The sequence below is a fragment of the Pelecanus crispus genome, chromosome 10 (genome assembly GCF_030463565.1).
Source record: "Pelecanus crispus isolate bPelCri1 chromosome 10, bPelCri1.pri, whole genome shotgun sequence".
In the NCBI taxonomy this organism is placed as follows: domain Eukaryota; kingdom Metazoa; phylum Chordata; class Aves; order Pelecaniformes; family Pelecanidae; genus Pelecanus; species Pelecanus crispus.
The window spans coordinates 12,112,640-12,400,997 of record NC_134652.1 but is presented as its reverse complement, the minus strand read 5'-3'; the positions used below and the strand labels follow the sequence as shown (position 1 = coordinate 12,400,997).

The following is a 288,358-nucleotide window of genomic DNA, read 5'->3' as shown; positions in this document are numbered from 1 at the left end:
GAATCCAATGAAGCTTTTCCCTGCAGTGAATATCTACAGGGAGATCAGAGACCTGTTCTGCGTTGGCCACTGGTAGAGACCAGTTTCTCTGCCAGTGCCCAGTGTAACGAACAAGCTGTTTCTCCAGGGATCCTTTGATTCCAACCACAGTGGAATAACTCCCTTTGCTGTCCACAGTTCTTTCTAAATCTTTACCAACACCACAACTTTCCATAAGTTGTGGCGACAGGAGATCAGTGAAAAAGGTTCTCATGCTTCTGGCTCTACAGCAGAGTTCTGGGCACCCCATCTCACCAGGCTTTAATAAATGCAGACCAGAGGCCATAACCATAGTCGAAAATCTCATGAGGTGAATCAAGCAGGAATTTGAACTTGTGTTGCATGGCTCCTGCAGCTACCTGGAAGATGGATATGCTCTGTAGTCTGTAGAAAGGCTAAAGAATAGACATAGATGCCAAGGGGAGAAAGTACAGGAGTTGCTGCTAGAGAGATGCTCAAGAGAAGTTTTGGAGCAGGGTCATGGCTAGCAGGGTTCTCCCTTGCACAGCACAACCCACACCGGCTACAGAGGGTAATATCACACCGTACAGTGCTGCAGTCACGTACTTGTAATTTCCTTATCTGGAGTTCCAGGAAGGGAAAAGAGGCTCTCTTTTTAGTATAGCTTTTCTGATATCTATAGCAAAGATTACTACAACATTCCTTATTCATCTAACGTCTTTGCAAGCTTTCTGATCATCTCACCATCATCTTTCTTGTGTTTTAACTGCATATCGAAAATAGCCACGTTAGGAGTGAAATTGCCATGAAAGCCTTGCTGAAATTACCATAATTTGTTACTGTAAACAGATGATCTGTATGTCTTCAATTACATTTCAGGCAAGCAGTGTCTGAAAATGCAAATACGTGGTTTGGTGTGGCATGGGCTGCAAGGAGGAGGAAGAGATGTGTAGGAGGGCCTTTTACTACTGCTTGATTTCATGCCGCTGCTGATAATTAGCAGAGGAAAGTACAGTTTATTAAAATGCAGGTTGTAGCAAAAAGTATCAAGTAGGGACAGTGACTGGCTAAAGAGAGGTTTACAAAATGCAAAATCTTTCACTGCACAGCTGTCAGGTTAAAGTCTAGTACAGGCTGTTTGCTGGATACTGTTGGTTGTTGGATTTCATATTATAGTAGCAATGAGAGACCCTATCCAGGACAAGGACATGAGGTGTTAAGCACAAGAAGAATGTAGTCAATAGTATTCATGTTATAAAAAGTTTGCAATCTTAATACATTATTAAAAAAAAACCCAAACCAGGTTCAGATATACAAATGCCAGTTTTGGCCTCATGAAGCTGGCCTCCCTTAGGCTTCCCCTGTATTCTTGCAGCTCCTCCATGCAGCTCAGAGGTTGCTTCTTGGGATTCTCATATTCCCTGTGGACAAGAGTCCATGTAATTAACTGATATCCTTACAGCATCCCAGGTCTGCAAAGTAAGTTGCCCTTCTCTCTTGACATGGTTCTCATGGCTGGAGACTTGCACCTACCCTCTGACTTTTTTGGCGGTGATCGGTGGTCTGGAGTGACAAAAGCCCTGAGCTTTTCAACGTACATACGGCACAATTTCAGCAGAAGAATAAAACATTACAAGCAAAAAGCCTTACAAGTAGAAAAACTAGAAAATTATTTCAGCTCCTCTGTCTCTGGGACCTCCAGTTCTTCTGTTCCCTGTATGTTTCACTCCCTTCAGCCTCTACACTTTCATCCATTCCAAGTTTTTGTTCCAGATTATTTTCTGCTAGGGATCTTCTCAGAGCGTAGAAGGCGGGAGCTGCTGCCCTTAATTTCTTATTATACCAGTAAATGTAAGGACTATCTTTAGACTGTTCCCCTCGTTACCCTACTAGTTCAGCAAATCCCTAAAACAGGGAAGCAGTCCAATAATAATGGGACAAACAGATGGAGAAACAGCATCCATGGTATCTACGGTAGTATAGTATTTCTTGCCTCTTCCTCTTGTCTGGAATCTACTGTGTCTGGTAGATGCTGTTAAAGACAGGATGCTAAAGTCAATGAATTTCAGGTCTAATTCAAAATACAGGAATTTCCCTGTGCATTTCTTTTGTTTTTTGTTTTTGATTCTTTGTTTTATGGGTTTGTTTCATCCATCATACATCAAAAGAAAAGAACATACAATTCAAGGCAGGTTCGGTAATGAAAATACGTCAATATCGAATCCAAACAATATTGTAAAGCTCAAACTGAGGCTTCTCCATATGGTATGTTGATATTGCCAGCCAAAAACACAACATGCAACTTCCAGAGCTGGGTTCGGTGAACTTTAAAATCTGTACAAAAATAACTGGCGACAGCTTTCTTCAACACAAAATCCTTTCTACTCTCTCCCAGAAAGAGCTGTTCCCCTGCCGGTTTTCAGCACCTCCTCCTCCCCGTCTGCTTGTTCCTTCTTCCCTCTGTTCTGCTTTTTCCCACATTTGTATGAATATCCTTCATCCCCAGTTCTTACTCTTGTAACAGAGAGAGGATGCATCAGAGCGCTCTGCCCATCTTGCTTTCCAGAGGTGTTACATCACCTGCTGCTGAGCAAAACTGATTCCCTGCAGCCTTCCCTTCCCCAAACATGGTCTGCCTTGGATCAGTCCAGTTGTCAGGGTGTCTGAATCTGTATTGCTGACCAGTCTCCAAAGGCTGCTGGTTCCCTTGCCCTCAAACTTCCAAAACAGCAAGCAGCTCCCCAGACCTGGAGCAGAACACAAATGTGTGGCTGAAACCTCAATTCAGCTCAAGCTGAGGAGAGAGCGGGCTGTGTGGTGGTGCCCACTGACCATGGGCTGGGCGAGACACGAGGTCAGAAACTGCCCCAGGCACAGACCTGCTCTTACGGGGGTCTGCAGCCTATGTGAGAGTGGTCTGGATGTTGCCGGTCTTCCTCTCCGCTGTTGTCATAGAATCATAGAATTGCTTAGGTTGGAAAAGACCTTTAAGATCATCCACTCCAACCATTAACCTATATTACCAAGTCCACACTAAACAAATCAAGGGTAGACTAGGCTAAACCATGTCCCGAAGTGCCACATCTACCCGTTTTTTGAACGCTTCCAAAGATGGTGACTCCACCACCTCTCTGGGCAGCCTGTTCCAATGCCTGACCACCCTTTCCATGAAGAAATTTTTCCTAATATCCAACCTAAGCCTCCCCTGGCGCAGCTTGAGCCCATTTCCTCTCGTCCTATTGCTAACAACTTGTCCCTAGCTTTGGGAGGCTGCCACTGCCATAGTTCACAGGAAGAGCCAAGCATGATGTTAGTGTGCAATAATTTACCTTCCCAGTGTTGTAGGCCAGTGAGAAGTGGGGGATGATGCCTTCAAGCTTGCTTTGTAGGTCACCACGATTTTACTTGATTTTTGTTAGAAATTCTTCCACTATTATATCCATGGGTATGATATCCAGGATAAGCACCTTCTTAAAGCTTATGTTTTATAGACATTTCATAGAAAAATGGCTCAACTTTAACTGCTAAAGTTACACAAATGCAAAAATGTGTGTAGAATAGCACTGAGTGGGAATGTAGCAAATTAACAAATGGTGATTAAGGACATCCAGCTAAAGAAAGGCTGATATTTTGGGGGAACAGAGGTCTCCTCTGGTTTTGATGGGGGTTCTGATGAAAAATGTGTCATTGTGGAATAACCCAGCTGATGTGAGATCAGTAGGAAAGCCCTTTATCTTATATCACTTCTCTCTCTCAAACCATATCTGTCTATCAGTGTGGAAGGGAAAACACATCATCATGCTGTAAGCATGCATTAGAAATGACAGGACAGATAATAGTGGACGTCACAGAGATGAGTCAACGCTGAAAGAGGTGGATGAACAATATGAACACCAGAAGATGCTCTGAACAGCTAGCACCAATAAAGATGTATTTTTATGCTGTGGAAAGAGTCTGAAGTGTCAGGGGTGGGAAAGTAGGTTGAAATGAAACCTCAAGAGAGACATGTAAAGTCCAGGGCAAGTCAGGAAGTTAAAGGCACATGTGAGAACTTTAATCAAACTAAAAAGCAAGAAGTAGAAAGTTATTATTAAGTTAGCTTGAGTTAGAAAATCACTTCATAAAGAGAGAAAAATGAGAAGGTTTGCTTGTTGTAAAATGTGATATTTTCTGTGTCCCAGCAGACACTGTAGACCCCATTTCTACGAAAGCAAAAAAGTAGCGCTATCACACTTGTGTTAATTATTTCTAATTTTATGGACATTTCAAAGAGTATTTCTGTGGAAAAATCAATTAATTTTAAATAGTTGTCTAAGGTTTCTTTACTAAGATACCAATGTAATGGTACTGCAGTATTGTGGAGTCGGTGGAAACTTGATTGTAATTTTACCCCTTATTGTCATTAATAATGCTACAGAATAGCTTTGTTTTGGTTGATTGGCGTGATTACCTAGGTTTTGGTGCAGGAGTTTGTGAATGTTTCTGTAGTTTTGAATTACATCTTGGTGGTAATGCTAAGCAAGTTGTTTGTATTCTTTTTCTTTCTTTCTGTCCTTTCTGTCTTTCTTCCCTTTGGTTCTTTCTTTCAGGAAGACGGTATCATTATGACACTAAGGTTGAAGGAATTAGCAGTTCCTCAGCAAAAGGCCTACTAAGAAAACTGGCGTAACCTAAAAGAGAAATATATCATAACCAGTGTTCTTTGGTTGCATCACAGGGTATAAAGCACCCAGGGGTCCCAAGGAGCCAAGAAAGAAATGAAAAGTCATGGCACTGGATAACCTGAGTCAGAGTCAGGGGAAAGGGTTGAAAGCTGTGGATAGCAGCATCATTTTCCTTCTGATGCCCTGATATGTGGATGACTTTATGGGTACAAATGAAGAGAACTTCTTAGGCCATCATACTTTAACAGCAATATTCAAAATAGGGGTCAGGGGAGGAAATGAAAGGAAGGGAATGGCCCAGCTCTGACCTTGTTCTGGGGAGAGAGCAGATTCAGATTTAGCATAAAGGGAAGAAAATGATGAAGGTTGTTACTAATCAGTGTTGTGTAGCTCGTTGAGTCATCTGTGGGGATTCTCCACTAACAGTGGCAGTGCCCACACCTTCAGCGCAGGAAAGACCCTGGTTAGGGCCAAGGTCCTCTCTTCCCCTCTCTCTCAGCTTACTGGCACTGCTGGAAACTTTCCAAAATAAAGGCCAGCTTTCAAGTTACTGGACTGAGGGATTCACATGATTTGCTTTTAAGGCCCTTTCTAGTTTTGAATACCGCATTTCTCCCCATCTGCGCTCTTCTCAAGAAAAAAAGAGGAGGGAGGGAAAGCTGTTAGCGCTACAAATTTCATTGCAATGTATTTGGTGTAATATCTCTCAAACTCTTCAATCACGTTACCTTGCTTCATGCTATGTTAGTCTCTGTCAGGTTAGTCAGTGGTGTGACAAAAAAGAAACTGTGAAAGGATGCTAAGCGAAGCTGACATGATGGAAATGTGACTCTATTGCTGCATACCCATTACTCACTAGCATTGTGGCAGAGACTGAAAATACATCCTCTCTACAGAGTTTTATGTGGCCATTTTTTAAGGATGAGCCTCAAGTTGTCTTCCTAGGACACAAAGCGTGCTGGACAAGAGTGGGTTCAGGGACAATTGGAATCCAAGACCAGCATCCCAAGGGAGCTGGTACAAGCCCCCAGCCTCAGCTCCACAGATGATGTTCTTGCCCAGAAAAATCTGCTAGGCCAAGGACAGCTAATAGAAGATCACAGGCTGAATTCATTGAATCCACTTGTCACATTCACGATTTTAAGAAATGAGTGTTTTCAAATTCATATCATCATTAAGAAGGCTTCCCCTGACTGACTGCTGTCCATCCAGAAAGCCTTACATTTTATCTAAGGTGGCTGTGTTATAGCAGCACAGTTTAAAGCAATTTTGTGTATACTGGCTGTTCAGGGAACAGGGCTATCTCTGCAAGCAGATAGGGAAACCTAAATAAGACAAAGTACCCAATGAATACAGTCTACAGTGTTATTTTTTTATTGCCCCATTCTATCTGGAGCAACAAGTCTTTATTCATGTATTTTATTTTTTTTATAGGATGCTCTGGGTCTTTTTATTGTTCCTGTGGACATCTACAGAAAATACCCTCTTTGTTGGCACTTGCTGTGATCCCCTCATAAAAGAATAATAATAAGTGGTAAGTCAATGGTGAAACGAGCCATGAAAACTGCAACTCTGCTCTCAGTCTTGGAACTGGATATAGTTATATATAGTTATATATCTAGGTCAGATATCTAAGCACAGCGGCAGAAGAGGCTATCGCTTGAACCTTTTTCTGATAAATGCATCTGGAAAGTCTTTCTCAGTGGTGTGGTTTGTTAAGGATTTAGGCATGTAATTATTGTTATGTTGGGTGTCTGTTGTAGATGCAAATCCTTTATGAATCACTAAGAAAACAGAGTTTGGTCTGTCACATGCAACTTCCACTCTATCATCTAGGAATGTCTATAGGGAACATATTTCCTGTGCAATGTATTGGCCCCTAAGCAGTATGCTGAGCTCTCCTGGTGCTGAGCTGGAAATTTAAAATATTCCTCTTCTGCCCTGAGCAAAAAAGATTAACAAAATACTTAAAAGCTGATCATGGCAAGATAGGAGAGGTTTTGTGACAATCAATGTTGACAAAAGACAATACAAATTGATTTAGGAGGATTAAAAACCTGGGCGGAAATCAACATTGAGGTTTGGCTTGGGCAGACTTCTAAATCTGCGAAGAAAATAATCCAAAACTCATGTCGTGAAAAAGAGAAATCTAGGAAATGGTAATTGCTAAAGAAAGCCAGAAGGGACAGAGGGATTAAGCTGGCAATGGTAAGCAAAAGCAGAAAGATAATGTCAAATTGGAAAGTGTTTGGAAGAGTGATAGGTCTGGGTCTTGATGAGGAGAAACAGTTGAGTCTAGGCCTGGCTAACACATGGTCACTACATTCCTTAGCCAGCACCTGAGGCAATCCAGAAGGATTTATGTGGGCCAAGATTAACAACAGGCCAATGAAAAATATTACACTGCTTTAATTATAAACTGAGTCTTAGCAGAGTAAACCAGCCTGTAGAGTTTCCTGGTGTGTAGGAAGGTTATTACCTGTGCCCAGACTAGTTCCTTTGTAACTAGCTAAAGAAAATAAAAGAAATAAGCATGAAGAGTTTGTTCTTATTTCCTTGAAACTAACTTACTTAAGCAAGGATGATGGCAATATATCTTAATGTCATCTGTAGTTATTTTTTAATAGACTGAGTAGTCATTTTCAGTTTTGTCAAAGGCTAGCTAGTTCGTTCTCTTGGCTTTTCTTCAGGTTATTTAGGCTTGGGGGTTTTTGAGGGGTGGAACACAGGTCTTCATATTTCCTTCCCTTTTCCAATCCTTCAGTGACGTTATGGGCCTGTGCGTGGGAAGCAGTTTCCAATTTTGTTCCTGCAATCAGCTGTGGTTGCAGTGAATGCCCTCTGGAGATCCGGCTACCTGATGCTCTCTGCACATTAGGCAGATAATTAACAATTATCATTTGTGACTTTAGTTATTTATATATGCAAAAGAACATAGCTGCAGTGAAGATTTCTGGGCCCCTTGGAAAAATGTGACCCTAACATTGTTAGCATTTATATTTCCTGTTCATAATGTGTATTTGAAGTGAATCTGAAGTCAGGAATGAAGATCTAAAATTAGCTCACTGGGCCAATTAAACTTGTTGGTCCCTTGCAGAATGATTAAATGTACTCTCCAGGAGGAGAGAGGAAATTGCATCTTGCTGAGGAGGAGAAAGAAGTGGCCCTGAAGTTTTTTTGAGAGGCGCAATCAAGGCGCAAGCAAAGGGTAATGAATAAAGAGCACTTTGCACAATTACAGCTGCCCCTGCCTCATGCTGGGGACATTGTGATCACTGCAGTGGCATCCTTTTGTTCAGGAGAGGCTCCTTCCACCTCCGTGCACAGCCTCAGTCACCTCCTGACGCCTTGATTTCAGCCAGGTGGATTTCCTGCACTGCAACGCCCACACAGATGAGTAGCGTGTGGAGTCATTTCACCTCAAGCTGTGCGGTGGAAGAAGCCTCGTCTTGCGCGCATGTGGGTGTCTCTCCTGTATTTGGTGCTGCGTTGCAGGTTTATCCTGGAAACTTACCTTAGCTCCCAATCCTGTAACCACTTAGACAAGAAGCCCTTATGCCACTTTTAGCGTGTGTTTTCTTGTCCATCTGGTAAGGCAGATTAGAGCCCAGGCTGCTTTTGAAGCTGAGCTCTGACCTACCCACTTTGCAGTAAGGATGTAGATTAAGTCAGGGGAAAGGAGCTCAGCCGTGGTAATGTTCCAGCATGGTTCTACCAGTTATTGGGCATGGGTTTTCCTCAGGCAGCTCTCTTCTTTCTAAGTGAGCATTTTATCCAGGAGGATCTTGAGGACTTCGGATGTTTGGGATTTTGGGATATCTCACAGCCCAGCTGCAAGTGTGGAGCATCAGAAGGTCCTGGGCTCTGGGTGAACCGTAACTATAGTGTATGTAAAATAGAATTGACACCATCATGGACATATCAGACTACCCCCTCCTGTATGTGTTATCCATTTCACATACATCTGTTTCTCTCTGAGGTGTGCCAGGCAGAGGTGGAAGTTCTTGGGCCTAAAAGGAGCTCTTTTCAGTGTGCCTGTGAGAGCCAAACCCTTCAGTGAGTCCTGGCTTAACTTCTTCAGAAAGGAGTGTGGGTGCCTCAAGTCTGTGTTTGTATGGTTGTGAAGCTGGAGACACCAAGATTGCCTGGACAACCTCTGTCCAGACAGACAGCGTCCCAAATGAAAAGTTTCCATGGCAAAGCCTCCCGTATTTCTGGAGCTGCTTCAGCACCTTTCAGGACACCAGGAGAAGCTTTCACAGAAGCATCAGACCTCACACAACTGATGGCACATCCAGAACTCCCCATGCATCTTGTGTCCAGGTCTCCTGCCCTGGTGTAAAGCAGTTGTCCAAGTTCCTCCTCAGTCCTCCAAAAATTTTGTGACAGCACCGTACCCAGTCTCACAGGACAGATGTTCTGGGAACGACTGTAGCAAAAAGGCTGGGAAACAAAGAACAAGTCTCTTGGAATCTTCTCCAGCAAATGTGAAGAAAATCTTTATCTTCAACAATGCACATTCCGGCTTTTTCCTCATTCTTTGTTTGACAAATTGTTTTCTATTTACAGCCAGCACATTTTAATGCCTTCTCCCTCCCCGCCCCCCCCAGCCTACTGGGTTCCTATTTTCTCTTTCTGACAATGTTACCATATGGTTCTATTATTCAGAGATTCCTAAGCATGTATTGCAACAGTCCTGAAAAATAATTAGGTGCTGTTGTGGTGTAAAAGCACATCTGTGATCAATGGCTCCCTCTGGAAATTACGGGATAAAATGTCCCAAGACATTTTTCTATCTTTTGACTTTCTCCCCGCCCTTTTCTGTCCCTCCCTGCCCCCAAAAAGGTATTATAATAAAGGGAGGAAAGTCTGTGTGAATAGTTATTTTCATTTTCTTTCTTAAAATCAACATACAGTGTGATTGGTGGGTTTTTTGAGCTGCGACTAGGGGAAGAGATCTCTGGGGAGAAAAAGGTATATATTTAGACTCTGTACATTTAGAATAGAACTTAATTCTATGGTGATAACCAATGATTTACACCCTTTAATCCAAAAGTCCTCCTGTGCCCTGTGGGGAATACAACATATGTCCAGCAAATTGGTAACCATATGCTTCAGTGAACATGCAGTCCCTCAGCCCTTCCCCTGCTCCATTCCACTGATGGTTCCCTGCTAAAGCAGTCTGGTCTCACAATTTACTCTGCCTTCCTTGAAGGCTCTGTCAAGGGAAGTGTTATGTTCGGATTCCTTCTAATATTGCACGTTCTGTGTTTTTTGAAAGGTTTCAGGCAGTTGTTTTTGCTGGAGAATTTCACAAGCGAATTGATGAGTAAAAGTTTTCTCAGCTCCTGATGGAAGAGGCAGGCATATCTCCCACACAACTTTTTCTCCCAAGTGTGTATTGGGAAAATAAATGAAAATCAGGGTTATCAAAAACAAGTTTCACAAAGGCTTTTCAAAACCGATTTGCTCCTAAACCCTCTGTTTCACCCTATCATGATATCAGCCCTCTGGTAGTGCTGCTGAAACTGTACAGATACAGTATTCGTAATGAAATAAGCCTTCTTTGTCTCTTTGGCATATCATGAAATAGAAAGAAAAAGGACACCGATACACATTGTTCCATCTCTGTGGCCACCTTTAAACAGAAATGCTATAATAGAGCAGGAGCACTGGCTGGAAGATAAAAATTCATGCAGAGGGGGACCAAGCACATTAGCCTGCCGCTGCCCTCCTCCAGCAGGAAAGATTATCCCAGATAAGCAACAGCAGGGTAATGTTCAACAAATTAGCTTGACTGATGAACCCTGAACTCTTGTCAGTATTAATGCCTGCTAAGTTAAGCAGGCCCAGGCTTTATTATGACGACTTATCCTCAGAGACCAATGCAATATAACCTCTTTTTTCTTACAGATGCCATGTAGGAGGGGCTCTGGGTCTTGTCCAAAGATCCCAACAGGCTTTTACAGATGGATTTTTTTTTTTCCTAACCTGAACAACGCAGTGTACTGACAGCAGCTGCAGGTGAGTGGCTTTGGTGGTGCTGTGGGTTGGGGTGTCCTCTGCTAAGCTCTTTGCATAAGGACAGTCTTTGTTCTGTGTTTGCACCATGGTGAAGAGCATGGGGCGGCTCAGCCCAGGACCAGTGTTTCTCAGCACTGCTGCAATGGTGGTAATCCAGGCAAGCCCTGGACAGTCTTGATTACTCACCTGACAGCACGGTGTCTAGTAGTCCACATGCCTTTTCCACGTTTAGACACTTGTTTCCTCCCACTGCATACCCTCAGCACCTCCCAAATTCAGACTTAGAAAAACAGTGTGCTGTCAGTGCCTGTCAGTCCTCTGTCAAAGGGTGCTTCTGAGTGAGCAAAGTATTATTAAGGTTTACCAGCCCCCTCTTCCTCTCAGCAGCCAGGTGCTACTTGGTCATTTCTTTGAGATTTTCTCAGAAGGAGGTAAAAAAAAAAATCTTCCAGACTCTGCTGTGGCAGTGGAGTCAGCCCACTGCCACACAAGGGCCCCACTGCAAAGTAGGATTCATGGACTGTGGTTGATGGCTGGTTTGTCACAGAAGTGCAGAGTCAGGTGTGTGATGGGGACGGCGTGCCTTCCTGGATTTGAAAGGTGAGAAGCCCCTCTTCTGTTCATCCAGCCTTTCTCACAAAGGCAGCCTGGTGTTTAGCACCAGGCTGTATCACAGCAGGGTACAGCAATGAGGGGAAGGCAGCCCAGGGAGTCAGTGCGGTGCCACCAGCCAGAGATGATGGGAGAACCTGGGGCGATGGGTGCCAGCTGCTGGGGCTGGCGGGCTGGGAGACCCAAGGGGACACCACTGGGCAGCTAAAGCCTGGGATCGAGTTTTGCTTTAATGCGTTTTAGTGTGCTGAAGAATTGTTTCACAGTTAAAGTCTTGAAGCAATTTGGGAAGTGAGGTGTGGGAGCAAATCACACACTCCTCTGATTCCTCTGTTGATTTCCTCTCTTATCCATTCATTAATGGGCATTTCTTTAAGCCATAGAGAAAAGCAGTTGCTAAAAAGGAAAAACACACCTTAAATATTTGCTGATACGTATTTGAAAACCATCTGGAGCGAGTGGAGTAATTGATGTCAGATGTGAAATCCTGGCATGTCAACAAAGGGATGGGAAATGTCGGTGCTCTGGTTTTACGGCTTGTCTATGGGCTCCCAGCGCTTCCGAGGTACAGGAGCAAAGATCAGCCTTTTCTTTGAGCTCCAGCATCTGCTGGAAGGGGCCTTAGAGATGCAGTTCCCATGAGGAAGAGAATATTTGTCCTGTCACAATGTCAAATTCTCTTCCCCTCCTATTCCCAATTTGGCATGGTGCTTGCATATCTCCTTCCCCAGGGTACTTGCTTGGTTTCAGTTGCCTAAAGGGCAGACTGGCAGACAAGAAATCAAGATTTTTCTTCTTGCCTCTGCCAGAATATTCGTGTGACCTTGGGCAAACAGATTTCTGTGCAAGACTGAAATAATCTTTTATATAATGCAGGCAGTCATTCCCTATTTCAGAATAGTATGGGGAAATTTGTTTGGTTCACATTTGTAAGATTCAGACCTGAGCTGAATTTGCTTAGACTGGTTAGGGGAATCTGAGGTTGAGGCTTGAGTTCAATCTGTTCAGCTAATTTTTGAGATTCTTCTGGGGAGGCTGTTCAAACTGAATAGTCTTCCCAGCAGATAGGCTAAAATATAAAATATCTCTGTTTATTCTGGAGGAGTAACACCAATAATATATATATAAAAATTCCCCAGAAATGTGTAGACTTCAGTGGAAAAGCTATTTTTGTTACAGAAAAGGCTCAAAAAGAAAATATCCCTGGAAAGAGCTGTGCTGTGTTCATTGAATATTGCTGTGTGTCTTTACTTCTCATCTGCTAGTTGGAAAGGAGCGCCAAACAAAAGCCTTTTTGTCATGAAAATCACCCACCAACCTCTGCCAACTGTCAGTCAGAGAAACAATAAGTTTGAGAGCCAGATGTGCCACCCACCAAAAATGTGTATGTGAGCTTGGGTTAAAGGATGGGGAAAGAAATTTGCTCTCATAATAGTCCAGCACAACAGTGCAAAAGCACTCTGCCAGCACCGCTCCTCTCTCCCATCAAGGGAGTTGATGGGACCATCTGGCTTTGTCTGGGTTCAAGTTTTCATGGGCACAGTTCCCACCAACACCACAAAACGGAAATCATTTGTTCCCAGACCTGATTGCAACACAAGTTGTAATTGAGTCCTTGACTGTTACAGTCTAGATTGGGCCATAGGCTAATTTAGGATGAACCAAGAATATAGATGGGAACAAATATGACAGAGGAGTGTCATAGGTTGAAACTAAATTTGGCCACAGCTCATAAATGAAAAACTGAAATCGCAAATCCCCAGGAAGGCACAAAGGGTTTTATGAGGCTGTTCTTGTTCACATGATGCAATCTCAAGGTTTAATGCCACCAGGAGTAATGACTTTTCACCATTTTCTTTCTCCTTCCTGATGTCAGCTGGTACTTTGGGGAACTGAAGAGCCCCCGATGACACTGTACCCTATACATGTGTCAGCAGACCAGCTTCAACTATGGGAGCTGAAATGATGGCGAGTGCGCTGTATTGAGTTGAAGGTGCAGTTGAAAGGGACCATCCAAGAAAGCAGTTGGTTGCTTTAGGTGTATCGTGGAATCATAAGAATAGTATAATTTGATACTGATGCTGCAGTTATTAAGAGACAGGCTTCAGGCTATTAAAATCAGTCATGTGCTCAGCAAGCCCAAAATTACAGTACCACGTGCTTAGTTTGCCTGAATGGACAAGCAAAGGGAGTAAGCACCTTTAGAAACAGTGACAGTCAGTTACTGCACCCGAGCAGGTTTAACAGAGTATCAGCATCTGTAGAGCATCAACGGGGGCATCTCCAGTGGCTTTTCAGCATTTACTGGAACAGTGGTAATTTTGAAGCAGGAAAAATATTTCACAATAGAAGTAATTCCCTTTTACCCCTAGGTAAGTACGTACGCCATAAATAATGCTATAGGTATTATGTAGTGCTGGGGTATTTTTGTCTCTGGTGGCTGGCATATGTTGGGCTCAGAATTCCTGCTATCCAGTAATTTCCAAATACTTTGGCATGTCAAATCACAGGCCTCCCTGCAAGGTGCTCACCTGACCCAGCCTGGTGTCCTGTTGTGGGTGCCAGGGGTTGTTGTTGTAGGTGGCATAGCACAATGCTTGTTCCCTTCCTGCTCCGCAAACTGTGTCTCTGTGCTGGATACGGCTGAGACTCCACCAGCAGTACTGGGGGGCTGGTTAACGCAAAGTACTATCTCCCTGTGTAGGGGTGCCCTGGGTGCTTTTTAGCATTCTTAGCCATTGCAGCATTCAGTTGTACTTTTACCATACATAGCCAGGGAAGTGTTGCCGATAAAATCCCTTTCTCAAGGATTGTGTTTAGAAGCCGTGTATGTGGGCTGCAGCTTTAACTGCATCATCTTTGTCTTTCGTTCCATTACCCATAGCTATCAGATAAATTCAAATCCTCTCCTACTTTCCAAAAAACATTGACCAAAACAGTTCTGTGAGGCTGAGCTGGCCATTGCCCAAAAAATATTATATAAGAGCTGTACAGCTACTGACAAAAACAGCAGAGCATCTCCGCCAAGCCCATAACAAGCTACACTTATATTTCCTCCCTCTCTCTCTCCACAACTCCTCTCTGCCTCAAAAGAAATTTCTCCGTTTTTCCCGATGATGGAGCAATAATATACTACTCTTTACAAAGCCAAAAAAATGCTTGCGTTCGACTACAGCACAAAAAGCTGCAAACCAGGCTTTCAAAATATAATAATGCTTTAGTGCAGCTACATACACGACAAAAATTGTTTGAGGGAAGCAAGATGCCAGAATTAGAAATTCAACGCCGGAAAACAGCATGCATTTCCTGTCACTGTGATGTTATTATATAGAAAAGGCTGCTGCCGGGCCAACTCTTCTGTATCTCTCTTTGCTAAATAGAGAGAATCTTCCCAAATATCAGCCCTTCTCTGCACCAGCTCAGTGATCTTCTTAGTAACTTTCAAATAACTGGCCCCAACAGACTTGCTCTGACATAGCCTACTTGTAAATAAGTGCATCCTAAATCAACTTCTGCCTGATTGATGGTGTGACACCAAATCACTCTGTCATTTGCCATGTTGCTATCTCAAGTGATAGTTTGGGGAGGTTTGTAACTAAATGGGTGACCAGGAGAGGCTTTCTGTCTCTCTTGGTGTTGCAGACCAGATTGACCCAATATTCATTGCAAAATCAGGGGTACAGCACTTCTCCTCCAATGGCATGAACTTGGATCACTCTCAGAAGCAACCCCATTTGTGTTCCCATTATCCTGGTTTGTAACACAGAAATGATCTGCTACTGTTCAGACTTGAAACGTGCTTTTAGAGAGAATTTAATCTTGCTTATCCTTGCGCTGAGCTCAGTAACTTCTGGCTTTTTCTTTTTTTAAAGCACATCCCTCAGAATCACATCCTTGTTTTCATTTAGAAAATCCAGAGATGAAGAGTCCAGCCCTACCATGGTTAAGGCAGGCACAGGTGGTGCAGAAGTGACACAGAAAGATTTGCAATTCAGCTGTCGCCTTCTTTGTGCCTATTGAAGCAGCTGTATCAAAGTTCATCTAACATCGAAGAGGGGGGAAGGTTTGTTGTCAGCATTTAGATCTGAAAAACTGGAAATACTAGGTCCTGTCAGTGGTTTCCTCACCAAGTTCTGGCCTGGAGATAGGCCTGGACTGAAGCTGTGAGCCTTTTGCTTTTCCAGTGTTTAGGAAAACACAGATTTCAAATTGCACTAAAATCCTTTCACATGAAAATAAAAAAACATTTACAAATCAAAAGGCCAAATTCTTAAATGTGTCATGGGTTATAACCCAAGTAAGTAATATCACGCCATTGCTTTCTGCCAGTCCAGTGAGTGTCCTGGATGGGGTGACTTGGACAAAGGGTGAAAATTGTAGTTACCTTGTCTCTCTGGAGAGAGGTTTGGCAAAAGCAGCCTCGTCCACATGCTGCAGTGAGGAAATTGTGGTCCTAGGGACAAGCAAAGCTGGCCATTTCAAGTCACTCTCCCATGACTTGGCAGTTGGGAGCCGCATTTCCACACTGCCAGGAACCGCCTGTGCCCTTTGCACTGACTGGCATCTGTGCTAGAGGCCTGGGGGGAAATGTCTGAATGGCTCCTGCCTAAGCTAAGTCTCTGCTGGGAGAGACCATCCCATCAGGGTTGAGATATTTGCTAAAAGGACACCCCACATCCAACTGGTGCTTACGCTGCTGGACAGGGAACCCCATAGGTAGAGGGCATCAGGCTCAAGCCTCTGAATTGAGTGCTTACAGTATTTCTTTAAGGTTTCAAAAGGCAGGAGAAAGTAGCTGTTGTGTTTTCCTTGCAGCTTTCCCTTCTAAAGAGGATGGACTGCTCATTTGGGAAGCAAATGCATGTCTCATTTCAACATGCAGCTTTAGGCTACAGTCTTCTGTGGCCAGTTTCTGGTGACCAGCAAACCAAGGTGGACCAGCTTGAGGCTGATATTTCTTTTCAGAAGTACAGAACGCTCATGAGATTATTTGACGTCACTCAGGCAAGCAGAATAAGGGTACCATTCCCACATTCTCTAAAATTAGGCATGCACAAATCCGTAATTTCAGAAACTCATTACTGGGATGTTTGGTGCTTCACATCAGTGCAGCTTTACAGAACTGCCTGCGCTGACATCCGCCATAGTGTTTGCTACAAAGGAAAAATCTGCTGTGATGAAACTGCTTCCATTAAAATTTAGTGGCCTTTACCCACATGAGGCCAGACAGAATTGTGCAGTGCACCGATTTGCTTATTTTTATATATATTTTTATATATCTATGTATATATATATGTGTGTATATATACAATCCCCAAATAGTATTGGCTCAGTTAATTTTTTTAGAAGTAAACCATTCTACCTTGGAATTTATTTTTATTTGTATCATATCAATGCTGGGGATCCTCAGTACACACAAAGCAGGTTGCTTTGCAATTGATGAAGCAAATATCTATTGTTATTCTGTGTGACGGATGCAGAATGAACTTTCAATAAAAAAGGTCAGCATTCAGACATGTCACCTTACAGGTGGTTCTATTATGTTGCTCTTGCAGTTCAGTTTCTGGTTTCCTCTATGTCATCTTCTAATGTTTCACATGAAAGTTCACTTCTGAGGTAAGTGTACTCAGTGGGGACAGTGAGCATGTATTCTAGCTAGCTATTACAAATTAAATAATTTCTCTAGAGTGCTAGAAGTGTGGATTTATGCTTTAGGTTTGCACTGTGGCCAAAAGAAGCAGTCCTGTCCTGCCCTGAACATCTGGCTACATCTTCCTGCCACCTCCCTTCTTGGTGCTGGCACTTGGGATGGGAAGAAGGATTAGTTTCTACCTGTCTGAAGACTTTTCCTTTTAAGGATTTTGGATTTCAGTGAAAGCTGCTAGTCTGTGTTAGCACTGGTTCTCCTTCCATGCATGTCACAGCCATCCTACCTCCAAGTGCTGGCTGGTTTTCCTGCTTGGAGTTTGCAAAGTCTTCCCTCTCACTAAGGTCCAGCTTTGATGTAGGTCAAGCCACATTACGGAGCTGAACAGAGACTCTAGCTTTCATCTCATTAGATCTATCTGGGGATTTACACTGCACCCCTCACCCTAAGGTTTCACTTCTTGCTTCTCATTCAAAAGAACTACAAAACCTGAAACGAAAGTTGGTTGAAGCCATGATAGCTCCCTTGTTATCTTTTTTCTTTTGGTAGCAAAGGCATATGCAACTCAGTCTCCGGGTAGCACTGAACTTACTGGCCAACTTAATTCAAAAGGCCTTTAGCAAACTTACCAAGCCAGGGTGTCTGTCGGGACTGGAGCTGGCAGTGCGACCTTCAGTGTTGGGTTTGGTGGTGAGAGGTCTGTGTTTCTAGGGACAACTCCTGCACTGGGTTTCGTGCTTCGGGTGCTGCTGTGTGTTTCTCAGGCAAGTTGGCTAGATGGCGCTGGAACATACTTGTGTCCTGGCGGGAATCGGACTGGTTTAGGATCAGGTCAAAGGATTGGTTTAGGGTGAACTAAGGAGAAAAAAAAAAAGCTAACCCTGCTTTTCAGTGCAGACGTGACTTCATGAGTCTGCCATGCAGAGCTGGAGGGGGAACCTCCGCCGTTTGCTGTATCCTCCAAGCACTGAGACTTGGGACAAGGTGCCTGTGGGGTTCATGATCACTGAAGGTGTCTGTTGAGCTGGGGTAGCTGGGTCTGTTAGCATGTCTGTACAGGATTTCCCTTGCAGGGTCACCTGGTGGGGAATGGCTCTGCTTCTCTTCTGTGTGAGAAATTTCAATGACAATGAGCAATATGTCTTTAGTGAGACCGCTGTTTTCTTTGAAGAACCAGGAGGCATGATTTAGGGGAATTAGTAGACTTACCTCACTCCTGCCATCCAGGGTGCCTCATAAGCAAAGTCCGAGCTCTGTGATGTTCACAGACTGATAGCTGAGATGCGAAATATTTCTTCTGTTGTTGCTTTTGTGAGAAGAGCACTTTTAAGGTTTTCTCACCAACTGCAGCTATACAAAGCCATAATAACCGTGTAGAGAAGACTCTTCACCTCTGTTCTGAGGGGTTTAAATGATTACTTTAAAATATGTACATTTTTTGTGTAACCTTTGATTGTCTGATGAAAGTCCCAATGCCACCTGGCAGTTGAGCACCAGCACAGGTTATCTACACTGATCTCAGCCACTCAGTGAGGCCCCGTGTAGTTTCTGAGTGCTACAGCTGGTCTCCTCCAATCAGACAGCATCATGTAAGGCAACGTGCTCCATTTGGGATCTTATGAAACCATGCAAAATGTGAGAGGGCTTCTAAAGAAGGGCCCTTGCAAGGCATCTCAGTTTCTTTACTTGTCACCAGTCATCCCTTCTGGATGCTCTTTCCTGACATGATGCTTGTCCCCAGCTGCAGATGTGTTGGTTGCACGGCACTGCACAATGAAGGGAATTTGTTTCCTCCCTGAGAGCTGGGTGATGTCTGTAGCCTGCTGTGAGGCTCTCTGGTGACTCATTTCTCTCCTGAAGGGTTTCTACTGATAAATTCACAACATTTTGTTGAAAGTGACTATGACCAGTATTATTTTGTAGGCCTCTCTCACTCGCTGTGTCCTGCCCTACTCTGTTTTCCAGCAGCTGTGAGCAGACAGCAGAGCTGCTCCAAACTCCCTCCACCAGAAGCTCTTCTTTATACTTATCCTACATCTCCAAGTTCCTGTGGGCAGACACAGCTCTGAGCACAGATTAAATCAACATCTGAAGAACTTTGAGTCTTGGGCAGCTGCTTCTCTCTATTAGAAGGCTGACCGAGGGAGGAACGAAAGGCAGTCAATGAGCAGAATTTACTCTGGTCTGTATCCAGGCCATGACAGCTCTGCTTTGTTTCAAAAGCCCTCTGCTACAAACAAGTAGCAGAGAGTCTCTAGGGCAAAAGACAGCATTTCTTTCGTTGCTATTAATAGTTGCTAGTGGATTTGGTGCAACGTGCTTGGGACTTGAAGGCCTGTAGCAATTAAGTGTTCATGTCCTAATGCTGGACTCCTAAGAGTGCTTTCTGGCACCTGCCTCTCTTAGGAGCTGTGTGTCTTCGAAGGCTGAGTAAGTCGGACAGGAGAATAGCTACTTGGACATGACTAGAAATAGCATGAAAAGCTTGGCAAAAGGAAATGGCATTCCTCATGGGGATATCTATGATGCAGCATTGCAAAGGAAGTGGTTGAAACCCATGAAACTTGTGTCACTGCAGGCTGCGCTGAGCAAAGCGCTGAGGTAGAGAATGGTCATGGACTGCTCACAGATGACCTTCAGGATTACATTGCCCAAGTCCAGTGGCTGGGATCTTCCTTTTCGGAAGAAAACTGAGTGGAAAATCCTGCAGCTGAGCAGCCCCATGAAATCCCCACCTTTTCAGTGGCCTAGCAAGACTGGCAAGCAGGGACATTCTTCAGAGTTTGGGTAGAGCTTAAGTCTGTCATTAGGTGACCCTTCTGGACCCATCAGCAGGAATTTCTGCTGCTTCTGCCCCAGTTCAACCCACTCCCAGGCAGAAGGGTTAGGGTCACTTGTTAACCTCTGCCGCCCGCACTCCTCCAGAAGGCTGAGAGGCACAGGCTGCTTTGTATACGAAATTCTCAAGTCTCTGCACTGCCCAGACCAACCATTGCAGCTCTCCCACCCCCAGTTATCCCACAGCTTCATTCCCACGTTGTAGCAGCGAAGAGGAAACAGTGAGCTAGACTAAAGGCATTGCCGTTACTTAGTCACTTTGGCCACCAACCTCCTCCTTCCAGACTTTCGTGGAACTGTGGATTTTTCTGCAAGCCTCAGCTTTTTGGTGTTACCCTGGCAGATAGAGAAGCACACAGGCTGTGGGACCTGTCTTTTGGGTGGGTGTGCTCTTTCTTTCGTCTGCGGGTCGGAGATTGTTTCTAAAATCAGTGCATACAATGAACCAGACAAGTTTTTTTTCCTTAGGGAAGGGAAGTTTACCAGAATAATTATACTTTATGTTACACCAGTATTTCCATCCTATATGAATGTTCTTATTTATAAATAAGTGTGTCCAAACAGTTATACTGGTGTTCTTAGCAGTATAATTATGCTAGTAAATTCTGAGTGGAGACCAGCCTTTAGACACCGATGTTATTTTGTAGGGTGAAAAGCATTGTTACAGACAACTATTATCTTTTGCTTGCGAGAAATCTTGTGTTGACTTATGCTGTTACTTATTTTCACAGTATCATTTTTTCAGACTCTTTCAGAGTCATCTTTAATTATTTCAGGACCTGAGATCCTTTTCCCCTGCCTCTCCCTCACATCTGAAATGCACAGCTTGCTTTTACAGGCTGAATTTTATGACAATCACAAGTGCAATTTGAAAACCTGGCAGTTCTGAAAAGCAAGTGCAGAATTTCATTACACACAAGCCCCTTCAGACAGGGCTTGTACAACATGTGGCTCTCCCCACAAGCCCAGCAGCAGTACACTTAACAATTTAGGCTCGGCATTATTGTCAATATCTTTTGCAGATGGCAACAGCTTGTGCCACGTGAGAGGGAAGGGAAATTTCCTAGCAGACTGCCCTTATGTACAAGCTTAATAGAAACACCTTTAGAAGGACTCTGTCGTTAATTAGAATCACAATTCCCCCCAGGATATTGATGCAGGCTGTGCTTGCAATGTGTGCAAAACCACGACTCTCGGAAATATGTTTGGCGAAGCAAACAAGAGACACGCGGCATCCTGAAATCCTCCACCTGAGGAAAAATCAATGTTGCTTTCCTTGAAGTGCTTACGAACATCGGCACCCAGCAGCCAGGAAACCTTGCGAAAGAAAAGAGCAATAATTTAACAGATCATTATCTGTATGCCATTATGGACATAAGGCCCATTTAGCTGGGCAGCGTACGCACAAATTAGTACCTAGCAGCCCTGGTCAAGGGTACGTTTGCACAGTCACGTTCCCTTGCCAAGGCTTAAGTGATACTGAGATGGTCCTTGCTAATGCATCTAAATGGCTTCAGGAACACAGCAGCCCCCAGCTCTCCGGCGAGGCTGAGCTACCATATGACTGTCTGCATCTGACCACGTAGACACTTCCTGTGATATGGGACGGGTTGTGCTGGCATCTGTGTGCATGCACAGGCTGTGATGACTGCAGCCAGAAAAGACGAGCAAAGGATCTTTTTTTTTTTTTTTTGAGAGGCAAGGGCTTGCGCATTGTCTCGCAGTTGTCTCATTTCCCATCCATCCCCCTCAGCGAATGCAGAGCCCTGGGCTGGGGGCCTGGGCTGCACATCCAGCCGGTTCACAGTATAGTGCCCATGCAACCATATCATCCTTGGCCTATTTTTAGTGAGAGGAGAGGCAGTTCATAGCAAACCTGTAGGGTCAGTTGTCTGCTACTAAAAATCTTGTGAAACAGAGATCTAAAAAAAGTTTCAGTCACCCAAAGCTTGTCTGCTTTTTTCCCAGCCACAGTCACTGGCCCCACGGAAAGTTTGTTACTTCTCTTCAAAATCTGGCTTCCCAAAGGGCAGAGCTCCACTTCTCTAAATGGCATCCACCAAAGCCTACATCAAAGAAAGGGGCTTTTTAAGAGAGACAGTAGGAAACACCAGGCAGAATTATTTAAATCTCACCCCATTCTGTGGCCCCCGTGGCCTGGGAGGGGGCTGCTGGGCTTCATAACACTTGAAGGTCAGTGCTGGTGCCTTTTCTTTCAAGAGCCGAGCAAGAAGCGTTTCTTACCAGCAGAAGCCAGGAGAAGTGACTCCAGTAGGAAGCTGTTGCACACTGGGCTCTTCTTGAGAGGGGAGGTGCCTTTCTAGAGCCCTACCTCACCTGCCCAAAGGTTGTCCTGACCACCAGACTAGAGTCTGCTTTGTGGAAGAAGGGGGTGTGTGAGATGTGGTCTTGATCCATGTTGTTGGGAGTGTGTCACACTGCATAAAGTAAATCACTGCTGAGCCAGAGATGTCCTTCTGCAGCCCGGTGGCTCAGAGGCCTGCATGAGGGACAGAGGTGCCGGTTTCAGTGACTGTGTCAGGTCCTTAGACAGGGCTGGGAGGAGTGGTGGGGCTGGAAAAAAAAAATCAGATTTTAGCCCAAGTCCATATTGCGAATCCTGGGGGTCTTGTATTTGGCCTAGTTGCATCTCTGCTAAAGCAGAGATGGGCTCAAAACAAAAGGCAAGAAGAGTTGTGATGGGAGCCCACCACCTCAGCAATAGAAATGACAACAAACAATGGTTATTTCTTCCCTGTTACAGGTCTTGCAGGATGTCCTAATTACCTTGACATTATTAGTGCGGAAGTTGTGCTCTATCCACCCACTAAGTACAGGAAACATGCCCAGTGTGTAATTCTATCCTTCACCTCGCATGCCTCCGATGGGCTGGAGTCTGAAAGGAAACTGAATAGCCTGGAAAGGTTAACCAGAGACAGAGAGAAATTAACCCTTTCATTTTCACTCACTGCTCATTATTTTTAGAAAGTAGAGTTGGTGGGTGGAGCGCAGGGTGGTGCCACAGAGAGGTTGTTTACTTCCAGGCTTATAGAAGTCTTTGGAGTATTAGATCTGCCGGATTCAAGCAATCACAAGGGTTGCTGTTGTGCAGCCTATATCCTTCAGATATACTCAGTAAGCATGTGGAAATCTATTATGGTTCATTTGTTACTGGTTATTTATTACCATGTCACTCAGACTGAAATCACAGTTGGAGGCTTATCGTGTCAAACTACGAAACTGGGAACAGAGACATTGCACAGAGCAGAGAGTTTGCATCTAATACATGACATGTAACACATTAAAGAGGAAGAGCTACAGAAGAGGGGGCCACGGTCATACAGCTTCAGGCTTGTCTTTATTTCCTAAATATGCAAATTTGTAAGAAATATTAACAGTCAAAAGAGGCCTTGCTGTTGTGGACTGATTGTTTCCTCTCCGTGCCCTGGTTGGAGTGGGTGTCCAGCAGAGCAGCAGCTCGTGGAGCAGGGATGCTCTTCTGGTTACACTGAAGGCACAGGTACAAACCCAGTGGGGGTTCAGTGTGTGAGATGCTCAGAGGTATTTGCACAGTGAAAGGGTAGTGGAGTCTGGGTAGCTGGTAAAAGAGCAGAAACAGTTGGAGAAGGGAATATGGAGGGTCACAGTATTGTACACGTGCAGATGTCATGTTTGGGTTTTGGAAAGGGAAGCAATAGGAAGATATTTGTTAAGGCAAGGGAGGCCACGTACATTTCGACAAGCAAGGAAACTGTAAGTTAAGCATGCAGGTCAAGATGGCTTGTGTGCATTTCAAATGCTGCTCTAATTTGTAGCTCTAGGACCACAAGGATTAAATGGAGATAATCCCTTACAATGGTTTAATCGGTACAGGTGAGTCAGTTAGCATTGGGATTGTATAAGTGTAGAAATAATTGTTTAAGTAAGTCATAGCAAAGGGATGGGAAGAAATACTGGAGAGTAGAGCAAGATAAACTCATAGAAATGTTTATTTCCTATTACAGCCATTTGGTAAGAGGTAAAGACCAAGTCAGAATAACGTTGCACTCTTATTTGCACACAAAGTACATGCACACAAGAGTCTGCACAAGAAGAAAATGATTGGCCACGTTTATATTAATAGAGTGAAAAAGAGCTTTGCCTTTTACTGTTCATCTGTCCTATATTGTCTGTGAAGGAATAGACAGATTTATGAATTTGGTGCATATAGCTATGAAGTGTCTGTTAAAAAGGCATTGCAGTGCTCTGAAGCTTTCCATCTCTGAGGGGTCTGCAGGGGCAGGGATGCTTTTCATGTTTCATTCTGAGGACTGTTATAGGAGGGACTTGCTATGCAGGAGGCTTGGCTTTTGCTCTCATTTGTTCTGTGTGTTTCCCATTCAGACGTAAAAATCATTCTGCTTGAAATTACCCATCTGGTCTTTGTGGTTCAGGATAAAGCCACAAAAAAATCGAGATAGATTCTCCTCCCCTCCCTATTCAATACTGTGTACTTGAAAATTATAGTCAGCACAGATTTTTAGTTGCATTTAAACACTTCCCTCAAATATTTGCTGTAGCAAAGTAGGAAGTGAGGGAGGGGGAAAATGCAAATGCCCCAAAGCAGTATGAATCCTGAGCACTTCAGGTCTGAAAATGTTATAATTGAGTTATTTGTGGCTTAGAGCTTTTCTCAGGAGCAATTTCACAAAACTAGACATTAGGTTTACATGAAATGCTCACTTTGAAACCACGACTTGGATGGCTCGTGGTGTTACGCTTTGTGGGTGGCTTCTTTGTTTATTTGTTTCTTAAGAAAAAAATGGAAATTTCTCTTCATCCCGCTTGAAAAGACTCATGTTGGAAAATTCAGAACTTGATAGAAAAAATGTAACATTTCCGAGCTTCTTGAATTCCCTCTGTTATGTTTTCTGTAGCTCTGCTGATAATGCAAGTAAGGATGCTGAGAAATGGGGAAGAAGGGGCCAACTTGTTTGTATCCCTTTTCTCCAACTTTTAAAAATCTTATCCTTCAGTATTGTTTTGAGAAACCTAAAGGCTCAGCACCTCCAGATGATTCAGCTGACAAATTTATTTCTGTTTCTGAACTTGTTACTAAGGAAAGAAAAAATGCAGTTTTCTGGTTGCAAACTTTTTTTAAGGACAACTGACTCTTACTCATTTTGCAACATTTTTATTTGCATTTGGGATCAATTGCTTCTGTCATCAGGTGGCTGGCAGAACTGGAATAATAGGCTCCTTTCTGCCAGTTTCTTTTACTAATTTGACAGAAAGAGCTGCTGTGACTACGTCTTGGAGAAGGACATGTCACATTTGTTTTCCTGCTCCTCCCTTCCAGCAAAATGGGAATTGTAGGAACAAATGCCAAGAAAGTGGTGTGAGGAGGTGACACAGCGGCTTTTTGATGGCATCGTTTGAGTGCCCTGGCATCATCCTCTAATTGATGCCTCTGGGCTGGCAGAGGATGATGTGATGCAGGAACAGGAGCATGAAGGAGGAATGCAGGAGGTTTTGAAGGCTGCTAATGTTTCCATGAAGCCTGGAGAGCAGGCGTAATAGGTTTCAACCAGAGACCAGGGAAATAATATTTTAAAGCCAAGCAAACAAACAACTGACCCAGGAAGGATAATTAGCAAATTAGCAAACAAGAGCAAGGTGCACTGAGGCCCAACTCACACTATGTTTTGACAGAGACTGGCTTAAATTTCTCCTCTTCGCTGCATGTTTTTGTTCTCTGCTCTTGGCCCTCTCTTGTGGGGTGTGTTTGAGATGCCAGATCTGAACACAATCTAGTTAGGATGTTTTAGCACAGATAAAATGAAATTCCTCACTTCCCTCCCATGAGCATCGCTGTGACATTTACAGCATTGAAATAAATTGTTACTTAGTTCGAGCTTCCTCTGTATTTCCCTGGAACCAGCAAGGGGAGGGAGCCTCTTTATGCTGGGGGTGGCGGGGGAGTTAACTTTCCAGTAAAGCCACAGAGTGTCAGATCAGTCCAAATTGTTATTAGTCACCTCAGGACCAGATCAGCCAGTGGCCGTTTTGGGAATCCACGAGGGATTTTCTTCCGACTCGCTCTCCCCTGTGGTGGTTAAGTCACGGCTTGCTCGTCGCTTGCCGATGGCTGTGCACAGCTTGGGCTGAGTGCTGGCTCCTCAAAGCCTGACACATAAACAAGAACTGTGAGATTTCACTAATTCCTTATCAAAACTAGATCCTCCCATCCCTCTTCATAGCTGCCAAGTGCTTGAAAAGGTTGGAAAAAACAAACCAAGCCTTGACATATGTGTTGGTGTATTTACTAGCAATTTACTTTAGTAATTAGTAAAAAAAAAATCAGTAAATTACGGGCATGCAGAGAGGCCATGCCACTTCTCCTGGTGGGGAGGGAGTGTGAGAGGATTCCCCATCGCTGGATTTTCTCTCTCTCACTGCGAAGTGCTCCCTTATGTCATGGCCTCACCCTGTGGACCTCTGATGGACCAGATCCTGCAAAAGGTGGAGAATCCTTTTAAATCAGCACTTGTGTAAAAACCTGGCCCTAGCCGTCGTGCCGGGTGGGGGGCAGAGGGTGGGTATGCGGCGGTGAGAAAGCTGATTTCTCTCTCTCTGCTGGGGTCTGGACCACAGAGCATCAGGTTGGTCTGCATTGCAGCCCAGCAGCTGATGGGTGCGTGGGGCTGTGCTGCTTCAGGCTGGTTTGGGTTAAACTGAGCAGTATAGAAACAAAAGCCATTGCCTCCCATCAAACTGGGGTCCCTCACCGCCGTGGTGATGAACACCCCACACCTCCTGCAGCCAGGCTGTCACCTTGGCCAGCCTGCCCGCTTATGTCCTTCACCTGCATGTGGACAGCTGATAGTGAAGCTAACTACGTGCTCCTAATTTTCTCATATTAATCAATTCCTGCCTCCTCCCCGTCAGCTTTTCCTTTGTCATCATAGCTTTCCCTGCTCACTGTCCACCCTAGTCTCAGCCCTCCATTTATCAATATTTTGCTATTGTTAGGTGGCCCAGAAATGCATGTGTGTTATAGCACTGGTACCACGAGAGCTGCAGGGCCCATTTTTCTGCATTACTGATGTCCTTCCCCTCTCTGCTGTGAAAACATACTGAACCATCACCTTCCCATTCTCTGGTGCTTTCAATCTGTAATGCTGGCAGGACAGAAAGATCCTTTTTCACCCTGCTTTTGACCAGTCCCTTTTCTCTGCCATTAGGAGAGATGGTGCCGGCTTAACAGTGATTCTGGTGGAAGCAGAAGTGGATTCTCACTCCTGGTTTACAGTGTCTGGGGTGGATCAGACTTGCAGCAGGCTGAGCTGGCTTCTGAGTATACTGGCAAGTATTCAAGCAGGCAACTAGAAATAATTGTGTTTGTGCTCGCATGGCATGTTACACTGGCTGCCCTAAAGGTGGTCTAATCCCATAGGGCTCAGAAGGGTTGCGGAGAATTGAGAAGCCTTGATTAAATTGTCACTGAGGTGGAACTATTTTTAGTACTAGTAGTATTTCTTTTTTTTATAAAAAGACACAGTAACCTAACCAGTTTCCTTACTAGTGGTATTAAGGACAGCTGAGATCAGAGTAATTATTTTTAAGTAGAACATATGGTCACTTTTATGTCTGAGCACAGTTCCATTGCCCCTTCTGTTTCACCCACTCTGCTCAATTTTGCTCTTGACTTCTCACACAGTTTGGGCTGGCAGTGCTGGGGCTGTCATTTGGGCAGGTTTATTGTCAAAAACTCCCTTTCCAGCCTTAGCTAGCTGGGAGGGTTACTCTCATGCATGAGCCTGGCCACTGGAAGTCACCAATCTGGTTGTTTTGAACTTTTCTTTCATCATGCTTTTCTGATTCTGTTCTGTTCCAAACTACACCTATGGGAAAAGTATTTGCACTTGGGGCTTTCAGCTAGGGGTGTTTCACAGAGCTGCTCATACCTTTTCTTCAATTGAAAAGCAGAAAATTGCTTTTCAATTGAAAAGTCCATGGACATAACTCCAGAAAGAGTCTTGACAAAACTTCACACACTTCATAAAATGTTTCTCGGCAATGTGTAAATCTTTCTTCCTTGTTCCTGTTAGACACCTGCCATAACCACACAGGCACAGGGGGACTTGGCTCTGGTGTAAATCTGTTCTCCCCCATGACAGCACTAGTCCTGGTGCAGCCCTGTGGCCATGGGCACACGGTACGGCTGCAGGGAAGGCTGAAGGAGGGAGCCAGGGAGAGGGCAGGCACTGCCTGTCTTGCTTCAGCTCGGATATCTGCAGTTTCAAGTGGCTGTTCCCTCAACACAGTCTAAAGGTGTTGCTCTTGCCACGGTGCAAGGCATTTTAGCAGCTACCCATCACCAGGGAGAAAATCTTTTTTCCCCCACGGTCCTGGTCCTTGTCACCTTCTCCCACCATTTACAACAGCTCTGGTGCTCCTTGAGTGCTTTGGATAAGCTGGTTAAATTTGCTATGCTAGAAAATACCTGATCATCCCTTTTATTTTATATTTTTCTATATTTTTTATTTTACATTTTTCTGAGCTGGGTGTCTTGCAGGGCCAGCAAGCTGGTTCAGCTGGAGCATATGGCTGGGCACTGAGGCTGCAGGAGGTGGCAGAGAGGAGCAGGATCCTTTTTGTTTGGGCTCGCCCCGCATTGTGGGGCCCCACATGATGCCCGTCCCCATGCCTCTCCCCAGCTGGGTGGGTGACAGGCTCTGTGCTCCTGTGGCTGTGAGGCTGTGGGTCCCTGCATGAGCCCAGCAAAGACTGACTCCTGGCGCGCCAGGGTTTAGCTCTGCTTTGCAGATCCTCTCTCTAACAGCACGGAGCAAGTGTGTAGTGGGTGCTGGTGCCTGCTCCACCAAGTCTGGGGTCTGTGGCCCCTAGAGAGCTCATGGACAGATACTGGCGAGCGCTCTGCTCCCTGTAAGCCTGTTGACACTGCCTTTGGTCACAGTGAATAAGCACTGGCTGTGACGCTGACACCCTTCCTATAGTCCTCTAAGACTCATAGTGACCCAAATTAACATCACTTTTCTCAGATGCATGTGTCACACTCATCTTCCCTCTTATGTCCATCCCCACAGCCCTCCGGGCACATGTGGCTTCTGCAGTCCTCTGGCCTCTTTCTCTTGTCCTGGTGTGGGCTCGGGCCAGGGAGGTGAGCATGCGGTGCAGCTCTGCGGGACTCTGCCTTCATGCGGGAGCCTCCAAATCACGCACGACAGGCATGGAAAGCTGTCACTTTATCACTGGATGGAGGAACAGTCTTACTGAGCCAGCTGACTGTGCAGCTGGAAGAGGTTAAAAATTAACCCTGCAATAATACATGTGGGTAATTGACTTTCTGTTGTTTTTGTAAGTAGTGCTGGTGTCATTCAAAGTAACCTGAAGCAAGGCAGGGCAGGGGGAGAGGGAGGAATGGGGTGGGCCTGGGGAGGAACTGGATATATTTGTGGTTTATGATATAAAACAAAGAAGAAAGCCTTTGATTTTTGTAAAGGGGGAGATGCTTTGCTTATGTTCCTCTGCATAGCTCTGTTGAGATTTATATGTGTTTTCCTCCATTACACCAAAGATATACTTATCTGCTTCATTTGCAGTGCCAAGAATGTCAAGCCTTCTCTTCACCATTCATGCACTGATCTTCCTCAAAGGACATAGACATGAAGAAAGGACTCTTTTGAACATCCCTGCCATGCAAGAACCAGGTGACTTCTCCTTATTTCAAAGACACTTAACTTAGTGAGGTGCTAGCCAAACCGTCAGAGATTTAACACAAAAATCAGTTCCCCCACCAAACTCCATTTTCACTGCACAGTTAACCTGCCCCAATCTCAAGCAGACACCTGCCCATTTTTCTGTGACCTTGCTGATGCTGTGCTAATCTGTGTGTATCTGGTCATGGAGTCAGACTTCTCTGGTGCTCAGAGGCTGTAGGATTCTTTTGCAGCCACTTGGCTGCCACAGGGGAGCTAGAGGAGGTGCATTGGAGAACCACCAGTATTCAAGTGATTTTTATTTAATTTTCCTGTCTGCAGTCACAGTACAAAACAGGTAAGGTTCAGTCCCAGGTTCTGCCCTCTACAGCCAACCAGGTAAGCTGGTCTGGATGGGGAGCACACCCTGGCCCAGTCAGAGGTTTCTCTTCTGTGTATGACAAGAGCCACTGATTTTAATTTGAGTCAGAATATGAGTTAACTGTGCAGTGGAGAAATATCCGCAGAGAAGCTTCTCAGGATATCATCATAAGTCTTCAGTTATGGAAAAACAGGGTGATGAGACCTGGATTTCCAGTGTTAAAATTGGAGAGGAAAGATACTGCAAGTTGGGGTTTTTTTTAATTCTCCAAAAAGAAGTCTCCTTTGAAGGTCACCTTTTAAGAATTCCTTGGCTGTTCCTGGCCAGATAGTATGTGAGAAGCAATACTGTTTTCTGCGAAAACAGCTCTGTAGGAAGGGAGCACTTTGTTTTCACATAAAAAAAAAAAAAAAAAAAAAGCAGAAATACAAGTCCCTGTGCTGAAAGGTCTGATTATGCTGGACCAAGCACAAAATCTATTACAGAGGTATTAATTGCCTGCACTGTTTATGTAGTCACACATTACACCTGCTATTTCCTGTAGGAGTCTAACACCAGTAGTGTTTTCCATCCCAAACTGGATATGATGCTGAAATACCACACAGAAATGGAATTTGCGAGGAACAGGCCTGAGCTGTGTTAAACCAATGGCTTAACATGACTTAAAAAGAAAAAAGCCACCCAGGAAAACCAGATGATGAAATTTGCCACCATTCAATTAAAAAGTCATCCTTTCCTGTTGTTCAGTGCGTGCTGGGCTTTCCAAGTTCACCAGTCTTTCCTGGGATGAGTGACTCATGAACTTGATAGGAAAATGCACCTGTTTTTAGCCAGAGGTTAAAGCAGCTCTCCAGTTACCAGAGTAAACAAAGGATTTATTTCTGTCCTTAGCAGTTACCCTGCGAAGTCCAGGAACACAGGAAGCCTGGCAGGAGCAATTAGGTTTGAGCTAAATTTGCTGAAGTTGGTAGAAGGTCTGTGAAGTCCATGGTAAGATGCTCATAGATACTAGTGGGATTTGGCCCATGCCTTTTGCTAGAGGAAAAATGGGAAGGAAAAGTTGGCGCAGTGATTGTGCTGGCTGCCGAGGACTCCAAGGAGCTGGAAGATGTCTGCCATGGTGCAGGACACGTATTCTCTTCTCTGGCCCGGAGATGTCCGTCTGTACTCTTGGCAAAAGAGCAGCTGTCAGACACAGAGATGTGATGGGTATATATGTGTTCAAGACAATGAGACTGATCAGCAATCACAGTAATGGCAACCATGAAAGTGGCTAAAATATTTGGAAATGAGAGTGTTGGGTGTATTGGTATCATGGAAGCTGAGAGGTTCAGTTAGCTGGGAGTCACTTAGTAATCCCAGCATGAGAAATGGGATGTGTTTGATCTCCACTGCGGCGTGCTGAAAAGTGCAAACACAACATCAGCTTATTTCAGGTCAGCACTCAAGATGGTATAAAGACAAGATGGATTTTAGCCTTTATTTAACTGGATTTAATTACATGCATGAGCTTCAAAGTGCCCAAGGCCTAATGGATGGTGACCTAAGGTCTGACTGAAAAAGCAACAACCACCTAAACCGTAAGCTTGCTTGTTAGACCATATGGCATGACTGGACCATGTGATGTTTCAGGGAGGGATGTTAGGAATAAAGCACCCAGTGCATCCAAAGCATTTACCAAGATTTCCAGCTTCACTCAGTAGAATCTGAACACCGACCTCGCCTGCCCTCCGTACCAGTGTGGCTCAGGAGCGTGGCTGGGACAGACAGGGGACAGTGTTTCCAACCACACCTCTCTGAAAAGTCTCTAGTGCCCTCATATAGAGCATGCTGACACTTGGAGAAGAAAAGGAGCACTTGAATTTTCAGTTTGGAAGATTCATGTGGCTAGGAAATTCCAAATAACCAAATTTAAGGAAAAGAGGCAAACATCAAAGGCTCGTTATCTTCATTTAATTTTGTTAGCATGTGTTAGCATGTCAGATATTGTGACAGTTATCTATTTGTATTTCTGGCTGTGCTTGGTTTCAGAGAATCCTGTTCTAGGGTCTGGATAAAGTACAAAGTCTCTTTCTCCTTTGGACAGCACGACATGGTTCCAAATAAAGTCTTGGAGAGCTACCATTAAAAAAATAGAAATGATCATAAAAAACTGGAGCTAAGACCTGCTGAGACATGACTAAATGTAATTGCTTGTGGCAGATGTTTATGGGAAAACTGAAAGTTTTTAAATTGCTTAATTATTGGATAAGCAGAAATGCTCAGAAATGAAAAGGATACAACTTTAGTATGCCACTACTTTAAATGACTGCAGCATGGTTCTGTCCATCACAGGAAGTCTGTGCCATGTTGATTCACAGCCCTATCTAGCTTAGATGAAAAAGGTTGGTGTAACAAATCACCAGGGGGAATGTTTTGAATTTCCAGTGCCTGTGCGGTGCTTGGTATCCACACAGAGCAGCCACCCCAGGTGCTCCCACTTTGAAGATGATCAGCTCCAGACCCTCACTTTCATCTTGGTCACATATCCAATTGAAAGAACCTTGACATAACTGTGTCTGTTTCACATTTAAAAGAGAACTGTTTAAAAGCTGTTTAAATAATTTGCGCATACATCTAAGAATCTCAAAGCTTTGGCCGTATCAATTAATTCTTGAAGCAACGTCATGAGGTGGGTATTATCCTAATTTATATAGGAGTTCAGTGAGGCATGGAGAGTGAATGTTTTGCTTTGTGTAAGTTCTGTATCGGGTAAAGGATACCAGCCCATACCAGCCTCCATGAATCACTTCAGTGGGCTGACTAACGTCCACCTGCTTTGTCTCTGAACTGTACAGCTCAGGAACGTCGTGTTCGCATCCTCAACACATTGTCCCTTGCCTGCTGCCTGCTACCCAGACAGCGTGATGAGGAAACCTGATGGGCTGCGCTGGCTCTGTGCTCAGAGGGGTAAGATTTGTTGGCTCCTGCGTGCAGCAGTGGACCCAGATATGTTTATGGCATACTCCTGGGGTTCCTCCAACACATGCCCATTTTCAGGCAAGGAGGAGGACCAGGAACATATTTACATTAATGTCCAAGGTCTCAGCCCCTCTCACAGCTCCTTCATAATGTCTTTTTGTTGTTGCGTGCTGGGCTGAGCTTCCAGCTGGTGGCTTTTCCCTCCGCATCCTCCAGTCTTGGAAGTCCCTCGTCAAAATTCTCCCTGGGAAAATTGGTAGTCTGTAACACCGAGGCGGGGAGTCCCTGGCTCTGGAGCCTGTCTCTGCTACCTGGCATCCCAGGCTGTGTGCAGTATCGCCCATACCCTCAGTGACTCGCTTGGGTCTGCCTTCACTGCCTGAGCTGGCTCACCATGGGATCGGGCAATGACCAGCACTGATGCAAGGAACGGGGCAGGAGACCGTGACCAAGGAGAAGGGAGAAGTCTCAGTGGCCTCAGCCTGGTTCTGTTGACAGTGTCACGAAATTGCCCCCTAAGACTGATCCTCCTTAAAGAGTAATCCAGCGTGGGAGTTCCACCGGGAACACCAACACGATGAATTTGCTTTGTTTTTCTACAATGTCCTGTCTCTCTCAAGAGCTCCTTTTACATACAGATCATCCGTGGACCCCACGAACCCTCTGGCAGCCTCCTGCTTTTGCTGTGCTTGAAAAAGTCTTATCATTCAGTTTTATGCCTTTACCAAGTTGCTTTTCATTTTCTTGTACTTTATTGTAGTTTCACGTCCACTTTGTCAGACTTTTTGTTCTTTCCCATCTTCCTTAACTCCCTGGTTTTTTGAAGAATTTATTTCTGCCTTTCAGAAGTGTTACATGGCTTCATCACGTTGGCTTACTTTTCCCTTGAATATATTTTATATGATGCTGAGCCTGCTGTAGAGTGTCTTTAAACAATATTATATCATTATATCTACAAGTGCTTTACTGTTTTTAGCTGCTGATTTCAACAAATTTCCTCACTTTTATGTGGTTCCCCTTTTTAAAGGTAAACATTTAATTTGGTACATTCAATCTATGTAGATCTTCTGAGAACTTGAGTCACTTCCTTATCTTTCCCTCCTTGGCATGAACTGCTCTGACATTTATACTGTTTAAACCTAGTATAAAAGTATTTTACTAATTAGTTCTTTCTAGAAAGTTTCCCAGATACATGTGTGCCAATATCCTCATTTAAAGCTAGTCATTCTAGTTTGTCTTCCTTTATTTTCAGATACCTGCCATTTGTACAGAAATGGTTTTAAATGCGGTCGTGGGCTAGCTACCTATTTTTGTGTGTTTTCTGTGCGTGTGTGTGTGCGTGCACCTTACTTAATTGGGGCTTCATTTATAAAGGCTGGTCTCCTCTGTTTTCCACTGATCTCCATTGCCTTCTCTCCTATCCTTTTTCTTAACAGAGAGATTTGAGAGCTTCAACCAAATTGTGTTTTCTTCCATACCTCTCCCTTATCCCCAGTCTTTAATTTAAAACTCTCTTGCAACTCAACTCCATTAAGTCCCAGCTCCTTTCTGTCTTGTTTACATAGATGTCATTTTTTCTACATAGGCTCCACTTTTCTAAATAGCTTTCCCCTTTTCTAATAAACTCAGCAAGGTCTATAACAATAGCCTTGCAAGCTTCACACATTTATTTTGCATACATAGAACTATTTAATATCACTTATCGTTCATCTCCAGGGTTTGAAGCGCTCTTCCTTGCCTGCCCACTTGTGCTCTTCCCTTTGCCACAGTTAATAGCACGATCAGTCATGCTGGAAAGTTACACCCAACCAATATTAGGAAATGCTCCCTGCTGCCTCGTAAATCCTTGGTGCCATCAGTAACAGCAGAGGAGGAGGAGGCGGAGGAGGAGGCATTCCAAGCATATGGACTCTCAGGCAAGTGAAATGAAGCCGGGTAGGTCACACACACTGCTTATCATGGTCACATTTGCTCATGGTGAAATCTTGCCCACTCAACATTGACTGGGAATGTCGCCATTTGCTGTTCCGGTGGGAATTTTGTGCTCCTTGGAGATTTCAGCCTCATGCTGCATTTTGACAGTACCTCTGAGCCAACTGAGCAGCCCCCTCCCTCTGCCCCAGCTGTGCTTTTCTTCCCATCCCTCCTTGGTGCGGGCACAGATACTCATCTGATCCATGAACAGCAAAGAACACGGTATCACATCAGCCTCGCTGTGTTGTTAAACTACACCTCTTCCATACCGAGTGTGAGACAGGGTCTTCAGTATACACAGGCTTTGTATTTACAGTGTTTTCCTGTCCTTTAGATAGTTTCCTATCACAATGCACAGAGACCGATCAAAACTGGGGTGCACTGTCTCAATGAACAAAATGAGCGCAGGCTGAGGGACGGGGGTGTGATATACACACAAGGAGAACAAGTGTGACATCTCTCCTGTTTCCCTCTCTAGGTGCTCCCCAAAGCTCTGTGCTGCATCTTGCCGCCGTGCCGGGCTCCCTCTCACCCATGACCACAACTCTGTGCATCAGACATCACTCCAGAGCAGCACAGCTCTTTCCCAGGAGATAAGTGAGGAGTATTTTTGCCTACACAACAGCTCTCCTGAGTTTTCCCATGCTGGCAGGGAGGGTGGGAGGGAGGAGATCCGGCTTCCTCCCTGTCCAAGCGCCAGCCCGCTGGGCCTGCCATGGCACTGCTGGGAACATCCAGGGGCATTATGCAATTTGCAGAGGCGGTTCTTCATGCAGCCTGGCAAGGAAGCGTCTGATAATGGCTCTCCCTTTGTTTGTAGCACACAATCAAGCTCATGATCTTCTCTCCAGTACAGGCAGCCCACAGTGTTATGTCCTCTACTGCTCTGATGACGAGGGCTGTGCACAGGACAGGAAGCCCTGCAGCGCTTTCATCAGTGAATCACCTACCCTGAGTGCTAGTTAGGCACAAATCATTAATGGTCTAAAAGGGCTGGAATAAGCTAGCTTGGCTCCAGTGGAAATGCAGAGTGTGTCATTTTCAGGAGGCATGGGAAACCTTCTTAAGTCTGTTTTTAAACTTCTGGACTTTGGCTTCTGAGTAATGCCACTGATTTCACTTTCCAAAGGTCGCAGGAGAATTCTCTTCTGCCATCTCCAAAGGGCATGACAAATATTCCTCTAACAAAGTAACGAATTGTTCAACACAATGCACTTAGCAATTACCTTGCCATAAAGGTATTTACAGCAGATACAGTAAGATAAACCAGCTTGTTTCCTATTGTTTTTCAAAGGGACAAAAAAAAAAAGGGAAAGGCTGTAGCCATCTTGTGGTGAGTTTGAGGGTTAAATGTAATTTGATGTCTTTACTGAATGCTGTCATGGGTCTTAAAAGATATTTTAATAGACTTGAAAGTCTGTTTATAGACTATCCCTTTTAGACATCAGAAAAGATATTCACTTCTGTATTCTGTGTACCTATTTAAGCTGCATCCAAATTTAAAATTGTCCATAATATATTAATTCAGCAAGTTTTCTGAATGCTCCTTCCCAAGTAGTCTTTATTTACAGGATTCTGTGCTATTTTCCTCGGTATCATTCTGCCTCCTGCATGATGCTCTTTCTCATTTTGGACTCAAATTCCCTTCTAACATAGCGCGCAAAGGAGTCAGCCATGCAAGAAATTAGAAGCAAAGACTACAGCATGTTACTGGATGCAAATCTGTTCCCAGTGCAAATCTAGGTCCGTTGGACAGGAGGGAAACCAACCCTGCACCAGCAGCAGAGCGCTGGCTGGCCTGTGGGTTAGAAACGCGGTGTCGCTGCAAATCTGGTTAGACGAGTATGCGCCTGCCTCCCTGACCTCTTCCACTTGGCAGTCTTTTCTGTGCATTTTCGTCTGAGAGGCTGATGCAGGAGTGAACAATGGAAACCAAACTGCCCCTCCAGCCCTCAAGCTGGTCCCAGTACATCCTGGCACATGTGCATTGGCTGGGTGAGGTGAGCGAGGGATTTCATCACTCTGGCATGTGGTTACGAAGAGTCCAGTGCAATCAGCCAAGTATTTTTCACCAGCATGAAATAAAAATGAAAAGAACAGGGAGACACAGCCACATTTGATATAAAGGCTGTCTGTGCCTTTGTAATGGGAAGGCGTTCGTATCTACTTTCGCTGCAGAAGAGGAGGCAGTGTGACAGCTCCCTGGAGTGAGTATCCCAGGAGAGCACCTATTTTCTTTGAGCTGGGGGCTCAGACATAGCCCTGGGCCGGAGACGGCACATCCATGCAGGATTTCCAACTTCTGTTTGAAAGTCTGGGTGACCTTCAGCACTCCTGCTATGCCTGTGCAAGCAAAGCTCCCCAGTCTGAACTTTCTTTGGTTCACACACCACTAGTAAGTAGTAAGAGGGAGGCTATTATAGGTAAAGCATCAAGAAATGGGTGCAAGAAAGGGTCTGTGGCTCTGCCACCAAGTTCTTGTGCAATGTTGTGCAAATAATTTCTCACATCTGTGCATCCATTTCCAATCTGTAATGTGAAAATAGCAGTACTTCGTCTCACCCATGCACCTTTGTCCTAAATTATAAAATCTTCCAAGGAAAAACTGCCTATTCCCATGTTAATATACAGAGTCTAGCCCCATAGGGCACTTTTTCTCCTACCTGTTTCCTCAAGCTATGTCTGGGCTTTGCAATGACTGTCATGTAAACCATGACATCTTTGGGTTACGTGCATTTGTGTCCAGCCTCGAAACGTTATTTCATTCCCTGAGGTGTGTGCTGTTATCAGGCAAATGAAATGTCCCAGTCCCTTGGTAATTATTCATTAGGTAAGATTTAATGCGTGTGTGCGTGCAGGGCTGGCAGCTACAAGTGGATCCCACGAGAGAGGTCTGTGAGCCAAGCTTATGTCAGCTTTAGGGTAGGGATGTTTGAGTAACTGGAGTAAAAATAACAAAACGGTAAGATCAGTAGCAATTTGTGCAAAACTTAACCCAAAACCTTTTCTTTTCATCCCGAGGCCAAACTTACCATTCATATCAGAAGGCTATGAGACCTGGGGTGGATTTGCACCCACATCTAGAACAAACCACAGATCTGCACTGAGGCAGTGTTTGGGACCCAAATCTAGCTGCCACCTGTGACTGTTAGTTCTACCCATACTTCCCCAAGGTCTGAAAAATGTTTTTAGCTTCTTGTGTTTCTTACATACTTGTTCCTTGTTTGGTACCAGGATTACTGTTTTCCTGTTCAGAAGACTGCCTCTGCAATATTTCCTGGCTGTGTAAGGGTGGCAGCCTTGGTCACACCAGTTTTGACCGGAGAGCATCTGGAAGTCCAGGTGAATATAGGCACAAGCTAAGGCACAGCTCGCAAACATGTGGTGGACATTATACCAAAGAAATCAAACGAGTGAAAAGATATTATTTGCCTGACAGTTAAGAGTTGGGGATTGATGAGACAGACACACAAATCTCAGACAAAACCCTGTTCCTCTGGGAGTCCAGGCCTACGACTGGACTGGTTGCTGTCCTAAGCTGGTTGATGTAAGAACTTGATACTGGTGGGATAGGCTGGACTTCATAGCTTATTTAAAATGAGTCCAGTACAGTACAGGTGTGGAAAAGAGATGCCTGGGAGTTGTGGGGAGCAAACCTTTTCTTGCAGGCTCCAGCGGTGGGGATGTAACAAAGGGGAAGAGCACTGGTGACATTACAGCTCTCGGGGCTCTGGAAATTCTGCCTGTTTGGCTTTTCTTGGTTTCCACCATCTTCTGTTCTCTCTGTCTCTGTTGTTCACCCGCATAATTACGTAAGATATCACCAGCTAAAACTGCATCTCCTACTTAATAGATGGCTCATTATCCAGGGAGGGAAACAGAAAGGGCAAAAGCTTTTATGTGCCAACAGCACTGCTGAGATGTTCATGTGCATTACAGGAGAACGAAAGGGCGTAACCTGTCTGTCCTAATTTATAGCCAGATAGGCTGAAAGAGTCAAGGTGTAATGAAGGTCAGCATGGCTGGGAATGGGGTGGAGGCAATGCAAGGTTACTCTCTTGACATAAAAGCAATTAATTCTCCGATAAAGTCCCTCTCTCATGCAGCAGAAGAAGGAGGCAGTTCTCTCTGTATTTAAAAGTACTCCCACAGCTTTGATCTTTTCTTCTTTTCTGGAAATGTAAGCTTGCAAAGAGGGTCTGGCCTTGCCTGGGATTATGTATTGGGCCATGTTGTGCTGGCCTTGCAAAGCGGCATAGGCAAGCGTGCTGTTTCCGTACTGCGTCATTCTGGAAAAGTCTCCTAATATTCTGGTTACTGCAGTAATGGCAACACAGTGCTGCAATGCCTGGGTACCCTGCCTGCTCAGAAATGCCATGACATCACTCCTTCTCATAACAATGTTTTTTTTGTCTAGTTTCGGCCACACACAGGATATTTAGCTATGAGTGAAAATGAAAAAGCAAATGAGAGGGAACAAGGCCTCCTACCGAAACTCTATCTCCAAGAACCTTAAAATGTGAAAGTATGTAACCATACTAGCTTGAAAGCAACCCTTTAGCCCTGCACACTCTTCAGCATCAGATGTATCCCATTTCAATTAGTATATTGTGGCAACCAACAGTAGACAGGTTTTTCTTTTACTAATGTTTAAAATAAACGCTTGTTTTGAACTCAGGACAGAGCTGTATTTGTGCCAGGTATCAGGCCCGGTTTCAGTAGAGCTTGTGGCAGACATGTAGTGTGATCTAACCAAATGGTGGTGGGTTTTGTGCTGCTGCCTGTGCTGGCTGGAGACCAAAATGTTGCTGTGGGCTTCCCCAGGCATAAAAATCCATGAGTTTTGCAGCTGTGGTTTCATTTCATTTCACTGTCTGACTAACCTTCTTCTTACTTGATTTTCTCTTATTTTCTCTATACATTTCCCACACAGGAAGTCTAAGATTCCAAGTTGCATTTTGAGAAAGCTTTAAAATTAACTTCTCCATTTATGTGAGATGACCCTGGGTTTTGGTAATAAAATGTGCCGGGGGCGGGGAGAGAGGGAAAGAGAAGACTTCTCAGTAGGGGGTGAGTGCTGATGGCTTAACAAAGTTACGGTGTAATATGCTGTTCTGCTGACTTCTGCCTTCTTTAATTACCTTCTGAATCCCAAGAAGCTGAATCGTGCCTCACCAGCTCATTATGTCCCCCGGGTTTGCTCTCCCCAACAAATAGGTGCTTTCCCTGCAGTCTCTGGAGGCTCTTTGTTGCTGCTCTGATATATCAGATGCGTTTATTTTGCACATTGATGTTTGTGTTTTCCGCACTGCTTGTGTTTTCCAATTCCTTGGAGCAGTGAGGATGCTGCTGAATTGTCAGAATCACGGTAGGATGCTGACTTGAGGTTACTGTCAATGGCCTCATTATGTTAACAAGGGATATTTTAAGAAATACAAAAGGTGTGGCATTTACTTTCTTGGGAGAGGGAGGGGAGAGAGAGAGAATGTATGTGGATGAATGGACTTACACTGCAGGTCCCCCCCACTGTTCAGTTAGAAATGACTGACTGGCTCTCTCCACAGCATTTGCTAGCCAGAGAAATGATGGCTTCTGATTTGTATTCCCGGGCTGCTCGCAATGTGCTTGGCTCACCCATGCATGCAAGGCAACACGACCCTTCCTCCTGAAGAGCTCCTCATCTCTGTGCTGGGGCATCTGGGTACCTGAAATGGGCACAGCCTTAGCGGACACAGCGATGGGACATGCAGCATTACAGCACCTTCATGCAGATGTAAGTCAGGGCTGCTGTGGTCTTGTTCCCTCCTTCGAGCCAGCACTAGCGTTGGTGTGGCTGGAAAGCGAGTCAGTTTGGGAAACTGAGCGGGAAGGGAAGTAATGCTATGGGAAAAAAGTAATTAATTCCCTATACACTTGCCTTCTGGAGGAACATGGCTAGGTATGGCCAGGGCTAAGGAGAAGACGGCACCTTAGTCTTCTCTGCTCAGATGGGCTCTCTCCCTCCAGATATTCTTGAGGGAGAATATCAAAGAGGAGGATATTGCCTGCAAATCTTCTGTCTTAAATGAAATGGAGACCTGTGCACAGCCCACACCTCTGAATCAAAGGGAGGAGTTCATTCCCTTCCTCCCTGTTGTCAGGCCATTGGGAGGTAGTTGGCATATCCCTTATCAAAGGAAAGGTGGTCCTTTCCTTAAGCTTGTCTGCTCAGTGGTGTTGTGTAAAAACAGATCAATAAGGTGACACAAATCCTATCCTATTACCAGTATTCAGCAGCAAATGAAGCACCCTTAAGCTTAGCATATTATCATTCCATGCATTTACAATTAAAGACTTAGATAAGATTAATTACTTTCAAGGTGACTCTTTACAATTGTCTCCTTGTAATGGAGTTTGTAACCAGTCCAGTCTGGCTTTGTCACGAGGAGAAATCACAGACAATTTAACAATTGGATAGAAAAGGTTTATTTAACAGGCCTTGTGCTTCTCTTAAATTTCCCTTAAAGAGAAAAATAAGTCCCTAGCAAAGAGCACATCCAACACTCATAGTGAACTTGATAGAGAACTGTCTACAACTGGCGTCTTTACTTTGTTTCTGTTGCTCCAAGTATAAATATTTTAGGCAACCTGTTCTTCCGAAGACCCTGAGTAGAAGAAATGTAGTAATATTACAACAGAAAAGAGCCGTACGTCCTGGAGGGAGTGACCAGGTTCCAGTACCTATCTCTGACAGCTTTTTTCCGTGCAAAATGCTGAGAGAAGGGAAAAGAAAGGACACTCTAAATTCTACCACAAAACATCAGCTGCATATTTATTTATTTGTTACTCTGCCTTATGCCCAGCTGAAAGAGACCAGCTGGGTCCAGCAAAAGTGCTGGCCCCTCAACTGACGGAGGGACTGCAAAGCAAAGCCCAACGTGCGGCAAGAAACACAATACAAATGGAGTTGGGTGGGACTTCCCCAGAGGAGATGCCATTGCCTGAGAAAGACCCCTGTGACTCCTGCTCAGGCAAAGCGCTGATGTTAGTATAAGAAGAATTGGAGAGGCTGTGTGGTCTGCTATCACCTGTATACCTCAAGCACAGCTTGGCCAGAATGCCTACATGAATTTTATGGTTGTGCCTGGCCTCACAATATATGGACCAAAAAGCATTACCTTTGAGGTACGTGCTAATTTATCCCACATGGGACAGTCATTTCCGGTTTTCTTCCCCAAGGCAGCATGCAGGGAAGTTTGCTGGTATTTACTGTAACACCGCTCACTGTGCTTGGGGGTTAAAGCACAAGCAATAAAAAGCCCTTAGCTACACCCTCCGAAAACAACAACAAAAAGCCAAGATTTCCGGGTGTGTTGTTTTTGATGGATGGCCTGTTTCTGAATTTTGAGGCTTTCTACTGCCCACATTTTTCAGTCCTGTGAACTAGAAACCTCTGCTTTTACTGTTGGTATTAACTCTTGAGGGTCTGAGATATTGTTCTGACTCACAAGAAGATGGGCTTTCTGGAAAACACCTTATATCATAACATCTGTGGTAGAAACCTTGTTTAAGCTGCTGAATTGTAACGCAAAAAACCACAGGAGTTAGGTGGGAAATGTGCAACTCCTCCGCAATCCTTACCCATTTTCTAACAAGCTCTCGTTTGCTCCCTAGTTACAGGATCACGAAGCAGTTGTCTTCTCATTTCTGAAATATCAGCAAACCCTCCTCCGCAAAACTGAAAATGTTTTGAATAATAAAATGAAGGGTGAGATTTCTCAAGCTTGGCTGGGGGAGCAGAACAGCTCATCCCCACTACGATGAGAAGCGACTGGATCTCTACATCGCCTGGGCAGCCCTGCTTGGAACATCATAGCTGGGACTTTTCAGTCTGTCACATGCCAAGAAGTGACAGCAGCAGAGGACCTCTGCTGTGAATGCTGGCCATGCACAGATAGAGAAGGATCTGTTTCAAAAACAAAGAGCTCCTGAGCTGATCTTCTGTGGGTGTCTGACTGCAGCTTGTTCAAATGTAAGTCAATCACCTTAGTTAACAGCTCTACCCGCGAGGCAGCTGTAGGACTGATCCATAATAGGACTTTGTAATGGATTGGCAGCATTGTTTTACTGCAGGTTTTATTACACACGGAGTACTCGCATCACATTGGCTTCCCATCGCTGAGGTGTTTATCTCCTGGGTGAGGATTAGCACAGCGCTGTACCATGAAGTCTGTTATAGCTGAATAAGTGGTTTTGTGTAATCCTCCTGAGATGGGTCACTGTCCTGAAGGGATCCCTGGGAAGGCTCTCTGCCCGTACAAGGCATTTAGATGACTTTCAGTCAGGTTTTTGGGGATCTTTTTGGAGTATGTGCAGCTTTTCTGTGATGCAGTCTGTCTCTAAGGCATCTGGGCAGTGGCTGGGACAGCAAGGACCATCACAGAGCTTACAGACAGTTGGTATTGGTGTATGAAGAAGACCCCACTGAGTCATTAGATGATTGAAATATGGCTCTTGACAAGTGGGCATCCCAGTACAGGCTTCAAACAGGGTCCTGCCTGGACAGTTGTGTTTGCTGTTTGTCTGGCATAAATAGGTGTTGATGCTCAGCATACTCTTGTTTTGCATTAAGGCACCTTCAGAACAGCAGGTCATGTTCAGCACTGCTCCAGGCGTGCTCTGCAGTAGCAGGGTAAGAGTGCTGCCGCTGCACTGTTCCCTGCTGTTCAGAATAAAGAGCAAACAGGAGCTCCTTAAAGTCACAGGAATTTGCATCCTGTATCATAGAAACATAGAATAGTTTGGGTTGGAAGGGACATCCTCTCTTTTTATTAGCCAGTTTGTGAGATGTTCTTGTCTGGGTTATGTAGGAAATATGGTCCCAGTTCACACATCTCAAGTGCAGAAGAGACCTTTGAATTAAAGTTACTAAACAAAGTTTTCCAACAGGAAAGGAAAGCAGGCAGTACCATTCTGTCTTAGAGTGACATTTCTAGATTAAGAAGGTCACACACAACGACAAAAATATAAGGTCCTACACAGTAACAAAATAGAAATTATGGTAGCTGCAACAGACCCTTGATGGTGAGGGAGATTTTAAGCAGTCCAGATAAAAAGCATATCCTTGAGGCCCTGGCAAGGATGCAAACTTCTCTCCCACACAACCTCAGTCACTCTTGAAAAGCCAAGTTTTGGAATTTTAAAAGGCAAAAATATTACAGCAACAGCAACAACAAACATGAAAATCAGATGTTAAATGATTACTAATGATTTTATCAATGTGTTGTGTAATTGGGAGGAAGAGGAGGGAGAAAGAAGCACTCAACATTCTTTAGGTTTATTTTTTAATTATTCAATGATTATCGATGAGACTAAAGCAAATTAACACCAGGGTTTTGCAGAGAGGTTTCAACTTTATAATGGAGAAGGCGTTGTGGTGTTTGGGGGAGCAGGGCAAATGGACTCCTGCAGTACAAAAGAAGTCAATGTAAGAATCAAGTACCAAGACCCTGCGGAAAGATAGGGATTTTGCCTGGACAGCTAATTTTAGCTTTTTTTCAGAACCCAAACGCCTGGAGGCACCTACAGCAGATTGCAATGTACATTGGTGGGCATCCCAGTGTGGCACCTGTGGGGCGGTCGCACGCCCAGGCCGTCGCGCTAGCGGTGCTCCGGTGCAGGTACGTGCCGTGTGCTCTGCCGGGGCAAGCAGAGATGTGACGGCCGCGTGAACGTTGTCGCAGAGGATGCGTACGTTTAGCTCTCCAGTTCAGAAAGAACCCAGAGAGATGATCAGACAACTGGGAGACATAATTGCTCTGGCAGCCCAGCTGGGCCACAGGGTATTTGTGGGCAGGAAAATCAGGGCAGTTGGTGCTTCCCCTGTGCAAAATGGCCAGGGCAGGGATCCCAGCTGTGCGTGTGCAGCACTGCTTTCGCTAACAGAGCAAGCTGTGAAAAGCACTGCGCCTGGTGGGTTATTTAGTTGTCAGTCATTAACTTTATCTTTGACCTTTCTGAAGAACTCTCTATTTTACCGTTGCATTGGGAACTGTGAAAAATGCGGGTCCCCTTTTCTCACAGCATTGCAGGTCTCCCTGTGGATCATCTTATCAAATTATGTAACCCCCCTCCCCAGCATTAAGATTTTCAGGCCTGTTCCCCATTAACTCTGCTCTTTGGCAGTCTTAGAAGTGAAAAAGGGGTCAGTTTTTGGTGAAAATTTGAAGGTTGGCAAAGGTCCTTAGCATCAAATAGCAAGAGAATCACTGACTTACGGGGAAAGTCACATGCAGCAACTAAATGCACATATTTAGGCAGGAATTTAAGTAGTTTTTTAGAAATCAGGTTGCTTTGCTATGTTGTCTGTGCTCTTCTAGGTCTGGCTGGTTTTATTCTGTTGTTAAGAACAAAACACACCTTATTTGCTGCAGAAAACAAAGGCTTGTTTGGGATCGTTATGGCTGGTGTTGTGTCCAGGTTGCTGTTTGCCACCATTTCTTTTTGAGATGAAGCTGCTTTGAGAGGGTCCCCCCGCCCCGAGCTCTCGTCCTGCCCACCCCCTGCTGCCTGCTGTGTCCCCCCGCGCAGGGTGGCCATGGGTGGCCTGTGCTGTGACCCCAACCACTGAAATCACTGGAGGGGTTTTTTAGAAGGTTACAAAGAGTGGTTTAACCTGGGTTCACAGAGCGTCCCCGTGAAAGAAATAACCTAGGGAGTCAAAACAGATCATTTTCCGCTGGATTAACAAGCTGAAGCAGGTCTTATGAGCCCCAAAGCCAACACGGAGGAGGCAATGGGAACTCCTCCCGGGAGCGGGGATGGTGATGGGGACAAGCAGGGATGGGAGGAAGAAGATCATTTCTCACTTTTGGTCGCAGCAGCTCCACCATGATGTGTCATTTCACCCTCTGTTGTGCCATTGGGGTTGAAAATAGCCCTGCTAAAAAAAAGCAGGCTGCAGTTTGGGTTTGGATGGATTTTTGTGTGCGCGAACCTGGATCAGCTCCAGAGCACGGCCCCACCACCGCTTGCACTGGCCCCAGCAGAGGAAGTGATTTAGGTATGGGGGAAGCAAAGGGGGAGGGAGTGAGCTGGCAAGGGGGCTGCTGAGCTGCCAGGAGAGGGAGGGGGATTCCTCAAACCCCCCATCAGTCAGTTGTGACATCAGCCATGTCGTTTCCAAGCCAGACCAATTTCCTGCCGCAGAAGCGTGCAGCCTGCCTCGCCCCGCTCTCGCCGGGGCCCTGCGTGGTTTCTCTCCACAGCCGCAGGGTCTGACGCAGTCGGCGCGCTCTCCCGGACGCGCGTGCTGCTCCAGCCCCGCTGCGGGATGCTGCGTTCGGGACCCCCCTGCGCACGCCTCTCTGACGGATCTCCCCTGCCGTTGCTGTGACAAAGACAACGTAGGCGCTGATGTGAGTCGCGCCGCAAAACCCGGCGTGCGACTTCCTCTGGAAAGCGGAGGCAATCGCCTCCTCCTCCACCTCCGGTGACAAGCGCGCTGACCTGAGCCAGGCCTCCTCCCCGCTCGCACAGAGCGGGACTGACCTTTGGGAGCGGTGGTAGGGTCTCCTTCAGCCGATTAAGCCGAGACTTTCTGGAGGTTGCGCTTTAGTCAGTCCCAAGCTGTAAGGCTTGAGAGGAAACACTGGGTGACGCATTAAAGTTTACACCTTACAGGAGGTCAGAGTAGGTGATCTGGTAGTCCGCTGGCCTTCGACTCTGACGTGGGAGCAAGTTCAGTTTTCATTTCACTGCTAGTTCCCATCATGAACTGTCCCCAAAATGTTTCTATCACAGCCCTCATTGCGGTCCAGGCCTTGATGCAACTGAACTTTGAAAACATTTGGCCCTACTTGTACTTATTTTGCTATTAAAAGTAATTTTACTTTCTAATTTGTGATTCTTGTTACTGCTGCCAGTCCCTGGTCCTTTATACATCAATGCAATGCCTGAGCTGTGGGTAATCTGAACAAGTTTAGCTTTGCCTCACGCCTGAGGGAGAGTGGAGTCCTTTTCACCCCATTTGATAGCTTGGGAAGTGGAGGAACAGGCTGACTGTTTTAGAAATAAGTGGGGCATTAACTAGAGGCCTGGGTTTAGATCCCTGCTTGACTGCAGACATGCTTTGTCACCTCACCTAACCTCTGTGTGTTTGGTTTTTAATCTGGTCTTAAGTGCCTAAATTTGGTTTAAAGTACCAGACTCTCACTGAGTTAATCTAAGGGCCTAGGATCTCAGGCAGCTTTTAGTGGTATATGGGCACTTTGGAGAAAGCATCAAATACTTTTTTTGTGTTTTTTGGGGAAAAAATTGAGGTCAGAAACCAAACTTTCTCAGGAAATTCGTGGCCCAAGCAGGAGAGAAGACCCAGGTTTCCTGAGCTCCAACCATTTAACCTGTCTTCCCCTACCACCAAACCTGTCTGAGAGCACATACTTGGAAGGATGCCTGTTTGGATACAGTGCAGACCTTTATTCTTCTCTCCTCACAAGTGTAAACTTCTAGGAGGTCCTATATGTTTGGCAGGAAAGTCACATCACTTCATATACCCACTTGGTGTACATAGGCAATATGTCGGGACCAGGACTGAACGTGTGGGTCTGGGAAGAGAAATCCCATCTGTGCGGCGGAAGCAGGAGCTCAATTTTGGTTATGATTTCTCCCCAGCAGCTGGCCCGGATAATTACATAACGTATCAAGCCAAGTAATCCCGCTTTGTGTAATATGTAAATTCATTTACAACCATCTCTTGAGGCAAAGAAGATATACACTGCGTGTACTCCTGTAACTGTACTTCTTTTAAGAGTGCAATCAGCAAGCTGTTAATTAGCTGGTTAGCGTCACAGCCTTAGAGGAGGCTGTGCCTGTTTTCCTTCTCCCCAGACCATGCATCCCGCCCCCGGGAGCTGCTGAGCTCTTGTGTCGGGATGAGACAAGAAGGTAAGGTGAAAAAGAGTAAGGTCAACCAAGCTCCACTTCCCCACAGACCGACATCTTAAGTTATGAAGACAAAACCCAGGGGAAAGGAGGACTCCACGAGAGAGGGGCAACAGGTGGCGGAAGCATGAAACACATCCCAGCAAATCCGTTATGGACAAGTATTAGCACTTCATCTGCAGCACATGACGTCGTATCACTGTTCCAGCTGCTGAGGCTTTGAACCGTCTTCTGAAACTTGTCTGAAACCCTGGAGGAGGATTTAGCTCCTAAAGCTCTCCAACCTGTTTCAGCCGGGTTTTGTGGGCAGTTAACAATTATTGGCAGGACAAGGCTGATGACCTAATGCCTGCGCTGGCGTGAAGGAGACAGGCTGAGGTGGTGATTTAGGCCTGTTTTTAGGAACTATTAGCAAGGGGGAGCCTGTTTGCCTTTTTCCCAAAGCAAAGACGCAAACCAACACACACATACACACACTTGGGTGATTGACTTGTTTGGCTCTTGGTGCCTTATCCTGGGCACCTGCTTGCATAGCTGTGACATCCAGAGGTGCCTTTGGGATTTCATGTACTGCAAAGACATGTCATGTACTGTGTGGCACCCTTGAAAATCCCTGTGCTAAGCAGAGCAAATGCAAAGCTGAAGAGCAGGTGGTATTGGGAATGAAGAGGCCAATGCTCCAATGGTATTGGAAATGAAGGGGAAGGGAAGGGAAGGGAAGGGAAGGGAAGGGAAGGGAAGGGAAGGGAAGGGAAGGGAAGGGAAGGGAAGGGAAGGGAAGGGAAGGGAAGGGAAGGGAAGGGAAGGGAAGGGAAGGGAAGGGAAGGGAAGGGAAGGGAAGGGAAGGGAAGGGAAGGGAAGGGAAGGGAAGGGAAGGGAAGGGGAAGGGGAAGGGGAAGGGGAAGGGGAAGGGGAAGGAAGGGAAATGAAGGGGAAGGGAAATGAAGGGAAGGGCTGGGCTTTTGGATGCCATTCAAGATAAGATGGCTGGATAGAGACACCATGGGAGTATTTCAGAAGAGGGAGAGCGAGGCTGGTGAGAGGCAGTAATGCTGTGACAGGAAGCCAGTGCCGTTTGTGAGCTCGGGGAAGGAAGTATAAGGGGTGTTGGTCTTGAACCCAATGCTTTTTCCTTGCGGAATAGAGTTCCCCTTCCTTAGTGGTAAAACACCCTCCTTCCCACCAAGTCCCCAGACTTTAGGCAGTGCCTGTGCAACCAAGTGATCTTTGCATGGAGAATTATAGATGGCCTCATCTGATATGTGCAAAGCAAGAGCAAGGTATGTCCTAAAGGCAAGGAGCTGGCTGGCCACATTGGAGTTTGACATCTCCCGTGAACCCAAATGCTTCATGTTGAAGTGAAATGGGAGCTCACAGTTGGGTTGCTGCAAGAAAGGGGAGAGAGGAAGCACCGGTGTCCTGCTCTGGGAGGGAAGGGTCCGGGTAAGCCCGCGAGCGCCGAGTGCAGATAGTTAGCAGAGCGGTGTGATGCTCCGTACCGCATGCTGTGAAGTCAGACACCCAGAGGATTGCCAGCTGCTGGGAAACACGCTCACAGTGACGCTGGAGTCAGCCAGCCTGGGAATAAAATCTCCAGCTAATCGTCCTTCAATGCCAGAACTCGGTATGCGTATTGTTGGGGGATTCCTGCTTTCATAGATCATCCCAGTTGCTTAATCATGTTTGATTTCCTGGGCTGAGGTGCAACTTGATTTCCTAGAATATGTGCCCGACTATATTCTGCAGGTGGCTATTCTTGATGTGCTTTGCTCCCTCAATTTCTTCTGATAGGATGCTTTAGAGTAGAGATAAAGAGAGATCAGATTCCATCACATTGACATCTGCTTTTGTTTTAAACAGCAACAAATTTAATTGCAATCTAATTTAAATATGCTTGTTACAGAAAAATAAAAAAAAGAGAATTAAATATTTTGGTTTAATAACTGGAAACATGAAGAGATAAATAACTCATATTAAAAATATGTCAATGCAGGAGAAAAGTTTTAATAAAATTAATCTAAATGAGAATGTTGGAACTTAAACTTCACTGATACTGACACAGTCCTTCTTTTGGGAATTTTTTTTTTCCCCACAAATAATAATTTGGCAGGTTTTAAAGTAAGTATTCACCCTTATTTAAGAAAGTCAGGAAGGGTTGAGAGGGGTGGAGAGACCTTGAAATAGCGGCAGTTCTTCATTCCAGTTTCACTGTTGGCCCCTGCATCCCTACCCTGGATTGAACCAAAATCGCAATTATTTGTAGTGGAGATTCTTGTTGGAGGCAGATCAGGATTTATCCTTCCCAGCACAAACCTATTCTAAAATTACATTGAAACCTGAGGAGAGGAAACAATCTCTATTTTCAGCAATGGTCTTCCTTTGCAGGGCAGAGAGAAGATGTAATGAGCAAAGGCGCTCAGCCAAGGCTCTGAAACGGGCTGGTGTAGGTGAGAGAAGGGCCCCTTTGTGTCTCAGTGGACTTCAGCCCCCCAAAAATCTGTTTGCATCCTTCAATGGGAGCTGCCAGCTGCTGAAGTCACTGTTGAAAAGCCATCCTAAGGTGCCAAAACCACATTTTAACATCTCTAATAGAAGTGACTGCTTTTCACATGTGCCGATTTTGCATGATGAACAAAGCCAGGGATGGGCATCACCTGGGCTTCTGTAGTGGTGGTGGAGGTCCTTCTATCAGTGTGTTTGTCACAGGACAGAGCAGGGCACAAGCAGTGAAGCTCCTCGGGGTCTGGGTGAAGAATAGCAGTCAAAGGGTTGGTCATGCCCTCTTTGATAGCCGTTGCCTTGTCAGGGCCTGTGTGTCTGATGGAGACATGGGGTGGCTAGCTAGGCTTGAAGCCTAAGGAGACAGAACGGCTGAAGCACAAGGGCTGGCTTACAAATAGGTCTCCAAATGCCTCCAAAAAGGGAACGTGTCTCCTCTCTCTATCCAAGTAGGCTCCTTGCTTTAACAGCCTCACACAACAGCAGCTCAGCCAGAGCCACTCACCCTCAGAGAGGGTCCATCCTTGGCTGCTCAGGATGCTTCCAGGTCTGTGCAGACAAGACAGTGAGTGGTCTTGGTCCGCTCTGCAAGCTGTGCTCCAGAGGCAAGAGAGGAATCACGTCTTGGGCAGAGAACCAAGCAGTCCAGCCTGTGCCATGTGATGGATGTCACCACTTGCTGGAGGTTCGCAATATGGTTGGTATTCCCTGGAGAGCAGCACAGGTGATGGATCCATGGCTCATTCTCTGTGTTATGTCTTCTCCGCCTGTTGCACCTTGACTTCTCTCACCCTTTCCCTCCCCATCCATAAAGGTCACCTGTGTACATGTGGGTGCCCCAACTTCATCTACTGGCACAACAGTACAAGCACAGGGAGCAAGTCAGATCCTTTGTGCTAGTGCAAGCAGAAGCCCCGTTCTGGGTGATGATAATTCAGCTGGTGATGTGTCCCCCAGCCGTGCAGAGCTGGAGAGAGAGCAGCCAAGTCAGTCTCTGGTGAGCTGAGATTGACTTAGCATACTCTGCCTCTTCATAGCAATATTAGAAAGAAAACATTTAATTTAAGAAAATGTCCACCATCTAAATAACAGCTGCTCTGGGCTAGTTTAATTTGTGTTGCAGCTGTGTGTTTATTTAACATGTGACTTAATGCTACAGCATTCACTGCGCATGGGTATTGCCACAGCAACAGCAGTAGCACGTGCCACAGAATTTTGAAATGAAAAGCCTTGTCTCACAGAAGCTCAGACATGCCCTGGCTGCTGGGAACCACCTTTTGCACGATGGTTTAACAACACTTGCACACACAGAGCGAGCTCAGCAACAAGACATGCTTTCCCTTGTTTCTGCAGTTTCCTGAGAGTACAGCCGGATGGTTTTAGGCCATGTTAGGGATGTCCCATGGAAAGGGGCTGTGGAAAGGGTAGCAGAGGTGGGGCTGATCACAGGAGATAGAGGGAGAAATGACTAAGCAACTATCAATTGTAGGAGGCGGCTCCAGTATCAATTTGTTATTGCACATTTGATAGTCTGCTGCAGATTTCTGTGTCATTGTTTAGGTGCTGAGTGATTGTATCTCCACTCACTAAAAAAAGACGGCAAGAGGTTATGCTGATTTGAAACCTGACTCAGTGTTTTTGAGGCCTGACCAAAGTCAGAAGAAACAAAAGATGGTTACCTGCATCTGAATCACTGATTGCCCTGGTTACGACAGGCAGGGAACTTCTCTTGTGGGGGATGCGTGGGGCCATCTATAATTTCAGACATTGGTAACTTGATCTGACTCCTTCACTCATAATAGTAGAAAATTGGTAGGTCCTTTTAGAGCTTGACCTTCATGAGTGTCACTATCAGAGACCTCATTTGCAGTCATCATAGACAAACGTGCTCAGTATTCAGTTATATACGTGGTAACACAGAATTTGCTCTGCACAGCCTTAGGAAAAAGTGGTTTGAGAAGCACTGATCTATAGCATATTCGCTCCCACTTCGTGCACCTGGTGCAAGACATTACCGGCCATGGTCCTCCCTTGGCTTCCTTGGGGCAGGGTCTCTTCCACAGTTTATACCAGATTTGAGAACACAAAAGGACAAAGAAGCATTTCTCCTGGCCCATCTGCTCACCTTCTTCTATATTTAAGTCCAGTTCTCTTGTAAGGGGCTGGTCAGAGCCATCCTGGCTCGTAACACAACCAAAGGAGCCCTGGGGAGCCACTGTCATCTTGGACCTGAGTCACTCCTGGAGCCATTTCTCACCTTGGTGCTGAGATATGCCACACAGCTCTTGGCTGTATGAAGGTTTTGGTGTGTCACTTGTTGGCTTATAGTAGAACTGGCAAAGGTAAGGAGAGTGCTCAGAGCAGCTTCTGTACAAAGGCCCAAGTAGGCAAGGTCCGACCAGCTAAGATGGGGCTCCAGGACCTGTCACATCTGGGGTGGCACAGGGATGACGATGAGGGAGCAGTCGTTATACTAGGGAGAATCAGGTGAAAATATCAGGTAGCAGTTTTTAGAACAATAGAAGATGCTTTTTCACAATTTGTCTTGCACACAGTGGTGAATGAAAAATCCACTGAGAGCTATTAAATACAGAGATACTATCTTTGGTCCAGGAAGTCTCTGGTATTTCTGGGGAAGTGTCACTACAGGCTTTCCTGGCTTTTATATCTTCTCTAGGCATCTGTTACAGGCCGCTGTCAGAGACAGGATGCCTGGCTACAGTGACCAGACGGCTTGGCTGCCCTAGGAACAGCCTGTCCCTAACACAGGTACAACACCCCATTCCAAAAATCGCCATCTTCCCCTAGCTCATTTGCAGTTCCCTGCTTGAGTGGAAGTTGTCAATGCAGAATTTCCTTGGTGGTGTCAAGGAAGCCCAACCCTTGCTGAAATCTTCACGCCATTGGAGTGGGATGGTTGGGTTTTGGGATAATCTTGCTGGACCAGAGTGTGGCCTATTTCTGTGGGACCTGGTCCCGAGTAGGTACTAGCCAACTAGCCTGGCCCATAATGTGTGAATGGAGCACTGCTTTGCTAACGTGTCACTTTTCATGTGTTCACATAGCCCTGGAGTCTTCAGGCAATGTAATAAAAAGGCCCTGCCTGTTTTGCCAAGGCCTGCACAAGAGTCTCCAGAACAGTGTTTGGAAATTTGCTACATTTTGTAGCAAAACATGTAGGTTGCTCAAAATGGCAACTTGTCACTTGAATCGTCAGTGCCACATGTTACCAGTACAGATTGGTCTTCAAAATGAGACTGGTGGAGGTATTCCGAGAACTTCAGATGGGTAACCTCAGCTGTCCTCCAACTTCTCTGGCCTTACGTTAGGGAAAAGAGTGTACAGGAAGGGGGAGGAGGTGTAAGAGAAAGCAATGTGCCGGGTTTTGATGGTTCTGCATATCAAACTTGTGTCCAAGATATGATGACACTCCTCAGCTGCTGGTGTCCATGTCTGGCTCTCTAAAAGTGCTGCTGGATTAAGCTCCAGCCTTTCACCACCAACCTTCAGAGCCTGCTCTTTGGAAACTGCAGCCAAAGAGTTTTCTTGCTGAACAAGAAAATACTTCTTTTTTCATTAAAGAAACAGGAATTTGTATGCGCAGGAGGTTGTGATAGTACTATAACAGAGTCAGAGGGGATTTCCCATGAGGACTTCTGTTCCCTGAAGGATTCTTGAAATTTCTGGTAATATCTGTGGGCTAAGGACCATGAAGTCTCCATGTGCCCTCCTTGGTGTCTTGATGTAGGAGGTGTAAAACAGCACAGCTTGTGCAGAGATGCTGTGGAGCTCTCTCACCTGCTCAGGGCTTCATTTCTCGGCTGTGGCCATGGTCTTGGAGCAAATCGTGAGCAGTAGCACAAAAAAATAACTAACTGCTTTGAGAATATCTGGGATGAACTCTCATTCTGGGGGGAAAATATTATTTCTACTCTCTCCCATCATATAGGCATCAGAGGTGAGTCAACCTCACAGAAGATGAGTTGTGCAGCCATAAAAATGTAAGCAATATGGTTTTCATTACAGAAGAATACTCTTCCCCAGGGAGCAACATTAGCACTTTAAAGAACTGAGAACTCTTCTTGATGATATCTTATTTTGATTTCTGCTCCAGGCTCTCAAAGCTGCCGCTCAGGACTGTTGCTCTGCTCCACAAAAATGTTATTTCTGGAGCAGCAACAGGACAATGACTAATTTCGTAGGTAATCTAGAAATAATTTTCCTTTTACAAGAAGACAAACTGCAACCAGGAACGACTCAGTCACTTGAGAAACCGTGTGCCCTACAGTATAAACCCAAACTCTCCTGTGCCACCATGGTTTTGGATTCAGAGGGGACAGCTGGATGCAGACAAACACAAATTTGGCACCAGTACCACATCCCCTCTAACATGATCATTTCTCCTGGACTACTCTGACATCTCTGTTCTTCACAGGCTCTCAAGATTTAATTGACACCCCCAGCCTCCCTCACCACTCCTCTGCATTTGGGGATTCCTAAAATATGGGCTTTTCAAGAGGAAACCAGAGGCTCCACTGCCAACAGCAGCTTCTGGTATTGCCTGAGGAGCGGCAGCAGGGGAAGAGCGAGCACCTACGAACCACCACTGGTTTTAGACCGGCACCTACACAAGGTCCTGCATACTTTACTCTGCCACTCACAAAACTGCAGTGGTGTCAGTAAAGCAGTGGATGTTTAAGACAGATGACATGATAACCTGTGAACCAAGGCAATATTCTGCTGCAAGGGACATCTGCTGCCACTTAACTGGCAGCCAGGCTGTATCTCAAGTCATTTCTATCTGATTTCTTGGCAGGGTGGAAAAAGTAAACTTTGTTTTCTTTAAAGTGAAAGGGTTCGGTTTGGGTTTTTTTTTTTTTCTTTTTATTTAAATTCACAAGGGGGAAATAAGCTCTACATAGCCAGTGGAAAACCTGCTTTAAATGTCAAAGCATTGAAGTGAACACCTAAAAGCCAAAATGTATGCTGATGCTATTATTCCAGTAGACTTGGCCATCAAGCTGACCAGCATCAGTTCGTTGACATTCAACATTCACAGATATCTCAAAGCTGTTTATGAGTGCCCACGGATGTCCGTTTGATTGACTAGTGAACGGCAGCCAAGCCAGAGAAACTCTGTTGAGTATGAACTGTCCCTTTCTCCTGCTCAGGGCTCCTCGTGAGAGAATATGTCTTTAAAATACTCGCTTACTAAAAACAGAGGGGGGAGGGAGAGGGCTTTGGTGGGCAATGAATTAACAGGAAGCCAGTTTCAGTCGTTTCTGTGCAGCATTGATTTGACTTTTCACCATCATTGGTTGCACAGAGCCATGGAGCAGATTTCTGGGTGAGCTGAGCGCAGCTGAGCTGATAGATGGTTACTGACAGATGCTCTGTGTAAACGTGAGGGCTGATCAGCACAGGCACATGTGAGCCAGCGAGGGAGCTGAGAGGGGGTTGCTTTGGGCAGTCGAGTGCTCCCTTCTCCTTAATTTCTGCAAGGGTTTGGGAAATGAGCAGAGTTAAGGTGAGTGTGGCACAGAGGGGTGGCATTGGCAGAGGTGTGGGTTTGTGTTGGTGGTAGCAGCATAACCCAAACTGGTGAGTGGGGCGTTGGTCCCACTCCTGTAGCGAGCAGTGGGGCTAGTTCCTCTGACCAGCAAAGTGGGGTGGGCTCTGCAGGCACACACACCGCAGGCAGTCCTCTGCTGCCAGGCTCATCATACCTGGCCTCCCTCCATCCACAGGTGCCTGGTACATCACAACAAGCCACAGCCTTGTCCCTTCAAAGCCCAGCTGGGTGGCTGTGGAGGGTGGAGAGGAGCAGGTCTCCTTCCCCTTCCTCCCATAAGTCAAACACTTTCTGAACATGCCACTGCAACAGGAAACCTGGCTTTGTCTTTGCAAATGCTGTTGTGCTAAATGATGCCTCTGAGCCCTCCTGCTCTCTGCTCCCCATGCCCTGAGTGCTCTGGGGTGGAAATACAGGAGCAGGTCGAGCTGCAGCCATGAGCAGCCTGGTGAGACCTCAGCAAATTCCCCCGAATTATTTACAGAGGAAACAAGAGGCTCCTTAGGCCTCTATGCATAAGGTGAACTTAAAGTCATTTAATATATGCCTGCTGCTGTGTGTAATGCTGCTTTGAGAGAGTCCCTACCCGCCGTGAAGATGGAAATGAGGATTTGCTCCCAGCTTGTCACAGCAGCTCCTGCATGGAGCCAGCTCCCCTCCAGCACTGGGAGTGCGGGTCGGGCATGGCGAGGAGCCACGCTGGCTTCCTGGCCAAGGATGGAGGGAGAGAGGAGGACAAGGTGAGGAAGGGGTTGAAGAAGGGCAGGCTCAGAGTCCTGCCAACACAGCAGGACTCAGCCTGGCTGGGACGGGGCTTGTGTTCCCCGGGAAGATTTTGGCCTGACAGTGAAATTTGTTGCAGAGATGTGACGGATTTACCTTGCTGAGGAAAGAAACAGGTTTGCTCAGGTCCCTTCTGCCCCTGGCTCTCCGTCCCTTAGTCACAGTGGAAAAAATGAAGCAGCTGGCTACTGAAGAGGCCACCAGGTAATTTCAGTCTCTGGTGGGTTGTCTCTCCCACATTGCATAAGCTCCCTGGGAACATCACACGTCAGGAATATCAGAGGAACAAAATACACAAAGCTGGTTAAAAATGCTGCTGCTGCCTGGGCTGGGGGCAAAGCCCATTTCTTTGGTCACACCACTCTTCTCTGTGACTCCTTCCCATGCTGTTTTCTTTACCACATTGAATGTAGACCGCTCAGGCTCGTTTTTGAGGCACATCCCCACCCTCCCTCATCTCTCTCTCCTGCCTGGGATGTCAGCTCCTACCTTCCTTGATTGGCGATCCCATTACTCAGTTGTTAAATCCTTAAACTAGCAGTACATGACCTCTCTCCCAAGGTGCCTCTAATGCTCTGCGACTAGTCTAGCGATTCTTACTGCCTCCTGGTACTTCCTAGGGTGTCCCTCTGTCTGCATCCATCTGTTGTCTTTTTGTCCTAAATTGAAAGCTTATTGAGACCAGGGCTTTCTGTTTCTTCTGCACCTGGAAAGCCCTGAGGACAGAGGGTCCCCAGCTGGATTACATCTGGTAACAGGCAATTTATATTTCATGGCAGCAGAGTCAGTTGGCTTCTTGGGGAAGTTACCTCCCTGCAGTAAAGGCCAAGTCCTTGTTACCTCACAGCAAATAATCAGACAAGTAAACGACTCTGAAATTTCAGCTTCTAATCAGAGGATTTCCTGAGGGAGGATAGCCTTGGTTTCCCATGGCCAGAGGTTTCCATCTCTCCTTCCTAAGAAAGAGACAAAAATATTGTCTTAAAGGTGGATGGGGGATACAACAGCGACAAAGAAAAAAAAAAATCTTGTGCCTTATTTCTCCCACATATATAGAGCAAAAAGGCAAATCCTTTTGAAGGAGCCTGGGCGAAGAGCGAGGATGGCAGTCCCACGGAGGCAGCAGCGCTACGCCATTGGTGTCACAGGGTCGGGGAGCCACCTGAGCTTGGAGCACGAAGCTCAGCTCTGCAGCGGGTGTTTTACTCCCACCAGGTGAGAAAAAACTGAGCGGCATGGCCACAGCATTGACCTCCTCTGCTCCCCCTTTTCACCTGCCCACACTGCTCCCCGCTAGCAAATGCCCGACCGAAGGCACAGCACCGCAACGCCTGACGCGCTCCTGCTCTCGGCGTCGCACCGTGTCAGCCCTCCTGTGCGGCAGGCACGCCGCTGTGCCCGGCTCCTGTGAGTCGCCCCCACCACGGCTGTGATCTCGGGGTGCCCGTGGGTCCCGATGGGGAAAGCGGGCTGCTGTCCGCAGAGGTGACATTGCTAGAAGGGCACTAGCCTGGTTTCAGTGTCCTGGTTTTATTTGTCCGTCCAGTGGTTCCACCCTGCACCCCACCCCGATAGTGGTTCCCTTGGCGTTAATTACTAGCTGTCCCGGTGGGGATTGCGTTAGGCTGAATGACTTACAGATGAGCGTGGGTCACTCTGCCAGGGCAGGCGAGCCGTGGTTAGTGGGACGCCGTGACCCACTGCCCCGAGCAGCGGCTGCCGGGCTCGGCGTGGCTGCGGGTGCAGAGCTGTGCTGGGGCAGTGCTGGCAAAGCCGGGGCACGGCCGGGAGCCTGGCTGAGCGCCGGGTACGTGCGCCCCTCGCGCGGGCTGTGGCAAGCAGCACCAGCGCGGGCTGTTATAAAATAACTCCTTGGGATGTACTTGTCTAAACAAGCCTCAAGGGCATGGCTTTCCTCGAAGCTTCTAAACAAAACCCATCTCCCCTTGCCAAGACAGCCTAACTACGTAACGGTGATGTTTTTGTGGCTAAAGGCCAGGACAGGGGTTCACGTGATGTGGGTACCATCCCTGCCGCTGCCACGTTCTGCGCGACCTCAGGCAAACCCTTTGGCCTCTCCATGCATCAGCTTCCATATGGACACCGCTGGGTCTGGTTATGAGGGGGTGAGGAGGCTGGGGAGCCTCGGGGGTTCCCCAGGGGGAAGGTGCCCCACGTGTACTCAGGGGGGTAGCTAGTAGGTGGCCCTCATCTGTTTCCTGGCTCATTTTCTTCTTCGGAAATACTGGATCGGGCTGCCTGGGTCGTTGCAGCTCGATGCAGCACTGCCCGTGTGTGAGCTGTGCACCCCTTTCTCGGGGACTGCCAGCCCACAGCCCTTCCCCTGACCGGGGGATCACTGCCAAAGCCGAGAGAGTGACTGGCTTCACAGCCCAGCCAGGGCAACTGCAAAGCTCTTTCTGTTCTTTCGAAAGCTAACATAAAAAATGATGATAAGCTAAATCTAGATCTATGCAGCAATTATGTGGGATTCCAGACCTTGCACCTGTAGCATAATACATAACAGAGCCAGTTAACTACCTCATCTAATGATTGCTCTGAACAGCATACAAATCAAGTTATGCGGGGTGAGCTGAAAGCCATTTTTCAGTCAAAGCTGATGAGCTTGCAGAGACTTTCTTTGCCCAGCTCTCCCTGACTGCAGGTTTGTCCTCTTCTCCTTGGAATCCTTCCTGTTATTTTTCTACCTTCCTGTTGCAGGATGCAACATTCATTACAATAATAGATCAAACTTTGAGTGGAAAAACTCTGCTTTACAGTTGTCTTCAAGATTTCCCAGATTTGTTCCTGTTTACTGATCTGCAGCCCTGACCTCTCTGCTCACCCCGCCAGGTACAACGTTGTAATAACATAGCAAAAACAAACCCAGCACGCCTGTGTGCGTACCCATAACTAGCAGGTAGAGCGTTTTCACAGGATACCTTGATGGGCATAAGATGGACCATGAAGCTTTCAATCTGCCCAGCAGTTTTCAATCATCGTATGTCTAGGCCTTAACTAAGTTTTTATACAGAGGGATATGAACTGATCTTATTCAGCGAGCTCATGGGGGCTAAGAATAAGCGCAGCAGACCCCGCACGTCAGGGCAGCCCTCTCGGGCAGACATAAGCGTTTTATGCAATGCGGGTGGTCAGGCGCCGGGACAGGGTCCTGAAGAGGTTGTGCAATTGCTGTCATTGAGAATACTCAAAACTTAACTGGAAAAGGCCCCAAAATGCAAAATTATCCCTGTTTTGAGAGGCTTATGAGACCTTGAGAGACCTTCTGAGGTGCTGTGCGCTCTGTGAGAGTTCTTGTAGCATCACCGGCGGTTGCAGGAGGACTCCCTGCAGAAACCTTTCCCGGTGAGGACTTGCCACCCTGACAGCGACCGAGCTGGAGGGAAGCAGCTCAGTGCTGCAGGAGGACGTACACAAGGCATCGGGTGTTCATGCAGTTTGCTGAAACGCACACGCAGCTCCTGGGCAGAACTGGGGAGGGAACATTGCTCTGCTGCTTCCCGCCCCTCACTGCAGTCATAGTTAGCACACATTTAGAGGACTGTTTCCAAAAGCATCTTAAAACCAATGTCCTGTTACCTGGAAGCAGACCTGAAGTCCTCAGTACTTAAGTCGCATCTAAAAGACAAATGTGGGCACCTCGTAATGAAATTCTTCTCACCTGGTATTAATCACCCAAACACGAGGTGTAAACTAGTTGTATAATTCGTCCTACAGTTAGTTAAAGGAGAGAAACGCCTGTAAAAGTCCGTTCCCCTTATCCTCTTAGCTGCCATCTTAGGATGGGATAAGTCATTCTCTGGAGGTGCCTTTGCTTAGGGTCTTAGTCAACTGGGAAGGACCAAACTCCTAAATATCAAACAGGCACGGGCAGAAGAGGAATCCCACCCTAATGATGTAGCTTCTCTGGGAACTCAAGCTTAAAATTTCTGTATAAATTTCTTAACCTGAGATAGTTGAGGCCTTTAGAAACCCTGACTAGACAGCTTGCTCTGGCTCTCTGCACCTAAACGCTTTTGAATCTGGTCAGAGATGGTCCCAGCAGGTGCTCTGGATTCTCTAGTGAGATACACGGGAAGAAGTTTTGAGGTGGGAGAGCAACATCAGTGCAAATTTGTTTGGAGAGGTTTTCATTGACTGGATTTCTGTGGGGTTTTTGCTTGTTTGTTTCCTGTTACTCTTATGTTATCAGCATGGAAATATTAAATTATGTGACCAATGTAGCCAGTGAGACTGGCCACAACTATTATATAACGTCTGGTTGCAGTAAACATCTCAACAATTATTTCTTTGATTGCAGTGCACACATATCCTGTGTACAATATGTGGGTTACCGGGTAGAGTTATGTCATGACTCAGGATGAGCCAATATCATAAGCAACTGCTAATGAAGGGTGGGATTTCCATTAGTTTCTCTGTATTGACCTAGTTCTGTTCCTACCGAAGGTAGCGGCTGAAGAGGGAGGCCCTCGGGAAGGGGAATCTCAGACGTTTTATGGTTATGGGCACTTGCTCGTGTCAGAAGGTGGAGGGCAGGTGTGAGAGGGGCACTTATCACAGCAGAGGCTGAGCAGCATCTCACGGGCGGGAGGAGTGGTCCTGCGCTCGCACAAAAGGTTTGCCCTCACGCTCTTGCCTCCCTGCATCCTGCGTCACACCAGCCCAGGGCCTGCAGGAATATAGGTGCAGGACAGAAAAAAAAACCTCTATCAAGGGCGGTTAGACAGAAGCACAATGCCTCTGGCTTGGGAAACCCTTTGGCCACAGAAGGGGAGAGCGTGCGGGGAAAGCTTCGCCACCTGCTCAACCTCACGCTTTTCCCTCGGGCGTCTGCTGTGGGCAACCACTGGAGACAGGATACAGGGTTCGAGGGATCTTTGGTCTCTCCCAGCGTGGCTGTTGTCATGTTGTGTTCTGTTAGATAGTCCGAGGCTCCTTCTGTATTAAAAATAAAAACCTTGAACTCACATATTTCCTTATGGAAAAAAATAGCTATCTTGGGATCCTGCTTGTATAACTGGAATAACTTTGTTCTCTACCCCACCAAAAGAAAAGCAAAAGGCTTTTATGTCATATAAGATATTAATGAACGGGGTTTCCTCTGAACAGAGGATGTTTGGAGCGCTGCTAAAATCTCTGCTCAGGAGAGGTTTGGTCCCTCGCTCTGGGGACAAGTGATCTTACGCAGCCTTTCTGAGCCATTACAAAACCATATCCCTCTGATTTCAGTAACAACTTTTACTGACTTGTCTTCTCACTGTACCTGTTTTATGATATGAAAATAGCACCCAGCTCTCAAAGGAGGAGAATTAAGAGGCTTTATGACATTTTAAAGGGAGGGACATTAAATTGTGCTCCCAGTTCCACCTTTCGTTTGGAAAGGGAAAGCAGCAGAGCAGTTTCCAGGAACCACAGCCCAGCCCCGTTATGGAGGAGACAGTGTGAGACAATTTAACCCATCTAAAAAGAAAAATTAGGGAAAAGTGACAGAAATGGAGAGGTAAAAAGTGGGTTGCTGACAGGGAGATAAAAATTATACCGAATCACAATCAGATTCAGGAACGAAGCACTGGTCTCCAGACAGCCAGTCCACCCTCTTCACAAATATTATTCATCAGGTAACAAAATTATTCTCATTGCTTTGTAAGAAATTTTAGAAAGCTCACAGCAGTAATGGAGTGATTGACTGGATTTTGAGCTTGCCTGCTCAATCCTGGGAAAGCCCCAAAGAGAGGGAATCCGTACCCGTACACCTGATAATGCCCTGCAAGCAAACAGAGAGGGTGAAAGGTGGACAGTGCACTGGTTCTGGGTCTTTTTTAGAGTCCAGGAGATTTTTAAGAGTTCCTCTGCAACTGAGAAGCAGAAGTGGATTGGATTCTCCTATTTTGAAGCCTTCCTGTCTATAGTCTAATTTAGGATGTAATTAAGGGATCTTTTTAAAGAGAGTACACCAAAAAGAACCTAACAACAACCGATCTCTGGTGTGTCTAATGCTGCAACAACCCCAGCCAGCGCTGCAGATGAAATAGGAGCTTTCCATCTGTACAGTTTCACTGCTGTACCTATTTATTTCTGGTAGGTAGCTGCCTGCTTTACCAGTGTGGCTCACGTACTGCTGGTGTGAACAGGAGCTGGCAAGGGCATGTAGGGCACATCTTTGTCTGTCTTCTTCGGCGTGTGGGTTCACTCTGCTCCGCTGTGCCGGGGATGGCTCCATATTTCCGCTGTGCTGGGGCTGGAGGGAAGCTGCTAGCTGTTAAATCAGTGCAGCTGCAAAATTGTCCATCTCCTCCACCAGCAGCCTCTTGGGTGTGAGGGATGGCTCTGTGCTTAGCTCAGGGCTGGCTGGGGCAGTGGGAGGGCAGATTGCCTGGCTGAGCATGTTCTGCGAGAGGTAGATGTTAGCCAGGGTTTACTGAAGCAAACTAGTGCTTTATATTCCGAGTACCCTGGGAATCCCAGAGTGCATAGTCCCAGCTTGGGAAGGATGCAGATCCATCCTACATAGGTATTACAAATTACCATTAGCTTTTTCACCCGCAAATTCTTCACCGTAGTATGCAAATTTGACTTGGCAATAGCCCAGGATATTTTCCCCATTCACATGTAACTGCTACACCTTCCCTTTGGATTCTCCACTGCTGCCTATAAGATTCCTGTTGAGCATCTTAGGTTATAAATGCCTTGAGACAGAAATGGTCTTTTGGGTCTGTGTTTATCCAGTATCTGGCTTCCTGCCAGTCTGGCCAAAGGCTAGAGTCCCTTAGTACCTCCACATCACAGAGAAAGATTGATCGTAACAACCCTCAGCCTCTTGCATGTCTAGGTGATGAATCCTTCCCACACCTCCATAGGAGCAGTGCAGACAGGAGACCCGTCGGCAGGGTGTGACTCTACAGTGCCCCAGTACAAAAAGTCCACAGGCATTTTTTGTGCACATTAAGCATCAGGTATCATGTGCCACTTCTAAAGTGCAGTAAGCTGACTCCTATGCTGTGCTCAAGCTTTCCGCGAAAAGCGTTTTGCCAATGCAGAGTGGTTTGTGCTCTGAGCATCCCTGGCCCCTTTGTACAGATGGGGAAACTGAGATGCAGGGTGGGGAGAAGACTATAACCAGCGAGCAAGAGAGGAAAAAAAATTCACCGCTCAGACCTTTATGCTCCATTCCGATAATGCTCCCTGCCCTGCAGCTCCCCATCCTGGAATCCTCCCAGGTATAGTTTTGCATGCTGCCTTGAGCTGGGTGTAACGTAGCCCTTAATCTGCTGCTGCAAGCGAGCCGGATAGCAGGCTGTGTCTTCCTGGAGGTGCCAGGATTGACTCCCCTGTAGCTGCATTTCCCAGCTGATAAGACCCCATCGGCCATGCTGGCAGCAGAGGTGTCAATGACAAATTTGAGGACTCAAGGAATGAGAGAGGAGAGTTGTTGCTGGAAAGGCCTTACAGATGGATTGACTTTCTTGTAGGAGGGAGTCCTTGATGTGGGTGTTGCAGAGGAGTCGCGTCTGTTTTATATTGCTTGAGTCATGAGGGATCAGTGCTTGCAGGAATAAATGTGCCAGTAGTAGCATGAGTGGGTGGGAGACAAAAAATATTGGGGGTTCGTGCCTTCCACCTCCTGCTCTGGCCCAGCCCCGTCGCCTCCCCCTGTTCCTCCCAACCGCAGCAAAGGCTGCTTGGCTGCTGCCAAGGGGGAAGCAGTTGGAGGCTTTACCTCAACACATTGCTCATGTGCAAATTAAGCAGCAGCATAAACAGGGAGGCGGGAGTAAATGTGCTTTATCTGCCAGGGCAGAGACCCACCAAACGGAGTGGGAGCTGGGTGATAAATTCTCGGTCTCTGGCAACTCCTGCCAAGAGACTCAGCCTGGAATGTGCAACTTGCCAGTTTGGGTTAATGGAGTCAGTGTAATATCAGCCTTAATGCCTGGTTATGGTCCTCCCATTTACTATTTCCTACCCCTCCTTCTGGGGTGTGTCTGGACCAAGACAAGCAGCACTGACCACTGTAAGGACTTAGCTGGCTAAAGAGGGACGTTGATGCATGAAGCCATTGACTGTCTTGCAGGTCCTTAGAGTGGCTTAATACATTCCTGGGCCTATTTTTTTGCCATTGTGCACCATTTTGCTCTGGTTCATCTACATCCACTTCTCTCTTCCAGGATCTGGGTATTTCTGTAGCGCAGGGAGCAGGGCCCATCGGGGGAAGTCACCAGGCGTTGTGTTACAGGATGTGGGTAGGCGCCACGGCCAAACCAGTGCAGCTGCAGTAGCTCCCTGTCCACCCCAGTGAGGAGAGGCTCCCGTCTTTATATAAAGATGTGGGTGTTGCTAGGAAATCAAAGTTCACCCCCTATTTTAGGAGGTGGAGGCTTGAATGGAGGAAGGAGAAGCTTACAGCCAACACCTGACTCTGCCTGTGTTTAATTATCTAATGTGTCAATGCACAAGTATCAGCTCTGCCGACCTCAAACACGCAAGAATCCTGAGTCAACCCACTTCCCCTTGTCCCCCAGTCTGGGATTTCCATGCAAAGAGAATACACTGGGGTTCTTGTTTCCTTCTTCAAAGCCTTCAGGGGATATGGTTTGCATTTGTCTTTAATCAAAGCAGCTGCCTTGAGGTAGCCTGTAGGGCCACAGGAGCTGGGCTTGGAGAGCACCTCACAAGCTAACCAAAAACTCTGGGTCAGGTCCTGCCAGCTGTGTCGCTGGGATCCCGTGGTTAAATACAGGGTCCCAGAACCCCGCAGCAACAAGAGGACTGGGGGTAAAGCACTGCGCACAAGTGGAGATGTGATGATGAGAGGGCGTGGCGGGGGGGTTCAATACAGCTCTTAACAACTCACTGGTAAGGCTGCAGCCTCTTCCACTTCATGGTCTGGCCACAGCTTCCCTGAGGTGGATGGGTGAGGTAATACCCATGGGTATGATGGCAGGAAGGCATCTGGATTTGGATGTATAGGGGTTTTTTTCTGAGCAAGGATTCCTAGCACTTAGGAATGGCTGGTCCTGGTCAGAAACTTTTCTTAAATGATCCAAGGAGCCCTTTGATAAATGACCAGCAGAAGTTTACTGTAATGTGGAGCAATTCTCTATAGAGCAATCACCATCACAGGGAGCACCTTAAATATTTCAATCGGATATCTTGTGCTTTACAGGGACTCCAGACAGACGAGTCTTAGATGAAAGGTTATAGCACGTGCGGTGCCCCATGGCTCAGGTGGCAGAGGGACTTGTGTTTGCGCCGGGGTGTTGTCATGGACGCTGAGGGTTTCCAGCCATACTCCACTGTGGGGATTTCTCTTATGGGTTTTTTGTAAGCATAACTTTATTTTTTTATTTCCTCTTGTAGGATTGGTGAAATGCCGTCTTTGCTCACGCTAGTATTAGCCGATGTGGCTCCACTGCGGTTAACATTTGCTCTTTGGGACTTTCAAAATAAATATTGCATTACTTTATCCCCCAGTCCCTCAACGTCGCCATCTATGTTAGCACCTCCAGGCTGGTTTAGCAATGTGTTTTATCTGCAAATTCCAGTTTAGTTTGAATTTTGCAGCTGACGCTAAGTCATATTGCTGGTGATTTCAGAAGGAGCCTTGAGCAGTTTGAACTAGAGGGAACCTGTCAAGATACAGCCTTTGTGCTCAGTGCTTTTATGGTTCTGCTCTGTGTTAACCTGTCTGCACTTCGACCGTGAGCCTCTTTATTTCCTGCGCCCTTTCACTGCGGGATCGCTCGTAATGCTGACGGATCAATACGGCCTTTGTACCCTTCCACCTTCCCCAGGTGCTCCCCTTTATTTAATGCCAGCTAAAATGTTTCAAACAAAGCACAGGGACTCAGCCCACTTGTACTGGTTGGGTAGGTGCTATGAATTAGTTGGCAGGTTTTAATCCAGTAAAGCCTAGTTAACACTGTCCTTGTGCAGTAAGCTGATTATGGTAAATAGGCATGCTGTGTCTTAGCAGACGCCTGAAATCGGATCAACCAAATGCAGTTAGACTGGCCAGGCGACTTTTTTTTTTTCCTCTTTTTTTTTCTCTCTCCTCCTTTTAACTCCCCCAGTGGTAACACTGCCTTGGCTTTGCAGCGAGGTCTGCTTAGGATGCAGTGATGGCAATTGGCTGCCGTCCGCCTGCCGAGGTCACCGAGATTAGAGGAGCTTCTGGAGGAATGCTGCGAGCTCACGTGAACCCTTGGCAGCTGCTGGCTCCCTCAGCCTTCGGCAGCAGGGGTTGCGCATCCCTGGCCGGGCGGAGGCCAGGGGACAGTGGCGTGGGGTGCATGAAACTGGGAGGAGGTAGCTGCAGTGAACCCAGATTCATTCCTGCCGCCCCCATCGGCAATATGCCCTCCACCCCTGTGCATGAGACAGGGGACAAGTGGGGTGCTTTGCCCTCCATCTTCCTGGTTTGCAAGTGTAGGGAAGCCTCTGGCTTCCTAGAAAGCAAAATGTCCTGGTGCACCAAGGGTCACGCTCTTGGGTTTCAACACCAGTGCTGGCAATGTCCGTGTGCCGCTGCCCCCCTGTGCAGGGGATGGGTGGGGACACGAAACCTGCTCCCATGAACAGGGGGACTCAGTCGGGTTTGGGAGTCTGGGGCTCAAGGGTGACCTCTGAATCCAGCAAGGAGCTTTCTGGTTTGGGGCATCCCATTCCCCCTGGCCTTTACAGCTCGTCAGTGTGAGAGTGTTTTCCACAGTTCCCCAGGATCACCCCAGGCCTGCGGGGAAGGTTTTCAGTCCCGAGTGGGGCTCCTGAGTGAGTATTTCAGTATTCCATATCTGAATACAAGCTCTGTTGAGCGGTGCGCAGAATAAAGCTCCCATTTAGGATATTGCTGCTGCCTAAGAGGCTTTAGGGATTGTTAAAACTCTTGTCTCTCAGGAAATAGTCTGGCTTCATCTGTTGCCAATTAGAGCCATGGGGCAGTGTGGAGGCCCGGGGTGAGTGTTTGCAGCTCGCCGACCTCGCTGCCCGCTTTTGGGGCTGTGCGTGGGGGTGACGCAGGAGTGCAGAAAGGGGTGAAGCCCCCCCCCAAGAAGAAGCTGCCAAAGCCCACCAGCAGCCGTGGTGGAGCGATCGGGATGTGGAGGACGGACTGGGCATCATTCAGCTCAACACTGGCCTGAATTAGGGCTTCCTATGCACACACAAATGAGGGCTGAAACATCATCCCACTTTTTAGATCTGTTTGCTTCAGGGGTATTAAACAGTCTTGAAATAGGAAACGGACATCGGCTGGCATGTGGGAGAAAGCAGCCTGTGTCCCTCCTGCAGTGCCCGTCTGCGGGCGGTCTGCCACTGTGTGCTCCCTCCATCAGCACCCTTGTCCTGGTTTCGGCTGGGATAGAGTTAATTTTCTTCCTAGTAGCAGGCATAGTCCTGTGTTTTGGATTTAGCAGGAGAAGAATGTTGATAACATGCTGATGTTTTTAGTTGTTGCTGAGTACTGCTTATGCTAGTCAAGGACTTTTTCAGCTTCCCATGCTCTGCCAGGCGCACAAGAAACTGGGAGGGGGCACAGCCAGAATAGTTGATCCAAACTGCCCAAAGGGCTATTCCATACCATATGACGTCATGCTCAGTATATAAACTGGGGGGGGTTGGCCGGGGAGCAGCGATCGCTGCTTGGGAGCTGTCTGGGTATCGGTCAGCAGGTGGTGAGCAATTGCATTGTGCATCACTTGCTTTGTATATTGTTATTATCATCATTATTATATTGTTATTATTATCATTACTATTTTACTTTCTTTCAATTCTTAAACTGTTCTTATCTCAACCCAGGAGTGTTTCTCATTCTTACTCCTCCGATTCTCTCCCCCATCCCATCGGGGCAGGGGGAGTGAGCGAGCGGCTGCGTGGTGCTTAGTTGCTGGCTGGAGCTAAACCACGACAACCCTGAAGAACAGGGCCCTTGGGTAGTTTGGGCAGAAATGAGACCGACTCATGTTTGGGTTTTGGGCTGCCGGCAGTGCTGCAGTGAAAGGGTGGCCATAACCTCCCAGCATGAAAGAGTGCCGAGGACTCGCCGAACAGGAAATGTATAATAAATTCAATCTTCTGTGAGTCTACAGGGGAAACCTCCTCTGAAGTGGTTGTAATCCTGCTCTGGGTTATTGCATAGTGCGTTGCTGGCTGTGCTCCTGCTGAGGGTGAGGAGGAAACTGGGCAGCACGGCTGGATGTGCAACTGCAGGACAGCTCTCGGAGCCAGAGCTGTGTGGAAAGCAGATATCTTCAGGTGGTGGGCAGGGTTTGGTGCAGAACCGCCACTCCATGTCCCCTGTCCACCCTGCCCAGGCACCCTGGCATCATGTGTGCATGGAGGGGGCAGCATGGGGTGCCCCTCCAAGCCCCGCGCTTGGCAGACCGAGAGCTGCAGCTGCGGGTTTGCTTCCTCCCACTGTAAAGCAAATGGTGGGGTTCGGTTTTCAGAGCCTTTTGCTACCCGAACCCTGCAGTGTTTGCACAGCGCTGACCTAAATTAGCATTTAGCTCTCCTGGAGTGCCTCTGAGTGCATTATGACATGTAGACCCAACTGCCTGGAAAACAGGTACCCCCAGGAGCTTGTTGACTTTGCTTTGTTGTTCATTTTGGATGCCAAGTTTGAAAGGCAACCCTTGGCTTTGTACTTATTTCCAGCTACCACATTCTTCCAGTTCCAAGAACCCGTCTTTTGTTCATCTCGATCTGCCTGTCTCCACGTGACAGACTTGTCCCCTGCCAGACTGCCCCTCACTCTGCCAAGGCAGCCCTTCCTCTGCAGCCACTTGTTTGCCCCGTCATATCTGCTTTAAGGTTCAAGTCCCCAGTTCACCTCCCCTGGGTCCTATTCAGCTAGTAAGTGTTGACTCATCTGTGGTTTTGCTCCCCTGCTTTCATTCTTTACGAAATCAGGGCACGTAGAAGGCTAGACCACCTGGGAGATGGGCAGGCTGCCCTTACTGGTCCAAGTGCTGCCCTGGAGACCTATCAGTGCAATGCAAAGGGGCCCAAAACATCTCATTTCTGCATGCAGCTTTGTGAAGGAGAGCTCCTTGGAGGTACATGGCTTTTATGGTGTACCATCTGCCCTGTCCTCTGCACTTTACTGAGGCGGGGGCAAAACAGAGAGAGATCCTACAGATCAGGGAAGGTCTTGAGGTGTCAAAGAGACAGATGCGCATTAAACTTTGTAGTGCCTGAGCAATGGTCAAGTGGCATAGTCTTGATGAGTTAGGGAAAGACAACTTTTGCAAGACATTTCTCTGTGTTCAAACACCCTTGGGTGAGCTGGTCATAGGCCAGCAGAAGGGGGGGTCCCGTGGTAGATACCTAGTGCCAGATGCCCTGGCTCTGCTTTGTCTAAGGCCCTTGTGTTTAAGGAACATCCTCTCATGCCATGCGACTGGTGAAGTCCACATGGCACTTCACAGGGGCTTGAACAGAAGAGGGCTCAGAAAGTCCTCACAGACAATCTGGCCTAAAGCCATGTCACTTCTCACCCTTGTTTTTAGGTACATCCATGGAGGATTGGTGGGCAGGGGAGGGAACCGGCAGTAGAGAGTCACGCATGCAACTGAAAAACACAAATCTCAGCAAAGCCTGATACAGGAATTACTGAAAGGGAACGTAAGGCCTACTTGGGTTTTGGGTTCTTTGGTGCTGTGTTTCTCTGGCTAATTAATTGCCCTAATGAGGGTGAGTCTCTTATCAGATCCAGGAGGAAGTCCACCTCAGGGAGAGTGGGGGGGGAAATGAAGGGTAGATTAACATACAAAGTGAGAGGTAAAGTTTCCTGTTGACCACAGGCAAATTCAATCAGACTATGTCCTTTCCTTGTCACTTTGATCTTGAGAGCTGTTTGCTTGCTGCAGAGTCGCTGGGAGCATTGCTGAAAGCCAGGGAGGGGAGCAGCATGCGCAGCTCCATCCCATGCTCACCAGGAATGCTGCATCTGCACCAGCGATGTTACCACATCTCACTGGAAACAGGAGTGAAATCCGGGGAGCTGAGAGGCTGGCAGTCCCTGTTAATAAACAGGCATGAGCACTATTTCTAGGCCTGAGCTGTGAAAGCAAAACTGGTGATGCCCAGGCTTGTCTTCTGCGTGCATGTCCTGTATGTGCACACATCCCGGCCAGTGCTGTGACTCTCTGGGCAAGGGAGAGCAAGAACCGATTCTCCTTCTACGCTCAGAGATATAAAGCCCAGTTATGAATGGTGGTAGAAGATTCAAGCTCTTCCCTGATTCTTATATAGCTTTTTTTGTAATGTACTATCTGGCTGTCTGACTACAGATCTGCACAGCGCCAAGTGGGTGTCGAATGCTCCCAAACCTGCTGATGTTGTCGGTGCTGCAGGTGTGCTGCTCCTCAGTGGGTCGGGGCAGAAAACGTAGGTGGCGAGTGGGTGTATAATGAAACCCCTGCACCCTCACGCCACTGCTGGATTGCATCACGCTTGAAATCAGACAAACAAATCGACAGGCTGGGGAGCCCAGCCATTCTGCCTGCTGACTAATCTCCCCTCCCCACGCCTCTGGCTGCTGAGCCCTGCCGTGGGCTTTTGGCATGGGTGAGCCCTGTGGTTTGGTTTGGTAGGAGCTCAAAGTGGCTTAAATGGCAGGAGGAAACCCAAAGCTGGGGACCCTTTGCCAAAGCTTTATGGCTACGGTGTTTTGAGCAGAGTGTAGCAGCAGCGAGCTACTCTCTAGAGCGTGTGATGGTATAGAATAAAAGCGTGGGTGGCAATGTTAACGTGCTGGCAGTAATTCCCAGCTCTGTGACAATGAACCACTGATATCATCACATGCTGGGCCAGATCCGGCATTCCTCCTTTTGCCTGAGACCCTGATGAAAGCAATAGGAATTGCCATCCTAGCTAATGATTGCAGGATCAGGCGCATGACACCCTGCTTTTCTTATCTCATTATCTCTGGCACTGCCTCTCTCTCTCTGTTTCCACTACTTGCGATGTCTCATTCTGTGCTCACAAAGTATAAGGAGAGCCCGCTGGGGAGCTCTAAAATGCACACGATCCCTGGAAACTCTCTGAGCTTATAGAGAAAACACTCTTCTGCTTTGTTTCCAGTACTTAAAGTGCATCAGAAGATGCCCAAATCCATGCAATATCTTGCTGCTCTTACCCTGGGCAAGCCATTACTAGATGGTCTATAGTTAGGAGCAGCCGAGGAAGTGGGCTGTGCAGCAGCACATGGGGAGGGGGTCCAGGGAACCCTCTGAAGTAAGATGTCCTGGAGATCACCTTTGTTTGGAGACCGCCTTCGTTAACACATTTGAGACCCCACTCTTGACAAGGCCCAGTACAGTTTACATGCTGAAGATATCTTATCAAGCGTGTTTAGCCAATTCAAGCGTTTGTATGATTGCTGCTGCTTGTGCTCTCATGCCCTGCTAGGACTTCCCATGGTACAAGCCATGGTGCCCTGGATCTCTGCAGGTTGAGCTACTCCGGTTCTTTCCCAGCGGATGGCAGAATGAATTCGACTCTCCTGCGCATTGGGAAGAAATGCAAGAAGCATGACCCATATACACTGTTCAACCTCCAGCCTTCCTGCAAGCTGCAGCCTTGAGGAAAGTGAAACATTTCCCCTTCCTGGGAGGGCATGTCTGCCCTGCTGACAGGCACCCTGAATTGAAGTGGGAAGGGTTGGTGTGTGGAAACAACCCCAGATACGGCCTGGGAGGCTGATACAGCTCTTCAGGTAATGCTGAGCGCTAGATGAACAATGAAATCTTTCTAAATATGCTTGAGTGAAATCAAAGGTAACTGAAGTATCAGTCATGGCCTGAACTGGAAGATGTGCTATCAAAGCTGCTGGCACTGGAGAACCCACACGCTGCTCCCCTCGGGGACACGTTCCCCCGTGCTCAGTGTGCAGCTGGAGCAAGTCACAAGCTTTGCTGCTGACTGGCCAGGAGACGTGGCGCATGGCAGCCCCGGGGTGGGGGCCATGGCCCGTCCATCCCAGGCAGACTTGGCATGTGTGTTGCCTTTCACGAGAGGCCGGTTCCCACTGCAGAGGTTGGCCATTGAAGAGGGACGGAGGAGACAGAGCCACAAAGATGTCTTGCTGCAAGCGCAGGGGTGTGAGCGTGGCAGCCACCCGGGGAACAGGCTGCACCGTCCCTCTGATGGGGAGGTGAACAGTGGGCCCGCCGGGGATTCACCGTGATTCACGGATAGCGCCTGCTCAGGGATCTCCGAGGCACAAGGCACGCTGCTGACCTTTGGGTGGGTACTGGTCAAAGCCATTGCCCCTTTACCCTGTCTGCTGGCTAAGGCTTGATTGGAAGTGCAAGCATAACTGAGTTGGGTTTTCTGTTTGTCTCTAGTATGGTAGAAGGAGAATTTCTCCTACTCGGTGGAGGAGAACTTGCTGAAGGATTTTATTTTGCGTCAACCCAAATTGTTAGAAATGGAGAATTAATCCAGATTCGGTTAATAGTTTGTGCACTGGTGATCTCTCTGCCCATGGGCAGGCAGGAGACTTGTGTACTCTCACATTTGAACACTCTTCACACCAGCTGCAAGAGAAATGAAGAGAAGTTGAAGAGCATGACCATGAGGACAAGGTGGTCCGTGGTTTGGGCGGAAGCACAGCTGTACTTCAGAGACTGTTTTAACAGCTGCTAGTCTCAAGTGGGCTGTAGCCACAACAGATACAAATACTCAACTTTCTTCCCATTTTTCTGTGTTGCCCAAGGACCTGAGCCATACACCTTGTGTTCGGTGCTGCAGAGCCCCAGCTGTACTTACCGCAGCGGACCAAGGGGAACCACGCTGATGGGGACCCGCCAAGGACAAATCCTCTGTCATTCAGACATGATGAGGCTGGAAGCATTTCTCAAGTCTATCGGGTCAGCTGCGTGTGAGCCGCATCCTTTGAGGTGACAGTGGCCATAGTAAGGTGGATCCTGACTGTGTGGTGGCTTCAGGGATCACCATTCCCACCATGAGGGCTGGGGAGGTCGGCTCCCTCCTAGAACAGGGCTAGTGGCACCGTCCCACTATGCCGCTCGGTGCAGACCATGGCCTGAGGACCAGGAGCTGTGGCATCCCTCCCTCCAGCCCCACATCCGATCACACCAGGCAGCTCTGCTCCCTCCTCTCTCTCTGCAGGATGGCGTCTTTTTCCTTCTCTGTTTCCCTTCTGTAAGCACTTTGATCTCCATGTGGATTCAGTGCAAAAGCATGGTGTTCCCATACACCTTTTTTTCACTTGCTGTTGCAAATATCGGTTGTTTTGATGACATGTTACGAGTTTGTCTTAAAAATATTGATTTATTTTAGGGCTCATGCTGCAAGCACGCAGGAAGATGTCCGTGTCAGCTTTTAAACACTTATAGCTGTAAAATAGCTGCTTTCCCAGGAGAGCACACCCGCTCACCCATTAAAGGATGCGCTCTCCCGCCTACTCATTTCACAGCGATAAAAGGGCCAGTCTGAACCCTTACAAGCACCGCTTATTTGCAGCTACAATACAGCGAGTTGCTAATAGGTTTCAACCAGTGTGTCTGAACATGGGACAGCCATGTGATCCCTGCGTCTTCACATCATATACGCGGTTTCATAGTTTTTAAGGCGTGACGATCTGATCCAGCAATTCCCGAGCCAAACCCTGTAACTCCTACTTGACTAGAGCTTTTTTTGATTTGAAGACATCAAGAGAGGGAAACTCCACCACTTCCTTCGGTAGTTTGTTCCAGTGCTTAATCATCCTCGCTACTAAAAATGTGAGTCTCATTTCTCACATGAACTTGGTTGACTTTTGCTTCCCATCACTGCCTTTTTGTGCTGGTCTCATCCACCGTGTGCAGTGGAAGCGGGCCAGATGACTGAGAGCATTTCAAGTTCAAATTCTAGTAATCCTACAAAATTTTCTATAGGACTGTAGCTTATTTTCTCTGGGGAAGTGATGGACAAAATATATACTGCAGCAGCTGGTGAGAAGTAACCTTCTGGCTTGAAAGAATTGACCTCCACACTCTCCTCCCCCTCTGCTTCCAATTCTGTCATAATTTTCCTTCTGCAGCTAATTAAGGGGGAATCCCCCACTGGAAGAAGAAACAGAAATAGAAAAACCCCTTTTCAGGAATAGGCACTACGTAGCTAATCAAGCTGGGATTGCAAGGAGGAACCTTTCATAAATCAGGCCCGCAGCAACCCACAGCAAGAGCATCCTTTTTAGTTCTGCAGAATAAGCTGGCTGACAGCTTGCTGTACAGATGCAATCCAGTTCTTATGTGTGAGAGCAAAAGAAAATGACTCAATATGAGTTTAATTACAGTTGTTTTTATAAATCCTTTGCGATGCACATTTCAGCTAAAACAACCTTGCAATTAATCACGTAGACAGAAGCCTGCTGTAACCAAAATCTGACATCAAATCTGTCTCTACTTCTGTATCCTTTCTTGAACTCTGATCTAGAGAGAGAAGAAAAAAGTTTAAGGAGCTGAAAGAGAGAATTCCCGTATCTGGATGTTTTTGCAGTGTGGTAATGAGGCTGAAGTTACAAGCTGGAGCTATTAGCATTTGACAGCAAGGAAATATCAACACAATTGCTGCTTGCTGATGGGCTTCGTCTCCCACTGACCTGTGCTCACTGGAGAATTAATGGGATGGTATTTGATGTGACAGCAATGCACTCATAATGTCTCGTAATCCCAAATGTCAGGGTCAAAACTCATGTCAATCATTCCTCTGGTTTGTCTCTAACATATCCAGCTGACATGGGTGCCTGAACTGCCTGGAAGGGAGGGAGGGAGAGAATTATTTGCAGCCAAGTGTTTAATGAGTGTCCACCGCAAGACAGGGTTATTTCTGGCTGTGTGGCTACCTCCTTCTGCACTGAGCTCAGCATGTCACATCACCTCCTGCCTCCCTGGACCACGTCTGCATGGCAGCCAATGTGACAGACACTCACCGTAGCTTCTCCCAGGGTGTCCAAAATGATCCGACTTAGGCTGACAGCTACAATACACAGCAATAAATATGTATTGTAATGATTCTGTCAGTCGTGACTGGACTGGAGAAATGCCTTCTACCCAAGTACTGAATTTGCAGACAAAGAATGGAAGCTGTATAAATGGATAAAAATGCCTGCTGTGAAAAATGGTGGGTGCTAAATCCAGGCCCCAATTAAGTGCTTTGGGGTCAGGGTTTGGTGTGGAATTTTTTTTGGTTTGTTTGTGGGAGGTTTTTTGCATGTCTGTCTGATTGTGCCTAGATACAGCAGCCTGGAGGATGTCAGGATCAACCTGCCCAAGTCATTATCTGGTGAGCTAGGAAACTGCCCCATTTATGGCTGGAGGGAGGCATTTCTCACAACAGTTTCAAGACTCGCCCCAGGTCCCCATCACTGCCTGCCCTGAGTTCCTCCCTCTCGTGTGAAGTGATCTGTTGGCTTCGTGTTCTCACCTTTCCTCACACAATGCCACCATTTTTCCCTTATCTTCTTAATTTCAACCCTTTTCAGCTCTTTTAACTCAGAGGTGGTGGAACAAGGGGTCCTTTCCACCCTCCAGGAGGGCAGTCAAAGAGTCTTGCTGCTGTCACGGACCACCATGACGTGTGCTGTGTTTGGTCACAGGTATCTGATGGCTTTGGGCATGGGATCCCTTCTATCTCTCTGCAGGTCCTCACCTGCATTCAGAGGGATGTTTGACTGTCCCCTGTAATTCCCACCTTGGTTATTTTGCTGCGTGGCAGGAGACAGGAGTTTCTGGACTCTTCTGGAGTTCAGAAACCATTTGGAAAGAACAACACACTGTGTGTCGTCGTCTGAAATAGGCAGAGCACTGCCAGAATCAAAGGGCTGGAGAATCACAGGTGGCTTTCCTAAACATCAAGCCCCATTTTTCCTCTTGTACACTAGCGTGGATGTGCAGTGCGGGAGGCTTTAATTTAAATGTCAAGTGAAACACAAAATGAGTATGTTTGTGTCTGGCTGCGGAGTATCTGGAGCGCTTCTCTTGCTGATTTATGCCATGGGAAACAGAGAGGATCAGAGTGATAAGGCCCTGACACCTGCCACTTCCACACTGTCCCAGAGCGCTTCCTGCTGAAGGCAGCCCCCAGCCCCGCTCCCTTGTGCCCGCAGCTGATCACCCCATTGCATCAAAATCCAAAGTGTCTCAGGGAGAGTGGGCTTTGGCTGCCTCGGGCCCCATCCTAGTTTCCAGCTCTTTCACAGGGTAAATCAAGCCTTTGTCCTGCTCAGCGTCATGAGGCCAGGCTTCCTGCAGGAAGGGACAATGCCCTCTTGTTAAGGAATAAGCCCATAGGGAGGAGGCTGAGCCTGGCAACACCTTCCAGCACCAGCCCCTGGGGCCTGATCTAAATAGTGCGAAGGTGAGCGTTATTTGAGGGAAGGGTGCCTGCCTGCCGCTCCTTCGGGGGAGTGGTGGCCCCCTGGCATCCGCACCATCTTCCTCTTGCAGGTTTCTGTCCCTGCAACGAGAGTGACAGAAGCAGACACATCTACCTCTCACCTGATTTATTTTTTTTTTTTAATAACCTGGGTATTATCTTAAAATAGAGCCACCTACTCCATGCCGGGGTGGATGGCCAGCATGAAGCAGACGCACCGTTTCATCTCTCTGGGCTTAAAGCTGCAGCATGGAAAGAGCAAAGAAGGTTCAAAGTGTGAGCTGGTCAAGCTGAGCCCTCTGGAACTGACAGTCTAACCTGTGTCAGTCAGAGTGAAATCCCACAGTGAAATGTCTTTCTTGTCTCAAACTTATTGTAGGTCTGCCCTAGGCAGGGAGGACTCACACCTCTGCTCACAGCCCCTGCAAGGAGCTCCAGGCCACCTTGAGGAGAGAGCTTGGGCAAGTGGTGGGAAAGGGGAGCAGACACTTAACCTGCTTTTGGGAACAACATCGAGGTATTGCCAAAATGTACAAATAGCTCTCCTGTGGCTCCCTGCTGCAGTGAGAGTGGTTTCTCCCCTCTTTAACCACATCAGTAGAAAATGCACAGGCAGTCTTGTCACGCTCACCTTGTGCCAAGGTAGAGTCACCGTATGGTGCAACCATATGGGAAATACATGCCCAGCTGTGACTTTCCAGGCCTATCTCATCCTGCTGCCATACTTCTTTGGCTACGACACCACGTGTGTGCTTCTTCATGGGACACCTCTATGGTCTGATGGTATTTGTGGCTAGCTAGCAGTGCATGATGCACAGAGGGTGCTGCTGCGGTCTGTGTGGTACGGGTATAGAAAAGAGAGTCCCCATCACCGTGCATCCATAGCTCAGCATGGTGCCAGGCACAGCCCCAGGAACAGGCTAGCAATATCACAAATGTGCTTTATTCCTGGAAAAGCTTTAGTTGTTCTTCATAGGTACTCAATTCCTGAGGTTGCCAGGATAAAAAAAGGAGCGGCAGCTTCAGCAGCCTGTTGTCTGTAGCCTCAAGTGGCACGGCGGGAATGCCGTGGCTCTGCAGTAACCAATTTCTCTAGAACTGACCTCCCTTGGTGGAACAGTTTCTAAGGGCAAAGCTGTTTCATGTGTCTCTAAGCCTCATGGGTTCAGGTGCCCAAGATCTTTCCAAATCAGTCCAAACAACTATTTTTCACCCTTCCTGGTAGATAAGAGATGTATTGTAAACAACCGAAAACTGTCAGTGATTCAGCCAGTGGAATGTGTCAGATGTCCCAATTCCCAAAGTAGCACCAGTAAGGTCTGGGTGGTGGCGCATCCCAGCAACCAGCCTTCCCGGCTAGGAAGCTGCCTCTTGAACCACACTTCCCAGAATTCTGCCTCTCGGGGGGCTCCCAAGAGGTTCCGGGGGTGCAGGAAAGGGAATGTGCATGCCTGTACCACGCTCCTGGAGGAGGAGAGTGGTGGGAACAGGAGCTGAGCATCAGTCACGGAGGGTCACTTCACCACCCACTCCCCGACTGGGCTTCCAGTATCACCACAAGCCATGCTGGACAAATGTTCTGGCAAGTGTCAAATTGTTTCCCAGCTCAGCCTCGTTCCCTTCCCACCCCTTTTTCCCTGTGAGTCGACTTCAGCCTACACAGATGCTTCCAGACCAGCCTGAATGCCCTCTTCGTTGCAGGCTGATGGGACGGGGAGGTTGTACTGATGCACACTTTCTTCCCCTGGATTTCTAGATTTTCCGGCATGTAGGCAGAGAGCAGTGTGATGCTGTATGACTGAAGTCCCTGCTCACAGTTCATGAATAATAAAGACTGCTAAAGCTCACAGCCCAAAAGCCGTGTTTTGTCAGACCTCCAGCACACATTCACGCGGCAAACATCTGCAGTGGTGTGAAATGTGACGGCCTCGCGCTGATCTTCAGCTAGAGGTTACGCTGCACACCCCGGAGCTGGAGGAAGGGATGGTGCAGGATGGTCCAGCCCCTCCAGCGTGACAACCGCTGGCTCAGCTGGGACCTTTCTGCGGATAACTTAGCAAAGGAAAGTGAAGCAGAAACCACTGGGTGCGGGAGGGATGGAGCTAGCGGCAGTTTATAGGGTTAGTGTTTTCCTCCTGCTCTGGAGGACTGGCTGTTACTTGCTTTATTAGGACCATAGGATGAGACTATCTGGTAGCCATAGGCTATAGGTAGCCCTAGAGATCCTTCATCATGAGCTGTCCCTGTCGGAAGGGACATTTCCCAGAAGGAACTTGGGAAGGGCTAGGGGAAGGGCCTGGCTTTGAATTTTTGTCTTTTTAATTAAACAAAAGAGTCTTAATAAACCTGGAAATCCCCCCTTTAAATTTGATACACCAGCCTCTTCCAGGCCCCCAAGCCTTCAGGGAGGAAGTCACAGGAAGTGAGATTAAATGCACTTGAAGTTGAGGGACCAGAGACATGGGGACCCAAGGCCTGTCTGCACTTGTGTAAGCCAAAATATCGACTGAAGGAGCGTGTTTGAAAGTAAGCCCATCTAGGAGCAGCCTTTTCCTCAGAGGAGGCTACCCTTTCCCAGGACCGTGAGCTAAATAAGAGATGACTTTGTCCGTACCTACAAGGGCTTGCCGGGGTGCAGTTTGCAGAGCTAGCAGCAAGGCAGTTTCTGTTGCAAGAGTTCCTGTGCAACAAGCCGTTTGCCATATCTGCAGAGGAGATCAGCTATGTCACCCCACGGGCTCTTTTCTGCCAGTAGGAAACTGTGGCGAAAGCTCGTACTCTAAGCAGCAGCATTGTATTGGGAAGAGTTTCCAATACAAGGTTGAGTTAAAAGAAGCCAAGGTGCTGCAGGGGTTCCGCTGTGTGTCTGATAATACCAGTACACATCATCACTCGGGTCCTGCTGGTCTCAGATCACGGTCTTCCTACAGGACAAAGGTGAGCAAATGCATGGCAGCTATCATCCAATTTTTTTAACTCTCCTGTTTTAAATGAACAGCAGTTTTGTTAGCATTTACTTCCACATTTACTTCAGCTTAAATATAGCTATGTATTTTACGGGGTTAGCGTATGATACCGTCTTACTTTGCCTGTGAAATACAGGGGTGGAACACAGTCCTACTGGCACGAAACAGTTCGGTGCACAGAATGAGAACTATAAAGGACTGAAAGTGATGGGGAAGTTTTATTTTATAAAGACGCTCAAGTGGGCTATGCCATCAAAAGGATACAAAGTTGAAGCCACATCCTGCCGACTTGGCTAATCCATAAAAGAGCTTTCAGTGTTTTCCCTTGGAGTAACAGCTTTAAATTTTAATAAGCTGTAGTGTACTTTCACCGGATGTCATAAGCTGATACAAAGTTTAAATGGGGTTAAGTAAGTAGGAGCCTAGGAGAAATGAACATAAAAGACGTAAATTATTTCCTGTCTTTTGCAAGTTTATTTCACTAGGTTTATTTTGAGAAAAAAATATTTAATTCAAATTATTTTTTTCTTCTCTGGATGATTCAGATGGCAGGGGAGGGAGACAGCACTTGAAGTAACCATAGAGCAACTTCAGCAGAAAGGACACGGAGTAAAAAGAAAGAAATGGATCAAGTTATTAATTCAGGTTACTTTGTCATTTAATAGATTTTAGGATAGTTACCAAGTCACAGACTTGTGTGCCTGAACGTGATCCACACAAGCCTGTAAAACAAGGATTTGTAGGACGACTCCTTGAAAGGTCATCCAGCCCACCCCTACCCCAGGGCTGGATCAACCCTGCGTAAGTCTTTCGGGACAGACTTTTGTTCAGCCTACTCTGGGAGCCCTCGGCGGTGGAGAACCGCAGCCAGCCACGGCGAGCGACCCCAGCCCCGACGCTCTCTCCTGCCGAGAAGCTTCCCTCCACCTACAGCAGATGTGTCTTCTTTCACTTTAAGCCCCTTACCTCTTGTGGTACCCCCGGTGAAAGAGGAGGTCTAGTTTATCTCCTTCCTCTTCGCAGCTCTGGGTGGCATGTTTGCCGGCTGCTGTCACCGCAGCCCCCCCCAGCCCGCCGGCTCCAGCTGTTTCCTCTTTCCCCACCAGCCAGCCCTGCAGCTGCCTTCTCGATACCGTGCAGCAGACCCAAATACCCTCCAGAAATACCATCTAAGGTGATATCCAGAGGGTAGAACAAAGCCTAGATCTACTTTTTGTCTGTTTTCTCTTTGCAAAGGTGGGTAAAGAGCTTTTCTGGGCACAGGACGTGCAATGCCATGCTTGTACTGGGTGGATGTAGTCTGCATCGTGACCCACTGGTCACCCTGCCTGTGCTGTGCCTGGGGACACCTGAGAACAAGCAGGGGCTGTGCGGTGGGGTTTTTTCCTACTGCTGGCAATGCTGTAGAAAACAGAGGTGTAATGGGTTTTACTGAATGTGTTTATTTTGTTTGCATATATCTGTGTAGCCCACTGAAATGGCTCCAAAACATTCTCAGCCAAAAGCATGAGCTGCTCCATTTTGAGCTTAAAAAGTCGTTTCTGTACCCAGGAGCTGTACTCATTCTCGGTAGAGTGGGCATAGTAACACCCACTGTGCAGTGGATTATATTTATGTGATTATACCTCTAGGCAACAACCTGGTGCTTAAGAAATGAGCCAGTCAGAAAGACCAAGGCAGAGGGAATCAGATTCAGCGATGATAAGGTTTGCTTCTAAAAGATCTGGACCAAAGTAACCAGCATTTCTCCAAGATATGCTTGTCCTAATAGTCAATTAAACAGCATGTGTAAGAATATTTTAGGTAGTTTGATGGTTCCCAACAGCCTAAAGAAGCAGTAACCACACACAAGGACGGGCGCACAGCATGAGAGGCTGGCTGGGTACCGACGGGCAGGAATAGCCGGGTGAAATGCAGCCGGGCTGACGATGGCTGTTAGTGGGGGGAGAGCTGCCGGTGTGGAAGAGGAGCAGGTTCCTGGGAAATACATCCAGGAAAAGGGAAGAGACAGGACGAGAAGGCAAGAAATGCGTGTGGGGAAACAGCAGCAGGAAGAGGAAGGAACAAATGAGAACTGGCAAGTTGATAAAAGAACAAAAGAGCTTTGTCTCACATTAAAGGCAGCTAACTACACAAATCATTTCCCCATGTAAGCGATTACTGCAGCTACCCCAGGGATAGGACGTGGTTGCAAATGGGAAGACGGGTTCTTTACATTCATAACTGGGTCTGGCAAGTGCTCTATCAATATGGCTCATGGTGCTCTGGGCCATGTCAGGCAAGCAGAGAAATTGAAACTTGGTTGTGCAGATAGCTGGAATCCCTGTTTTAAAAATTGCCTGCCCATCTGCATGCGGGAGTAAGTAATCAGCTAGTGGAACAGAAAGAACAGCGGCTTCTAAAAGGAGACAGGAGTTTGGTTTATTCCTCTTTCAGTCCTGACAGCAGCTGTTGACAGCAGCTTGCAGCAGTCAGTGGAGTCACGTAGGCATGAGTCAGGTAAAAATCAGACGTAAGTCTGAGATTCCCTTTCAGCCTGATTTTCAGAAGTTCTGAGTGCAGGCAACTCCCATTCAAGCCAATGCACTGTTTAGCTTAATTCTGTTTTACAGCAGCAAAGCTGGGAATATAAACCAGGTCTGAGAGACACTGGAGCCACAGTAAACCAAAATTCAGTTGGTTCTTCCTGATTGTATAGGTTGTGGCATGCATTTTGTTCTAATTCTTTTGGAATGGTCACTTATGATTATGGATTTGTTGCAGAATGTAGATTTAAAGTGAAAAATGTATCAACTCTTTTTTATTGAAAATGCGCAAGCAGTTACTAATCTTTTCATTAGCTTTCTGGGGGAAGAAAAAGGGTTCCAGCTCAACATCAAATCACAGCTATGGGGCCATGAGTTTGTGTCCGACAGTGCTTTTCACCCTCTAGAATCAGCTTTTTGCAACGGGTTATTCTGTTGAGACTGAGAGAAATTTGTAACGAGGCTAACATTCATGATCTGATCTGTTTTGTTAGACTTTGTCTCAAGAGTGACCAAGTCATGACACCGATGAGGTCTCAGCTTGACAATCTCCTGTTGCCACTGCTCGGCTGTCCTTAGCCCTGGGTATAAATTTACCTGTCTTCCAGCTCTCCATTTACCGGCATAAACTTATCTCACTGCTTGTGCTGTAAGCATTTTGACATCAGCCACTCCAAAATTAGAAACTGATGTTACGGAAAACTTAATAACATTAAAGAAATGCCAACCCATCTTCTCTGCTCTCTTGTGCTATGCTTTTGTCTGACAAATTTCTTGCATTTCACAGCTGACCGAAGGATGCGGGTTCAGGGTTGTGCCCCAGACTGGGACTCCACGGCATTTAGCTTACACTCTCTACACGACCTCCCTGACCGACCTCCTGTGTGACCCTTGATCTGCCTTCCTCTCAGTCTCCTTTCCAGCAGGCAGAGCTCGCTGGCTTTCTCTCACCTCTGGTCTTGCTGACATTCGGGGCTCACTCTTTGGGGTGACCAGCACAGATGTAGCACCAAGCACAGGGAGTCCCTTGTCTCAGCTGGGGCAACTCGAGCCCTAGAAACTTGGCTGATCCTGTCTCTTTTGCTTCCAAAGACATGGCGCTCATTTATTCACCTAACTGCCTTTTTAAAGCTCCTTTTGAATTTTGTTCTCTCCAAAAGGCAACGTTTTGCTCTGCAGCAATGCCCAATGCCCACTCCAGGGATGCTGTGTCCTGGGAACTTTTACCTGGGCTGGGGGTCCAGTTGTGCCCCCCAGGAGCTGGGGCCACCCCTCCCCAGCTGCAGGGAGAAAGTTTCCCTTTGCAGCACTTGAGAACAGGCAGAAACAAAAGGCCCGGAGGCGGTGGGGAGGGGGGAAGGGAAGAATGAGCTAGGTTAGGGGAAATACAGCCTGGGAGAAAAGGAAAGGACCAGCTGATCTGAAAGCCCCGATAAAAACCCGAGACAAAGGACGAAAGAGCCTGGGAGATTATCAAGGGGAAGCGGGAGGAGGAGCAGAAAGATGCAGCAGAACCTAAGTGGGAATGATGTAAAGTGCTGCAGGGAGGAGGGGAGTTTCCTACCTAAAGCAGAAGGTGGCTTAAGTTACTCAACCACCGCCATTTACAGGAATCGAGCCCCTTTCTCCTTGCTGGCTGGCAGCACCTGACAAATGAAGGAGCTGCTTCAGCGGACAAAAGTCTCCATGCCCATCCCACAGCCCTGACAGCATCGGCCCCAGTTGCTCACCTGTTTCCAAGTACAACCGAGTCATTTCGCTGGTGGGCAGAGAAGTCAGGGGCACTCTGCGGCCAGCACCCTGCAGCAGAGGAAGCATTAGTACTGCTGTTGTTAGCCTTGTTATTTTCTTCTAATAAAAAGGTGGTCATGACTCACTGCATTAAGAAACAAAAGCAGAGCTGTAATCTACTGAAAGGCAGTTGTTTGGATGCTCAGCATTAGGTGTGTAAAAGGAGGAAGGTCAGCGGCAGGTCAGGTCTGGTGATAGGCACCCTGCCGCCAGCACAGGCCAGACTTCAGGTATTCCCCAGAGAGTTTATTTTCTGGCCTGGCGTGATTTGCCCCCTCCTTCAGCCGAGCACTTCAGCCAGCGGGAGTCGGGGGGGGGGGGAAGCTCTCTTTCCCACCCCTCCACGTTCACTTGGGTTTCCTGAGAGGAAACGATGCTCTCGTGTGACTGCGCTGGCCCCCCTCCTTCCTCCGGGGAGGGAGGAGCGCGCCAGCATCTGCCCGCAGCCCCTCTTCCCCTCCCCGTGCCGCACTGGGACCAGTTCACCAGCTGGGCTGTTACTGGGGGGCGAGCCCCGAGGGAGCCGGGCTGCTTCTCGGGGAGCAAGAAGCGGCTGCTGAAGCTGGGAGGCAGGAAAGGCAGGTTGTGCTCAGGCGGTGCCGGAGGGTTCCTGTGTGAGCAGGAATAAATCACTGCGCCCCTGCTCGTGCCAGATTCCCCCCATCGTGAAAAATCAAGGCGAGGAATCAGCCTGCCCATGGGATGATGTGAAGGGTTTCGGCACGGCTGTGGCGATGCTTCTCATGGGGGGGATCCAGCTCTGGCAGGGACCACGCCGGCACACGGGGACGTCTGAGCCAGCGACGCGGGCCTGGCAATGCCCAGCTGCCTCCCAGGCTGGGTGCAGGAGAAGGGAAGGAGCCGGGCAGCCGTGACGGCGGTGGCCAGGTGAAGACAACACCCACGCTAAGATGCTCCGTGAACATCTGCCGCTACCCACAAGCTCTTGCTATTTTTGTTCCGTCTCATACCCTGCCTGACTCAGAGGAGGGGACCGAGGGGGGGGGCAGGTTAGAAGGAGCCAGACGGTGGGTGCAGGGGGTTTGAAAGAGGAAGAGGAGGAGGAGGAGGTGCTCCGAAACCAGGAGTTGCTATTCTTTCAATAAGCGTGAGCATTTTCCTCGCACCGTCTCTTTCATGCTTCTCTGTTTCAGCTGCAGGCAATTTGAGGCAGGGATGGCACTTCCTGCCTGCTTTTGAGGTGAGCGTACTTCCAGGGCACCATCAGAAGAAATGACACCCCGCTCCTGGAGAGCTCCCCTGTAACCTGCCCGGGCTGTAATGAGCTTGGCCGGAGCTCATCCGTTTGCCCAACTTCTTCCATGGATTTCCAGTTCTCTTTTCGGTCACTTTGCAAAACTTATCTACAAGGAAGGGGCAAGTGTCAAATTTCCTAATTCCCGCGTGTCTGGGCGGTGTGACTTCTGGACACAGGCACAGCCCGAGGTCTGTAGCGCAAATCTTGCAGGTCCCCGAGGCACAGTCTTGCAGCCTACAAGTTTGCCACAAGGAAAGGGACATATAAGACCCCCCCCAAACAGCCGTGCCAGCAGTTTTTCTGTTGCAGGCCCTCCCATCCCCGCCACCCCCCCCCCCTTAATTAATTAATTCTGCAGAAATGGCACGTCTTGCTTTGTCCCAAGCTGTTACTCCTTGTTTCCTCCTTCGCTGCCAGGCTGTAAACCTTGGGCCAGGTAGCCACATCCTCGGGGATGTTGCCCAGGCAGACCACGCTTTATCGCTCGGCTACCGGAGCCGCCTCGCTGGGAACCGCGGCCCGGGCAGGGGAGCCGGCTCTTGCCGAGGGGCTCTAGGAGCCGGCAGCCCCCACGCCGCAGCCGCAGTGCCCTCGCAGGAGGTGCGGGCAGGCCTGCCTGCGCTCGGGCTTTGCTGGGGGTGAGGGCAGGCGCAGCGAGGGGGGGGGATCCCCTTGGCAGCCCGGTGCGAGAGACCTGCCCCAGCGCCGCCCTTCCTCCCCCCCCGCCCCCCGGCACGCTTCCCGGCTCCCCTCGCTGGCGGGAGGGGGAGCGGCGATGCTGCCCGGAGCCCCAGGCCGATGACTTGGAGAATTTTTGCGGCGTTTTTCAGCTTCCTCTGCCTCCGAGCCTGACTAACGCTGCCTGCGCGGCCGCGGCCCCCGCCCGCTGCCGGGGAGGGAGGGGATCCCCGGCGGGGGGCGGCGCGCGGGGCGGGGGGTGCCCATGTTTGGAAGGCGGGCGCGTCACTCCCCTTATATGGGCAGCGTCGTCAGGGCCCGGCCTCCCATTCATATAAAGGGCCGGTGGCGGCGGCCGGGATTCCCTACCCGGGCTGGGCGCCGTGCCGCGGCGCCTCCCTCCCCTCGCCGCCTCCCGGCCCCCGCGGCTCCCACCCAGCGCCGGGGCTGCCCCGCGGGCCCGCTCCCCCCGCTCCTGCCCCGGCTGCGGCGGGGCGCGACCCAGCGCCGCCATGAAAGTCACGTCCCTCGACTGCCGGCAGCTGCGCAAGCTGCTGCGGAAGGAGCCCTGCCGCTGCCTGGTGCTGGACTGCCGGCCCTACCTCTCCTACTCGGCCTCCTGCCTGCGCGGCTCCCTCAACGTCAACCTCAACTCGGTGGTGATGCGGCGGGCGCGCGGCGGGGCCGTGCCGCTCCACTTCGTCGTGCCCGACGCCGCCGCCCGCGCCCGGCTGCTGCGGGGGGGAGGCGAGGGGGCGGCGGGGGCGGCCCGCCTGGCCGCCGTGGTGGTGCTGGACCAGGGCACGGGGCACTGGCAGAAGCTGAAGAAGGACAGCACGGCCCAGATCGTCCTCAACGCCCTGCTCTCCAGCCTGCCGGAGGCCGGGGCCCGCGTCTGCTTCCTGAAAGGTGAGGGGGGCGGCGGGGACGGGGCGGGGGGGGCAGCGGCGCGGGTCGACCCTCACACACACACACACACCCCCCGCCCCGGGAAGCGGCGGCCCCGCGGTGCTCCCGTCCCCTCTGCCCCGCCGTTAACCCCATTACTGGTGGAGGGCAGGGAGGTAACGCCGGGATTTCGTTTCTTTTCCACCCACTGGAAATAAATCCCGGATAGACTCCGCGGGCTGAGCCCCCGGGCCTTTCCGCGCACCCCCGCCGCGCGTTTGGGAGGCTGGTGGAAAAGCAAAGACTCCCAGGGAAGAAGGGCAAAAGTTGCAGATTATCAAAGGGAGAGGGGGACGAGGGACATCGGGGCTGCGTGGAAAATAAATAAAACGGGCCCCGGGTGCAAGCGGAGAGCCGAGGCCACCGCTCCTCGCCCTTCGCCCGGTGGCAGGGGGCGGCCCGCGGCGGGCCCCCGAAACCGGGGATGGGCGCCCGCGCCTCCCCCCGGGGCGGAGAGGTTTCTCTCTCCATCGGGCTTATCGAGGCTGGTGGGGAAACCCGTAGCCGAAACTCCGGGGCTTGGCGGGGGACAGAAATTCCTCCTCCCGCCACGTGTATTACAGCCCTTTGGCTGCGGTTCTTTGTTTTCTTTCCGTGTAACCCGGGGATAATAAAACGATAAGAAAAGTAGCAGCCCGCCCTTTCTCTGCCCTCCCGTCCCTGCCTGCCCTCCATTTCCCCCAGCAGCGCCTTTGTCCTTTTGCCCTCCCCGCCCCGTCCCCCCCCGAGCTCCCCGGGAGCGGGCGCTGCCGGCCCGGCGCGCTCCCGCGCAGCCCCGCACACCCGCGCAGCGGGGCCGCGCCCGGGGGGACCCCCCAACAACTCCCCTTGCCCTATCCCGGGGCCATCCATGGGGGAGGAAACCAGGCGACGTTTCTCGAACAAACTCTGCCCCTGCGTCCTCGGCGGCCAGGGTGAATTCACGTTTATTTAGCCTTTTACCACGCTAGGTTTTGCCCCGAGGTGCCCGGTTTGTGCCTCCTATAACGAACAGCGCCCGCAGGGCATTCCCGGCGGGGCAGAGGCACCTTCAGCCCGGGAATGGCCCGGTACCGAGGGGCAGGCGGGCTCCCAGGGCTGTTTGCCAGCCCCTCGGCTCTGCCCGGGCACCGCCAGCCTGCCCCGGCTCTGGCAGCCCCGCAAAAGCACCGATCCCGCTGCTGCGGGGCGGGGATGCTTGCACTGTGCTGGGCCAGGCAAACCCTGGGGACCCCATTAAAGCGGGGATGAAGAAACATCGCCAGGGTGAGGCTGGGAAGTCTGTGGCAAAGCAGGGGCTGAATTAAGCTCTGCTGACTCTCAGCCTGCTCGTTTAGCCGCAAGATTGCCCTTCCCTCCTCATGTACCGGCCCCATGCTTTGAAGTGGTGACTGTGGCTGTGGGCAGTTTATCTGGGCTGGGGTTTTGATGTAGGCTTTGCTTTGTACCTTTCGTGTAGTGCAAAGTGTCTTGTCTTGAAAGCCTGTCGATTTGAGGCTGAAAAGATTCCCCCTTAGTGGGTGAAAAACTTTCCTCCTTTTCCCGCTGCTGTTCCCCTTTGCTTTGCTGGAAGTGCTCTGGGTCGCAGGATCAGGCCCGTGAAGTCCGCAGCTCCGTTGCAGATCCGGTGTGGCCCGAGGAGCCAGTGACTCAGTGGGCAGCGCTGCTGATTCACCGGGGCCACGGACCCCCAGGAGGCTGTTGTGGTCTGGGGGAAGCTCTCTGGCACGGTGGGGATATAAATCATCCCGAAGCACTGGGCGCTGATCAGAAGAAAGGGTCCTTTGGGGGTCTGCAGCACCAACCCTGCAAATAACGGGCTGTAAAACCACCAGAAAAAACCCACCTCCTTGATGTTCCCCCCTTACATTCCTGCTCTCCCTAGGTGTGGGGGAGCTGGGAGGAGGAGTTGGCTGCTTAAGGGCTAAGGTGGTCTGTCCTGGAAGTCGCAGTGACGAGACAAGATACGAGCAGGTCCCCCCCGCCGGCTCACCAAGCATCCTGGGGACCTGGCCCCGCGCAGGGCAGCCAGTGCAGAGCAGTTGCATGCCAGGTCGCATGCTGGCCCCCTTCCTTCCCTCGCTTTCTGGCTTTTAGGGGTTGAGTGTGTCACACCTTTCGTCTGTGTAGGTGCAGTTTCATTCTGGGTGAGCTCAGCCCCAGCAGGGTAAGAGCGCTTGTGTGGCGGGGGAAGAAAAGCTTGCAGAAAGATAAAATAATGGCACCTCCCTCAGCGCTGACAAGGATTCTTATTATTTATTGATTAAAACCGAAGCTCAGCCCAGCTCTCTGTGATGAGCAATCTAGTATTTGCAGAAATGACCTCAGGGAAGCTAGGTTGAGTGGGGAGGGGGAAGAGAGGAGATTGCTGGAGGACGGGATGAGAAGATGACTCACTGTAAGAATGGCCTGCGAATATCCTGATCCCCAAGGCTTGTAATTAACCATTCACCAGCTGCATGCGTTAGCTGCCCCAGAGACATGAGACATGCGTGTCTGTTTGAACACACACGCTGATTTGGCTCGGGCAGACTTCTGTGTTCATTCACGAGTAAAAACAACGCAGGGCGTAAATGGGGATAATGGCTATTTATTTACTGGACATATTTTTCCTATGCGATGGTAGTGGTTGGGGGGCAGGGGGGGAGATAAGGTCAGCTATGCAAAACAGGAAGATTTAAAAGCCCACCCCACGAAGGGCAGTTGGAGATCAGAAGAGCAGAGGAGTCTGGAGAGCTGCTTGTGTTTGTTGCCTTTTCACACTGCCAGTTGTTAGGGATATTGCTTTATCAACCCAGTTGTTGTGGATATCATTTTATCAACCCCCCTTATGGTCTCCACGGTCACTTGGCTGCTTGACCCAGTGCCTCGCGCTGTGAGCTGTGGGGTGAGCTGGCTTAATGTGGCTGGGGAGTAGGAGGAAAGGTGCAAGTGCTGAGTGCCAGTTGACTGCAAAGTCACCCTCCTGCCCTCCGTCATGGAAAACAGACTTACATCATGTTCAGTGGGCTTTGGATCGTGCCGGCCACTTGCAACACAAGGGCCCCACGGCAGGACTGAGTGGGCGACCGTAGCACGTCATGAATTTGAAGCACACATCTGCTCAAACATTGTGAACAAATGAGACACCGGCGTTACGGGGCTGAAATGTCAGAGGTAGCTGTACCGGGCAGCCCTGGCAGCGAGGGCGGCAGGGGCCCTGCGGCTGCTCAGATCTTCAGCGCTTCCTTTGTTTCAAAACCCTTCCTTGCACCGGGGCACCCACACCGACACCGCTTATCGGGGCTAAACAGTTGCAGATGAATGAATCGCATCGGAGGGTTTGCTTTTGAGCCTCGTTTACCTGAGGGCCACGCTCCAAAGGGTTATTGAATCTAGCTGTTTGAGAGCTTTCGCCGTTCATTTTTGTTCTGAAAAAGCACAGGTGGCAGACACGTGGCACACCACTGACATTTCCAGGCTGCTTCTGCTACCTGACTTATTCACGTTCATTTTGGAGATCGCATGCTTCCGTGCAGCATATTCCCAGCCTGGAAACAGGCAGCGATTTAGCTGACGACAAACTTTGACTAACAGTGTAATAATAGGATTAATTCCTTTTCATTAGCAGTGCACTGAATGAAACGAATGCAGTATTTAACCATGCAGAATAGCTCATGTGGGGCTATTCAGTTGTCAAATACTGTCACAGGATTTCATTAAGTTTTATAGCTGTTATTTAATAGATTGGTTTCAGTGGGACTGTCTTCATTACCTTGCTGTCTTCTGCATTGTGGTGATTAATGACACCGTTGCAAGCATCCCCTTCTTGTGCTTATGTCCATTGAAAAATGCAGATAAAGCATTTCTTACATTGTTACAGTTGTATATAGTAGTAACAGATTTAGAGAGGATGATTACTGAGTACAGAAATCTCCATCTCAAATGCTGGGAATAGTGCTCATATAAAACGTGGAGGAGGGAGTTTAATCCCCCCTGTACTGGAGTTAATGGTTGCTAGACTCAACAGAATTACATTCGCTAACAGTTTTAATCTGGATTCGTGGGCTTTTGGCAAGTTAATAGTTGTCAGCGGTATCGAGGGGTTTTCTTCAGGTGCCCAAAGCCTTTTAAACAAACCCGCTTCCCCAGGGGAGCGTGATCCCTCATTAACCCCCCAGGACCCGCTGCCCTGTGCTATCCCACTGCATTGCAAGCGCCCGAGTTTCATTTCTGCTCCACTTTAATTAAACCAGTTTTTGGAAATGCAAATGTTCATGTTTCTTTTTTTTTTTTTTTTCCTTTTGCCCTTCCCTAGGGGGATATGAAACTTTTAACTCGCAATATCCTGAGTGCTGCGTGGATGGAAAACTCATTTCCCCAGAGAGGACGGAGGCGGAGAGAAACCTCGCCAGCCACTGCGAGAAGCAGAGTGCCAACCACAAGCCTGCTTATGACCAGGTGCGTGTCACGGCCGCGGCGGGTGACCTTCCCCTTGGGTCTTCTCCCTCCTGCCACCGGGCTCTGATGGAGGCTGGCAGGGGGCTGGGGACCCCCGTGCTGGCGGGGGCTGTCAGTAAGCTGTCGCAGCCCGGGTTGGCAGCCTGTGTGTTGGGTAAGATGCCCTGTGTGTGCTGCCCATCAGCATCGGCTCTGCCTGGCTTCAAAATTTGGCAGCAGAAAGAGGAAAAAAAACCTGTCTAGCCCCAGAACTGTATTTGTGACCCATCTTTATCACACAGCTGGGCAGCCTGAGCCATGAGCAGCTTGCGCCTCCCCAGGAGACTTAAAATGGGCAGGGGGGAGGCTGCCAGGAGCGTCATTTTTCTGGCAGGCAAAGGAGCACGCTTTGCCATGCCTCCTCCGAGACCCCAGGAGGGCTCCAGCGCTGGCAGAGGGGGGCCGGGGCAGTGGGGCCGCTTCTGAGAAGAGACAGTGGCTCCTGAGAGCCGCCCCTGGGCAGGGGCAGTGGGGTTTCCACGGGGGAAGTCGCCACGCACCCGCCCAGCCCGGGGAATACGCGTGCTCCAAGATGTCACCCTGCGGTCGGGCCGCTTCCGCCGGGGCCCGTGTTTCCTGGCGCCGGGGGAGCCCCCGGGTGATGCCCCTCTGCTCCCCCGGGAGCACCTCCCGTCCAGGCCCCGTCCTGCCACCGTGGGCGGCTCCTGGCTGTCCCCGGAGCATGGGACCCGCCGGGTGGGAAGCTCGGGGGGCTGGAAAGCCAGGTTCTCACAGCTGGGGACTGGCAGCAGCTCTTGCGTATCATGGAAAGTTACCTGCGATCTCCAAAACCCTTGTGGCAGGCAGTGGCTTTTTTTTCTTTTGCGGTCTCGTCACCCAGCCTTTGCTTGCGCTGAGGAAGGAGGAAGCGAGATGACATCTCAGGGCGGGTGACGTGGCGGGTGCTCTGCCCCGGGGAGGTGCGGGGGGACGGGGAGCCCTGCTCCAATTTTTTTTGCTTTGCTCCACCTTTAGAGGTGTGAGCAGAGGGGCTGAGCCCTGGGCTGAGCTAGAGCAGCCTCTTCCTCTGTCCTCCTCTTCCTCCCTGCTCAGACGTGGCTCCCCGCCTAGCCCATATTTTGGTAAGGCCTCAGAGGGAGCAGGCCTCACATATGAAAGCTCTTCGGGTGTGTCCTGAGGGGCAGTGCTTTTAAAGAAAGCCAGAAACATCCTGCACGTGAGTGGGCTGGATCTGACTCTGTACCTCACAGATGTGGACAAAAAATGAAAACCTTTTTCCTGTGTGGGCTTTGCCATCACAGTGACTCACTGGCCAGCAGCACTGGGTTCCAAAAACGCCGGTGAGGGAGGGAGCGGGCACCCACGCAGGCTCCCTTGCCTCTCTCTCGGGTATCAGGACTCAAATACCCTTGAAAAAGAATTACATGTTTCTGCTCCTTCTCTTCCAGGGTGGTCCGGTTGAAATCCTGCCTTTTCTCTACCTTGGTAGTGCCTATCACGCTTCCAAGTGCGAGTTTCTCGCCAACCTGCACATCACGGCCCTGCTAAACGTCTCCAGGAAAAGCTCGGAGTCCTTCAAAGACCAGTATTGCTACAAGTGGATCCCAGTGGAGGACAGTCACACGGCGGACATCAGCTCACACTTCCAGGAAGCCATCGACTTCATCGGTAGGTCCAAACTGACAAACTTCCAGATCTTCATGTATTTTAAATTCATTTATTTTAAAATACATATTGGTAGGAAGGACACATTATTTTCTGTATGGTCCCAGATGTCACAGCGAAAGTTTAAGCTCCCTCCCTTCCCCAGCATCTCTCCTGGCAGAGGGATTTCTGCAAGGAAGGAAGAGGGACATTCAGAGCAAGGTCTTTGTGCTCTCCAGGCTGAGAGGCTGAGGAAGGAAAACGCCTCTTCTTGACTGCCATCGGGCAGACGAGGCGAGTGAGCTGGTTTTCTTTTCAAAGCAAGCGTAGGTGTAACTTCAGCGTGACAGGGAGCAAAGAAGTTGAATAACACCAAAGTCTGTTGAATTTTGTAAGGGAAAAAAACCCCAATGTTCCTTGGACTCACCTGCCAGACCCTGTAAAAGCCTGGTAAAGCAGAGTCAGCTTACTGCCTTGCTCTGCTGAGATATCCCAAAGCTGTGGTCTTAGAAGTCCAGCGTCTCCCCTTATCACAGAGCTCTTTCCATTTCTCATTTTGATCTTGCCCTTTAGTGAAATACCCCAATGAAAAAAAAAAAAGAGGCAGCCTTTAGAAAACTTTGGGCCATCCCTTCCCAAATCTTCCTGCGTTAGGCTGGGCAGGTGAGCAGCACGCCAGCTGTGCCAGGCAGCGCAAGGGAGAGGCTCCTCCCTGAGAGGCACAGGGTGGTTTAGTCGGGTGGAGCAGCCTGAGCCTGGGTGGAGATGGTGTTGAAATCGGTGCTGTTGCTCTCCAGGAATGTTCAAGAGAAACAGATTCTAAACCCCAGTTACAGACTCACTGGACTCATTGCTCAGCTGAGTTTGAGTCCTTCGACAGTGCAGGCAGCGTTAAAAAAAAAAACTGATCTGAGGTTGCCCTTCCCCTTCCCCTTCCTGGTAAGGAACTTCTCACACCTTTCAGGGAAATGCTAATTCACAGCACTCTTCTGTCCCATCCCCAACCCCTTCTGATAGTTGTTGAGTCACTTGGAAATTGCCCAGATTTTGAGGATGACTTTAGTTTTCACTTTCTTTTAAAATTGGGCATGTGGTGTAGATGCTGGGGATGACTCAAATCCATGTCCTCCTTATTTTGTGCAGTAGTTAAATATAACCGGTCGTGGTGGCACCAGTCCCCCGGCAGACAATTGAAGACAGGCAAATGATAACTTGCTCAGCTCTGCGTTGTTTCACTGAGTGCTACATTCAGCGCAGTTATCCATAAATTGGAGCTTGAACATATTGCTCAAGGCAATAGAGCAGAGAATGTCTATTTTTGAACTGTATTTTTGTGTGGAAAGGGCTTATTTTAAGCACATTCTCTTTAATCTAATAACAATCATTGTGTTGTGTGAGTAACCACAGTGGCTCCTGTTGTGTAAAATGTGTGCTTTGCATAAGCCTTTTATATCCTGACTTAAGTCCAAGCATCCTTTAACCAGGCTGTAATTAGCAACTGCCTACCAGTCCTTGTGTGCTTTGTGGTGAGGCCCCAGGGAGTGAGCTCAGCCTCTCCACCCAAGGGTACCCACCAAGGGCTCAGTTCATGGTACCACCGTTTGCTGCTAACTGGCCAAGCAGGGAGGCAGGTTTGGATTTTAAAGAAAAGTCCTGTTTTTCTAGCAGAACTGATGAGAGCAAGGCAGCCCTGCAGCTTTTGAAAGACCTGACGGTGGGAGGGCTGGCCAGGCTGAGCTTGGGTCAGCACTTTGAGCCACAGGCAGAGAGATGCAGGTACAGTAAATGCAAGCATTGCCCAGATACTTGATCTCTGTCTCACAATGCTCCGCCAAGTCAGTTGTTCCAAAAGAGAAACAGGCACGTGGGAAGGAGACAGGAAAGGACTTCTCTAAAAAATGCAGAAAGAACCAAATCAGGATTGCAGATTCTGAAGCCAGGTGTCATCTGCAGCTCAGCTGCATCTCAGGCTGGGTTTTGTTCCCCTTCTCTTTTAATCTCCACGTTACCCTTAGTACCCAACAGAAGAGCAAGCCTATCCTTGCTGGTGGACTGGCTGTGTGCCACGCTCCACCTCCAGTGCTGGGTGCGTGTCGCAGTGTCCTCTCCATCCCCAACAACAACTGACATCTGCAATGACTTTTTTTCCCCCCTAGATTATGTCAGACGAACGGGGGGCAAGATCCTGGTGCACTGTGAAGCGGGGATTTCACGCTCTCCCACCATCTGCATGGCGTATCTCATGAAGACGAAGAAGCTCCGCCTGGAGGAAGCCTTCGATTACATCAAGCAGCGCCGGAGCCTGATCTCACCAAACTTTGGTTTCATGGGCCAGCTGCTACAATACGAGTCGGAGATCTTGTCTTCCACTCCCAGCCCCCCCGTTGCCTCGTGCAAAAGAGAAGCTGCGTCTTTCTTTGCAGAAGAACTGACGTTAGGCAAAAACTTTGAAGGCTCATGTTTCGCCTTTCCTACCTCAGTGTTGAGTTCTGTGCCCATCCACTCTCCTGTCCACCAGCTGAAACTCAGCCCGATGACGGCATCTTCATCCTGCTGAACACCCTGGGGACACTGGCGCTGGTGCGGTCCTCTGATCTGAACTGTGACCCAACAAGAACATTTCATGAATGTGCAATAGAGAAACCTCATCGACTTAGTCTGAGATGGAGTGGTTGTCGTGGGTCATACTTCCCATATGCTGTGACTGTAAGATGCAAGTGCTCCAGGTGTGGCAGGTTTTCTGAACTTTTATTGTCCTTTTTTAAAAAAAAGAAAAAGTGCTCTTTTAGGTTTTTATCCACAGAGTGTGCACCCACTACTGTATTTCCAGATTCCTGGGGAGCAATGAGAAATCCATTTAGTATGTTCTCAGTTCCCATCTCCTTCCCTTCTTAATTTTTAAAAAGACCCTTATTTAAAGTTTCAAGCAATAAACAGCAGCAGCGGAGAAGAAAGCAAAACGAAAAGCACCACCTTTGCAACCACGGAGGTGGTGGGAGTGAATATTCGTTCTGCTTTTTCTCCGGCTTTCCTCCTCCCCTCTCCTGTGTCATGTTTCAGGGAGCAAAGGGCTGGGGTGGTGGGAGGGACCTCCTTTCCCAGGACACTGTTGCACAGCCAGGTGAAAATCCCCTCTCCTGCTCCAGCCTCTGAAGTGTCAGGTATTGACCACAGTGTAACTGGATACCAAACCAGACCTGGATACCAAACCAGACCGTGGATCCATTCAGGTGTGGCATTTCCTGTACTTCTGCGTTTGCCTTTGTACTGGATGTGCTTTTAACTAAAGCGGGGAACTTAACCGAAGCTATCAGGCTACCTGCTGAGCTATTATCCTCCCATCTGTTATTTAAGAACAGCCCTAGAATACTTGAATGTCTCCACAACCCTCATCCGAGTTACTTCCCATCAGATAACACTGTAACTGCTGGATTTTACACCAAAAAAACCTGACAAGCTCGGCTCCAAACCAACTCTTCCTCCATCCCTTCCCAAGTGTTCCCAATGTGTATTGTGTGTGGTCAGGTGGTCTTGTTCAGTGTTACGTGGCTTGCTTAGCATCTGTGGTCACCTCTAGCCAGCCTTTGTCTGTGAAAACCGGTTTCTCTCTCGCTCACGTTGGCTTCTGTGTCTGCAGGAAGTTCAGAATGAGCGGCTCTTTGTGTGTTGACCTTTTCATTTTTTTTGTATGTAATATGTATGGGAAATGGCAATAATTTCCAGGAGATCTCGTGAATGTGAAAGAAAACCTGCAATGGTTTTTCTGGAGTGTAAAAAATAATAAAGGAAAAAAAAATGCCAGGAAAAGCAAGCTGTTTGTTGTACTTGGAGTGAGCTGCAAAAGTGCTTTGGCAGAACACGGTGGCAGGAGAGGTCACCTGAGGAAAAACTCCATGGCCTAAAAGTGGTGTAAGGAGGTAGAAGAAGAGGGTAAGCATCACTGGGCTCTGTGCTGAAAGCCTCCAAGGTGCATCTCTACAGAGGGGAGAAGGTGAGGGGGAGGATTGTTTTAAACGGAATGACATGAGTCACAGTGGCGTCACTTCCCAGCAGCCGGGCAGGCACTTCTGTTTTGATTCATGCGTGTTTTATATAAGATTTGCCATCTTGCTGAAGATGAAAATCTGAAGTAGGCACGGCCCTTGCTTCCTTCCCAAGCACATGCCACAGGATGCTGCATGTCCTGGTCCCTGGTGTGACGCTTGCGGGTGGTCTGTGGCCACCTGCAAGCATCACGTCAAGGACCAGGACATGTGGGTAATGCTCATCTTTTCACTTTTTTTAATGAAAAAAAAATAGTTTGAGGCGCCAGCATCTCTGAGCCATTTCCTACTCCCTTTTAGCTGGAAGTTTTTATGTTCTTTCTGGCTCATCACTGTAGTACACTTATAATCTGCATTTCCAAGTTACCAAGTTGAAAAATTTATGGTAGATGTTTAGGTGAATTACAAAGCATCTGTGCCCTCTGGGGTTCATCCGTTTGTAACATCCTGCCCCTGAGAAGCAAATCTCACAGGTGAGAAGCTGTTATTGGAGATGAGCCTTGGATTTCTTCCCTGTGTTGGGGGACATGGCAGCAGCCCTGCCTGGGCTCTGGGAAACCTGAACATGGGAACCAGCAGCTGGGGAGGTGAGGCAGGTGATCTAATAAGAGCAGATTGATCAATTTTCTAAGAGATCTGATTGCTCTGGAAAGTGCTCTCTGGAAACCCATGGCCGGTTGCAGTGAAAATGCTTCTCAGCCCCCACAAGCCCCTCCAGACCTGGAAGGCTGGTAGGCTTAGTGAGAGGGGCTGCATCCTGACCACAGAGACCTACAACCTTGACAGAAACAGAGCAGCTAACAGCTCTCGTTAAAACAGCATAAAACCCCTTCTGGGGGAATGACCAGCTTTGTTTCTCAAGGATGGGGAAGCCGAAAGCCTCTGCAGAGCTGATGATGTTTGCCATGAGAACGTGCAGGCTGAAGGGGTTAACGGAGGGACTGCTGGCCTTGGCAGATTTGAGCAGCAGCTGGAAAAGATCACAGGCCAGGCAGAGGAGCCAGGTATTTAGCAGAGAGGGAAGGCAGCTGTTTTGGTTTTGGAGGGGGGGCTCTGATCGTGGCCTTTAGCACAGCATGTTGGTGGATAGCGTTGGCAGGGGGAGATGCTGGGCTGGGATTCAGCAAAGATGGAGGGCCAGAGCCCCGCAGGATCCTGAAGAGAGATTGTTGTCATGCCTGGGCACAGGACTCTGAGATTTGTGCTCCTGCCCAGGGCAGCGTTCCTCCCCTCTGCTAGGCTGGTCCCAACCTGGGTCTCCTCCCTGCAGGCTGAAGGAAGTCCCAGCATCCAGGGCAGAGCGATAGGGATGTAAATGCTGCCTCCCAGAGGGATGTGCTCCCATGCTTGTGCTGGTGCCTGCTTCCCTAACGTTAAGACCTTCAGTGCTAATGTAAGACCTCAGTCCCCAGCTCAGCTCCTCCCTTGGCCAACTCAGCAGATTCCACCTTTCTGAGGGGACATCACAGCCATCTGACTGCGGGGCTCTGGGGTGAGAATATGCGCTCTCCTCCCTCCCTGGCCATGCTGCTCCCACAGGCAGGGAGGAGCTGAGGACCCAAGCACCGATGTGTGAAGGTGGGTGTGACAAATCAGGATGGCACCTACCTGGGAGGTGGGATGTGTGAGTTTGAACCTGCATGGGCAGGGTAGGAACCCTGGTTCTCTGCTTCCAAACACCAGCACGCAACAGCTACCTCTATCCTTAGGGAAAGGAACAGCTCTGTCAGTGTTGTGTGGCTTGTGTGCTAAGCAAATTCACCAGACTGGGTAGGATGGTAGATTTAGGGAGTTTTTATAGCCCAGATGGGCTAGGTTTTGGGTAGCTCACTCCTAGGGATGGAAGGTCAGCTCAGGCAGGTGTGTGGGTAATGCCAGAGCTGAAGGATGGGGGTTGGACTGGCTGGTTCAATGTGCCCATGTCCATCTGCCAGCTAAGCTTGATGGAGGAGTAAGGATCTCAAAAACAAAGTTCTGATGGAAAGTAGAGACCTACGTAGCTGTAACAACAAGGGGAAGGCTATAGCAGGATGCTTTCAGACATGAGAAAGTGCAAGTGAGGGAAAGATGCCAAGAATGCTGTACCCTTAGGCAAAACCTTGATTAGAGCTTATCCCTTATGATACCTGAATCCAAAGAAGATGAGAGGAAATGTCACAGAAAAGGGGATTTTGCAGGTTCTGCTGCCCATGGAAGTGCTGGTTCAGGGCTGCCCCGGGACGTGAGCATCTCTCTCCATGGGCACTCCTGATGGTGCACCTTTATGTCCTGGACTCCTTGGTGTCACTCAAGAGCTGTTTCAGATCCTGGTGTGGGACTGAAGAGGGCTTGGGCCACGTGGCTTTTGGTTCCTTGCTTTGAGGCTTGAAAAGAGCAATCGTGTTGCAAGCGTGAGCGCTGTTGCTCAGCCCCTGTCTGCTTTGCACAGGCTGCCTTTCATTTCTGCCTCCAAGACAAACAAACTCTTCAAAAAACAACCACAGAAAAATACATGTCTTTACATGGCTGCAAATCAGACTGTGAAGAGGTCTGGGTTGGGGGTGGATGAGTGGGTGTTGTCCTTAAGTGTCTCTACGTGTTCTTTTAGTCCATACATTTGCTGGTGTGATTTGCAGCCTGTGCTGGTTACAAAGGCTTCTCCTGTTTCTCTGATTAAAGGACTTACCAAAAGGCAGAAATTACATCCTGACCAGTAAAAGCCGGGTAAAATTTACCTGCTCCATGGGGATTTTATACTGAGGTGTCCATCCCTGGTCCCTGAGCAAGACGAGGTAGGCAGCTCTTCTTAGCTTCTTGCCTTCCGGTGGTGAGCTGCTTTTTTCAGGGGACAGCATCAATGAACAAGGTATTCTGCAGGCGTTTTTATTTGTATGCTAAGAACAACACTTGCCTTGCTGGGAAGTCAAAGGTCCAAATGTGCCTGTAACGTGGCAAAAGTAAGTGAGGCTCCAGGCATGGTGAATTTGACCCTCCATCTCCACTTTTCACAGCTTCATGCTAATTGGAGAGGAGACACGCTGCCAGCTTGCTCTCTGGGGAGAAAAAGGCAGGAACCAATTTGCAGAGCCACAGAAATATAGAAGTTGGATTTTTTTTTGGCGTGGGAGGTGTTACCAGTACCACACATTACGGTTCCTTGACTTTATCACATCGTAGGCTTTTACCGAGACATGAGTAAGTTCGCTAAACAAGGAATGAAACAATGAAAATAGCTTGTGAAATAGGTTGAGTCATCAGAGAAAATCAAATGAAGTTCTGACACCAGGGTCTCAGTTGTAAAGTCCTACTTTGTTTTACCATTGCATTATTTGGGGTCATTTCAATCTGTTTATTACAGCTTCAAAATTCAAAGTACTCTGACATCTAAGTAAGGCTTAACAAATGGGTTCGTTTTTCTGTTAGCAGTGGTGCTGCATCCCTATGCATCCCGCCTATGAACACTTGCAGGGAACGTAAAGGTTACCAAGAAAAATGGCTTCTGTGGTTACGGCTGAAATGCTCAGCACTTCTTCCAGCTTTGTCCAGTTATTAAAGAGGATTTATGGCCCCTGGATATCACTTTCAAGTACTAGCCTACCCCATGGAAGTCACTGGCTGTTATTTGTAGCTCCTGGGAATCCTAGCAGGACCTGTTGTGCTACGAGCTGTACAAACACCAAACAAACCCAGAAAGCCAGTAACTCAAGACCAGGAGTGACTGTGGTAGATAGAAACGGAGAAAGAAGCACAAAGCCCCAAAGGGACAGCATTGCCCTAGGACTCTCCTATTTCTGTCAGGGATTTTTTGCCTACGCCAGAATAGGACACATGCTAGGGACACCACAGGTGGAAAGCACATCCAAGAGACAAGCATGCACGGGATCCATGGGACCCATTGGGTGTGCTGTACATGAGCAGAAGTGGGAAACACCTGTAGAGCAAATCCTACAGATACACGACACAGGGGTCCCTGCCCCAGCCGAGGCTCGCTGTGGTCACAATTAGGATTTCAGAACAGGCAGCACATAAAGGCATCTGCTCTGCTGGGACTGTTAGACGCTCAGAAATGACAGGCAAACTGATAAAGACCTCAAACCCCTTTGGCATAACCATTTTTCCAGACTTGGTTTTACTGAGTTACTCATGTTAGTAAAGTTACTCACATGAGTAAGAGTTCCTCAGACAAGGCTTAAGTCTCCCAAGTGAAGCAATAATGTAGTTTTTCATGGGCTCTCTTTGTGTGTGTGTGAATAGTGGTTTATTTCTGTCACACAGATACTCCATTTCTGAGACTCCTTTGTAAAGCAGACAGCGTTTGATAGTGAGTCATCTCTTGTTATTAAATTGCCCATACATTGCAAGCTGCCTTCAGGCCCTGATCCAAAGCCTATTGCCTTCAGTGGGGAGGACAGCTCCTGAACACAATGGGCTTCGGATCAGGCCCTGGATGAATCTTTATGTTACATCTTTATTTTAAGGATCCTTTTGTTCTAATTAGAACTAAACTTGATGCTGCATTGAAATGGAATATGAGGTCTACAGGACTGAAACTGGAACAACAGGTATATCCTCTCTGCTCTAATGCCTCCAATCATGTTAAGTCAAGTTAACTGGAAAATCAATTGACACGAATTCCAGCATGACCATTAACTGCCATCCGGCTGGGCCTCGAGAGGCTGGCCAAGATGAAGCATATTTCTAACAGGGATGGAGCAGAACTGTGCGTGTTCATCTCCTAGAGATGCTTTCAACCCGTGGGCTCCCTAGCAATGTCTACATTGCCCTGAGTAATTACTGTGGCTAACGGAGAGCCCGGGGGGTCAGGCAGTCTGGGATCGATTGTGGGCTCTGCCCTTGGCTTTCCAGGGCAAGCGATGCAGCTGCTCTGTACGCCTCTGCTGGCACAGCCACATTTGTCAAAATAATAAAGGAAGTGAGTGAGACCTGGACTGACCGAGCTGACCAGACGGATCCCTTGAGTATGTAGAAAAGGATTGTAGCAGCAAAACTGTTTTCCACAGCACAGCTCATTTCTCCTGCAGAGGATGTTTCTGCTCTGTTGGTACAAAGCAGAGTTTTGCTGATGTGGTTTTGCTCACACAAGAAGGATTTCGCTGCTAGAGTGGACCTGAATTTCTCTCTAAATGTTTCTCGCGGGCTTATCTGTATGTTTCTGCAGCCTGCCTTGCATCATGGATAATGATATTGATCTCATTCTGAGAAAGGCATAAAGCTTTTTTCATATGTTTGCAATGCACATTAGACCCATGGACAAAGACTATCTAAGCACAAAATCTCATTACCATGATGTATTTATTGTACTGTGCTTGTGAGGCCATATGTTCTGTATTACAAGAGAGAGAGTTTGTTGTGGTGTTTTTTTTTTCTTTTCCCCCCAGGATATAAAATTTTACTTAGTTAAAAACAAAACCAATCGCGCAGCGCTTTCAGACAACCACCATGGGGTAGAGCAGCCGCTCTGCCAGGAAGCAGGCGATGGGAGCCCTGGGTGGGTGGCAAGAAATCTGTGTGCTACCGAGAGCTAAAGCATTGACATGCTTCAGTTTACTAAATCCAGCTGTGAAGAGCAGCCGGTTTTCCGGCAGTCAGCGTGACCTGCGCAGGCAGATATGCTTGAGAGAATTGATCAGGGGCCACCGGTAGGGAGAAGGGGAGGATACGTTGTTCCCTGTGCTACTAAGTGCTAAAGTGGCTCCTGGCAGCTCTGATTACCAAACCCAGCTGTGAGGAGCTTTTCTGGACTTGAATGTGACATCTGACGGGGGTACACCCCGGCTGTGCGCATGGGGAGGGAGAGGCACAAGGCTCCTGCATAACAGGCTACTGCCCTGCTCGATGTTCTGGCTTGCGGGATCCTGGGGAAAGGTCATCTGGACAACTGGAGGATGTCTGCAGACAGCAGGGGAGGCTGCCAAGAGGCTTCAGACAGCGTTCCCATCTCGGTTTCTCAGTTTTTCTTCCCATTTCCTTCTGTTCAGCCCCCCTCCAGGAGAGAGCTGAGGATGCCAGGGGAGACAGCGGGCACAGTGGGCCAGGGCAAGGGGAGATCATGTAGAATAAACAGCAAGATGCTTTGTTGGAAGGCTGGAAAAGATAAAAAAGATACCCATTATCTGGACCAAACTGTGAAAAGCCTGCCAGCTTGGGTGTGATAGGAGAAGGATGTCCTGCTGCCCCTGAGCTCAGCCTGGGAAGAGCCTGAGAAATGCTGAGTGCTAATGCTGAGCAGGAGGGAGGCCCAAGATAATCCCTGGGGTAGTGGTTTTAGTTTTCATGATAAAGCTGGTAGTTATCTTTGCTGTCCTTTGATCTTCAAAGGACAGGAGGAGATTTCACACTTAAGGGAGGCCACCCGGTGTCAGGTGAAGTTGCTGCAGCTTGTGAAAGTCGGTCAGATGCCATAAGGCCAGCAGCTCACCTGCCTTAGTGTGAAAATGCCTCGCAGAAAGGAGCCTGCCTTTTCCTGAGGCTGGTTTTGATGCCCCGGTTAGAAAATCACATTTGTTTGTGGATCCGGAGGCTGCAGATGGATGGCTCGAAGAGGGAGTAAAATCCAGGCAATGTGATTCTGATGTGATTCATCAGTTTGGATGTGTATTACTTTGTTGGGTGGATGTGGTCAGCCAAAATCATGATTTTTGTTCTAATCTAATCACAAATTTACCGCAGCCACCTCTTTCCAGGGTGCTAATGAGGAGCAGAGGCAGGAGGAAAGGGATTTTTCAGTATTTTGGGATGGTCTGTGGAAGCCAGATGTCCAGTCTGGCATCTCTGTCAACGTAATTTTGTTTGTACTGGCCACAAAGACTGAAAAAGCTGCCCTGAAACGTGGCGGCATGGGTCGCAGACCCACGCAAGCTCTCTCTGCCCCTTGCCCTGCAGCCCGGCTCGCCACGCATGCTGAGCGCAGCCGTTCGGCCACCTCTCTGCGTCCACCCGCCAATTCCCCCAGGGAGTCTCTGTGGCCCGTGGTTAGTCTGTGTCCTGGCACTGCTGGGAACGGGTTGCAAAATATCCCTTTGGTCAATGATATCATCCAACCAGCAACACCTCCGGGGCTGGGACAGGCACTGCCGCTTCCCCTCGGTCCTTCACCCACTCTTTCATAACAGCGAATAATCAGTCTTTCTGCGGACGCAGCTTCAGAGCAGGCAGCCAGTCCCGCAGATGGGATGCATGTACTTATGTCTGCGTGGCTCTCTTACTGCCAAGACCGCATTTACTGCTCGCTCGAACACGAGGAGATTCTTTGGAAGTACAATTGACTGTTGTTAATTCACCTCTTGATCTCCCAGGCTCGCGCTGCTGTCTGAGCTGGTCATCTTTCACCGGGCGTTTGGGACTAGGCAGGTCTTCAGAGATCACCCTCGCTTATGATTTATTTTGATGAGAACCAGTTGACCCTGTCCTCCCAGGGCCGTCCCCAAGCCCTGCCGGTGGATGGGCAGGTGTCCCCCTGCCACCCAGAATGTCATGCATCCCCCCAACAGCAGCCACCCCCCTGCCCTGGTGTGGGTCAGCCGGTGCCGACCCAGCCCCGCTCCAGGGCAGCCCGAACCGCAGCCAAGGGGTGCTGTGGGCTACCACCCCCGCTGCTGGGGCAGCCACCAGATGCAATGGCTCTGCAGGGTCCAGCGTCCTTGATTTGCTTCTCCTTCACACCTGACCCACCCGAAAACAGGTCTGGGGGTGCATCTGGGGGTGCTCTCCAGCACGGCTGACCACATAAACAGACCACTGTGAGGCTTTTCCCCTGTCTGGGGATTAAAAAAAGAAAAAACAGCAAGCAATAGTTTATTTCACAAAATAAGAAAGCTTTTGTTGCATCAGAGCAAAGAAAAACATAGACGGTTTCCACCCTTTGGCAGGATGCGGCCCCTTTCGCCCCACGGTGGGAGCCAGCCCGGCCCACGCCGCCTGCCAGCAGAGCTCCCAGCACGGCCCCACCGCGGTACTCGGGCGTGTAATTTGTTTTGTACGTGTGTGTGTGATGGCTTACTTCATAAAATTAGCGAACCAAGTGAAATGAATTCAACCACAACCACATTTTATTCACAGAGAGGCTCAGCTGAAGGACAATGAGCAGAACAACTGCTTTCCCTGAATAAACCTGTAACAGATTCATTCATAATGAAATACATCTTTTTTAAAGCGACCTTTTTCTATTGTTCATCTTACACCATTGTTTTACCTTGGCACTCTCTTCTTGACAAGCATGTTAGCTTTCTTAGAATGTTGTTGGATTAATGGGTTTTTGGATGAATACTTAACAGTCAACAATAACTATTTACCTTTACACATTCAAAGGATCATAAAGATCAAGAGAAATTGGGGTTTTATTTTTACAAAGAAACTGCCTGACTGTTTTGAGTTGTTTGCACTGAATAGGAACAGTTGGAAAAGAAAAAGCAAAAAAAGACTCCGGTGCTTTTCATGGTTAGCAGAGCACCCACCGTGAGGAAATAACAGGAGAGCTTGGCAGGTCTCCTGGGGCCTGGCAGGACGGCTGCACTTCCACCCCCAGCAGCTTATAAAACTCATGGCAGCTGCCTCATGGAGAAGAGCTAATGATCTGCATGTGGTGCCGGCGGCGGAGGCATACGGCTACCCACTGCCCGGCTGCCTCCCGCGGCTGGGCTGGCAGGAGCAACTGAGCAGCTACCGCTCCGCTCTCCTCCTCTGAAAGGAGCTTAGGCCAGCAGCACCGGATCGCTCCCAAATCACAGGAACAAGTGCTGTTATCACCACTGACTGCACTTTTGCACTTTGTATATAGGTACATAGATGCCTTATGGCTCCCGGCACCCCTCGGGGCCCACTGTGGCTGCAGGCAGGGAGCAGGGGTGTCCGCTGCCTGCTGCAACATCGATACCAGAGACAAAAAAGAGCAAGAAAAGGTTCCGCGGGTGGTGGGAATGATTGCAACGCACATATCACTGACTAGTGCCGTACAGCCAGCATCTGAACCTGTAATTACATCCACCCCTTATCAAACAGAGCTTTTTAAGGGTCTTGCAGGCTTAGGACTTCCTCTTCCAAGTTTTTTGACAGACAGTTGCTCACTGGCAAAGATAGAGGCATTTCTGCAGGTTTTAGTAAGGCGTCAGACTCTTGCATTGCAAGGCACAGGGGTGACTACAGGGCTTGAGAGCAAAAGAACTTGGTAACTTTGCTCAAGAGAAAAAATTTTCTTGGAAAGGAAACCTATGTGTGGCTGGCTTGCATGTTTTTCAGAATAAGTGCTCCTTGTTCCTCAAAAGCCTGGTGGGTTGAGTGCACTGAGACCGATGTGCATGCCTAGGTCTGTTGAGAAAGGGCTGGTTTCTCTCACTTCACCTGCTAGAATCTCCACTGAATTCAAAGGGGAGAGAAAGATGCGCTATGGCCTTGCTGCCTTCATATTCCTGCTTGACCTGGATAGTTTAGGAGGAGAGGTACTCTTGGCTGTCCCACAGTTACCCTGCTTGACCTTGGGCAAGACACTTTCTCACTGCCTTTGTTTCACAAGGTAAAATTAGTATATCAGAATATCTGGTCTTGTGTTCAGAGTACCATTAAACACCGGTTTCTGCAGGGTCTAACCGAAGTGTCTAACCAAAGCCCAGGTCCCCAGTTTGCTCCGGAGATTCTGCTGCGACACCAACAAGAAGGAGAAGTGCCCCCAGCAGCGCTCTGCCTCCCCCGCCACTTGCGGCCGACTTCAAGTGATGAAGCACAAGTGATTGGTGTTGTGATGAGCCTACTGATTCTACAGTCATTTAGAAATGGCAGTAAATACCTCAGTGATTGCAGCCATTCATGAATGAAGGCGGTCTGTACACATGTTGGTTCACAACTGAAAGTGGTAATAGAAGAGGTTAATAATACACTTAAAATGCTTTTTTCCCCCCACAATATGTTTGACATGTTTTTTCTAAGAGAAATTTTACTATCTGAGAAGAGGAAAAAAAAATACAGACTTGAAATCACATCTATATGTTCCCATTAAGCTTCATGAAAGAAATGCCGGATGTATTTTTATGCCAATGAAGCCTAGATGAATTAAAGCAGTGTTCCCACTTTCTCCTTTCTAATGCTACTGTTTAGTGTATTTATAAACACCGCTTATAAAACAGGGCCATAGAAAAAAGCTCTGCAACAGCTACTGAAGCGAGGTGAACCCCACACGTAGCAAGCATTGATTATATGTTTGCAGGTTCTGAATAAAGTGTGCTGTTTTACTAGCTGCCAGCTTTCTGCTCTCTTACAGCCACGGCAGCTTGACAGAATAAAAATGACATGCATCACCCTTGGGTTGGGTGCATATTTTCAGCATGGACTACAAAACCAAAATAAGAAAAAATATAACACCTACGCCACCCCACCCCACCCTTCCACTCCCTCCAGTACAAATTTCTCAAAGCTATGTGACAAAACCTGTATGCAGGGGCCTACAAATGTATTTGAAACACTCTTTGAACTAGACAATCATTTTCCACTTAATCCTTAATGAATACAGTTGCTATTTTTGCAAGCACGTCACACTGGTGGGAGTGTTTATTGATGAAATATCAGTGAGATACAATTCTGTTCCTATGAATAAATATAACCTGGTGTCTGTGCACATCTGTACACACACATAAGTCATCTCCAAACTGCAGGAGTATGCCATATATCCAAAGTCCTCAAGAGGCAACGAACACCTGGGGATAAAAAAGATCCCAGGGCCTTGTTTGTGCCTGTTGACAATACAGGGGGTGATGCACTTCTTGGTACACCGCAACAGCGAGGTGCCTGGGGCACCAGACGTGGACCAGCAGGTTGTGGGATCATGGCTCTTAGGGCTTTGACTCGGGCCAGGGTTTTCAAGAGGACTTGGTGCATCGAGGCACAATAATGTCAGTGCAGCAGTCAAAAGAAAAGGCAAAATTTTCCTCAGGTGATGGCCACCTGGTGACTTTGAACCCCCCCCTTTAGGGGAGGAAGATTAAATCCTTGCTCTGGGAGTCTATGATTAAGTGAAAATAAGTTTCTGAACTACAAAGAAAAGCTCCAAAACATGACTCAAGGCATCCCCTATCTCTAAAAGCAGAAGACAAAGAGGGATGAACTTTAAAACCCATCAATTTAAAAATGTTTCTATGCCTATTACTGCCCTGACAAACAGGGATGCGTGACATAGGGTGGTCCTTCTACCCTTGGTCTTTAGCAGGAGGAGAAAGCTGTTAGCAAGGAGATATCCCAGCAGCTTGTTGCGACAAAACCTTCACTGACATGTTTCAGCAGAGGTCAGGGCGCACTGCCTGCTGTGCGGAGCCAGGGGAGTCTCAAATGCATAAAACCTATTGCTGTTTTCTCCTGCCTGAGTGCTTTGTGGGATGACTTTGAAGATTGCAAGTTCATCTAGAATGTGTGAATCTGTGCAATTTATTTACGTGCAAATATTAGCACAGAAATGGATGTAAACAATTCTTTTAACCAGATATTGGATTGGTTGAGTGTATTGTGAGGAGAAGTGGGGAATTTGACCTCCCTTTCTCTTCTAAACTCTCTTCTCCCCCTGCCAGTGAATCCCCTTGGTTGGGCCAGGCAGCTGGGACCCCAAATACTGGCATCTGTAATTCACTTCGCCCCAGAAAAAGAGTCAATTCCATTACACAAACCAATCCCATGAAGATGTTGTGAGACCCTTTTAAGGATTTAAAATTCCCCAAAATCCTAAAATGAAAGGGATTTTGAAAACACAAATGGAGAAAACATTTTTTCCCCCAAGTGCCATTGAACTGAGTGATTTAAACGTAAAGCAGATCAGTCAGGCAGGAAATTTTCATTCTGAATTTGTTTGTGGAGCAATCGTTAAGTGCTTTGGTTTTTTAAGCACTGTGTTTTCTGAAGAAACAATGAACCATTTCTTTAAAGGTGCAGGTGAAATCTGTTACAATAGCCTCCTGATGAGCCTTTAGTGAAACCATTTAATTGCATAGCAGTTAAGAATGGTTGGGGCTGGGGAGATTTTCCTGTTAAGAAAGGAAAGTAATTCATCCATTGTCCTGGTTTCAGGTGGGATAGAGTTAATTTTCTTCCTAGTAGCAGGCATAGTGCTGTGTTTTGGATTTAGCAGGAGAAGAATGTTGATAACACACTGATGTTTTTAGTTGTTGCTAAGTACTGCTTATGCTGGTCAAGGACTTTTCAGCTTCCCATGCTCTGCCAGGTGCACAAGAAACTGGGAGGGGGCGCAGCCAGAATAGTTGATCCAAACTGACCAAAGGGCTATTCCATACCATATGACGTCATGCTCAGTATACAAACTGGGGGGGGTTGGCCAGGGAGCAGCGATCGCTGCTCGGGAACTGTCTGGGTATCGGTCGGCAGGTGGTGAGCAATTGCATTGTGCATCACTTGCTTTGTATATTGTTATTACTATTATTATTATATTATTATTATTATTATTATTTTACTTTATTTTATTTCAATTATTAAACTGTTCTTATCTCAACCCAGGAGTGTTTTTCATTCTTACTCCTCCAGTTCTCTCCCCCATCCCATCGGGGCAGGGGGAGTGAGCGAGCGGCTGCGTGGTGCTTAGTTGCCGGCTGGGGCTAAACCACGACAGATCCTTTTTGGTGCCCAACGTGGGGCACGAAGGGTTTGAGATAGTAACAGATTAACCAGAGTGTATTAAGGAGTCTGATAACAGTTGCCGGTCAAGATATTAGTTCATCTGATCTGCACCATGTTCTTTTTTTTGTAGCACACGTTAAAGCTTGTTGTCAGTTTGTGCAGTGTGCTATGCTCTGCGGTGATTCATGATCTTTTGCTTGGGAGGCTCCTTATCAAAACGCTGACCTTGAGCATTCTTTGGTATTTGGGTTTCATACAGAAGTCATTACTGTACTTCGGGTACTACCTCATGGAGAGAGTTAGCAATTATACTTCTTACTCTGAGAGGCTTGTTGTGGAGGAAATACAGAATGGCATCTTTGCTACCTTCTTCTATGATGTTTCCTCCTTCATTACAACAACTTTTCAGTATCTTGAACACCCCTGGGCAGTTAAGATACTTCTATTGATACTTCTTGGGAATATTGTTTCAGTTTTGATAAAGGTCAGTAAGCAGTTTAAGAATATCATCCAGAGATCTACCCCAAGGCTGGGTAGTTATGAGTGGCACCGTGTGTGGGATAGTATGGGCAAGCACCTAGGACAGTGGGAGCCTCCAGTGTTTTGGAACTTCACCCCTGAACAAGTGCAGAATCCTGAAGAATTAGTAAAGTATTTGGAAAAAGTATGTTGTCGCCCTGGTAGCTCCAGAGAGACACAAACCATTGCAACATGCTGGGGACTGGCCCATGCCTATCGAGCCATGGTCAACACTAATCAGTACCCTCAAGGGAAAGAGAAGGTCTCTGGATCTGATGACAAAACAACAAGCACTGTGGCTACTCAAACCCCTGCCCCAGGCACTGCGGCTACTCCAACCACAGCCACGGGCACTGCGGCTACTCAAACCACAGCCATGGGCACTGCGGCTACTCAAACCCCAGTGACAGACACTGCGGTTAAACCAGAGAACCAACCCGCGCCGGTATCAGTTGCCCCTATACAGAAGAAAAAAATACATGAGGAAATTGGTTCGTTTAGTAAGGGATGAAGATGAACCATGGCCATCACAAGAACCAGAGGAGGAAGAACCCATAAATGAGATGGTAACCACCCGATCCCTATCCCTGAGTGAGCTGCGAGATATGCGAAAAGATTTCAGTCCTCATCCAGGCAAGCACATCATCACCTGGCTGCTCCGATGCTGGGATAATGGGGCCAGTAGCCTGGATTTAGAGGGTAGGGAAGCCAAGCAGCTGGGATCCCTTTCTACAGAAGGGGGCATTGACAAAGCAATTGGAAAAGGGGCAAAAACTCTCAGCCTCTGGAGGCGACTTCTGTCAAGCATGAAGGAAAGGTATCCCTTCAAAGAGGATGTTATATACTGCCCAGGCAAATGGACCACCATAGAGAAGGATATCCAGTACCTGAGGGAATTAGGCGTGCTGGAGGTGATTTATAGTGACCTGAATGATAAGCAGTTACCTAAAGATCCAGATGAAGTCAGGTGCACACGACCCATGTGGCAGAAGGTGGTACAGAGCGCACGAACATCGTATGCCAACTCGTTGGCAATACTGGCCTGGAAAGATGACGAGGCACTAACGGTTGATGACATGGCTAGACTACTCCGGGAATATGAAGAAAATATCTCTTCCTCTCTACGGACCTGTGTCTTGGCTGTGGAAAAACTGTCTGAAAAAATATGCCAAGAGTTCCAACAACTCAGAGAAGATCTGTCCTACTCCCCACCTGCACGGACCAGTGTCTCAGCCATTAGGCGTCAACGTCCCTATGCTCAAGAGAGAGGATATAGAGGATACACACCACGGGGCACCCTGTGGTTTTACCTGCGTGATTATGGAGAGGACATGAGAAAGTGGGATGGAAAACCCACCTCAACCTTAGAGGCACGGGTGCGTGAGTTGCAAGGAAAAACTATTAGAAAAGGCGGTTCTCCCAGGAAAACTGCAGCTCCAGTTTCCAGTGAGCAGTTCCCCAGACAGAGTAAGAGGGCTAATTTTGTTTCCGACCTTGATCAGGGGACTTTTGATTCACATTTAGAGGAAGTGAACAACGAATACTATGACCAGTGTTAGAGGGGCACTGCCTCCAGCCAGGTGGAGGAAAGGGACAACCGGGTTTACTGGACTGCGTGGATTCGATGGCCTGGAACATGAGACCCACAGGAGTATGAGGCTCTAGTGGACACCGGTGCACAGTGTACCCTAATGCCATCAAACTATAGAGGGGCAGAATCCATTTGTATTTCTGGAGTGACAGGGGGATCCCAACAGCTCACCATATTGGAGGCCGAAGTGAGCCTAACTGGGAATGAGTGGCAGAAGCACCCCATTGTGACTGGCTCAGATGCTCCGTGCATCCTTGGCATAGACTACCTCAGGAGAGGGTATTTCAAGGACCCAAAAGGGTACCGGTGGGCTTTTGGTATAGCTGCCTTGGAGACAGAGGAAATTAAACAGCTGACCACCTTGCCCCGTCTCTCAGCGGACCCTTCTATTGTGGGGTTGCTGAGGGTCGAAGAACAACAGGTGCCGATAGCTACCACAACTGTGCACAGGCGGCAATATCGCACCAACCGAGACTCCGATTCCCATCCATAACCTGATTCGTCGACTGGAGAGCCAAGGAGTGATCAGCAAGACTCGCTCACCCTTTAACAGTCCCATATGGCCAGTGCGAAAGTCTAATGGGGAGTGGAGACTAACAGTGGACTATCGTGGCCTGAACGAAGTTACACCGCCGCTGAGTGCTGCCGTGCCAGATATGCTAGAACTTCAATATGAACTGGAGTCAAAGGCAGCCAAGTGGTATGCCACAACTGATATCACTAATGCATTTTTCTCCATCCCTTTGGCAGCAGAGTGCAGGCCCCAGTTTGCTTTTACCTGGAGGGGTGTTCAGTACACCTGGAACCGACTGCCCCAGGGGTGGAAGCACAGCCCCACCATTTGCCATGGACTGACCCAGACGGCACTGGAACAGGGTGAAGCTCCAGAATATCTGCAGTATATTGATGACATCATTGTGTGGGGCAATACAACAGAAGTTTTTGAAAAGGGAAAGAATATAGTCCAAATCCTTCTGAAGGCTGTTTTTGCCATAAAACAGAGTAAGGTCAAGGGACCTGCACAGAGTAACGTCAAAGGACCTGCACAGGAGATCCAATTTTTAGGAATAAAATGGCAAGATGGATGTTGTCAGATCCCAATGGATGTGATCAACAAAATAACAGCTAAGTCCCCACCAACTAGCAAAAAGGAAACACAAGCCTTCTTAGGTGTCGTTGGTTTTTGGAGAATGCATATTCCAAATTACAGTCAGATCGTAAGCCCTCTCTATCAAGCAACCCGGAAGAAGAACAATTTCAAATGGGGCCCTGAGCAACAACAAACCTTTGAACAAATTAAACGGGAGATAGTTCACGGAGTAGCCCTTGGGCCAGTCCGGGCAGGGCAGGATATCAAAAATGTGCTCTACACCGCAGCCGGGGAGAATGGCCCTACCTGGAGCCTCTGGCAGAAAGCACCAGGGGAGACTCGAGGTCGACCCCTAGGGTTTTGGAGTCGGGGATACAGAGGATCCGAAGCCCACTATACTCCAACTGAGAAAGAGATACTGGCAGCATATGAAGGGGTTCGAGCTGCTTCAGAAGTGGTTGGTACTGAAGCACAGCTCCTGCTGGCACCCCGACTGCCAGTGCTGGGCTGCATGTTCAAAGGGAGGGTCCCCTCTACACATCATGCAACTGATGCTACATGGAGTAAGTGGGTTGCACTAATCACACAACGGGCTCGAATAGGAAACCCCAGTCGCCCAGGAATCTTGGAAGTGATCATGGACTGGCCAGAAGGAAAAAACCTTAGAATACCACTAAAGGAGGAGGTGACACGTGCTGAAGAAGCCCCACTGTATAATAAATTGCCAGAAAATGAAAAGCAATATGCCCTGTTCACTGATGGGTCCTGTCGTCTTGTGGGAAAGCATCGGAGGTGGAAAGCTGCTGTATGGAGTCCTATACGACAAGTTGCAGAAACTGCTGAAGGAGAAGGGGAGTCGAGTCAGTTTGCAGAGGTGAAAGCCATTCAGCTGGCTTTAGATATTGCTGAATGAGAAAAGTGGCCAGTCCTTTATCTCTATACTGACTCATGGATGGTGGCAAATGCCCTGTGGGGGTAGTTGCAGCAATGGAAGCAGAGCAACTGGCAGCGCAGAGGCAAACCCATCTGGGCTGCCGCATTGTGGCAAGATATTGCTGCCCGGGTAGAGAACCTGGTTGTAAAAGTACGTCACGTAGATGCTCATGTACCCAAGAGTCAGGCCACTGAAGAACATCAACAACCAGCAGGTGGATCAGGCTGCTAAGATTGAAGTGGCTCAGGTGGATTTGGACTGGCAACATAAGGGTGAATTATTTATAGCTCGGTGGGCCCATGATGCCTCAGGCCATCAAGGAAGGGATGCAACATATAGATGGGCTCGTGATCGAGGGGTGGACTTAACTATGGACAGTATTGCACAGGTTATTCATGAGTGTGAAACATGCGCTGCAATCAAGCAAGCCAAGCGGTTCCAGCCCCTCGGGTATAGTGAACAATGGCCGAAATATAAGTATGGGGAGGCCTGGCAGATTGATTATATCACACTCCCACAAACGTGCCAAGTCAAGTGCTATGTGCTCACCATGGTGGAAGCAACCACCGGATGGCTGGAAACATATCCCATGCCCCATGCCACCGCCCGGAACACCATCCTGGGCCTTGAAAAGCAAGTCCTGTGGCGACATGGCACCCCAGAAAGAATTGAGTCAGACAATGGGACTCATTTCCAAAACAACCTCATAGACACCTAGGCCAAGGAGCATGGCATTGAGTGGGTATATCACATCCCTTACCATGCACCAGCCTCCAAGAAAATTGAGCAATACAATGGACTGTTAAAGACTACCCTGAGAGCAATGGGTGGTGGGACATTCAAACATTGGGATACGCATTTAGCAAAAGCCACCTGGTTAGTCAACACCATGGGATCTGCCAATCGAGCTGGCCCTGCCCAATCAAAACTTCTATGTACTGTAGAAGGAGATAAAGTCCCTGTAGTACACATAAAAAATATGCTGGGGAAGACAGTCTGGGTTACTTCCCCCTCTGGCAAAGGCAAACCTGTTTGTGGGATTGCTTTTGCTCAAGGACCTGGGTGCACTTGGTGGGTGATGCGAAAGGATGGGGAAGCCCAATGTGTACCTCAAGGGGATTTGTTTTTGGGTGAAAATAACCAATGAACTGAATTGTATGATATTAATTGCTTTATAATACTGTATGTTATCTCTTAACTGTATGTTATCTCTTAACTGCATGTTAATATAATAATATAGTATAATGTTAATATAATAATATAGTAGATTAATGTTAAGTCTATAATACTGTATATTATGGTTGCTATATGCCACATCAATCATATTACAGTAAGAATGGCCCAGCTTAATGAAAATGAACTTTGATGAAACCGTGTTGGAATGAGGACTGGCTTCAGCATGCAACAGTCCAACACTGCACACCACCTCTCCCGCTCTGAAAGACTGTGATGACAGATGGAACCCTAAGTCATGGGCTAAATGAACTCAATGGACATTTTAGAGGCATGGCCCATAGACGAAGGGAATGATAACTGTATATATATATCAAGATAGGGAAAGTGGTAGTGATTAATTAGAACACATTGGAAAGGGGAGGGCCTGTGCATGGTATAGAATAAGGGGTGGATACTGTCCTGGTTTCAGCTGGGATAGAGTTAATTTTCTTCCTAGTAGCAGGCATAGTCCTGTGTTTTGGATTTAGTAGGAGAAGAATGTTGATAACATGCTGATGTTTTTAGTTGTTGCTAAGTACTGCTTATGCTAGTCAAGGACTTTTCAGCTTCCCATGCTCTGCCAGGTGCACAAGAAACTGGGAGGGGGCACAGCCAGAATAGTTGATCCAAACTGACCAAAGGGCTATTCCATGCCATGTGACGTCATGCTCAGTATATAAACTGGAGGGGGTTGGCCAGGGAGCAGTGATCGCTGCTCGGGAACTGTCTGGGTATCGGTCGGCAGGTGGTGAGCAATTGCATTGTGCATCACTTGCTTTGTATATTGTTATTATTATTATCATTATTATATTGTTATTATTATCATTATTATTTTACTTTCTTTCAATTATGAAACTGTTCTTATCTGAACCCAGGAGTTTTTGTCACTCTTACTCCTCCGATTCTCTCCCCCATCCCATCGGGGCAGGGGGAGTGAGCAAGCGGCTGCGTGGTGCTGAGTTGCTGGCTGGGGCTAAACCACGACATCCATCTGTTATTCTAGCAGAGGCAGGAACTAGCCCATTCTGTTTAAATCTAATTTTTATTAGTGTTAAGAGGATCAGTACAGGAGTTCTGTCATGTGTGTAGAAATGTTGGCTACAGCTGCATTTTTGAAGAGTACCGTCAAAATTGAAAATTATGTTTTCTCTGAGACATCGTGCCTCTACTGTTGTCACAATAACACCTGAAATTACTGTGACTGAAAAAGATTAGAAAAAAAATTAATGTTTCTCTTCCTTCATTTTGCTTATTTTGTGTGTTTGACAGCCCCTTTGGGGAGCTGGCTCCCGGGGAGATAAAGGAGAGGGTACAGACTCGAGCTGATTTTGCTGTTTTCCTAGGACTCTTTTGCACCATTCCTGCTCGTCAGCTCACCCTGGGCACGCACCTGGCTTCGCCCAGGCTTTTGGCGGCGGATGCAGAGCGGCCCTGTCCACCGCGACTTCATGTCGCCTCGCGGGAGGGACCAGAGTCGGCACAGTGGGAACAAAGAGCAGAGCCAGATGTAAATAAGCTAAAAATTGGGGAAGGGACTGCAATCCACGCCTCACGGCCCCCCGCTCCCAGCCCTGCGCAGCCACTGGAGCAGGCCGGGAGCCTCCGGCCTGGCGGGATGGCTGGGCGAGGGGGCACGCTGGGGCCCAGCCGCAGGCCCTAACGCTGCTAATTCCTGTTTTGTTTTGGGTTTTTTTTTAACTCTGGGTGAGCACTGTTACTGCCCCTCTCCCCGGGAGAGGACCGGGCACGGCGCACGGCGCCCTCCCCCGGGGGTCCAACCTCCGCCGTGCCCCGGCGCGGCAGCGCCCCCTGCAGGCGCGCGGCGCCGCGCCCCCTCCCGCCCCGCCGGTTTCCCCCGCTCGGCTCACACTTGCCTTTGGCGCCCAACCCGCCCCTCAGGGGGAGAAACCACTTTTCCCAACTCCCCGGGGGGACCCCTACAGCGAGGGGAGGCAGCGTCACCCGCCTTCTCCGCTCCGGAGCACCTTCAGAAAGGCCAGTGAGGCCCTTGAGAAGCTGAAAGAAAGGGGAATCCCTACGTCCCTTGCGGTGTCCCTTCTCCGGCGGAGCAGGGGCACGTTCTCTGCTCTGCACCTCCCCCTCTACCCGGTGCTGAATGGTTCGCGCCGGGTCGGGATGGGGGAGGCTCCGCCGCCATTTTGTTTGCGTGAGGGGTGAGCGGGGCGCTCTGCTGGGGTGGCTGAAGGGGCGGGAGGAGGCGGTGGCGGAGACCCGGGGGTCGCGCCGAGCACTCGTGCTGGGAAGAGACGGTGAGGGCGGGCTGAGCACCGGGGCGGGCGCCTCCTCCATTCCTCGCAGACATGTACATCAAGCAGGTAAGCCGGTGGGGTCCAAGCCGCCCGCCTTGTGCCGTGCGGCCTGGGCCTGGCAGGGTCGGTTTGGGCTGGCCTGCTCTGCCCTGCCCTGCCTGGGCGCTGGGGGGGTCTTCAGCCTCCGGGCGAGCGGCAGGGCCAGGCCCCGGCCCGCAGCAAGAGGCCCGCTGGCTGGTGGCGGGTCGGAAGGCCTTTGCTTGGTTCGCCGCTGTCCCGGGGGGCACACCGCGGCCCTTGCCGAGCGGGGGGCGTCCCCGGCCCAGCCACGGAGCAAGTCCGCCGTGTAGGCTGGCGGGTGCCTTTCCTCCCCCGGTTCCCGTGGCTGGTTTCATTCATTGCAGGTGTGAAGTGGCTTTGGGGGGAGGGAGGCCCTCTTGGACCCGGGGCTTGTTCGCGGGTTCTGTGGGGACCCTTTGGACGGGGCAGCCGTGGTGTCCCGGCCCTCCAGGCGACGGCCGACCCAAGGCCGGGAGTCTCGTACCCACGCGGGGCTCGTACACAAACAAGGGGCTCTCCTCAGCTGTGAGGCGGCGTCTTTCAGCTGTTTAAAGTTGTGGGTTCTCTTTTACTTTTTTTTTTTTTTTTTTTTTTTAAAATCTGCATGTGGTTTCAGTGGCGAGATGTGACTCTATTTGGGGTTTCAATTCAAGCTGGTTCTGTCTGCCCCTTCCCCCGGGAGAAATAACAGTTACTGTTTGTATTGAGGTGATACCTTAGGCCCCTGGGCACGGACCATTTAACCTATTGTACTTCATCCTTGACAAGCAGTCTACGGCTAACGATCAGTTAAAAAGATAGGTCTGTATGGACCTTTTCCAAACAGTTTTTAAGATTGAGGCGATCATTGTTACTTCTGTAGTATATCTCTGCAGTCGTATTGCGTAGTGTTTTGCACAGTGTGGTTGAATTTTTATGGGTGTTTTCGTACCACTGCCTATGCACGTTCATACGAAGCCTACTAGGATTCTCATTTCTCAGTGGACTCAAAAATGTACCTAGCTTTCTAACACCCTATGGGTATCTTTATTAAGAAGAATATCATGTTTGAAAATGCATTTTCTACATAGAAATCAGGTTTTCATCAACTGTTTGGCTGACTAGGGAGTGTTTCAAATGCCTTTTGATCGTGTTTTAGTAAATCAGTCTATCATTGCAGGTGCACACCGTGCTTTAAAGTCTTTGAATAAGAATTCTTGTTCGCCAGATTAGAATTGCACAAAAGTAAAGAATAGTGAACATATGTAGAACCCGAGTAAGAAGTCCAAATTAAGTTATAACAGGGGAAATGAATTTCATCTGGGAAAAAAAAAGAAATTTAGGTGATCAATAACCAGTTATGTTCTAGAAGCTATAGAAGAGAGCATAACAAGGTGTGAACATGAGAATAAAATGGATGAGGGTGAATTTGGTTCCACTAATGTCCCTTATTTTGTTGCTTCCCAGAAATCATTCCAGGAGTTTGAAGATTAAAATTGTGTAGGTCTTAATCCGAGGCTGTACAAAGCGATAAAGAAGTTATGATGTTTCAGAATATGTCAGATGGATGAAGTGAGAAGCAATCTAGGAAAAAACTTTGAGAGTGGGGGAAAATGGTGTTCAGAGTCTGCCTGTGTCATACTCTTGTGGTGCTTGAGTATGTGGGTGGTAAAAGTTTGTGCTTCTATAGTAATATGCAAGAAATAATGTTTAGCTGTTTTTACCTTTTTGTAGAGGCCTTCAGATTCTTATGAGAATAAAGTAGATTATTCTGATCTGTATGTTTTTAGAATATTATAGGTAAATTGTAAAAGTACTAGAGACCAATTTTTTTCTTGAAATCTGGTGAATTTGGAAGCAGCATTGTTTGCCAAATATTTTTTCGTTTGTTTTTAATTTTTATTTATTTTTTCAAAATCAGAATGAGTGAATGTAGTTGCTGCGGCCTAGAGTTGGTGGCAACACCTGAGCAAGATTTGCTGTGCCTGTTTTTCCTTTGAAAGCCACTGTTACTGAGGCAGAGCTTGCTATCACTGTGAAAGTCTCTATCTGGCAGATGAGGCGGGCTTTTTTTTTTAGGGGAGGTGGGGGTCTGTGTTCACAGCCACAGTGACTGGGTAGTCTTCAGTTAATACATTGTCTTAAACTTGCTTTCTGTAGTTTGGTTCATTATGTTCTGAAATCCTTAATTACAGGTGGTAAGAGGAGTTTTCTGTGATAATCCTTGATAATGGGCTGTCACATAGTGAGAGAAAGACTTAAGACCGAACTTGACATGAGTAAGTCAGGGCACTTTCTTCTCCCAGTCTTTTGTCTAGTAAATCTTACGGACAGGATTTTTTCCCCACTGTTTGTATAGCATGCTACCAGAATATTACAGAATACGAATGTGGTTCTGAAGGTAATTGTTTCTTGAGTTGCTCAGGTGTACAGTTAATGTAGGCTTTTGTAGTAGGGGGAAAAGGCTTGCTTTAGTGTTTACAGTACTGTTTCTAGGCTTTTTGCTGAAGTCTTGTGTGTGCTTCTTGGATGTCAAATATTATGCTCATCTTCTGGAACATGGGCTATTTTAATACTTGAAGATGTGAGAGAAGGGATGACATGTTCAGAAAAATAGAAGATGGTAATGGGGCCATAGACCTTACAAACAAAGTCTAAATAATTTCACATTCTAAACTTCAGCAGTAATAATATTGATAAATATCTTGTAAGACGTTTTGCTGTCTTCCTAACAAGTAATTCTTAGTTTGTGATAGCTATCATGGTGAAACATTGGCATTATTTTAACAGTATCTTGCTTCTGCTGGGGAAGAGCTGGGCGAAGGACATAACGATTAAATAGTGAGCGTTCTTGCTGAAAGATCTGCAAGCATCAAAACTTTTCAGTTGGCTGTTGTCTTTCTGATGTCTTGCTGAGCAGAGCAAAGCTGCTGTATAGTTTTTCAGCACAGCTTTAGCGTTTGGAAAAGGTTGATTAATGCTGGAATGTGCATTCTGGAAGTTGGATCAATTTCGCTGCTGTGCAGAACCACTGAAGGACTGGGATATTGTCACTCTGTACTTTGTGTGTAACTTGGCCTGGCAAATCTCAAACCACTGCTGAAATGGAATAGTTGAAATTTGACATGTTGTTTCCAGATGACTCTGCTGTGTGGCTCCTGAAGTTAGTTGTATAGGTTGGTATTTGTCCATTTAGGAAGCGTATTCACTAGTACCAACATAGCTTTTTTACTTTTCCCTTTAGCTTGCACAGTAAAACAAGAGACTGTATTGCATGTAAAATAGGTAGGGTCTGGTATAGTTTTTGCAGTCTGCAATTGCTCTAATTGGAGAATTTGCAAATAGAATTCTTATGCTATATGTGGATTGCATTATAAAAATTAAATACAAATCTGGCACTACTAGCATAAGTGCTTGTTATATTGGGGTTCTCCTTCCTGTTTGTAATATTTGATGCAAATAGGGTTTTTTTGTGTAGTTTGTTACAAAAAGACACTCGGAACTGTCTTGTTCACTGTGCTTTGGCCTAGATAAGTACCGGCATCTCTTGTGATGTGGGGAGAAAAATCTGTCCCTGAAGTGATGCTTAGGTGAGGGGCAAGTTTTATGATGTAAGTTGCTGATCTTAAGCTGGAAGGTTTGAAGTGTGTGTGGGAAGGGTGGGTGAAATGAGGTATATTGTAACTGATTTAAATATTCTGTAAAATCTTATAGTTCAAAAACTGCTCAAGAACAGAGTGAACTTTGTTAAAATTACTCTTCTCCTTAGGTAATCATTCAGGGCTTTCGAAGCTACAGGGACCAAACCATTGTGGACCCATTCAGCTCAAAACACAATGTTATCGGTAAGTTCTGATACTTGTCTTTTAACACTAACTAGTGTTGCCCTGTTATTTCAGATGATTTTCACATTAAAGTCCTTTGTAGTTTTTAATATTCTGCCTACATTTGATGACTATTTTCTGTTTAAGAAACTTCTTTACAGTTGTCTGTAACATGTCACAAGGCATATTCCACTTACAGCAAAGTAATGCTAGCATTCAATTTTACTGTGACAATAGTATGCCTGAGTCTTCAGAAGTTGAGTGAGGTCTATGAACTCCTTTGTATGTGCAGATCTCCATATCAGCCAGACCCCCTTTAAAGGATGTGCTTGCAGGAACAGCAGCAGACAATTTGTATTTATATGGGTGGGTTTTTTTGTGTGGTTTGTTTGGTTTTTTTTTTTAATGCAAGTATGGTCATTTTTGATACACCGTAGAGAAGACAATCCTTTCTTCCAGCTTTGGAGGAATGAATTTCTGGAATGTGGACTATCAAAAAGTATAATATAAGTGTCAAAGTGTAGTTTTATAAATAACACCTAATCTAACAGCATGTTGTTGACCACCATTCTCTTGCCTCTTCCTATTTTTGCCATGGACGCCTGGTCCTTCCTTTTCATTTGCATTGATTTTTAGTGATTGTGCAGCAATTTTGAGACTGCTGACCCAACAGAAAACAAGTCAATTTTGGACATAGAAACTTATTAGCCAGGATTTACTCTGCAACTGCAAAAAACAAGCATATGACTTGAATAGCATGTCCTAGTATGTAATGTTACTTCAGCAGGAGCTAAAACTTTATCTAGATATTAGTGTTTTTAAAAGGAAAAAAAAAAAGTCTGGCTTCACTATTTTTTGCCTTTTTAAAGGCCTCATAGCAATCCCGGGTAGTTTTGGGGATGAGGTGAATCTGGAGGGCATGTAGGCAGGAAGGGATGAAAAGGCTGGGATGCTCATTGCTGCTGGAAGGCAAGCAATTTTCAAATTAATACAGTAGGTGCTGATCGCAAAGATAAGCCTTGCTGAAACACATCAGAATGAACACTGAGATTACTGTATGTTAGTGTAGTGCAGTGTTCTTACACCTTTATTTTTCAAATAGCAATAGTACTTCTTCCAGTCTTTTTAAAACAAAACATTGCTGAATTAGCAAGTGGAGTATTAAGAGGTTCATACTCTACCTTAAGTTCATACAATCAACCTGAATGTACAAGCAAGTGATTTCCTTTGGTTAAATATAAAAAACTGGTGCTGGGACCAGAAGAGTTGGATTTAGGTCTACTGGTTTTATCCCACCAGGAGATCAGTATTAAAAAGAAAAGGACAGGAATAAATAGGATTGGTTTAACTCTTTATTTTCATTGTGGAATAGCGTTGGGAGTTCGTAAGTCATTGTAATGTGTTTGATTGTTCTCTTGTTCTCAGACAATGACCAGGTGATCCACTTATTAAGTTTGCCTCTCTCCCTTGAGATTTTGTTTGGCTGTGTTATATTTGGGTTCTGTTCTTGAATATTTATATGCAAAATTTAATGTACATTGCAATGTTAACTCATGTCAATTTGATGTTATACTTTGTGTTTTAATTTTCAGTGGGAAGAAATGGATCTGGAAAAAGCAACTTTTTTTATGGTAAGCATGGATTTCTTAATATAATAGCATGGGGATGCTGATGATACCAGGTTTCTTTGGTTTTGCCAGAAGTCGGTTTACCAAATGTTCTTCCTGAGCAAGGAGCAGCAGATCATTACTTGACAATGACGAAAGGCAGATCTCGATGCACTTGTTTAATACTTACCTTCAGTTTTTTCCCTGGTATTTGGCTTCTCTTACTAAGGGCCTTCTAAGATTTTTTTAAATGGCAAAAAAGTATTTACAGGAGGAAACTGATTCTGAAAGTCACCCACTTTGAAAACTGATTGCAATATTTGCAGTTATTTTAGACATTCTTGGTGGCTAAATTCTAAGCTGATTCCATAGCAGTATGGCACAGTTTACACAACCTTTTAATGTAATGTTATGAAGGGGATTTTGTGGGGTGGGGGCATCAGTGGAGGAGCAAAGATGCTAGTCAAAGGTGTTAGTGGCCTCTGTGATGGTAGTCTTTATAAACTGCCAAGCGTTAAGTATTTTAGTGGTATTTTTATCCCAGCATGAGTGCTGTGTGTTTGTAGAGGAAAGCTCATGAATGCCTACTTGTGCAGCATTGTTGATGCTTATGCAGTGAACTAGTAAGGTGGTGGCAATGAGACTTCTTCAGAGAAATTCTAGTGTACAGCAGGCTGAGCGATAAAGATCCAGCAAATTAAGGTTTTTAATGAAGATACATTGTAAGATATTAGCAGCGACATGACTGTACTATACAACAGTAAACCAGTATGTTTTGAGTTAAAGAAACTGCTGCATATCTCCCTAAAGCAAAGAATAAATCTTCTGTTTCTTTACTATTTTATTACAGCAATTCAGTTTGTCCTCAGTGATGAGTTTAGTCATCTTCGCCCAGAGCAGAGACTGGCTTTGTTGCATGTAAGTGAAAGTGTATAACAAGGCTAAAGAGTAAGCTAATGCATTTGAATGTTGCTACAAAAATGGTAAATTGCTGGGCTGTGGATATTTTAAGCCAGTTATTTTGGAAGTATCCTTAAACATTGTTTCCTTTTGGAGAAAGGGAATTTATTACAAAGTAATACACTGTGCTGATAATGCACATCGGTGAAAGTGTATCCAAGATCTTCAGAAGTAAAAAAAAAAGATACGTACTGGATCTTACATAGATGCTCTTGACTCTCAAATCCTTGGAAGGAAAGGGGAAGTGGGATTGTCAGGGAAGAGGGGAGATGAATGAGCTCAAAATCCTTCTGAGGTGGGAATTATCTAACCAAAATATCTCCTTTCTTAGGAAGGTACAGGTCCTCGTGTTATTTCAGCATTTGTGGAAATTATTTTTGACAATTCGGACAACAGGTTACCGGTAAGTTGAATACACTACTTCAGAAATAGGTGATCACTTCAGACTCTAGTATCTCAGTATTATAGAAGTCTTCAGTACGGTAACTGCTTTTGAGTCAGTTCTGGTAAAAAGTGCCATAAACATTCTGGACTACTTATACATACCTACTGCAAGCAGTTAAATTTACTGGGTTTTGTTTTCTTAAGATTGATAAAGAGGAAGTCTCGCTTCGCAGAGTCATTGGAGCCAAGAAGGACCAATATTTCTTAGACAAGAAAATGGTGACGTAGGTACTTCTTTTCCTGAATGAGACTAGTAGTATTTCTGTAAAATTCTCTAGTCACAGCAAACACTTGCATCTCTAGCCTGAAATAAATTAATTCTCATGAGTTCCATGAGCAATACTAATTTAGTTGTGTAATACTGAGTACCGGTATTTTGACGGCAAGGACATCAGTCCTTGTGCAGTAGACAGCAGACTTTGAATTTATGGTTTAATCCATTCACTAACGTGATGTTTAACTGATAATATAATATTTCTTTCAGGGCTTTTTAAAATAAAAGTTACCAGACTTTAGGTTGTTTCATATCCTTCCTTGTGATATCTTTACCTGTATTTGCCTCCTCTGCTTCAAGGTGCTTCTCTCAATCTATTTCCAATGCTATAGTATTTTAGGTACTTTCCATTTTTGTTCTCTCATTTCGTTTTAGAATGAGCTATTATCAAATAAAGAAGCTTCTTCAAACAGAGCATGCATTGCACGCACTGATTATAGTATGTGATATACATATACAGTTGTGATACTTTACTGAATTTTTACAGCTGTCGCGGTTACTGTTAGTGTTTTTAATAGATTCACAATAACATTTCAGGAAGAATGATGTAATGAATCTTCTTGAAAGTGCTGGATTTTCTCGCAGTAATCCCTACTATATTGTCAAACAAGGAAAGGTAAGATTCTTTTTCACAAAGTGGAAGAAATTGCTATCAAGAGTATCATGTTTCCTAGATGCCATACTTAGTTCAATTATTGCAGAAGTAAACCAAAACCTAAATCCATTTTAGTTTGAAGCACTTCTTGTAGATGCTGCTTTTGCAAATATTACTGTTTTAGTATAGGAAAAAAGTTATAATGTCTGTAATGTTGATATTTAGAGAAATTTTTTTCATGGTAATCTTTGTAATCACATGCTTTTCTGTATACTTAAATACAAAGCAAACTTAATTCCTATGACTATTTCAGTGTAAATTCATAGATTTCTGGGCCTTAAGATGAGGCAGTAAAGTAATTGTAGAGAATTTTAAGAGGCTAAAAATACTGTCGATGGAGGATGAATGGAAATGTATGGAAGCACCAAAAGTGAACACACAGCTGGGAAAGGGGAAAGGGCTCACAGCATGGCCTGTATTAACTGGTCTTCAAGGCCTAAGCACGCTTACCCAAGCTTTCAAAGGACACCCAGATCTGGAGACAAAAGAGAGATTACTTGTAATGGCTCACATGTCACCATGGAGACACTGATAAAGTGTCAGCTCCAAAAGATTACTGAAAGGCATACTTAAAAGGGGAGTGCAGGAGACTTGAGGAGTACTTGATGGCAGAAATGCTGACCCAGCAGTACAGTCTCTCAAATGTTTATCAGGATAAATTTTCCTATACAGCTGAACATGTGTATTTGGAAGAAGCAACTTCAGCTGGAAAGTCACTTGTGTTTTGTAGTGGGGATTAGTGCACATGACTCTTACAGCCAAAATACACATACTGGTTTTAATATAATACAAATTAGAAACAGTTACCTTCTTATAAAAGGATGCAACCACTGAAATTCTCTTGAAGGAAAGTGAGTTTTTCATCAGGTTTAATTGTATGACTGATTTGATGTTGGATTAATGAGTGTTTCATGACCTTAATTATTCTAAGATTTATAACCCCTATGTTTTGGTGTGGTTTTATGGAGGCATTTAAACTACTTGGTTTAGCACCAGCAGTTAAAAGCCCAAGCTTGAGTTTCTCTAAACATAATTTTGAGTGGGTAATGATTTCTTCAGTTTGCGTAATACTAGTATCTTGAGTTTTAGCAGTAACTGGTAGCATTTGAAAACCAACAAAATTCATTACAAGCAGAATACTTGCCATCTTAAAGTAATTGTCTCAAAAGGAAAGCAGTATGGTATATACTAGGTATCTGAATCTTCCTGCCAAAACCCCAGGCAAGCAGGCACAGCAGAAAAACTGCAATCTTTGATCTGTTGTGGTTAGCCATACATCCAGAGCAGGCTATTGAAATCACAGATCTTGAATTTTCAGATCAACCAGATGGCCACAGCTCCTGACTCTCAAAGGCTGAAGTTACTAAGAGAAGTAGCTGGTACCAGAGTGTACGATGAACGTAAAGAAGAGAGTATTTCGCTAATGAAAGAAACAGGTAAAAATAGTTCAAGAAATAAATGTTTTGTGCCACAGTAATTCTGTTAGCTTTAAAAGTTTGTGGCTTTTTCAGTAAAGCTAATTGCTAGATAGATATTTATTTGCAGTGTGTTAAACGATACAGAGCATGTCATGTTTCCTCCTTGAATTTTAAATATCTCAGAAGGTTTAGTAAGTGACTTCATGTGTGCTTTTAGTAATAAAACTTTTTAGCTAGGCTAATAGGGATATTTGTACTGTTCAAAACACAAGTGGTGTCAGCTGGAAGTGATCGAAAAATCAGGATACCTACTGCTATGCAAACATTAAAGTTTACGTAGTATAGTCTATAATTATTTTCAGTGTGTGAGCCAATAGAGTACATGCTTGTGTTGCCTTACGTAACTAGTATCAACAGTTCTGCTGCTAGGATGTTTTTTTGGGGAACTTCTGGACATGGGTTCTCCTTTTCCCATTTTATAACTGTTGACAAATAGTTAATCACTGGAGGAGATTCAGTAGCTTTAAAAGTGTGGGAATGTATTACAGTGTTTAACTGAACTTCAGTCTTGCTATCTTTTCTAAAGAGGGCAAGCGAGAGAAGATCAATGAGTTGTTAAAATACATTGAAGAGCGACTGCATACCCTAGAAGAGGAGAAAGAAGAGCTGGCTCAGTACCAGAAATGGGACAAAATGAGGAGAGCATTAGAATACACCATTTATAATCAGGAGCTTAATGAAACGCGAGCTAAGCTTGATGAGGTAAAATATCTTGGCTAATACAAAATATAACGAGCTATTGATTTGCTTTTTGCCAACATCTCCTTGTGTTCCTTGATAGAATCCTGTCAATGTTCTTCACTAATTTAACAAACTATTTTCTTTTTGGAACTACTACTAAAACAGAATCTTGCTACTTAAGCTATTGGTGATATTTCCATACAGCTTTCTGCCAAACGAGAGACAAGTGGAGAGAAATCCAGGCAGCTGAGAGATGCACAGCAAGATGCTAGAGATAAAATGGAGGTAAAGATACTTTTAACAAGGGCTCTCCAGGGGTGTGTGCTGCTTTGTGGTTTGTTTTTCGTGGGGGGTGTGGGACGGCGCTTTCCAAAATGGGGTTAAATTCTATTTTATGCTTTCGTCCTGTTTGGAAATAGGAGAAGTTTTTCACACTTTTAGTGTATCTTGATCTGTATAATAAAGATCTTGTGAGTTTTGATACTGAAATGTGCATGCAGTGTTTTAAGATACTACATACTTAAATTTGCATAGGAAATAGAACGGCAAGTTCGAGAACTGAAGACAAAGATTTCGGCAATGAAAGAAGAGAAGGAACAACTTAGTGCTGAAAGACAGGAACAGATTAAACAGAGGACTAAGTTAGAGCTGAAGGCTAAAGACCTGCAGGATGAATTAGCTGGCAACAGTGAACAAAGGGTATGTAACAGTGGTGAAGTCTTCAAATGTCATTGGCACAAGGCAGTATACTTGTACATTGAAGGTTTGTTTTTTAGACTGTGGCCTTTCATTATTTTCTGAGGTTTGCCAGACAGGTATCTTAGTTTTTTGTGATATCTTTCGTGTGCTTCTAAGGCATGTATACATAGATGCCTGTGTTATGGTCCTTGATTTTGCAACATGAAGGATGATAAATAAAGCACCTGTAATTCTCTTGATATTAATTGCTGCAAGTATTGGGAAGGAGGGTTTTGTTTGTGGCACTAATTTGAACTTGGTTGGTTGGCCCATACAGACCTTCCTTGCTTGCATAGATTAGCTGCTTGAGAATGCTTCATTTCATCCCTCCTTGTGTCCTGATTGGAACTGAATTCACTTCTGTTAAGTGGGGAAACAGCATAGTATCAGATGAGCAATGGTGTCTTGCAATCTTACAGTTAAATTTTTCTTTAGAAGTGTGTATTTATCTAATAATACAATTCCTGCTATTACCTAACTTTAAATACTGCTTTGTTTGACTTTCAGAAAAGACTGTTAAAAGAGAGGCAAAAGCTTCTTGAGAAAATTGAGGAGAAGCAGAAAGAATTAGCAGAAACGGAGCCGAAATTCAACAGTGTAAAAGAAAAAGAAGAAAGGGGAATTGCTAGGTCTGTGGCATTCTACAATGGGGAGTCAAAGTATTTTAAAAAAAAAAAAAAAACAAACCCAAAAAAAACCCACCACTGACCAAAACAAGATACTATCAATACTATCCATATGTGCAATTAACTCTGAGTTGTACTTGTTGCTTGAGAATGGGGTAGCTATATGTACTTACAGATGGTCGGTAAAAAGCCTCCTTTATTGTTGGGGGGAACAGTATTTGGTTAAGCTTAAAAATTAATTTCACCACTTTTGTGGGCTGTTACTGACCTTTTTGTTTTGTGAAATCTTCTGGCTGATTTTACAGTTTATAACATCCTTTTCTTTTTGTTACTGATTTGGTGCTTAAATTTTAGAGCCTGGTTTGACACTCTTTAAGAATTACTATAAGAATGTTTAATGCTTGCTCTTAATAAATTCAAGATTTCTTTATAATACAGTATGTCTTTCCCTTCTCAAAATAGACTTGCACAGGCTACGCAGGAAAGAACAGATCTTTATGCAAAACAAGGTCGAGGAAGCCAATTTACTTCCAAAGAAGAAAGGGATAAGTGGATAAAGAAAGAACTGAAGTCTTTAGATCAAGCCATCAATGACAAGAAGCGGCAGATTGCAGCTATACACAAGGATTTAGAGGATACAGAAGCAAACAAGGAGAAAAATTTGGAACAGTACAGTGTAAGTTTTCAGCTTATTACTTCTCAGTATTTTTGAGAGAATGGTTAAACACTTGATCTAATCTTGAACAATTGGACTTTAGTGCCTATTTATAAGGAAGATAAGACTTTCTGGTTGGGTGTGGTCTTTTAAAAATGTATTACTGAAAACATAATAAACTCTGCAGATAAACTCTAAACTCCCTTTAGCACTGCATCTAACTTCCTTCACTCTATATGCTGATTTTCTGGTACTTTCCCTGAAGTGTTTGGCCTGAGTTTTCAGGAAGAGACTTAGATCTGCCTTGCTCTTCTCTATGTTGAACGTGGCGATTTCATATAGGTAACAATTTGTTATGTTTTTATAGAGGCCTAGGTTGGTTGTTTTCACTCTTATTTTCCCTAAACAGAGGATCCTTTAAGCTGTGCTGCAAGCACTGCACCTTTGCACCAGGATTGCAGCTGGTTAGAAGTTGTGTCCCTATCCGCATTAGAAGATTAATCTGTCTTAGTATCATCTGCATAACTTTAAGATTTTAATTTCCATTCAGAAACAGCTTTTACACTGCAAAGTACAGCAGTACAATCCAAAAATATCACTCCTGCTAGGAGCTACAGGAGTGAAAATCCCTGCACTTACGGTGGGAGGGCATCCAGTGCCAATGCTGCTACCCTGTGTATGCTGATAGTGTTTCTTGGTCTTTGTGTAATATATGTGCCGAAATTGAGGATCAGTCTGACAAAATCTAGGAATGCTGTTGTACAAAGACAATGGTGGTCTACTAAAATGCTGTTTGGATGGGGCCCCCATTAGCAAAGTAATGATTCTGAGTTGGTGAATGAAAGAAACGGCCTTTGCCACTGACTGTGAGTGTATTGTACTGCTCAATAGGAATTCTATAGAATTGAAAAGGTTGAATTTGAGGTGGCCTTTGATTCCTTTTATAAACATGTCTTCGTTTTCTTTTTCTCCTTAAGGAAGGTCAGCTTACGCTTCGGCTAACAGTTGTATAGCTTTTTGTTGTTCAAAGGGGAGGTGTCTTGGGTGAACATGATGGAGAGCTTGCAAAGTTAAGTTGGAAAAACTTGGCTGTGTTTCGAGAACACAGTTCTGTTCACAGATAACTGAAGACATTATGAGAGTGCTAGCCCTGAGCTGATCTGAAAATGGCAAATGTTAAATGAGCAAGGGGAGGATGTCTGTGTATTGGCTTAAACAGCACACTGTTGACAGCAGCTGGGGTAAAGTACTAGTCCTGCTGGAGAGCAGGCTAAGATTTTTGACTGATAGCAGTATGGTGTGGTACACAGGACTGGTATGTATGTTCTGATAACAAATGTTATTTCAGAGCATGATTACAGAGTTATGTGTATGATAGTTACTCTTTTGATTCAGTTTCTTACTGTGACTTAGTGAGCCATTTCACTGTAATACCCAGATGCACAGTTCAACTCCGTGCCTGCCTTGCAGTCTACTTGATAACTTCACCTTGTTACTGCTCCCTTACAAAGATGTACTCTTAGTGCTTTTGCAGTTTGTTGTAAATTGGTTGAAACATTTGTAGCAATTGTTTCTGAATTTTAAGTAGTAATTTAGTATTGAATAAAAGAAAGATTTTTTGAACATAAAGAGCTGTAGGTTCATACTGTACTTTTCTTTGTGTTAGAAACTGGACCAAGATCTTAATGAAGTGAAGGCCCGTGTTGAAGAACTGGACAGAAAATACTATGAAGTGAAAAATAAAAAGGATGAACTACAGAGCGAAAGAAAGTTAGTAATTAATTGAAATATGTCTGAGTCTCACTTAATGTGAAGGACCCCCAACTGTGTAGTTGTTAACATGGCATGTAGGTATGTTTTTTTGAATATAGCCATGTATGAACTCCTGCACTTCGGCTTCCCATTAAATTAGCAGCCTTTGAGAATAATAATTAAAAAAAAAAAATCTTCAGACTTCATTCACACTTAAAATATTTTAATTATTTTTGTTCTGTAGTTATCTGTGGAGAGAAGAGAATGCAGAACAACAAGCTCTCGCTGCAAAGCGGGAGGATTTAGAAAAGAAACAGCAGCTTCTCAGAGCAGCAACAGGAAAGGTAAGGTAATTTGTATTTGAGAATTCCTTGTGGAAGCCTTTCTTATTCTTAAAGGACAAGTCATAGTCATATCTGAAAGGTATGACAGTTATTTCTTTCTGTTATTGTCTTGCTGTCATAATTAAGATGGACAAATTATTTGTAAGCTGAATTTTTCAAATATTTATAGCTTTAGAATTACTTTGAGTTTACAAAACTAATTTCCAAGTAATTGAGAAGTAAGGAGACCAAGTAGAAATTGAATACTTCTAAAATGTCTTTTGATACCATTTTGCTTTTAAAAAGAACAAAAAAACAACCTCTGAAAAGTGGGGGACTCAAATTTAGGTATCTTCTGTTAGAGCTGTAGGTTAGCAGAAACTTGGCAAAAGAGAAGGTTATGACTTTCACAAAGCTACAGGTAAAATGGATATTACTCCTACATCTTTTAATTGCAACTAATATGTAATAACTCAATAACGAGTTGTATTTTAACAGGCCATTTTGAATGGCATAGACAGCATAAACAAAGTTTTGGAGCACTTCCGTCGAAAAGGCATAAACCAGCACGTTCTAAATGGCTATCATGGCATTGTGATGAATAACTTTGAATGTGAACCAGCTTTCTACACCTGTGTTGAAGTTACGGCAGGGAACAGGTAATTACATGCTCTTTAGTGTTACTTAAAGCAGCTGCAGTGTTACAATTTAGCTGTTGTTGCCAGTTGCTACTGAAAGTTTTATTCTTTTGAACTTGAGAACTTGTCCTTTTTTTGTCAAAGTGCCTTCTATATAGCATGATCAAACTGCTACTCCTTTGAGAAGGAACTAAGAAGAATTCTGCCTATTTAAAAATTAATCTTAGCTGTTCTTGATCTTGTCCAAAAAACCCTAAAACAAAACCACACAAAGACCCCCGGAAAAGGCCCCCGACACACTTCTGACACTTACCAGAAGGATTGGTGGTAAGGCTGAGCTATATTGAACAAAGTGGATGGCATCTTCTAGTGTGGACAGTTCTGCAATAAGCAATGCTGATGTTTCAATGGTAACAATCAATAAGAATTATTTCACTTACACTAGAAAAATCTCATGGGTGAAGATGGTCTGTGAACTGTCAAAAACTGCTATTTAAAAGCTATCTGAAAAGATGTTGAGTGTTAATGAGTCTGTGTGTAATGTGTGTTCTAGAAGTAAGTGCCTGTTGGGTGATCCACCAATTCCTGCAGCACCTGACACTTCAAATTACTTAAAATTGTCTTTTTGTGTGATCAGTCCCCTATTCCAATTCATGAGTAGTCATACAAATTCTTGGTCTAATGAAATGTAGATAGTGGCGTAAGGGCAGGAAAGAGGACAGAGGTGACATGATCTTGGTAACTATCATGTAGAAATGTTGGTGCTACCACAATTTGAAATGCAGTCCCTCATCTGAAACATCCGTGTCTGTGTGAACAAGGATGTCTCTTCAAAGTACAGTTCTCTTTGAATCCTGTTGTGCCCCATAGCTTGGAAAAAGCAGTAACTAGCAAACCGCAGTTCCAACTTGCAAAAGAAAGATCATTTATTTAAATCCCGCTGATGCTAGTCCTAATCATGCACAGGGAGACAGATGTGGTCTCTGTTTCTGTTGATTGCGTACAGAGGCTTCAGATGCAAACTGTAATGAAAACTGAAATGGTGTGGAGGGCAGAGGTTTGCAGTTGAACCAAAAAAGGCTGTGTACACAATGGCACTGTGCACATACTGAGCTGCTCTTGTGACTGGAGGGTGGAATATAAAATTCTTGGCTGATCCCATTTTAACGGAAGTGAATAGAGTGTATCCGCTTGCTTATTCTGGGGCACAGACTTGAAGAGAAAATGCAACGCAGCTTTAATATGTTATTTAATGATATCTGCATGCTTACTGTTCCCGTACAAATATGTTGGTGCTTTTAGCACAGTAAAGTTTTGCTTCTTTGTTGGACTTGTTAATTAGGTTGTTCTATCACATTGTGGATTCTGATGAGGTCAGTACAAAGATCCTAATGGAATTTAACAAAATGAACCTTCCTGGGGAAGTTACTTTCCTCCCTCTGAACAAGCTGGATGTTAGAGATACTGCTTATCCTGAGACTAATGTGAGTTAGAGTTCCTTTTGAACCTTCCTCTACTTCATAATTACAAAGCCTCATATTTTGAATTATGTATATTGCTTATTGCCTGCCACTTGCTTTGCTGTTGAATGTCTGCAATTAAATATTACTTTTAATGTATGCTTCTCAACATAAACTCTGTTATAGGAAAATACTTTCCTACCAGGTATTTGCTCTTTAAAGTTTAACTTCACCTTACAAGTGAATAGGTGATACTAAAAAGAACAACAACTTTATTGTAACCTGATAATTGCCTGAATTACTCAATTATAATTCTTTAAGCTGAAATGCTGCCCTGGACAGAAACTGTAGAGCTGTGTTACATGTTACAGCCATGCACAATTTCTCATAGTTACTTGAAACAAGTTGAGTTTTTATATTGTAAAAGGCATAAACAAACCTTCAGTGACAACCATTTAAAAAGTCGTTCTGAAATACATTTCAAGAAAGTATCTGCTCTTATTTTGAAATTTTAGTAGTGAATTAGTTGTGTAAACGTTAAATGCTTCCTACAACAATCATGGTAGAATAAGTTCTTTAAAAATAGATTTCCCCCCCCCCCCTTCAGATAAACATAGGAAAAAAATAAACAGGAAACAATCAGACTTCTAGTGTGCCTATTTTGGGAGGGCTTTAGTAGTAAAACTGTTAATGTTTGTGTCCTGCTCTCTGCAGAAAGGAGTAATTTTTTGGAGGAAAAAACTCTACTGCCAATTTATGATACTTACTCAGCTTGTTTCAGTAGCAGTTTAATACTCAGATGAGATTCCTGGCAGACTCTTAGTTGACCTAAGGCTCAAGCCTAGCTGTTAAAAGCTAAAATTGCAAAAGCTACAATTGTGAAATCTTGCACTTGATTTCCACAGAGTGGAAATGTGTTTGTGCATGTGTTTGTCTTGGGAATGTGCAGTCAGTGTGTCATCCTGCTACCGACTGCCAGCTGTTTATTTCCAAAGTATCATTCACAATATTGTGCTTTGAGTTCAGGGTTTGACATCTGTATGTAAATAACAATATACACAGCTTCAGAAGTCTTCATTCTAGAAGTTTGTTGATTGTGAAGCCAGTGTTAATATTCAGTGAATTTGAGATACACTAAAATTTTAGAAATTCTTGTTATGAGGCTAGAGTGTATTCTGTTTTTACTCTTGATGGTAGCTTCTTTTTTCTAGGGCTGTCTTGAATTCTGTGTATGAACTAGTTGCAATATACTTGCCATGTTTGTATCAATATGTTCTTCTCATTAAAATCACTGTCACTTCAGGATGCTATTCCTATGATCAGTAAGCTGAGATACAATCCAAGATTTGACAAAGCTTTCAAACATGTTTTTGGAAAGACTCTAATTTGTCGTAGCATGGAAGTGTCTACCCAGCTGGCCAGAGCTTTCACTATGGATTGTATTACTCTGGAAGGTAAATATTGCACTTTTATAAATTGTTGTAAAAATGGGATCCCTGGAATGTGAGGCTCATTAAACGATCTGTTAGTGTTGTCAAAATGGGATTATTTTAAATAATAGTACACTTGACTGAGATGTACAAGGTTGCAGTTGGTTAAATACAGTGCTTAAAAATACAGAATTTCTTCACAAGCCATTGAATTCCCTTATGATCTTAAAAGTTAGTAGCTATGTGTCTCCATCCTGAGAATTGTAAAGCAGATCAGGTTTGTATTGATCCAATTTGCTTTATCCAATTTAACAGGCGTTTGTTTTCCTGAAGCATTTGTGGTGTTTTCCACAAACTTAAACCAGTGTTTGGGGCGTGAATGTGCAGCCTTAGTTACTGATAAGTGCAAGGTGAATAATTCTGTGTACCAGACACATTTAGGTGTTAAATTCTCTGAAATAATCTGTATCTTTTGTTAATTACCTGTTCTTGGAGGGCAGATTCCCTGCAGGCTTATTGTTGTCTTTTTGTCTTTTTGTCTCTTAAAGACAATCTGAAAAAATTCCTAGGGATGTCTGAGGAGGAAATGATTATCAGTAACAGCATACTCCACAAGCCACAGATGCTGCTAATTACTCAGTCTCTCTTTTGCTTTCTCCCTCACAGAAGATGAGAGATTTTTTTTTAATGGTAGTGCTAGGCATTTGCATTTTCCCCGTAATATAGGTATATTTTTCCTTCAAGCTACATGGTTTCAGAAGTTAATTGAAAACAACAATAAAAAAAAAGGCTAATGCTTAAAGGAGTTCATAGCAGTCTGTTGGCCTTGAGAAAGGAAATTCACTTTAAATTGAATACAGAAATAAACATTTCCATAATTACTGTAAACATATATACATGATTCCTGTAGGTTAGTTGGAATGTTCTTGTTAATCTGCTAAGTTGTATTGTAGAAACTGCTCTGAACATTATGGAGAGCATGTAGTGTGCAGTTTATAGTCTCATTCTGTTTTGCTCTTAGGTGATCAAGTCAGCCATCGTGGTGCTTTGACTGGAGGTTATTACGACACAAGGAAGTCTCGGCTTGAATTACAAAAAGATGTTAGAAAGGCAGAAGAAGAACTTGGTGAACTCGAAGCAAAACTCAATGAAAACTTGCGCAGAAACATTGAAAATATCCTTTTGTTGTTCTTGGGGAAAGGTTGTGTGATGACAAAGCTTTTGTTTTGTGGTTACAATAACAGATGAAAACCAGGAGACTAACATAATGTTACATATTAGCTGTGGCATTTGTTTTGACTGTACTTGTGCAACCTGTTTCTGGATGTTACTGTAGGGATTTTGGTAATGAATAAATCAATGGTAAACCAGAAACGAACAAAAACCCTGCATGTAAAACTTGGTGTACAACCAGTCAAAATAACAGATTTTAAAACATATCCGTTGTTTGTGCCTGAATTGCATTCTTTTTTAAAAATAAATTTTAGATCAATACAACTAGTTAAGAAATAGTTTCTATACCACTGCTGTTAACTTCCATACTGAGGAAACTTGACTGAAAAATAGTATCGAAGTGCACCTTGTCCAATAGTTTGCTTCAGAGAGTGGCTGGCACTGTAGGCTTCAGGAAAAAGGAGCTTTAGTAATCTGTCCCTGTTAAAATTTGGTCTTTATCTTTAAAGCTTAGAGATGGGGTTAAACCCTAAACTTTGAGGCTTTCTGTTCCTTCTAGAGTTTGTTGTAGTAACTACTATAACCAGATATTCTTGTTATCTGTGTTGATCTTCACTGCCTATTCTTACTCATGCTATATTTTTAGTTCTTGTGTCCTGAATTGGTGTGTTACATAGCCCACTTACACTGTGGGGAGGAGATGGAGAGCCTTACATTATAATTAAGCTCTGAGCTGCTTGACAGTCTTGGTCTTTTCAGACTGTATGAAAAGTCAAGTAACTGTCACCTTTTTCTTCTAACCTCTTTAATGCTACAGTGTCCTTTTGAGATCCAATATGTAGAATTCAGGGGCAGGGGAGGTTTATACAATTTTCTTCTCCATTATCTAGGTCACTCTGTCTTTTGAACTGAACTCCTTTGTTTTTTGACCTGCAGCAGTGCATTAGAGACATTTTTGGGGCAGCAGATAAGCAGAACAGTGAAGCCTATGCTTAGATCCACAGCTGATTAGCAAAACTTCAAAAGTATGTACCTATGTCCTGTTAAGTCAGTGGAAGAATATTGAAATGGTCTGTTAAATGTGACTTAAATAGACTGAATGAATTTGCCAACTGGCTTTACATGCACCAGTGATAATGAATGTTTTTCACCCTTCTTATTCTTACATGTAAGCAATGTGCAGGACTCAGTTTGTGTATCTACAATTAAGTATTTACTGTGTGGCATTTTCTCCTTCCTTACATCTTTTTTTAAACTACAAATATGTAGGCATATGGTTTAAAAGGGTTTGCGCAGAAACTAATTTTAACACTAATCCCGGTATGTATTATACAAGTAGCCTGTTTTTGGTGACTAGGAATGGGAGCTTGAATTCCTGCTGCTTGTAGTTAAAATCCCCGATTACCTGTTGGACCCGTTCATGTCAGTATAACTTGACTTTTAACCGGGACTACTATTTTGGAACCAAGAAATCTTTCTTGCTATCATTTAAGTCAAAATCTTTAGGCCTGGATTTCTTTTTGAGGAGGGATCTATAGGGGATGTAGGCTCATCTAAGTGATAGAAATTCCTGTATGACATACTTTCAGCTGCGGTAGATCACGGACTGTAATAAGAGCTGTTACTGCAGCCTGACAGTAACTTTTAGAACATACCACAAACAGACCTCAGTCACTTTTGAGAGTAAAATATCTATTCTGCTAACTTTCTGTTCTGTAGCTCACTCAGTTTTCCCAGAATGTGTAAGTATGTAGTGAACTGTTTTACTGTAACCTCTGCTTAGGGGAATTATTTAATTTTTAGGGCATTTAAGTTGATGTCATGTTAAAATATACATTGTAGTAGGAGTAACATGATGTTAGCAATTCAACATAAATCAAAACAGAATACTCTTCAAACTGCACCATGACTTAAGCCATTATATCAAAATTAGCACGAACAAATCACACTTTTTGCCTCAGAATTGAGTAAGGGATAATTGTACTGTTCTAATGTTTCTTTTTAAATGTAGGCATCTGCTCTTCTATATTTTTCTAAGATCTGAGTTTTCCTTACAAGTTCCGATGTATCCATGTGTTCTTCTGAGTGTCATGTTGTAAAATTAACAGCTAAATGAAGCTTTCCTTGTTTGTTCTTGGTGTTGATAAGAGTGCTCAAGTTACTTTTGTTGATGGTTCTTGATTTCTCCTGTACAACTGAATATTTTGGTTTTGTGGGGTTTCTTGTTTGTTTGTGGGTTGTTTTTTTTTTTTTTATTTTGATGGCAGCTGAATATACCAAAAGGAATAAAAATTAAAGGTACCAGTAGGTATAAAATGCCTTTCAAAACAAGGACAGAGTTTTCCTTAGCCCATGGTATGGATTAATAATGAGATTGACCAGCTAATGAACCAAATGCAGCAAATTGAGACACAGCAGAGAAAGTTCAAAGCCTCTCGAGACAGTATTTTGTCAGAGATGAAAATGCTGAAGGAGAAAAGGCAGCAGTCTGAAAAGACATTTATGCCTAAGGTATAGCATGGGGATATTGAGAGCTGTTACTGGTTTTATATTAATTGTTTCATTAATAATACTGATAAACTTGCATTCCTTTCTGTTAACATAATATGAAATACGAAGAGATGACTAGAGATAACGTCACAAAAATATGTTTATGTACACAGAAAAGTAAAATTCATATAAATCTACAGATTACTTTGTGGAATGATTCTGTCTAATGATTCTGTCTAATACCTGTTCCATAGCAACGCAGTTTGCAGAGCTTGGAGGCAAGTTTACATGCTATGGAGTCAACTAGAGAATCATTAAAAGCAGAACTGGGGACTGATTTGTTGTCTCAGCTCAGTCTTGAAGATCAGAAACGTGTGGATGCTCTTAATGATGAAATTCGACAACTACAGCAAGTAAGGAAATAAAAATGCCATTAAATGTGGTATCTTTCCTCCCAATAAACTTACTTTTGTCCTTTTGTATGAAAAGTCACTTACGATGAATATAGTGTAATTAAAGTAGTGTTTCATCAGTAGTAGGTAGGCATGTTTGGAGTTTTCTCTTCTGCAAAGTGTATTTGCATGTTTTTCTCAAATGCTGGGTGAATTTTACTAGCTGTATTATGTGAGAATTACAGTTATTTATGTTGGAATCATCACAGTTTCCTTGCTCCTGCTCTTGGACTTTACAACAATAAATACAAATGGCTGTCACCTGAAAGGAATGAAGCACAGTGTGGGAAAATAAAACAATGCCTTTAAGCACATGGTAGATGAGACAAAAAGTAAGGTTTTATCTGACACCCCTGTTGAAAAAATACTACTTAATATTCTTTCTGAAGCCTCTGGGTTTAAGAATTGGATTCAGATGCTAATACAGTTTAAGCAACTTATTGATTTTTATGGTTGACTTTGACTTCAGACAGCTGCAAAAATATTTACTGTTTGTTCTACCTATTAAAATTAAAGCAACAGTTCAAAGAGTTGTGTGATATTTTAATACACAGAATTGTGTGAAGAGTGTTTCTTTGTCTTAATTTTTTTAAAAAGGAAAAAATAGTTGTTTAGGAGTCAGTTAAGGCAATTAATATACTGTTTTATTTTTCAGGAAAACAGACAGCTTTTGAATGAGAGGATTAAACTAGAAGGCATTATCACAAGAGTTGAAACATATCTCAATGAGAATCTGAGAAAACGCTTAGACCAAGTGGAACAAGTAAGGATTTTCTGTTAAATGTACTCCTGCAATCTGGTTTTGGTTTATTTCCAGGGCTTTAACTATTTGATAAATACTCATTCATTACCCTGTATTATATGTGGTGTGTTTTGCTTCCCTATATCCAAGATAAGTTAAATGTTTTACTTAAACTTCAGCACAGCATTTTAGGCGTGTGAATTTTTGACAGAAATCCTACTCTAAACACACAGTCTGTGTATAAATAGGGCCATCATAATGGCAGATGTGTTTTAAAATCTAACTGTCCTCTAAAACTTCACTAAAATATTTAATACAGTTATATGTAGAGTAGCAGAAGAGAACTTGTTTGTCTGGCTTTATACTTTTGTTCCCCTCCATGCTGAAGCTTGGTGGCATTTACTTTGTCCCATAGGAACTGAATGAGCTACGAGAAACAGAAGGTGGCACAGTTCTTACTGCCACAACATCGGAACTTGAGGCTATCAACAAACGAGTGAAAGACACACTGGCACGGTCAGATGGTTGGTAGCATCATTTTTTCAAAGAAAAATCTCGAGGGTTTTGAAAGTTCAAACAACCATATTTTGGTTTAGAAATAGACCATAATATGAGAAGTAATCATTAATTTCAAACATGCTGTAGTAGTTACATAGTGTGTAACAGATTTTTTTTTTTTTTTTGAACTTCAAAAGATATGTGAAACAAGATTTTGTGCATGTCGTACATAAGTAAAAGTGTTAACAATTGAACACTGTAATACCAATAAGTATGTGTGGCTGATAACAGACTTCTAGCTTCAGGGCATAGTATTTTTGAAGCAACCTTCATACAAGCATGATCTTGTATAGTTGTTCTTGAGTTTTGTCTAACCTGTCTAAAACTAAGTTGCTGTCAAATAGGAAATAGCATCTGTATGGCTCCGACTTTTCTTCTGCTTCCTTTCTAGACTTTAACAATATGACCTTAGTATGTGTGTTAAGTTTGGGTTTTTTAAGCCATATACTCATGGGGAAGAAAAAAGAGGGATTTTCAGCTTTTTGTCTTACAATTAACTTCCTATTCCTTAATAGATCTTTTTCTTTAGATTATCTTTTCGTTTCATAAATACTTGACTGGATAATCAGTGATACTATGCAGGCATGTAAGACTTACCACTTTGGGTTTTGTGCTCTCCCCCAATATCTCAGATCTGGATAATTCTATTGACAAAACAGAAGCAGGAATTAAAGAGCTTCAAAAAAGCATGGAACGCTGGAAGAACATGGAAAAGGAGCATATGGATGCCATTAACCATGATACAAAGGAACTTGAAAAAATGACTAACAGGCAAGGCATGCTCCTCAAGAAGAAAGAGGAATGCATGAAGAAAATCAGAGAGTTGGGTTCACTTCCACAGGAGGCTTTTGAAAAGTATCAGACTTTAAGTTTAAAGCAGGTAATAAGCGTTTAAAGCAGGTAATAAGCGTGCTTGGTTTCATGTTTCATGACCTGAAATATTAGTGTTATGTACATCTTGAGTGTCAAATGTGGGTAGAATTGCAAGTCACTTTGATATATTAATATTTTCCACTTACAGTTATTCCGCAAACTGGAGCAGTGCAATACAGAACTGAAGAAATACAGTCACGTTAATAAAAAAGCTTTAGATCAGTTTGTGAATTTCTCAGAGCAGAAGGAAAAATTGATAAAAAGACAAGAAGAACTGGACAGGGGCTACAAATCCATCATGGAGCTGATGAATGTCCTTGAGCTCAGGAAGTACGAGGCTATTCAGCTGACTTTCAAACAGGTAACAAAATGGCAACATTTGTAAAAGCAGTGGTGCTGAAATAAAATTGTCCCATTATGTAGCAGCTATTTGGGAAGAAGCAGATACTAAGTACGTCTATTTTATAATAATAGAAGGCAGTATCATGTAACTTGAGGTTTGTGGGGTTTTTAAATACTGAAAAAGAGACAGGCTAGCATTTTAAATAGGTGCTCATCTTGGTTATATTGCAACTCTAGTTTTGCTTTAAACCTCTTAAATACTTCCTTTCTGGTGAATCTCTTTGTACAATGTATGACCCTTTCTGGGGAATGTCTGGTAGTAAACACTGCACCAAATCCATTCTCCAGATTTGGTGAAAGTAATTTCATAATGTTAACAAAGGATCTTAACTACAAAGTGTGTGAAGTTTTCTCTTAAAAGATGATTTGCTTAACTGAGCTCTCATCTGAAGTTTACTGAAATAAATAGTACTTGCTTTTGCTGCTGTTTTATGTTTTAATACTACTATTTTCTTGAAAAATTTTTGAAAATTCTCATACTACGAGAACAGTTGGCTTAAATGTTTTTAAACCAAGCTCTGTATAACGTGAGTTTCTCACTTCTGATTGTGCTTAAGAATGAATGTGGATCTCTGCTTTGAAGCAGATACTTAGTGTGATCATGTAAAACCAGCTGTTGTCTGCAATTGATTTGATTATGTAAAATTGAGCTGGTGTATTGGCTGTTTTTTTCAGGTGTCAAAAAATTTCAGTGAAGTATTCCAGAAGTTAGTCCCTGGTGGCAAGGCCACATTAGTGATGAAGAAAGGAGATGTGGAGGGCAGTCAGTCCCAGGATGAAGGTGAAGGCAGCACTGAGAGTGAAAGGGGATCTGGATCTCAGAGCAGTGTTCCATCTGTAGACCAGTTCACTGGAGTTGGCATAAGGGTAAAGAAAAATATTTGTTTCAGTATTTCTGAATATTTATTTAGGTTGCCTTTTAACTATGTTTTTAAAAGGCAATGCTTAATTGGTCCTGTTTGTTTACTGTAATGGCAAGTGATGTGGTTTAATATTTTGAAATCATCTTGCTGTTGCATTGTTTTCTTAGGTATCGTTCACAGGGAAGCAGGGTGAAATGAGAGAAATGCAGCAACTTTCAGGTGGACAGAAATCCTTAGTGGCCCTAGCCCTGATATTTGCTATCCAGAAATGTGATCCAGCTCCATTTTACTTGTTTGATGAAATCGACCAAGCCTTGGATGCTCAGCACAGAAAAGCTGTTTCAGGTAACTGTCTACCTTTATTCTTCTTCATTGTGGTTGAAGGTGATAGTCTGTCTTCTCATCCCTGACGTTTAAGTTAAAAGCTTTTAATTATAAAGGCACATTCTTGAATATCCCAACGTGTGTTAGAATTTAACTTTGCCCTCTGAAGGTTTCATGTACTTGGTTTTAGGTAGAAGCTCTGTGTTGTCTACTGTGTCTAAAAGGTCTCCTTACTATGCTTTGGTGTGGTGTAAATAGTCCTGTATTGAAGTTTAGTTTGATTTTTTTTTTTAAAAATGAACTTTTAGTTCATTGCATTGTTGGAAAAGTGCTTACTGTGTTTTTCATCATAGAAGTGTAATACCCCTCTGATTTTGCTGAGTGGCCGGATTTGTCAGAGTTGGTACTGGAATTAATGATAGTATTAAAAAAACTGGTATGGATCCTTTTTTGATTTGTGGGTTGCATTTTTTTTATTAACCAAAACCTCATTTTGAATAAGGAATAGCAAACTCTTTGCCTGTCTCATATTACGACCTGTCCTGCTTTATTGAAAAGATCACACTAATAAAGAATTCTTGTGTTCTTTTTTAGATATGATTATGGAACTAGCTGAACATGCTCAATTTATTACAACAACTTTTAGGCCTGAACTGCTTGAGTCAGCTGACAAGTTCTATGGTGTAAAATTCAGAAACAAGGTAAATAATGTTTTAGTTACGGTGTTTACTGAGAACCCTATCAAGTTGTGCATTTGAGACTGGACTTGAAAGTCGAGTTGAAAGTGAATCAGTCTTATTTCAGTGATGGATTTCTAGTTATGTCACAGTCTTGTGTAAAAGTTCTCTCCTTCCTGAAAAAGAATTTAAATATCTGCAGATGTCCCTTGTCATGTTCTTTAAAGGAAATTGGAAATTGTTTACAGGCCTGTTGATGAATCCTGGAGCCTTCAGAAATAAGTCTGTCTTATTCTGCTGGAGATACTGTAATAACGATGTACTACTTTTTTTTCCACCAGGTTAGTCATATTGATGTGATCACAGCAGAAATGGCCAAAGACTTTGTAGAAGATGACACCACGCATGGTTAAACGAAACTGTACTTACTGCTTGTTTGGAAGATGTGTATAGTGCTATGTTTATGCCAGGGACCTGTAAATTTAAAATATGAAGTATTTAGTCCTTGTTTAAAATAGTTTTTGAACATACATTTTAACCAAGACCCCAGAAGGCTTAGTTTGAAAGGAGCTTGAGTATCCATTTTGTCTCTGTTGCTGTATTTTATAAGATAATTGTTAATGTTACCTTTATACAGTACCTGTAGTTTGGAAGTTTTATTCTCCTCCTTCGAATCTTTTGTAAAGTGTCTGTTGCTGTTTTAAAGCTTTTCAGAAAGTGCTAGCTATTCCTTCTTAAGTATAATTTTATCATTTATATTGCCTCACATGGTTTTTTTTAATGGCTTCAATTAAAACAATTGATTTTATCGCTGTAACTTGTATACATTACGTTTTTGGTTTATATTGTCTGTCTTTAGAGCATTCCGCTGAGATGGAGTAAATACTCTTTGGTCATACTGGAGCCGCATATTTCAGAAGTATGTGACAAAGCAATTCTTTCAAGTCATTCTTCTCCTTTTCCCCTTTTTTGCACATTGCCAGTGCCAGCAGAAAACCGCCCCAAATCTGTGCTTGTCCAAATTCATAGTGTTCTGGTTATCGAACTGAAAAAAGTGTAAGCATCAGAAGATACTGAGAAATCTGAAAAGACCCTAGAACTGTATGAAGACAAATAACAGCCCCCTCTTTTCTGGCACCCTGGCCAGTGTAACAATTCCTCCATTGTATCCCTTCAGCCTGAGAGACCAGTGTAACTTGAGCCCAAGTGACAGTCACCAGTCAAAATGTGAATTTCTTCCTACTGTCTAGGTTTTTGGCAAAGGGGTATTGAATAATTTGATGTGTTATTCTGGAAGACTTACGGTTTTACCATGAACCATATATTTCTTAGATAGCAAAGCAGTTACAAAACCAAAATCAGTTGGTGTTGCAATAGTGAATGTACCTAAAAATAAAATAACCCTAAACAGTACCTTATGTAACTTTGAATAGTACAGTGAACTTGTATACTGCATTTACTCTGTAGGGCACTTCCCATGAAGCAGAAGAATAAAGCTGTCTGATAGGTTTTCATCTGCAAGCACCCTTGCTCCCCACTGAGAACTTAAGGAAGTGCAGGAAAGGAGAGTGTGAACTGATTGCAAGCCTCCTGAGCTGAGGAATGTGTATACTTGCCGTACAAGGCAGGGTAAGAGAAGAACACTAAAGTTGGCATGGAGCAGCTTCCCCAGGGAATGATAATTGTGTAGGAAGTAACTACCTGCAGTAAGTCTAAGCCAGAAGGAGGAGGAGGATGTACCTGACATAACAAAGCTTTACATAGTTCTAGGGAGTTGCTAGCTACATAGTAGACTCCTCTCAGTGAAGAGAAGGTAAGGTACAAAACATGAAGGAAACTTTTGAAGCCAAAGTAACCCCAATGCCCCCAAAATTTTAGCATGTGAATAGACTTTATATTTGAGAACCCTGAAGAATTTGAAATTTGTCCTCTGCATATAGAGCTCTGAATATGCATTTAGGGTGGCTACAGAGCAAAGCATTCCTGAATTACTGACAGGTGAAACAGGTGAGCTCAAAGTCCAGAGAAGGACCTAAAGAACGTAGGCACAGATTCATACCTAAGGTTACTGATTTCAGGCTGTTTGATCCAGTGCATTATAAGGACACTCTTGAAGTGTCTGTGATCTATGACCATCAGATACATAATTTGCCTGTGGTAATAGCAGTCTGCTCTCTCAGCTAACTCATTAGGCTTGCCAGTACTAGGGCATCAGCTTGATGGTTGTTAGCTTGAATTTTGGAAGAGATAAGCAGTCTAGGACATGAAGCTAATTACTGTGCTTACGAAGAAGTGTCATACTAAATCCATCTAAGACTGATCATGAATTTTATCAAATAATCTCATTAGAATGGGAGTAGATTAGTAGAGCAGAGGGGTTTGGGTTTTTTGTACAGTGCTCAGCATAATAGAGCCTAAATGCAGCTGAATAACTTGAGTAATTTCAGCTGTGTTAGGAATTTTCCTCTGGGCTGAGTCTAGCATTAAGTTTGTTATGAAGCACAGCAGGAAAATGGATAACTCTAGCAAGCTGGTGGAAACACAACTGAATACTGGGTTGATACTATGCAGGGTAAGAATAGACAAGCTGTTAGCTATCACTTCAATTTCTTGTCTGCTCAAGACCAAGGTTTAGAACTGCTTGCATGAAACTTGGAAGATTTATCAAGACTTTCGGAATTCCTTTTCCAGGTAAGTTTGGGGGGGTGGTGGTGGTTCGGTTTGTTTTTTTTTTTTGTTTAAACCTAAAAGACTACTAAACTTTATTCTGGCCGTTAAAAGTGGCATTTCTAGAGAGGCTACTTTCTGAGTTGACACCTTGTTTTCCTGTGAGCATACCCCTTCCCATGTGCTCTTTCCCAGTGCTGTGATGCCTCTGCTGTGCAGCCATGTGCTGCAAGAGTGAAAAAGCTTAATGGCATCAATTCTGTCATCTGGTTCACTGAGTGAGTGTGTTACCAGTAATGCTGTCATGCATGGGACTGGAATGGGAAAGGCTGAAGTAACTTACACAGCACCTCCTCCAGATGTCAAAGCACAGCCTTTGTGTGGCGCTGTGTATGTCCTACAGCGAGCTTGGGTTGTCAAGTTAGAAGCTATAGTTAGAATTGAAAAGAGCCTCAAACAGGGATGGAGTAAGGTAGGTTATTTAGCAAAATCCATACCAGCTCACTATATTGGAAAATAAATTGCATGAGAGAAAACAGCATGAAAGTAGGAAAACCAGAACCTCATCCCTTGCTGTATGTTTTAAGGAAAGTCCTTGTACAAAGGAGGAAGAATTGTCTTGAAAAAATGCCAGTACATGCAACCTGAAGGAGGATTTTGATTTTCCTAGCCTGGTTTTGGCCATGGTTAAGGTCAGGAATGGCCTTAACAGCAAAGTTTTCTTTGCTGTCTGCCCCCTAATGATTTGCTTCAGATTGCTGCGTAAATCTGAAGATGTGACACAGCCATTGCAAAGTGCAGTGATTGGAGAGAGAGGTTTCCAAGGTGTATATGTTGTGTTCTGTTTGTGATGGTTCATATCTGGTCCACTCAATGTTGTCGTTTACAAGTTGCCTTTTCTGTCTGCCAATACTTTAAATTCTTTACCTAGAGTCTTAAAAATAAGCTTTATTGAGAGTTACTGTGTCCTTGAGTTTCTTTATGGGTGTCCTGTTTTTTCTACCTGGAAGTTTAAGGCAGAGTTCGGTGAAATTATAATGCTTGGTCTCAGCTGTAGGATATCCCAGCAATTGTAGAAATCCTGGGTGCCCCACGGTGCACCTACTCTTTATGCCCAGGGAGCCTGGGCTTAGACATATGGACTGCAGGATCTGCATAGTGGCTCTGGAAGGTGCTTCTCAGAAACACAGGGCTGGTGGTTGTATTCTGGGTCAGTATCAGGAGTACAGCTTCTATTGCCCTAGTGTACTGGGGGGAAAAAAATCACCAGTGGTATGATCCAGAAACGTGAAACTTGAGAATATTATTTTCATTTTTCTGGTTATACTTGTCCTTCCAGTAAAACACAGCTTGTTTTCTGGATGTCCACCTGCGGCTGTGTTTCCTGCTGCAAGCTCAGAAGTCACCTGGGAAGTACTGGTGTAATGTAACTGCTGAATGTCTACAATAGATGTTCAACTGTTCATTTTCTTAATTATCAATGTGAAACTTACCAGCTGAATTGCTGATCATTTCTGATACCTTAGGATAGTTTTCATCTCTAGCAAACATTCTTCAAGTACTTTGTAAGATTAACACCTTTGAGTTTTTGTATTTTTAATCTTACATAAATGTTGCAAGATGTAGTTTGTAGCTCTGGGCAGGAGATGGAGCCAAACTGGACTAAATGCGAAAAAGGAAATTTGCTTTATTGTTAAAGTTGAGGGTAACATCAAAGCTTTTCTGTGAGGTTTTTGGAATTCCAGAGACTCTTACAGTGGTCACGAGGATCCTGAACAAATAGAGAAATACAAATTATAAGTAGTTTTACATGGACAAGAATGTAAGTAAATGGGAATAAATTATACTTTTTGCTTAAAAATTTATAAAAGCCTTTAAGATTTTAATAATTTTCTAAAATGTTCTTATCTTGTAGAACTGTGCCATTCCAGGAAAATGTAAGCATAAATTTATGTAAAAATAAACATTGTACAGGTGAAGTAAAAAAAAAAAAAACAAACCCAAAAAACCCACCACCAAACACCCACCAAAGAAACCCACTGAAAAATTGTCACAAAAGTATAAGAATTGGTTCCTCTATGAGAAATGACTAGTAATTTATTCTAGTGAATGAAGTCATTCTCTCCTTGCAGCTGAACCTGTGGGCATGGGAGGTGATGATTCCCAAGGCAGGGATGAACAGAGGTGACAAGCTGCTTCTGTTAAAATTCTTCCCTCAAATTGGAGGTATGAAGTGAGTTACCCTGACTTTTGAAGTTGGGAACTGCTGGGATCCTCTCAGCTGCTCCCATCTGATTGTATTTATCTGTAGGCACACAAGAGCACTTCCGAAGAACAGCTACTATGCTTTTGGAGCACCAGGTTCTAATAGATAACAGCTCTTCACCTGGGGAGGAATGGCGCTTTTTTATTGACTCTTAGTGGAGCCCTGCTGATTTTACGAGCTGAGAGTCTTCAGATACTGTTTCAAAATATTTTCCTAGGGAAAGGTAACCTTAGACCCTGGAAGGTCTTTATTTCCAGCATCTGCTTTCATTCCTCATTAGACACAATGGATGCTTTTACTGTCTCCCTAATAGTCAATAAAAGCATTCCCAGTAACAAAATCTAAATCTTTTCACATGTGCACTTAAGTTCATTTCACTAGTGATACTGTCTTATTTTTTAAAGAGGGTTATAAAAAAGTGGATTTGGTTTTACAGAAAAGCAAATATATTTCCTTTTAGTGTGAAGATAAGCATATTTGGGGATTATTTTAATAGGAGGCATTTTTCACCTCGGTCCTGGCATGATGTCTCTCTTCTCCCTCTTGCAGTTAGCTGAAGTGCAGAGAGAAGCCAGTGAGGCTGAGATCTTTATTTCTAGTGATTTTGCCTTGCTCTTCCTTTTGTGTAGTTTTCCTTCTTGGTTTCTTTCATTTGCTGCCTTTGACTGTAACCACGAGGGGGCATCTCTTGTTTTTGTTAACCTTGATTGCCTCAAGTTCAGCTTTCTATTTTTAGTTTTCTGCCTATGTGTTTAGTCTCAGACAAACTTTTCTTCTATAATGCACCAACAATGATGGACAAAATCATTGTTCAGTAGTCCTTGGATTCCTCTGTTGCTGCAGTTCGAGTTTAGCCTATGAATTTTTGTAACAGTGCTGAGCCCAGCATCAGTTTTCAGTGCTACTGAATCAGCAGCCACTTCACGTTACATTTCACTTCTAGGAGAATTATGTTTTTCTTCTGAAATACCTCCAAACTTCTCTTTGCTAAGGTGGAGAAGAACTTGTAATTTCTTACTATAGTCATGGCTTATGTTTGGGATAGCTTTATTCCTCTCTGTGGAAATGTAAAGATGAGAAATGACATGCACGTTCTCAGGTTCTGATGCCTGACAGTTCCCACCATTCTAGAAATGAGATTTACATCGGGTGGGATCAGCATTTAGAATCCACTTCTGCAACTATGCCTGAGAGAATGTATCGGTAAGATGTTTGGGTTACACAGGACCTCAATGATACAACATCTGTGTATACTATGCTTTAAATAGGAGGCATTCCAGACAGCATGTATGCGAGTCAGAAGTACAACATCTAATTGCTGTTGGTATCACTAAAGGTTGTAGGCAGATGCTGCTGGAGCTTTGAGCACAACAAAAATCTCCCTCCGTCTCTCCAGAACAGCTCAAGTTTTTCTACTTAGTTTAAGGATAAAAATGCATCCACGACCTTCAGTGTTCAGATCACCCAAACAGCATCTAGCCAGCTGGATGCAGGCCCTCATAGCGCAGGAGAAAACACTTCATCCCCTTGCAAACTGGGGGGGAAGTCTGAGCTTGTAAATTAATTTCTGGTCAGTTTTAGACTTCAAACTTGTAAATATTGTGTAGCTGGAATCTCTCAAGTACAGCTGTGGTTTGCAACACTGGCTACTTGGGAATAAATTGCATTCCCACTGCTTTGTGATTACCTACAGACTGACGGATACTGCAGAAACCGAAACTGCTAGGGTTTCTCTATGTAGCTGCCATAACAGCTAAGAGGGATTTGTAAATTTTAGAATATATATATTACATATAATATTACACATTACAATATATTATTAAAATATCAATATACAATGTATACAACATATATAAAAATTATATATAAAATTTTCATATTTTTATATGTTTTTATTTTATAAATATATTTATAATATATAAAGACACATATTAAGGAATTACTCTTTTCCAATTTAGCCTAGTGCTATATGCAATATTTTGTCTGATGGTTTTTGCTTGTTTAGATGACAAAAGCACTGTAATGTAGAAGAGGTATTTACACACAGTTCTTAGAATGCACGGTGGTGGTATCTAATGCCTGTTTTAAAAAATACCTATTTAAAATTTTTTATTTTTCTAAGAGGCTCAAAAAACCATGGGCCGGGACAGTTCTGGAGTCCTAACATTTTTTTTTTTTCCCCAGTTGCACTTGCCTACAATACTATCATGTAGGTTTGCCACTAGATAACAGTTTTGGGGTATTTGATGGGTTACAGTGTTGATTATTTCTCTTGAAAAGATACCAAGTCACCCATCACGGTTATGGTTACAGTCCCTTTCAAAAAAACAATCTTTTGCCAAGCCTCTTTGTTTTATGCATGACAATTCTTTGACCACTTTGACCACAGTCAGTGCCTCAGTATTTTTGGCCCCCAGGATTTTCCGTGGGCCTTACCAGAGGATGAGTTTCAAGCTGATCTTCCTTGATTGGTGCTGGATCCTGGGCAGCACTGGGTTTGTTCTCTGGTTCCTTCAGAGAACAGATTTCCAACAGAGAAATGCTCTGGTGGACCAGGCAGTGCTCCTGAGCCCAAGTTTTAAATCACTCAGCCTCTCTTTGCCTTTGTGAATCCTCTCTTACCCCACAAAAATAATCACACTGAAGTTTGTAAGGTGGCTCTGATGCTAAAGAATGGGATTCAGATGGGTACCTAGGTAGGTAGATGGATGCACAACTCAGAAGCGTGGCAACATTTAGATCCCTTCTTAATAAGGGACACTCTAAAAGGTGTGTTTGCAACTGTACTTATAGAATATATGTAAAAGCTTTCATGCACAATGGTCTGTGTATCTAGATTAAGTCTATAAAAGGTCTCTTACAAATTTCAGGGTAAATAAGAGAAGGGAACCCACACAGCTTCAAAAGAGGTGGGAAAGTAAAGTAACTGGGGTTCTACTAGTGTGAGTCAGCAGAATCCCTAATGACCATTTGGAGTTGTCTCCTGGGGGAGCCCTCTCCATCTGCTACATAAGACATCAAGGGTCCAAGCTGTAAGAGAATCACACCTAGATTAGATGCTCAAGGAAGGCCATATAAATATGTTCCCTCAGTGTGCAGTGTAAAGGTAAAGCAGGGAGACTACAAACTGGGTGGAGGAGAACTTTGTTTTCATGAAGTAATAGTCTGCTGGGTAGCTGGAGTGAGCAGGAGAGACTGGGAATGCTTGTTTGCTTTCTGCGTTTTAGTTCCTCCTCCTCTTCCTCAGGAGGCTGGGGCACTCTGCATGTAGACTAGTTCTGCAAACAGCGAGTAAAGTGTTCCCTGTCAGAACAGGGATCAGCTAGCAATATTCAGCACAGTACACTTCTGCTTTGTTGTCTAATTCCTCCTGGTTTTTGAGTTGCTGAGTGAGGCGGCTTGGGCCGATTTCTGGAATGTGCAGCAAGATGAGGGGAAAGCATGGATGGATACAGCTGGCATGATAAAACTGGAGAGGAGGTTCCCAGGACAGCCAGGCTTTCAGTGTGTTGTTTTTATCTTGACTATGTAAGAGTTCGAGAGAAGTGGCTTCACTGTGGGAGCCCATGGGGGCTCTGAGGTAGCAGAAGGGTGTGTTGTGCTGGTTCTCTGACATACCGCCAGCTTCTAGGAGAGCAACCCGGAATCGCAAACTTGGAGACTGGCAGTCAGATAAGCGAACACACTTGACAACCCAGATGTCCTTATTGAACCTGCTTGCACAGAACAAGTCCCTTCTCCCATCTGATCCTTCTGAGGGCACTTGGCAACAAGAGGAAGGACTGCTTGTTGGGTTGCAGTTTCAGATCGGTGGCAAGAATTTGCAGAGTTATTCATACCATGCGCTCCTAAGGAATCCCTGAATGGAGCCCTAGGATCTACACGTGGGTTTTTACACTGGCTGATTGTGGAGGTTGTATTAATAACTCTTTGTTGTGTAAGTGCATAGATGTTGGCCTGTGTAGAAAGAGAGCTTGAAGGGTTGGACAAAGGCTGTGATCAAGCTTTCTGGCACTTGCTTTGTGACATTCAGCAACTCAATGGCTGCTGTTGTCTTTGTAGGGAAGTTGTTCTCACAAAATCACTTGGAGCACTCAGCCTGTGCTACAGACAGCATTACTGATGCCACTCTGTTTCCTTGCTCTCTGTGAATTTCTAGGTGCCAAAAAATCCAAGGCAGGATCCAGGATGCTCCTTCACTTTCTTTGCAGAGACAGCAAAGAACATGGTCTGGGGAAATGTCCGTTTGGTCTGCATGCCATCTCTCCCAAGCAGCGTCATCAGCATTGCCGGTTCCGATGAGGTACTCTGGTGACTAGAGAATGTTATTTAGCAGGACACACCATCAAGCAGCTCCAACTGGGAAAGTACTAAGAGCAAAACAAAAAAAATGGTGTAGAAAGAAGCTAATTATGTACTCAATATCCAGAATCGCATCCACGGGTAACTTAATTATGCATTGCATAAATGCATTGTTTATGAATAAATTGTAATATCCTGTCTGTCCCTAACTTCTACATGTTTTTCATTCCACCAAGGCTTGGATAATCATTTTATGAACCAATTTCCTGAGAGCTGAGCACCCTTTATGCTTTGTAGTTTCTCCTGACTTCACCTTTCAGGAGCTATGCACAGTGACTGCAGTATGGGTGTGTGTATAATGGCTTGGCAGGTCTCCACAGTTGTGGAATTTACAATCGTTGCTCTGTGTGTAATGCTTGGAACAGCTTTTTTTTTTTTTTTTTTTATTTCTGGTGGATGATGAATTAGGCCATCTGTCTCTAATGTCTGCTGACCTTTCCCCCCACTCTCCTCTTTCCTGGTATGTTGGCACTGTCACACAGTCAGCCAGGGTCAAGGTCTGGAGCCTGGGTCTGTGACCTTCACTGCTGAGACCACGATGGCTCAGCCCTCAATTTCGTAGGGGAATTCTCTAGTATGTTATGCACCCACAGGTCTGAGATGCCATGCAAGGAGGAGGGATCCATTTACAGTAACACTAAGAATGCGATAATAGGAACTTCCTTCACGCATGTAGCTAATACTTGAAGAGTGCTTTATTTAGGCCTAAAGTTAACGAGTGGGCTAGTTTTTCAAAACATAAATGGGACGTTTCCTGTCTTGCACCAAAAATGGCAGAGGACACTTGAAGTCAAATGGATTGAGCATAGGTCTGAAAATGTTAAACGCAGAGGCACTTAGACATCACTGGGACAGATGAAAGCTTTGATGAAACAGAAAGCCAAGTAAATTTGTCTTGGCTCATTCTGTTTTGCCCCTTGCCTGAAATAAAAATATATGATAGTGACATAAGTATCGGCAGTCAAAACAGGTAAGGTTTACCCCTGTAAACCAAGGTAGTATTAGTAACTGTAGAGCTTGATCCAAAGCTTTCTGAGATTAATGGGAATTTTTCTACTGGGTTTATTGGGCTTTGGATTAAGTGCATAGATACAAAAGACTTTACATAACAGCTTGCAGTGTTAAAGATCTCTGCAAGCACTTGGGGAATTTTTGGGAAGCTTTTCTGTAAACAGCTAGATCTTTAGTCTGAGCATAAGACTGGAAGGCTTATTTACTGTTGTTGGCAGTCATGATAGGGACACATGAGGGCCTGTGCAGCTCCGCAGGGAAAGGACTTTTGCAGTATTGCCAGTGGTGTTACAAAATGATGCGTCAAGTATTAAAAAAAAATAAAAAAAAAATCAAGACACTACGGAAATCATGGAGCTTTGTTTTTAAATAGAAGGCAGTAGGTTCTTTTTGTCTGATGTGTACCTTTTGGTCTTAAAGGTGGATGCAAACCATAATTCAGAGCAGTTGTGTGTACCCAGGAAGGCCAGGAACTTCTTTTTAATTGAAACCTGAAATTCCCATGCAGTGATATGACTCCATCACATAGGGCTAAAAGATGGTACCAAGTATCATGAGATTTGTATTAACGTTGTCCTGGTTTCATCTGGGATAGAGTTAATTTTCTTCCTAGTAGCAGGCATAGTGCTGTGTTTTGGATTTAGTAGTAGAATAATGCTGATAACACACTGATGGTTTAGTTGTTAAGTACTGCTTATGCTAGTCAAGGACTTTTCAGCTTCCCATGCTCTGCCAGGGGCACAAGAAACTGGGAGGGAGCACAGCCAGGATAGTTAATCCAAACTGCCCAAAGGGCTATTCCATACCATATGGTGTCATGCTCAGTATATAAACTGGAGGGGGGTTGGCCGGGGAGCAGCGATCGCTGCTCGGGAACTGTCTGGGTATCGGTCGGCAGGTGGTGAGCAATTGCATTGTGACTTTACTGGGACTTCTTATTATGGAGGGACCTAGAGGAAGAGAAAATGAATAGACTGCATGTCAGCTCAGTGTGAGGAAAAGGCGGTGTTGGTAGTGGGGTGACTAATAAAAAGTTTAATCCAACTGTTTGCCTGATGCTTTTATTAGTCTTGAAGTGTTAATGAGCCTTTGAGATTGGGCAACTTTTGATCAGTTCTCAGTGTATACCACAGCATAAGGGATCTCAGTTTCAAGAACAGAGATGGGCTTATGAGTTGATACGAAAACCAAACATTCCCTTCATTGTTGTTATAATAGTTCCTCTGTCTTAATAATCCCTCAAAGGCTGAAGTAGAAAATGGTTTGCTCCTTGTAGGGAAGAAAAGTTTGGAACCATAAAATTCAGATTACTTTGAGACTTCTGTCTCTCTGACTTTTACCAACTGGCAGAAAATTAGATGACATCAAAGAATCACTGGAAAGGGGCTTATTTAATTTTGAAATTTATTGGAAATTGTCACATGTCGTTGTAATGACAACAGCTGCTTTCATGTCACTTTACTGCAAAAGAGAGTGGCATTATGCCTGGATAAGGGTATAAAAGCTGAAGCTGTGGACTGTGATAGCAATGTAAGTTGAACTTTCTGGGATACACAATCAGTTAATTCTGCTGTCTGCACTACACATGTTAAGGGCTCAAAAGTGCAGGAGTTTGAATTTTTTTGGTTTTGATAGTACTGTTACAATGAATTAAATTATTTTACATAACCATTTAGATGAGATATGCAAATAATAGTCCTGTCCTAACGAAGAGTTGGAAAAATACTTATTTTTCATGCTTTTTTTTTTAATAAGACCTTGAAAATACCTCTATTCAGTTTGAATTTTCTCTGTACAAACTTGGGATTTAAGAAAATTTTTTTGAGAACAGAAGTGGGAAAGACAATTCTTCAGGTGCTCATTCAGAAATGAGAGACCTAACTGCAAGTTGGGTCAGAGATTGCTAAAACATAGGCCATTTCCAAAGGCCTTTGTAATGGTGGGTTCACTCTGCTGCACGAGATGATCCCTCAGCTTGTCTCATCTTGCAGTCAGATTGATGTGTAAAGATAGGTGGCTTTTGTAAGAAATTGAAATGTTTTATAGCAGTCAATTTTGAGTTAAATTCTCCAGGATACTTAGCTGTAATTTTCCACTTCAGGTCCTCACACCAGCGTGAACTTAAATAACAATTTTTACTATATTCATCATATCAATTACATATCCTTTTCAGATTTGATCTACAGTTGCTATTGATCTCTGGAAAAATGGTATGGCAGTATTTTAGCAGTTATGTTAAAATATTCAAGAAGGTAAAAGAAATGCTTTCCACAGAATCAGGAATGGACACCAGGTGAAGGAGTACATGGTAAACATTGTGGAAATGTCTAAATGTTCCATGGGAAGCTCAACCCTTCTGTAATTTCTGCACATTGATCAGGGTCATAGGTTTTTAGGAAGGAACTGCAAGAGGGAAAGTAGTTGCAGTAAAAAAATCAGCTGCAGGCAAACATGTGTGAGTTTTGCTAATAAAGTCTACTTCAGTCTGGTTTATTGGTCCGCTACCACCTGTGATTTGAGTGGCTTACCACACACCCACTGGGTGCCTTGAAAGGTTTTTGGAAAGCAGACTTGAGAAAGTATGCCTCTAATGAAGCAACAAGATTCGATGCACAGTCTATTTCTGAAGGATTATCGGAGACCTTGGGCATACAGTGAGATACAAGGCTGCAGGCCAAGTGCTTTCAACCCCTCTCAGTGTAATAATCCATACAAAATGTGCCATCTTACCCATGTGATTGTAGAATTTGCAGAGAAAGAAAATAAGAAATCAAAACCAAAACTGTGTTGGGTATATCAACAACTAGTCTGAAAGGCTAAATTGTTTCCAAATTTTCACATATACTCTACGACCTAAAAGACCAGCTCCTTAAAAAATACTTTTAAAGCCAAATAAAACTCACAGGGGTTAACAGTTCTCCACAGTAAGACTTCAACAGTATCCATGGTCCATAAATCATGTTCGCTGGTGGGATCCCTGTTGGAGTATGTCTGAGATGGCTTATGGGTTTGGGACTTGGGTGTTCTGTTTGTTTTAACCTTCTTTCCACCAAAACTGACATCCTTATAACAGCACCAGAAACTGTGCCCTAATGAAAAATCTTATCATAGGTGATTCAAAGAAGTTTTAAGATGAGTCATTTATTGTTCATTTAAAGGAGTCCTGTCTATTGCAGCAAAAGTCCTGTCTTGTAGTCCTTGAGCTGGGATGGTGATGGAGGAAAAGATCATTCGCCTGCTGCCTCACCTGTCAGGAAAAGTGTCTGGGAGGTTGGAGGGCAAATATGGATAGAGAACAGCCTGGGGGAAGACTTGCAGCTGGACAGCGTGTTTGTCATGAAGTTGTAGGCCTGCCCATCCCTTGCCTTTGCACATAGGGTGTTGTTAGTATTACAGTTTCCACTGAAATTCTTCTGGAATATTCAGTGAAGATGCTGAAAAAACAGCTTCCCTGAGTGTACTGTGCAATTTATTATGTGGAATCAGAGCTGAAACAGCCTGTCCAGTGGGAATGCATTTGGTTTGTATTATCCTTCCAGCAGGGGTTTATCCATGTGTGCTGGAAATTACAATATTAAATGCTCCAGCACAGAAACTTTGTGTGAGGATTATCGGACTTAAGTTTTCTCAGTGCATTGCAGCCCGAGCCTCCTGTTGGCACAGGAGTCCTCTGGAGCTTCCACTGCAAAGGTTTTGAAACAGTAATGCCTGAAATTAGGAAATCTGAACTCTTCTGAGGAATAGCAGAAGAGAATGTTTTCTCTGTTTCACTCTTTCTGCATGACAATGTCTATTAAAAACCTTTGCTGTTCTCTCACTTCCCTCAAGCAATTTGTTTTAAGCTTCCCAGCTGAAACAGAGCTGTAGCATTGTTCCAGCTTAGTAGAATTGCTCAGTTTTCTTTAAATAGCCTGACATAAACCTTGGATACCAAAAAGTTATATTTCCATTGCTTTTTTCCCCCCTTCTCCAGATTTATGCATAAAATACATGTACACAGAAGACTGAGGTGTTTCAGAAACAGTGTATTAGCACCCTCTCCTGAGCTGGGTCAAGGATGGTTATCTGTAAATGAAGCAGAGGCAGCTTCACAGCTGCTGCCTCCTCAAAGCAGAGTTTCAGTTGCTTGCTGTTGCGACCTGTCTTTTGTTGGATACAGCTTGGCCCGTTCAAGGTCAGTCTTTCCCATTCTCACGTGTGTGCATGTGGTTATGAGCGCTCGATCTGATTCCTTGGGACTGAATCCCCACTCCAGTGCTGAGACCTGTCGAGGGGGTGGCACACATCTGTCCTTAAAATAGATCCACCAGATGTTTAGTATCCAAGTGCAGTGTGATTATTTAGCCAAGATTATATTTCTTCAGGTTTTCCACAGCAGTGCGATTGTGCTGTATTTTTAATTCTGTGGTCATTTCAATGAGTGCGCCCAGCGCTGCAGTGGTGGAAGGCAGTTGTTTTTGAATCCATGTGATGTATCATTGCCACATGCTTAGTGCCTTGCTACTGGCCTGATCCTGTGAGGTGTTCATCACAGTCCAAAAATAAAACTTGCTCACAATGTGATGTATGGAATAGTCTTACAGGGGAAGGGAAGGGAGAGCTTTATTGCTTGTATCACTTAACATTGGGACCGCATGAAAACTGGAAAATATTACGCCATAGTAGTAGCTTTTCAGATGCTGGGTTTGCCAGCAGCAATTACAAAGCTTTATAACTCATTATAAAGCTTTTTTTCATCTTTCCATTAGCTTTTGTTTGGAGAACTCTTCTAGTGAATGTCAGGTAGTCCCGAAGGGTAAAGGGACTGTTTCCGAAAAACAGTTGCTCACAGTTCTGTCTGATTCTCATGGTCTGTAAAAAGGTTATATTAATAACGAAATGATTGTTATAAACAAATGAAATTCCGTCACTTGGCTACAGAGACCTAGCATTTCACTGCGATCAGTTCAAGCTATAGCTATGCCTCTTCAGCTTTCCTCTGCTGAGGCTGCAATGCTCACGCAATAAAACAATTGGTCACACCTCATTATTGAGGTTATTCGCAATAATGTACAAAGGACCAAGTAACAGATGTTTTGAAATGGCTAATCAATTGTTATAGATTTAATTAAGTTGATGCCTGCACATCTTTCTGATGTGCTTTTTTTACTAAATATGGGGAAAGGATCTCAATTACAAACTCAGTCAAGCCTCTGTGAGGCTCAGACTTCAACTTTAGAACATAAATGTTGCTTGCATGCAATTATGATATTCTATTTTTGCCACTTACACTGGATTTTTGTGCCTCTGAACTTTACTCTTGGAAAGTTACATTTGGACTTAGATGTATGACGCTTGTTGTTTGGAGTGACACACACAAATCCCCATACACCAGAACAAAAATTCAGCCCTAATCATCAAAGGGAAGTGAGGACTAAATGAATGCGTGTCATGCGTATCCAATTTCTCCACTGATCATCCAAAGAAAATAAATCATAACGGATGTCCTTCCATTCTTTTTTTTTTTTGTTTAAATAGCTAGAAGGAGCTCAATGTTAAAGTCACCCTCGGTTTCCTCAGGGAATACTAAAATAAACTAATATTGGCTGGTTAAATGTTTTGACCCATATTAAAGCCATTGGAAAATGACAGGCCTAGTTTGCATGGCAGCACTCCAGCTTTTTTTGTGTACTGCTGGGGTCAGAATAAAACTGGAGGAGCACATCTCAACTAAACTAATACCCAATTTCATCCATTTTTAATAAATCCTTTTTCTGAGACTGTACTCGTTGAGATAGATTTCTTGTGCATCAGTCTCTCAGTGATGTCTAGTGTCCAGCTGTGCTAGGATCTCCTGTCATCTTCCCATTATGCATCAGAAAAGACAGCAAGAGAGACCCACAGAAAAGAGATAAAAATGGGGAAAGGCATTGCAGACAGGTCTGGCTTGGTTAAGGCGAAAACTTAAAACGGCACAAATTGGAGATAGGTATCCAAGTCACATTGATTTTCAATGAGAATAAGGATAGCTTACAGTCCCTCATCTTTCTGAAATGTTCCCTTACACCCTAAGGCAATTTAATTTGGAAAGACTTGTTGGAAGAAATCTGATAGGTGTATAAAATGAGCAGTATAAAAAGCATGCTGTCACAGCAAGGGCAGTGCCCCGAGACTCGGAACCTGCTCAAAAGTTAATTGAAATCAATTGGAAAGACTTCTGTTGACTTAAATAAGCTCTGGATGAGCCCTCGGGAGAGCTAGTTTCAATACCCAGGTTTACCACAAATTTCTTGAATGGCTCAGGGCAAGTCACTCAGGGCCATATCCAGAACGGGGGCCAAATACTGTAATGGGATTGCTCGAAGGGAGGAGAGTGTGAAAGGCTCTCCACGCAGCCTCACACTTTAGGGCTCTTTTCAGAAGTGCGTTATGAGCTACTAATATAAAACAAATAATAACTTCTTCTATTTAATAACTTCTTCTATTTAATAACTTCTTCTATTTAACCTGTGTTTTTTACAACCTACTGTTGAAGAATGCTGTCAAGACAATTTAAAAACATTTTGAAAATGAAGATTAGGCACTTGTGATTATAAGAACAACATCTGTAGTCAGAATAGCTTGGATAAAATGTCAAGGGCCACCAATCCTCATGTTTCAGAGCATAAACTCACAACCAGCTGGAATAATGAAGCAGATACCTCAGTGGAACAATATGTTACTGTTAAGCAATTTATGGTATCATTTACTACTTGCTGTCATCCGGCCATACCTTTATGTGGATGCTGCCCTGGAAAGGGGGTCTGTTCTTACTGCCTGGGGAATGGCAGAGCTGTCTGTAACTTGTGTAACTGGGACCACTTCCTTGAGGTGATGGAGGTTCCTGATGAGTGCTGCGCCCTCAGACCCACTAGGCTGGGTCCTTCCGGCTGCCCTACTCTGTCATAAGCTCTAGCAGTGTTTCTGATGCTGTCAAGAGAGTCTGCAAGCTACAGGAGCTGGGCAGCACCTTGTAGAGGCAGAGCCTTAGCCATCTGTTCTGGTTTTAAAAACAACAAAAAAATTATATATACACCACCACCCCTGCCACTGTGTCTCTCTGAGGTCCTTTGCTCTGCAATTGCCTGCTCGTGCTGAATCTGAGATCCAGGGTGGTATTTTTGCTGCAGTGCTTCGTCACTGCTCAGGCAGGGGCCTTGGGAGGTGAACACTGACTGCCTCTCGAGGCTCTGAAGAGCTGAGGTTCCCACTGCCTCACCCCATCCTGGTGCAGCGCTCCTCCCCTTCAGAGGGCCCAGCAGCAGTGCTGCTCCTGTCCGCAGGAGATGGGCTCACACTCCCTGTGCCCTGTGTTGCCTTGACCAGCAGCAGCAGTTATGGTTTGGGAAGCCAGGATGAGCGTTAGCAGCTCTCGGCTGAACACACTCAGCACAGGCTGAGTATGGATCACCACCAGCTATGTCACTGATGGCTCAGCCAAGTCCTACGTGAAAAAAAGCAGGGGATTGTTCAGATGACTCAGAAAAACGTTTTTACATAGCACTAATAGCGCAGAAGAATTACCAGGAAAAAAAGATGGAATTCAAGGAAATGCCACACAGAGATTGCAATTTTTTCCAAGCTTTTAGTCACAGAGGACAAGGAGAAGGAGCCACCAATTTCTGAAAATTTTTGGATCTCCTCTTCAGAGAGGATTTTGTTGCTAGGTAAAAGTTTAGACATTTTCCTGAGTTGCCTGTGGCTACCTAGTGAGGCTGGTGCCAGCTTACTTTTACATATCTGACATCTGTTGTCTTCCAGGCTGTGATAATGGCTGCAAGCCCTACATATTTAAGTTAATGAAAGTTCAATCAGAAGTTAATTAGGGCTTTTGGTTTTTCCTGCCTACACCAAGAACAGAGCAGAAGAGATTTCTTGGAATATACAGTTGAGGAGGAGGGGATAAATGTATGCTATCAGACTGCAGTGTTTAGTAGACAGTTTGAGCATCATGATCTCTGCCAGTGAAGCAGAACTTCTAGGGAGCTCATTGCCTAACTCTGACATGCCTCTGGTGATGACCCCACTGAACTCAGGTAGCTGGGCCAGGAAAAAGATTAAGAGTGCTTGTATCTCCTTACCTCATTCCCAGCTCCCTGGGATACAAGATGCCTGCAGCTTTGTGTGCTGCAGCCAGGGTAAGATGAGCAGCCTTGGCTCCTGCTGCCTACAAATCCCATATGCCTTTTGTACTTAGGGCCTTCTAGGAAGGGTCCATGGCTGACTTGTCTGCTTGGTGTTGATGCCAAGGTAGATAGGGTGTATAATATAAACCATGCTGAGCAAACTCCAGTCACCTATTTGTCCTGAAGAGGGCTGCATGCTTGGTTCCATACGGACAAACTTTTTTCCCCATTGCTTCTCCTACTCCATAATATGACCTGGAAAAGTAAGTATAAGAAGAACAGTTGGATCTCCTGCCTTCTTCATATCTCTTCTCCACAGTGTGGAGCTGCTGAATTTCTTGATGAAAAGTTTGGAAAGCTGTTTTTCCCAATGTGAAGCAAATAATATATTGTCCTGTAGTTGTGTCCTAGGCAAGGACAGACATTTTAGCTGGAGACCTTCAAAAAGGTCATCTGGAAGAAAATACAGCAGTCAAAGAACTGCTCTGGTCATTGACCAAACTCCATTTTATTTCAGCTTGACCCAAAATACAACTTTTATGAGAATATTTTGAGAACTGAAGGAAGTTCTTTTATCCTTAGATATTTATTCCAAAATAAAAAGAAAGAAAAATAACCTCTGATCAAGTGGCACCTTCACCAGAAGTAAGACCTAGGCACAGGTGACATGCATATGAATTGAATTCCTGCTGCTTTGCCTTTGGTGTGTTTATATTAGCTAAAGTAGGTTCAATACAAAAAACCAACCAACCAACCAAAAAACCCCAAAAAGCCCAAAACCCAACAACAGAGACTAGTCCTAGAAACCTAGCAGACTGGTGATTAAGGTATCTTTGGAGAGATGGGAACCTGCAGTTCGAATTTGTGCTCTGAAGAGGCAGAGGAGTTTGAACTTTCCTGACATTTCTCTTTACTAAGAACCTATTTTTAATTATGTACAATTTTATCAAACTGGAACTATTCAGGATTAAATTTTTCCTTTGGGCTCTGTCTTATTTTCCCTCTGTCCTCATCACTGGGCTTTGGTTTATATCACAGGGGGCCCGAGAAGTTTTCCTTGCTCCTCTTGAGCATGTGACCTCACTTGTAATGTCTGTGATGCTGCTTAAAGCTTTAGTGTCTCTTGAAACTGAGAGGGTAAGGACACAACTGTGACTGTGAGAAAATTGAAGATGAATGATATCATTCTTTCAGGAGTGTTACCTTTCTCGTGGGCCGAGTTCAACATGAACCAGTTGATGAGTTTGCCTGAGGCTGCATTTTTTCAGCAGTTGATCTGCTTACTGGAAAGAACTGTGTGAAACGGCAAGTTCTCTATGAAAAAAACAAGTGGAAAGGGGAAAAAGAAGAGGAAAGCTATGATTTTAAAAGCTGCTTTTTCTTTTTTATAGCTTTTTGTCCCACAGGTGCCCACTTAAAGGAAGGAAAAAAAAAAAAGGAAAAGTCTGTATACTGTAACTACAACCAAATTAATTTCCTTGTAGACTACTGAAGCTAAGGGAGCTTTCAGTGCTTAAAATGGATTGTGTGTTGTTTGGCTCAAGGAGAGTACTGTGAATTTTCCCAGTTTTATAACTGAGCATTTCTGGAAATCAGAATTAATTTCATAAGTAATTTCAGGTAAGGACTTTCCCTGACTGACAGGTGTTTTTGGTTTTTTCCTTGAATCCTGAGACTGAACTAATCCAATGGCTTTGCTTCACTCTGTTTTTGGACTGTATGGTAGTTCTTGCATTCCAGATTGTATGTGCATAACGTTTGGAAGATTAGTAAGGATGTGTTATCACAGCCAAGGGCAGTCCAATAAAAGCTTTGTGGACTGTGACTGATGGGTGGGTTTTATGCCACTTCTTTCACCCCGGGATTACTAGTCACATTCTCATCACACATTTCTTTTTAACAGTAGAGGGAAAAGGGGCTGGGTTTATGAGTGGATTAATGCATCTGACTCTGTTCAGCCAGGATTCTTTTTAAGCACGGAGTATCCTGACATGACAATATTTATTTTATGTTTTGTATGTGGAGACATGGCTTCTTCAGGGCTCTTCCCTAAACAGATACTGCCTATTAGCTAAAATATTTAATAATTTGGACTTAAACAAGCGTCAGTTAAACTAAGCTTTCCTTAGGCTATGGTTCAGGGCTTCCTGAACAGAGCTGAATTTAAGACATATTTCCTGTGTGAAATCTTGCTGTCTGTTAAGGCCCTGTGCCTGCAACAGCTTCTGTGTCTGGGAGAGGGATGTATTTCTTAGAGACGCTCCATGACTTACCTTCTCACTAGGTACAAGTACAAATGTTTAAAATGTTTGTGTGATCTCTGCTTCTGTCTCTCTCCCTAATAAAATGGCTTTTTCTTCCCTACTTTGACTGTGTCTATTCATCACCTTCAAGACCCTCTTTAGCTGTGTGGTCTTGCCATTTATTAACATAAACTGTTGGCCATCTTAAAACCTCCTGAACTGTGGACTTGTAAGGACTGTGAAGAATTGCTGGAGCCTGCAAACTAGATAAATTATATCAACTTTTGCACTTCTTTCTTTCCAAGGGATGTTGCATATTTCATTGCCAGCCCAGGGCCTGCTTGCTCCTGTAATCATGCAAAATGGGACACCTAGGAGTGATCTAATCCCCCCTCCTGGCCCAAAGGTGGAGCATGTATAAATCATTCCTGACAGAAGTTTTGTGCACCCTGTTTTTAAAACTGCTAGTGTTGGAGGTTTCAAAATTTGGCATACTCTCTCACTTTCCATTAGGAGGTTTAATCTGAATTTAATTGCTGTAATTTAAGTCTTCTTTCTTCTATCTTCTCCACCCTAGGTATCAAAACCAATTTATCATTCTTCTTTAAAGGTTATTTTCTGCCTTCAGTCTTCTCCTTTCTAGACTGAACAATACCCTTTCCATCATCCTTTTTTTGTGGCTCTCCTTTTGTAGGCTTTTGATTAGTCCTATCCTTTCTTCTGAGTTGCTCAATCCACTTCCTACTTCAACTGCCAGACTGGGTGTGGTGTTTTTTCTTCGGCCTTATCACCACCAAGAAAAATAAGGCAATTACGTCAGACAAAACTCCTATTTGTACAGCTCAGGTTGATGGATGCCTTCTTTGTGACAGCATGATATTGTTGACACGTGTTCAGCTCTGATCCTGTGTAATACTCCCCAATCCTATTCAGAACAACTGTTACCCATCTAGTCATTGCCCATCCTGTGCTTTCTCAGATAATATTTTCCCTTCCTAAGTACAGGACTTAGCACCTGTCCTTGCTCAGTTGAATCCTGTGTTTTTTCAGACCATTTCCCTGATCTTTCCAAATCATTCTGAAAACCCTCTTTGCTCCAGTTTGCCTACAGCACCTTACCCCAAATGCAGATTTCAAATGTGTGGTCTGTTCTGTTACCCAGCCTGTTGAATAACAGTACAGGAAAAGGAGTTAACCCTTACAGATTCCCAAATGATACGCCTTTCTAGTTTGGCAGCAAACTGCTCATACTAGCTGTGAGTGAGGTTTTCCAAGAAGCTATGCATGCATCTTCTTGTAGCCTCATCTACAGTGTGTCACTAGTTTTCTTTAAGAATATTTTCTGAGACAGTGAAGCTTTTGCTGTGTTACCCATGACCATGAGTTATTGCTCTTCAGTTCATGTTTCTTTTTATCCCAATATTTGTCCTTGCTGTTCCTTTTCTATGTCCTTTCTCACAAGATGCTGATAAAGAAAGAGGTAAACATGCTGCTAAAGTGGGAAGTAACAAAGGAGAAACCCTCCAGAGTTCAAGTCTAAGCGTTTTTTATTCTTATTATTTCCCTATCCTACATCTCAATAAGCTAATCTGTCGTCACAGGTAATAATGGTTATGTTTTTCCTCCATGGTTACAATAATGTTTCCCCCTGCCCATAATTGTCTGTCTCTCAAGACTGCTTTGTCATTTTTCAGTCCCTGTGATAATTACTTACAAAATTTATTTCTACAGTGCAGTGAAGATTCTTCAGAATCCCAGTAGGAATATGACTTTAAAAGCCCTTTTAGCTTTTCAAAAGAGGAAGGACCTGGAGAAAGGTTAGCAGCTGTGGTAGTTCAGTGAAACAAGTAAGAACTGTAGGTTCTAAACTGAAAGGCTAATTTTAGAAGATTATTTCAACAGGTGAGCAGATCATTTCAGGTGACTCCAGAGTCCTTCCCTTCTCTGCATTAAATGTCAATGTGAATTTGTCTGTTGACTCTTACTCCGAATATATAGGTCGCAGGATCTGAGTTAGATTCCAGGTCAGCAAGATCATATTTTCCACTGGAAGCATTCCAGATGATGATAACATCATCAAATAATTTCAGGCTCACCACGAATGTTGATGAAAGCATACCTCAGACTTCAGGGACATATAGTCTCACCTACCTTATCTAAATGACACGCGAGTTGTTTCGAATCAGTGTGGTATCTACGCAGCAAATGGTGCATGGATTTAGCACATTTTGCAAGACATCTTCTCTTTCAGCTGTAGAGCTGGCCTGGCTGCAGTAGGCTGCCACTCATTACACGGCTGCGGGTCAGAATGTCAGTGGATTCCCCACTCTTCTTGTTCACTCAGGGCCCACGGTTCCATCAAGAAGGTTGTCTCAATATATCGGCTCAGCACCACTGTCTGGCATGCAGAACATTCCTGGTTTGTCTCTGGCGATCCGCAATGCCAAGTGCTGACATGTAACACCACAGCTTTCCAATTTGTCAGCGGACAAGGGGGAAGGAGCTCTCCCTCGGCCCGTCGGGAGGCAGTGCAGCTCTGGCGTTCACGCTGCACGAGCTTTGCAGCTTCCCGGAGCCAGAGCACCTAGGCAGGTCACGCCAGCAGATGGGCCTCGGACAAGTGGCCTGTCAAAAACTCAGTCCTGCAGAACACCTTTTGCAAGTGAGAGGTCCCAGGAATAGATCTGGTTGCCATAGACCAGGTCAGTGTGTGTCAGTCATTTTAGTCCCTTCCTGATAGGGATAGGTCTCTCACCCCGGCAGCTTTCAGTGATATTTATCTTTTCCTGTTGCCCATCACATGCTGGGCTCTAAGGACACCAAAGCAGAACTTAGGTATGATAACTCCATTGGTCACCAGACGTTTCTGATATGTGGATCTGAGAAAATTTTCATCAGAAAAATAACAATTTTTAAAAAAATCTGATTTTGTGTTGGAGGCAGCATGCCAAGCACAAAACCCCCATGGACTGTATTTCTTGAGAAAATACAAGGTTTTCTTGATAAATACCCAGTCATCGTTCTTGTTTTAAAACCCAGATGCTTTAAATGCTCAGCTTAGTCTCTGCTGGTGTTCAGCATCAGTAGCAGTGTACAAGAACTATCAATAATCAAGCGTGTCTCGAAGTGAAGAGGGGTTTGATACTGAAATGACTTGCAGCAAAATTCATGCAGGACGTTTACAATGAAATTAATGTTTTGCTTGGTTAATAAGGGCCCAACGCTACAAGATGATAAAATCACCATGGCCAAATACCAGCTATAGGTGCATAAGATGTGCAGTGCTTGGTACTGAACTGATTAGGCATACTTTTAGAAATCAGTTGTCTTCATATAAAATTTAAAAATGCCCTACTTTGCATTCTGAATTATGTTCAGTTTGTCCTTGAACATCAGTAATATTCATCCCTGTCAAATGTTGCTCAGCAGTTTTGCAAAAATCTGTGTTTTTCCATGGGGGAAAAAAACCATTAAGGTTTAGACTTTGCCTCCAGCAATACATGTTCATAGGACTTGCATGCACATAAAGAAGAATTAGTATTTAAAGGCATGAAAAATTAAGCTTTTTAAGGGCTGGATTTTATTTCTAATCTAATATGCTTAAAAATTAAAAATTACTAAAGTGAAATCTGTACTAAATACATCAATTATGGCTATATTCACTAAGAGTAAAGGGGTACTAGTTATTATCCACAACTTTGGGAATGAGAGGAAAAAGTTCCCAATATATGCACACATGCAATAGAAAGGGGTAGGGTAAACAATAAATAAGCAATTATTATAAATTCTCTTGTGCTTCTGGGGTCATGAAGGACGAGAACCAGAAGTGAGGATGACTGGAAACAGACCAGTTATGTCATGATATGAATTGAAGTATGTAATAGTGAAGGTGTGGAAAGATAAGTTGGGTTATTAACATGCATGTTTTGGTTATCTCAAGAGTCGAAAGTAACATCAAGGATTTTTTTCCTCAGAGTAATTTAACATTAATTTTTTTACTGTGCCCATTATGCTTTCTTTGCTTCCTTTTTGCTTTTCTTTAAGCAGTTGGCTAAGTAGTTAAAATGGTAAACATTTGCCATTTCTGAAGCTAGAAAGGAGCATGACACAAGCCATTAATGACATAAGCCAGTATTTTGGGATCAAACAGCATGTGTAAACATCCTAGGTATGATCAGTTGCACATTCCAATCTTTTCTAAATTTACAATATGTGAATTGAGGATTACACTGTCACCAGCTTGAGGTGCTGAGGGGGTGTACAGCTTTTTACAGTAAATGCAAAAGGGCAACATTAATTTATTCCACAGTGTTCTGCATTGGGACTAAAGTTCTGCAGTATTTGCCTTTCATTAGCTGGCTGCCCTGGGATATTTGAAAGTCTCAGCTATCCATGGTTGAGTGCCTGCTAGCTTATCTCCAAAGGTTATCCTTTTGCATCTTGATCTGCTTGAATCTTGAAGGCACATGATCATCACTGCAGCGGTCAGTTCAGCTCTTGAGTTTTGTCTTTCTCCTTTTGCAGATCTGGAACAAGGCTGTCTTTCTCAGTGCGTCATTCATGAAGCTTCGTTTTCTGATTGTTCATGGGGTGACTATTCTGCTTCCAACCTAACGTGTTTAGTCAAATTCTTCAGGTGACGCTGTTCCCCTATGAAAATGTCAGCCCTGTAGCCAAATACTAGAGGCTAGCACTAGATCTCCCCTGTATTTTCCTTTCAAATCATTAGGAAACTTTCTGGTATTTTCAAATGTCAGACTTTGTTTGTTTGCTTATAAAGCAACCTGCGGCCCTGAGCTAAATTTTACCTGGTCCTTTGTAAATGTACCCTGAGTATTTCTGAACATCACCATTCCACTGACATGCAGTCATGGACAGCAGACCCCATGCAGGTGCAAGAGAAAGCAAAGTAAGAGTAACTGCAGAAGAACCATCCAGTGAAAAGAAAATCCCCAGAAAGGAACAAGTGAAAAGTGGTGCTGACTGAAATATTTTTCAGGAGAAGCTGATAGCAAAAGCTCATACAAGCAAATAGAGACTCACCCAGAAGGCAGATTTCATATACCCAGGTGCTGGAAGCGTCTGCTGCAGTCTTCAGCTTCTCTATCCAAACAACGATCAGAGAGAACAACAGGCAAACATGCACAGCAAGCTCCAGAAACAGGGTTCAGTGTAACCTGGGAAAAGGTAATGTGTTAATAATCATAATCTGCCAGGCCTGAAGTGTTGTTCATCCTTTTTCTGGAATTTGTAGGTGTTTTCCTTCATTAGTTTTGGAAGTCAAGCCAGAGAGTGCTTTCCTGCCTCCCTCCGCAGTGTGTTAAGGAATACAATGTTGTCATTCGTCCTAGATGAGGTTTTTTATTTCTGCAACTGGATACTTGTGTTATTTCAATCCTATTTAGGAGATGACCTCTTATTCTTCATTTTTGTATTTTAATGACTTTTTTATTGCTGCTTGCAGAACCATCACAACACTATCTAGATCACACTTTATAAACATTAATTAAAATTCCTGTGCACTGTAGTAACAGTAAAAACCAGGGTTTATTCTCCATTATTTCTGTGTGCCTTACCCAGTTTGGGAATAAGCCATGTGACACACGCAGTGGTACCTAAACTGGTTCTGGGCTTTGCAGCTTAACCAAGCAGGGCATTTACGCTATGAACAGGCCAACCCTGGCCCAGAAGTACTTGTATTATCTAGGTTTTCCACCTTTCGGTTTTCTCAACCCCCTGTTTCCCCTGATAATGGAGGGTTGATTATGTATTAATTTCACAGAGGATTACATTTAGGGTATTGAATTCACAAAAGATTAAATTTCAGGTCACAGAGAAACAGACAGGTTCAGGCACGAACCAAAGAAAGGTCTTAGTTGGACTAATAGGCATACTGACTTGATATAATCTTTTATTCTTAGACGTGTTTCCTTGCTACTGTGTAACTCTATGGTTAATTGAGCTCTTGAAGCAATGAAGTTATAGCTATTTTTGTTATTTGACGCTGAACTATTTGAGGACACGGTATCCTGTGTGTGTCTGGCTCCATCACTTTTCAACATTATGGTCCCCTTCTTTTTCCTGGGTTCCACCTGTGCCTTTATTACTCTACCCTCCTAAAAATTAAATATTCTGGCTGTGAGTTCATGTACACCAGAGAGCTGCTTCTGATTTATACTCGTGCAAGTTAGAACAGCAGTTAGATCAGGATTTCAGTTTTAGCATGCAGATTCCTACAGCTGGAAACAAAAAAAAGGCATTGTAAAAGGTGGGGGTTGTCTTTAATCATATTTGGAGATGCAGTAAGCATATTAATCTCAGCTGGAATCATTAGCTAGGAGTGTTTTCTGCATGAGTGCTCATTAACCCATGGCATAGATACTTTGGAAAAAATCAGCAGTTTTAATCTAAAATTGTAGCTGTTTAATAAATTGGACATCAGCAACAGGGAAGTCAGCGTTTTGCCAAGTTCGTTGCCAACATCTCCATTAGCTGACAGTTACAGTAACACAGAATTCCACTCCAGCTGAGGGAAAAAAACTACAGATATGATTTCTCCATGTGCCTAAGTAACCACGTTCCATATTAGGAGAATAGGAACTTGTATAGCAGTTTGCACTTGTTCAGTTCTACTGCAAAATCCAGACCCTAAAACTGTTGTTTGGGCCAGCTACTGTTCTTCCTCTCTTATGGCAGCGCTCCAGACATACTGTAAGGCTTGGACAGAAAACTGTTTATGCTGATTTGTCGAATGAGAGAGTCCATGAACCTCAGTCAGTCTGTGCTTGTTCACAAGCAATGGTACACCCACCCATTTATTTCCCCGTAGGACAACGAGTGAAATACCTCGGCATCCGCGTGAGCCTCGTGCTGGTGCGTTCTGGTAAGGCAGGGACCAGCTGGGGGTGAGCGGGCAGCGCTCCTGCCACACCACATCGTGCCAAGCCAAACACTGTGGTATGACAGAAAAAGAGAAAAAACCTTGACAAAAAGCAGACGTGGGGATGAGGACTGTGGCTTTAAAGAGAGTGAATGGAGAAAATCTTTGCAGAGTTTTAAGACCCCATGCTGAGTCTTGAATGCCAAGTTGTACGCTGTATGTATTAAATGCAGAAATAGTAGAGCCTAGTAAAACACACTTGATCCATTTTTACAAGTGATGTAATATAACTGTCTGTGTGAAGTAACACGTTCTTGTGACTATCCACCTTCTAATCCAGGGCCGTGCATTAGTGTCATAGCTGTGCTCTTGCTGCCCTCTGAGCCGTGAGTCACCATCTTTCACTTCCTCAAATAATTGCAGGCAGCAGAAAGCGGCTGTTGCTTGGTGTCTCAAGGGCTTTCTCTGCTGCTGTAACAAGAAGGAAATTCACAACAAGCCACTTTTTCTGTGGATGATCAGTGGGCACCTGAGCCTCACTTTAAACCTCAGGTAAAGATAGCACCGCACACTAAACTTTGTTTCCATGCATCGCCTCACCTGTCTGCCAGACCTTATCTTTCCTTTGCTGGAAGATCAGCACTGACCATCCCTTGGCCCTTGCTGAACCACAAAACAAATAATATTGCAAAATTTTCTTCCTTGATGGAAAGGATGTGAAGCTCTGTTGTTTGTATTTCTAGGATATAGTGTGTGTAAGTTGGTGTGTCTAAACAAGTACTCATTGCCATTCATTTTTAGAAGGTGCATTTGGTGTTACATTACTACTAAGTTACCGTGCAACTGAAATACGGCCCGATTCTCCACTGCCCTGCACCTGGTTGGTGCTCTCTGTCTGCAAAGTGCAAAGTACGTGATAAATGCAAATAACTTAAAATTTTCCAGTCACTGGTGGTAGTATTTTGTACCCATTTACAAGGCTACATACTTGTAAATGACTGTGCCAGGTGCAGAGGGGAGGAGAACCTGACCCCCTCCAAAATTAATCTTTCCCCTGAATTAGGATTAATTTTTCAAAGAAGCCAGGATGTTTCCGCTTTCCTTGGTGCGTGTGTGTGTGTGTTGGGGACAGGGTGCATGGCTTACAGAGGCAGCGCAGGGGCAAGTATTGAAATGGTCTTTGACTTAGCCCTCTCTCATAGGCAGAGCACGTGGCAAAGGAAGCAAGACAACCTGGAAGGAATGTTTGCAGCATTACTTATTTGGTACGAGCAGCACAATTTCTGCCCCATTGGTCATCTGAAATGTCCTCTGAAAATATGTGCAGGTAAAACCTTTTGGTTGCACCGTATCATCGTGCGGCAGTTCCAGCCCTTAATCCTGTGTTATTGCAGCGGTGGGTAAAGCCTTGCTGGGTAGGTCTCGACCCTGCCGACGCATATATCGGGAAGGGGGGAGCCCAAGCTTGACGATCCTTTATTAAAAGCAGGTTCTTTGGTTGGGCCCAGGCTGGGGACTTGCTTTAGGGATGACGCTGTTACTCGAGAAGGTTTATATTGTCGGCTGGGGCACACTCTCCTCTCCCGTTTTGTATCAGCTGACAGAGCCTATGTCTGATAAATGACTAATAACATTTCTGCAGAGGCGTTATGGTGAGGGATTAAAATCATACGCGCGCTCCCCACCCCCCCCACCCCCCCGCCCTTGGCCAAGGGAAAGATTTGATGTTTGTAAACCGCTGCGGAGCGGGAACGGGCCGGTGCCGCTCGCCCTTCACCGCCCTTTGCTTCTGCGAGCGCAGCCCCGGGCGAGCCCGCGGCCCGGCCAGGTGCCCCCCGACCGGCACCGGGGGCGGCCGGGGTCCCTCCCGCGGGCAGGTGCCGGCGGAGGGGGGGAGCGGGCCCGGCGCCCAGGTGGGGCCGGGGGCACCGCCCGCCCCTCCAAGGCTCCCGTGCGGCGCCGGCCGGCAGCGGCAGCCCTCCCGCAGGGCGGGCTCAGCCGCGGCAGCAGCCGCAGGGGCTTGCCCGTCCCGCCGTCGCCAGCCCGGCCGCAGCCCCGCGGGGCGGGGGTGGGGGGGGGAGCGCGGTTGCCTCCAGGGCCGGTCCTCAGCCCCCTCCCTCCCTCCTCCCGCCCTCCTCCCTCCCGCCGCCGCGGCGGAGGGGCTGCGCGGCCACCCGCGCCTCCCGCCGCAGGGGCCTCCCCGCATGGTCCCCGCCGCTGCCATGAGCCAGGCCCCGGCCCCCCGCGGCGCCGACCCGCCGGAGAGCGATGCCCGCAGCGGGGCCCCCAGCCGGAGCCCCGGCCGAGGGATGCCGCCGCCGCCCAGCCTGCCCCAGCTCCTCCACAAGTAAGAGCCGCCCCGCGTCCCGCCGGGCCGGGAGGGCGGGCGGGCGCCCGTCGCTCGCCCTCCCCGGCGGCGGTTCCCCCTTCCCTCCCCCGCGCCCAGACTGACAGACAGACAGCCGGGCGGGCGGGGGTCGGCCAGCCCCGGCCCCATCCCCGGCCCCGGCCCCGTCCGAGCGGGGCTGAGCCTCGCCTCGGCGCAGCGGCGGGCGCGGGGCACGAACCCCCCAAACACCGGCACCGGCCCCGCGTCCCAGCAGCAGTTCTCAGCCCGCGAAGCCGCTCGGCTCGGTTTTCCCAGGGCTCGCCCCGGCCACCGCGTCCGCCCCGGGCGGGAGCTGGGTCGGGAGCGTTCCCCTCGCCTTCCCGGCCGCCGCTGCCCCGCCTGCGGGCCCAGGCCCGGGGCGAGGGGGCTGCCGTGGTGCCAGGAGCGGTCGCATCCCTGCAACGCTGTCACAGAAAAAGTAGCCGGTGCACGCGTGGAAGGCGTATTAACGAGGGCAACGAGGCGAAGGGCGTTCTGCTGTTCCGTTTTCTATCCAGAAAGAGAGAGGGGGGGGAAAAAAGTACTTTTGCCACGCAGATGCAGCGGTGCGAGCGATACTTTTCTGGCTGAACGAGAAGCTTGAAGACAAACCAAATGCTCCGTAGTTAGTATGTGAAGCACGAGTAACATAAGTTGATCCGTGCTGATTCAAGATGGTTGCGTGCACCGCGTCTGATTTTTCGCAAGTTGTAACGTGTTAAAGGAGAGCGGGGCTTTTAACAGAGCAGTAAATCTACTGGCGAACGCCCAGTTCGGAGCCCTTAGAATTGTCTTCTATTGCTTTAAGGTTTGCTGCTCGAGTTGACTAGCGGGACGCGGGGCGTAGGTTAAGAAAGGCTTTTGACATTATGTCCCAGGCCACCAACTGGACTGAGCCTGTGCCCGGCCGCCAAGCAAAGCCCGAGTATGACAAAGCACCGCGGAGCTGCCGCGGCCCCGCAGCTGGGCTCGCCCGGCTTTCCTGCACAGCCCCTGTACGAAAGGCGCTGGCTGAGGCATCGCCTTCACCGGCTTGTCAACAAAACCCAACGATGTAGCTAATGGAGGAAACGCTTTCAGTTCTCTCGCTTGTATTTGCAAAATGCACACCTACGTGTGTATAAATATACGCGTGCGTGTATGCTTTAACGTTGCAGCAAACAGTATGAATGTTATTTTAAGTTGGGAATTGTCGTATCTTTTATAAGTATGTATGAAACTGGACTTCTAAAGCTGCTCTGGAGCGTGGCCCATAAATTTCTTCGTGCTTGGTTTTCTTTTTGGCTGTTTGCATTTAAATCATGTTTTGTAACGTAATCGTGAAAACGTTAACGGTTCTTGTTACTGATGTTTTTATTCCTAATTGGAAATATAGACTTGGGAGTTTGCATTGAAACTGAAACGTTAATCGCCGCTTCCTAAATCCGCTGGGCAGCTGCAGGGCTACATATGAGTTATTGTGCGACCAGAAGGTAATTTACACCTACCCAGAATCAGTCTTAAATTGTAAACTGCAGTCCCTAAAGACGGCCCTTATTTTTTCACGTTTATCAAGACTTTATGCGGATGCGTATTGCAAGTCAGGTAGGTGAAGCAGTCGAGACCGCTTCGTGACTGTATTTCTGATGTGGCGTGTGTTACGTTCAAAGGCATTGCGTTTTTGCCGGTCATGCCTGCCAACAAATTATAGGTAGGAAAACTTGAAACGGTTTCCTGTCGAGCCTATCTTTAATGGAAGGAGAGAGGTGCCATCGTGTTCTGACCATTCTTTGTCATGGTAATGTGACGCAGAATGGCAAATGTCGAACGCCTCCATCTAAGGTCCTGCAACTTGATCATACGGTTTTGTAACCGTGCGGCATAATTTGGTGTGCGCCTTTGTGTTTACCTGATAATTAATAAATCTCCACCCTGCATTTAATTGGAAATGCAGGCAAATTATATTTTGCTTTACTGATAGTAACTTGGTGTTTTATAATCTGAATCGGATATTCAGTGATTGTTAGGAAGTGAGATGTTAGGAAATATCTTAACTTGCTCTTCTGAACTTATTTCTAATATGCTAGAACAGGTGTTATGACTGGCAAAATAGGATGGAAAGGAAAGCAGTGATTATTCTACAAAATGAAGTCACCGTTTCATTACTAGGAAAGAAAACATTGACCTCTTCTCCCAAGCATTTTGATTTTCTTGACTTTTTTTTTTTTTAAACAATTGCCGTCTTTTTGCTTTGTGAGCTGCAGTAAGCAAGTGTGCAGTTGCGGAATGCTAATTCAGAGCGGTGTAGGTCACAATATTGTGTGGTGTTTAACTGGGTCTTCCTGTTCCAACACTTTTATTTTTCCTTTTACCATTTAAACTTATAAAGCTCTCTGGATTCCTCTTTCTTCCCCCCAATACTTTTGTTAGAAGTTTTTACAGATGTTAGGTGAAGACCAATATAATTGTAAAAAATGACTTACTACATGGGCAGCTGGTAAACTTTCACTGTGAACGCTAAGCATTGAACAAGGATTAAAATTTAGCAAAACCAGAGATCTGAAATGTTTTTGGTAGCAGCTACATTGGCTGAACTCATGCAATGCAGGTAGTGTGTACCATATTCTTTAAATGTCTCTCTGCTTTAACGTTTATAGTGTAGTTTTAATGTTAAAATATAACTGAACCCCTAGTTGAAATTCCTTGCTTATAGTACCCAAATACAATAAGATACAAATTGAAATATGCTGCCTAGATGTTGTATTTTTCCCCTGAGTGACAGCATCGTTTCAGTTGATAATAAAGGTCCAATCATAAGATTTACAGAGCAGTTAAAGCTTTCTATCCGCGCAGGTCGTTGTGATGTTTGATGGGAAAATACTTCCTATTTTCTAAAAGTAAAAGCCTTATTGCAGTCAAAGCCCTTATGTTGTAGAGCTGAGAATGAAAAGCTGGTGGGAAGGGAATTCACATGCTATGGAGGATGACTTACAAAACCATACGCTTGCATATGAAATTAAGCAGAAGACCAAGAAGAAGGAGGACAGTTGTGGTGTTGGGTTAGTGTTCATAACTGGTTTCTACTGTGGTTGTGAGGAAGGAGTGGAAATGCAGGGTAGAGCCTGTAGCACCAGCAAGTGAAACATGTGGGAAATCTGTGGAAAGACCTCAAATACCTGTTCTGCACAGAAAGGTTTTAATACGTTTTTGGAACCGCTGTTTTATTTTGGGTTTTTTCCCCCCTCTTAGGTAAGTCTGCTCTTACAAAAAAAAAACTTCTCATAATTTGGAGGTGGTATTGCAAAATGTAATTTTTAGATGGCAGCTCAGCATGTGACAAATTTTAGCACCTGCTGTTTGATTGACTCAAGTGCCTAGGCAGCATGAGAGAGTGGAGACTCCTATTAATAATTCCAGGTGTGTGATTCATTGCAGTCCAATGGAGCAACTAGCTGGAAATAACTGAGAGAAAGGACCGGATGGTGGCTGTGGACTAACTGTAAAGATGTTGGCTGAAAAGTGCCTTCTGTGAAGGTTCTCGCTTAAAACATGCTGCAAGTAAAATCCATAATTATAGGAGACCTAACTGTATCAAAATGCAATCTCTTTGTATGTTTTAATGGCTGGTTGCATGCTTTCAGTTCTAATGATTTGTCATGGGTAATATCTGTCCAGTGGAAATGGAGCAGTTTTTAACTCCCTCTGTTGATATAGGAGCATACGTTTGTTGTACAAATTGAATAAAGACGTCTTAAAACAATGGGGACAAACCACAGTTAATATTTTTTTTTTTTCTAAGGGGTTGTGCCCTGGAGATTTTGAGATCCTCTGGAAGGAAGATGGAATTTCCAACATCTGTGCCCGAGTCGTCATCAGTTTGTGCCAGTTCTGGGGGCAGACAGGAGTAAGCAGGCTGGTGCTGAATGCTTTGAGTCCTTTATTTCCTATAGCAGCAAGGAGGAGACTAGTTGGGAAAAAGAACCTCCAACTTTTTTTTTTTTCTCTAAGCTTAAACCTGTTATGTTTAAGCATGTGCTTTTTGATTTTTCCTTGTGTGTTTATTTTGTGTAAAGTGTGGGATTTTCTTTTTCTTTTTTCTTTCTTTTTTTTTCCCCCAACTCAAGGTCTCTCAGGAGAGATAAAATATGAAATGTACTCCCATTATACACATTAGTCATGGCAAATAGTTTGGCATATATGGCAAAGGCTAAACTGATACTTAACAAGGGGACATGAGGAGAAACACTGGTTTTACTGTTTCTCTTCTTACCGTTAGTGATCCAGGATTTCCATATTTATTTGTTTTTTAAAGTACATTTCCAAAATCTGAGTTGCTTCCCTACCCAACAGAGCCCTGAAAACTCATAGAGTTTGTTTTGTAACAACTGTAGCAGCCCTGAAAGGACATGAAAACAAAACAGAAGGCGCTGTAGCTGTCTTAGCTGACAAGCCTTACCAAAACAAGGGACAGGAGCTGAAAAAGCAGACTTCATGGTGTGGGACTTGCCAGAGAATGTGGGAACTAAACCCACGTTATTTAACTCCTCCTAGTGTTTCCCATTCATTGTCTCTGTATGGTACGAAACACACAGTGAGGGAACTTCAGTTTTCTCCGAATTGTCTGGCTCCTTGCTTTGTAATTATTGAGCCTCTTCTTAGACCTCACCTGACATTAAAATCAGGACTTAAAACGTGTGTACCAAATGTGTGTGTGCGTGGAGGGGCAGGGACAGGGACACCTGGGGGTGCTTCACTTTTAAGTTTAGTTGCTTACAAAAAGTAGTGTCAGCGATGATAACTACCTTCGAGTCAGGTAATTAAAATTTCTCTTTTCTCTTAACATGTCCTTTTCTTAACATTTCTCATTTAAAATACTTTTTAAAAAATTTTCTTTCTTGATGGAAACTAATGATCCCTCCTGTGTATCACGTGTGACCCAAAGCTTAAAGATTAATTAATCATACGGATTCTTTGTCCTGAAATCTTTTCTGTTTGTGTTTGTTTTTTTCCTGCTTGGGTTTTTTTTTTTTTAAACTCTCATTTAAAACCCAACAGCTTATTTGGAGAAAAGCACAATAAAATTGAATTTAAGGCATGAAGAGAGAGCACAGAGGTACAAAGTGGAAAGGGGTCAGAAAAAACAATTTAGAAGGCATGCCTTGCATGCAAACTTCTCCATGTAATCAGGCTTGTATTATCGATTATCAATCTATTCTTAGTCGCCCAGAAATGTCAAAATTCTTTCACATATTTTAATGGAGAGAGAGAGAACAGCAGTGATATCAACTTTAGTAAAAAGTTAAATAATATGGACTTTATAAGAAGCAATGTACTAAGTGTTTTTTGGACCACAACACATGGCAATGGAGTCCTCTTTACTGTAACTAAGTTGCCTGGATGTTGCTCTTTTATTGGAAATTTAATACTACTGTTCCCATCAATGGGAAGACTGGGAAATGTGTTCTTTTGGCTTTCCTCTTAATTCAGCCCTTGTCTGTTCAAAGCTGCGTGCACCTAAGAGTGAGTGGTTACATGTGACCTGCTGAGCTACTGCTGCTTTGTTATGATGATGCTAAAATCTTTCTGACCCCATTTGGAGAAAAGGAAAATGGAGATGGGTAAAAACCTCGATACCTTTTAGTTCTGATCCTTTCTGGGGGCTGTCAAAACAGGAGGAACTAGATCTTCAAAGATATATTTATACTTCGTAGAGGACTGCAGAAATATATTTAGGACGGTAAAAAATGGATTGTTTGCATGCAATAATAATAATTTTAGTCACTTTAAAATACTCCTTCAAATAGAATCTGCTTTTTCTGAAGAGTATGCTGTCTTGATTTTTTTTAAAACAAACTCCTTTGATCTGACACCTTATCAGACTGACTTTATTCCCCTGAATATACTCCCCCCCTCTTTCCCCCTCTTCATCCTTTGTAACACTTTATAGTTGATTTAAGGATGTAATCGCTCTCTTAGCCTCTGCCCCTCTATTTCCAGCTGCTTTCTCTTTGTCACACTAATGACCCGTCACAGTGAAGCTGTCACTTGACACACTGGCTGAAGCCAGAAAACCTGCCCTTTGCGTTTTCGAAATGTTTAATATCTGTCCTGTTCTGAAAACTCAAGCCTAGCCTGTTTTACAAATGCCTCTGGCCTATTTAGAAAAAATGCCAAATAAAAGCACTGGGTGTTCTGTTGCAGGAAGGGGGCAAAGGCTTGTTTTCTTAAAGGATCGGTATTTATGAGTGCACAGGCAATTATTTTGTGGCAGGCTTACTGCATTTTTGTGGTGTGTGTAAACTTGTGAAATGTGAATTTAACTGATATTAATTGTCCCACAAGCTGCATATTTCCTGCAACCGAGGAACTACAAGGAAGGTGGATTTGTTGTTAGTTTTCTGCGTGTCTGTGTCGGGAGATGAGCTGAACGGGCAGTGAGCAGGGCTGCAGTGGAGCTGCGCTGCGTGGCTGTTGCACTAAATGATGGTGTTCAGATTTGTCCTCCATCATCTCCATTGGTTAAAGACATGCAGGTGTCTCACCAGCCTTTGCAGAATGCTCCAAAGATGCCATGAGCCCTGCGATTCTGGGGGTGATACAAATCTCTAACTATACTGGTTGTGAAGCGTAGTCCCTCTCCTGCGTGGTTTTAACTCTAAAGCCTGTGTTACGTGGAATGTTAATGATGGTGACTGCTTTAAGAGGGATGGGGTAATATTCTGCTTTATCACTTCTGGATATACTTCTTACTAGGAAAAGACAGGGACAGGATAAGGAAGTGTTTGTTTAACTCCTGCTCCTTTGAGTAATCTCTTCTGCCGGCCAGGATGGACAGATAAAATGGTATCATGGGCAGGTTATGAGCAAGCTCCCTGGCTGACTTCTGATCACCTGGTCCCTTCCCTGGCTTAGTGACTTTTGAGATGCCAAAAACATCTGATGTTATCTAGTCTTAGCTTTCCTCAAATTGCCATAAATCTTGTGTATTTTTTGTATTATTATTAATTATTATTATATTATTATTATTTTTATTATATTATTAAGTTTTCTGTACAGTAGCCTGCAGAGTATTAGAATTCAGGCAACGTAAAACGTCTTGAATTTGGTAGTGTCAAAATCTACAGTTTTACGTGTCGTGGCTTTTTTTCCTGGAACAGGGAGGCGTGTGAGTTGATGGTGTCTGTGAGCTAGGGCCACTTCTCTGGAAATGTGCAGAAGTTGCTCTTGCATTTTTACTTACATTTGAATCTTTGTTTTAAGAAATAGACTTGAAATACCTCTGCAACAAATGGCTTGATGGCTGACATTTCCTTTACTGAGATAACAAATACTCTTCTGTGGGCTTTTGCATATTGTAGAGTTGAAATGCAGCAGTAAATTGACCACAGTCTGTTTCTGCAGTAAGAAATATTATTTCTGTCTCTGCTGATTAACATGATCTCTTCTTAGGGGAAGATGTGCTAAGTAATTTTATTAGGTTGATGACACATTCAGTTCATTACACTTTTACTGTTTCTCTTTTTGGCCTTAGTTTTTTAAGAAAATGTAAAATAAAAGTATAAAATACTTATTGAGAATGAAATACCATATAATGCTTCAGTAATGTCTTTTTCACCCTGCTTTCTGCTTTACCTGGAACTAGAGAGCAGATTAACTTCTGGTACAGAGAAGTTTGCTCCAGCCCCTGCAGAGCTGTGCATAGCTGTGTGTGTTTGCATGGTTTGCAGTCTGGATGCCGCTCCAGAGATTGTCAGAGATTTCCTCTGCTCCCTGCACCACCCCACTCCCACCCCCCCCCACCCCACCCCCAAATTCTTTGTCAGAGATTATGCACAATTCAGACTGAGGATGGGATTTGGAGAAAAGATGACTCTTGTCTCCTAAAACCATAGAGAGAAGTAGTAGCAAACTAGGGTGAGATTTTTTTTTCAGCCCTAGGCTCCTCTTATCTTCCAAACTCTTCCATTAACACATCTTAACATTCACACCCCAGCTATCCATGCGCTCTGCGCCATCCATTTGTGCCCCACTCATGGCACATTCTTGTAAGGTCACCTACAGCTTTCCACTGTCCTGCCAACTGACAACCAAACATTGGGCTCTTTTCTTTATTTACCACTTCATTCAAGGTCACTATGCTATCCTGTAGCAACACCTTCTCCTCATGCTGCAAGCAGGGCTTACCGTTTTGCTGGCGTCTTTCTCTTGACTCTCTTTGAGATGGCCCAAGAGGTTTGCCTCAGGTTACTCTGACGTGCATTGTGCTTAGGAGAGTGTCATTGATATGTCTAGAGGTGAACATGTTTGTAATAATACAGAACAGTGGTCGACTGGGAAGGTGTTTATAGATGCCTCTGTTGGCAGCATGGGCAAACAGGTTCATAGGTGAAGTGGTGTAAGCAAAAGAATAAAAGTTCTGTCGTACTTGAATCCAAGTCAACTCTTGTATTTTCTCTACTGTTTTGGATGGTTTTTTTGAACATACCTTCTCTTCTCCAGCTCCTGGAGAAATAAAAAGTGCTAACTAACTACTTCAAATTTGTCAATAAAAATTATAGTTAATCACATATCAGTGGTCTTTGGTAGATCAGGCTTCTAAAAGACAAGGGATCGTTACCGTTCAATGTAGGTTTTGTAGGTTTTCTGCATTGCAGAGTATTAAAAGGTTTAATTTCCTTTAAAAAAAAAAAAAGGAGTAAAGTGAAAATTTGCAAGGTTTAGAAGTGATTCAGTCACTTTATTTAGATGGTTGAAGTGTGTCTGTGCAGAGTAAATCAACACACCTTATATAGTACATAAATATGTTAGGTGGCCAAGCCAGTCCGCTTGTCAGTGTTAAATAAGACTTAAATTCCTATTTGGATATAGTGCATGTACTGTGAGGCTGATCTTGCAAAGCCTTATTCATACAGATGAAGATTATTTATGTGTGTAAGGCTTTAGAGGATCAGATCCTATCATCTAAGCCTGCAAGGCTTCATGACTCTTTGCTCCTTTTTTTTTTTTTGCCTTTTTTTTTTTTTTTTTTCTCAGATCACTAGGAATCCTGCACAGAAATGTTGAGAACAGTAATTGCTGATAGGAGAAACCTAATACAGTAGAAGCCAAAGAAAATAATAGAAAGTTACCTTGTGTTTCAGCATTGAAACTTCTCTTTTAAAAGAGTGCATGGAGCTGTGCAGGGAGGAGTATGGATCCATGATTCTTTGTGCTTCTTAATGGTATATCAGTGGTCTGACATGTTTTAAAACCAGTACTCTGGAGTGTTAAAGCATCACTAGCAATAGGGATTTGTAGAGTCTGAGGTGGAGAGGGTACAAAGAACCCATCAGCTCCTCTGCACAGCACTGCACTTGCAGGTGGCCGTCACTGCTGTTTTCCAATTTGTGCTGAGCATTTGGGAGAAAAAAGGCACTGCCTTACATCTCTTATCTAAGTTGGCTACTTGCTCTGTTTTTCCTGTAAGTTCTCAGGATTTTTTTTTGTTTGTTGTTACATTTGCTGCAGTTTTTTAATGTAATAACATGAAAATAACAGATACAATCTATGTGGTATTTCCCCCTATATTCAAAGGAGCTTTTATAAATTTTATGACGATCCTGTTTTATCCTAATCCATATGGCAAGGACATAAAATATCAGCAACTAAGATTACCTTCTGGATTGCTGGCGTAATTTACAGGAGGAATCTGCTCTAAATTGCAAGACAGCCTTTTGTAGCCTTTTCTGTACAACATACTGTCTCTTACTGTGCATTTTGGCAGTACTTGGCACTGGTCTGTTTGTAATCTCCTCCTGCTCTGTAGAATATAAGACCCTTTTGCACAAAGATACAAATACACAGAAGAGAGAGTTCCCCCACATTTCTTATTGATCTGTTTAGTATGATAGATTTTTCTTTTGTGTGTCCTTCTTTGAAGCATTAAAACTTACTGTTTTGCTTTGGTGCTTCTATAATTTCAAGCTGTATTATGTGAAAGTTGGTAGCAGTGTTCCAAAGCCGAGGACTTGATTGGCAAGTTTTAGCTGTGAGTAAATTTTCACAGCTGATCCATAAATCCCTGACAGACCATTACGAGCTTCGGAGCGGCTCTGGCAAGCTCCCCTACAATAATTGTAGTTTTAAGTTTGTTATATTTAGTTTTCTCACCTCTTAGCTGGATGCCAGGGAGACCTCACTAGAAGCAAACCAACTCTGTATCTACTTTTTCCTCCAAGTTGGCGGTTTGTACAAATAGCACAGCATGGGAGGAGGGCTTGCTGGTTGAGTCCCAGTGGACAAGGCAGAGACTGTCCAAGGAGGCAGAAAAAATGCTTGTTCAAGCTTAAACATGACAGTCACATATAACTCTGAGACACAAAGACAGCTCTTAATTTAAATTCCCTGAGGTATTTATCAGTAGCGAAGCTGGCGGAGTGACCACTACTCAAAGAACAGAACTGCATGGGTGGCAGTGGTGAGAGCAGGAAGTGTTTCTTTTGGGTGCCAGGGATTGCTGGTAACGATGTTGCTGGAGCAGCTGGAAGCGTGGCTTCAAGACCACATCCCCTTTAGGCTCGTTGCTCTACACACATGCAGTAAAACCAGTGACTATATTGCATCTTTGATAAGCCCTGGAGAATGCTTTGTATGTACTAGAGCCCCACCTGGCAGCCTGATAAAGCCAGAGGAGAGGTTCCTGTCATTCCCCTGGATTTGGATCCTGCTGGATGGGCTCTGGTAGCGAACTCAGACTTGGCTGCTTGTTTGAGCAATTAATGAATATTTTGTACGTTTCCTTCTGACATCGGAACTGCTTTGCCAAGTGTATACTTGCCACTTGGTGGAGTCCGGTGTATTACCTTGCTGAAGGGACAAGGGGACTGTGTAGAAGGAAGGGGTGTGTCTGCATGGTAAACTCTTCCAAAGGGATATTTTTTCCCTTTCTGTAAGAGATAAATTCAATCTTTTTATCCTCAGCTGCATAAAACCAGCCTCTTGTATCTATAACCCATGAATGATTTCTTTACACAGGAGTATGATAGAGAGCATTATCTGAACTATTTATGAAGAGGAAAGGAAGAAGAATCAGTGGTGATCTTTTAATTGAATTTTCAAATAATTTTCTTTTTAGAGCAAGAAAAACAGAAATTTCAGTCATGTTAAAAGCTTCTTCAAACAAAAATTCCTTCATGTTAAAAATTTAATTTAGGAGGATCAGAAGCTTTGTAGATTAGGGTGTTGTTATGGTAAGGATAGAGAAAGTAACTGTAAACAGTGATACAGTGAGTGATGATCTTGCCCTACAAACTTTGTGTTGAACTTAAGCAGGAGAAGGTAAAAATATCAGCTGACAACCTTCTTGCAAGGAGGCATCTTTGATTAAAATAGAGGGATCTTTGGTAAAAGAAACAGAATTGGTCACCTCCTCAATCCTTAGTCTCAAGCGCTTTAACTTCATTTAATGCAAGAAGTCAAGTGGAAGATGTCATTCCTGTGGTGGGGATAGAGTGCTGTTGATGCCTGGGCCAGTTTTGGTATCTGACACTTAAACTAGAAATGCTAGGAGTGATAAGAGTAAATCAGCTAATTACATGTGTACAAATGAAATGCAGAACATGCTTCAGCTGGAAGAAAAAACAATGCCCTTCATCCGTATCTCATAATGGAAAAAAGTTTTCAGAACAATATGGAATTTCTAACACGAATTGGGATTGGGGTAAGATTGTGGAAAAAAATACAGTAATTAAAAATGCAAAATGGTTTTAAGATTAAAAACAAAAGATATCAGGTATGTGGGTTTAAACAAACTATGTACACCTTCCTAGGTTCACCTGCATAAATGTTGTGCTCTGCTTTATTTCCTCAAGAACTGCATGGATGGGAAGCAGGTCACTAAGAGGACAGCATGGACCTCCTATGCTTTTGGGCAAACAGTTCACTAAGATAGCGGGCTATAAATCAGAATGGCAGGGCATCTTCGCCATAGTAATTGCTGACCAGCAGGATGCTAATGCAAACTTGCACTAACTCGCATTTCATCTCCCTGGCAAATAAAATTTGCAAATGCTTATTCACAGAAGTAGCTGGAGTGAATCAGTGACCAGTATTTACACACGTAAGAAGTTTACAGGTGGAGCCTAAGATGAATCCATAATTAAAGGCTAAATATAAGGGGGGGTGGATGAATCTAGAGTCTTACTGCTGATTGTTGCTCTAAAATACAAGCAACGGAATGCAACTGTGGAAGACGAGGGGAGAATTTAGCAGGCTTGTTTTCACCACAGGGTTAACTTGGACTCCTGCCTAGGTTTTAACCATTACCATCTCTCAAGCAAAATTAATCTTAGTTAAAAAGGTGCCTTTGAGACAGTTGAGGATTTTGGGGAGAATCTGACCTTTGTTTGGTTGGATAGCTGTCACTTTGGGAAGAATATGTTGGAAAAAATAATCTGCATGCTGGTTATCCTCCATTTCCACCATTCCCTGAAGGATGGAAGAGTTCTCCATGAGATGCTATTGACCAGGAAGGGTTTCAGCCCTGCCCTGCTGCAAGAATTTGTCAGGCTGAGTGTTGGATGGGCCAGGACCTGCTGTGGGGAAGGTTGTGTTTGGGTTAGGTTAATCAGAGATATGTCCAGAAAGTGAAGTGTGTGAGGGAAGTGTACCCAGAAGAAGAACCAATCTTTCTTTATGTGGGGAAAAGCTATGTACTTCTCCCTAGCTTCTTCAGGAGAGCCTAGGCAGTATGCCGGCACTACATCAAACAACTTTTCTTTTTGGGTTTTGGTTTTTTTTTTTTTTCCTTTCTGCAATGTAGTCTTGGTCTAGCTGGCATCAATGTTTTCTTTTCCAGCTATTAATTAAAATGAGAATGAAATTAAACTTATCTCAAGGTGCAAACTGAGTTGTTTGCTTTTTCCTCCTCATGAAAGAAAAGGTACATACGTACAGCTTTACTAATCACAAGAGGTGACTGATGGGAAAACTAAATAAGCGTCTTTTCCCGCATGGACATTATTTACCTATGAAGTGGCCAGGGCAGTCAGGAGGTTCTCCAACTTGTGCGTATGTCTTTGAGAGTACAAGCGATTTGAAGAAACAAACCAGAACTTTTTCCTGATTGAAAGGGTGCCTAGACTTATCTAGGGCTACAGCGGGATATTAATAGAACATACTGCATTTCCTTCGCATAAAAATACGAAGGGCACTTTGCTGAGAAAAAATCCTGCTGTGCCTTTCTGTCTTTGGGACCAGCTCATCACCCAGCTAAAATTAAAAGGTGAAGTCAGGCAGTTCTTGCTCTCTATTTTTAAACTGCTTCAGCATATGAATGTGAGTGTGAAATCTTTCTTTAGGCCTCTCTTAACTTAATTACTTACTTATTCAAAATATTCCTTTCTCAAATTGCTGATCTATAATTATAGTCATCTTTTCTTTGGACATACTTTAGCTACTCAATGTTTGTTTAATTAGTTTTATGCTTAATTTGTAGTTCCGTAGTTATTTACAGTGATGGAAGCCTCATGGTAAGTGTTTAAAATCTGTTTTGATCTGTTAAAAAATTAGCAAGTAGATGATGTTTTTGTATATCTGTTCCATGTTTTTCTTCTGGAAAATATTGTGAAGAAGCACAGTTTGAAAAAAAAAACAGTAAAAAGAATTCAAACAAGTAATTTTCATTTGACCTTAATAATATAAAATGATGTAATAACCAAAAATGTTTTGTTACACTTTTTTTCTTCAAATCTTTTGTTCTGTGCAAGCTTATTCCTACTTTATTTTGTTTATATGCCTTTTCTTTCATTTGGGTGGAAGGGGTGATGTGGCCCCGGCACACGAGGTGCAGTGGAACTGCTTATAAACCATAGATTTGTCCCTCTTTTCTCCTGATTTGGATATACTGAATTCTTCCTCCTGCATTTCAGTGAATCTATGAAAAATCCTTGTCGACCACCTTAGAAATTAAATTGAATCCCTTTGCTTGCATAAAGAAATAACGTCTTCCAGTCTCTTAGTTTCCGCCTGCAGAGGGTGTCCTTTCCTCCTTCAAACCATCACTTCCCAGCGCAGCGCCTGTAACACACCGTCCCCTTAACTGTGCTGAGAACCCAGCATTGCACCCAGAGGTACGAAGGAAAAAGGGCGTCTGTCCGTCTCTGTCCCCTGTGATATCTGTCCCTCGATTTCTTTGACTAGCAGCTGTTTGAAGCACAGGCTGTCGGACTTCTTCCCAACTGACCCCTTTCACAGTGAAAAGGATGCTCCTCAGAGTACAGTGTTTCTTTGCATCCTCTTTTGGGACTGCCTATTGATCCTAAACATAGTACAAAATGGAGATACGTGCTCTTTCCTTCTTAGGGTTGTCCTGGTTCCTTTCTTTTTGTCAGTGGGAGCAGCTGTGGTGTCGGAGATCTTGGGAGAGTCCTCCCTGAAGTTTCCTGTGTCCGGTCAAGCAGCCATCAGGCTCCACCGTGCTGGGTCGTTTGTGCTTTGTCAGGTACCTGAAGCTGGGTGAGGTGGTAAGTTTGAAAGGCATTTCCTTCAGCATCCGCATACTCCTGGAGTGTGCATATGGGAGTCTATATGTAGTCCTGCCTTTGACAGCTGAATGAGTAAACCATCTGCTGCAAACCGTCTTTAGGGTGGCTCGTACCTGGGGACGGCAATAAGTGTGGTTACACCTCCCCAGGCGACCACGTGCTGTTGATCTGACTGGTATACTTCCACATGCCTCCCTCTCCCACTTCCCAGAAATACCAGAGATTTCATAGGCTTGGGTGTTTGATGACAGCACGTTTGTATTGCTGGTGAGAAACACGTTGCTATTCACGGTGTTTAGTGGCAGTATAGTCAGATAGCCAGACGGTGATGTTAAGTAACACTAACCTGGAGCTGCAGTCTTTTGGACACATCTTTCCATGCCAATCTTGGTGCTTGGAACAGTTTGCCCATTAATTTGTTCCAAGCTTCCACCCCCTCCCTGCCCTCTCCAGAAAAACCTTGGCAAACCATCTCTTCTGTAAATCCTCCTGCCTTGGCGGGCCACTGCCTCTGTTCATGCTGTCCTGTCCTGTTGCCCGTTTTTGACTTCACACTGAAAATTTGTCAGCTCGGAGATTTATGTGAGCATTTTACGTCTCATAAAGAAATACACAGACCCCTTATTCTTTCAGAAATGAAAAGTTGCGTTTTAAGAGTGAAATATGGACATGATGTTCACCTAGCCAATGGGGTTTTTATAAGGCTAGTTATATTCACAGATTTTCTTTTCTCCACCTGGAGACTGTAGTCCAATATTAGAAATGTTATACTAACAGTACCTGCAGAACTTCTGCTGCTGTCATCTTTGCCTCTTCTGCTGCTGTTTATCTTTCAAAACTGATTTTTTTTTGTGTTTGTTTTTGTAAATGAACATAGTTATTGTGCATTAGTGAACCATATGCTTGACAAAGGCATCTTGACAAAATCAGTGGGTTTTAACGGTGTTAACATACCTCTGTGCTTGAAATGGAGCCTGAAGAATTTGTCCTCTGGAATCTTACGTTATGTTTTGGCCATTGGAAATGAAGCACCTGACAGCATTAAACTATCAGAAGGATTTCCAGTCATGGGCAAGCAGCCATTATGTATATGTTAATACACAGTATGCAGTTTGGACAGCTTTTGATTTACGAGTGCTCATCTGTTCAATATCAGCTGGAGATCAGCGCAACAGTTACCTTTAAAATTGATTGAAAAGCACTGAAAGGGGAAAGGAAAATTTTATGAGTATGATGCAAATCTAGTGGAATTGCTAATTGTACTTCTAGATAATCTTAGAAGTGCATTTCTCAAGGTGACCAAAGGAACTATTTTGTAATTGCTAAGCTTGTTTAAAAATATCTTACCAGCTTTGTCTCATTTTAAAGCAGACACTTTAAATTCTCTAATGACCTTTTCAATAGATTAGATTAACTAACTGGCTTTTAGTTAGTTTTAGGCTTTTAGCTTGAGCCTTTATATGTTTGTTTGAATGCTGTAGAATTTACATGAACAGATTTATTAGCTGAGCTAAACACATTGTTTTAAAACTAGACTATAAAAATTCTTATGTTTTCTTCATATTGTGGCTTTAAATAATTTTAATAGTAGGCTTTATTTGAAGAATTTGAAGCATCCTCATTTTTCTTTCCAAAAACGGTACATGAAATGTATTTATTTAAGTGGGTCATAAAGCTAAAGAGCCAAGTCATAAAGTGGTGTTCACTAAAACATACAAAAATAATACAAAGATTCCTGTCACGTGATCTGATAACAAAACCAGAGGGAATAACTTTCTTGTGTAGCATGTCACGCAGGTGGAATAGAAAACATCCCAACATTAGTAATAAATATGTATGTAATACATCAACATTTTTATGTGTGCATATGCTTTTTTGGAGGGGGGGGTGCACTTATATACAATTTTATTTTTTTAAGGAACTCCTATTTTAGAGATCATTCACAATTTTAGCTATTAATATTGCTGGCCTTTCCCAACATATAAATATTCCGTTGTGGTCTTCCACACAGCTGTTGTGTCTTCCAAAAAGACCTGTGCTCATTTAACCAGGGAATTGTGTTAGGATGATGATGTTTATGATAAACCATATTGTCCAAAAGGTTTCTTGTTTTCTTACCACATTTCTGGGGCAGTCTGGGTCAAAGCATTGATGTGATGGAAACTGTCTTTATATTTTCAAGATGTGATTTTAAAACCAGACAGACCTGAACTGTCCCAAATTCCCCTGAATACTTTGACTTTTCTGTCAGTTGAGACTTCAGATTATTGATGGCCCGTGGCACAATTTAACTTTTACAGCAACTCCTAAAGGTACTCCTTCTAAAGGCTGTTGTAATAAATTTGTGATGAGGTTAGCCTGACCTGATTGTTGGAGGGTTGGGGATTGTGGAAGAGTTCAGCTGTTGAGAATGTTGTATGAGCATGGCTTTGTATAGAGAGTGTGTGTGTATATGTATACATATATATACATCTGTAAATATGCTTTCTTGAGCTGTGAATGATTACCTGGTTGCGTATCTCCTTAGGGATACTGAAGTCTTGAAAGTAAAATGGGAATGGCTGCCTGGGAAAGCCAGTCCAGAGGTTTAATTTGCTGAGCTCTCTGCAGGTTGCCCTGTCAAGGGCTTGGCTTTGTCTTCCTGGAACAAAATATCTCAAGGAGCACAGTGGGATGTGTCAGCCTGGGGCTATCTGTAAAGGGGATCCACTGTGAAACTAAACTACTGCATGTTGTTGACCCGTGTTGGCTTTCAGCCATGGAGCAAGTTTCGCAGAAATGGATCTAAGTGCTGTTGTATGAATTTTGCTTTGCATGCAGAAGTGGTGCTAGTCCCTTGCTGGCAAGGAGCACGTCTGGCTTCTCTTGCAGCATGAGCGAGCCCTGCAGCACGTGCATCATGGGCCAGAAATAACATAGGATGCTGGGCATTCCTGATGGGAAAATTGGGTGATACTGAAGGCAACTGTGACTACACAAAACACAATGTTTGGCTGCTGAGTTGCTCTCCGGTGCATTCTTTGAGCACCACCTCTCTTCAGCAGCTGACCATGAGCAGTCGTTTCTGCCCCTACCAGCACGGGGATAACCTATAGCACAGGAATAACCTGTATTCCCTGTGGCTGCAGTGGCTCTGTCTGCTGCCAGCCTGTCCCACCCACTTGCTGAGCTGTTTGGGGCAGTGACCTTAAACTTCTGCGTTGCTATCATGCCATCACACTTTTGAATCTCGCTGCATACAAAAAAGAAGTTGCTAAGCAGTCACTGGGGAATCTTCAAATTACCTTGCTCATCCTGGAGAGCTGTATCCCAGTATGGTTTCCCTGAGCTAACTAATCCACCGCAAGAATGGATTTAGCAAGACAATTTATCAGTGGAGATTTGCATCGGTATATAATTGGTTAAGGATATAAGCTGAAATTCAAATTTGTACTTAGATATGGTTTTTATTTAAAACAATATCCTACTTAGGATTTCAGTAACATATTTTACAAATCACTCTTCAGATGCTCTTTCTGGAGCTCAGACGGTTACGTTATAAATGAGGAACGGATTCAGGAGGCTTCACAGTATTAGTGATTATCTTGTAATGTTTTCCAGATGGCAGAACATGATGTCATCCATACTGTCCAGTTTGTTTCACCGCACTGTATACTCTGTCATAGCCAAAAAGTAACCAAGAGACTTTAAGAAGCTCATCAGGCTGTTATGACGATAGCTGGTTAATCCAAATGTTCTTTATTGCGTTATGAAAACTGCAGATTAACAAGTCACTTGTTGGTGAATGCAGGAAGATTGATTGCTACTCAAAGCTCTGGGAGAACTAGATATGCAACTCAACAGTTTATAGATAGTTTAGCTCAAGCTACACTTCGGTGAATGTATTCCATTTTCCTCAGGGCTATGAAGTAGTTTACATCTGTTCAATTGTTAATTTCTCTAGCAGCACTGGGTAATTTTGATTCCTCTTGTCTGGAGAAGTGATGGGAATGTTTATTTGTTGTTTGCATTGTTCTGAAATAAAACCACAGCACTAGCATCACTGGTTGTGTGGGCATGGTGGCTAAGGTCAAATTAATTGTGGCTTGCAGTTGCTCATAATTCTGCCAGTGTTTGTGCAATAATGTTGTTTACTAACTGATGCTTTTATTAGGCTGACAGACCATCATTTGAATGGCAAACCCATCAAATTTAAGTAGGCACTTAGCTCAGGATTTTCTTGGCATTAATTGAAGGCGCCAGGGGTACTGTGTTGGGACAGGTGCAGTCTTGCCGTGCAGACGCAGGATTTGAGGAGTACATGGGGAACGAAAGCTCCCTGTGCATCCTGACATCCAGCTGTGTAGGGTTTCTCACTTGAACCTACATCCAAGAAGTCTTCAAGGGAGATTAGGGCTGGGGCAGGAGGTTTCAATCTGCTGGCAGTTATCCTGTAGAGTCGGTTTTGCAGGTACTTCTTTAGGCTATCCTACCCTTTGGTTAAGCCCAGAAAAATGGGATGGAGAGAAGAATAACAAAGGAGACATAAATACATGGTATTAACTAGCTTCTGGAAAGGAGGAGAGGATTTCCTGAAGTGGGTTCAGTATCTTGTGATTATCCCATCATCCGTGGAGCAGCTGCCCGTAGGTAGGGCACAGGCTGGTTGATCTGATCTCGTACAGCACTTTCTACCCTGTCTGTATGCATTCAGGCAAGGAGGGTTGGAACAGAAGCCGAGAAACACTGGAAAGAAGAGCAGTTTCCAACACAATTGTCATTTTAATGGTCGTGCCATGTTTGCTTGTGTTGCTGTTTTACCCGGTGACTTCCTCATCTGGTTTTCACCATGCATGGCATTGCTTGGCTGGTAGATGTTTTTATTTTTCCTTTATCATGTCTCTGGGGAATTCTACAGTTCAGTGGCAAAACATCCTCTTGTAGGGGAGGAGGGAAAGAGGAGAAGTTTACATGATGCACATGTCTCATTTTACAGTTTCCTGATGATCTTCAGTTTGGCTGCTTGTAAGGAGCATTTGTTGTTCAGAGTCACTCAGTCCAGGCTCGTTTATTGACTCAAGCTGTCTTTGCTCACTGTAGTATTGCTGGTGATTAACATGCTTTGCCGTTCTGATTTCTACAGCTTGTCCTGTGAAACAAAATTAATGACAGTGGCTTTTGGAAATTGGAGAGTAGCAGAGCACTAATGACTTTTTTCATTAAATATTCCTCTGAGTCCAGAGGAAGGGCTGTGATGCTCAGTTTTACACAGCCTCTTTGCCTTTCTCTCTGTGTCTTTTGCAAAGAGTATGTGGAAAATGGGCTCACCAGGGAAATAAGGCCTGGGAGAGGGGACAGAGGAGGGGAAAGAGTCCTGAAAAGATGGCGTTCTCATGCCCTCCTTCCACAGCCCTTCTCCCTTTCCTCCCCTACTCCTCAGCAACTTTTTCTTAATGTTTTCTCCCACACAAAATCTTTCTAGTCTTCCGGATGCCTTGTCATGTCGTGATCTGCCAGATCCCTAGTTTCTCCTCTACCAAACCTTCTTTGGTTTTAACCTTTTTTGTGTAAGAATTGGCTGCTTTTTCCTCAACAGCTAAACCTTGTCTATAAAGCAGAAAGAAGAAATATCCATTGCTTTTTCCTGTTTGCAAGAAATGCCATGGACAATCACAGCAGATTTGACATCTGGAAAGGTTTTTGGTCAGAAATCCAGCCTATTGACTTGGTTTAAGACAGTGGGAATGGAAATTCAGCATTTGTTTGTGTGAGAGAGGCCAGAGATTTTCAGAGCTGATAGAAAGAGAAAACTTTATGTTCTGGAAATGTGGCATTTATCAAAGGCCTGAAAATGCTCTGCTAACAGTGGCTTTCTAGCATTATAGGGTCGCTACTCCAAAAAAAATTGACTTTGCTGGGGGAGGGGGCAACTGTAAAAGACATTACCTTCCTGGGGAGGAGTAGGGAGCCCTTTTCTGTGTTTTAAAGAGACTATAAAACGAGTCAAAATCCTGCCTTGAAGGATTTTTGGCATGCAGAGCACTGCTGTAAGCATAGATTTTGTGTTGGCTCAGCACACAGACTGCAGGTCTCGTAGCTGTAAGCGCAAAAGGTCAGGATTGCATTTAGCCCATAACTATCAACTCTGTGATACACTATTAGTCATAGAAACTTGAGAAATTTGTTAAGATATTCTGAGTTTGATTTTGATATATTGGGACAGCTTTTAAAATTCCATCAGAGTTTAAAGTGGTACTGCCAGTAGGAAAGTCAGTTGGTGGAAATACAGTATTTTTAAAAGATTTTACTCCTTTTATGCTTTTTGTGAATTTGCAGTCATCTAATTTTAAGAGAAAAAAAAAATCTGTAAGTGTAAAAGCTGTCTGTCTAGAAGGAAATTCTTTACGCATAATATGGTTAAAATACTTTCATGAAACTTTTCAGTTGCAGGAGTAGTACAGGATCATTTTAGCAGCAATAGGTTAAAAAAATTATTTGGATACAAGTAAGATTTTTTTTAATGTTGCAAATTTTCCTTTAAAATTCTTAATTACGTTTTCCTTCCCACCTCAGCCCCCAGTTTCTAATTAATCCCAATTAGGCAATTTTTGTTAATCAGTAGTGCAGTACCATATTTTGTTGTTGTTTCCTAGGAGCTGTGTTTATCTAAATCAGCTATGCCCAACCTTAACATTTATAGGAAAGCTACAGAGCAAGCCATAAACCATTTCTCCTGCATAAATCACTTATTTTAGTCTTTGAACGTCAGGTTGTACATATTAACCTTGCCCTTTTTCTGTTTAAAGGTGGAGGTTTTTATGAAGCAGTCATGTGACATGTTCAGTCTTTTGTTCTATTTACAGAAAAAAGAAAAATTTTTTCAGAAATCATAGAACAGGATATCAAACTGTGGTGCTCACTTTTCCCCCATTGATAGTAGATAAGATCAAACTGGTAACCATCCAGAAGTCTTGTTCTATGTATACTCTCTTGAGTAGGTTAGGGGGGAGTGATGGGACACTGCAGTGTGGATGGGACAAACAAAATGGATAATTACTCATGTTTATCTGTAAGTCAATGATAATGTACTGTGACACATCAGACAACTTTACTGTAATTAAATATTTTCTATTTAGCTACATTAAACAAAATAGTGTCTCACATTCGTTCATATTATAGCTCATTCTTGCTTCCCATATCAGTGTATTACTGCTCTCAAAAGCAATTGCAAAAATGCCCCATTTTTGTGCTTATTCTCTAGATATATTGAGCACAGAAATTTAAATCATTAGCTCAAGAAGCTATTACTTTCTGAGAGATACTGGCTTATTCTTATTTTAAATTGTTTCACATTCTTGTATATTTATGTAGTGTAGAAGGAAAATACATGCGTTTGCCTGTATCCCATCAAGAGGATTGTGTGTCATTGAAAAAAACCTCTTCCAAAACCAGAAGTTTATTTTTATGGCAAAGGAAGTCCCTTTGTGGTTAGAATCCCAGATTGGAGACTGGCAGGTCAAATTTTTTATCACTTCTAAACTAAACATATATAATGTGAAAGCTGGTTAGGCATGTCTGAATCTCCATGGTGCTATTTTGAATTATTTTTCAGAGCACATATAGGAAAAACCTTTAGAATTTTTTACAGTCAAGGATTTTTTTTTTTTTTTTTTAAATCAGGCTTGGAAATAACTCATTTATTTACATTTGTGAATAGAACTCTTTTAAATAAGAGGGAATGCACATTCAGGAAAAAATGTCATGGAATAATGCTAATTTAATCTGGTTTACTAGGGATTTTTGTCCTGTTCTGTACACTGATACTTTGTCAAATGTGACTAGTTAAGTACTACCAAATAATACCCGTCCTTTCAGTTACTATATACAGATGATTTCCCCCCTTGATTTAATGATATTTTTGTTCTCTCTGCAACTGTTCAATACCTTAGAATCCCACTATACCTGAAGGTTTTGAAAGTCAAATATTAATTATTGTCTAAAGCTTTCTGTTAAATATCAAGGTTACTGGTAGAATTTTCTTCTAGTAAAAATTCTGAGTAAAATGCAAATGGAAGATTTTTTTCTTGTACAATTTTAAAAATCATCCTTCAGTACTTCTTATAGCGAAAATGTCTTTATGCAACAATGTGATCTGGTCACGATGCAGAATTCCTAAACTATTGCAACTTTGGAAGGTGTTTTAAAAACTTGGTTTCTGATCTGGATTAAAAAAAGATAATAGAAATTTATGTTATTGTATAGTCTTGAAAAATGTCTATCAGTACTCAGTTTATAGAATCTAGAATATGCTATTTTTAAATAAAAGCAAAGATTTTCCTTAAAAAAAAAAAAAAGGTTTCTCCTGCAAGGCAGCCTTGCAATGGAAAAAGCTTTGTTCTGCTGTTTTGCAAAGAAATCTGCATGTCTCAGCTAAAAAGCACACCGCCTTTTTATTAATTAAATTGCATACCTCAGAAACTCATTTATTTAATTTTGTTATGAAATTATAAAACTCTGCGGTGGAGAAAGTGTGGGTCCAATATCTGCCTATTCGAAATAGATCAAATGAATTGATTAGTAACGGGTAACATCTAGTGGAGCCTGGCAGATGATCTTCTTGTCAATGCATTTACTTGATCGTTAATCTACAAACTATAACATAACATTAACTTACAGACTGTCGTGGCCTTAAGTTCTGTCTCAAGCACCCTGTTCCCTTTCAAAAGATAAACTTTCCACAGGCCAGTGCTTATCTGCCTGGCTTCCAGGCTGACCGAGATTTAAGCTATACTGGCTTGGACAATGCATGCAGTTGAACCTCGCTAACTTATGTGAGTGCTCAGCAAGAACATGGGGAATTACTGAATTTTGTTCAGTAAGAGGAAAAGCTCAACAGCAAAGATAATGAATCAGAGAAGGTAGCGTATTCATTTAACTTGATGATACTGGTTTGTTGTAATTACTTAGATTAACATTTAATAGTTAATGATATTTCTTTCCTAGGTCCATAAAAAGGAAGAGAACATAGGGTATCTTACTGCTGTGCGTGGCTATTCGTTCTTTTCTTAGAAGCATTTGTGCATCCAATGTGTAATATTATTGTGTTGATTAGCAAAGGCAGATGAAGGTCTATGTGTTTTGGTTTTAATTCTTACTGTGAATGGGATGGTGGTGGCGTTTGTAAAGACGACATCTACTTCAGTTAAAAGCATAATGCACAGACACAAAAGAAAGGACTTCAAGGTAGGATTTATTTTTCTTAATTGTTCCTATTGCCCTTGACAAACACGTTTTTTCTCAAACATGATTCAGAGTTGTTGTTCCCAAACAAGTTACAGCAGATACGGATGCCGTTATATGAAGTGCTTAATGTGGTTTGCAAAACAACTAACAATGAGATAACTGTGGAAATGTTCTCTGCTGCTTTCAGATGCAGACAGTCTATTTTTGACCTGGAGACCAATATCAAGCCCTGGATTTTGTCAGGTCAGGGGGTGGGCACCGAAGACCTTATCTCTTTTTTTCCTTTGTTGACAACATATCCTTATCCTTCCTGGGTCCTGGGGTGACTGCTTGATAGTGCTGGTATTTAAAACACCTAGATAGGAGAAGTCACAAACTTCTTTTTCTATTTTTAAGGATGGTCATTAAAGTTGCTAGCAAGGCTCAGTGAGCTGCAGGGGTGTGGGACGAGACTGGGGGAGAACACTGCTAGTGAGACCAGGAAACCATAGAAAAGCATGTCGCCTTCAACAGTGCTTTCTTAAACAGAGATGGATTAAAAGCATAAATTAGTGTTACATAAGCAGAAACAATTTGCAAGTATTAAATATTTTATACACATCTCCATGTATTTATTTATTGTTTTTATTTAATAGGTATACTTTCAGGAAAAGTGTCTTTTTCTGGTGCATTTGGGAAATTTTTAATTAAACAGTTAATGATTTTTGTTTCTTTTTGAAGATGACCACTGCAATTACATAGTCTTTTGTTTAAGGAAAAGTTATTTATGTGCTTTTTTTTTTTAAGATTTACTGTTAGATAAGCAGCGAAAACTCAATTATACGCCTTCATAAAGGTAAGGAATTGAGGGAAGCTTCAAAATAGCGAATAGAAGGAGCACATCAAATTCTGTGGAAACTGTCAGAACACATGAAGGAGTGCTTGGTCTGGGTTGGAGTCTGGTAGTAGCCATATTCACTCACGTTATGTTAAATGAATTTTTTTGTTTAACTATTTGGCATCCTGGCTCGACATTGCTCCCCTGCCCTAAATTCTTGGACCCTGCAGTGTTGAAAGAGCAAAGCAGTTTAACTGCAAAGTTACTACTCTGTCTCTGTTTGTGGGTTAATAATAAAGAATTACGTAACTAAGAAACTATGCTTTAATTGGCTTTATTTATATTGGGATTTAAAACTGGAACAAAATAATCTAAGCAAACTGTAACTCTGTGGCAAATTTAAGAAATCTGTGGCTATAAATAATGCACAGTTTTCCAGAAGAAATGATTAGTATCGACTCAAAAGAAGAGGTTGCGCCTAGCTTCTTATTGTTACAGCATCACTACGGATAAATATTGGTGGTTTTGGCAAAATGGTAGTTTTCCCTCTGTTTTCAGTCTCTTTCATGTCATAACAACTCTTCCTTTACTGGAGGAGAGGGGGCGAAGAGAAAGAGAAGAAACAATTTATTTAACTGGTAAATGGTTCCCTATCTAAAGACACATTTGCAAAATTTAAGCAGGATTTTGAAGGAGGAAGTGAAAATGCATGAACTTATGTGTTAAGAGAAAAATGAATGTTCTTTAGTGTATTCAGACTGTATAAAAATGTAATTATTAATAATGGTTAAGTTGCTTCTGTGTCTTCTACTTAATCATACCATGGAAAAAATATGACAGGGATATTTTCCTCATGGAAAATATGGAATTTTGTTTTTGTTCACTGGTTACTGAGGTTTATTTGTGCCATTTGTTGGCATACCTACCAACATGAACAATCATTGTGTAATCAGCATTAGTGGTGAATTATACCTGAAAAACAAAATTAAGGTGACAAATAATATGTATTTGAACTTGCATTAGTGAAGCCTGGCAGAAGCTAGTATATATAGGCAATGGATGCAAATCTCTGTATGAGGAGGAAATACTGCTTTGAACAAAGGAAAACTGAAATTCTTTCGTCTTTCAATATAAATTATTAGTTGGAGAAAACATGGTCATCACAGTGGCAGTTCACACAGTCCAGTAGCTCATTTATGAGGTCTTCCCTAGATGCCTTCAATGTATTAACGAAAATTTAGACATACAGCAGTTATCTGCAATATTAGTCTCCTGGGGTTTTGTGTGAAATGGTTTAAAATGGTTGGAAAGAGTTTTATGAAATCTGACTAATGATAATCTGACTCAGAGTATTTCTGTAGCGAATGAAAGCAAGTGCTACATGTCGGTATTGAGTAAGATTAAAAAGTAGTTAGAAGAGCTGAACAGATATTCCTTGATACTGTACTTCCTGTTTATATCAGTATAGCTAATTTCTCAGTTACAGTCTCAGGTGAAAACCAGGAATTAAGTTAAAACCACAAAATAAATCGTAGCTTAATTATGCCCCTGTTTTTCCTGTAGTGACAAGAGCTCTTCATATGCTTTAGGAACATGCTGACAGTGTATCTTATTAGTTACTGTTACGAGAAATTCTTTCTGTTGCAGCCATCCCCATGAGTGCCACTCCTGTATTAACTGCATACGGTCCTAGCTGCTGTGTTAACTAAAAAATCCAAATCACACAGCTCAGTCACTCCTTGTCCTGGGAGTTTGCAATTCAGCTACACAGATTTGTTAAATGCTCTTATGAAAATTATAAATTTAGCAGCATAGACTGCTCTGAAGCACTCTCTAATCCTATGGATTTTAAGTGTAGATTAATCCCCAGTGACTCCCAGGACTAGATGAGTAGATAGGAAAATTTTTACCTGTCAAAAAGTGTACAGTCTGTTTTTCAGTGGATTGTATGTGGTTTCTGGTTAGAGAGCTGTAGAGTTGCCATATGGAAGTGTTTATCTTTTTTAGTGTTGTTCACCTGTCTTGAAACTGTCACAAAAAAAAGGAAAAAAGCTCTGAGAGAAAAAAAAAGAAGAAAAAAGAACAATAGTAAAGAATGAGCTGCTTTGGTCCCAGCCAGATCCTCTCTACCTCTCCAGTTAGAGAGCTGTGATTTCTTCTTTAAGCCACCTATCTTCAAGGATTTTAAACAGCCAAAATGTTGTATTTGGGTAGTAGAAATGGCTTAAAATCCACGACATATTAGTATTTTCTACGTTAAAACTTGTCATGGTGACTTTTTAAATTTCCCAAAACCCAGCTTTCAGGCTCTTCATGTATCAAACAGGTAAAATGGGTCAGCAGAGTATTAGAACTGTGCTGAACGTAATAGATTCCTTCAGTGGTCTTTTGCTGTCCTTTCACTCAGAGTTTGTTTTCTAAAGCAATGATCAGTGTTTTTCTACTTGTATTTTAGCTGGAGTGAAAGCTATAGAAGTTTCTTTTTAGCAGATTTTACCGCTGATCTTCAATATGGTTTGAGTGTAATGTTTCCCAGTAAATGGAGTGTCAAAGAAAATCTAATAATCTCGTTGCTGATGCAGCATTGTATGTCCGAAGACTGGATTCGCTAAACTATAAGCTGAACTTCCCAGTGCTGGCAGCGACCTGCTGCATACAGCACTGTAAGCAAACCTGTGATGGAATTTAAGCTGCAAATTACTCATTTGCACAATATATCAAATATCACCTTGATGGGACGTGAGGTTTATTTATCCTTTAAAAATACTCTGAAGCCATTGTTAAGGTACAGGAATAAAATCAGGAAGGAATTCTGTTCCTTAGGAATAATTAGCTCTGAAACAGTTCTTTATGTGTACCTTTTTACTTTATATACATTATATATAAAGGATACATTATAAGCATATAACTAAGCAAATCATGCAGTTTTAGAAATCCTGTTACACCAATAAAGATATTCCATCTTATTACCCCCAAAAGAGCAGCAGGGAGCATGAACTCTTCCTTTCCAGGAACATGCAAACACATTTTATATTCCTTTCTGTCTCTTCATCATATATCACAGTGAGCTTGTACCAATAATTAACATTTTAGAGACTCCTGTTCAACTCTCAGAATTGTACTTGCATGCAAAGTTGCCAAAGGCAGTTGGTTTCAGTTTTTCTGTTTGTTATTTGTTAGTCCTGCTGGAGCTTGACATTTTCCTTTTTAGAATTAGCAGTTCTTTTTCTGAATCTTTGCTTGAGGAAACACACCAAGGAATCCTCTACATGCTCTCTGGTACCTAAGCAAAAGAGATGTTGATGCCCAGTATTAAGCTTTGTTAAACAGCCCACAGAATGAATAAGTACTGAATTTCTCAATAAAATGGCTAGAGAAAGAATGGGAATCTTGGCTTTGTTGAGCAGGAAAACAATCTCATTGTATCCAGTTAGTGATTTCAAATACTCCTTTATGAATAACTGACGTGGGACAATTTGAAGCCCAAGCGCAATTAATTCTCATCAATGGATCTTAAATCTTAGAGCTGTTACATTCAAGGAAATTTGTTCATGTGTTTTTTGGGCTTGAGAGAAAAACAAACCAAAAATGACCTTAAAATAAATCAACCAACGAACCTGTGGAGGTATTGGTGACCTTGGCCATTCTCATCGAAAAGTGCCCCCTAAAAAGCCTGTGCCATTAGTGATTTTTTTTCCTTCGTAGCACAACTGGGACACAGAAACCCCATTTTCTTTAGCGAGAATGCTTGGATGCCCTCCAATCGAGTGGGAACAAAGAGTTGTCTGTCAGGGTCCCGGGAGCCCCAACATCTGCTTTTTAAAACAGGATGTGGGGAAGGGTAAAAATCCTCTCCATCTGTGACGCTAACATGGCTTTGAGAACACCTGGAATTACTAGACCCGGCATTTGAAGCTTATTGCTGGAGCTGATTTCTGATAGACTACATGCCTTCAGGGGCCGAGTTTCCGTGTTGTGTGGGAGCTTAGTGTTGGGGCAGATTTTCCACTGGAGGATCTGGACCCTAAAATCTGAACCCAGTCCTCCTTTGGAAAATTGTAAAATAATTTCAACAAATAAATTCTGGGATACTGTTTAGCCTGGTTTTAGCTTTTATTAAAAAAACCCCAACATAATAATAATAAAAAAAAATCCTTCCAGTAATTTTTAGTGCATTTCGCTGTCCACTCAGAATTTCATAAGCAAACACATTAATTTATGCCTTTATTTTTGTTAATTGCTTTCTGTTTAAGTTGATTTCACTTGTGTGAGTGTCCAACAAAGCAGAGAACATTAAAAGCACACAAGCAGGTTGTTCAAGGGAAGTTCCTTCTGTGCTTGAAAGAGTATTAAAAAAATACCTAGGCATTTTCAGTAGAGCCTGAAAGTGTTTCCTTTGATCAACGTGCAGTGAAAATGGCCCAGGTATGTCATATTATCAGCCAGCTTTTAACAGACTGTAATTCAACAGTTACTCAGATAATTGGCTGGCTAATAAAAAGAAGAAGAAATATTTTGGTGGACAGTTTGTGAAAGGAAAATTGTTTCTAGGCTTCTTCATATTAATTATTCATCTGTCTCCATTTTCAATTAAAGATTCTGTTGGTGAATTCTGTCAACAATTTCAAACAAGTAGTGATGTTTAATTTGATTAAAGCTGTCTTAGGTCTCTGGGTATCATGTCAAAAAGATTTGTTGGGTTTCTATTATTTTGTTTGTTTCATTTGCAATGGGGAAAAAATAAAGGGCTACCATGCCCTGGCTCTAACACTTCTAGATTTCAGGAATTGCAATAATAAATGTCTGGGCAACTTCTAAAAGCTCTACTTTCTATTTCAAAGATTGTTCATTTAAATCAGTGGCCCAGTTAGCTGCATACTAGTAAGTGTAGAATTTCATAATATAAAAATAAGGAATCTGGTTCAGAATACATGTTACAATATATTTTAGAAAGTAGTCATAATAAAACAATGTGGTTACAGTCATCTTTATTTCTGGAATTTTAAAGTTTGCAGGAAAACTCTGAAATGGAAAGGTTGACAGCCATAATTGTAATTATGTGTTCTTGAAACTAGTAGGTGAGTATGTTAATGACTGCTTTTTGTATTCACTACTCATCGTTTATGATAGCACATAATCTTAAAAGTTCATCAATTTGTGTTTGATATTTTTAATACTGAAAAAACCCCTGCCTATTAAGGAGGATATGCAGTACAGATTGAGACACAACTGGGTGGGTTAATTCTTGTTGTTTCATTTTTATGGTAAATCCCAAATGTTAAGGTTGCTCATGGCTTTTTTTGGTCAGCTGAGTTTCTGCTGTTTTTCTTGAGTACAAGTCTGAATGATGTGCTCAGAGTTTTAAAATTTGATTGTTTTGAAAGTCAGCTTCAGTTGCTAAGAATGAACGTTCAATTTCATCTCTTGTATAATTGTCTTCTTAAAAGAAAATCTTTAAATTGCCACAAACTACAATAGAGTTAATGTGTCAGCTAGATTGGTGACATCCTTCTTAAGTCTGTGAAATAACGAAACTGTAGCACTGGACATATGGACTTCATAAGTTCAAATAAAGGTAACGATAAGATGGTTTTGAAGGATTACTTCTAAATTTAAGAAATAGAGAATATTTTAAATGGAAAAAAACCCTATGAAATTAGGTGGTGGGAGGAAAATCCTGGTGACAGAGCATTTGTGTTAATCTGGCTCACAGCTTGCCTTCACTCTTTCTTCTGACAGTCTTAACACTGTGTAATCCTCTATAATCTGAAACTGGGTATGCACTGCTTTTTCTGTGAAATTAAATATCAGCTGGGGGCGGGGGGCGGGGGGAGTGAGAGTTAAAAACAAAAAACTCCTGTCTATAACAGAGGTTTTTCTAATTACTTGGGAGAAAGTATCAAAGTTGCTATAACTTTTAAGATAATTTTCCATTACTGTACTGCTGGCAATCTATTCAACATCTAAGAAATTTGTGTTTCTGCATTGCTGTTCTGAGAGGTTTGAGTTGCACATACAGCTAGAAGCTGTTACGCTGTTGGCTTGTTGGAAAAAAGTACAATGAAAATTTCCCTAGACATTGGCTGTTATAGTGGAAACGTCCTATTTAAAAACCATCTCATTCCTTGTGAATGCTCTAGAAGTAAATTGTTTATGTTAGAAACTTGTTTTTAAAAAATAGTAACATCTGGCTTAAATTGACACTTCTGTCCTTTTCAGTTAAATATTTTCAGATTAATCTTTTTAGCAATTTTTAAGTGTATTTCTGTATATTTCTAAGAGGCAAAGTATAACAAAAGTGCAGCAAAGACGAAGGACCATTGAATGGTGGTAAGGAAAAACAATGAATCTCTTGAACAGGGCATTCCATCAGTATGTGATAGTAGTTAGAATGTGACATGATTTCTGTTTCTTTGAAGTTAATATATTCATATTAATGCTGGCAATGAAGTAAATTTTCTTGAAATCCTCACTGAGCTCAGTAAGTAGTGTTCTGTGCTGTCCGGAGGGTACAGGGAACGAATGCAAAAACATTTTGATGTTGTAATTAAATGTCAATATACTACAATGGTTGAACAATACGAGCTTTTCATGTCAGTCAGACAATTCTTTGATGTGTTTGGCATTAGATTTTGGGGGGGATATATAAAAGGTATATTACATAAATATTGTTAATTACCATTAATGCATATATTATAATACAGAAGTCAACTAATGATTACGTTTAACTATTACAGTGTTTCTAATGTTGCATTTGAAAATTGTAAAGGGTAGAAACTTTGTTTTCCTTTGCATGCATTTAAGTATCTTGAAAGGAGTTTAATTTTCTTTCAGTTGTATAGCTGTACTTTTCCTTTATGGAGCCAGTTTTGTTCTTCTAGCTTAGGCAAAAGTGTTTGCCATACAAAAATACCATAGCGTGTTACCCCTACTCTTTAAACTGGAATGGCAATAGAGAGCCGTTGCATGTATCATGAACTCCCTGTCTAGACATGCACACGTATCGTAAAATCTCTTCTTTCTTCCGTATGTGATGGTTTGTTTTTTTGTGGGTTTTTTTTTTTTTTTGAGATGAGTTTAGGAGGCTCGAACCTAGCTGGCTTTTAATAGAGTTTGTATTAGATTCCTTTTGATTTTTATATCCAAACTGATTATCAATGCTTTCTTTTCAAGTACTTTTAAGGGATATGCAAAACAAAAATACCTGGGAAATATCCGGTAACTCCTGTAAGATCTGTGAAGAGTAATGACTGGAATATAGAGAGGATGAAATTACAGACAATGCAATAATCTACCGTTATACTGCAATAACTAATTAAAAATGTAATAACTAAGTAATAAGCGTGAGGACATTATCTTTCCCATGATATTTAGGGCAGGAACAGTCTGTCGGTGCTAGGGAAAGAGTGGGCAGTTGCAGTAAACCTGCTGCATTACCCAGCTGGCCGTAAGCATGTGGCGGGGGACTCCAGGCGCAAGGACTGCTCGCCCCTCGCTCGCGGTGGCATCACTTGTGAGGCTGCCGGCAGGGCGGGCAGGCGTCCCACGGCACGCAGGGCTGCGCCGACAGCCTCGTAGCCAGAGCTCTCGCCCTCGGTATCGCTACGGCTTAGATTGCATGGCGGCTGAGAGGTCTCGGTGCCATGCCCATAGGCGCTGCGCATACCTAACAGGAGAGGTTGCCTCTACCTCAAAGGCTTTGTTAAGGATTAGAAGGATTTAGCAAGGATTGTGTGGTTTCGTTGCTCTGAGTGTTGGAAAATGCAGTCGTGGCTTACGTGGGTAGAGGTTACAGTCTGGTTTGAAAGATGAGCTACAAGAGGCTTCCATAATGCCATGAATTAAATAATGCGAGTTGAAGCACAACAAAGATCAAAGGAGAGGAATAACACCAACAAGTGAACTGGGCACCCAGACTAGTTCTGGGAGCACTCGGGTTGCCTTGAGACAATACTAAACGATTTAATAGTAATTTGCCAACATATATTTGGCTACTGGTAAGGCTCTACAAGGTCTTGCATCCTTTTTCATTTACATATTGATTAAAAATAGAACATATTAGTCTCTCTCTCATGTGAATGAACTGGGATACTCCCCGAGTGCAGTTTAAAAGATCAGTAATATAATTTAAACCATAGTAAACACAGGTGCAGAGAACATAAATAAGATTGCACATGCTTTAGTCATTCCATATCATGAACTGCTTGATTATCCTTCTTTGCTTGTAACTGAATATAGCCAAACCAGGCTTGTGTTTATGAACAGCAGTGGGTGATATTTCTTATGAGATTCCTTGACGAGATTGCCATATTATCTGATGCTCTTGACTGAAAGTCATTTTCTTACCTCCCAGCCTGTCAAAAGCAGTAGACATTTTTTTACAGCTTGATGACAGATGAGACTAGTGTGCTGCACATGGGAATCTTCTTTGTTCTAGGACGTAAATGAATGAGTTTTATAGCAGAGAGTTAAGAAGGCTTGTGCCTTTTTATTTTAAATGAGCATGAAGAGCATTGATGTGGGTCATTAATGGTAATAGTCTGTAGGGAAACTCCAAGGAAAAGGCACCTGCCTGGATGCCTCATGGGGGCTAGGGAAAGGCCATCTGTGTTCAGGCCACAGTTTTGAGTGTAAAGCCCTGTTGGTCGCATCTGAAGTTGGTCGGTTTTGGTAATTCCTGCACAGCAAACTGATAGGTCTGGTTTGGATTCCTAGGGAATAAGCGTCTGTATCACAAAGCCTGGTTATTGGTTTCAGCAAAGGGAGACTGCGTTACTTTAACCTCTGGAAGAAGGCAACGTTCTCCATCATGTGGTAGCTGTTTGAGTTTACTTTATCTGTTCCTGGCTGTGTTGCTGCTATTTGGTGCATCAGTAGGATCCTGGTGTCCTGGCGAGCTGTATTTCCCAGTAGACTGAGGACCTCTTCATTTCACCCTTTCTAGACAACGAGGATTTACATGTGGGTTTCAGTGGTCTTCCTAACATGCTAAAATGGCTGCATTTTGTTCTGACTTGTTGCCCATCTCAGCCAGTTCTCCGTAATTCATACAGGAAGTGTTAGAGTGACAGGAAATACAAAAGAGGGATGAAAGCCCTGTTGAAGCCAGCGGACTTCTGAAGTCAGTGTCAGAATTGCAGTCAACTTGCTTGTTAGTAATTAAGGGTGGCATTTGAGAAATAACCCCTGCAAAAGCAGACCTGCCATCCCAAACAAGAAGAGACACATCACCTTTTCTGGAAGTTCACTATGTGGAAGGAACTTACAGGCTTTTACATACTTTTTTTCAATTTAGGGAGGAGCTGGGTTTATTCAGGCCAGTTTTGTGCTGGAGAGAGGTTTGTAAAGAGGTCACCAAGCTGTTGTGAGAATTACTGCGACACCGCTGCGGTTAGTGGATTTGTCACTTCGGGGCACTGGAGTGACAATGTGGCTGGTTGAGCTCTTCCAGAAGCCTCTGGACTCCAACAATAAGTTTAACGGTGATTGTAGTGTGTCATATCATTTACATAACTTACCTATCAGTAACACTTGCCATATTGTCAAATGGGTGCGTGTTTATATATATGTTTGCTGAAAGGATCGGGTTCAAAGGATAAACTGTGACAGTGATGTGGACTCAATTTGACCTTGTTAAAAGGTAAGTACCTCCTCCTTGGTTGTACTGCTTTTCTTAAAAGCAGCAGCAAACGCCTACATTAGCCATTTCTTCTTCCACTACACAGACTGTGCAGGGCTTCTTGTAAGAAAAAGGAGCAAATCTGATTATATCCCTTGACTTAAGCTTTTGACAACAATCTGTTTTGCTTTTTGTTCGTAAGCATTTTCTGTTGTTAAAGACTTGACTCACGATTAGGATAAATGGCTGGAATAACAAGGATTTGGTCACTGTTGATAGTCAGCAGTGTCCGTAAGTGCGGCTTTTCACCAGGCTTCATGCCATATTAATCACGAAGTTTGAGAGCAGTGGTGGGACATGTCTCCTTGCTGTCAGTCCCCGCAGCCTGTGCGCTGGATGTGTCAGCACAATGCCACTGGCAGATGGAAGAGTTGCAGTAAATATGCACAGTTATGGTTTAAGTGAAAAAGCTGTGGGAAAGGAAATACATTAATCCACTGCGGCTGTTTTTTTCTTTTAAGTAAGCCTCTGTAATAAATTGCAAGTTTTTCCTGGACTTACCCTTTATTTCAAGATTCCTTTCTTGAGTGGGGGGTGGAGTGGAATAGAAATTTAACTGAAGCATAAAAAAAATATTAAAATACAGAAGCAACTGAAAATTAAATTAGGTCGTGCATGTGGAAAGAAATCCTCTCCCATATGGTCTCTTTTGTGAACGCACTTCAGGAAATCCTGGTCTAGCAGATCAAAAAATACACACTATGCCTACGAGTACATTGTTTGTTTAGGTGGTGTTGTAGAGGCAATGTTTAGGAAGTGCTTTAACACCAAAAAAAAAAATGGATCCTGGAATCTGGGAAGAGCTAAACTTCATGAGCGATTGAGTATGGGCTTACTCTTTGAAAGTATACTGAACATTTGGTCTTTTAACTCTTTGGGTTTTAGATACTTTCTTCCTACATAATTCATGTCTGATCCTCTTTGTTTGATTTTTGCAGTTTTAATAACATTTAGTGTATATTCACTTTGGCCAAAAAGGAGAGAATGCTGAAATTTTACAAACATTGTTTTTTAAAATTCAAAACTACTAGTGTGATTTTGAAAATCCTTTTCTTTTTCAGATGCCTAATTTTCATTTTGATTCTTATGTCACTGTTTTGCTATTTTTCCAGTGGTTACAATTTTTGTATCCTACAAGGACCAGATATCCTAAGAAGGCAATTTCCTGTGCCATGCAGATGTGGAGAAAAACCATGTGTTTTTCTCTCCCATTTCCTCTTCTCCCTTAGTTGTAAATCACCTTTCAGGTGCATGACAACTTCATTCCTTACTTTTAAAAATACTGTGACCCCTGCTCAGTGTGGCGGCGATGCAGGATGCCTGCTGTCCCAGTGCAGTGTCTCCACAGAGCTCTGTAGCGTCTCCATAGGGTTCCGAGGAAGGGGTTCAGGCTCCCGCTCTCTGCCACAGCTGCTGTTGTGGTATGTGGCACAGCTTATTTGCCTGTTTGATGTTGGTGTGGGTGTTGCTGCAAGGGCTGGTGACAAGTGGCTGTGCACTGAGGACATGGGTAGCAGGAGTCTAAACTTTCTCTGCAGAAGTGCTGTTAAAATTGAATAAAATGCCTGCTTAGAGATGGGGTAGGAGTGACAGAGCCTGCACACAAAGCTGAGCTCAGAGGTGGGCGCTGATCCATGCTTAATGTATCTGCAAGCTGTGCCAGTTGCTTTTGGTCCTTGTTGGGATAGATGAAGACATGGCAGAGCCCTGTGTTGCTACATCTAGACCCATGTCTTGTGCTCAAGCCAGTTTATTTTAAGCTGGCTTGAAATATCCCTATGCTGCACCATAGCGGGCAATGTATGCAAAGTCATGTATTGCAGTGGTATCAGTTGCAAATTACTCTTCTGTCACATGGAAACCATACAGCGGAAAAAAAGATAAATAGAAGTAAGTAGTGTAAAACTCTAGCTAAACTGTTGCTGACTCTTAAATATTGGTCTCTCGCTTTCCAGAAATTTTGTGGAAGCTGGAAATACTCTAGGAAAAGGTGGCCAGCTAAGGACACTTGGCTGAATTAAGTCATGCCTTGTGTGGGTTCTGTTGTGTCAGTAATTTCATATCCTCCGAAGAGCTTGTTGATCTTCTTACAAGGGTTTGATGTGAACAAAGTCGTGACAGAAGCTGATGCAAAATATGTATTACGCAGCCAAGTCATGCACAGCGAAATGGGTAAACCCAAATGCATTTGTCCTGCGGGCGCCTGCTCATTGGTGAAATGTTATTTTTGTCAGGTCTGTCATGGAACTTATATGTTCGTGACTGGTTTTGTTCACCTTCTGGTGGCTCTTCACCATTGAAAATACACTGAAAAAGTGCAAATATTGCCTTAATACACTCAGAAAAACTGTAGCAGGGCCGATTTGTCCTCTTTTTTTCTTTTTCCTTTCTTAATTTTTTTTAATTTTAATATCACTGAAGTACATTGTGAGTAGAATAGTTTCAAGTTCAACTCTCAAAGCAGCTTTTGTCCTTAGAGAAAAATGCCTTCCAGAGGAGAACTGTGCGCTGGCTAGTGCTCGCTCTAATGTGGATGGGGCACCTAATTCCCTTGTGGAAGAGAAATTTTAGCCATGTAAACAGGAGGAAATGCAGATGTTTTCCTTGTACAGATCCGCTCCTGAGATAATGCTGTACTGTGCACCATGTGTGCACCGTGCCATGTGGATCCTGCAATTCTCAGGGGGGCTTTCTTTAAACATACGCTGAAGCATTCCAGAGCTGTGGCGACATGGATGCCCATCGCAACTTTTCTCCTTCATGCATCTTTTCTGGTGCTTTACCCATGCCAGATACATAAGTATCTTAGGAATGAAGCTTTTACAGACTAATTTCTCCTGCTGCTTATTTTCTCATGTAGATTTTATTTCTTTTTCTTGCGTGAGTTGAATTTGTTCGTTGTTAGATAAGACGTGCAATTGTGAAGCTCTTCTACTCCACAAGTTGATGGGTTACTTTTCTTCTTAAGTGTTTAATTGTTCTGTTGCTAGTCAAAGTGAGATAGCCTAGATGTCTCTGCCCTACCAGACTAGGGGAGAATTTTCCTTAACTTCAAGAAAACAGAATCCTGTTTCTCTTAAGAAAAAGCCTAATGTGTTGGTGGGGCAGTAAACCTTGATTTTGGCCTTTTGGCAGAGTGCTTTGTGAGCAGAATACCTCATGGAAGTGTCTGCTGGGATACATGGAGATTGAGAGGAAAGATACTACTGTGTTTCTGAGGCTATTTCAGCATAAAGGGAATAACTTCATCAGCAGGGGGAAAGAAAGACTCGTTCCGTTGAATTTTGGAAAATTATCTTTAACTTAATTACTTAAAAACATTTTTAAAGTACCTTTTCTTGCATCAGGGGAAGGGAATATAGCAATCTTATACCAGCTGTCTTTTTGATAAATGTCCCTACGTAGACCAGCAGAGGCTGTGACATTCCTCTTACCCCCTCTTGATAATCTGAAAATCTTCTGTGCTGGAGCATCTGCTCCAGGGCAGTAACGTAGGAATGTCAGATAAATTCTGTGTTTCATTCCCTGGTGGATACATTAGCCAGCAAATTAAACAACGAGCCTGCGTGGGAAAAGGGGGTTACACCAAAACCTAATGGGATGTCTTCCCTAGGAATCAGAAAATTAGGAATATATTAATGGCAGTGCAGAAAGATACTGATGACTAGAAGAAATGGGACTGACTCATGACATGATTACATTTATCTAAGAAGGAAATCTTATACTAATCTTCAGAAAGAGTATTGTAAGCTCACTGCTTAATCCCTGTGTATTATATCAGAACCCTAGCTCTGCTGCACTTGAGCTGGAGAACTCCGTTCCGCTGGGTGTTCAGTTTTCTGAGGACTCTAAAATCAGTAGCTTTTCTTGGGCTGTCCTGAAATCTGGGGCCTCATTGCATGAGAGGATTAACCCTTCTAAGTTTAGGGATCTTGTGCTGTCACGTTTCCCAAAATACAGCATCCCTCCACCACAGAAGCTTTTATTTCAGCAGATTTTACTGCTTTTTTTATATGAACATGTGGGGATAGCACTATTGTTCCGATCACACCCCAAAAGCAGCAGGAGCTCTGCATGTTCACCTGCATAGCGCGGGACACCCTTCATCTTTACCAAGGCAAAACTGTAAGCTTGAAAATGAATTTGGGGGACAATAGAGGCAGGAATCTGATGTACAGGTGATACAGATTACCCTATACGTGCAAAGATCGTACCGCCAAAAGGGCTTTTAGTCTCTCAGATGTCATAAGAGCTGCGTAGTCCAAGGAGGTGTACAGCAGCCAGTTGAACATCATTTTTAACTGGCCAATTTCAGTTCTTTACTATTGGTCTTGTTGATGCGTTTTAGCATCTTCATCAGAGGGCTGTGAAGCTTTCAGCCTTCCTCTGAAGAACCGACCACTGTTGACAAATATGACAGAAGGTTTGTTCATCAGTAAGTGAATGCAATGAATGAACTTCATTATGCTGATTAAGTAGTAGTTGCACCGATCTGTAAATTCTAACAAAATTAGCACAAAATGCCCTATTTTTTCCCTTGATGAATCTCATCTCTGAAAGCCCGTTAGCACTCAGTCTCTTTCTTATGAGTTACCTCTGCTTTTTTGTAAAGATGTACCTCAGGCATCAGTGACATCTTGCCCTTGTTCACCTCTCCTGTGCTCTGTTAGTGTTCAGAAGCTCTCCAGAGCCCATGGCAGTGCTCTTCAGCCAGTTGTTCAAGCGTGCTGGAATGCAAAGTGACCTTCGTTCTTAACTAATGCTATGGAGATCAGTGGAAATGCAGCAGCATATCCCAGCAGTAAATCTGGCATCCTTAATTTCAATTACGTGTATTTTTCTAAATCACTTGTACAACCAGGCTGAAGTTCAGGCTCCATGTGGCTCAAGAGTGTAAGTTAATTCTAGAATTATGAACAAATCTTATTTTTCAAAGTTTCCTTCAGTTCAAGCTGGGTTGACAGGAACATGGATTTTGAAGATATTTAACTGTATTGGTAAGCAATTGAATGCCACAGCCTCAAACTTAATTAATTTAAAAGACTTTTTTAACATACTTGAGAACTGGCACAAGTCCTCCATAGCACAAAAGTATGTGAGAATGAGACATAAATTATGTTGTTGAACAATCTAAAGTGCTTGCCAAGGAGTAGAGAATTATAATCTTCATAGAAGAGGGAGACAGTAAGCTGTTAATATATTTATTGTCCCAGCTACTAATATGTGCAAACATCAGATTATTTTGAGAGGTACATGTGTATGTGAATATATGTAATAAATAATTTCTCCCATGTTCCATTCCAGGGCAAGATTATTATAATATGCTGGATTTGGCACAGAACATGAAATCATTTAGAAGATAAAGTCAGTGCAGGATGTGTCAGCTTGCTTTTTTAAGCAGTATCCCGTTATGAAAAACCACAGCCTATATTGTGCCATCTGAGCTAATGGGCTTTATGCTTGCAAGCATTTCAGATATAAAGTTTCTGACTGGTCTTTTTTTCCTTTCAAACGATCCAAGGGGGAGGTCCCTTCTTGAAAGAGGCGCTGCCTCTGCATCCGTCGCTGCGCTGCAGCTCAAATCTTTGAGTTGCTTTGGCCCTTTTGCTCAGGAGGCTGAGGGTGGAGCAGTTCTGCAGAGAAGCTGCAGTTCCCGATGGCTTCAGCAGCACGTGCCGGGGTTCCCAGGGCATCCAGTTCCCAGGGCATCCAGCCTCCAGCTGCAGAGCCAGAAGCCGAGCCAGTGCTTCAGGTTCCTGCCTCCACAAATGCGAGACTTGGTCATGCATTGCCCAGCCCTTTGCTGAAGAGTCAGCAGACCAGCCCTGATAGCCCTACCTGCAGCCAGCTCTCCCAGGGCTTGCCAGATTTGCTGCTTGGTGGTAGAGAACCAGAAGCCTAACCTTGGAGACTGAAGGCTACAGGAGTCTGGCAGGAAACCTCAGGACACCTGCCGGCACTGTTGTGCCCAGTACTTTTGCACAGCATATTTTGATTGCAAATTAATTAAGGAGTCAGAGGTCACAGACAACAGTTTTAAAAGCATATGATTAAAAGTCTTGATTATTTTCCATGGAAATAAATAGAATCCTTTCTCTTGGCTTCAGCAAGTTTTGGAATAACATCAGGATAGTTGTTTTTAATTGCCCTGAGTATCCTAAGGAATGAAGTTGAGGAGGTCATGGTAATTATTTACATAGTAGATATTAATTCACTCCGTAAAATTATTTACATTAGTATTCATCTAAGCATGACAAGTAATACAGACTAAGCTTGGGTACTCTGGACATTAATTGCTGAAGAATTGTGTCCACCCAAATAACAAATGAGAATTCATCAAGAATAATTTCCATGGTGAACTGGAGTTTGTGAGGAATGAAGTGATCATTCTGTTTTGGAAGTCAGATTTCAGGTCTGTTTTCTGTGCTTAGAGAATGGTCTTAGAGAATGGATTCCTGGTGAGGCTGTGTACCTGGTTTAGATGCAAGAGGATCTGTGCTTTATTTAACATTAATTCATTATGAAGGGAAGACAAACAGGAATCTAACCGTTTTGTCTTCAGAAGCTCAAATGCTGTTCATTAGGCTTATAAAGAAAAGACCAAACTTGTTTTTATTTCTTGTGGTAATTGTCATAGAGAAATGTTACATTGTTCACTATCTAGGCAATCCAAAATCCAAATTATAAGCTTCATGTGTCTTTATTTGTTGACCATCAATTTTATCTATTGACTGTAAAGGAAACCAAGGGTGACTATGAATCTAGGCTTATCATATTTGTAGTGTGGTGGGCAATATAATAATGCAGTATTCCCAGGGAGAATTACCTTGATTTGAAAATACATGCAATTCCTTCCTCCATCCTTTGTGTTATTACTAGATCGGACCGTAGAGCAGCTCTTCTGGGCTGAAACGCAGTCACTGTTTAATAGAGCAGAAAAGACCCAACACGGAGCAGTTGAGCCCTGATTCTGTAAATCACTGCCTATGGTGAAATTCTTGTGTTTGCCCAAATGTGTTGAATTAAGATCTTGTTGGCCTTTGCAGCTTCCCTCAGCCTCCTACCCAGAGTGGTCAGCAAGGGAGAGGTGGGCCAGGAGACTTCTTCAGGAAGCTCTTTGTGAGTTTGCAGTAGGGATGTTGGGAGATGGTGATGGACAGCAGGAAACTAATACCAACATAATGGATCATAAAGGCAGTAGAGGATATACTTGAAAATACTATGCAAAATAAATGGCTTTGCATTTCATATCGGAATATTTCCCAGGGATTTAAAATTATCTGCAGGGTTAATTTGAGGTGAAATAATACTGAAACTGATAAAACATGAAGTGGTGGATATTCCATAATGTATTCAGTTCTCAGGTCTGGGTTCTGGACTTCTTTCCACTGTCTCTGCAGGTGGGCTTGCTTTGTTTTCTGGATAATTTATCTGCTGTCTCTAGGAGGTTTCCCGGGGGGGTGTTTGGCTCTGTGTGTCTAATTGGCACTTCCCACTTGAAGACCTGAGAAGCATGGAAAGCTTATAAGTCTGAGGTCAGCAATTCCCCTGTATGCTTCTGTAGGCACAAGGATTAAGAGACATACTTGAGAGACACCACAAAGGTCACTGCTGTAGTGTTCGCTTGGGAGCTTTATGACTGATAGAGAAGGGTTAAATTTATTTGCCTGTTGGAGAGTAATAAACAGTTGTCACTGATAATAAATTATCTAAACTGCAGGTGGTCTTTGATAATGACAAATGCAGACTTTATGACCTATGTTCAAGCTAGTAAACACTTCAGTGCATCTCTCTGCTAGCTGGGCTAAAAATAGCCCCTAACCCCAGTGAAATCTACTTTAAGGATTTCTGTACTTAAATTGTCTGCACTGCAAGAGAGAATGAGTAAGAGGGGAAGATCAAAATAGGTAAAATGGTTATGGAAAATAAGAAGTCTAGGAGAAGAGTGATTGCAGCTGCCCAGTGTGAAGGCTGATGGGTAACATTATAAAGATTTGTTTACGTTTGTGTCTTAAAATTATGGCTGTGCTAGAAGCAAGGAAGCAATTTCCCTGTAACATCTGTAAAATCTCAATCAGCAAGACTGCCATTTGCTTTAAATTGTTTCTCAGTGTTTAGATTATTTTTATGCTGCAGGATAATTATTTTTATGTGATCATGATTCCAGTTAACTATTCAGGATAATTATTTTTATGTGATCATGATTCCAGTTAACTATTAGAAATCTTAGAACTTATGTATATGGTTATCAATTGTAGCTGCAAGACAAAGAAATTCAACAAGCCTTAGAATAAGCAAGTAGACCTCATTTCCTGGGACGTTTCTAGAAGTTGCAGTTATCTGCCTTCTGCATTGTTTCAACCTGTATCTAGATAAGCTTGAACAAGCAATGAACACTTTTGCTTCAGAGCACTATTTATTTAACTTGTGGAAAGCTTACTGAAGTCGCGTGGGTACGCCTTCTGCTAGTTAAGCATGTGTGCTAACCCGATTTGTTTAAGAAAATTCCGGTGTCATGGTCCTGTTTATGGTGGTTTCACTCAATTTCTGTGCCTTCCCTCTCTTTGCTCACCTGTAAAAAATACATTTCACTCAATAGTTGACAATCCAAAACTGTAAAACATAATTAGCAAAATTACTAAAGCACCTTGGAGTTCTTGAATAAAGAAAAGACTTTGCAGATGATTGAAACACCAAAGGCTAATTTTGGGGAGGCAAGACCAGCAATACAAATCTTTAATGTGGGAAATCCAGATTGAAGTACTTACTCAACCTCTCATGATGTTGCAAGACAGAGAGGAGCAGGACAGCAATAAGTTAGTTTTCTGTATGTTTGCATAGTACCTACCAAAACTTCTATGTTTTGCCAGGCTGCGAGGCACTAAGGGAGGATGAAGTATTTTGCCTGGATTCTGTTTATTATTTCACTGGAAAGTACCATCCCCATGCAAGCAAGGACATTTGCGGAAGAGGTAGGATTCAGCTTCATCCTTCTTCAGCAATGCTGAGGCTGTCGCTCCTCCCCTGATGGGAGTGGCAAGGAAGAAGGAAAGTTTCTAAAACTCAGTGTGGGGAAGTTCTGAGAGTATTTCCAACAGTGTTTTTGTTTCACTTGCATTCTCTATTATGAATTAAAATTTACTGAAGTGTTTGGCCTAACAGACAGGTTTGCCTACTCAGAACTCCTTATTCTGAAGACTCTCTAGCTGCTAGGTTGACACTGTGCTCATTCCAGTGCCCAGGAGAAGTGTGTCCATGCTGTCCCATTTAATGAACGGTATAGGATGCCAATAGTTGTTGACAGGTATGTGGTCCAATACCCTGTGGATCTCAGTAATCCATGCCTGCCTTTATCCACAGAGCTAAGTCATTATGTCATAAAACCATAAATGTTAGTTTGTATAGAGTTAATTTAATTTAATTTAATTTGGGTCACATATGCTTCACTATGCCCTGTTCTGAAAGCATGTATGCACATCTGCTCCAACAAGGACCTGTAAGACAGGTTGTGGGAATAAAATTATTCCTGTGCTTTTATCTCTGCAGGATCAGGCTCTAGGTGTTGAACTGCTCACAAATGGGTTTACAGTAACCCAAAGGGAAGAGGGGAGGTATACTCTTTCTATTGCAAGGTTGGCTCAGAGAATTTTTGATAAGGGTTACTTATACTAAATTATAGCGCTCAAAATAATTTCTCTTCCTGTAACTACTTTGAATAGGGGTATGGAGAGAAAGAAAAGATTCCTTACATTCTTTCTTGGATTTATGCTTTATCAGTGTACCGAATTAACTTCTTTGCTGTGCTCTGCAGCTTGCAACAATCACCTGCTGCCCTTCTTGTTGGAACGTGCAATCAAGTTCTGCTGGGTCTGTCTTGACTCCTGTCTTGACTCCTTGACTCTAGACGGGAAGCTAAAAACAGCTTGCCCGTCCACACGTAAATGTTACACACTGTGAATTGCCCAGGGGCAAGTGAATCCCTTTTTGCATCTGTTTCTATGAAAGGTTTGATGTTCCAGGTTATTTATATCCTGCAGTTATTGCCAAATATGTGATGTAATTTCCTAACTTGCAGCCTCATGACTACTTGCTGATGTTATTCCATTTCACAAATAGCATGAATGAAATACAAACTTCATATACCTAAAAGAAAACTTGTCTCGTCTGCTTCTCCCACCTGTTGTCTCTCTGTACCCATAGACGATGCTGCTGCCATTGCTGGCGTTAGAGATCATGTGGTGAACTGCTCCTCCAAGGACAGCTCTTGTATATATCAGGCTGTAAGACATACAAAATACCTTTTCTGTTTTCTTTTTATGTATGTTGTAGGTTCAGGGGTTTGGTTACATCCCAAGACGCTGGCGCACATAATTTTATCCATTTCCGTATGTATTTCTCTTTGTCCAATGGCCTTGCGTTTCTTGAATTGGTGGGGTCAGGCCATTTTAAATCCACTGCCCTTGTAAAAACAATAATTTTATGGTTTATAGCTGCGTGGCGTGTGCACAGTAGGCTAAGCTGATTGGTAACACCAGGGTTTCCCGTGAAGCTGGTGGGATTGACAGCCACAGCTTGATGATGAAGACAGATGGAAATCTGCTGTGTCTGCAAGCGGTCATGCTCGGCAGGTTTTAAGGCTGCAGCTATGTGAACACCAGTCGCACAGCAAAGTCAAGGCCCCAAACCCCTGGTCCCTGGAACTGGTGGGATACAGAGGAATGAAAACAGCTTTCCCTAAATGCCTTTTATTGTTAGGCTCCTTGGCTTGCTGCTATGGAGAGCTAATGCAAAGATGCTGATATTAAGACAAGCTGCAATTAGTGCAGCAATCGCGTTGAGGTGAGGAGTGAAGTCTAGATATATTTCTCTTTCTTTCTCCAGTGAAGATCTCACCTACATCTACTTCACTTCTGTTGTTGACTTATTTGGTAAGAACCCATCAGGAAAAACTGCTGTCACTTGACATGGCTTGTCTGGGACGCCTGTTACCTCCTCCCGTGAGTTGGGCTGGGGCAGGCAGCAGCCGGGGTTAGTCAGTGTATTTGGTGGTGTGTCATGGTTGTCTCTTCTGAGGCACTGGGACCTGAATGCCAGTTTTAACCAACATGAAGAAAGTTTCCCTTATTCCTCTGTGTCTTTTAAGACAGATAACGAGAAGCAACACTTTTTTCCCAGCCAAGAATAGGAAAAATTTTGTTTCATACCCATTTCTCATCTGCAAGACCATTTTAAAAAAATGCATTATTCTCATTTTCCTTTACATTTCACATACTTTGTTTGATTTTTCCTTTCTACCAATTTTAAATCAAAATATGGACCATGTCCATAGGAAAATGTATGGTTAAATTTTTTATATTTGCCTCCTTTTTTGAGCATAGAGATGCAGTCACTCTAAGTATGTGACAGTGCAATACAATTAAGTTATTTACCTTTACACATTAACATCCATCCCTTAGTTCTGGTAGCCAGCTTTAGTCTCTCCATCATCGTCTAATTTTAGGTTTGCAGATTGAGCCTTCTTGCCTTTCTACTCCTATCCACACAAGACATCTATAGGTGTAGCTAAGGAAAAAATGCTGCTGTTCTTCTTGGTTCTGATCTATATCCAAAAGAGAATTGTCAGGAGAAAGGAAGAAAAATATGCAGCAGCTTGTAAACTGTTTCCTTATAAGCCAAAAAAATTGATCCTGATAGTAGAGCCCAAGTACAACTTTGGGCCACATTCCAGGGAGATGCAGAGCTCTCTGCACACAGCAGCCTGTACCTCAGAAACTGGAAGGCAAAGCCTGTCTGGACATTATAAGAAGCAAATATGAATTAACATTTAATTTACAAGATTGTGTGTTATCACTAAGTCAAATGTACAAACTGAGCTTAGCTTGCGGTGAACAAGTTGATCCCCTATTACAAAATATGTGAGAGAGAAATTGCTCACGTGACACTGACGGGCTGCGGAAGACCAGTAGGAAGGATCTGATATTGTCAGTGATTTTTAAGAAATGTGTATTGCTGGAACCTTGGGGAACTCTTTGTGAGACTAGGGTCATAGAACTCATGGGATACTTCAACGGTTGAATCAATGCCAAGACAGGTTATCTTGACTGAACTGTGGCATTGAGCACTAGACGCAGCTCTTGCAAGGAAGTTTTACTCGGCCCCGATGGAAGCAAATTTACATCTGCCTAAGCTGGGGCTCTGTCATTATGCTTGCTGGTCCTTGCCTTGCTATATGGTGCCCATTCATTTCTCATACTTTCAGTTGCGTCTGGTGCAATGCAGCTTGCTACGGGGTATGCTCTGTAACTTCCCTCTCTGCTCCTGTGGTCATTCATACTCTTAGAAAGGACGAGCATAAAAAAATAAATGATGCTGTATGTTATAGTATTAAAAAAATTAACACGTAACTCGTATCCACTGAGTTTTGACTGAATAAGGATTAATTTGATAGTCAAGTTCTAGAAAAGAATCCATTCAGTAAAACCAGAGACCGGTGGGAACTAGTCCATTGTATGGCAATGTGTGGGAGAAGGAAAACAGGTATGGAATATTTAAAAGTGGCCCATTCAATATACCAGAGATCTGATGCAGCCAACTGTACCACACTTAGCATTGCTAAAACAGATAATAATCTTTTAATACAAAAAACACAGCACTCAATACCAGCTGAATGCATTTCAGACGTCACAAACAGGGATGCAGATGAATTGATTAAGGGAGTGAGATTTGGTGGTTGCCTAGGGACCAGTGAAGATGACCTGCTTCCCATTGAAGAGGCATATGCTGGTTTGTACGGGTAACACACTGATTTGGTGTTTTGGAAAGGTTGAATTTCATCACTCTGGGGAAAACCTTAGAGTGAAGTTGATTGAGAAGAAAAAGTTAGAAGTATATAAATTAAATTGGGCTTTTGTTAAGAAGCACTTGCAAAATATCTACTGCACTCCTCCCACTCAATAACCAAAAAAACAACAGGGACATTTCTGGCTGGGAAGTTAAAAATAAAAGAATGAAATCCATGGTTGATGGAAGATTTTGAATGTTTCAGGAGAATGATGCTAGAAAGGAGGGAGACCCAGTACCAGATAAAGACTGTAAAGGGGCTAGAATTGATGCAAAAAAAGCAGAACTGTTCAATATATACCTCACTTTCTAATAAATACTTCATTTTCTGTTTGGAAAGGAGCAGGATAACCTAGTTGTATTGAATGAGGCTGATACAGTACTCTGAAGTCAATATTTAATGAGGATATGGTAATGTTTATTCTAGTATAACTGCGCTAAAAATCAGCCCGTCTGGTTAGCTGCACCAAAGAATCCAAAGACCTATATCCAGAAGTTCCCTGAGATTTTTGTCCTGAGAGTTTAAAAAAAAACATGGAATATGGGAATAAATCCAGACTGGTGAAAAAGGGCTAACCATTGAAAACTGATGACTGGGGTGGTCTGTGCAGCTATAGTACGGTTAGTCTGATACAAGTAAGGGACAATATTACAGGAATTTTTAAGGTGAATACAATTGACACAGACTAAAAAACAACAAAAGCTTAGAGGGTAGTATAATTATTTCAGTCAGCATAATCTTCTGTTAAAAGGAGTTTGCTGAACATGTTTTTCTTTAAGATTTTTAGTTTTGTTTGATAAGGGTAGATAAATAGATAACAAGATTTCATATTTGCAAGGTATTTTGCTTCATACCCCCCAGTCTTTTGATTTTTAGGACAACACACATCAGTACAGCAACTCCTAAGTGGATTAAAAAACCCAAAACTTAAAGAAATGGCTGAGAACCATTGGCAGTAGTGAATTTCCTTCAAATAGGCATCTTTTCAGTGTGATACCATGGAGGCTTGGAAACTGTCTTATTCGGCATTTTCACCAACATTTTGGAGTAAACCTAGATGCTGTTCACTAGAGGCATGAAGATTACTGCAGTTTTAAATAACAGTAGGACTGTAACCTCAGCTTGTGTAGCAAGCTGGGTCCTTGTTAACACAACACCACATTTTAATGCCAAATCCAAAATAATAAGTTCAGAAATGGATATTTAAATTGGAATAAAATTTCATTTTAATAGTAAGCGTAATTAATTAGCCACTACAACATATCAAAAGGAGATAAACCCAATCAATTCTCCCTCTCTTGACTACCTTAGATCAAGACTGTGGTGTTTTGCAGGAAGTCTTGCTTTCAGGCAAATGCATGTTACCAGGATAGCTGGGTGAAGCATCCCAGGCTTTGGCACACAGGGTCATGCAGGGTGACCCAGTGACGTGTCCAGTCTTGAACTTTACAAAACTGTGATTTTGTGCAGCATTATGAGAGGAGGAGTGGAAAAGGCAGGTGAGGCAGAGGGTCAGGATTGAGCTAAAGCTTGCAAAAGGAGGAAAAGCTTGAACAAGCAGTTTCCAGGTAGAGACAGGAAACTTGAATTGAGTTTATCCAGCAGGGAGGCGGTGAAAGGATTAGAAAGGGAGAAGTGGTGAAAAGTGGCATAAATCTCTCATCATCCACAAGTGCTTTGCTTCCTCCTCTACTTTGATTTCTAGCTCATGAGCAAAGATTTTCACTAAAATCCTGTTTCTGTTCCTTTTACAGTCATGAGAACGGCTTGATTACCAGTAGTCAGCACTGAGTACTGGCTCCTCATGCTGTGGCGTTGTATCCTTTTGTGCGACCCATACGTGTGTCAGAACTAAAACCAAGACAGGTTGGGGATGACCCTGATTTGTCTGTCTCGCTAGAGCAAAACAAGGACCAGGTGAGGAATGCTGAGATACATGATGGTTCAGGTGTGCCAGTCTCCAGGCTCTCAGATAGGGGCTAACTTGCAGTGACTTTTGTTGCCGTAAATAGGGTTCACACGCTAGCGAGCTACCCATGATGGCGTGTACTTACAAAGGTCACGAGTCTGTGAGGATCTTGTGGGTTTGCTGTCGCAGTATTGGAGACTTGTCTATAGGTTCCTCTCAGGCCAAAGATCTTTAGGTTCTGTAACCATTTGTATTGTCCATTTGTATTTGTATGTCCATTTGTATTGGACAAGTGGACGTCACATAAATACTGTATATGACTCAGCTGTTGCATGTTGTCTTTGATATGGAGGAGGCTCATAACTTAATGGAGTGTAAAGAGATGCTTATCTAGCTCATTTTGCTCATGCTGAAAGATTAGCTCCTCTAAAGTGAGAGTGTGTACATGTCACTGCTAGGATTTTTGCTTTCTTTTCCTGAACACTTTATCCTACAGTAAGGGTAGAGCAAATGCTGCTCTGAAGTAAATGGTAAATACAATACCATACTATAGAGCTTCATTGACTTGTAGTGAGTGGGGCCTAAATCCACCAAAGAATTTCAGTATTGCTTATCCTGGAAGCAACAGAAGTGGTTATTTCAGCTATTCCACTGGCTTAAACCCATCAGTAGCCCACTGAAGGTTAATCACATGCTTCAGTAGCCTGGAAGAATTAGTGGATAAGCAAATAACACACAGTTTTAAACTTTTTAAAATTGAATTGTATTACAGCTTTTTCTTTGGCAAGTTTTCAGCTCTAACCATGGGTGGTAATGCCACTTTGAAGATACTGGAATGTCTCGTGAGGGGATTTTACAAAAATTTGACAATGAAATCTTAAGTTTGTGGGCCTATTAGGGTGTTCAATTCAGCATATAGGAAGGCAGATGTGTGTTTGTAAGCTGTGAAACCCCAGATCACAATTAGCAAGGTTCATCTATGCTTCACCTAAAGGAAGTGACATTGAGCTGAATGGGAGTCTTGGGCTGAAATTGCTCCAGTGATGTAGAGGAATCTGTGCTTTTGTTGAGGATGTAGATGTTGTGAAGCAGTGCGAAGCCCGTTACTAAACAGCTAAGTTTTAATTCAGAGCTCTGAGACCTTTCACAAGTACAACCTCCATGTTCTTGTTAAGCTGCTTGAAAACATAGAGATCCTTTGCACACCCCACTTCTTAATAAAGACCTAATTTGTAGGCTTCAAGCAAGCTCTTCCTCTTTCTTCTTTTGACAATGCTATGAACATATAAAGGAAGAAAAGAAGGCATGGGTATCTACCACAGTGATAATGAGTGGCTTAGACCGTAAGATGGGCAGGCTTAGATGGTGAAGGTACAAGACCTTTGGAGAACATCACAGTTTTACAAAGCATTGCCCCTCAAAATGGGTGAAGCTATCTAGGAGGACCAAGGTAGCCAGTGCTATGTGGTCTGCAGCTACACCGAGTCATAAAAATAATTTTGAGAATGTAGTCTTCTTAATGTATTTTGTGTATGTGGCTCTTAATATGTGTACTATATCTGTAGTTGTTTATATTTACACAGACGTCCATGTACATATGTGTATTTCATCACAGGGACTTTATGTTTCTGTTCCATTTCTACAGTTTCTAAGAGGTATTTGTCCTAATTTCAGTTGCTCATTTTTGTGTACATTGGAAAGTACTAAGAACCCCCCACTTCTTAAAATAACTTCCGGTATTTAAAACTTTGTCTATATAGAACATTTCTAGAGTTCACTTTATCTGCACGCATACTACTGATATCAAATTTAAGTGGGCTCAGCCCTTTCACTGCTCCAAAGATAGACTTCTTGTTACAACAACTTCAGCAGTTGTTGCCCTGGCTGATATTAGGCGGGTTGTCAAAATGTACAGTTTTTCCCTGTCACTTAATAATTTCCTCTTAACTTTTTTCCTGGGTTCAAGCAAATCAAACTTGACCAGATGCTACATTGCATCCAGCTCATCTGCATGGCGGCTAGTACTCTAGTGCTAATAGATAGCTTTTTCTTTCCCTTCTGTTTCTGCAGTAAATGGCTGCTAGGCCTCCCTGATGGGTCTTTTAAAAAGTAGAAAAGGTCAAATATGTGTACAGAGTACTTCAAAATTACAAGATAAATGAATCTACAACATTATTCAGTTGAAGAGAAGTTGTATTGTTTGTAAGCACTTTCACTCACGGCATGCACGTCCCACGCTGGAACAGAGAGGGCACAAGGGCAGTATTGTTTGTGAGTCCTGGCGTAAACCTCTGTCCTTGCTGCCCCAGCACCCTGCAGCAATGCGGAGGCAATTGCAATGGTGCAGGCAAATTGCTTTTTGCAATCAATTCAACTGCTGCTCATGAGAAACAGAACTTGCAGTAGCGGTTTGACTGACTTTCGTATAAATGAAGCGTGGACAGAAGACTTTTCTGGTGGGGTTTTGAGTCCTGATGATTTCACACTTCCACACCGCCCTGTGCAGATGCAAGGGTACTGATCTTGAATGCTAGCCCAAAATTCTCAGAGGGCCAGTGCTCTAGTGCTGGATGCAAGTTATGAGACTTCTACAGATGGTTGCAACGTGGTTTTTAAGGCACTTTTGGGAATGTGAGAGCTGGCACCAAAATTATTTTGGAATGCAGTCCATCAGAAAGATGTGATATGAAACAGATTTATGTGTGCTGTTACAAGTTAGTACAATATTAATCTGGTTTAACTAGTATCATGCAATGTAAAGAGATTGTTTTGTGGTTTCTCACTGCTTTTTATGAAAGTCTCTGAAACACAACAAGGCCTAACAGTATGTTTGGAGATGAGCTTCATTTGTATGCTGGATAGTGTATGAGGAGAAGGCACTTAAAGGGCTGCCTTCCTCACCGGCGTGAATGGTACAATTTCACTGGAATTATGGCCACTTAACCGACAGTAAACTTGATCAAAAAGCTGGTCTAGCAAACCTTCGTTCATTTTGGGCCTGATCCAAGGACCAGGCAGGGAACCGGAAATACTTCTACCAGTTGGTGTTCTGGGTCAAACCCTCTATGAAAAACATTTTCTTAGCTCAATTTTTATGGCTTCATGTGTCCTTTAAATGACTAGGAGCTGACATCCATAGGTGTAAAATGATTTAGCAAATGTACCTTTTGAGAACTGGCACATGGAGCATTTTAAAGTTTGAAATGGTGTCTTTGGTAGAAGAGGTTGAATGATGAGCATTGGAGAACTTAAGTGAGATTCAGAGCTTTGCAAAGGCTTTGCAGGAAGAGGATGCTTTTCTGTGGCAGAAAATCTAAATAGAGATAAAATTCTGTGTCCCAAAGTGTCGTCCAAATCACATGCTGCAGCTTGCTTCTCTTTCTGGTAATGCTATTTGACATACTGTCAGCAGCACCAAGTATGTTTTTTCCCTTCCTCACCCTGTATGTGTCAACACATTTACAGCTGTGATTAAGAATCTTCTGTTTCACATTTCATGTGTTTTTGGATTCCATTACACTGAAATGAGCCAGTCTTCATCTGATAGTGCTATACTGTGTGTACATCCCGTTGCTTTTCCATAATAAAAGAGCTCTGAGAATGAACCATGAAATAATAGAATCCTGTATGTGCACACCTAGGGAGAAGGTTGATGAGAAAGCTGAAGATGAGTGTAGAGAGCAGGAGTTTACTCCTACAGTATGTTGAAAAATGCCATAAATATATTCACAAATTCTTTCCATTCTGGAGGGAGGCCGGAGGGTCTCTAATGTGACAAGTGAAGATTTACTGCCATCTACCGTGCAGCTGAACACTGCTTATGCATAACACATTAAAAAAAAAAAAAAAAAAAATCAGGTTAGTGTATATTGTTTTGAAGGGGGATATGGGTTAGGATTTAAGTTGTTATCCCAAACAGACAGTGGGGTTTGAGATTCTGCTTCAGCGACGGCAGGGCGATGGTGCAGGGCAGGAGCCGGTGCATTAACTTTTGGATTGTGTGCGTGAGCAAGCGGCCAGGTACAGCCCTGGGCTCTCCCGCACGGGGCTACAGCTACAGATGCCAGGGGTCGTCCTTCAAGTGCTAGAAGAACCCGCAGCTGTTTGTAATGGATCTGACTTTTATTAGCTTCATAAGGTAAGTAGTTAATCTTAAAAAACCTACTGCAGGTGGTATCTCTTAGCAGATTTGTTAGTAAATAGACTCTTTCCCAGAGATAGGGGTTCCTTAAAATTTCTGCGTGTTTGTTAAGGTAAAAGGCAACACACCGAGTGGGAAATAGTTAAAATGTGTCTCAATGCCATGGCAGGGAGGGGAAACCTAGAAAGTAGATTCTTGTTAGTTACTGCCCTCCTACGTGTAACGAAGAGCCTTTGGAACTTCTGTCACACACGTTTTGCCATGATATGTGACTTGTTACTGCAACATAAATCTCTACTTAGTACATAACTGAACGGGCTTCTGAGCACGTGCATCCTCCAACTGGGGCTGCAGGTCCCTTCCCGCGGGCCAGGAACACAGCCCCACAGTCCTTCGGATTACTGAATTCCTGTGCTGCTCCCAGGCCAGCTGCTTCCCTCCTTAAACCTGCTTCAGGCTCTGCCCTGCCTCCTGTCAATGCAGGCTGGTTCCAAAATTTGGAAGATGCAGTGGCCGGTTGGGGTGCCTGTGCCAACTGCTGAATCCGTACCAGCTCACTGCAGTGCCGGCCGGCGGAGAGAAGCCAGCGGGTATTCAGATGCAGGTGCTGCCATTCAGACAGACTTTCCTTTTGGGATCTTTATTGTGCTTCAAACTTTTGCTGGACAGGTCTTTGTAACCTAAGAGAGAGATGAAATTGTCCTCCAGTATTAATGCATCTTTTCTTTACATCAAAAAGATGTATTTCTTTTAAGAATGAATTAATCTCAAAATTAATTTTAAGAATGAAGTAAGAATTGGCTTTAAGGCAATTCTAGGCAATGGGGAAGTTGCAGTGAAATGATCAAGGAACTCAGGCTGTTGTGAAATCCTTTTCTCTCCCAAGCACAGAACTCCCCAGTCTTCTTTTCACACGTCTTCACCTATTTAGGTGTGATGTTATTTGGGACCAAAACTTACAACCTAGTTTGATACACAGAAAAAAACCCCTTAGGTTTATATTCTTGCAGTTCAGGCAAGAATCATTTAGGGAAGAATCAGGAAGGGTTCTACGTTTTGCTTCTTTCAAGATTGTAATTTCTTCTGAAAAATTCTTACGCATAGGCTTGCAAATGACTCAGTGTGGTGCCTCACAGCATTTTGGCAGAGTGAGGAGTTTTAATTTTCTGCCTTTTAATATTCTTGTGCTGTGTAGGACCTGTGGTGCTGGTCTTATTACAGTAGTGTACTACTACAGTTCTATTGCATCTAGTTTTTACTGTAAAGGTGCAGTAAATTCTGATAGTAATAATGCTAATTATGTCAGGAAAATAAACAGTGCTGGCATTAGAGAGGAGTCCTTTTTCACACTTCCAAGACACCATTAGAGAGAGGTGAAATTTCTTATTAAATGTCTGGAAAAAATTGCATCTTTCTTCTCTTACCCTCTCTTCCATGTTGTGTAATTGTCTATTTATCATTTATCTAGCAGTTTGCTACAATTAGAGAAGATTTCCACAAGGAGAAAAATGTCTGGTTTCTAACTGAGGCTGGTCCCATCTTCTATAGATGTGGGCGTGCTCTTTGTAGTCTGGGAAAAATCAGTCACTGAAACGTTGATCCATACTTGTGTGTGCATGTCAGTTGTTAGTTTAATTTCTCCTAATACATTATCACATTTCTTGATAGATCACTCCTGAGGCCTGTATATAAAGCATGTTAAAAAAATCCCCCTGTTTCTAGAGAACAGATCCTGGGAGACTAATGAAGTATTCAGATTGTCACGAAGGATGGTGTGGAAAGATAGATTTTCTGGCTTGCTTTTAAGAGTTCTGTTCAGCATTATCATACTTAAGGCTTTTCGCTGCGGTATTGGAGTTCAGTGTGAAACTATGCAGTAACTATTATGTTGTTAATACCGTTTGCTCCTCGTCTGTCAAAGGAACATCTCAGGGTGCCTACTGTAAATGAGTTCCTAAGATAATAGTAGGGGTCATGCATTTTCAGGTTATAAGTGAACAGGATGTACTAGAAATACCACTGTATAACTTTTGCTGGACTACTTAAAATAGTGCAACTTAAATTGACATATTTTTAATGGCACTTTGGGTTTTCACATTCAAAACACAGTAGTGTGGAATTCATTCATTTGGGGGGAGGGATCTTAGAGCACCTGCTCATCTTTCCTCCCTGTCTGTGCACCCTGCTGCTCTAAAACCTGCGGTGCCCCGGAGCATATTGGGGTTGCAAGATCCAGATGTAGATGAGGGACAAGGATTCTTTCCCCAGTGGAATTTGGTTTTTTGGCAGGCGCTATAGGCAGACAGGTGTGGGCAACTTTGGAGCTGGCTTTAGGTCTGTCACTCGATAGGGCTGCTAATGAGCTGCTTTATGCTTCCTTGCTGTAGTGGATGATGTTGTAATTCCGAGGATGGTCTCGGGTTTCCTTTTGGGAGCATTGTCCACAGCTCCTCAAGAGATCTCTGCACAGGATCTTTCATGGAGCTGTAGTTAAAGTCTTTTCTGATACTCACATACAGTTACTCTTTTAATAAATCGGAGTGCCCACCCAGATACTGGTATGCTCAAGCATAAGGCGCTGAATTATTTTCTTCATGCCTGGTGGGAGGGAATTCCACAGCGTAATTGGCTGCACAGAGCACCGAGCAGGACCAGAGCACGGGGCAACGCTGTGCCTTGCAAATGGCGAAATGCCCCTTTCCAGTCAGATGCACAGTGTGTGAGTCTGTAATGAGCCTGTTTAAACGTTTACCAGTGCGAGTGTGTGGAAGTTTTAGAATTGCAGCCAGTGTCTGTAGTTGAAAACAAGCCAGGGGAGCAATTTAAGGCATCCCAACTGGGTCTTGATCAGTTTATACAGTGACCTTGTCTTGCAGTTTATTCTGAATATGTGTTTGAGGAGCGGATTAAAATGAGGTCTTTCTTTATGTGAATATATTTGAATTATAGTGAAAAATTTTCTTTTATCACTGTGGTGTGACATGTCAATGTACAAATTTTGGACTAAATCTTGTAAGTGCGCTGAGGCTCCCATGTGAACATTAACAGCATCTTCTCCGATCTCAAATATGTTACAGCAAACTCCCAGTGGAGGCTGCATCTGTACTGCTGAGATCAATAAATATTTTATCTTTGGCTGAGATGAATGGTGGATCAAGAATACAGCCTGCAGTGCTTTCTCTATTTACCTTTACTTTCCAGTAAGTTGAAAGCCATGACAAAACATACTGGACGTTAACTGTTTCTTTTTTTTTGTTTTCTCAGAATTTGAAAGCCTGACCAAGTATGTGTCATCTCTGAAACGCAGCTTTAGAAATAAATCGAAGATTTTGCACATTAAGCTGAGGGAAACTTTTTTAATAACCATTTTTCTTCATTTTTTTACCATTTTTCACTCTTACACAATGGTGTTTTAAAAGGAGATGCCCAGCCACTTTCAAAGCAATAAACATTGGTGGTTTGTTTGTAATCTTTTACCTTGGGACAAAGAAAAACAACCAATGAAAAGTTTAAAAGATTTGATGTCTTTTTTAGTGCGTACAAATATCAGTTAGAAAGTTTTTATGTGAGTAAATAGTTTTCAGCTGGAAAGAAAGGAAGATCCACTTTATTTGAAATACCCCCCAAATCTGTCTGTATTTCTAACAAGGTTCACCAGGTGTCTTCTGTGGGTTTGTTTTTAAGCATATGAAAAGCTGTTGTGAACTTCTCACATGCTCTTTCAAAGAAAATAATTATGTTCAGATATGTATCGTTCCTGCATATGATTGTCTGCATCTACGGGAAGGTATAATCAGACGCTCTTGCAATTACAAGCTAAGACCAACAGTATGTAAAGGTGAGCACACAGAAGGAATCTGACTTTGTGCATCCTTCTTTTGACATATACTAGAATTTTTAAATGACATATGAAATACTTCAAGTATCTCTGAGTAGTTACCCACTGCTCTACTTCTCTGTGATTATTTGGCCACTTGCTTTTAGGCACTGGTGAGAAGGGAAATACTAGAAGAGGAGATTTGAAGATGGAGGGAAAAGGGGCCTTACATTTCAGTGCAGAGGGCATTGCACTCATGAGGAGGAAGAGTGACAAGTGAGCAAGTGGGCCCCAAAGCTGAGAAACTGGGAAGGAAAAGAGCATTGCCAGTGCTGTGAAGAGTTTGAAGGTGAGGACTAAGAACATAGCCTTCATGCCCTGGGACCTACAGAACCATTTGAAGAGAGGGAACAAATATATGTGCAGGAGCTCATGGGTTGAAGGGGTGGGAGCCATACAATGTTAAAAGGGGTGGGTGTCCCGTTAATTGAGACAGGAGATGCATGTTGAAGTTCTAGCTGTAACCTGAAAGGAAAAGGACATGGATAGAAAAGCAGCAAAATTTGACCACCAGGTGCTGGAGGGGAGAGGGGAGGACCTGTAAGGTTAGCAGGCTGGAAAAGAGGACGAACAGACAAGAGGAGGACCAAGAGCAGGTGAAGCCACAAAAGACAGCTTGTCAGAGAAGAGAGATGGTCAGAAGTGTGAGAACCTGCCAGGAGGTCAGGGGAGAGGCACCAGCAGTTTGGTCTTGTCTGGATATTTGTTGAAACAATTTTCAGGTCAGTTTGGGAATACGCCCATCGATCTGATACCGCTTTCTACCCGTTTTCTCTCATACTGGTTATCTATCCCTTGCACAATATGAATCACTTCATTGGTCTTTCACTCAATCCAGGGAAAGACAAGGACAAGGCAAGTGCATGGGCTTTTCCCCTCTTTTCCTTCTTCTTCCTCTTCTTCCTCTTTCCTTCTTAATACTCTGAAAAAGCTTTATCGCGAAGGGTGACTGAGGATCCTCTCGAGTTCGTTACATTCTGAGGCCAGACATCCCCATCTAGTGGTTATTCCACCTTTACTCCCCAAGTACGTGTTTGGGGAGAAGGATGCCTTGCGCACACGCATGCAGTAAGACCAGTTGTAACCCCCCCGATATCTCGGTGTTTTCCTTGTGGATGTCTTAAACTGCTGTGAGTACAGAATAAAGTACTTACAAATTTTTTCCAAAAGGAAAATATTTTTACTAATAATTTGCATGTGGAAAATAATTTGCTGCTATACTGAAGGGAGTTATTTTACTACTGCTTCTGACACAGCAAATGCACATGAAAATGTCATTGTAAATGTATGTAGAGTGAGAAAATAAAGCAGGATCAGGTTTGTTTATTAGCAACAAAATGACAAAAAGAATTGGTTACTAGACAGTACTTTGTGAATTAGATTATTACATTAAAGTAAAATCACTGGGACCTTGTAGCATGTATAATAATGCAGAATCATGCACGTAGTCCTTTGTGGCCTTTCAGAGAAAAATATGTTTTTCTTGCTGGAGTCCTGCTCCCTAGATGTTTTACCATAACTCACTGGGGTTTGTCCCATGGTGCTGATGGACATCAGTGTTCAGCTGTGAGTCAGGAGCCGTTCAAGGCTGGTGTTTGAGATTTGCCCTGCTGAGGGCCGCAGTGAAGCCGTACGGCCCTCCCTGGCTGCGAGTGAAATAGTGCCGACAAACGCGGTCAGGCTGTCACGACCTAAGATGGGGAGACATTTTTAGGACCCCTTGGGGTTGGAGAGGGAAACAAGAAGGGAAACCCCCTGTTATGCAAAGGCAAACTCAAGGCGTGCGCCAGGTTGGCGATGACAAACCCCCGGCTCCTCCAGTGCTTTCTCCACCGTGGGGTCCCCTCCACCTGTGGGCAAAGAAATCTCTGGTGGACTTGTCTGCAGGAATGGAGCCAGAGTTTTCCATTTCTCCTCATTGTTGGCCTTTTAATTCCTTCTGCTTCTCTTCTTGAAGGCCCTTTTGTTTTCTCTACATAGGTACATATTCAGATATCACAAGTTAATTTGTTGGATCCTTCTCCCTCCCCTGAATTAAAAACTCTCGAGGGCCAGTCGGTATTTGCTTTATGTCAGGTAGGGCTAAAGTGTAGCAAGGTTTGCAGCTGCCTGCGGAGTTTTCGGGGGGTACTATCCATACAGCTTCCCCCGTCCGATACCCAGCGCCTGTCACAGCACCTGCGAATAAGTATTTTCTCGCTGTGTAAACTGAGCGCTGAGTTTCTGCGTCTGAAAATGTGGGCTGGTTCTTAAATGTCTGGGGAAAAAATTGCCCAGAGGCACCTCCTGTTACTGATCAGGGACTGGGGTGGAAGGGGAAGGAGAAGGCGGCTGTTTATCCCTTCTTCTGCAGGGGGGAACTTCTTCAGAAGTGCCTGGCTGAGTACTGGGCGCAGGAGCTGGTGTCCGCACCAGTGAGTCGCTCACCCATGTTCATTGCTGGAGATGATAGTAAGAATATTCAGCTGAAATTCTGAGAACTTGCTGTGCTTCCACCTTCCTGAAATGAGTATTTTTAACGTGTATTTTATATGGTCATTTTTCATAAGATCTCTTTAGTGGAAGTGTCCTAACCAGGGACTTTCTGTTCCCATAGCAGAAGCAGAACTGGTTCCACATCTGCTTTTTTTTTTTTTTTTTTTTTTTTCTTTTTTTCCCCCAAGCTGTTAATGACTTAAAAGCCATTAGGTGGCAGTATCAGCCAGCGAGCATCTCAAGTAGTTGCTGAGCTAAATGCAAAAGTCTAGGTAGGAAAGATTAAAGATTAGAAATGACAAGTTTCTTTCTATGGAAAAAATGCATCGGTTTGTATTTGAAGAGGCTGTGTTTAACTCCACACCATATATGTTTTGAAAAATCTTTTAAAAAACGATTATAACTAATGAAAAGATATAATGCATTACAACAGGTTTGTAGTTGCAGGTAGGGCTTTTGAACCTGAAGGTTGTCTTTTCTGTGCACAAGCTCAACCAGAAAGCAAGAGGGTTTCCTCTGATTTTATGGTCTAAATGCAATGAAATACCAAAAAAACCCAACCAACCAAAACCCCACTAATAAGAAAATAATGAACTTTCTCCTCATATCAGATATAGGAAGGTAGTTACTGCCCCTGCAATTACTACCAAGACAGGTGAGGTTTTTTTGAAGGACGTGGCAATAAAGAGTCAGCTGGTGTCATTGCTTTGTTGTTGTTAAAGGAATTGTTCTGATGCCCAGAGCTCAGACCTGGCCTTCTGTTTTTAAGCAGGATGGTGACCTTTTCGCTCTAATTTCTTCAAAAGCAGAAGCCTTAATTTGTAATCTCAAGAATTTATTTTTTTTAAGTCCCTATGAATGTAGACGAAAATTAATCATACGCTAAGGATAAGAGAAGCTGCCACGCAGGAGCTCTGGGCGGTGCACTGTGAGCCTTGAGGGTGTGCTGGCCCAGGGGCTCAAGCGCTGTTTGAGCTTGGTGTTGCTGAGCTGTGCGCACGCCTTAGGGTAACAGCATCTGGGCTTCACATCATACAGTTACTTTCATTTTCCTTTTATTCACTTTTCAGTTAATACAAAGCTCACTTATGTGTTCAGCTTCACGATTGGAAAATAGTATTTGTGATGACCCACTATTTAATTCTACATTTGGAAGCAGCAGACTTTAAATATCAATGTATTTGTAATGATGTAAAACTTGCAAAACTGACTAAGAGTGCCCACTTTAGGCTGTATTTCTAGATAAGGTTGTGTTTTCTGTAATAGGAATCATAGTTATTTTTGTCATGGTATATGGTGTCAGCTCAATTATAGTACTCTCTTCTAGGTTCAGGCTGGCAAGACTATGAAAGCCACAGGCAAATTTTACTTGTTTGTAATATCCTTCACTTCACAAACCCCATCCAAACGGGAACATGTTGTGTGTTACCAAAAAAACCCTCATGATCATGTCGTTCACATCTTGCTTTCAAATGCATGAGATAATGCCACTTGTTTAAGCTTAGTCACATCTGGGGGAATGTCAGAAGTCTGCATCACATGAGCTGCTCCTCAGATTTCCCAGCCCATATCAGCGTGTTTTCCTGGGGAGAAGCAGAGTGGAGATGTTATTAAAATGGCTCATCCTATATGTGAGTATTGATATTTAAATCTCAGGCCTATTCCTGTGATTTTCATGCCGCATTTCATATTTACACTCAGCTGCTTTATGTGAAAATACTTTAGTATCTTTCTTTTCTTAAGGTATATGTATCAGAGGGAAGAAATATTCTAACTAACCACCCTGTGCTTGCGTTCTTGTTGACATTTTCATTTTCTACTCAGCCCCCAGACTTACCACCTTAGGGCAGCTTTAAGCCTGCCTTTAGCTTAGCTTTAAACACTTCTATCCTCTCCACCGCATGATCTGTTTATAGACCTGGTGTTGCTTGTCCTCCTTCCCTCCTTGGAGATCAGGAGGCCAAGAGAGTCGTTGGCATGCCCTCGCTTGCGGTCCGTGTCAGCAGCCTTCTCCAGAGCAAACAGCATGTGATGGACAGGGGAAGCGCCTGATACAATCTGGCTTTGTTCCCTGCTGGCTCCTGCCCTCGTGGTCCTGGTGATACGCACTACATACAGAACCTGGAGATGGTCCAAACCGGGCAAATCGTTGTGCCTTTCCTCCTCAGCATCACTTCTGGATGCTCAAGTGCCACTGTACTTGCCACACCAGCTGTGCAAACCCTAGAGAGAATGGAAGATGAGGAATCAAAAAGGCTGGCAACACTGAAGTACTGGGCTGTCTTACACCTTGCTGTCAGCAGACTTTTATTCGGGACAAAATCTGCTCAGCGTGTCCAACTCTGCTCCAGGGGAAGGTGCTGGCTCCATTCCCAGGGACCCTGATCCTGTTTCAAGGGTCAGAAATTGATTGGCGTTGCTTCCCAAGGCCTCAAGCATATGCTTTGTCCATCCCATCCCCAGTCCCTCCCCTGTGGTGCACATGGAGTTGGACGCCCCGCATGTGCCCATATAGGGAAGGGTGTAACTGTCTCGTTGACATCGGCTAATCCAGCCAGGCATGCACAGGGGCAGCAGGGTGTGATGCTCACATGTAGCGTGGCAGATGGCACTTGGGACTGGCTGTGCCCATCACACCCCCCAAGACCGACATACAAGACAGGGAAAGAGCTTTCTTGCGTACCTCTGCACACTCTCAACAAAGCTACTGAAGAGCTGGGCTGCGGTAGCCCCATGTATTGAGCCAGAAGTCATTCCTAGAGGAGAAAGTTAATGAATCTTTCCTGTGCTGCAAATTAATGGCAGCTCTGCAATACTTTTAATTTGTACAAAATCTGTGCATTGTATTAGGTGAAAATAGATGAGCAGGACAAGAAGTCTTGTAGTAAACACCATCTTGTATTGGTGAAAGCCTAGTGGACCATGTCCTTCTTTTCCAGATGTATGGCCAAATGGGACAAAACCCGACTAAATGCTTCATTACTGAGTTTTCATCAATGACATCTAGGTAGCCCTCTAAGTTATCCATATGCTAACACGGAGTGGGCAGTAGAACTTGTTGTGTGTATTGTTCTCTTTCAAACTCCAGTGATGAATGGAGGCTTTGCCTTCAGTAAAGGTGAAATCAGGGGGTGAAAGCACCTGAAAGTATTACTGACAGAGACCATAGGCCAGACCACAGCCAGAAGACCCAACTGAAGGCTTACTGAATCTGATGAGAGAGACTTCGGGACTGATCTGTTGTGCTGGAGGATCTTAGGTAATCCAATTAGGTAATTCAAAAACAAGGCACCTATGGGAACTGCTCAAGATCTCTTTATAATTGTGCTCAATGCTTACACTATCTTCAGCTGCTGTCCCATCCACCAGATTGTTTCCCTGGGTGATAATGAGCCGCTGCATTCGCTGTGGACTACAGTACAAAACCCAGTAGGAATGACAGCAAAGTAGGAAAAAATCCATTAAAGCAGGTAACTGTCTTCTGTCTGTAGGTGGGAACCAGCCGGCAGTAGCGTGGCAGGCCAGTGTTTCTCTGCAGTGGAAGGTCTTCAGCCCACGTTGCACACATCAGCCACTGGGGGTTTACTGGTCCTGCTTAAAATCTATTTTCTCTGCTAAATCGAATTTTCTACAGAGTTAAATTCTTGTGTTAAAGTATTTGATTAGCGCAGTAGTTGAACCAGCTACAGAACGAGCATGGATGGTGGACATACAAGCAAATCCTGCACGCTTCCTTCTGGGCATTCGGAGGTTTGCGCTTGCTTGTCATCTCAGCTCGGTAGAGGTTGTCTTGACTAGAAAGGACCACTAAACAATCAAGTCTGACCTTAGGTGTAACACAGATGTCTCATCCCTGACACTCAGAGGGTGCTCTGACCCTCCCAAAACCAGGTTTTACAGCTCATCCCAGGAGGTCTGATGCCGGGGAGCAGGAGTGACCCTGACCCTGGCAGCAGCACTACGCTGTAGTCTGGATAGTTTATATTGGCAGTTAGACTTCATGCACCAATCTCTGAAGCCTTACTCTCTACAGACACTTGAACAACAATTAAAAAAAAAAGTTAGAAATGCTGATATCTAACAGCAGTTGCACCCATAATCTTGGAAGACTATGATAAGCTTTGTCACTGTTTCCTGATGTCATGTTAAAAAGTGTTTATGAACTTTGAATGGGTTTGCTAGTGGTCCTCCAAAAATGTCCATGTCCAGGCACCCAAAAATTTTGGAATCACAGTTCTGTGGAGTACTTCTGGTCTTTAATTTATTACTTGAGATATAGACATGTAAGACAGACGTTCAGTTTTCCTGAACTCCAGATGAAGTTGTCTGATTCCAGTCTATTAAGGAAACTGGTTTGCTGTCCTGGGCAAATCAGGCTGTAATGCTGGCTGCAAAAAAGATTTGTAGCTGGATTTTTTTAATCATTTATTTGAATATTACTATACAGAGCAGGATGAGAGCTCAGGAGGAGTGACTGGCTGTGAGTAAAAGCAGAAGACATACACGTGAAGTTTTCTGCATGAACTGTGAAGACAGCTTCTTCATCTCTTATTTCTTGGGGGAAGAAATCACTGCTCTGTTTTACTGCATATGTCATCATAAAAGTTGAGATGGATGTAGCAAACTCCTTTAAAAGAACTTACTTGATTGTTATAGGAATACAGGCATTCTTACAGCAGATCCAACCACAATTCTGTCTGTCTGCCAGCGTCTCATTTCTTAGGGTATTATAGAAAGCATGACTATAAAGCTCATTTTTGTGCAATATGGAGATAAGCTTCTTCCAGCCCTCACCCTGTGGATGGTGGTTTATGCCAGGAGATTTTCAGGCTCATGTTCCATCCAGACATCAGGATGTGTTGTTTATTCAGTAATCTTCTCCAAGTGGGGATGCTCCTATATCTGGAGATCTCTGTCCATTTTTTTTTTTTAATTCTGCTGTTTAAATATTCAAATTGATCTGTCACATCCCTGCTTGGCTTGCATTGATGCATCTGACTTTTCAGGATGCTTTCCAAATGACGTACTGATGTTTTTTGTAACAGTAATTATATGATCCAGAAGCTCCGGAGATAGGGGCAGAATCCGAAATTTTTTGTGCTCGCTGTAATAAAAGGAGATTTTTAATGCATTAAGAGATATCAGAGTCCAGAGATTATGCTAGGCAATTTATATGAAAATATTGACACTGTGATTGTTTAGGCATGACCTTAGAAAGCCATGCCTAAGCAATCCCCAAGCAGAGTGTTAGAGAGCAAAATTTCCTGAAAAGCTGCACCACAGGACTTACAGCTCCTCATCAGATATGTTACTGCCTTTGACTCAATGATTTCTCTCCATGTGTGCCACCTGCTCAGTTACAATTTGTTCTCAGCTGCATTACTTCATCTTTGCTCTTTTTTTTTTTTTTTTTTTGGTGGTACAAGTGGTCTGAATTATTTGATCCCCCCCCCCCCCCCCCCGCCCCCCCACCCCTTACCCCCGCTAGTACTCAAAGACTGCCAGTGAGCCTTTCTAGTGTCACCAGCGCCTGGAAGCATCGTGTTGCCTTAGCAGAGGGCATCAGGCGGTTGGGAGACCTTGCCTGTGCCTAGGAGGTGGGTATGGAGACTAGCACATCGTTCCTATCTGAAAACAACGGAGAGGCTCCCAGCTGAACTTCAACCAGTTGAGAGGCTTCACTGCCTCTCTCTCCAGTGGGTTTACTTTCAAAAGCAACATTATTTTTAGTCACTTATAATTAAGGCGGCAAAAAAGACTGGAAAAGCACATAATAGCAAATGTTAACTGATTGATTCTGAATGGCAGGTCTTTCCTCAGGGGAAAAAGCACTAGCCACTGGTTGGTTTGTTTCTTTCTTTTTTTTTCTTCCCCCCCACCCCGCCCTGCCCTGCAGCTCAGCAGATAGATGAGGCGAGGACGTGCCACAGGGATGAGATTTGCCAGATTGCCTGGAACGCTGTTGTTTTGGGGCAAGTTCTTTCCCTGGGTGTGAAGAGAAACACAAGTATCTGATGACAGATGAAAATGCAGGTTAAGGAAAAACGTAGAGCTGAGAGAGTGAATCTTTTCCCTCTCCGGAGAGACCAGCGAGCGTGCAGCCTGTGTGCTAGGTAGCCTTTTCTGGAATCAAATCGCCCGTGTTACCTCTCTTTCCTTCATCACTGGCCCGCTCTGACTGGGTGGAAAAAATGCAAGTCCATCTGCTGACACAGTCCAGTTGGCCAGCCCTGCCCGTGCCACCGACTGGGCCGGCAGCTGCAGGCAGGGAGGAACCTGCAGCGTTCAGTCACAAGCCGTGTGCGGGCAGTGGGGAGGGGTAGCTCTGCTCCTGGCCGGAGAGGTCCCAACGCGCTTCCCAGGCTGAACTCGCCATATGTGTTTCATGTGATTGTCCTGAAGGTGACATGAAATGGAGAGTTCAGATTCAAGTGAAAGTTGGTTTGTGTTTCTTCATCCTGTTTAATGTAATGCAGATGCAGAGGAGAGCGTGCGGACGTCTGTGCCGGGCGGGGGGAGATGCAACAGGCTGTAGAAAAGCCCCGTAGGTTTTACTAATTCCTTCTCCTTCCCCTGAATTTTCTGCTGTTTGCTGATGGGAGTTGCATGTGTGAAGGAACACCCTTGGACCACCTGTTGGGCGCCTTTCCCTTTTCAGTCACAGTCTTTGCCATCTCTTAAAGATAGGGCTTTTTTATTTGGAGAAAAGCCAGAAACTTGAACAGTAGTTTTCTCCTTTGGAGAGGTGGGGAGAGCACTCTGATGGGGCATGTAAAGAGAGAAGAAGGTGAGAAAGAAAATTAGAAAACCTGGATGGAGACCCCTCCAGGCTCCACTTTGTGTGCAGTATTATAGAATTATGATTTTTTTTTAAAGAAAGTATTACAGAATTATGAATTTTTTTTAAAGGTAAGAGGTGCATATCCAGGGGCTGATTTAGTTTGTGGTTTGCCTTAGCACAAAACAATTTTGGAAACAGCATCTTCCATAGAAGGATCATGTCACGTATAGGATACCACTGCTACTGGGAAAGATTTCCAGACTAATGCTGTTAATTGCAAAAAGAAAGTTTAACAAGCTCTTGCTGTGTCCCAGGAGGTTAGTAGGGTGGCCAGCTAAACAGCTGTAAGGAGAGCGGTCTGATGGGCTTGAAGGGGCTAATGTACTCTAGGCAAAAATAGGAATATTTTGCTTATTTTGATCTTTGGATATGGGAGAACAGCTCATTTTTTCCTTAGTAGACGTATACACTGCAGTATGTTAGAAGCAGGGACAGGAAAATAGCATTTTTTTGGTCTATGTTAATTTTTGAGTAAAGTGACATATGGGAAAGATCAATAATTTTGACATCCAGATGTAACGTGTAAAATATTTTGGTTTAGGAAGGTGCAAAACTTGGTCTTGGAAAGCTTTGGTTTAATGGGGATGGATCATCAACCAGGGGAGACCTGCTGAGATAATTCATCAAATACCGCATTAAGGATGTGCAGGTTTTGCATTGCCTCTTGTCCTTGCTTTGGAGTCTCAGCAGAGCCTGTGGCGCAGGTCAGCGCTCGTATGCGTTTGGGGCAGTGGATTAGCACTGGACGACGAATTTCCCTTCTGTTGACTGTTTCTGAGAAGGCAGGTAGCTGACTTCAGCAATAACATTAGCCCAAGTAACAACAGTGTCTTTCCTCAAAACCTCAACTGTCCTTGGGAAGCAGCAAGTCTGAACACAAATTGCTGAGGGGTTAAAACATGATGCATTTGAGTGCGCGTTTTAAGAAATTGTTAAAACTTTAGCTGGGTAATGCTTGTTTCCTTCCAGAGCAAGGGCTCGCTCTGTAAAAGTCAGTCCCTCTCGGTCTTCGTTAGCGTGCCGCATTTTTTTCTACAGTTCGCCTAATCAGACTGTGACCCTCTCCCTGGTAGGATCCCGTGGCGTTACACTGTGCAGAAACAGGATTTTGGTGCCGATACGTGAAGAGATCGAGAACATATGGCATAAACATCAACTGATAATGTTTGCCATCCACACTTACTGCGTGTAATGCAACAAGAGCGGCTCCCGGCAGCCACGTGATCCGCCTTCCAGTCCTCCATTTGGGGTGGGGTGGAGTGGGGGTTTTTTTCATTCCTAAAGTTGTGACTTTCTGGAAGGAAGCTTGTAAATAGTCAGGGCGCAGAGAGCAGGTAGAATGTCAGCGGGATGTTACCAGGAGGCACGTGCGCAACGCTGACATCGGCTCCTGGCCGTGCTTCCTCCGCACCAGCTCGCTGCTCCTGGCAGCACTATATGTTGCAAGAAGGTAGGATCGCGTCATGTCACCCGCGTCCTCCCACCGTCGCGCCGAAACGCCTGTCTCCCCCGTCTCCAGCAAGGAGGGACGCTAATCTGCCAAGCGGAGTATCTTAGCGATCTTTAAAGTTTAATTTTAAAGTACAGCTCTTTCTGTAGCAAAGGGAAAAGGCAGGCACGCGCAGCTCTGGCAGTAACAGCTAACTGGGATTTCAAATTAACGATACGATCTGGTTTGTGCAGTAGCTTCTTACAGTGCTTAGCTTTTTTTTTTAATACCAGGGCTTTTCTACTTTAAAAGACATTCCATACTGAGTTGTATCCTATTGATTTGCCATGGTTAACCACCCTGTAATAAACCTCATAGTCTGTGTGAGTAGACACAAAGAATAATTATATTAATGTCATTTACAACCCGTGGGCACAGAATTATTTGCAAAATGTGAAAGAAGTCAATATACCAAAATATTTCAGACTGTTGAATTTGGAAATGCTTTCATTAGACTCTGAATGGAGTTTCTTAGAATAACAAAGAAAGAATCAGAGCAACATTATTTGTTTTGTTTGTTTTGTCTTTTTTTTTGTTTGTTGTCTTTTAATTATTTATAGTTAGGTCTATAATTTGTTTTTAATACTTTCTACTTCAAGACAGCTTTTTATTTTTAGAAGTAAAGCCTGGGAAATAAATAATATAATTTTAAAGATTTTTTTTTTTAAAAAAAAAAAAAACAATAGCGGTCACAACTTTCTTAGGCATCTTGTCACACAGAAAACTGAATCTGCCCCCCAGAGTGTTTTGAGGTTAAAAAATACATCAGTAACACAAGGTGTAACATCTACTATGCAGGGCAGCGGAATGAATTGCAACCTGCTTTTCCTTAGTCGTATAAGCTATTTGGACACATAGACTACAGCTACTGAGCAGAGCGTGTGCATTATAGTAAAAATGGATAAAACCAGCAAGCAAAAATTTAGAGGGAATAATGCGCTGCTTAACCAAAAGGTAGTGGCCAGCGTCTGCATTGGCGCTTTTGTCAGCAGGACTGGGCAAATGCCCAGCTGAGTGTCTTGGACGGGTTAATATCTTCGCACTTTTTCCTTCCTCACAGCTGCCACATGTAGTGCTCCGAAACGTGATATTTTTCATCAAAAACTGATTCTTATTTTCCGTCTTAGTGTACTAATCAATTTTACCGTGCAGAGCTTGGAGCATATTAACTGGCAGTTACTCCTAATTAATACTGAAGGCAGACAAAAAGGGAGAATAAAATAATTGACGTTACTTAATACAAAATGCCTCTCCCAATTTTCTTTCCTTTGTGAAGAACTCTTGGTCCCTGTTCAAGATTTAAGCACTGGCCTGTTTCATGTTTTGTTTCACAAGGTTGATTGAATGGCAGTTTATTATTCAAGACAATAAATTAAACTTCTCAAAGCCAAAGCGTTCCAGCAGTTCTGGCACAGGCTATTTTCTGCCAGAAGGAACACGCTCAGGTCTGATTTATACCAACTGTTGCCCTTTAACATAAGAAAAATAAATAAAACCTCCTATATATCTTTCAAGATCCACATTAAAATTTCTTTAGCATAGAAATAGGGAAAAGCGAGCAACATTCATTACAAAATAGATAATGAAAGCTTCTAGGCCAAAATACACCGTGTATTACTTCCACGTAACGGTACGAATATTATGGCCTAGTATTAAAGGCTGGTTTCAAAGAGATCATGAAAAGTGAGCAATCTTCTTTGATGTTTTATGTTTAGATTAAATATAACTGAAAGGAGACACAGGAGCATTGCTCTTGCTACAGTGAAATCAGGAAAGGCTTTGCAGCACGCTTCAGTAACTGCTGAATGAGATCTGGGCTTCATAAGATTCGTCTATAATTTATGTATACCAGTAATGCATGCGGGTATGTAAACAATAGGAATTTATGACATTTATGTGCTTTTAAAATATACATAAATGGAAAACTGAAAAATAGGCCTAAGTATATAGTTATGTAATGTATATCTTAGGAAATCTGCAGAGGTTCTGGTTTTCTAATCAGAAATCTGATTGAAAAATAAGTGAAGCTTCCTTTTCTTTTTTTTTTTTTTTATTTATTACTCTAAATTGCCTACTTTTAAATATTAGTGGTAAAGAGAAAGCAAATCAAATTGACCACTTGAGATAGGAGCTAGTCCAGTGTTTCTCCTTGTGCACTCTTGTGCTATGGTGGTTGGTAACACATAGCATTTAAACAGCTTTTAGAGGAGGTGGTGATACTACATTAATTATGAAATGACTGTGATGCTCCTGGGTGACTTCCAGTCGCAAGCTGCCGCTTTTCGGCTGGCCTAGGGTACAAATAGAAGAGCTCAGGTTTGCGCGTGATTTCTGTAGCCTGTGCCATTACCATTATGAAAGCTGACTCATGTTCTCCTAGAGACTCAATTTACTAATATGCATTTTCATTAAATTTTTCAAATATATCATTGGGACTAATATTTGAAAATAAAAGGATAAAAAGGTGAGGTTAATATTTTTGGTTTTTTCCACAAACAGCAATCCTTTCTTTGAGCACAAATGAAGCTCCTTAGAAATAAAAATCCTTCTTAGTACTTTACCCTTTCCACAGTTATATGTCATTTTCCTGTCTACAAACTAAAGTTATTACCTTTGTAAAAGGGCTTTTATATTGTCTCATATTACTGTGAAATAGAAATGGTTTATTCAAATGAGGAATTATCTGCCTACCACATTATGTTTCCTACTTTCAACACACAAATGAAAACGGCCGTGCCTCCAGGCACTGTGAGATATTGATACACTCAAACTTATTATTTTTGTAGTGGTTAACAATACCATGCGGAAAACACATTAGCAGAAGGTGCGGTGAAATATTACTGTAATATCTTTTCTAGTAAGTACGTATGCCAAGGATTATTTTTCAGTTGGGCATTTGTCTACGTGCTTGTGTAAAAAGCCTTTGAAGGGTTTCTGACTTGTTTTTTTTTTTTTTTTTTTTTTAAAGGCTGCATTTTCTTTTTTTCCCTTAAGTTATAATAAGCTTCCCAGATCATTTCTCCCCAGATTTCTTTTATTTTCGAGGGGAGGCTGGGAGCAGTGCTGCGAGCTCCGAGCCGTGCGGCAGGGCGGCAGGCACCGTCCCCGAAGCAGGGCTGCGTTTGCTGGAGCCGCTCACCCCGTTCCTGACGGGGTTACCCTGCTCCGCCAACGCTAATCCCTGTCCCGGCCTCTTCGCTCACCCTGTGGATTTACATTACCGTCCATAGCACCTTTCCCCCTGCTCTTCCCCTCCCAAAAGGCTTCCTGTGCCCCTCTGCCTCCGGGCAAGCCCCCGGGGCTGTGCCCTTCGCTGCCTGGGGCAGGAGCCGGAGGAAGCTCCGGGCGCAGCAGTGCTGTCGTCTGCGGGGGGTCTGCGGCTGTTGGGGTGACGAGGCTGTTGGGGACCCCCAACACCCCTTCTTACAGGAGCCCTGCTGGGATGCCTGTTGGCAGGGATAATCTGGCCTGCGGGCTTTGCACCTTAAGGGGTATTTGAAGCCTAGATGACCAGAGCTGTTGCAGGAAGGGTGCTGGGGAGGCAGGCAACGGGCAGCGTGGCACTGCCAGACCGTTGCGGCGTGCCCTGAAAGCTCGGTAAAACTGTGACACAATTTCTGTGCTAATTTAGATCTTTGCAGCATGGTACAGAGGGCACTGATCTGGTGCTATAGCTATTTCTGAGTTTTGAACATACATTTAAAATACAGTTTTTTAAATACATTTCTTTAACTTCAGTAGATAAAGAATTATGTCTCCTTGGGAAGCGGTTGCAGATAGATGGTTGTGGTATAGCTAAAGGAATTTATATGGCTGCCTATTGAAATTTAAAATGTAGACCTGTGTTCCTGTGTGCACACTAATCTTCAGAGACATCCTTGACATACTGTGGCACAGTATCAAAACCGGAGGACATTTAAATGTCACGGAGCAAAACCATAACTTTCCCAGCTTCTGAAAATCGTTACCCATAACCTTGGTTTTAGGTGGTACGTTTGCTAGAGTGTGTCCCTTACTTGAAAGGAGTTGAACTTTGCCTAATTAAATATTTATGGAGAGATGTGTTGCATGAGGGAAAGCAGAAATAAGCCCAGTGTACAATCTGGAGTTCCACGTGATATAAGAAACATACTTCCAGGGTAAAATGTATACTGAATAACAGGGAGAGGAGGTGTGATGGCCAGTGCAGACTTCGGTGGCACCTGGTTTTGTTGTTCTTGCGCTGTAAATGCAGATTGTTGTCTATGGCACTGGATTCAGCATTTGAAAGTGACTAAATCAAATAGAAGCAACAGCCCAAAACAACTCTCCCAGAACATAGAGCAAGAGTTGTTAATAAGAAATCGGTCCCACCAGAGATGATCCACCCTTTTATTCTTGCAACTGCAAATAGGACAGTTGCTTTTTTTTAGCAGCAGTGACTGCCAGGGAGGAAAGAGCGTGGTCTCTTCAGCATGCAAAGCAGCGCTGCGAGGTGGATAAGATGTCCTTGAATTATTGGTGTTTGGAGAGAAAAGGGAAAGGTGCATCGCGGTTCCCTTCTTGGGAACAGTCTTTAGTTTGTCTGACACTTTCATTGATGACTTGGGTGAACAAAGCATCCATTAAATCTGCAGCTAGTGCCAAGAGGAGAGGATTTACAAGTGCTCTTGGAGGCAGCATGGGAATCAGAGTAATCCTGAGAAACCGGATCTGACATAACCTGGGTGCAATATTGATGAGGACAATATGAAATGCTGATATGAGAAATCCATTGGACAGTCAAAAGCAGAAAGGACTGAGCTAGCCTTTCCTGTGTGGGAAGTCAGACCAGCTGAGCTCCAGAGATCCCTCACAACCAACAACTCTGGGAATAGCTCTTCAGGAAAGGGGCTGGGTTTACAGAGGACCGCGGGTCTGTGCTCTTATGAAGAAACGCGATCGTACTGGGCATTACGAACAAATGCAACACACAAAATGTGCAGAGAAAGGAGCTGGGATGGTTGTAGAGAAGATTTGATAGCAGCTGCAGGAAGGTAAGAGAAACCCTTCTTGGTGTGCATGGGAAGGCTGGTTTATGCTGTTAGCAGAGAGCCACCATAGGCTTTAAGAGGAGCTTTATAAGACTGAGGGCTGTTGAGCAATTAATTGTCCCTGGAGGTCATGAAATCTCCACCAAAGAAGGTTCCTAAGAGCAGATTAAATAAATATGTCAAGAGTGGTTGAGTTCAGCTTGATACCACCTCAGGAGCTGGTCTAACCATCCTCCTACCATCACTTCCAATTTTATTTCTGTGATCACAGCCTTTATGCAAGATGTCCTCACTGTGTTTGCCCCTTTATCTTGTCTCTTTCCCAGCAGAAATTGTTTGACTTCTCTGCATATAAACAAAGGCGGAGAACATTTTGGCTGAAAGTTTCAAATGAGCAAAAAAGACTCTCGGTAGGAGGCAGGGGCTTAACTCCTATCAGCTTTGTAAACCTCGAGTTTAGCAGCTCTGTGATAACATTTTACAGTTCATCTTCCAGCTAACTGTTAGGTTGGATGATTGTCCAGATAATAGAGTTTACCATTGCCAAACATATGCAAAACTCACTTGGCAAAGCATGTGTGTACATTGGCTGATGTTTTATTTTACTCCCTCAGTAGTATAATGGAGGGCTTTACAAATCGTTATTTGGAATAAGAAGGGTTTTACTTGCAGCTTATGAATGTATTAAAGTAGCTTAAGGTTTTTAGTGCTCCCCATCATTAGCTGAACTTACTGTGAAACATGATCTCTCTTTTTTTATCAATTCTAACCAGAACTCAGGGAAAAAAAAAAAAAAAAGCTCAGCAGCAGATGATTTCAGAGCTTAAATTATAAAGGTAGAGGGGTTTTCTCCTTTCAGCAGACTTTCTAAGCTTTTCTGACCAAGAAAGTAATTTCACTAAAACCCAAAGAAAATACTCCCTGTGGAGCTGAAGAGAAAGAAAACAGTCATTTAGTGTCAGCCAGATGCAGTCTAGAGCATAGGAAAAAGTTCCTGTGTCCATTTTTGCACCAACGCACCAGTCTTCATTGACATAAGTGCTGGGTTTATTCAACAAGCACAAAATGAACGTAAACCCTGTATTCTTCATGGGATCAGCAAAACAGCATAACATATAATCTAGTTATAATAATTAATTATTCTAATAATTAATATATGTTGTTGAGATTGCTGAACTTTGTCTTTACTTCTACCAGTGTTTGAAATATGGCTTTGCTGTTCCCTCGAACTCGAGGCCGAATTCTGTCCTCACAAACTTGTAATCTCACTGAAGTACTGTCAAATGGTGCCTTTTTATTTGAAGACTAGGTTTACTGCTAATATCAACTTCAGCTATATAACAATTGATTTGTTTATTTCAAAGGGTTTTTTTATTTGCTCTTTTAGTACAGTGGCAATTGTTTTGGGTGAGTTTAGAGAAGGCAGCCCCGTGTGCTTTGAATAAATGACGCATTACAGGGAAGGGATGCTCACACTTCTGTATAACAGAATGTAATGGATTTTGTGCTTGGATAAATAGGAAATGGTTCTCTTTGATGTGTTCAAGAGTCCTGAATTAAAAATTTAAAGTTTGTTAACTGTTAGAAAAATTGATTCAGAAACAGCTTTAATAGATAAAAAACCAGCATGCTATTGCAAATACGGTCTCACAGCTAATAGTGTGTTAATGCAGAGTAGTCATACATCTAGGATACTTGGGTATCTTAATATTCTTGGCCATTTTAATTCTGAAATCAACACAATAATACAGACAGCTTGGAAAAAAGTGCACCGTTTGGAACAAAAAATACTAAAAATCTATCTTTCAAAGATTTTGACAGGTAGATGTAATTATATGTAAAGGCAAATGTTTCATGGGGGAGGGAATGCAAAAATCTTAGAAGATGTGCAAGATTCGTGGAAATTGCAAGAAAACAAATTCTGCACCGCTATGAATTAGTCTTTTTTTTTTTTTAAGTATTCAGATTCACACCCTATGCAGCATTTCAAATATTTGTGAGTATAAATACTTTCTAAATAAACAGTTGCAGCTAAGATCATAACTTTATTAGTTCAGATTTTTTAATTTATTTCTTAATTTTGAAAGGTGCTGGGCAGCATTTTTAAATCCTTAATTTTGTCATTGGAACATCAAGCTCCAGGTTATCAGTCTGTTCTCATAGGCATGTTTTGTGTTCAGCCTTTTCATCACTCTTGTAGACAGGATTATTCAAATAATCCAGCCATCTAGATACTTTACCTCCGACACTGTGTGTTGTTCGCTGTTCTTGGATGCTAAAAGCATAATAAGGATTACAGGGGTAGCAGATGGGCTGAATTGATTTATAGCAATATTGCCTTGCCAGTGTTCGCTGTCTCATTGTGAGAATTGCAGTAGTTGATGCATATCTTCAAGTCCTTACTTCCAGTGCTGTGCAAAAACTTGCCTGGCTTTCTTCATGGAAACGGTATGGCAGTGCTCCTGCCTGTCCTTATTTTGGCAAAGACCAACCATTTCTGGCTTTCCTAGTTGTGCAAAGAGACTGCTGGTGTAGTCCAGCTGTACAACTAATGTTAAATAAATCAACGAAGAGGACAACTTCTGTTTACTTTTTACATCGCTGACCTTATAATGGGGAGCGTTTTGTGTGGGTTAGAGCTAACTTTGGCTGATGCAGGCTAATTCCCTGGGCACTCGATGGAGAATGAGAGCTTCATTCAGCTGCTTTGAATCATCTTGTGGCAGAGACCCCCCCATGAACAGGCAGGGGCTGCATTTTGGTAATTGAGGATGAACTGGGGTGGGAGGGGGGTGTGTACGAGTGGTGAATGGCCCCAACAAAATGCCTTAGCTGAGTGCTATCTTCACTTCGTGTTTGCACTTTGCAGTAGTTTAGTAAATCTGTAGCAGGATTGTTTACAAAATTATGTTACCAAATACATAAATATTATGACCGTAGAACAGAAGGAGGGAAAGAAATTTTCAAAGCTGTGCATGCTGGTCCTGTGTGTCCCTTACGTCCTGTATTTCACAACAGAACAGAAATCCTCACATTTGGGTGTTGCTCTAAAAGATGCTTTATACAGAGCTCTTGTCCCAACCTTCCACCTGTGTATCTGCTTTTCCCACTGACCCATGAACATGCCCTTCCTTCTTTGCCTTGATTAGATGATCAAATATTCTGTTTCTGCTGTGGGGCGATAAAGCGTGCAACCCGAAACACTCTGAAATCTGGAAATTCATAACAGCTGGATTTTGAAGCTGTGGCCATTCCCAAACCTATCAATGCATGGGAGCGACCCCCCTCGCTAATTCTGTCCCTCTGCCAGTGGCTTGGAGGCTGCAGCTTCTCCTTAGGGCATTAATTTTTCTGCAGGTAAGGCTCCCTGCAGCCCCTCAGCCCTCCCCACTGCTGGCTTGCAGGCCAGGGATGAAGCCGGCAGGCGCAGGGAGCAGAGTGCTGCCCCGCTCCGCAGAAGGGCCCGAAAGCTGTTGGCCTGAGCTGGCCGGAGGCAGCCCAGCATGCAGCTGTGCAGGGCACTCCTGCCCTTGCCTTCCCCATGCCCAGCTGCCGAGTCCAGAAACGGTGGCAGAGCTGGGAAGCAGCCAGCGCCCCGGGCATGCCCAGCCGGGGGGTACTCTGGGCAGGGCACTACTTATGTGCTGGGGGGATTTCTTAGAGACAGTGCTCCAAAGTTGGTCAAAATATGAGGAGGCTGAGGGAGCTTCAGGGCTTGCGGCAGCGTCAGGTGAGATGGTTTCACGGGAGAGAGGGTGCCCGTGCCCGTGTCCAGCAGGTAGCCGCCAGAGTTGGGAAGCGGCGGCAGCTGTTGGGATGTGTGCGCTGCTGCGTAGGCTTGCAGCACAGTGGAATTAGATTGCTGGGAATAGGAGTCATCTGCAGCTCCTGAGCCTGAAAACATCATATGCTGGCTGCTGGCTTTTCTTCTTATTTTAAGACCACCAGGCAGTTCTTCTTTGCATGCTCTAGAAAACTTTTAAAAAGAGTTTTACAGTTTACTTAGCGTACAAAAGGTATAATGAGCTATAAAATGAAACAGTTGTCAGGACTGTGGCAAGTCCCACGCGCCAGGACGCTCTAGATGCTGGCAGCATGGTACAGCCAGGCACAGGGTCGTGCCACATCCGCCGGCGGTGATGACAGTGTGCATGTCAGTGTAGGATCCTCTGCTCGCTGAGCCCCTCGGGGGGGAACCACAGGGCTCCTCGGTAGCTTTTGTGGGTCCTCAGGATGGTATGGGCTGGGGTTCCTGAGAGCCTTCGTGGTGTTTTGACCGTACTTGCGCCCTGACTCCCATCCGCAATCGAATTTACAGCAACCTGCGCTCTAAGTGCAAGTTGGAGAGTAAGCGGTGGAAACCACACAGGAAAACAAAAGGCACCTCAGCTCTGAAGCGCACTGGTGTCAGCTTGTGCTGGCAGGGAGTCTCGTCACTACATAATGATGCACTTATCCAAACGGCGCTTTGTATTTTGGGAGACAGATGTGCCTTGCAGTTGCTAGTGGAAGTTAAACGTTAAATATGAAACCCATTCATTTTCTCTTAGTCATACTTTGGATGTAAGCAGATGTTTTCCTAATTTGTGGTTTTCAAATGTAGCATGCTGACAAGACATTTATCATTAACTACAACTTCATCCATGCAGTTTAGCAAATTGGCCAATTATTAACAGTGAGGGTTGCGTGGCAGTTGATGCATAGCTCCTGCTGCTTTGAAAGGCCTAAATTGAAACTCAATACATTTTTACAATATAAATTAATTGAGCTTTGGACCACATCCCTGTTATTCCAGTGCTCTCTGCTCTCATTTTCAGAATGAGCAGCCATTTGTAATGCGCTGAGTAGCTGTGCCGTCTGTGAGCAGAGGCTCCTGGTGGTGGAAAAAGTGATGGCTAATGTTTCTCTGGTAGGGGCATGAAAATGGCTGATGGTATCCAAGCGCAGGCAGCATGATATACAGAGGGAGTGTGGCTGCAGGACGCTGTACCTACACACAGACCAGGCTGGCTCTGCCACAGACGATGCAGGAGGCATCCTGGAAGGGTGGAGGCGGGGGGCTGTAAAGGCAGGGGGGGTGCAGCTGCCTGGAAGCCAGTGCTGCCTAATATTTGCTATTATAACATTTCTCTTGCTTTTAACTTTGCTAGACTTCACCCATTTTGATTTATTTTTTCCTGTTTTATGTTTACAGGGTTTGATGGGGAGGGGGGAAGAAGGGTTGGTGGTGGTGCTGTGAACTGGTGAGATGTCCCAAAGGTGCTTCCCGAAGCCAGGAACCACCATATGCCTGAAAATATCATCTCCTATTTTCCCAGCTCTGGAATTCAAGCAGGCAATTTAGTCATCATTTATTCATCCCATGTACGAGACTTGAAGGAGAACACTCAATGCCCCTCTAATTTCTAGAAAGTATAAAGACCTTGATTTTCACCAGCTGGCACTGCAGAAATTTTGCCTTACATTCCAGCTGAACTGTGAAAGCTCTTCAGGATGGTTTGTTCGTAGTTGCTCCAGCTTCTGGCAAATCATTTGCTTTTTTCCTTCCTCTATATTTGCATCTGCACAACAGGGAAACTAGATACTTTGTTACAGAACAGGCTGCCGTGCAGAGTAATTAAATGAGAACTGTAAACAATTAAAAAAAAATACATGTGATGTATTTCATCTTGCTTTATGCAGCCAGATGTGCTAGGTGGGAAGTACCTACAGGACTGGCTTTACAGTCCCATTTGACGTCCTTTTCTTCACATCCCCCTGCTCTGTGAGAAAAGGGAGCAATGGCAGCGTCACAAAATCAGTCAGGAGCGGTGATGTCTCAGCACAGAGCCCAAAGGTTGCATAAAATGCAGAAAAGAGGGAAAAAAGGTAGATCTGGGGCTTGTGTTGCCACTGTTCCTGGCCTGCATTAGAGGTGTGAGTCCTAGGGGTACTTAACACGAGCTGACAGGCTGATCCAGAGGGATGCAATGGGGGTTTTAAAGAGAGATCTTTGGCATAGTCGTCTCCTTAGTAACTTCTCGGTAGAAAGGGATGTGGCGGCGGATGTTGAAGAGAAGATGACGGGTTATGCTTGCGTTGTCAATCACCACCTTGGGTTTAGATAAGCTAAATCTCCCAAAGCGGCTGTGTATCCCATGCCAAGCTTTAACGGGAGGCGAGCGCAGGTAGATGTTGGGCGAACGCGGCTAACCCAGATCCTGGTCCTTTGCAGCGCTGCCAAGCTCCTGGAGAAGAGTCCGTTCTCCGTCAGCGCCCCGAGCCCCCTGCTCCCCTCGCCGGCGAGCCTGCAGCTGGCGCAGCTCCAGGCGCAGCTCACGCTCCACAGGCTGAAGTTGGCTCAGACCGCCGTCACCAACAACCCGGCCGCCGCCACCGTCCTCAACCAGGTGCTCTCCAAAGTGGCCATGTCCCAGCCGCTCTTCAACCAGCTGCGGCACCCCACCGTGATGAACGCCCCGCAGGGCCACGCCGCAGGGCCGACGCAGGGGCCCGGCATCGCCGGCACGAGGTTCCCCTCCGGCGGCATTGCCTTTCCCGCCCAGAGCCCGGCCTTAGCCACGCCGGGGAGCGGCCTGGGGCCCGTCCAGGCCCAGACCCCCAACGCCATCATCATGAGTCCCTTCGGAGGCGTCATGGCTCCCGCCTCCAGCCAGCAACCCGTGGCGGTGGGTCTCAACAAGGCGGGTGCCTCCGGCGCCGCCGCCGCCGCCACGGGGGGCTTTTACGAGTACAACAAGCAAAACGCCGCCACCGCCACCCCTCAGGCGTACGCCTCGGAGGGGGAGCAGCCCGGCCAGCACGGCTTCCTTGCCGGCGGTGGGGCCCACGCGGCCTCCTCGGCGGTGGAGCCGCGCTACGAGGGTCACTTCGGTGCTCCCAGCCAGCTGCAACACGAGGCGGCGGCGGCCTTTCCCAAGGAGGCCTACGGGGCCGCGGCAGCAGCGGCACAGCACGGGGCGGCGCGGGCCTTCCCCAGCGACCCGCAAGTGGGCTCCCACCCGAAGGGAGATCCCGGCCCCATCTTGCATGGCAGCGGTACAAGCAACCAGTGGGAAAACATCCCGAATTTCCCCAGCCAAAACAAGCCTGACCTCGTGCCCGGCGACAGCCTGTGGCCGTCAGCAAGTCAGCAGCAGTATGAAATAAGAAACGAGCTCTACAACCCCGAAGAGCCGACACCTGACACGAAGTTCAGCGCGGCCGCCCCCGCCACCTTCGGCCGCCTCAACCACAGCAAGCAGAGCTTCGGCAGCCCTCGCATGAGGCAGAAGGAGGAGCGGAGCGGCGGCGCGCCCGACCTGCCCGCCCGCTCCCTGCCGCCGCACCAGCCGGGTGACCTCCGCGGCGCGGCCCCCCTCCACTTCCCCCACGTCTGCGCCCTGTGCGACAAGAAGATCTTTGATCTGAAGGTGAGTGGTTTTAAGGTGCCCCCGGGGCACGGTTCGGACCCTCGAGCGGGCCGCCTGGTGATTGTTCTGGCCGCCGGCTCCTGCCACCCCTTGCCGCCGGCGTCCATCGCCACGGAGGTGCCCCGAGAGAAGCGGAAACAAAGAGCCATAGTTTCGCTTAGGGTGTCGTACATCTGCTTCCTGGCAATTACTGGGGTTTCAAGATCTGGTTTTGTTTCGCATCTCGCTGTGAAAGGCGGTGAGATTACAGCGCTGGCGTGAGAAACATGAGCTCCGGGCTGGGGTCGCAGCTCATCTCATGGGCCCAAAGCGAGGGAGGAGGAGCTTGAAGCCGATCCCCTGCTTCTCAAGCTGGTGGTGTAACCGCACGTCTGCGGTTTCATCTGCCTCTCCCTTTCTCTTTGCATTTCTGGTCCCAAAGGCTTCCACCTAACAGCCTTGTGGAAGCAGCTTGCTTAAACAGAACAGTGCATTGTGATAAAATGATTTTAATAATTCTTCTGTTGGGATCTCTTCCTCCTTCTAGTAGCTCTAAGGAAAATTTGTGACTCGGGGGTCCCCAGCAACTTTGGCCTGGAAGCAAGAAGCTGCTCAGCACGTGTGGCGCAGACCGTGCTCCCACTCCTCTGTTCATACTGCCAAGGGAGATCCAAATTCAGCCTCACCCTTGACAAGCAGCTCCCTGGTTGCCCAGAGAGCCCGTGTGCTAGGTCACATTATATAGGTCAGGTCTGGAGAAGCCTCTGAGCCCCACAGCCATACGTGGGTGCTGGCTGGCGTTGTTCTGGCCTCCTGGCGAGCCCTGCTCAACAAGTCCTCACGGCCTTTTCCACTGCATTGTAGGATCGGCACCTAACTGCAAAGGCATCTGTTTTCACACTGATGGTTGTCTGAGAAAAACATTACAACAGCATGTGTATAGGAAGAAAGATGGCCAGCAAATTAAACAGTACCTGATACTTACACACCCTGGGGTTTTGAGATATTTGAATATATTTACTCTTTCATGTTCCCTTTTACTCTTTGAGCAGCTGCTTGCAAAAGGGTTTGCTGTGGTTACCGCAGCTACAGGACTGGTCTGAAGTAGCCCCCATCTAGGGCATGCTGAGCATTTCTTTTTTTCATTCAACATTTTTTTAAATTTTTTGAAAGGACAGGGAAAATATCATTACGGTGAGTTTCGGTTGATCTCTTTGTTGGTGTTTAATACACTGCCTCAGTTGGATTATAGAAGTGTAAATAGCTAAACATACTTTGACAAATTTTGCAAATCTATTGAAATGAATAAGCACTGTCCTGGCTGCCCTGTGTGCTGAGCACCTTCATTATGGACATTGCAGGAGCTGAGGGTGCTCAGCGCCTTACAGGATGAGCTCTTCAGCTAGAGTGAAGTAACTGAATGAATAGAAATATACTGGATTTAATCTCTCTTTTTGTGAAGTAACTGATAATTTAACCTACAAATAACAAATCAGTAAGTGCATTGGATGAAGGTGCGCTTGGCTCCAGCATCACACAGTTTGACCTTCAGCATCTCAGTATTGTTTTTAGAATAAACTGAATGGAGAAGCAGTCTCTTGTAAATTTGTTTCAGGATTTTTCCTATGCTCATCATGTCTTTGTTTCAACGTAGGACTGGGATCAGCACATTAAGGGAAGTCTTCACATCCAAAAATGTATGGCTTTTTCAGATAAGTAAGTATTATTTTAGAGACATGCTTCCAACTGAATTTCTAACAGAGCATCCCTTACTTCAGTGGCTTTACACCGGGAATTTACTGTCTAATAATTATGTTTTAATATTTAAGGCACATTATGCATGCTCCTAAAGTTCTTTTCTTTCTTTTCCAGCACTGGTATCCGGTGTGTGTTAAGCTCAGCAGATGGAACATTGCATTTATCACCAAATAGTGCAGCAGTTTTCAATCCATCTAGTATCGAAGGTGAATGGTTGTATGTGTAATAGTTAAAAACACTTCTTTTAATTGAAAGGGAAGTCAGTCTCTGGGGAAGAGTGGACATTTTAAATGAAATGTGATACAAGTTTCCAAGGAAAACTTTTTAGAGGTTGTGCACAGAAAAGCTAAAAGCCAATACTGTGCCTTTCAAAGTATGAATTTATTTTTCTTTTAGACAATGCCTTGTTTTCACAGTACAACGAAACAGTGTATAATTTGGTGTAGAGACTATGAAATTAATTATTATGTAAATGAGGCATTGCTTACTGAGCACACTAATTAATAATTAATTAATACGAGTCAAGATTTTCATGAAATGTGTGTGATCCATTATTTAGATTACCCACCAAATGTCGGCTCACCTTTTATCACTACGTCAGCAAGATCCTTTGGCCAGCCAGGTCCTACATTTTCTTCTCCTCCATCAGGGGTAAGAGTGAGTACCTAAGCAAATTGATCTCTGTGTCAAGATTCTTGTAGAAGCCACTTCTGCTAACTAGAATTAAAACCTTAATTAAATTAAAACCTGAAGGCTTCCTTTTAGACAATGATCTGAATATTCATTCTGCTATTTCAACTTCCCTGTGGCTCTTTTATGCTTTTGATTTTGGCCAAAACAGAACTTGATTGTAGTTTTTTCTTTCAGGGCTAAAAGTTGTTTGCTTGTTAGAGAGATTTGGGGAGGGGGGTAAATGGTTTTGTGTGTATCCCATTGACTTTTTTTCCCCCATTTTCCAAGTTTTTTTGACCCGGGAAGGTCAGCTTCAGCTTGGAATGAATATTTGCATTAGTTTTTACTTACTCTGAGTATCGATCACAGCAAGCAGCCTGCTGTTTCTCCAGTTATTTATTTGTAGCAATTGCTTTCTGCCTCTCCCATGCTGGGGTCCTTCTCCCAGGTAGCAATAGTGGCAACAATAGTGGCTGCAGCTTCGCTAGCCATTACTCACCTGGGGGTCCCAGACCAATTCATTATACTGGACTAGCTTTTTCTTAGTTTATTTAAGTGTACTATTTACATCATCTTCTGCCACTGGTAACCTTTCAGCAAGTGTCCTTTGGTGTACAGCCTTCCATGGTTTAGGTTTATTAGACCCCCAGCATTCAACACAGGTCCCCAGTTATATTGCACACTTGAATTCCTAGCCCAATAATCAAAAAAAGCCAGAAAAAAAAAGAAAACATTAAAAGTGGTTCTTATACTGACAAAGCAGAAAGATTTTAAAAAGAAAAAAGGAGAAAAACAAGGGAAAAAAAGGCAAATAAAAGCAAATCATATACATAATGGAAGTACAAAGTTGCTAGGGTTAAAATGAAGACCAACATATATTGGAAAGCTATGATTAAAGCTGGAGGCATCAAGGACTCATGTTAGGGCATTCATGGAATAGCAGCAGTAATCCCTGGGTTCAAGTTTTCACCTTGTTAGCTTTTGTGTATATATCCTGATGTGGTCTCAGACACTCTGGAAAGCCAGGCTGAGTTGTGTCCCTGTGCCACTCCAGTTCGCATCAGGCATTACTTACAGAAACATCACCCATATTTGTTTAATCCAACCAATTTTCTACTGTGTGGTTTTGCTGTGACAGAGGTTATTTGAAGGGGTTTTAGCTTCTGCCTGTCACAGATGCTGTGTGTGCATGGGAGCAAAGAGCAGAGCTGCTCATGATGGCTGCCTCCAAGGTCAGAGGTGGAGTAGCAGCGGGTGCGGAGGAATGTTCCTTTTCATCATGTCTGTCAACCTCGCAACAAATGAAATTACTGCTAATGCCAGTATCATTTCTCCTTAGAATCTGTCACTATTTATCATTTAAGCTGCCTGCAGAAGTCCTCCTTCTGAATGACCTGCAGTACTATCAGAGATAAAAGAAACAATAACTTCGATTTTCCTGGACACTGTAAATCCTCTTTCTCTTCAGAAGCTCATAGGGTGGACAGGGAGCTATATTAGAGGTGTTAAGACTGAGTTTGCCAGCTGTCATTCACCCTGCAACCCAGATGGCTTATAATTTATTACACCTTTGCACAGTAGTATTCACTTTCAGCTAAGCTGCTGCCATTTAACTGAGCAGCGGGAGATTATACTTGACCCTGCATGTAATCGTAAACAAAGTGTTCGGATTTCTGGAAGAGCTTGCTCTGTGCTATCCATCTGCAAATAACTCTGTCCCTCTTCAAGAGGCAAATGCAGTGCTACAAGTCTTCACTTGGGCATGGAGAGCCATTAGCACTGGAGGGATGGGACTGGCAGTTTCTTATTATCTTTAGAAAAGATTCATGCGAAGCTCAAGGAAGGGATAAAGAATTTGAAAAGCAAGAAACAAAAAAATTGAAAAAAACCCACTGTAGTAAAAAATAACCAATTGGATTAATGAAATAATATGGCAAATGGTATGAGGTGCATTTCACTGCTGTGCCTCAAATTATTTTTGTAGTAGTTGTCCAGCTGCATTCGTAAACCCTGTATGCATCGGTTGCAAAGGAAGTTAACTTAAGAGTCTTACTGAAAATTACACTCAACACTTGAAGCACAACAGCCCCTCTAACTGCCTGACTGTGGATATGGAAGGTGTATGTTCCTTTTCTGGCTGTGATTTACAGTTCTATTTAATTAATGGATCCAATTTAACTTCAATCAGCTGACAAGATTATTGCTTGGTACAGGCCATCGACTTCTGGTATGAGTATGTGACCACTTCTTAATCACAAATTACAGCAGATTTATGGCGTGGCATTTTAATTTAAGCCATTGCCAATTGTGGGGAGGTGGTAACATCTTACAGTCATTTGATTTAATGTACTGCTGAGCGCGCGTCCGAACACAGGCTCTGGAGCCTACGTAGGGAACAGCTAAGTCTTTCTAGTCCCATAGACTCTTAACATACCATCTCTTAATGGAGCTAACAAAATAAACAGAAGGTGCCAGGTGACCTGGGGTGTTCCTACACTGGGGCTGCATTTGCTGTCAGGAAAGTTTCCTTTCCCTCCGCTGGCTGTACTTGTATTCTTCTGTTGTGTGCTACATGCTGCCTTGCTGGATGCATGCAGCCGTCACTTCCTTTTCTATTCAAGTAGAGTTGAGTTGCTTCATCTTTTTCAGGATCAGGTCTTGGTTATTTTTCTGCTAGAGAAAATATCTTACTTCTGGACTTTGGCGCTTCTTTGGCTTATTTTATGTACCTGGGCATTCTCTGTGAGATGCAAGATAAATAGCAGACAACTGTATAATACAGGGTCTTGTTGCAGCAAAAATAGACAAATGGTTAAGTGGTGAAGCCTGGAGGGAGGGTAATGGGATGAAGGTGTAAATAAGATAACATTAGTTCTGTAACTTGTGAACTTGCTGACAAGCCAAACATTTGTGGTGGCTCTGGTGAACTTGATCCCACAAGATTACGTGATTTGCATCTTCCTTTGAATGGCACAATTTTAACTGATGGTAGAGTTACTTCTTCAGTAAAATCCTAACAGCAGAGGTCATAAACAGGGAAGTAGTCTGGGAAGACTTAATCCTGTGTGAGCTATGTTTTGCATGTCATTAGCTGAGGTAAATTATGTTCCTCTCTGAGTATACCCTGATGCCTCTTTGCACAAGGAGTGTAGAGCCTGCTTTCCATGTCAGGGAGACAGGCAGCTCTTTGGGAACTGCCCCAGCACTCCAAAATAGACTTCCACCCTTGTGAAATGGTTACTGCACTGGCGGCCAGATGCCTGCGCCAGGCCAATTTGGGAGCTCTGCCTCTCTGCATGTCCAGTGGTCACTATGCCCCCAGGGGAAAAGTCCCTCCTACTGTGTGTTGTTGCAATGAGAGGGGAAAGCAGTAGGTTTTCCAACCTGGGGTATAGCTGTGTGTCCTCTCACAAGTTAAATGGGGCCATTTTTACCCCTGGCCCACTCTGTTCCACCAGGGCAGAAGGAGGATTTAAATTCAGCCCCTGCTATCCTGAACACCTCTGTAGTCACCTAAACTGATTTCTAACGTCCATAAATTCAGCAGGGACTGCAGTGAGCATGTTTCAATTTCCAGGCACCACCAGCACCACATAAATGGGGTTTTATGGAATACTTGAAAATACTAATTTTTTTTGTGCGTTGCTTGCAGATGATCTGCTAAGGGCCTTTTACTCAGCAATAGTGCGTGGTACCTCCATGTGCAGGGAAGGCACAGAGCTCCCAGTGGGGCAGACAGATGCAGACAGGGTGAGGAAGGCTGTCCAACTTGGCAGAGGAGCCATAAGGGTTGTGCTGCCATAGCGGATGGGTACTGACCCTGCAGGGAGCTCATCAGGAGGGGCTGAGACCTCCCCATGCCAGGGGCACCCTCGTCTCCAAACACCGAGGGGCCTCCAAACTCCCGCTGGTGCTGAGTATGGTGCAGTGGCCTGTGCCTGTGGCAGCCCAGCCCTCTGCTGTGACATGCCAGGGAGCTGAAGCCCTGGTGTCCATAAGGTTTGAGGTGGCAAGTTACCTTTTGCAGCAGTATCGTTAATCCTGTTTGAAGAAGAGCATCTCTTCTAGAAATCATCTCTGGACTTTGTAATGTCCAGGAATAGAGACTCCATTGCAAGGTGCACTGCAGTTAAACATTTCCCTTCCCTTGTATGTCTAAACCAGGATGTTAAAGTACAAGGTTTTAAAGAAGGATATTTGTCCTTAATAACAGGTATGCAGAACAATACATTTCATTTTTTGCAGAAATGTAAGGTCTTATCTAGTGGATGGAATATCTAAGATAAAAACATTGTTTTGAGTTGTTTTTTCCTCAGTTTCCCCAGAGGAAATCTACACTGGGTCGAGTTGTTCACATCTGCAACCTCCCGGAGGGAAGCTGCACAGAGAATGATGTCATTAACCTGGGCCTCCCGTTTGGGAAGGTCACCAACTATATCCTCATGAAATCCACTAATCAGGTACCGTGCATTTGGGGTCACCGGTATTGAGGTCTATTGGTTTAAAGACATACTGACATGAAGACAGAGTATTTGGGGAAAATATCTTTTTTTGTAATAGAAACTTAAATATATGAAGCCTGCTCTTGAAGTAAAAAAAAAAGTGGTGCTTGCAGAATGAGATGATGGCATAATCATGACCACTGCCTCATAGTTCTTGTTAAAAAAACCCAGAAATCTCAATGAAGAAGTGTTTTAAAACTGTACTTTTAAAAATAAAAATAAGTTAATAACTTGGCTGCCTTCTCTCAGCCATTTGTTAGGGTTACTTTCAGACTTGTCTTGTGCTGTTTGGGAGGTTTTTATTGCTTTCTTACCCATATTTGTAGAGCCAAAGTGGGCATTGAAGAATGACTTGCACTCTAGTCTGGTTCGTCTGTCCTACGCTGTTTGCCGAGCTGTTGTTACAGCAGAGGCGATCCCACAGCGGTGTAATTCCAGGTACAGGCTGGTGGCAGAGCCCCCAGTCCATGGCTGCGCTGGGTGGTCTGGTACACCCATGCTAAAGGAAGGCTGTGCCCTTACCGGGGGCACTGACACCTCACTCCCTTTTAATCTGCGCCGCATTGTAGTAGAGCTCTTTCTTCAAGGTAGCTTAAGTCTAGTTTAAGTAGCATAAGTCTACCAGTGGTGGTAGGCTGGGAAGACTAGAAAATCTTCTCTCACATACCTGCAGCAGACAATACAGGTGGATGTAGAATCCACGCCAGTGGGCAGTGTTTGAGATTGTAATGTTTCAAAATGCAGTCATTACACAGCTGTGAGTATATTCCTTGACCAGTTAAACTGCAGTCACATCAAATGCAGTTTCCATGTAAATAGAAGTGCTAGTTAACATCATTCAGGTTTTTTAAACTCTTTTTTGGCTTTGTTCTGGCTGCTCATGCTCTGATGTTCTGCTTTTATCTGGATCCTTTGCGATTCTGCAAGACACAGCTGACAATCTCAGGAGCAGCGCATGATGCAACATTGTGGTTCTGCATCCTGTCAGCAGCTGATCATGGTGTAGAAGCACCAGTGAGGAAGCAAGGGAAAGGTGATGTTTTCATATATCCAGAAAGATTAGATTCCAGTCATTTAGTTTTTAACTAAACTGGCTTCTAAAGTTGCATATCAGCTTCAATAGCTGGGTTGAAACCATTATTTGCAGTTAAAAGGAAGCTGAGCAATGGACTGAGTGTTACTATTTCAGCTCCAGGGCTGGAAAGCTACCCAGTTCTGTACTATCAAGACATTTTGCATGAGAAGAATCCAAATGAAAATTATTGTGCTGCCTTTTCTCTCTTATACTTTGTATTTTTAATTATGTAGTAGATTTTAAAGCTCTCCCCATTTGTGCTAGGCCTTTCTGGAAATGGCTTACAGTGAAGCAGCACAAGCCATGGTGCAGTACTACAAAGAAAAACCTGCTATGATAAACGATGACAAGTTACTTATTAGGATGTCTAAAAGATACAAGGAATTGCAGCTGAAGGTAAGATAGTCATTCCTGATCAGATTTCCTGAGTTTCCATGGCACGTCCTGGAGAATACATCTAAAAATCTTTGCTGATTACTGATTTCTAATTAATGTTTTAATATTATGGAAAAAGAAATTAAGGAAGATAAATTAATTAATGTATGTTAATGGTCTTTTATACTTAGCTGCTTGCTCTTGTTCTAAATTTTAACTCTTGGAAGAGATCCCATTTTCTCTGGTCCTCTCATAGCATTATTTCAAAAATCCCTTCTGAGCTTTCTTCTGAGTGGGCTCCCCACATTGCTTGGTCTAACAAAGTTCTAAAAGACAGCCATGTGTAAGAGACAACATGTCAGCAAAAAATAAGATGGTCCTATCCTTTTAGTCAGACATGAAGCCTGAAGCAGTGCTTTTCAAACCTTGCATGCTTGAGCCATAATACAGTCTCTGTACCAAGCAGTGAAGGCAGGGCTAAACATCACACCGATTTCTTTTTCTTTCTTTCTTGTGAATGACCTAATTTAAAAAGCAAGATTTTTTTTTTTTTATTTTTTACATAGAGTCAGAACAGAGCAATAGCCTTTGGACTTTCTGTAGAGTGTGTGACACTTCTGATGTGGACACCTGAGTGATGTCCAAAAATCAGTGCTCTTGTGAGCATATTTATGGAAGCTTATGTACTGCTATGTGTAATGCTAAGAGAGTATTTTTTTTCAGGGAGACTTGGACTGGAACTGGCAATGCAGAGCTGAAAAGCTTCATATTCTATTATCTAACACAGCACAAAGTTATTTTATAAAATAACTCTGTAATGTTCCAAGTTAAGAGGTTAAGGGGCCTTTTATGAGGGTTTTTTTTTTTTTTTTTAAGAGGTTTGCAAGCCTTGAGGAAAAACAATTAACTCAGATGGTTTGGTTTGACCTTTGGAAAAGTCTCTTTCTCTCCTGTATATGTATAATAGTTTAAGGAGACTTAAAGGAGTTGCCAAAAGTCCGTAAACCAGGGCAGTCTTTCGTAGCATGGTATGGTGAGGGATTCAGATGCAAGGTGGTGGAGCCTGTGCATCTTACCATAGAGGCAGAACAGGAATTACTCAGAAGAGTGTGGGAGTTTGCCTAGATTTCAGGAAGATTTTCAGCTTTTCCAATGGTAGTTTTTTAGGTCATGGAATTATTTTTCTCTGCACGAGCAAAAGCCCTTTCTCTTTGTTCAAAACAAACAAACAAAAGTGCAACATGGAAGGGGGAATATGCATGAACTATTTACCACTACAAACTGCTGTGAGTTCCTTCATGATTATGTTGCTCAGCTGTGCATGCTCCAAGTGTTTGACGAATTGCATGCACTCCAGCCTGGAGTAGTGCATCTTTTGTAAATGATCTTGAATCTCAAGTAATCAACACTTCCTGTATGCATCTATCTTGCACTTAGCTTTTCTGAAGGTCTTGTGTCTAAACATAGTCTTTTAGAGCTATACTCCAGAGTGAGCTAAACTCTGAGATGAAGAGAAGGTAGTTCATTCCTAGAGGGTCAGAGGTAGGCTGCTATACATATTTAGTTCAGGTATTAGTAAAATTGTCTGGTTTGTTTCCTCTTACATCCAATTCCTGGAAAATACTCTGTAGTGTGTAACAGGGAAGGACAAGCTAGTTTTCAAAGCCTGTTAGAGCAGCCAAGTATGAGGAGACAGTGCTGCAACGTAATGGAGCAAATTTTCCATTTGTATCATTTTACTGCTTTGATCGTGCTATTGAGATACCAGCTGCAGAAAAGACTGTAACCACAACACTGAAACCAAATATTTCTCAGTAGTAGTATAATTGAATGATGCATGGATGCTGTTTCTTGAAGGACAAATCGCCTGTATTAGCTTGGAGAGCAGTGCAGCATGCTAAACAGTGTCTTTGTCTTATTTAGAAACCAGGTAAGAATGTGGCTGCTATCATCCAAGACATCCACTCGCAGAGAGAGAGGGACCTGCTGCGTGAGGTGGACAGGTAAAGTTTCTCCATAGTTCAGAATTGGGACCTGGATAAGTCTGTAAACCTGCAGGTAGAAAAAGCATTATCTGTGTGCTTCCCTCTCTTATCTCATTTGCTTTCTTAACTTGGATTTCACTTCAAATCACTGTAAAAATATAAGTGGGTACAATAGTAGGTACAGGGAGATCAGACTGAAACTGTGCATGTTATGAAAATAAATGAACTCTTTCCTACTGATGATGATGGCTCAGAAAATATGCCTGGCATGTGAAGAACACATAAATGAAGCTGTTCCCCTCTCCTCCCCCTTGAGTGAAAAGCGTAAAGGCTGGGGGTGTTGCGAGACCTAGTGGGAAGGAGCTGGTTCAGATTAAAATGTATTTGGGTTTATTTCTGATCTGCCTGACTTCTGGACCTTCCAGCAAAAATGGAGAGGAATTGTAGTCCTAAAACATCTCTTTTAAACAGGTGACCTTTGTCACTTTTGTCTCAGAGATGCCCTAGATGAGTGAGCATTAAGGATACAGACATTATGGTCATTGTAAAGGTATTAACATATTATAAGCTTTTAATGCTAAACCCCTATGAGACGCTTTTAAGAATGAATGAATATATTCTTGACAGAGCTGTGGGGATTTAGTTAAGCTCTGTGGATATGACACTGCCTTTTCTTACGTTCACTGTGTTTGCAGCTGTGCAGTGCATGTCTGTGAAAGGCTTGGGGTCTCAGGTTCGCAGGCACTGAGGCAGTCCCCACGTGTTTCCAGTGTACAAGAACTTGGTAGACCACAGTGGGTCAGCCAGTTACAGCTGCCTTTTCCCTCTGCAGCAGGTATGGCACGGAGAGGCCCCGCTCTCGCAGCCCCATAAGCCGCTCCCTGTCGCCCCGATCCCACACTCCCAGCTTTACTTCCTGCAGTTCACCCCACAGCCCAATGGGGACTGGCAGGACTGACTGGGGAAATGGGAGAGAGTCGTGGGATCAGTCCCCGTATTCTCGACGGGAAGAGGAAAGAGACAGCAGAGAATGGCGAGAGAATGGGGACGAGAAGAGGGACAGGACTGACACATGGGTACATGAGAGGAAACATTATTCCCGACAGCTGGACAAGTTTGATTTGGATGAACGGATTGAAGGAGGCAGAGGGCACAGAGAAAAATACTTAAGGAGTGGTTCCCCTGGCTCCCTTCACCCTTTATCTGGCTACAAGAGCAGGGAAGATGACTATTACCGAAAAACCTCTAAGTCAAAATCTGACAAGTTTCAGAGGCAGCTGCAGGATTTACCTGGGAGATCTAAGAGAAAGGAAGAGTCAAAGTTAAGGGAACGCAGGCATTCTTACAGCGAGGACGCTGGCAGGGAGGAGGCAGCTGAACAGAAGCACAGCAAAGCATCTGAGGGCTCCAGGCAAAAACAAAGTGATAAGAATAAGGTGAAGAAAGCTGAAAAAGACCAAGAGGAAGATGCTGCTGCTGAAGGCAGTGACGTGAAGGAAACCAAACCTCCTGAGAATGAGGTAAATAGAGATCTCAAACTGTATGTATGAGGAAGGTAAATTCTGAAGTAATATATTTTCTGAAATATGTAATATATTTTCTGAAATATTTTAGATCAGTTGTTGTGGTATGGTGCTGGTGACATGCAATGTTTTGCCGTGACAAAATCAGTGAATATAGTCCTAGAAGAGATCTTGGGAGGTCATCTTGTCCACATCGTTGCCCAGATCATGCAGATCTATTACGCCGTTGCAGTGTTGGGTACATGGACATTGTCTTTCTGTGCCAAGCACAGAACCTGTGGGTAACCAGTGAGGGGAAGGAGACAAACAACTCACAGCAAAACCAAGTGATAATCTGCCGTTCGCATGGAGGTTGTGTGTGTAGGGGCAATTGCTCTACTGCTCTCTCTTCTAACTCTCTGCAGAATACCCCATAGCTGCTCCCTCTGCATCCATCACCTCCTTCCACTGCCTGTGATGTGGATTGAGTTATCTGGGAATTAAGTGGTATTTTACAGGGGTGCACAATATTTATAGGACAATACAGGGAACTGGTTGTTATTCTGCTAAAATGGGGAATGAACTTTTAATGAGGAACATCTTTTTGGTCAGCTCAGCAGAGCCATTGGTTTCTATTAATCATATGCCCCTATGCTCAGCTGTGGCAGGGATAATTCACACCACTCCCTTCAATGTGCTGGCAGGAATCTCTTCCCACGGCAGAACCACTGAATCAGCTCACCTGTAAAATTATGGGATCTCTGGAGAAATACTCCCAGTTGGTATAGTGCCAGCATTTGTGGGTTTGATTCTCCACTGGGAAAAAGTGGAGAGGGAACAGATCAAGATGCCTCATTTGCTCAGTCCCAGTACAGGCCATGCTCATATCCCCACCCTGTGGGGATCTTGTTACTGGCTCTCGGCCACCTTGCCTCCCCCGGTCCCCCCTGGTGATACGCTGCTGCCATCCACCCCCGGGGATGCTGGCACGGGAGGCTGCAGAGCTGCTTTGCTGACCAGGGGTCCATCTCTAGCTTGTGACTTTGTGCTGCCAGGGCCATCTTTGGTTGTTTTTAGTTGACCTTGCATTTGTTCTTCTCATGTGGCGGTAAGGTTGGTAGAAATCTCTAGACCTTGTAACTCAGCTAGTCTCTGTTACAGGCAGCAGCACTACGTCATGCCATAGATATGTGTGTCTCTACCACCTTTTGTCGTCTTTGTCCTTTGGCTGGTATTTCACTGAGATGGATGGTTCCTTGGGAGGAGATGTCAGAGAGAAATATCAGACAGCATCCTAAATCACTAGTGTTGCACGCTCCCCTGCATGTTTTTCAAGTTATTTTAAAGTTGCTTTGTTAAAGGCACACCTCTCCAGGGACTACAGCTAATAATTTATTTTAAAGGGAAGAAACAGGTTTGAATGTCTTGAACTCATGCTTTTTGCTTCACCCCTCTTTTACCAAGTGCCAGGTAGTACCGTGGTTTGTTCTTCCAAAATAGGAACTGTGCAAGCAGTTGCATTCTCAACTGATCCTACATCAATAAACAAAACAGTTGAGGTCTTTTGCAGAGTCTTAATACTGCTGCTCTCCTTACCATGTTTGAGCCAACATAACAGATGTGGGTAGAGAACAGAGGAGTGGAGGCTGGAAATTTTAACGAATTCACATTCTCCCCCACCTGTCTTCTAGCCAATTCTATGATGTAAATTACATCTCTCTAATTTTGTATAAATTTCTTTTTCTTAATTCTTATTTATGCAGCTTTGCCAATGGAATCCAATTCTTGGGTCTTTTCCCACAGCCCAGTTGACTTGCATAAACTTTAGAAATAAAGAATGTGACCTTGTGGTGACTTTGCTTCCCTAAACCCAGAATAGAAACATAATAGAGCACCACTGTGTATTGCCATACGTGTATATGTTGTATTTATTTTAGCTTGGAAAAGAGGAGCAAGTTCCAGAGAAGAACTCACCTTCAGCAAATAAACAAGGAAAAGAATCTGGAGAGATTCTGGAAAACACAAGAAAAGAGAAGGTTGGTGATACGTTGTTGGTGCAGCTTCCACGACAAAATGAGTGAAAACCCAGGTTTGGTAGCACATTCTCCCAACTGAAATATTAAACCCCCATGGAGAGGCATGTAAAGGGGTTGTAGAAGGGGGTTGTCTAAATTAACTTGCCTTATTTTGACCTCTGCTTTAAGGGATAGCTTTTCCTGAAGTCTCCAGAACTCTTTTTTTAGTTGCTCTTTGCCCATGTACATTGCTTCACATGCATAGCCCTTGGCACTGGCAACTGTAAGTAACGTATGCCCAAGTGAACTGTGTAACTTGGTGATCCACGCCCAAAAATAGGAGATGTGGTCAGTTGGTGGAGGAGGAGGGGACTAATGATGAAGACTTTTCAGAACATTGGCCTTAGATGGACTATGGCTTCTTCTGATTGTTTCTAGTTTTAATTAAATAATGTCTTTACAGCACCCCTACTGCAGCATCGCAGTCAGGGACAGCAATGTCCTTGGAATTCCTCCAGCTTCATATCTGTAGGGTCATGGGTTGATGGTCAGTTATGGAAGCTATTGATATCTGTTGCTGTAGAAAACTGATCTCCTGGCAAGAACAGTGTCAACTCCCGGAGTTTTCATGCTGTTTTAGGATTCTAGGAGGGGAAGTGTGGGACTAGCCAAACAGGAGGAGAATAACAATTATTAATAGATTATGTGTACACGATGAGTCTGGGAGTTGAAATCTAAGCTGCAAGTGTGCCTTAAAAGTAACATATGCCTTATAATTCTAACATTTCTGAAGTCCAGCGTTAGTGTCTGAGTCCTGTTAGTCTATAACTGCATGTATGAGGTATTTCAGATTGTGTACCTTGGAGTATAACTGTAAAACTGATTTTGCTTAAGGTCTAGGCCAATCTCTACCAACACAGTCCCTGGCAGAGGGTTCTTGCTGGTGGAAGGAAATGACTACAGAAGGTAGCCACGTTTTCTCAGTCACCGTAGAAATTTAAAGGATCTTGTCCAGCAAAGTGAAAGCCACAGCAGCTGGACTGGGGTGCTGCCTATTTCTCGCCACCCTGGGATGGACGTGGAGGAAGGGGAGAGGTTGATTTCCTTGGGGATCACATAGTAGAGTCAGTTGCATAATAAAGTATAACAGGTTGTGCCTTGTTCCACTGCTTACAGAAAAGTAAGGAGCAGGAGACTGGAGAGACTGTAATCCCCAAGGCAGTTACAGGATCTCCACAAAGTGAAGTTTATGTGATAATTAAAAAGAGATTTCTTGTCCTTGTGCATAAGGTTTAAAATCACAACACCAAGGCATATCATTCTTTGAAACTAAAATACAAGAGGGGTTAGGCATGGCCAGATCAAAGTTCTTCCTGGTTACTGATGTTCAAAGCCCACTTTTTAACAGTGGTGATCTGTAATCACTGATCTCTCAAATGTTTTACACCTTTGTGACAGGACCGAGACTGGGAGAGTGGAAGTGAGATAGAAGGTGAGACCTGGTATCCTGCTAACATGGAGGAATTAGTGACAGTAGATGAAGTGGGAGAAGATGATTTAATTATGGAGCCGGATATAACTGAACTTGAAGAAATAGTACCAGTTGATCAAAAAAATAAAACTGCTTCAGAAATGTGTCCCTGTATGTCAACCATGTTAGAACTGAAAAACGATCACAGCCACTTAACCAGGAGTGAAGACAAATTTGCCCATAAAGCTTTAGAAACAAACTTCAGATCAGCAAAGGGCAGTGTAGCTTCTAGCGGCTGTCAGGATGATGAGGAGGATGATGATAATGATGATGCTGTAACTGAAGCATCAAGCCTAAATCTGGACCCTGAGCAGAAGCCAGAGGAATTGCAAGAAGACCAATCTGCTAAGGAGTCTGATCCCCAGCAGAAGGAAGGAAAAATTGATAAGAGCTCTGACACTCGCTTAGAGCCCGAAGATCACCATATACCTTCTGTTCATCTGAAAGAAGAGACTCTCCAGCTCCCTGATACATTTATAGATGATTACAAACAGATGGGATCACAAGGAGCTGAGAGCAGAAAAGTTATGGAAATGCTTGTTAAAAACGCTAGTGAAGAAACAAGACACGGAAGCCAAGAGTGTCCAGAGGCCAAGGGTAACTACTGTTTTTTTTCTTTTCAGCCCACAGAGCGCCTTGCATGTTTTCTCTGACAGTAGACTGAGATTTATTGCTAACAAGAATAAATGTTGCTAATAGTATCAAGACTTGTCCTTGGAGCAGCTCAGTAAAAGAACCCCAGTGCCTTTCGCCAAGCTAAACCATTAGAGGCTCTTAGCTGAATAGTGTAAAGGAAATATGATAAGCAGCTTGCAAGCTTTCTGAAAGGCATAAGCTGCTATAATTGTCATGTCAAGGTTCACATGAGTTTAGCTGAAGTCTTTCAGTGCCCTGCTAAATTTATTTTGAATTGTCAATGAAACGAGTGACAGTCTCTGAAGGTCAACAGAAAAGTATCTGTAATGTCTGGCTGGCTCCTGGACAAGGTGGTTATTCTTACACACTGTACTGAAGTGTTAGTAACATGGAAATCATCCGTAGATTGTTACTTCTCAGTCCCTGTTCATGCAAATACGTGCCTTTTGTCAGGACTTGCCTTATCATCTCTTGTTATCTACCGCATGCTGCCTTTAATATAACTGATAGGACATGCTGTGAGATAATTCCAATAAATGTAATCATAGCTGCCTACTAATATTTTAGCTGTCAGGAAAAAAAAGATCTTGAGTGTCTGAAAGTGAGTTCAGTTCCTCATCACACTTTCAAATGAAACTTGAGCGAATGGGCTGTATATAATGAGGGGAAGTGGAAAACAACATAGAGCACGTTGGCCAGGAATGCTCTTTTTACTTGCTACCGGAGTCCATGTGATGGAGAAGGGTTTGTGAACAGAAGTTGCTGGCAGATTTTTGAGGGTGCAATTTTCCACCAGAAAATGCTGGAATATTTAATGTGAATGTCCGATTTTGAACTAACTTCTTCCTCCAGGAGAGATTTGAAATTCGCTTAGTTTTCAATACTTACCTGTTTGGCCTGAAGACATCTTGCCAGGCTTTGCATATTTGGAGATAACACTGCCATGCAAACTCCCTGGGACTGGCGATGGCAAGGTTGGCTCCCTTGGGCTGCCCACTTCACAGGCAGCCAGCTGACGAAAGAGTCGGGTATCCCAAGAGCATAGTTACTTCAGCGTTTTCAGCATCTCAGCTTCCAACTTGCCAGCAGAGAGCCTGGAAGCTCCAGGGGAGCTTGCGCTTCCCAGGTTTCTGCCACGGACTTGGTATCTGGTATCTGCAGTGCAAGTCTCTAGGCTCTCTGCAAATGCAGCTGCCAGCTCAGAAGCCCAGAAATCAACTTAAGTGGGACTTAAGTTGCCACAAAGGCCCTGGGTGTCTTAAGAAGAGCTAACTGAAGCTTGTGGGTGTTCCAGGATCTCTGTTGAAGATTTGGAAACCTTGGATGGGCTTAAAGTTAACTTGAAAGCCAACCAGTCAGGATTTTATACTATTTTCTTTTAAATCATGTAATAGACGTATTTAAAACAGTGAAGAAAAATTCATTCTCATAGCCAGAAATTGCAGATCTTTGAACTACAGACTTGAAAGACAGGAAGGGTTTGGTTTGGGCAAAAATATATTTGTTTTATGAGAAAATATATCCCTTATCTAGGTGAAATTTGCAATGCAATAGGAATTTTGTCAGTGTAAGGGAACTAGTTCTTTGATGTAAGAACTGAAGAATAGGAATCAGACCAGTTTATCTGTAATTCTGTTGCTCTGTGATGATAAATTTATCTTTTTTTTAAAATAAAAACAATTCACATGTTAGGACGAGAGAGCATCTGTTCCTTTGACTGGCTTTATCTGCCTCAGCAAATCAATCCACTGTTTTCCACACCTTGAATCTCCTGCCTGTGTCCATCAATGTCTGTCATCAGGGACCAACCGTCCCATCGCTACTGGCCAGGAACCAAAATCTTCAAGTGGCCAAGAGCCTTAAAGCAGAAACTATCCCTTGGAGAGCTGGGAGATGGGAGAAGAGTGGCTCCAGGGAGAAGATGACAGTGGTGCTGCAGGGGCCCTGCCAGAGGAAGGTTTGCTCTGCCCATGCAGCTGCTTAGGCAGTTTGGGGATTTGCTCTCAGCAGGTGCTGCTGCCCCCCCTTTCTCAGCAGCCCCTGTGTTAGCCCAGCTCCGTCACTGGTCATGCAATACCGCATGTGGTTACGGAGCTGCAGTTGGACCATGCTTGTGCCAGAGGCACGTCTAATGTTATAGATCTATTTAGAGATTAAAATATGAAAAGGAAAAACAATGAAAGTGAAATTAGAAATAGAAAAATGGTCTACTGGGAGAAATAGGGGTGACTGCACAGTGTAGTATAGCTGTTGGAGCTGCATTGAGTAGGCCTCTGATTTGAATGGAAAAGCACTTTTTCCAGATTTTACTTCATTTACAGATCCACCCAGAAAGCGTTCCCAAGAAGTTTATAAATGTCTCTTTAAACTAATAAACTGCTTTCATTTGAACTAATAAACTGTTTTCATTCAATACATTTATTCATTTGTTAAGCAAATTCTAGGTACCTGGAAATGAGATCTCTGGAATACCCGGAGGTAGATTCTAAAAGAAGGCACTCTCCACCAGGCTGGGAACAAGAGGACGTCTTCACCGAACTCAGCATTCCCCTGGGTACGTTCAGATGCCCAGGCCACCCTCGGCCTGCGATGCCACCCACTGCAATACCTAGGGCTTACAACAAGATGTCACTTTAAGGCCACTTGCTATTTTTACTTTTCAGAACAGATGTGAGGAGAGTGAAGGAACAAGGTATATGACAGAGGGGTAGCTGTTGAAACGGACTTTTGATTATAGATCATTGCTAATTTCACTCCAGATGAATGGCAAAAGATAGCTGTTAATGTTGCTGATGAGATTAAATAAGTTCCCTTGGACTACATATGAAATATATATGAAAAATTTGAAAGTCTTTGTCATAAAAGTATTGATTATACTTTCAGTATAAGCAAAAGTATTAGTTTTACTGTGTAAACACTGATCATGAGTAAAACACCTGGAAGAAGTACATCCTAAAGGGCAATCTGTGTAACTTAAGCATGAATTTACTGCTAATAAGTACTATTGCTGTTCTAGCCTGTGAGGTTACACACTGAATTTTCCAGTCAATACTATGCACGAGAAGGTACATTTTTAAATGTGTATAATATCTAAAAGAGAAGTGGAAGGTGTATTTGCAACACACAGGATTTTAAACTGCAGCTCATTATTGCAAAATTAGGGAAATCAGAGAAGTGAATCCAGGATTCAGCCTTCATATCTATGTCATTTAACTAAACAGAAACTTTTTTCTTTGAAAACAATTAATTGTGGAGGGGAAGGGTTTCAAGTGACATTTTAATGTAATTCAGAGTTTCTCAATAGGTGTGGAATTTGTGGTGCCTAGAACTGGGTTTTACTGCAAGCTCTGTGGACTCTTCTACACAAATGAAGAAACAGCAAAGACAAGTCACTGCAGAAGTACTGTTCACTACAAAAATCTTCAGGTAAAAGCACACTAACAACTAGCTCATGGGGTGGATTGTGTGTAAGATAGATGATGCTACAAAAAATCAGTTTTTATTCTGTGGACAGAATTCAGATGAAGTGAAATTTAGATAAGCAAAACTTTGCAGTCGTTACAAATGTTAGCACACTAACTTCTCACTCCCAGATCCTTGAAATCAACTTCTGGATCATAAATAGGCGATAATTTGATCTTCTCATCTACATTTGGTCCTTGTCACTAGCACAGCATGCAACTCAAATCTTTAATTCTCTGTTCTTGAGCGTCCCAGATGTTTATATCACTGGGAATAAGCCCAGCAGCAGCCTTTCTTAATTTCAGGAGCATTATAAAAGCCAATTGTTTAATAATGTTGCCAGACTTATTTTTGCATTAGCATGAATTTCTGCAGCGTGTTTCAGCACGCAGTACTTTGTGACACACAGGCTCTCCGAGGCATTTCCTGTGACCCGCTGAAATCACCGCCCTGTGCTATAGAACAGCACGGCGGTTCAGCCGTGCAGAACACCGCTGTTGAATAATTTCCATAAGGATATGCAGAAGCATGTAATTACTTGTATGGTTTCCATAAGAATATACCATAAGCATATCAGCACTTGATAACAGCACACAAAGACCACAGGTGCTTGCAGTTCAATCAAAAGACCCTACCTTTATCACTTTTCAGCTGCACAATTGATAGTATCAGTTGTGCCAGCATGAGCATGAACTGCCCTGTGCTGAGGACTCCGCAGAGGAGGTAGCCTTGCCTCTCACCTCCTTGAGTCCCTGCCTGTGTGCGGGGTGTGTACACTGCAGAGGACACTTTTGTTGGCATTGGCATACTCTTGGCAAAAGTCATGAAAGAGCAAAGCAAAGCTGCTCCTTCTTTCTCTCTTCCTTCCCTCTGCCCATAGTAAATGCTGGAACTCTGCTTGTCTTCAAGTAATAGCTATCTTTCCCTAGCTGGCTAGTAGGCATTGGCTTTTCTAGCAACACTCAGAGTCAAATAATTTCTCTGGGAGAATTTTCTTCTTGACTTTCCTGGAGTTAAGTAGCAGTAATCATACAAAGGCCTCTGGCTTTCAAAGACTGTGCCTGCAGAGCTGTAATGCTTGCTAATAATGGATCCTCCAAGTGTAAGCTTGAAAAACAGGTGCCCAGTTTGCATGCCTTTTTTTGCTTCATACAAAAAAAAATCCAGAGGGATTCACCAGAGGTGGCACCACTCAGTGCAGACTGTGTATCCCATGTGAGCCTGTCCCAAAGAAACTCGTGCTAAAGCAAAGATTGCAACTGCAGCCCCTGCCCCTGGCAACTGGTCCCGTGGAAAGGAGAGAGATTTTTTTTCATTTTCTAGGTTATTTTGTTAAAGACATAGGAAAAAAGGTCCAACTAAAACTGAGTCAGTGTGAAAAAAAGCTCGCTATTTCCCTGTTAAGACATTTCCCATGAGCACTGTGGTAGATATCTAACACTGACTTGAGATAAAAGAACAAAGACCACATAAGCTGTTAAAATTAAATCTGTCAAATATGGTAATGAAAACAGACTGTTCTGTCGAGCCGTACCTCTTATCTTACTAAATGGAGGAAGTAAATGTCTCATCCAACTTTTGCCCACTCAAGTGGAAACTCAGCAAACTTTAAATAATTGTTCTGTATTACTAGAACTCTTTTAGTTGCAATAATGCTTATTTATGCACTCTGCAAGATTCAGTCTTCTCCTGTGATGATGCAATTTAAAGAGTGTATCCACCAACATAAGAACTATGGACTCTAACGTTTACTGTATGTGAAGTTATGGGACTGCTGCTGCAGACTATCTTTCTGTTGTCTTGCGTACATGACAAAAAATGTTGTCCAGTGACAATGACATTGTCCCAAATGCTCTCATGGTTATGAGTCTTTTATAGTTGATTTGCTGTTTGTTGTCCTTCACATGATCTCCTTGGAGCCACATCCACAATATACATTCAGTGTTTGGATTTGAACGAAAACTAAACAGTTTGTTTACCAGTTTTCTTCCAAAAGCCTTTCTTAGATGATGACAATTTTGTCTTGAAGGAAAATAGTCAACTTCAACTGAGTACGGTGCCCCCTGAAGAACAGCAATCACTGAAAAAAATTCAACTGTTTCTTTGTCAGCCTTGCAGATTTTTTGTAATTTTCCATTCTCTTCATCTTAATAAATTATTTTCCCAGGTGGTATTTATATTTGCAGATCCACTGCATTTTCCATGTCCAAAAAATCCATCATTTGGCCATCCCTCCCACCACTACCACAAAAAGCTGTCAGATTCATCTGGTGAAAGCTACCTTGGCAACTCAGTGCAGCATTTTATCCTGTTTTCCTCTGGCTTTATGCAGTATTCATCAAAACTTGTATTTAAATGAAAAAATATTTTTTCCTTGACTGTCATTTTGCTATAAATTAATCTGAATGTCTCGTCTGTGAACTTCAAAACTGGTGGTTTTGGTATTTGTGATAGCTGACAACATCAGCTAAAGGTGGTGGATAGACCTCAGTCTCATTTTGGTGGGTAATGATTAAAAACCAAAAATGTGTGGGTTATCTGATCCAATGGCAAGCGTTAGTGATTTATTACAGTTCATGGTGTACGGATCAGTTCTCGCAGCCTTGATGGATCCTATATCTCTGTATACTACTGCAACATTTACTCTGGCTTTTTGCCACATGGAATTTTGTACCCAGGGATCAAGATTGAGAATCGTGTAATTTCCATAGCCAAATCTCTGTATTCAGAGTAACAGGGGTGCAGTCATCATTTTGTCACAGGTATGCCTATTCATTACCATTACTGAGTCCTTTCAGATGTACCTCTTACATCCAAAACTTGTATTTACATGAGACAACCTGGCAATCCTAACACAGTCCTTAGGTTTTTTTGCATCCATCTCTCATTTCACCTCTTCCCCGTGGATGCCAAAGAGTAAACTGTAGTCTGGGGGAATCCTGCAAGAAGCTAAAATTTTTCAGTGATGTGAGATGGTCTTCTCAAAACAAATCAGAATGAATAATCAGCTAGAAAAGAGAGTTTTATGATCCTAATAATGTGCAGCTCAGTTATTCTTGCATGTGGTATGTCATTAATAAGAACATCTCTACATTATTATGTGGGGATTTCCTGTGTGCCTCTCTATACTAGCTGCTGCTGAAGAAGCCTCTTTCCATCCATTTCTAGCTCTGTTGACCTTGAATAAATACTCTGAGCACCATTTTCAGATCCACACCGATTCATCTTCCATTTTGTGTGCAGCTCTGCCAACTCAGAGCACTGCCAGAAGGCTGAAAGCCTTGCTGGCCATGCCTGTATTTTTAAATCACACTGCGTACTTAAAGCAGTGAAAGGCTTTATCTTAGAGAAACACAATAAATGTAAATACTCTAGCCAGACCGCTAAACTGTGTTAATTATTACCGAGTTTGATTATTCTCTTAAAACAAATGTTCTTGTGCAAAAGGTATATCTCTGAACTGGACATACTGAAAATGTAATATATATGCTTTAAATTGTGACTCAGAAACTGCATCTATTTTCTGACACACCAGTCTTACACTAGTGTAATTCAGTTCCCTCAATGGAGTTAGTTCCTGCCCTACAGCATATGGGAGTAGAGAGTTTGCAAGGAGAAAAGGTGAGGTCTAGCTACACAGACTGACGGGGAGTGGTGGCCCTCCTGGTTCTGTCACCAGTTCCCCTTGTGGCACAGAGTAAATCACTGAACTTCTGAGGCTCTCCATGTATTACGGTAGTCTGCCTGACACAGCTATATTTCCTGGCTTGAATTTTCACCAAAATGGGGCTTCTATGTGTTTTCTTCCCTTTTGAGAGGCTGGGAGAGTGTGAGAGCTCTGAAAAGGCATAAAGCATCCCATGTTGAATATTTTCACTTTTGGTAACACTGCTTTGTTTTTGATGTGATTGCAGAAGTATCTGTCCCAGCTTGCAGAAGAGAGTCTGAAAATGAAGGAAGAAGGCAGCCATCTGCCTCAGGATGACACTGGCATTGTTCCTCACTTTGCAAAGAAAAAACTATGATGCGGATGAACTGGAAGAGCTATAATGAGTGAATGCCCATACTTTTTTTTTTTATTATTTTTATGATATAACTGTCAATTTGCACTGTACAGAGGAGGGGAAATAAAGAGCATGTTCCATGCATCTATGCCCAGAGTGCCATTAAAAACCAAAATGCCTGAAACTGTTTCCCACGGTGAAGCAATGCTGGCATATCTGTAAGAAGTGGAGCAATTCTTTCTCACACTCTGTGTGCTGGGAGTGGTTTCCTAGATTAAATCAGAATTCTCAGGGATTCTTAAAGTTTTAATTCTGATGTGACGCATCAGGTCAGGCGGAGTATTTAGAAGCACTCAGCATCCTCCAGTGGACGCTGGAAGGAAAGGAGATAAATAGGCTTTAATGTTGCTTAAAATATCTTCAGCCATTTCACTCATTGCCCCAGTGAGAAGTAGGATTTGCATAGGACATCTAAAGCCATTGTGCTAAAACTAGTCAGTAGATGGCATAGCATAAACCCCATCAGCAGCCATCTCCATGTGTCTTAGAGCTTGGTGAAACGATAAAATGTGTGTGTTGTTGAGCACTGACTGTGCACTGACTGTGCTGTACGAATGCAGAGGGAGCCACAGTCTGTCCCAGGGACCTTACAGCCTGAGCCCAGCACAGCGAGAGCAATTCGAATACCCGTGCTGGCAGCTAACCCGCTCTGGTTTTCAGCGTTTTCCATGGTGTGATCAGGATGTTCTCCAGGTACCATTGTGTTTGAAACTCTTCTTTTTGACAATTCTAAAGGATGCCAACTTTGAGTCTTACAGACTTGAAACTCTCACGAGGCTTTTTAAAGTGCCACTTGTTCGGACCATGTCTCTTTTAGACATTTTATTCAAGATCCTTGCTTTTGGGGTCTTTTTGTTTTCTTTCAAGCTTGCTTTTCCTCAGCTTGGCAATGTTGAATTTTCCTGGTTTTCATGGAAAGATGCCAGACTTGTAATATTGTTTTTGTATTTTATTTCCCTGAATTTTTTGAGGCGAATACAACAACCGATGGCTCACAGAGTGCTGCACTGAGAACACAGGATGCACCAGCAGCTCTGGCATTATTATGAGCTATTGTTTCTGCACAGTTGTTGCTTAGTATTTTGCAGAGTCCCTTTGACATACACTGTACAAGTTTCTGGTTCATTTCAATAGGGCTTTGTGTAGGAAAGTGAACACGTATGCAAACCATTGCCAGAATTGATCCCAGAGTTATGCTTTTATAAAATGCCCCACGCAATCTAGACAGATGGAGATTTGCAGACATACTTCCATTCTTTGCCTGGCTCTAATATTCATCACGGTATGTTCTGTAAAAATTGCTGGTGCTGGATATCCTGTTTAGATGTTGTGCAGAGGAAATAGTTTCCCAGAAGGTTCTAGCCATCCCTAAGAACGACACGGATGTCGCAAAATATTGCAGAGTGGCTAAATTGCCAAAACTGCTTCCACCAAAGTATTCGTTCTGTTATTGCTTGTGCCAGCAGTGACGCTTGTTCTCTGAAGTACCCTGTAGCCAGGCAGTGTGTCTCAGAGGTGCCTGGTGTTGTTGCCTGAAGCCCTGTTCCATTTCATGGCCTGTGCTTTCCACTCGTTTTTACCAGAGGTGGGTTCAGATTTCATATTTGGAATTCCTGCTTCTCGCAAGTGGAGGGATTCTTTGCATCCCAGATTCAGACGTGGCCTATCCAAAAGACAAGGGGAAATGAAAAACATTACAGCCTAAATCCTCCTTTGTCCAGACTTGAAGTATGTTAAGACTTGGGTCCATCTGTCATTTAAAACAGCTTTTATGTTGTTTTTCCCTATGGAAAAAAATAATAATATTGCAAACCAGGTATTTTTCCTTCAAGGGTTGGGTTTTTCTTTGACTTGTTGTTTTTCACATTGCAGTGAAATTTGAGCACAGGGCTGTTAGGGCGAGAGCTTGTATTGCAAGCTGGAAGATTACGAAAATGGCAGTAAAGATTGTGCAATTGTCTTCTAAAGCACAGCTCTCAAGCTGGTCATGTATCATCTGAATATGAAGTTCCCTTCATGCCCTTCAGCACAATCTGAGCACAAGGGAAGGAAATCACTACAAATGCAAGCATCAAATCTTTGAAGCTAACCCTGCTATCAAACTGGGGCTCTCACCGGCCTAATGGGAGCTTGTTAGACCATGTGGTTAGGCTTAATTGGATGTGAGACACAGCTGACTGTATATCAAAGTCATATGCCTCCAGCGGCTTTATCCCCAGGTAACCTCAAATGAGAAAAGTATCACTGTTCTTATTCTTTATTTGTATTGCAGTAGAAGCTACGGGTCCACTGCCTTTATTATAGGCACGGCACAAATCCACAACAAAGACTTTCCCAGGCCAAAGAGCTTTAAATCAGACTTTCTGAAAACAGACAACAGGTGGATACAGGCAGGCAGGGAAAGCAGTAGGTAACCATGAGATTTTGACTGGCAGCAGAAGAATAATTAAAATGAGTGTTTACCCAGGGGCTTATTTTTGGATTTACGGGAGATGATTCAAACTGTATTCCCCCTCTTCTGGTTCCGAACCAGGTTCACTCCCATTATTCACAGCTTGCATATTTAACCCCCTTTGTTTTCCTGGCCAGCTGCACTAGACACGCAAAATCCCTTCTTCTGAGACTGGGCCTTGGTGTCCTTCAGTCCCCGATCGCTTAAGTTTTAGTCTCCATCCAGGGCTCCAAAAGCTGGAGTCTTGACCGAAGCTCACCAGGAAATTCCTGGCTCCAGATACCTTGTTTGGGTCATGGACGCAGGCCCTTGCTTGCCACTGAGGAAGGAGGAGGCTCCAGATGGCATCTCTGCCCTACGCAGTTTCCTCTTCTGGAGGTAGATGACTCAGGTGAGTGACGCAGGTGCAGTGCCCAGCCCCACAGACGTGATCAGACCCAGACATTTGTAGAGGTGGTTTGGACAGCCCCGTCCCTTTGGGCTCTGTCCTGACACAACAGCAATCTGCAAAATCCTGCAAAATTCTCCCCCTACAACTCAACGTTTGAAAGCAGTTAAAAGCAATCCCAAGCCTCAACTCGCTCCTAATGATCCCTATGATCAGTTTTCAGCCTGATGCACTTTGAGAACTCGGAGATAATCTCCTTCCCTCTCCAACAGGCCATCATGCAATGCTGACAGGCACTCAACTCCTTAACTTCTCTCTACTACCTATTCTGCTGAGGAAGAAGGCCACAGTAGGCAGCCACTTACCTTTCTTAGCTTGTGTAAAAATGTGGTGTTTGTTTTGGTTTATTATATTTAAAATCTTGACTTATTTTAGTTGGCATAATTCATCATCACTATAATCCACGCTGATTATTAAGACATATTTATATATATAGCACAAAGCAGGCTCAGGTCTAGCCAAACTTATATTGATATTTAAAAAGGAGCTTCCTTTATATACACAAACCATTTCAATGCATCTCAACCAAAGATTGCACTTTTTGAATAGGGACTGTGTTTTTCATCTTGGTGAAATCTGTACTGATCTCAAAATAGTCTTTAATGTCAATCTGCAACTTACTTTCTTTGAAGTAAAAAATAAAAGAATCAAACATTTGCCCCATAAGATTAGACAAAGTTTCATATTGGCTTTAACACTAAATTAGTGTTAGGCTGGTTATATTCAGGGTTTTTCTATTCTCTAAGGATTAAGGCTGTGATTTATTGAATTATACTTGAACTGGACCAGATGTACTATTTATTGAGCTTATATAATCTTGTTAATTTAAGTTTTGGCTTGTAAACAGTTGGAATTTGTTAGTATTTGTTTAATTATGGAGGAACTGTCACCAGTATTAACTGATCTGTGTAACTGATTGCAAAGTGTTTCAATCTGTGTTTCTCAAAGAGAAAGATTTTAATAAAGAGAATTATAAAGCATATACATTGGTGGGCAATTGTCCCAGCAACAACATGCTTCTAGCTTCCCAGGGGATCTATTAAAAACCAAAAGGAATAAAAGATAGTTTCGGGGTAAGAAGGAAGCAGGAGGCCAAAATGTTTGCTTTTCAATATAATTTCTAGAAGTTGTGATTCTTACCAGGTAGCTCCTGCTGTACAGATTGCATGTGATTGCTGTCATCTGGTGCTGAAGTTGAAGTGAACACATCTCAGTGGTTCACTCTGTAATTATTATTAATTGTTATTACCCACTCCTGTCCCTCTAGATATGTCCTCACTTCCCTTTTTCTCTTTATTTCTGAATTAACTGGGCAAGCTCTCTCCCCCCACTGGCTTTTCTCTGTCTCCATCCAAGTTGTCTTCTCATCCTTCTGAAAGCACCATATAAAATCGTCCCCAGCCAAGCACCTTCTCCACCTCATCCCAATCTAAGTGCCCCTGTTTGCCCATTTACACTATTTCCCTCCTCTTCTCCCTCTGCCTTTGCTGATTTTCCTTCGTTTCAGCAGACTGTCCTCCCTGGTGCCCTCCCCAGCTCCACAGGGACCTTTCCCACTCCCTCTCCTTCTCCCTGGCTCACCTCCATCACCAGCAACCGGAGCTGCAGGGAGAAAATACCCAACCTCAGTCAGGGTGATGTAAAGAAGTGTTTGTACTAAGTATTTAAAGAATGCAATGAGGACAAAAGCCGAGGGGAAACTTCACCACCAGCTTTGATGAATTCCCTCAGCGGAAGACGCTAGGAGGAAAACCAAGGCAATGCCCAGTCCATAGGCAAGGCAGGGCATGGGGCACCATTGAAGCATGAGCTGTGCCCACCCGCCAAGGGAGGGAGATGGGTCCGTGCCCCACTGAATGGCCAGGGAAATGGGCCATGGGCAAAAAGACTGGCACTCAGGCTTTCTGACTCCCCAGTTCATTAAACCAGTGCTTTAGCGTCTTTTAAGTAACTGTTTTGCAGCTGAGGCACACATGTTATGTATTTTAAGCACAAATGGTTTCGGTTCTTCTGTCCTGGTGTACTGAAACCTTTGTACGTGTGATTTTGATACTATCTCATCACAGCTATGAATATGTCTCGCTCTAGAAATCGGGCAAATCAATTTTGTAAGTGTTAACTTGGCATCACATACCTGTAACAAAAAAAATCAAAACTGTGGTGTTCAAAACTTAATGAGTTTCCAGCCCAGATTTTGTCACACTTAATTTTCTTGGTGGGAAGGGGAACTCAGGTGTGAAAGACTTTACAAGTGAACACCAGCCCGCACCCAAATACCAGCTTGGCCTTCTGACACAAGGCTGTGACCAGCCCCACTTGGACAGCCAGGCTGTAACGCAGCCGTCCTGCCCGACTGGCAGAGCAGACCAGGTCAGGGCTGCCCAAAAACAGGAGCCCTCCCTGGGAAGCTGACCGGGAGGGAGGACAGGGGTGTGCAGGGAGCTGGGGACCGTGCTGCCTGCTCTGGATCAGGCTGCCGCAGGGCTCAGCCGGTGGGCACGCTGCCCTGACACAAGCGGGGCCGGGCTGATGGGCAGCTTGCTGTGGCACGCACCGGCGTCGCGCGAAGCAGCCTGCCCCCGCCTGCTTTTCAGCGCTGATGCAGCCTGGGACTGCGCCGTGTTTGTGCAGGTGGCAGCAAGGGCAGCCCAAGAGAACAGGTTTGCCTTTGCTTACTTTTCTACATCTGACTCCGCCAATCTCCACTTATCTATGTTAATACGTTGAGCGCTCCACATGTGCTCAGCTTGCCTGATGCAATGCCGCAAAAGTGAAGCCATGGGAATATGCGGTACATATTCCTGGAGGAAAAGTTATCTCCGTAGTGGAGAAGAGGGGAACTGGATAAGGACCAGGGATTCTCCCTACAACATCTTAGTGGAACTGGGTAATGCAGCAGTGTGAAACTAAAAAAAATATCCTTTTCCCTTGTACAAAAGAAATATCCGTAAGGATGAGCCTTCTCATTGCAAGGCCCGAGCTGGCCTTACTGACCCGGTGGCCAGGAATCCCCTCCACCTCCCCTGGCATGTCACACCTCCCCTTTGCTTGGCTTCAGCAGAGCTATGGTGTGTTACAGTGCTGGCAATCTGGCCCCAATCTTTATGAAACACGCTGTCTTGCACTAACCTAATCTATTCGCAGCACCATGGAAACACAGCTCCCCAGATGCTGAAGTGAAAGAAGCAGAGGTAGTTTCCAGCTCTGCCTTCCTAGCTGTCCCCTTTTGCTGCCAACGTGAGGCTCAGCGGGCCCTGCTGGGTGTCCCAGGGGCTCGGGAGAGGACAGGGGAGCATTGGGGCCACCAGGATCCATCTTCCATGCTGTGAAGTTGGTTTTCTTAGGGCCCGTCTGCACACAATTGCGTCAGCCTACCGCAGGGTGAGATTTCTAATCAGATACCCAAGGTGATTAAAGCCAGTGAGCTCTCTCCTTTCAGTTCACATCAGACTTATTCTGGTTAAACGGCTGTCTGTTAGGACCAGCTACCTGAAGTAGCTTCATTTAAACCGAAATAGAAGCATACGTCAGTTTTTAATTAACTGGGTCAGATCTGAATGAGTGGGCATGTCCAAAAGCTTTTTGTGAACTAGAAAGCTGTGTAGGGCAGGCTGAATCCAGCCTATTAAACGTTTAAATAATTGCCAGGCGGAGTCTTGGCCAACATTCCTCAAGGTAAGACATTAAGTATCAGCAGCGCAGCCCTGGGTCAGAAGGCAGCATTTCCACCCTCATCTCTTCCTGGTGCCTTAGAAACAAAGGTTCCTGTTTATAAGCTGTCCTCCCCTTATTCCTGAGTCTTGTTTGAGGACATGCACATTAGTTCACCTTCCTTAAACACAGTCTTGGTGTCTTTAGAGGGCACAGGAAGCCTGTTTTGTTTGTGGGTTTCTTCTCCGGCTGGGCTGTGTTTGCATTGCAGGTAATTGATCTTTGGCAGATAGATAGCAACATGTTCTTGGCAGCAAACTTTCACCTTGAGCTCAGGGGGTGTAGCCGTGCTGTGTTTTGCACACCTGTGTGGGGAACTAGGAAAAACTTACCTGTTTGTATGATGGCTGAGATGTTAAAACCAGCTGCACAGCAGTGCTGTTAGTGCTTTGCAGAGGTCCCGGCTCCCAAGACGTGGGCACGTTGGAGGGCAGCGTGCGCGTGTGCATGTGTGTGCCTGAGCAAGACTTGTGCTGCCTTGCATGGACTTCAGCATTAAGCAGCTGGCAACTGGACGTACTTTGCCAACATTACAATCACAAGTAATATTGCTTCGATGTGTGCCCAAGTTGAGTTTCTAACCTCCTTATTTACCCTGTTCACCATTACTTCCCATAACACTCTCTCTGTAGGTATGAGCTGTGGTGGCGAGCTTGCCGAGCCACCGGCTGCACCGAGGCGTACACAGGGACTGGTATCGGTGTTCCCCGAGGTGCCCTTGCCGCAAAGTGCAGGGTCTCTGGAAACAAGGCAGACCTTAAACAGGCATGCTCATAGCAGATTTGGCTGAGTAAAAAGTACGCTGAGACCAACAGGAAGAGCAGCCCAGGTCTGTCCTGATGCTAATGCGGATCGGCACTGCGCTGGCTGGGCTAGTCCAGTGCCTATTTCCATCTGATTGCAATTGGGAAAAATTAACTCAGTTAGGCAGGATATGCTAGGTATTAGTCTGCCAAGAGATCAGCAAGGCAGCCAGGATGCTGTAAATGACCCCAGAAGCCTTCTCCTTCCTTTTCCCTCACAAATTAGCCTGGTTGGGGGTGAGGGTGGGGGACATGGGGTATTTTAGTAGGCAGCGTAGGGATTTGCTGTCGGATGTTCCCCTCCTGCGCCAGGCACAGAAGGAAGCCCAGCTGCTGCAGGGGCACATGGAGACCTGGCAGTGCCTTGTGCGACTGATGCCAGGCTGTGTATGAAATGGACCCAAGAGGTCTGAAATAAATTGGTAGGACTGTGTTCATGGGTATTTCCCACCAGCAAGCTGATGCCCAGCTGTGCACTACCTGCTCCTCCGCTTTTCTCTTCCTGCAAAGGCAGATGCTGATTCACGAGCTGCTGCTGTTCAGCCGTCGGCATGTCTCTTCCCAAAACCCCTCCGTGGGGTCTGATCCCAAAACCAGCGGTGAGAGTCTGGTCAAATTGAGGGCTACTTGAGCCTTGAGGTAAGTTAAGTACCTGTTTCAAACAGCATCAGATGCAAGCAGTGCCTAGCAGTGTGAGAAAGCCCTGGGCTCTGCCAGCCCAGTGACATGAGAAAAAAACTGAAGTGAAAGAAACACATCAGAAATATGGTTTGGGTACATTCACCCTAGGAGCCGCTCCATCTCTTCGCACTCAGGGCATGTTCACGCCATAGCAAGGAATGGCATGAACTCACTTTCATGAATTACTTCTTGTCAACCGAGCAAAGTGGGAAGTAAATTACATTTGCTTAAACCACCATGCAGGTGGTCTAAGCGAGCGGATGTTAGCTCAGAAGGAGCAGGGGAGGTGTGCACACTGGGAGTTAGTTTGGGACAGCTGATACACGGTAACTAGTGCCGCTTTGGTATCTTGATTGCTCGTGATTGTGTAAACGTGCCTGAAGATGCAGACGGTATAAAGCAAAGCGGTACTTACGAAGATTTTTGAAGCTCACATCTGCTCTTATTTGGTCCTGGAGGCTTTCAGCAAAGACCACCCACTGAAACGAAGAATCATCATCTTCCTGAAATGCAAGGGACCAAGGCATGGATTCAACCTCATTCAATGCCTTTCTATGATCTTGTGCAGCCTTAGAATTCCTCTTTACCTACAAGAGGTTTAGTACAGTGCAAAATGAGCTCCTGGAGCAAAAAGATGCTCCTTTCTAAGGGGATATGGGTTGCTGAGGCTCCAGGTCTTCCGTCTTTAAAGATTAATGCTTCAAGGTGAGTTGCCATAGGTTGCTAAAATAATCTTTTCCCACCGCTTTCCTCATGTCAGCATTTCTAGAGCTCCAGTGCATTGCGTCTGCCGTTGTCATGTAACGATTTATGAATGGCTGCAAAGTTCAAAGGCATATTGGCAACCCCAAGTCCTGAAAAGCCAGGAGTCAGCCCAAGCCCTGCCCCATTTCCCAAGAAGAAGTTGTTTGCCAACTATTTCTTTTCCCAACTTTTTTTTTATTATTAGCCATGAAACTTTAGGGTCTCTTTATCCACCTCCCATTTTTTTGAGCATTTAGATTGCACTGTTTTCATGTTTTCAAATCTTTCATCCACAACCGTGAGGGCTAGGGACATACTTTGTTTATAAATGAAAGCTACAATTCCCTTGTTTCAAGGAGCTGGGATTTTAGGATATATTCCCCAAAGCACAAAAGTTGTGATAAAAATCACAGGAATTGCCAGCGGTGCACAGAGTCTCCTCTGTTTGGAAGAGGAGGCGTTGGACTGCAGTGAGCTGCAGGCATCACTAGCTACTGTTGTGTTAGTGAGCCAAATAAAAATAACATTGTGGTTAAACATCAGCTCTGCAGGCCTAACTAAAGACGATAACCTCATCACTTTCTAGCTGCAGTGCTTCACAAAAGCGCTGCCTTTGTAATCCTCCGGATTAATGTTAGCACTCAAGCTCTCTGCCCCAGAAGGCCCCTGCACCCCTGGCAGGGTGCTTTTAAAAGTATAAAGCCGTCCCTGGGACGCAGAGGAGGCTGGTGCCAGCCAGGCACCTCCTGGGACACGTGGCTGCGGCTGCTTCCAAACTGGGAGCATTTCAGCCCAAGTGATCTTCCTTGCTTCCCTCTCGTTCCTCTTCACTGTTGCTTTAATTTCAGCTTCGTGCCGCCTTTCACGTATCCCCCCTCAGCTTGAATCAGATCCCCATTGTCTGTGTTGTCAACACAGCTGTTTAAATCCCTTCCCACAAATACCCCTGCTTTCCAGAAAGCTCCTGCCGGCAAGGGCCAGGCGCTATTCTGAGTTTCTGGCTTTTTGTCAGGTCCTGGGCTGAGCTCAGATTCCTGTTTGGACCAGCATGAGGTCAAAATGGAGATGAACTCAGGAAAATCCTCCACTTCAGCACAGCCTGATGCTCACTGACTGCATGCTGGTGGCTGCCGCAGCGCTCCGGCCTGAGACTGACAGGCAACGCAGAGTGAAGCGAATGATTAGCATTATTAAAAATGCTTTGCAATTATACAGCACCTTTTCATCTAAAGATTTCAAAGCTTTGTAGCACTCACACAAAGTTACTTATTAGCCCCGGCGTTTAGCAGAGTCAGGAAATGAAGGAAAGCAGCTAAGTGACTCGCCTTAGGTCATGCAGTAAGTCGGCGTCAGAGGTGGGAACTGGGCCCCGAAGTGCTGACTCCACGGCTCGTGCCCCAACCCGAGGACACACCTCGCCTTCTCCTGTGCCAGGCCAGCTCCTTGGGGGTGCAGAGATGGGGGAAGCGCTCGGCCCACCCGGAGGGTCAGCACAGCCCGGGCAGTGCTCAGGAGGTGCCTGGCTGGGAGCAGCGCCCACCGTTCCCAAGCACTGCTCCTTTCCCCAGGAGCCCACGCAGCGCGGCCGAGTCCACGGCAGCCAGCGAGCTGGAGGGCCTGGGGGGCCGGGTGCGGTGCGGCGTGGTGTGGTGTGCCCCTGGGCTGAGCATCGCCGCTGCAGCCCCCACCTCCAGCCCGCTGGCCGCACGCACACGGGAAGACCGCAAGGACCTTCCTTGACAGGGGACATCTCTAGAGACGCTTCCACCTTGATGCCCCAGAACGCGCTCCGCAGTGAGGACCAGAGGTGGTTTTGCTGATACCAGCACTGCAGCCAGGCTGCTAGTCTCCTACTAGCCGAGCCCTGGCTACAGTGAAGGTGCGGCAGCACTGACTCCCTCCAGAGCAGGTGGTCCAAGCCTGCCAAGGAGCCTAGATATACGTGCAGACACCTGCCAGGAGATCAGAAATACATTTCTAAGATGTTACGCTCTTTGGCTGGCTCAGCCGGCTGTGCTGTGGGATGCACTGGGTGCCAGACCTCCGTGCCTGGCAGCAAGACAGCCGAAAACATCAAGCCCTTGTACACCATCAGTTTTCCGACTTCAGTCAAGTGCTGGGACTTTGGGACAGAAGGAGGGACTGCAGAGGAAGAGTGAGAAGAGAGACAGAGAAAAAAGCTGCTGTGAAACA

General features: G+C 44.2%; 3 protein-coding genes across 3 annotated transcripts; all 3 read left to right on the top strand.

Annotated features, from left to right (window-relative positions):
- Positions 1–86,711: 86,711 nt before the first annotated feature.
- Positions 86,712–95,767, top strand: DUSP5 (dual specificity phosphatase 5). Its single transcript, XM_075717693.1, has 4 exons — positions 86,712–87,108; positions 91,424–91,566; positions 93,015–93,234; positions 95,367–95,767. The coding sequence occupies exons 1-4, from the start codon at positions 86,712–86,714 to the stop codon at positions 95,765–95,767; spliced, it is 1,161 nt and encodes a 386-aa protein (XP_075573808.1).
- Positions 95,768–117,510: 21,743 nt separating this feature from the next.
- SMC3 (structural maintenance of chromosomes 3) lies at positions 117,511–144,421 on the top strand. Its single transcript, XM_075717437.1, has 29 exons — positions 117,511–117,541; positions 121,284–121,359; positions 122,931–122,969; positions 123,796–123,863; positions 124,237–124,308; positions 124,494–124,573; positions 125,161–125,239; positions 126,597–126,714; positions 127,283–127,458; positions 127,642–127,722; positions 127,972–128,136; positions 128,683–128,804; positions 129,264–129,477; positions 131,123–131,226; positions 131,453–131,552; positions 132,030–132,190; positions 133,512–133,653; positions 134,933–135,083; positions 136,081–136,233; positions 138,592–138,743; positions 138,977–139,135; positions 139,830–139,937; positions 140,332–140,440; positions 141,107–141,354; positions 141,496–141,708; positions 142,425–142,616; positions 142,780–142,957; positions 143,531–143,637; positions 143,955–144,421. Exons 1-29 carry the CDS (start codon positions 117,527–117,529, stop codon positions 144,024–144,026), a joined length of 3,654 nt encoding a protein of 1,217 aa, XP_075573552.1. The 5' UTR covers positions 117,511–117,526; the 3' UTR covers positions 144,027–144,421.
- Positions 144,422–173,390: 28,969 nt separating this feature from the next.
- On the top strand, positions 173,391–277,287 carry RBM20 (RNA binding motif protein 20). Its single transcript, XM_075717854.1, has 14 exons — positions 173,391–173,533; positions 252,573–253,770; positions 255,404–255,465; positions 255,622–255,713; positions 256,067–256,158; positions 260,496–260,639; positions 262,021–262,152; positions 264,055–264,134; positions 264,949–265,636; positions 267,556–267,654; positions 269,092–269,761; positions 272,235–272,354; positions 273,105–273,226; positions 277,177–277,287. The coding sequence occupies exons 1-14, from the start codon at positions 173,391–173,393 to the stop codon at positions 277,285–277,287; spliced, it is 3,753 nt and encodes a 1,250-aa protein (XP_075573969.1).
- Positions 277,288–288,358: the final 11,071 nt, after the last annotated feature.

Bases quoted from the DNA above. Each gene is read 5' to 3' on its own strand.
- DUSP5 (XM_075717693.1), top strand. From the start codon at position 86,712: ATGAAAGTCACGTCCCTCGACTGCCGGCAGCTGCGCAAGCTGCTGCGG. The intron at 87,109-91,423 runs GTGAGGGGGGCG...GCCCTTCCCTAG, and splicing joins CCGCGTCTGCTTCCTGAAAG to GGGGATATGAAACTTTTAAC. The intron at 91,567-93,014 runs GTGCGTGTCACG...CTTCTCTTCCAG, and splicing joins ACAAGCCTGCTTATGACCAG to GGTGGTCCGGTTGAAATCCT.
- SMC3 (XM_075717437.1), top strand. The intron at 122,970-123,795 runs GTAAGCATGGAT...ATTTTATTACAG, and splicing joins AAAAAGCAACTTTTTTTATG to CAATTCAGTTTGTCCTCAGT. The intron at 124,309-124,493 runs GTAAGTTGAATA...TGTTTTCTTAAG, and splicing joins ATTCGGACAACAGGTTACCG to ATTGATAAAGAGGAAGTCTC.
- RBM20 (XM_075717854.1), top strand. From the start codon at position 173,391: ATGGTCCCCGCCGCTGCCATGAGCCAGGCCCCGGCCCCCCGCGGCGCC. The intron at 264,135-264,948 runs GTAAAGTTTCTC...TTCCCTCTGCAG, and splicing joins CTGCTGCGTGAGGTGGACAG to CAGGTATGGCACGGAGAGGC. The intron at 273,227-277,176 runs GTAAAAGCACAC...ATGTGATTGCAG, and splicing joins TTCACTACAAAAATCTTCAG to AAGTATCTGTCCCAGCTTGC.